The following is a 235,373-nucleotide window of genomic DNA, read 5'->3' on the forward strand; positions in this document are numbered from 1 at the left end:
TTCTACATAGCAGAATCTACAAAATAACTTTAATCTGAAAAACAGAAGATTATTTTTCTGTGAACAAATCCAGAACTCCAAAGAGCTGGAAGTGTTATAATGCAACTCAGTCAAATGTATGTGACCATCCACAATAGACAAGTACAAAAATTATGATGGTGATGCTCTGTGACAGGGAAACCTGAGAAAGGATGCAAGTAAGGACATGACAGAAGTGAATGGAGGCAATAGTCTGTGTGTTTAAGGAATCTCCAATGCAGGGAATCCTGTGGCCCAGTATCAAGGTTTTCTGTGTAATGCATGACAGCATGTATCTATTGTGTACTGAATGCACGCTGCATGTCTGAAAATATCCATCCTCATTCCAGCTCCAAGGGAACAGTGCATAACACCCTGTACTCCTTCACACTTCAGTCATGCTCTGCAGCAAAAAACTGTGTAAACCATTCAGAGTTCCTTCTCAAGGAGAAATATCAGTACTATTACTGCATTCACAGCCATCCATTTTTTAAGATAAATTTTTAAGGAGGAAAAGCACAGTGCACAACACCATTCATAATAAGCTTCTAATTTTCTACTCCATTATCTACTCATACTAGCAGAAGAAGAGTTTGAAATTTGAGTAGGTAACAGTAAATAATAAGCAAGAGTTATTTGCTTTTGTTCAGTGTCTTGAAGAAACATATGTGAGTTTTTTTTTTCTGTTATTAAAACCGCATTTGTTGTTATACCTCCAAGGCTTCCAACCACAGCCTTTGGATCTGACTGGAGATAACATTCCACCACAATTTTAAATATTTCAGAAAGGGGTGGGGAAAAAAAGAAACAAAGATGCATTCAACTACATCTTCAAAACATGTGTATGCAGGTATGAAAAATCTGTAACTTTTCCTGGAAGTTTTTATATGAATAAAAAAAAAAAATCTTGAGTGCCACAGAATCTCTGAAAACACATTCTGTACTACTTCAGCAAGGATAAAGTATTTTTTAAAAACATATGCCTTCTTATTTAATACGGTATGTTATTATGCTTTATACTACTTGATAAGCTGTGTTTAAATTCTAAGCTAAACAAATTGTATTTCCAGAGCAAGCAAAACCACCCCTATGAAGACTGTATTTTCAAGAAGAGCTAAACATTACAAAGTTAGAAGTTTATTTTGTTCCTAGTGCATATAACTATTAACTACGATGAGACAGTACACTGGGAGAGATGTAGAAGAAGAAATCCAGAAACCATGAACTTAAACAATCCCTTTAATATAACAAACATATCAAACTTTCAAATATAAACTGGAACCAACTAATGAATACACTCAAAACAACTTTCTGAATACCAAAAAGGTCTTATGCAAAACAGTGCACATTTATTTGAGGTATCGTATCCATGAAAACAAAACAAAACAAACCAAACTATCTACATTTAAAAAGATTTTTACTTAATGAGGCTAAAGAAGTTAGGTGGTACATAAGGAGTAAACCAATGTAAACAGTGTAAAAATAAAGACTGCTAATACCAGCCAACCCAAAACTGAAATATCCCAATATATTAAAGAAAAATAAACCAGAGGCATGCAAAATATTGTTTGTTAAATACACTCAAATCCACGTGGCTAAAGTGAAAGTCACAACTAGTGAGGTGGATTTAGAAATGCAATGTTTCTTTCTTTATTTTCCTTAGACTGATTGTCATTCATTTTTCCACTGATAAAAAGCTTTTAGTCTTCTTCAACCCACTAAGAACTGAATTTTTAAGATTCCAAACAGGTGCTGCAAGGAGGTTTAAGTAATTGTTTTTATGATCTAGCGTGATATACAACCTCACTCAAATGCTACAAGCTGTGGTGATCTATTACCATTATGGGAGGAAAAAGCTTGGTAAACAGGTTGCTCCAGATGGAGTTGAAAGATTTTTGAGTTTCTCCTCATGAGAGCAGTGACAAACTCCATGGTAAATCCGGTAAACCACTTAACATTTTATTTGCAACACAGAACATTTTGGCAACCGATATATTAGAGGAATCTGAATAGTGACCTGCAATGCATGTGCTTTTCAGAAAAATCAAGTTTTGTTTCAGGTATGTGTCAGGAACATCAACAGCACAAGCCTTTTCTCATTCAAGCAACTGTAGCGATGTCATCCGTCTTAGATGCACTTACAGGTCTTTCTTATCTTCTGCTTTATTTAAACTTTGCTGAAAAGAGATTAAAAATAATTTCAGCTTGGCAAGATCAGAAACCACTGACTCCAGATGCCGAATTTTGCCCCTTTGCAGTCACACCTGAATTGTTCATCATACACCTTTCTAAGATGTAGTCCCATCAACACTACCTCACAGAACACCTGAGCTTCCACTGCCAGCAGTCAAGGCTGTGCAGCCTAGTTTTGCTCCCTTTGGTTTTACAGCTGAGCTGTGCAGCAAACTCAGCAGAAAACATTTTCTGCTATCAACTCATTTATCCTTGGGAGCTGCATCTACTGTGTGCTCAGTACCTTCTGTTCTTTCTACTCAGAGGTAAAGAGAAGATGGTAAGGATGTGTATTTTAGACCACAAGTCTGTTAGAAATGCAGAAGGACTACTATGGCTCATTACACAGGGAAGCACAACAAGGACAGGCCATGCATGGTGGTCTTGAATTGAACACAGAGATCAGTTGAGCAATCTGCAGAAGTACAGGGTGAGGCTGGGAATAAGTAAGTGGTTTCACAGAGTACATGAAAAAATGTTATAACCAGGTCAAAACTGCCTTTTTTATAATAAAGGGTTGAACAACTCTTCTTGAAAAGCAGGTCACCGTAATTTTAATAATAATTTATTTTCTCCCAAGACCACTACTTGTAAATAGGCTAACTTTAATTTTTACTGAATTTTGCTCAAGACAGATGTTAGGTATGCAGCATATGAACACCTGTCAGACAACTTAAAAATACATACTCCCAGTTCCATTTACTGATACTTACTGTGTATCTTTATGGGTATTATAGCTACATACATAAGAAACTCAATCAAACAGCTAATTGAACTTTCGCTTAATATGGTTTGGTTTTTTAAAGTGGTTTTGTACTTCAGTTTGAATTTTATAGTAGCCTGTTTTTAGCCTAGGCTGTTTGTTGGGTTTTTTATCCTTGTGTATCAACAGTATTGCAACATTTATAATCCAGGATTGCAAAAGCATGTTTTAAGAGCAAATAAAATAAAATTACTTTTATAAATTGTGTATATACTCCCATGGCCACCCATCCACACCCCTCCTATAGTTTTCTTACAGTATTTCAGTGATCATCACATGCCAAACCATCTGAATCTTATTTTCCAACTAACAGGAAAATTGAAGCTAATGATAACCTGAGCTTTGTCAACCAAAGTGCAAAAATAAAATGCTACTAACTTTGTAAAACAAAATTCTACTATTTTGGTAAATTCTCTTGCACAATAAATACCAACAAACAGAATTTTGCTGGTACAATGTCAAAACACAATGCTTGTATGGTGATCCAGAGCCACCTACCTGAAGTTCTTCAAATTTTTTCATCAGATGATCATATTCTCTTCTAAGGCCTTCAGATTGCTTTTTAACTGCAGCCACTTCAGTTTTTGCCTTATGGAAAGCTGTAAAATACCAGAATTGGTGTTTTAATTATTACTTGTATTCCTGCAGTTACTCAGAGCCCTAGGTGTGCATTAGGGCTTTACTGCAGTAGACAGTCCTTACTCTAAAATAGCTTTAAAACACAGCATCGCAGATGGACACAGGAACCTGAGAAGTTGAGGACAGGGAGCGGAAAGAGAATGGCCAATGTTCAGAAAGATCAACACCAGGAACAGGAAGAGCCTGTAAGAAAGGTAGGGGTGAGACCAATAAACTCCTGAAACAGGGGACTAGTTAGTGATGACTACAGTGTTCTGTCATATTTCAGGAGACAGTTCCAGAAAAACAAAACTCGGCAACTCCAAAATCAAAACTGTCTGACCTCTTAAGAAGAGGAGGGAACTCAAACACTGGGCAAGATTTTCACACAGCAACTGAGACCATCTACAAAATATAGTAAGGAGGAAGATGATACATGATTACAGGAGCACAGACCTCACCTTTTCACCCTGTTCTGAATTTTACCATGCATGAATTAATTGATTAGCAGCATCAGTTTAAAGATGAAAAGGTAGAAATGGTGGTGGGTGGATAAACAACTCTGAACAGGTTTTTAACATGAGAAAAAAGTAATTATTACTCCACTCCATCTCAACACAAACTGAGAGCACATCTATGCTGCAGCACCAAACAGCCTAGGACTCCATTGGGGCTATTTTACAATGTAGGATAAAACAGCACAAAGTGCCATAAATCCATTAGTCCTAAGCTGTTATGTAAGGTCATTTAGACATTTTCATATTCCTCTGCTATAGGTATCTCAGGGATTGTTATATTTCTCTGATTCAGCACCACAGGCACAGTCTAAATCTTGATCTGTTCATGTGAAAACAAAGAAATGTTGTTAATGACTTAGTAAGGCTGCCTCACATGGCCACTTAAAAACCCCAAACAACCAAATCTGATGGTTCTTTTTTTATTTCTACATCAGCAAATTTCCTTGTTCCAGAAGTGTGAATCTATCCTATGACTGTGAACTCCCTGAGAGAGACTTCTTTCCCAGAGACCTCCACTGCCCTCAAGAATTGCAGCACCTCTAAAAGCCTGTTCTGACAAGATGAGGAGCTAGATGTGGCTTTTGTTAAGCACTGAGTTACAAGCGGTCTGGGATGAACCAGATTTGTCTTTGGGTGCTAGTTCCTGAAACATTAGGAAATGAGATTTCACCACTCTTCTACAAGCAAGAACTCCCTCACCTAGAATTTCAGTTATTTTAAAATAAGTAATTTGAATGTACAGATGAAAAATAATTCTCATTTCAGAATTCTGCAAGTGGTTTTCCTGCAACAGGACTTTTACCTACCCTGAAATTCTGATTCACTACAGTCAGTAATACTTCAGTCTATTGATGTTAAAACCTCCTAATTTCTCTTTAATTTCTCATTTTTTTAATTTCCATACTCTTACACAGTTTTCCTTCATCCTTTAAGTCATTCTTGACAGCATCAATACAGATTTTCTGAAGGTTTTGGTATTTGGAGTAACTTTTATTTCCACACACATGACAAGTCAAACCCCACTGCATTTACTCTCTCTCTGATCTCAGTTTAAAATTCTAAATAGTAAACTGTTTAAAATTTTCAATAGTAAAATTTTAATATCAGTAAAGTAAACTTGTGACAATTTGATAGACTTCTGAATTTTAGGTTGTAGACAAAAAAAAAACATATGCTATTTCACTTCTTCAAGAATCTGCTAATTAGATAAATCTTGCTTTTGTTTGAACATTCTTGTACATAGTATAGTAAAAATTAGTAAGATTTCACTTCTGTGTGAGAATGTTATTGATCTAACACTATTTAGTTATTTATAAGTAGCAGCACAGTACTTTAGTTGCAACTAAAAACTACTTTATCTTTAAAACATGAACAAAATATCTAGAAGTATCTACAAGTCAAGAAAGCGAACAAGCTAGTGCATTGTTTTAATGTTTTGACCAAAACAGATGTATGACAAAAATACCTTGCCTAACCCTAGATGAAGAAAAAGCAAAGAACAGATTGTCCTTTCCACCTGTGTTGGCTATGGACAAAAACCCCAGAACATCAATAAACCACCAAATTCAGACTCATTCCTGGTGGGGCCACACAATTAAAAGGAGCACCATGGCTTTGACAATGTGAATTCCTCAGTGCACCGATTTCCCTGGATGCCTTGTGAAGCACCCGAGTGTCCACACAACAGTGCCCATCTCTTCTGCTGGGAGCACGAGCACTGCAGTGCAGCCCAGTTCATCAGGTACACTCTGTCATATGGATCCTATCATATGAACACAGATCCAGCAGGAAACAGGAGATCCTTTGTGTGCACAATACACTCAGTTATTATTTCTGGCTTCCATCTGGCCTGTTACTTTGCCTCACAGGAGCACAACAGCTGGACTGGCAGCAAGCAAGCTCCCACAGCTGACACCTCCCACCAAGTCAGTGCATGAGCAGGCAGATGAGGATGCTGCTTCTACATTAATGCACCCAATGAGAGGAACAATCAGTAAGTTCCAAACACAGAATCCAGCCTCAGTACTATAAGAGGTAGGCTATCCTTTTCCATTCTCTCTCATACCATGAAAAATCAACAAACTATTCCTACAGCAATGTTTCAATGGAAGACATTTATGGAAAACTTTACACTTATGTGTGACTGAAGGTCCATAAACTAATGTAACATGTATAGTCTGGGCAAAGTAGAGAACATGTCCTTTCACAACATTCAGGAGAGACAGCTTACTTCAGATTGCTCTGAATTCTAAGGATGAGGAATAAAACTGCTCTGAGGAGCTACATTACCACAGCCCAGTAGCTGCAGCATTTCTATGATATTCTCATTTCAACAATGATGGAGAACCTAACACTGAAACCAAACAGCAACAAAAACATCTAAAAATTCTTTGGGCATTTCCTTGCACAACTACTAGTCCTGGTCTGACTACATCACTTGACTTACAGTGCTTGCTACTAAGGAAACGATCTGGAACTTACATTAGCATTGCTCACAATACAAGCCTACAACCCAAATCATTTGGACTACTTGAAGAGTAAAAAAGAGCCCTCTCTTAAAAGAGTTTTCAAGTTAAAAAAGAGCTATTCACATTTAAGAATTTAGGCACTAACGGCATAAGAGATTTGCCAACAAATACTCTGTAAGGCTGGGAACACAACTCCAGTCAAGTAACTCCATGCTAATTCTGAATTCTCTTCTTAAGACATAATGGTCAGAATTTAAAATGAGAAGGTAGGGCCAAAAAATTTACAAATTTGCTTTAAGTACCTTTTTCAACCTCAAACAAAGTTTTTTTTTACAAAAGGGATGTTATATCATCGTCAGGTGGCATAAAAAGCCTTGTGTAATAAACCCATGCTTGCTGTATGCAGCCATCTCTTCCAACCAACAAATGTGAGTATCAACTCTTGCTGCATGTGACACTGTATTGGCTCCCACCCTAGGTTATCATCTCAGAGTTTTGTAAAAAGTAAGGTTAAGTAAGACAAATCTTGTTCCTCAACTTCCCTCTGCCATTGGCCAAATAACAAGACTGTGTCCAATTCTTTAAACTTGTTTGTTTTTAAAAACTGGAGTGTATCATGAAACTCAGTGTAGTTTTCATACAAGGCACTAGCCTACCCAGCAACACCAAGGCCAAACTGAACTCTCCCTTGCAGCAGTTTTATGAAACGTATGTATTTTTTAACACATTTCAAACATGTAGTAATCTTCACATTGAAGTGAGAGCTGTACATCTGTACACCCCTACTTTCTAGAATAGCCAACAGTTAGAAGTTATTCCAAAACCAGCCCTCCACATGAATTGTTGCTCTCCTCCTGTCACCTACACCACTATGCAACCATGAAACAAAGAACACTCGCGTCAATCTGTACACAAAACAAACCTCTTTAAATGATGAATCAAAGTTCCATTAGAATTTCCTCCTGCCCCTCCATATGCCTATGACAACAACATATAAACAGAGTATTTTCAGAAAAAGTTGAACTGAAGTTCAAAAGCACCTAAATGACTTTGATGAGCCAGTACATATTTCATGAAACCCTGCTCCTGCCCCAACACAAGGACCACTGTAAGGACAAAAGGCTTTATGAAAATTCTCTCAGGTCTAACCTCATGCCCAGTTGCAGGTAATTTGTTTTGTTGTGGTTTTTTGAATAGTCTTCCAAACCATCAAAATGAAACAATATCATGGCATATCTTCTTTCCCCAGAAAATTCCTACTGGTCCTAGGCTAGTAGCCATACTGACAACCTTTAATTATCTGAATCAATATTTTGTTAGAAATATGTCTAAAGTGTAGCAGGAGAAGTATTCTCACATCTGTACTGGGTATTGCTACAAGTATGTACATTTATTTCTAGATATCATTGAGATAATTTTCATAATATATAAGTGTATCAATAAAATATCATCTTAGAAGGTTTCTAACCAGTCATGTTATTACACGTCTAGGTATGCTAAAAATGGATTTAGGCTCTCAAAGTGCTTGCCCCACTGCTGGGTGCCTACAAAGCCCTGACAAAAATATGTGGGTCTGCAATAGAGAGTGAGGAACTAGCCTTCTTTGCTTCAATTCCAAAATAAAGCAAAAAAAGGCATCAAGTGTAATAGAAAAGTCAAGCCTGGAAAGAAAGAAAATTTGGTCCAAAACCTTAAAATTAATTTCCAACCTTTCCTCAGATTTTACTAATTTCACTGCTCAGTCTTGTATTTTGATTCTTTCTCCCCACCTGTTCAGAGCATAGGAAAAAGGTCATCTTAACTTAGGATTTCACTGTTAAGTGAGGAAAAAAAAAAAAGTAGTCTATGTTTTCTGTAAAAGGTAGAAAGAAGAAGAACTAGAGATGAGTCTCCTGAAAGTCTACACTATGGTTTTAGTCAGAATTTCAGGAAGAGGAGATGTACAGTATTTCCTCTTCCAGTCATAAATACTGATTCAAAACTTTACAGGAAATTTGCATGACCTTTGAAGTCACAGCACTAATCTGATATTAAACTGTTTTCTTAAATGTGAAGCAAGTGTACATTTAAGACTCCTCCTGGCTGCCACTATACGGACTTAACCCACCTTTCAACTCAAGGCCTACTCTAAAATAATGTATTACCATGCATCAGCAGCTTAGTAAGTGTCCCAGACCAGAGCAATGGATATTTGAAACTGCATTAAAAAAAAAACCCTAGAAGTTTTTCCTTTCAAGCAGCAAAAAAATACCCAAACATAAACCCCCAACCAACCAAGAACAAAATCCAAATTTATGACTCTTACTAATACTATAGCTGAAAGACAAACAATAAAAAAACCTCAAAAATCAAAATTAGTGAAGCTTTCATTTTTATATAGTTTTGTCTTGTTTCATGATTAAGTGACACCCTTTACACTCTTCAATCTCCCCCCGCAATTTCATGGATTGGACTTTACAGACACAAAGAAAAAGTTACTTTAGTCATGTGAGCTCAGTAGCATGAAACAAATTGCTTAGAAGAGGCAAAACAAACTTTCCAATCTCAGCTTTCATTTTGTGTATCGCATTGCTCACACTTAGTGAACATGACAGTCAACTTTCACCTACTCAGCTGCAGGATTTTCAAAAGAAAACAGTAAATTTCATTCACATCCTCTAACATTCTACGGAAAGCTGTGTCTACAGATGTGGTTGCTCTTATCAAGTACTTCAAGCTTTCTGGCTATTAATTTGCTCAAAATAACATAACAAAACTTACAAGGAGGTAAGACAAACATACCTCAATACCACCTAGCTGCCCATGGTAATTCCCATACCACCCATGGGGTTATTGGCAATGAGGGGGGTGGCATTAGTAGAAGGGCTGTAAATATTTTCCTATTCACTCCTTAGAAAGACCCTCTCTCCCACTTTTGCCCTAACAAAAGATTCAAGCATGCCTTAATTTATACATCTCTTGGATGGACAACATCTCATGGGGAGAATGAAGCTGAAGCAGCATGAGGTAAATCTATTTATTCCTTAGCTTTCTCTAGCATTCCTGACTGAAAAGCTTACATTATATTAGTGTTACATACCACCAGTTAGTTTAAATAAAACATAAGCATTTAAATTTGCCATTGATCCTGTCACTTCAAAGGCACTTTTCCCCCCTTTCTTCAAGAAAACAGCAGGAGAGGGGAAACCCACCATTAAACATGCCTGAGAATGTGAACTAATGAGACTCTCTATTTAAAGATTCTTGTTGCTTCAAGCCCAGCTGAAAACAGCTGGTTTACATTTCTTATTTGAATTCCCAGTGGATAGCAAAAAAGGATTCATGAAACATTTCTGAAAAATTTATTCTTACAACGTTGTAGCAGTGCCAGGCAATATGAAAGTGGGGCTATGTTTTGATAACATACTGTCTTGTACCACGAAAATTTGTATTTTTGTTACAGCCTGAACATCTGATTAGTGTTTACAGGATTGCAGGCTGTGTTATCTTAAAAACACTGATTTCAGATCAGGAGGTGTTCACAGGCATCCCACACCTTGAGAGAGCCCAATAAGACAGAACCAAACAAGTAAAATCTGCTTCTATCTCAATTTGGGCTGCCTATAAAGCAGTTTTGACAACCTAAACCTTAAACACGGAAGCTGCTAACAAAAGTATTATGTTACAAATGGTAAGGTATGTTTCCTTGTAAACAAAAAAAAAAAAAAAAAAATTAAAAAGCTAACATCTTAACACCTCAGCTGCAGAACATATATAAACTTAAAATACTACTCAAAGGCTTTTCTGCTGACAGAAACCCTATGGTACTAAAAAACCTCAACCACAATACTTTCCCCATTTTATACAGGGAGAGTGGCTGCTATGTATGACATGAAAGATCAAACTGTTGCCTATAAGCAACCTGCAAATGATTCCATATCCTGGTTATGTCACTGATGAAGACAAATCAACACCACTTTAAATATATCAGTCCAACTTGTTAATAATTACAACTTAACTAAGGTGTTCCAATTACACCTTACATTTTCATAATGAACACATTTACATTACATCCCATAAAATATTGGGATGGCAATGGCATGTTTTATCAGTTCCTAGTCAAATGTAAAGAAACTCCATGCCAAGTGTTCTGGAAATAGATGAAGTTAGTTCATGCTATACCTAGAATATTTTTTCGATATTCACTGTTGAAACAATCTTTTTCTTCCTTGCAAAGAAGTCCTAACTAATACTCACCATTTGATGTTTTCTGTAGCTCTGCTTTCAAATGTTCAACTTCCTCCTTCAACTTTGCCTCAGTTGCATCTGTTGACTCTTTCTTTTTACCATCTCCTTTTCCACTCAAGGCCTATTAAAAACCACAGTTGCTACAATTAATTTTATTTTCATTAGTCTGATATTAACACAAAATATCCAGGGAATGTCAGCCCTGATTTTGCAAAGCATTAGGTTTTATCAAATGTCAACCTGATACAGGCAGATAGTCATTCTAGACAAAAATCGTCCCAAACTGAAAAAAAAAAAAAAAAAAGGAAATAAACAAGCTCAATGCTTTAGGTAATGGCATACTTGTAATAGAATGGTGTCATCTCCTGTGTAAGAGTATTTTTCATGTCTGCATCAAAGTGTACAACTTTCATTTAGGTTACAAAATGGATTTTTCAGAAGATACACACTAGGATTGTCAGTGACAGAATGCTGCCATGTTTACATGCAACTGGTTCTAATTCTTTCCTTGTAGGTTTGCAACTTCTTCAATCTTCAGAATAGCTCAATATCCAGATTAGATTTCCAGTGAAATCCAGGATGAAAACTAGGAAAGGATCCAGGAAGAGCCCTGTAAACACTTGACAGAAGAGCAATATATTCCCTGCACTCCAAAAAATGTTGGCACTACTATACTTATGCATCCTCTTAAGGTACAAGATTAGATCCCTTAACAAGATCTTTTCCTCATAAAGCTTCTACTATCTAACCACACATCATCTCTGCAATAGCAAAAAAAGAGGTAAATGCTTAATGGGAAAAAGAAAAGTAAAACAACTGAGACAAACAGCTGTTAGATGAACTAGCAATATCAGAGCTTACCAGGCACAGGCAGGAGCAAAGGGGAAAGATTATTTTAGGAAGAAGAAAAAGAACTGTTTATAAAGACTGGTAAACAATCCAAGGAAAAGATTTCCAGAAGCTATTTAATCAAAGAGCTGAGATGACATTTAACTGCTGATAACAAAACCATAGCCAACTGTCTTCTTTGCTTTGTGCTCACCTCTTTCTATTAGTATGCAAATAGCTATTTCTGTAAACCTTTATCTTAAGTCCTGTGCTCCGTGGAACCCCTGAACAGGTGGCAGTGCAGACCTTGCACACCAGAGTAAACTCACAGTATTTATACTTGTAGCCTGTGCCTTATGTACAATTGCTCTCACTTCTCTCCAGTGGTGGAATGAAGCACACTTGTAAATAAACACAAATGCAGGGGGCAAGCCACAGAAAAGCCTAAACCCTAGGATGTCTATAAAGTTACAATATTCCAACCCTGAACATTTCCCGTGTCCATCACAATGGAGATCCAGCCACAGCATGTTGCCTGTACCTGTGGCTACCTGTGTTTTTGCAAACCATGCAATCAAGCACACAAATAAAAACAGATAGGACTACCTATTTTTTTTCCAATTTCTGGCTATAATTTACAAGTGGCTAAGAGAATGTGTTGCTAAGAGAATGTGAAAGCAGAACAAAAAAGAGGACTTTTGGCAAAATCTCAACAGGACAGAGAAGAAAAAAAAACGTACCCGTAGGCAGTAAAAAGACAAATTCCATGGCTGAGGGAAGAATTTGGATCATTTTGACAAAATACCAAATCCCCAAATTTTGGAGTAATTTTACACTTGGGAAAAACCTGGCACACACTAGTGATCCTTGTTTCACAACAGCTCTCAACTGGATTTTTTGTACCCGCTTCTAGTACTTTCTGTCCCGAGTCTTCATAGGAAGATTTATTACAAAATTGACAGTGCCAGTAACCATAGACACTGCTTTAGACAAACTGGAAGGAAACCTGTACACACCCACAGGGAATTTAGTTTTGACAATGTGCTGGACTCTAAAAGCCTTCCTATGTCTAGATGTCTGAACTCAGCTTAGGGTTCAGTCTCTTCAAACAGAAGTCAAACTAAACAGTTACAAGAAAAGATTTCATACATTTATCTTAATTATATCTTTGATGCCTTTCCTTCCTGACTAGTTATGTATTGAACCACAGCCTAATCATTCTTCGCATAAAAATAACATCTCTCCAGTCTGTTGGTGATTTTTTTAAGTAAGAAATTTTTGGTGGTATTCTCATTAGTACTACAACAGCGTCCTACTAAGAAAGGGAAGTATTCTGAAATTGGCTGACTTACCATAAAAAGATAGAAGAATACAAAAAACATCAAATACAAAAGATTAATTTTACAAGTTAGAAAAATACATTCAGGACTGGAGAAAATCCTATTAAGAATAAACAGTCAGTATGAAAACAGTTGTATGGCAGGCTTTTTCATGCTGGACTGCTACAGCCTTGACCTAAACAGGCAATTGTGATAAAAGGAATAAAATTAGTGCTTCCCTCTACTTTGTTATGACTAAATTCAGAAAGATATTACTATAATCTATTACTACTTTGATGAAATTTGTATTGGAAAGACAGAACTTCATTTATTTGGTTTACTTCAGTTTCCTTTGTTAGTAAGATGCTACTGCAATTTGTTTTCAGTATTCTAAATTACATAAGAATATTTTTCTTCTTTTTTCAACCAGAAGGAATAAAATGAACTAGCATTCTGTAGCAAAACATCCTCAGAACACGTTGTACTAACTACTTGCTGTATAAGAAAGTTACTGAAGAAGCTCAAAGATACCTCCTGCAGCCTTTCATTCTCGGCCATGTATTTTTTGGCTGCTTCAGTAGCATCATTTACTTGTGTTTCCAGAGCTGCATGAGATGCCATCTCTTTTGCCAGCTGAGTGAGAAGGGTAACAGTACGTCTCAATACACTGGTAAAGAAAAACAGTGAACAGAACTGTAATTTACAGCACAAATAATAAAAAGCCAAATCACAAGCAAAAACCAAAACCAGAAAAATCAAACCAAACAAAAAATCCAACAAACCAAAACAAGCCCTTTTCTGTCTCGGTAGTAGATGTAAAAATAAAACCAGCAGAGGGAAACATCCAGGCTCATCAATGACAAATAATAGTAACAGGAGAAACAGAAAATATTTTCATCCATTGACAATCTGATTTTTACTATACAGAACCTCTCTCCTCCTAAATACCCACAGCCTTTAAGGGGTCAGAGACTTGATTGCTTAAAGGCTGTTTAAATACTGTTATATGACCCAGTATTTTCACCAGGATTGATCTCCAAACACAAGAGCCAAAGAACAAGTTATGGTAAAGAGTATAGTGAAAAAAAAAAAAATCACACAACTTCATAAACAGCCTTGCAATAATAAAATTAGAAGTATGAGCATAATAATCTTCCAAGTATTGTCAATACAGTTAAATCAGAACACATATGGATATCAGCACTGATATGGCACCTTAATTCTAAGCTTTGCAAATACCTCGCTTGATTCTTTGCATTGCTACTTTCATTATTCATCCCCAAGTCTTTCAAATGTTGCTGAATCAAGGCAACACAACACTGAATTAAATTAATGTCTATAATGTAACTATGCAGCTGCTCTTCAAAGAAATTTGAAAATCCAAGTAATTGGCTTTTACATGACTGGAAGAGTATTAACAGATCTTTTCAAGGTAAGCCTCCCTCTACCTCCTTGCTTTTTCATTGAAAGCTCCTTTTCTTACTTTTTTGGGGGTTAATAAAAAAGTTAAGGTCCCCACATCACTATTTTTCCACAGGTTAGCAAATTTACTATTGCTTATTAACTTACAAATGCAGGAGTCATTAAAACATCATAACTAAAAGAGAATCACAGAATCATGTAGGTGGAAAGAGGTTTCCAGCTCACGAAAAGCAGGAGAGGTTAAGCAGATTGCTCAGAGGCTTGTCCAGTTGAGTTCCTACCATCTCCAGTGATGGGAGATTCCACCATCCTTCAGGGTCCTTGTTCCAGTGCTTAACTGCTTTGACAGCAGCAGCACTTTTCTACCAAAGTCAGAACATCTCAGGTTCCCATTACCTCTTATCATTCCTTTTTGCATCCACTGAGATGAACTGTATCCATCTTTTTTACTACTAGGCAGACATAGAAACCAATAGGATTTTCCCTTCAAAGTCTCTTTTCGCTGAAAGCAAAGCTCCTTCATCATCTCCTCATAGGCCATGTATTTCAGCCTCCAAGTTACTCTATACCCCACTGCAGTACTCCAGTATTTTGGGGAATTAATACTGGACAGAGTCCTGCAGCTGCAGCACCCCACGTGTCATACAGAGTAGAATAACCACTTTCCTTGACCTGCTAACTACATCCTTGCTATCACAGTTCAACACATGACTGGCTCTCTACCAGGATCCCCAGATTTTTTCCTGCAAAATTGCTTCCTACCCACCCATGCAGCCAGTCTCCAGCCTGGATGCTGAATATGACTATCAAATAATATGTCAGACTTTGCATTTGTCTTTGTTGAGCTTTATGAGATTTCTGTCAGCACATCTCTTCAAACTTTCTGGCTCCCTCTAAAAAGCAGCAGTGCTCTCCAAGATGTCAACCACTCTGAATTGGAACTGTGAGCAGCTTGCTGAGAGCACACTCAATCCTACAATCCATGTTGTTAATAAAGACATTATACAGTATTGAGCCCAGTACTGACCCCTGAGGAGCACCAGATGAAATTCACATTGTTATTATCCTTTGAGCCCAAAGGTGCAGGAAACTTCCCACCTGCTTTTTAATCCATTTCTCCAGCCTGTGTCCCTCCACAGTCAGGCTATCAGGATACTAAAAGACACTATATCAAAGGCCTTGCAAAAAGGATATTCTGCTCTTCATCCACACAGCCATTCATCTCACTGCGAAGGCAGCAAGGATGTTCAGGTATCATCTTCCCTAAGTGAATCTGTGATGGCTGTTCCAAGTCATCGTGTCCATATCCCTGAAGATGTCTTTGAGTAAGATTTGCTCCATAACCTTTCCAGGGAGGCCAGTCTCTAGTTTCTTACATCCTGTTTTTTGTCCCTCTTGAAGACAGGTGCAATGTTTGCCTTTTTGCAGTCAGCAGGATTCTTCCCAGAATTGTGATCTTTCAAACTAAGCCTTGCAATGACATTGGCCAATTCCCTCTGCCATCCTAGGATGCCACAGACTTTTATATGCCCAATTGGCCTATGCGCTCCCTAGCTGCATCTTCCACTACTGGTGTGAAGTTGCATACCCTGCTGACTCTCTAGAAGGCACCAGTGAGCAGTGGGCATATGTTTTCTTGAGGCTTTCTTTAGTTTTCAGCCATTTTTATCCCCCCTCTGGTTCAGCATGGGCTAAGAGAGGACCAGGTCAGACTAGCAGGTGGGTGTCTTTGTCCCACCCAGAGGACAGTCTCCAGGGGCTATGACCCTCCTCTTTTCTGCACAGTTGGCAGATGAGGGGCTCATCTGGCCCCAGTATCCACTCTGACAGGTAATTTTCCTCACCTGTAGCCAATGCTCTGCAATCACTGAACCCCATAAATGCTGCTGTCTTGCCAGAAGTGACAAGTTCCCAGCCTCCTCCATTTTATGAATCTCCATATACCATTCTTGTGGAATTCTCCTATTGGCTGATGTGCTAAAATGAACTAGAACTGACCCAAGGAATGAACTAGATGGGGTCTCAAGTTGTTTGGGTGATGGTACAGCAGTACAGGGTAAGGCAACCCAAGGAACACTTTCCCCTTGCTTCTCTGACAGACATTATGTCTGTTTCATGGATAAGCAAAACAGCTCTACTAAGAAAAGTCCTTTGATCTACTGACTACTGGAAGAGTGCTTATTTCTCCTAAATCTTGGTGAAAGGCCAGCAGCTCAAAAAAACCTCAAGCAAACCTATTCAAGAGCAGAGCTTTTATATAAAATAATCTACTGGGCTCACTTGACAAGTTTTCTTCTTTGGAAGCTGAATATAAGTAGGATCCTGAGAGATCAGCTTCCAATTCTTTTGTAGGACACAATCTAGCTATTCTTCTTGGAGCAGAGATTAAAAACATATTTGTGCATATTTACTTAACCTTTCTGTAGGAAGACAAATAACTTGATGTATTCCTATCACTACTGAGCAAGGCTACAGCCACATTGGTTTTTCCAAAGCTTTTCTGCTCAAGCTTTGTATTCATTTTTCCTTTACACTTTTTATGCTCAATGGTCTGCTAAAATGGCCACACATCACTCTAAGGGGATGAAGTTTGTAATAAGTCTGTGATTTTCTTGTTCTGTGCTCCTCTTGAGTATTGAGGCAATGTCAAGCAGCTCACTGAAGGAACTCCTAAGAGGACCAACACTCGTCGTCCAGCCACCAGAAAAATGTACAAATGGAAATGATCAGGCCAACATGTCTGTTTCTGTTTGTTCACATTATCTGTGTCCAGTGACTTCATGTGCTCCCAACCCAAGTGATGAGATCTGCAGGTTGTTGTGCCTATTGATTCACAGGTAGTCTTGGTTGCTACAGGTGGGCAGTACAGAACTGCCCTTTCCTTTACCATGTTTTAATAGCTGAACTTAGACATCCTGAAAGAGATACCAGACTTAAGATCATAATACCATAACAGGCAAGTTGCCACAAAGCGTTTGATCTGAAATACAACTGAAACTTTCCTTCAAAGCTGGAATATTATCCTACAGCTGTTAACTTCAAGCTTGAGCTGAAGAGGCTTAGGTCAGGCTCAAGCTTTGCTTCTTAACAAAGAAGTGCAGTGACACCAGCTTGCTAGATAATAATATTATTTAACAGTACTTTAGTTTTTGAGTGTTTTTTTATTCCAGTTTTCCATGTGCAAAACAAAGGGTGTAAGTTTAAAGAAGGAAATGAGTGAGTATTCCCCAAAGAAGCTTCTGCAAAATACATGTTTTCTCCAGCACTCAAAATGTTTCTTTCCATGTGTTGCTCACATATCCTTCCAATCTTCAAACAGTTGTAAGGTATTATTTTTCCTGATCTTACTTGCCTTGTAGCCAACCTGGTCACAGGTTGGTAATTAATTCTTTAATCTCCTGAAATTGTCCTTCTGACCTTTACTTTACAATTACTTTGTGCAATAGTTCCTGTAATAAACATACTACATAAATATTAGAAAAATGTTATACTTACAGCCAAAGAAATAAGGAAAAACCTGAGAGATACAGGTTTCTCTGCGACCGAAAGAGTTTCATCTGAATATGATCAAAGGCACTGCTGTTGACATTTGCAGCCTTTTCATTCACATGAACAGATGAGTATTTCCTGACTTCTCTAATAGCATCTGCAAACAAAAACAGTCTGTTCTTATTCACATCTGTGGGTGTGCATGTATGCTAAACCAGACTTTAGTACCAGAAATATGTACTTTGATTTTCTCCTCAGCAAACAGTAATAGGACTAATAGTGACATCAGTTATGTTATCCGTACATTTTAAAAATCGGTCTTGATAAATCATGAAGTGCTCTAGCACATTCCCAGAAATATGGCAAACCATTGCCCAAAATACACTTGAAAAGGTAAAACACTTGTACCCAGCCACAAGGGAGCAGTCCAAAACAATTCACTCTACAGATGTTAGCAAAGACCCTATGGTGTCAAAATGTCACTGCTGACAACTGAGCTGAAATTCCCCAGCGAACAAACAGTGAGAAAAGGGAAAGAGAAGCAAAAAGAAGCAGTATTTTCTCAAGTATTTACTTTACACAGAGTTTTTTAAAGATATGCATGCATTTTAATAATGACAGAAGGGCCTACTTTATACTTCAATCATAGAGGGAAAAAAATAATTTCTTTAACATCCACTAAAACAGGAAGACTGTAGCAAAACAGCAGTAGTAATATCAGTAGTAACTACTAGTTGTAAAAAGATCATAAAAAGAATATAGAAGGAAAGCTTTCTTTCATCTGCCTTTCATACATCTTTCAGCTTCCTTTCATCCATCACACACTTCTGATAGTTCTGCAAAAGGGCCAGTGCACTACAAACACCTTTCAAAGGACAAAATAATTAATTAGCACTTACATCCACATAAACCCCAAACCTAACCCAGTTAAGAGTTATTACTATCTTTAAACCTAAGGTCAACAGACATTCCTACAACCAGTACAGCACCTTAAATCTCCTCCTGCACACCAATAAATGCACACATTTCATGACATGTTCTTGCAGAATATTTTGGCCAGATGTTATTAAATTGCTGCTGCATTTGTCTAAGCAGGAAAAATCAACTCCAAAGAAAAGCACGTGTGACTATCATCACTAATGACTGTCTCTCTCATGTCTGAGTCAGACATTAAAAAAAACCCCTGAAGTGAAGCTTCAAACGATGCATCAAACACTAGGAGCAAACAATGCATGTCCCTGTGCTATAGGAAGAGTCTAGGCCTGCAGTAACCTGTCACTTCATTCTGTGGGGCAGGTATCTCATCACTGCTTCCCTTTAGCCCTATTCTATCTTTCCACAAAATTAATGACCATCACCAAGTCAAAAGCAAACTTTGGTCAATGTTTTCAACAGCATTTGAACAGAGTAAATGAAATACATTAGTTCTCAATCTTAAGCAATTCACTGAAGACCTACGTTTAGGAATAATACTAAACATAATCTTAAAAAATAATAAAATAGTCTATTTGCATTTCTGGTACTTTAAATATTAAAAATATAGTCCTATAGCTTAGTCTGACATTGTTATATATGTAAGTGCATCTGTATGTTTCCCTCAGCAGAAAATAAAACCACACATTCTTTCTTTCTGCTTCAAATAGCCTGGAATTAAGCAGCATGTACATTCTACGGCACTGGAAACACTTCTCTATGGAGAACTACTTAATATACCTGAAACCCAGGAGAACTGCTTTCATCACTGAAATACAGGAGATACCTACCACACAACAGTCAGGACAGACATTAAATGAAATCAGTTAGGCATACGGTAAACATTAAAGCTTTACTCTTACTTCACAGACCTTAGGATCTACCCGTAACAAATGAACCAGCAGCTGTTTTGTATCTGTGCTGAGCAGAAGTATTCAAACAGCCCAGTGCTTTGATATATTCTGGTCTTCTATTGCAACAGCAACCAAAAGAAAGAGTGCCATCTGCTGCATGAGGTACAGCTCAGCCAAATTCTGGTGTCAAACAAGATCATTTACCTGTGTGAGAAAGGGAAACCAAGCAGCAGCCTAGACTAAGCTCCTTTTTTTCTTCTCATTCACTCAGTATAATACAATTGCATTTGGATTCCCAATGTAGATGCAGCATTAGCCCTCTCCTCTTTCATTCCATTGTATAACTTTTCAATAAATTAGCTGACTTACACTAGGCTTGAATCCTTTCCATTAGTTTACTGATATGAACTCAATGTACCAGGTTTCTTTTATGCATTTGTTAAGAAATTATCTAACACTTACCAAGAAACAAGACGATCAACAAAACTATTATTGTAAGGAACATCTTGTTCCAAAATACTGCCATTTTGCTCCATAGAGGAAACATAAAAATCTTCTGCCATCTGTAAAATAGAATTGTGTTATTCAAAAATAATTAAACACTAAAAGAAAAGCATTACAACCCCACAGAAGAGAGCCTTGTTATTGATAAGAGACTTGTATAAGGTCTCTAAACAGCTGCTTTAATTGCAATATAATTTAGGTATATGTTAACTTTTCCAGTAATCTAACTTCTCTTTTTTTGTTGTTAATACTTGCAAATTTTTTGCATGATAGCAGGTACTCTGCAGATGTGTTTTATTTTAGCTTATACTTTGACTAGCATTACGTTGTATTCAGTCCTGACTATAACAAGGGATAGGGTAAGGACTGTAAAACGCTTTCCATTATTTTTATTTTTTATTCACTAATACCTCTATTAACTCTGAAGTACAAGGACTTATTACATTCTAACTTGTAATGACAACAAAAAAGACAAGTTTTGTGTTCATATTTTGTTAAGGATTAAAACCTGTTTCCCGAGCATACATTTGCTGGCTACAGAAGTGACTTCTGGTGAGGCCAGTGGTGGTGTAGACTACTTTTTTAAACAAAAACTAGTTGTCTATTTGATATTAGTACATGAAGGGCTGTGGCAGAAGTCACACTTGCAGCACAACAAAAAGCATCTGATGTGCTCAAATGAACTGAAACAAATGATAACAGATCACCTACTTGTCATTTGCTGCACATTAGAATCAGTGCTACTGCCCAAATGAAATAATACCTAGTCATGCCATAGGGATGTAACACAGAGATACAACTCACCATCTGATTATATAAGGTAAAATTTCCTACTTTTTTAAAGACTATTTACACTTACCAGAGACTGTTAAAATCTGTCCTTTAACAGTGGTTTCCAACCTACTAAGAATTTAATTTAAATGAAACTGTAGCATCATCTCCTATAGCTCTTTCCAGCTCTCCACCAGAAAGAATTAAAATGTTTTTGCATTGTCATGCAAAAACCTCATTTAAGTCTTCTAATATAATCTGAATTCTTTATAGCAGGCAGCCACACTCTGTAGCAAACAAAAAGCTTACTTCAAGCTACACCTCAAACTAAGACAATTCACTAACTCTTTAAACATGTAATTTTCAAAGCTCCATACTGACCTTCATTTAAGAAGTGATTCTTTGAGGTATGACCTTAGGTAACTACACTGCCAAGTTATAATCAGGCTAAAAATATGGATCTCTTTACTGGAAGATCTTCCTGTGTTTTATTTTCACATTTATTTTTCCTCAACAAGAATTGACATTCACTTTACTCACACTCCTCTTCCTTTTGGCAACAAATATAAATATAATTATAAAATATTAACTATAAATATAATAGAAAAAAATAAAATAAATTAAATAAATAAAATAAATAAATATAAATAAATAAAATAAAATTATAAATATAAATATAAAACTTCCATACTATAATACTAGCTACCATTTTAGATGAACTACACCTAGTAGAACAGATCTGATCTGTCTGTCCCTTTGTGTATTTGCATTTTTATACTGACAATTTACTTGTTCCCTAGGAACCTATAAACTTGTTGGCAAATTTGAAAAAAAAATTTTAAAAATGTGCACACACAAGAGAGATAAGGAATCCATTTGAAGACTGACAACTGAGTAAATCAAAACTTCCAAGAACAGCAGTTTCCCACCTGTCAGTAACCACGCATGCCTTACTGCTGACAGAACCAGCTCCCAGGCCACAGAGAGAACTGCTGCCCCCTGGCACTGTCGCAACAGCTAAATCTGATTTTTAACCCCACAAAATTCCTACAAGTTTTGTTAAGAAGTTAATTGCATATACCACATAAGGGATAAAGTGATTGCACTCTTTCAGAAACCACTGTTCAGAGGAATAGCTGAATGCTCCAAAGCAAGCACACAAATCTATCCTTTCCATATAATTAAAAGCACTGTGTTTAATGTTTCAATAAATTTTGGTAAAGCTGCACATTATGAATTTGCTTTTCGGCCACAAACACTGGACTCTGTTTGCATTATAAGTGAAACATATTTCAATACTCCCAAAGTATTCTGCTTGTGACATCAGCATGCAGAAATTCTTGCATCTAGTTTCCTCACATAAGACATTAATAATCTGATTATTATGACTCCCATAATACTCCTCTCCTCTTACATAGTTGCACTTTTGCTTAGAAAGCAATAAGAAATACAATAACTCAATAGTCTATGTTGAAATGCCGAACTCCTTGCAAGCCAACTTGTAAAAAGCCAGAAGTTGAATTAGATTTTAGAACAGTTTCAATTTCTCAAGCTGAGGAAACATGTCTAATCATTGGTACGGGCATGGAAGAGCCAGTAATTTTTAAGATTCCTTCACAGGTTCAAGTAGTTAAATCCAGACTTTCCACAACAACCCTTGCTCCTTAAGAGGACAGTAAAAGTTACATCATTCTAAATACATCTAAAGATGCAGGAAACAAACATGCAACAGTTTTTACAGAACACGTTAAAGTTTCGTTCTGCTTGTTGTTTTGGGGGATTGTGGGTTCTTCTTTTAAGACTTCTTTTGTGGGTTTGGTTCTTCTTTTAAGACTTCCTGATATTCTGAAAAGAAATCATAAGTCAGTTTCTCTGTCTCCTGCAAAGAATCTAGCTTTATTTCCTGTAGGGAAATAATATTACCAAATTTGAAGAGCGACTTAGGGGAAACAAGATAATGTTGCAAGTCAGGCCTCTGCAAACAGTAAGGATAATAAATTAATTTTGTTTCTTTCCCTTACTGTGTGCACTTATTTTACAAGAATTTATTATTTTCTTAATATTTGTGTTGTGTTCCAGAAGTAGTACTATTTTCTTAATCTAAATATGAGTTTTACAGAGGCCTTTATTCCAGTAGTCCTGAACCTTCTACTTCAAACTCCAGTTTTTTTAAACAAGTCATCACAAATTTCTTGCAGCCGTTACAGTCTGCCACTTGCTTTGAGTATCTGACATCTTATCTGTTCAACACCCACAATGCCTAGTGTACATCAAAACATAAAGTTGCACCTCAGAAATCTGACAAACTGCTGAAAAAACCGCACTCTCCTCTCATACATTATTGCTAGATGCCTTTCTCTATGCTGCCTACCCCACAACTCTGGGAGAAGCCGTCCCACCTGCTGAAGCAAAGCAGGGGGCTCCTCCGGACACCCTGACCGCTGCTCTCGGATGAATCAGCACGGCACAGAAAACGTAAAGCTCCTTAAAGAGGCTCGCGATTCTTGCAGCTCCTGATACTCGAGTCCCAAACAGCATTCCTTTGGCTTTGTTTACAACTAGTTTAGGATGCAGCAAAGCTCCGTGTTTATGAAACAGAGGCGTAAAATAAACCCAAACTGGTGAGAAGAGCAAGCTGTGTTGCTCAGCATACCTAAGTCCTCCTACCTTAGCGGAGAAATGAACGGCAGGCAGAGCACGAGAATTACTCCTATTTCGCCGTACAGGAAGGCAGCCACTGCCGTCCACTGGAAAGTCATCGTCCCGGCGGCCTGCGGAGGAACGGGCGGCTTTGACTTCCTCTCCCGATCGACACCCGGGACAGGGAGATGGACACCGGGACAGCCGGGGGCCGCGCCGGCCTGGCGGGCAGAGCCCCCGGCAGAGCCCCCGCTTGGCGGCCGCGGGCCCGCGGGTTCCTCCCGCCGCCTCCCGCCCCCCAGCGCGGCCCCGAGGCCGCCTCATTCTCGCTCCCTCCCGCCCGGCCTGCCTTCGAACCTCGTCAGCGCCGGCACCCGGCGGAGCTGATGGCGGCCAAAGGGCGGGAGCGGGGCCTCACCGGCCGGGGCTGCGGAATCGCGGGCCGGTCTCTCCGCCGGTACAGGGCGGGGCGGGCGGGGAAACGGGGCGTCTGTACGGACACGGTGCCGCCTCCGCCCTGCCCGGGGGATGTGGGCGGGGGCGGCGCGGAGCTGCCGCCAGCCCGGCCGGGGAAAGGTGCGGGCGGGGGAGGGATGCAGAGTCCAGCCCGGGCCTCCCCCACCGCGGCGGCCGCGCTCGGCCCGGCCCGGCCCGGCCCGGGCACACGTACGGTGCCGCCCTGCGGAGCGGCGGGCCGAGAACGACGGCGGGCGGGGAGCTACCAAGAGGCCGCATCTCTGTTGGGAAACGCGTAGATCTACGCGCTGAGAAGGGTTCAAATGAGTATTATCTTTTTCCTGTCTAGGGAACGGTTGTAGGCATTTAGGTGCGGAATAATCGACTGGGGAGTTCAACTCTGCTCTCCAACACTATGAGTTTCTAAAGTTCAATTAAAATATTGCGTGTGTCCATCCATTCCCTCCTCCATGTGTTACACCACATTAATGTATTCAGACCCAGTAAATCGTTTTCTCAAGGAAAACAGGTCCAGTATTCATAAAGACAGCACAAATAACAACCGAACAAGTCTCAAACACGGTCAAACACGCCTGTTTGGGCCTCACGAATAAAACAGTAATCCTTCAGAAAACCCTGTTCTATCCTACTGTCCTGTTCAATGCTTTTTATCTGCAGACCAAGGCTCCAAACACATTATTTCCATGCTACTCTCCTTTGCCCCTGTGTAAGAAGGACATGCTCTGATCACTTTTTCCTTTTGATCCTAACAGACGCTGAGGTGCTGTCAGTGGAAGAGGTTACCTTGTCTACCTGGGCATCACCAGCACTCTTTGATACAACTACTTGCTTTGGGGAATTCTTTCCCAATTAAGTTCCATCAACATGAGACAGACAAAATACTGTGAATAGTAGTTCTTTGTTACTCTAATCCATTGGAACTGACATGGGGTGGGAAGTTCTTGCACAAGCAGTTTTGAGCAGAGCTGTTTGCAGCTGCTCACAATCTGAAATTGTTTACTTAAAATTTCCCAGGTCTGCAGCCTGGGGATGGAGCCAGTGTGTCAACATTTTTGTAGTTGCTGCCAAGCAATGTCTGGATGAAAGGTTACATCCCAAATAATTGTTTATGCACAACAAATACTGGAGAGAGATATAAGGAGTAATTTCAATCCAATCTACACAGTAGGAATAGCCCCAGTTTTAAGTAGTATTTCTAACACATTTTCATAAACATATTTAATCAGCACTATAAACAAAACACCTCTTAGAATGTTCTGGTTATTACATTTTAGCTATTGGCCTATAGCCACTATACTTCACTGAAGCTGCTAAAACGTGAATAAAGACTTTCCTTTAATTATAGAGCAGTTTCCATTTCAGAGCTGCTTACTCACCTCTTTCTAGCACTGTAAGCTGCTCTCCCACTAACATACCTCATACTGATAGGACTGTATTGTCCCCGATGCCAGAGACTTGGAGTCACTTTTTCTCTTTAGGGGCTCCATAAGGCCCACTATGAGGGTGATTGCTGTGCGCTTCCTCTGCAGCTCATGCATGTTCCCCACAAACCCAAAATGAGATCTGAAGAAAAAGAGACATCTCCTGCAAACATCTGTGAGAGCTCTCTTCTCCTGTTCAGTGTACTTTGCGGCTCCTGGAAGGAATTCTAACTGAAGCTGTAGAAGTCTGGGTCGTTGATCTAAGGCTGTCTCTCATATACTGAACCACCATATGATGAATATGATGCCATACTATATGTATATACAAACACACACACATATATATATAAAATGGCTGGCTGCTTCAGTGAAAAAAATTCACAAACCTTCAAGCATTACAATTAAAAGGAATACCTTCCTCTTCCATCAGGGACGTGACGAAGTATTCAGAAGCAGAAATAGGAAATGCCTGTATATTAACAGCTGGTTAGAGGAGTGAAATCAACTAATTCTCTTTTGAAACAAAAGGAAAGTTTAAACTTGTTCTGTTCTATTTTGGCTTCTGTGACAGCCTTATCAGCACACACTGTTTTTGCTCAACCACAAACCCAAGACACCTAAGAAATTTAACAATAGGCAATAGAGAAAATGGCTGTGTGAGAGTGCTGGGGTTACTGTAGCAAGATAAAAGTTGCAAAAGCATAAAGGTATTATGAGAATATGGTATTGTTGTGCAGGGGGGGAGTTAACATAAAGAACAGGATCAGTTACAGGAGGCAAAGAACCTAAAATAGGAAACAATGCTTTGTATCTTATGTTACTTGCTTTGTACTTATGTTACAACATTTAGAAAACAAAAAGACTGATCACCTGGTGACGTTGAAAGTAACATATCCAGGAGAAGGACTACATCCAGTGATTTTAAACTGGAAATTAGTATTTTTCCATATACTTAAAATGAGAATGACATTTCCAATGTCTTAAAATGAGAAATATGACCATATTCTAAATACAACACTGGTAGCTTAATAACTCTCATCCTTAGCAATTTATGCATATTGGAACAGTATTGTGTTCAAAGTATGGCTTAAAGACTCTAACTTTGCAGTTTATTCTATGGAAACACAGTGAAGTATGTTCAGATGCATACAAAATTCAGAATGGAAGGTGAATAATTGATTTCACCCTTGAAAAGGGATAATGAACTTCCATTGACTTTTATGATACATAAAAGGCCAGATCAAGCACTCCATAATTACTACCAATATTAACAGCAACCTAGGTATTGTACTTCAGGCAGAAATCTCTGTGATTAATCTCACACAGGCACAACAACTGCTGCCTTCAAAACCATCAAGTACTCAGTTCCTAAACAGGTCAAGGTATTTCCAGTCCACTAAAATTTAATTTCCCCACTACTACAGAAAAAATAAAGAAAGCCTTTGCATTGGTTATATATAATAAATTATTCTTCTCAGCTCCTTGAGGCTAATGGGAGTTTGCTACATATAATAGCTGCTAGCCAAATCATAAAACTCTTAAGAAAATGGCAACAAAGGGCTTAGTTAATACATTCACAAATCCTTTTCTTCTACAATAGTTTTACTTCAGAGGCTGGAGGCATTTTAGAACTGAGGAGAACAGTGTTGCAACATAAGTGGATGAACTTGATATTGGAAATTTGGCAGTACAAAATACCTAGTCATGCAGTTGGGAAGTAAGAACTTTTGCTCTAAAACTGTGAGCTCATAATTTACATGATAAATATTAGTTAAGGAAAAGTGAAGCGTTAGAAGTAGTATTAACTGCAGAAGACACTGCTGGGAATTTACCTGGAATGCTATACAGAACTGTGCCCAACTAATGTCAAGAAAACATTACAATCCAGAAGAGTGAAAAAATAGTTGTCTGAAGGAATGGCGACACACCAAAAACGGTTGCAGAGGTTTAGCCTAGGAGAGCAATGCATGTCTGTATTTTTCCATTTGTTAGCACATCGGGAAGGTGATCACATCAGAAGAGTTACGTAACTTTGCTGCCTTAAATATGACTTGGGTCATGCCTTTCAAACTTTTGTTTGTATGTCTAAATCAGACATATTCATTATGAAAAATAATCAAGTATTTTCTGCTATTGCATTAAAATTGTGATAATTTAAGATACCTGAACTATGAAAAGATTTGAAGAGTAGCATCAAAAGCAAGCACCCCTCCTCCAGACTGCTGTATAATAAAAAAATTTACAACTGCATACAAAACCAAGTAATTTATTTAGAAATTCTGGAACTATTCACATGTATATTCATAGAACAATCACAGTCAGAAAACTTGGCAACTTTTGGTATGAATTTCTGTGTAAACATATAAAGAAAAAAAATATTTGATTACAAATAATTGTACTATACACTTTTGTGAAATTTCCCTTGCAGAACAAATGTAGCTGGTGTGCAATGTTATTATCTTGTTCTATGTTTCACTATTTCACTCCTATATAATGAGTCAAAGCCAAGTGTCTGTCATGCTTTGATAAGCAACATGCCAGCAGGCAGAAAGGACTGCAAGAGCCCCACTGAGAGAATCTGTCAGCTTTTCTTTGACCTAAAAAGTTCAGGTTTGGTAGATGATAGGAATTTTATTCTGTATACAATTAATCTACGGTAGATAAACCAAACTGAATTTAGTTAGATTGAACTTAGAAGTCCTGTTCTTTAGATTCAGCTAAGTTTGTACTTAAACTATCTCTTCATTTTCCTTTTTTCTTCTTTCCCTCTTCATTTTCCTTCTTCATTTTTTCCATAATTGTTTATCTATTCTGTGTTTCTTTTCCTATAAAAAGTATGGAATTTTTCTAAGTTATAAATAAGTTACAGAGATTTAGGCTGCAAAAGAAACATCAAATTTAAAAAAGGATAGTATGATGGGCTTCAAGCTTGTTGTCTAAAGCAAAAACTTCTACAGTTTCTCCCTTTGTATTCTTTTGGTCTGAAATTACTGTCATCATAAGTAGTGCTGATTTTAGGAGGTTTAATGCAAGAAAGGCCCTAGTTTTGCAATCATATTGCTATAAGCAATTATCTGGTGAAAAATTAAATTATTGGGGCCTTACAATAATCAATCCTCTCTGTAGTAGTGCATTGTAAATAGAACTCCAAATTTGTAGAATCATGAATATTCTCTAGAGTGAAGAATGGAGACATAAAAATATAAAGTATCATCCAAATGATAATGTTTTGCTGTGTTGAAAATACACAATATACAAATGTAACTAAAAACTAAAAACCCAATTAAAACTTTTACAGTTTATCGACAATTGCAAAATACAAGTTTACATAGGACTAACATACTTTCATTTACCCCAAACCATAATGGTCATTCAGATAATCTAGTACTGCTGAGGTACTTGATAAAACATTGAAAACTTTTTTTTCTTGTTTTGAAGTTATGCGCTCCATCATGTACATTAAGTGGTGGTGAAAACACGTAAAAGGAGTTCCGTGCTCAAGAGCAATGTCAACCCAGTCCTGGATGCACTGAAAAGGTGTCTCTTCATATCCTGCAAACATAGCTGGATTTGCCAAGAGTCCTCTAGCCACCATTACACCTTCAAATCAGAAATTAAAGCAGTAAGTTACATTCTAGTTTGAATTTTATGCTAAATCGTCCTGTAGTTTTTGTATAACATCCCTTAGGACACCCACCCAAAGCTTACAGATAGTAATGGGAGAACAATGGAGATGAGTGTTAACAGCTGTATCAAAGAAATCCACTGAACAAGGCAAACCTCAGAGTATCTACAACACCTATCAACATGTTCCAGAAATTTTGAAACGAAACAGAGGTCACAGAAGCATTTCTTCCCTTATTTTGAAACTGCAACTAATTAGTACTTTGTTCTTACTCATTACACACATTTATTGCCTTTGTGACATAAAAGTACGATGGAAAGACACAAGAGGACCAATAGTATTCTGTTCAACTCAGTCTATTCACTGTCCTTCTTCCACTAAGAGCTCAATGGCTCAATTAAGTACATTTTGGGACTGTTGATCTGCAGTAAATCTTTCTGAACAAGAGTGCAGTGTATTTGCAACTCTAATCTAATACTCTCAGATAAACCCATACAAATTCTATTGTAATTTTTCTGTGATTAAGGGATTCTGTTTTTCTGCACTATCAAGATACAATCTATCACACTCAGTCTTAAAAAATAGGATGATCAAAAATGAAAAATTTCTTTTGTCATTGTCCATGACAGAAGAAACCGAATGCTTAATATTTTTACTAGTGAAGAAGGTCAGGTGGACTATGAGAACATTTTTTTGTGTTATGCATTTCCTTCCTGCTCTGTATTTGAGGGGAAAGTCACTGTAAGCAGCATGGCAGTTCAGTTCAATTTCTGTTGTAGTTATTAAACAGCAACAGTGTTGGTGGAAACCTGCCACATGTACTGTTCTCTTTCCTGTTTTTCTCTATCTGGAAGACGCAAAGTCTGTAGATACAGATCACCTTTTCAGAATATATACCAAATTTCAATACTGTCTTGAAACCACAGACAGTCAGGAATCTATTGTGACTAAATAATTGCAAAAATCCCCAAATGTTATGACTGAAAGTGCAATGCCTCACTGTGTCCTGGAAGTTAAGCATCTGGCTTAATAATATATCCCTTTTCCATGGTGTTCTTATTGTAAGAAATCTGCTCCCATGTGCAGGAAGTAGAGATTTCCAAGTGGAAGTTTACAGTTCTTGAAAAGATGATCAGCTCCATAAATAGACAGAATGTCTGAAGGTCCCCTGAACTCCACTACTCAGTGATGAGACAGCATAATTAATCACAGAGCTTTTGTAATTTGCCTCAGAAATAATTATTTGTGGCTTTGAATAGCAGTGCTTCAGTGTTCTGATGATTACCAGTGATTCTGCTTATGAGTTTTTAAGGCATCTAAAATATCCTCTTTCATTTGTCTCTTCAAGGAGAGAAAGCACTCAAATCATGTCCTGCTTACATTCAAAATAAATACCTTGAAATCTGGTAAGTTTACTTAGAAATATGTTTAATCTTACCATCTGCTTCTGTCAAGTGATGAACATTTTCAGCATCTTTTAAAGATTTAATGTCTCCATTAGCCACAATAGGTATAGACATGCTTTGTTTAATTATTTTAATTGCATCATAATGTACAGGTTGATGCCTTTCTTCTATACTTCTCCCATGTACTGTAATCCATGAAACTCCAGCTGCTTCAGCTTTTTGACACAGGTCAACTGTTCTTCTTAAGTCCTCATGGATCCTAATATTGCAAGGAATGAAAGCAGTAGGAAATAAATTTCCTGGCCTATATAAAAAGCACTCCTCCACAAGGAGGAATTTATCACAGATTTCCATAAATAACAGTATAATGACAATATTACTGCTGGAAAACAGTGTTTGATTTTTGTTTTTTTTTTTTTTTTTTAAGATCTATGAGTTTAGTGTATGGAAACTGGTATTTAATTTAACATTTCCCAATTATATCACATCTCGGTAATATACATGGTAAATTTTATAGAGATTGAGCAAGGGTACCCAAAAAATCTAAAATCAGTGCCATGATTTTGCATATTTTGTGGGGAAAAAAACCAGTCCAATTTATAATAGTCCCCCTTTCCAGAAGAACTGGAAACTGAGTTGCAACTTAAATGACAAATAGCAAAAGGCACATAGGATATATGGTTAAATAATGGATCAAGAATGGCCATAGAATCATAGAATGGTTCAGGGTGGAAGCAACCTTAGGGATCATTCAGTTCCAATTCCCTTGCTATGGGGAGGCAGTGGATCTTCCACTAGACCAGGCTGCTCAGAGCTCATCCAACCTGGCCTTACAAACTTCCAGGGATGGGCATCCCTGCCCATCTTCTCTGGGCAACCTGTTCCAGGGCTTTACCACCTTCACAGTAAAAAATTTATTCCAAATATATAATCTAAACCTGCCCTCTTTCAGTTTGAAGCCATTCCCCCTTGTCCTGTCACATCATGCCCTTGTACAAAGTCTGTCTCCATCCTTCTGGTGGATTCCCTTTAGGTACTGGGAGGCTGCTGTAAGGTCTCCCTGGAGCCTTCTCTTCTCTGGGCTGCACACAAAGCAATGCAAAGCAAGTCTGCAGAAGTTTAGAAGCTGATGTAGGGAAGCAGAATGTATTCCTTATGGCAGCTGTGGGACCAGTTCCCAGTTTTGTTACCCATCCCTTTATACCCTACCTGGGTATAAAGGGCTCTGCTCTCTAGCAGCTCAAAAAGCAAATCTGTGTGATGATACTGACTATACACTGCTTTTCTTTTACAGAAGCCCTGATCTTTTAACTTGTACTTTCATGTTGTTTGGATTGCAAAAGAACTCTAAGTTACAGTATGCTATTTGGGTAGGTAGTCAAAGGCTGTACTGGTTCTAAGTTTTGTATTACTTGCCCCAGACGTCCGAGTCAAAAAATCTCAGCAGTCTGCACATGGAAATTACTATAATGTGTAGTGTTAATTGCATTAACAGAATTATAAATATTATTACTAGTACACGAAATTCTTTAAGGAAAAAAATTAAGGAAAAAAAAAGGATTCTTCCATCTACCACAAATAGCACTTAAGTTAGACCTACCTTATTTTAATAGATACTGAAAATTTAGGGTTGTCGATCTGATTCCATACATGTCTCACCATATCTTTAACAAGCTCAGGTTTATTTATTAAGCAAGCACCATAACCTTCTGAAATCGCCCATCTTTAAAAGAAAAAGAACGTTCATATTCTATATCTGAAGAAATGCAGATCAATATCAGTCACGTACATCAGTTTCTTTCGTTATGACCTCAGAATGTGTGGTTAAGTGAACAGAGATAGTGCTGGCTGTAGATCAATTATTTCTTTGCAGTTTGGTACAGCTCATAGATCCTGGTTCAGTCTCCACTGTACTACTAGAACTTTGGACAAGTTACTAATCTCTTTAAGTTCAATTTTCTGTCCACAGAATGGACTCATAAGGAAAATAAATTCAAATTTAATCTACAGTGCATGCATAAAAGAAATAATTTGATGTCTCTCCTTCCCCTTGTCATGGATTTCTTTTAAACAGATGACAACTTCGTATTGAAAAGGAAGATTTTTTGAAGTGCAAGTGAGGATATTATTTTAGTGCTATTCTGGTCTCACTATTGTGACTGGCAAAAATAACCTTTGCTTCCACCTAACAGCAGCATTTTTTAAAATCATTTTTCTTATAAAGGCACATAAATTACACCAACTGTTGTTATTTTGAAACTAATTTGCACAAGAAAAAAATGATTCAAATGTAAGCATGTATTTTTGGCCTAAAAGGAACAGACAGTTTGACATACTTAACTGTAGTTAGCTTAAAAAAACCCCAATACTCTCATGCAGAAGCCTCAGATCTCTCCAGAAAGGCTTTCTCAAATACTATAGTTTTAGGTAAAGAAAACCTAATTAGAATAGAGAAATTAAATTTATTTGCACCATAATTTTATCTTTTATTTTCCTACATTTTTCAGGTCTTCATTTAGAAAAAGACTGCCTATTACACATGTAATAGATGGTTCTCAACTGAACCAGTTAGGAAGAATCTTACTACTCTGTTTCACTGTCAAGACAAAATCTTTATCAATTTAAGTGAGAAGTACATCACTGATTCCCTATATTTATAAATTTAATAAAAGATGGAAGAAATTATTTTCACTACTTTATCTGTATAATTTTATTTTAAAGACTATCCTTCACTTGCAGAAGTTTGAGACATCACAGACTTGCCTCATTATTCTGGGAATTTCTATATCATGATTCAAAACACTCTGCAAATTATTTGCAGCAAGCTCTTTTTGGTAGTGCACATTTAACAGCTGTTGAAAAAGGATGGACATTTCTGAGCCAACACTCAGTATCTCAGAAATGAAAAAAGGCAAGTTGGCAAATACATATAGTTTTCCCAGTCTCACCATAGTGACAGGCATCTGGGAGCACTCAGAACAGTGTCTTACCACATAGACATTTCTGACAGGTTAAAAAGCTCTTACTCTCCTGAAATCTATTTTTAGGTTAAGATAAAAAATATGATGAAAAGGAAGACAAGCATCTTTAGTCTCTTATTTATTTCCCCATATTTACCCAGCTTTTTCAAATCTTTACCTCTGAGGACAGCCACAGTTTAGGTCTATTCCATCTGCAAAAGGACAGATGATACGGGCAGCATCACACAAAACCTGTGCTTCTTTAGCAGCGAACTGAACAATCAGTGGGTGATCACCTATTCCAATTAAAAGATATTTAGAGATTTAAAAATTCCCAGAAAATAAAAAGAACGAGTTCTAAATTTTGAATGCTATTTTTGTATATTGTACAGCTGTCTGACCATGGTCCTGGCAACCAGGTATAGGTGACCCTGCACGAGCAGGGTGGCTGGATAACATGGCCTACAGAGGTCCTTCCAAGTTCATCTGTTTTGTGATTCTGTAAGCCCTCAATGACAAATAAACAAAGGTAGCTGGCCAGGGGTTACTTACTAAGTGAGTGTGTCTATTAACAGAGGTGGGAATTCAGGCAAATATAGATGTACTACACAGTTGCTGGCTTAACACACACTTTCTGACTGACACTGGTCAGTTGCTAAACTTTCACAAAGACCATCTATGAAACTAGGTATTCTCTAATTTTCAGCAGCCTTCATGCTTCCCCTCCTAACTTGCCCCTTCCTGTGTGCATGCTGCCTCTTTGCTGTGCTGACACGGCTGTCTGTCTTGCCAGGTGGGAAACTTGATTACAGAAGCAATCCTTCAGGAAGGAACTAAAACACCCACAAGCTTTGCCCTTCCTCATCCCAGCCCATAATTTCCCTTTTCTGTGCCAACATAGCTGTTTTTTGTCCACAATGTGACACACAGAATTGGAATGAGCACACGTGTGCAGAAGCAGCTCTAGCAGCTTTGTCTCTAGTGAGAAACCAAAGTGCCAGTGCTCCTCAGCTTGGGTCTGCTGAACTACTTGTGATTTACTAAGCCCCTGCAGAGAGCCAGATGGTCATTTGGAACATGAGTTCCTCTTTTACAGCTACTGCATGACATTAAAGGCATCTCAAATATCTCAAGCAGTCTCAGCACTCACTTTCCATGTAAACAATTGCTGTAGTTAAGAAGAAGCAGCGTGGTATCTGAGCACTGATGGAAAGAGATGATCCAACAAACGCACAAAACAAGTGCACTTCTTGCACTGAAGAGACTACAAGTGCTTTCTGAACATTCTTCTGTTTTAGAAGAAAATAAGTAGTTATTGAAATGGTGGAGATAAGTAAGAAAGGTCACCACTGTCCTCTCAATCAAGCTGAGACACTTATAGAAGTTACCTAAAAATCCAGCAAGCAAAAAAAATTTGCACACATATGTTCAAAAGTGTCCTTTTAATACAGTGCTCCAGCTGAGGAGGTTTACACTGCTATTAGAATAAGCCCATGTGCCTAGTTTCTCTTTGTTGAGCATTAAGTAAAAAAAATACTGAGTCTAGCCATACAAAATTTTTTAGCAGCAGCCACAAAGAACCTACCTCTGAGAAATACACAACAAAGAAACATTAATGCAGAAGAAAATGTAAAACATAAATTGCAAACCTACTCCACTAATTAGAAGACAAAATCCCCAAACAGCCAGCAAGTTAAACGTAAAACCACACAAAAAGCATAAATGCTAATAATGTAAATACTATAATCTGGTCAAAGCATGAGGCAGAATGTTTTCCAGGCCTGTAAAATTAAGGACAACATAAAAAAGCTAAGTAGGGAAAAGATATTGTTTACAAAAGTAAAACATTTAATCTCCTCTTTCTCTGTCCCAGCACCCCCTAGAATACACTCCATATCTGAAGTCCATAGAACTTCAATGCCACCACACTTTGTGTAGATCAGAAGTGTAAGTAAATTCAAGGGGGGCAAACTAGTAACTGTGAACCTTTGAACCATGAATATTTGAGTCACTTATGTTCTTACTCATTTATTTTTATATGCAATGAGTTACTCATGGTTTTTTTGAAGTTGCATTCCACTCTTAAGAGAGTCTACCTGTGCTTTCCAATGCGAATTTTCTCTGTAATTGCTCTGTTCTATTTGAATAATGCACTATAACGTAGTCAATGCTAAAGCAGTGAAGTACACTTTCCCTATTACATATACAGTTATGAAACCCCAAATTCTATGGCCTGAGTAGACTAAATCATCCCAATTTATGGACCCTACATGCTGATCTTACTTGCATGTCAGCTGCTCTTTTCATTCCTGCAGCTGCAGCCTATGCTGGTACATTCCTTGTCACACTGCAGCCACTTCATGCCAACAGATCTGTATCGTTCTCCTCACCTCTTCCCACATACTTCAGATCTCTTTACAGCCATGACACTGTATAAGTCCTCATACTTCTTCTTTTTATAGGTGTTCTGGTTATGTTTCTGTACCATGTCTGAAGCCATGCTTCTCCCCCTCAACTCCCGCCATGCTTAAACCTCTGGTCTCTTTTGTGCTTTCTTGCGCTCATTTCCCGAGTCATCCACCAACAGCCCCTTCCACTTTCCAGTGTGGCTAATACGAACCCTTCCTTCTTTTGTCAGTCCTTGACTGCATTGTATCAATGCCTGGTCTATTACTTTTCACCTTTAGTAACACTCTTATTTTTGCTACAGACTAGAAAACTTTTCCTGGATGAGTTAAATGTTTGTCTCTGAAACACACATGAAACAATTGCTAGAAAAAGAATCTTACTGCCATCTTGTATCTTGTACCTGGTCTAGCTGCGATGGAATTACTTGTCAAATTTATTTGAAGTTCATTTATAGTAGCCTGTGTGGTGCTGCATTTTGGATTTTGTGATAAAACCTGTGTTGATAATTCACAAAACAGTTATTTTGGCTGTTGTTGCTAAATACATTCACAGTGTCAAAATTTCCTGGTTTTTTCACTTTGCTTCCCCCTATACCCCCAACAAACAGACTGGGGTGGGCAAGAAGTTTGTAGTGGACAAAGCTATGACAGCTGACCCAAATAGGAACAAGGATGTATATACTTTCAAGCTCAGCAAGGAAACTGGAATGACAGGGAAAATAAAAAAGTGGGTAGGGACATGGAATTTTTGTTTCAGAGCACTACTGCTTGGAGAGTAGCTGGGCATTGGTCTGCTAGTAGGAAGTGATTGCTTTTGCATAACTTGTTTGTTTCTTTTTCTTTCCTTTATATATTAAGTTGCCTTTATTTTGACAAATGAATTTTTCCTGCATTTGCTTTTTCTATTCTCCCCTGTGCTGCTGAGAGAATGAAGGAATGAGTAAGCAGCTATATGTGGTCAACTCCCACAGATATAAATCACTTTGGAGGCCTTGATTTCAGGTGGAGACAAGGTTTTCCCCATTTAATTTGATCCACTATCCACTGAACTGTGCTTACTCTCACTTAGAATACTTCTGTGTTTTTATAATCAGACAGTATACCAAAATTGTTAACAGATGTCAAATTGTGCGACCCACTTCATTCACCTGGTCAATCTGGCTTATGACCACATAAAACATTCTGACGAGGCAATGGTTTATTCAAAATAATACCTTTGTTTGTTGTGAATTCGCTGTCTCTGGCTTTTGCAGATCTCACAAAATCAGCTGCCACTATCATTGGTGTGTAACACAAATCACAACTGTACTTCCTAACCAAGGTTCTGAAAGCCAACCTGCAGACACATGAAGATTAAGAGGTAAATAGTTTAGGCATTTTTCTGATTAGCTACCCTAAAATGTTGTTCTAACATGCAGTATTGTGGGGATGTTCGAGTATTATATGCGTAGGCCTGTGATGAAAATATGTAAAATAAAACCTGTCCCACATCTACCTCTGTCTCAAAACAAAAGAGAAGAAAATAATCACCCATTTTTAGTGACGATAAATTTGAGAAACTAGTTTCTAAACAGAGAAAATGACAGAGCTGACATGACAGTTACTTACTTTGAATAGCGGACCATAGGAGCACATATTTTTACAACTTGCCCAGAATGAAACAAATCCATGGGATCTGTTAGTTGGCATTCTTCAGTTTCTATGATGTCATCAATCAGGTATAATTAACATTCCTTTCAGCATCTAGAAAAACAAACAGCATCTCAAACGTTCGTCATTCAGCTACTTCTCACAGGCCATGCTGCAGAGCAACACAATTTACACAGCACTTGCGCTCTGGTGAAACGTCCGGCCAGAAGCTGCTCCCCTGCAGGGTGCCGGGGACAGCCCTCCAGGCACGGCTGCCCCCGGCCCGGCCCGTGCCGGCACGGCAGGGCCCATCCCGGCCTGTCCCGTCCCGTCCCGGCTCTCCCCGGCCCGCGCTCGCTCCCGGCGGCCCCGCTCACCACGTGCCGCCGCCGCCGCCGCCCGCTCCGTCGCGCGCCTTTGCCATCATCGCCGCGCGCCGCGTCCGGGAGTGACGCGCGGGCTCCGGCACCACCAGCATGGAGGAGGCGGGGGCCGCCCCCGCCCCGGCGCTCGCCGAGCTGCGGGCGGACGGTGAGGCGCGGCCGCGGGCTCGGGGGGCAGCGCCGGGCACAGCCCCCGCCGGCGCGACCGCACCGGGCGCCCGTCCGCGGCGGCCCGGAGGGTCCCCTGCGAGGGCGGCGCTGGGCCGGGCGGGCGGGGGAGCCCCCCGCGCCGGCGAGTCTCGGGAAGTTCGGGCGGAGGAGCGAGTGCCCCGGGGCGGGGAGGGACCGCGGCGCTGCGGTGCGCGGAGTGTGCGCTGGGGCTCGCCTGCTCCCAAAGAAAAACATTGCACTGGAAGGAGAGGCGAAGATGCTCGGTTGAATTAAGAGTAGCTGTCTGGGAACTCTGGTCTTGCTTGATCCAGAGTCACAATTGCAGTATCATTTCATAATTGTTTTATAAACTCACACCGTTGTCGAAATCAATCCGGTATGATTTAATGAAGTTTTGTCTTTTGGTACTTGTCAGTGACCTGCAGCTGACTGGTGTGTTTGGTTATGGGTACAGCCTCAACGGCTTCACCCTGGTTACACTGTAAAGTTTGAGAAAATAAGGTATTGATACTTTTTAGTGTATTCTGCTCAAGAGAAGGGTGTGGGGAATAAATAAACATGTGACTTTATCACCATTTACAAAAAAAAAAATCCCCAAAACAAACACGAACCTCAGTTACCAGTTCCAGACTTGTTTCTCATGATCGTGGCCTCTTCTGACATTTGTACTATGTGATGTAGAGAAAATTTACTGTTATGTTGAAGAAATTGAAGGTCAGAGAGCTGTACACTGTAGGGCTATAAATATTGTTTAATTCTTCTGAACCATGAAAATAAAACCCTACATCCTAAATCCTTTTTTCAGAATGTTATGCTGAGTTCTTCAGAGAAGACTTTGATGTGAAAGCTTACACTTCCCAGTCCATCCATCAGGCTGTGATAGCTGAGCAACTGGCTAAACTTGCTCAAGGTATTAGTCAGCTGGACAAAGAGCTGCATTTACAAGTAAGTTTAAAGCATACCTGTTGTTCTGGGATGATTGATGTAAACTAGTCAAAAATTTAGTAATCTTACGAGCTTGTAACTTGTGAAATTGCCCAGCATCCTCTGCAAGCAGTTACTAGAAGTACAACTTGCAGCTAAACTAGTAGTGAGTTTGACAGCTCAGTTAAGCTCACACTCAGTACTCCTACCAGGCAGCCATGTACTGTTTCAGTTTTTGTAGTCTTATCACTGTATGCTATTTTACTCTTCCTTGTAAGAAGGAAGACTCTTTCCAAATGATTTTGTCAACTATCATAAACACTTGAGGCCATGTTCCAGCATGGCGTTGTGAGAAGATAGGGAGAACTTGCACTCTTACATTGTGCGCTGAAGAGTTGCATAAGCCCTAGGACTTACCTTTAGCTAGGCAGATACAACCTATGTTAACACACCTCTACACCTTCAGAAAGGCTTTTGAGTTAAGATAGAAGAAGACTTTCTATGCAGAAATCATAAATCCGCAGTAGACATTGCAATGAGAACACTTGCTAAGTTTGTGCGTAGTTTCAAAACTTGCTTCCTCCCTCCCCCTACCCCAGTTAGTAAGTTCTTTGGGAACTAGTTTATAAATGTCATAAATAGAAAAAAAATGAATATACATTATTATGGTGTGATTAGTAAGTTCACATTTACAATTATTATTAAATATCAAGATGTGTTGAAATGTGATTGCTCTGCTGGCTTTAATTAAGATGTCAATTCTGCTGCACATCTTGATTAATTACTGACCCTCTTCTGAGCTTGCTGCTTTTGTGAGTTAAAACAACTTGTGTTCTTAAAACCCTTTCTCCTGCTTTTTCCTGTATCTGGCTAATGTAGGGATGCTGATACTTAAATTCCTACTGTGGGAATGATGGTGATATATTTAATACTTCTTTTAGGCTCATGACCCCATTTTTCTTTTGATTTCTATTTTTTTTTTTTAAGGTTGTTGCAAGACATGAAGATCTGTTGGCCCAAGCAACTGGAATTGAATCCCTGGAAGGTAAATATTGTTATATTGTGCTGGCTATACTTACAGTGGAGGAAGCAGTTTTAGAATCTGTGCAGGGAACACATTCACTGCCAACTTTAGCCCCTAATGTTAAAGCTCTAGATCTGATTTCTGAGGAGTAACATGTGGCAGCTTTTTTTTTTTTTTTCTTCTTACGTCAGTAGATGGAGCTCCAAGGAGAAGATTTGACTGATACTTCTCAGGAGTAGCTTCTTCATCAGAAAATGTATTTTGATAATGTTCTGAGCAACTTTAGCAATAAAACCTTCTTTTACCTTTTAATATATTTTTCTAAATAAGCCTAATTTTGTTGCAGCATTGGTAGGTATCTGTTGCCATAAGCACCAATTTTCTGTTGCACATGCACATGTTGAATAGTTTGCACATCTTAACCAAAGAGGCTGTAACACATAATCTAAACCATGTTGAGATATTTTTTTATTAGGGAAGGGCTACTAAGTTAAATACATACCTTTGTTTTATTCCACTCTTTGAGACTTAGATTTTAACATAAACTGCTGATTTTCAAAGGCTTGCTTAGGAACCATTGACTCTGTATAGAAGATGGTTGCAGTACATTGTTCTTGTGCCAGGAGCTCATTAAACCTACCATTCTGCTCTTTGTCACTTTGCTGAGAATGTCATATGGTTTGGTATTGTGGTGGATTTTTCTGTGCAGATAGATATTTACCTCTGTAACATGCTAGAATCTCTATAGCATGCCCCCTTTTCCCCTTTGTAACTTGGTAAGTAATTTATCTTTGTCCCTTTTTCTGCTTTCAGGTTTTGGCATAACCAGAGTTTCTGGTTACTGATAGTTATATCCTTAGTCTTTGGAGCTGCTTGGGTACACTGTTTTGTGTCAGTAATTGCATATAGCTGTAAAATTAAAGAAATGGCTATTTAATCTAGTAATGGTAGCTCCTGAATAACTTTTTAAACAGTTGGAGAATCAAGTGTAAAAGACTGAAATATGTGTCATTCTCCAAATAAGAAGTAGACAGGAACGTGTAGTCAATCTTGTGACTGATAAATACCTCCCGGTAACAATCTTCAGCAATTTGTGCGCTGTGGAATTCTGTTTTCTGAAATGACGGTTGTTTCTGAAAGCATTTCTTCCTAGAATTGCTCTGAGGAAAGAATGATGTTGTTCAAAACAACTACTCAGTTAGGAAACATTTCTATAAGGCAGATGTGGTAAATAATGCATGTTTTACAACTAATACGACAAAGTAAAAATAAAATTCAATTCACCTCAAATTTTTTGAAAGTTTTCCATTTACTTAGGGTTGTTCTCTTAAAAGAAACACTGAGTCAAGATTCATAAGAAAAAGAAAAGTTAAATGCCAACAGATTTTTAAATTGTGAAGTTAGATATGCATAGCTCTTGGTATATTTATCAAGTATGTTAGCAAGTGAAGATTATGGAGCTAATTCACAGCATGCATAGTCATTTGAATGTGTGAAAGTGAATCTCATTAAACATTTCAAATTGGTACATCCAGCTTGTAGAGTCTATTCTTTTTTTAGGCCCTTTTTTTAATGGTACACAGCTCTGGTCTACATATTCTTTTCTGTCTATAGGTAGTTCAGTAGGTGTCTTAAGCTACCTGTTATTTTAAGATTAGGCTAAATTGTATCATCATGTATCTTCCACAGCAGGTGGAGAGGGGAGAGTGCCTTTCCACCCATCCTTATTCTGTCCTCTGGGAAGAGGGCTGTTGATTGCTGAATAGCACTATTACAGCCATAGATGCAGCAGTGTTGTGCCACTGGGCCTCCCCCATTATTGCAGTGTAGGGTAGACAATGCAGCCTATTTTGCCAGTTTTTCACTGTATCTTGTATCTTCGTCCTCATGATCTGTTGCATGCCATACCATATATAAATAACTGAACACACAAGCCTGTCACTAAGCTAATAGTTCTGAAATATGGAGAAGATGAGAATTTGCATATCTATATAAAATGAGATACGGTCACAGTACAAGACAACCTGAATGTAACTATTAGTAGTAGTTTTGTTTGTCTTCCATCTTACTGTATCATGCTGCAGTTTTATCTAATTTATTGATGGCATGCTTGTAAACAGGGCTTTGCAAAAATGTAGTATGTTTTAGAATGCTAACAGTAACTGAAACAAAATTAATTTCATAGGCCTGGGTTTGTCTAACTTAATTAACTTCTCAGCAGGCTGATTCTGTATTGCAAAAATGACTCCTGTCCCCTACTACTTTGTTTGTAATTTACCAAGAAAAGAACAGGCATGCTTGTTGGCTTTCCTTGGGCTGCTTTGCCAAACTAATGTGGAACAAACATGATTAGGGTAGATTGCTCTGCTTATAATCTAAATTAGATAACCTTACAATGACATTGATACCTTACTTTTTGCTAAAGATCCTTATGCCCCGGAAGAAAACCTTGAAATAGAATCGTTTATCTTCTCAGTCCTCCTTGTCCTAGTCACTATGTTAAATAAATAGTGTTACATATGTTATGCCACTTTTATATATCACGTTCAGGTGTTTATACCAGGTTATATAATTTGAACTACAGTCCTGATCAACATTCTCTTAGAAAGTAGCATCCTCTAAATATTATTTGAAACTTCACAAATGACGGATTTATTCTGTGGGTTTATGTTCTCTACCAATACATTTTCCATAACATTCAGTAGGTGACTGGCTCATTTTATTTCCCAATATGCTTACTAATTTTGGTTTCTCTGATGCTCTTTTATAAAGGGGGAAACTGTTTTCGGTTTATGTTAAAGTAGTCTGCAGTAGTTACTATGATATGAAGAAAAAATATAATTTTCTGATGTTTCTATAATTGATGAGTGATGTAAAAAAATCTACTTTTATTTTGCAGGTGTCCTCCAAATGATGCAAACTAGAATTGGTGCTCTACAAAGCACTGTTGATAGGTATGACATCCATTATACAATTAGAAAGTATAAATCTTTATGTTCTATAATGCTATTTATTAACACTGCTATAAATAATTTTCTCTTCTTGTTTTTAGAATTAGAGTCAAAATTGTTGACCCCTACAACAAAATAGTGTCTCGCACAGCTCAGCTAGCAAAGCTTCAAGTAAGTTACATTAAAAACATATTTTAAAAAAAGTCTTTTTGATCATGTGTTATTTCACAATTGTCAGACATGAGTACAGTTTTTCTACTCCAGTAGCCTGTAGTTCATTGTCAGTATTTTTCTGAAAATCAGTATTTGTTTCTCTCTAAGAGCTACTGAGAAGTGCTTAGTAGGAAAGTAGGAAATTGACCTTTGCACTAACTAATTGAGTTTTTGAAGAGATGGAGGGAAGAGAGAAGGGTTTTCTGGGCATAGATTAATTAAATTCTCGTAACTGTTGGTGTTATTTTGGTATTTAATGTTATGGTGCTGTAGTGTAGAAGATGCTTTTCGCCCCTAAGTTAGTGCAGGCTTTGCTGCAGTTTAGTGAAGAGTTTGAGAATTAATTCTTTCAAATTTCTTCAACAGTCAGGGTGCAACTCGAGGAGTTATTTGTGGTTCTGGAGTTCTGTAAGCCCAGATGCATAGTTGTGCCTGCCTTTTAAATAAAAGTGGAGTCTGCAGAAGGATTAGATGTCTGTTAGAGGATAGCAGTGGGAGAGAGCTTATCACAATGATGGTGAGATAAATGTCAAACACTTCCATTGATAATTTTATAGTAGTTGAAAACTTTTCCACAGATCTTCAGGAGTCACATATCTGCATTCTATTAAGTTTTTGGTTTGAAATGCAACACAGCTTTGGCCCCACAAGTGTTTAATGAGTTGTTGTTTGAACTGTTTGTCTTTGCAAGCTTACCTGAATTTTGAGCTGTGGATATACACTCTAGCAGATTGCCATCTGCATGTGACTGCTCTTGTAGAGTAGATGAAGCTGCAGACTCATGCAGTTTCTAGTCTGGGGACTGGTGGAGCAGCTGCACTGTCTCTTGGCTGAACTTCTATTTTCTATATTACTTTCAGTAGCAGTGAAGTTCAGCAGGGAGCACTTAACACTCTGTGCAGCCAGTTTGGCCAGATGCTACTGTTGTTTTCTGCTCCAGCTGTTACTCTTTTTGCCACTGGCCAAAAGTCCCATGACTTCTATGTGGCAGGTTAGGTGCAGATTTTTTCTGTTGTTCTCTGATGTGTGTTTTGTGTGTAGAAAAAGTTGTGGGAATGTGGGGCTAAAGATGAAGATCATTTCTACCCTGCCCTTACACAAAGTCAGACCGCAGAAGGATGTCTGAGGAGAATGAGTCCCTGAACATAAGAAATGTTTCTTGGATGCTTCCTCTTGGCTGTTATGTGTTTACATGGGTTTTCCTCTGGTGTGAAAGCAGCATCCATCCAGAGTCAGCATTACTCAGGCTGTGCCAGGGGATTTGTAAGATCTGACTTCTTTTGCTGTAAGTCAGGAAAAAGAGGTGGAGAGTAAGTGGGAGCCTGGTAGGCTGCTCTTTTAGCATCAGTGTAGAAAGAGGAACGATGGTTCCAGATTCTCTGCCAGTGAGACTCAGAGTCTCATCACAAGAGTTGCTGTCCCTTCTTGTGTTGGCAGATACTTGGTGAGTGCTTTATGTTATACTACACTGCTGGGAGGAGTTGAGGGTCAGGACACCTGAATTAATAAATGAAGCTGAATTTATTGAGAGTTGAGTAAAATCTCAACTTTCCAGCTTCCTAAAAATGCACTGCTGGAGTGTCCTTTATGTGGGGGACTCACTTGTTGAGGAAGGGCACAGCAGAGCAAACAATTAACTTCGTGATGATGGCCAGGCTTATGACATGAAATTGCTCCTAAATGCAAGACTTGTGGTTTGGGACATTGTCAAACTTACTAATTTTATCAGCTGATCTACAATTGGTAGATGTAGATGGCTGGTAAAAGAGGTTGCCTTCTGTCAAAATCTGTAGGGTTGGCAGGTATATTTTGCTGGAATGCATGATGTTTCAGTGCCTCTTGTACTTGTGATGGTGTTATTTTAATACCTCTGCATTGATTGCTGTGGGACTGCTCACTAACTGAAGGAATATTTGACTTGCACAAAGCTAGATTTTGCCATCCTTAATTGTTTTTAATATAGTCTGGCTTTTTCATAAACATTCTCACTGTAAGTTTGTTGTTAAACTTCAAATCTAGCACTGAATTCTAAATCTCTGCTATGTTCTTGTACATATTTTGTCTTGCTTTGCTCTTAGAGCTTCATGGCATCCCAAGGCAGCAGCAGACTTGGAAAGCTCACTTCCTGCTCCAAATCATACTGTCCTCTTCTGACTCTTTCCAAACTTGATCACAAGCTAAGTGGGAGTAATTAACAGCTGAAATGTGTAGACAGGGAGTTTGTCCTTCAGAGGATTCTTTTCTGAGCAGCTCTGTTTAGCTAAGTGTTTTTGTATGGTCTCTTGTTTCAGTGCTTTGGTGTATGAAAACCTTTATAATAGCAAAACATTTTAACAAACCCCAATAATTCTGTATTTTAAAGTTATTACTTTAGAATATTTACCAGTAGCAGATGTCTTTGTGAGCTACTGTAAATAAATAAATAGTAAATATAGTCTGAAGATAGTGGACTGTCTCCTCTTCCTTCAGGCTTTATAAACAACAAAATATATACATTCAATTACCTGCATATATGAGCTACACACTGGCACATTTTCAAGCGACTCTCTCTTTATAATGAAGTCTACTTACAGTAATTTCTTAAAATAAATTTGAGATTAAAAGTAAGAAGCTTTTTGATGGCTCAAATTGTAGCAATAATTTCTGTTATTGCTGGCATGTTGTTTTAAAATTCAGGAGATAGCTAGTATGTCATCTCAAAAAAAAATGGGGTTTAATTTTACTTAAAATTACTTGGACTAACTGGGGCCACTGGCCTTTTCCAAAATAATTATTGCTTGAACAGTAGAATTTGTTCCTTCTTGGATGAAAGCATCTCCTTTAGAAAAGCAAACTTGATCAACTCAGGGAGGGAATGTTTCCTGAATTAATTCAGACTTCTGTTATCTGGGTAGTCAGGTTAGAGGATCTGGCATCTGTGAACAGCTCCACCATTAGATATAGTTCTTTATTTCTGTTACATGTCTTTATATATAGCATTCTTTAGCTGTGACTGGGAGTTTTATTAAGTTGGACATCTCACATAAATGAAAATACTTGAGTGAAACAGAATCTTTGTCAAGGGTACAATGCAGTAGAAGTCACTACAAAATTTAGAGTGAATCTTCAGTGCCTTTGGATTTTTTTTCCTCCTGCTAATTCCCAGAGCTAGAATTTAAAACATTTTTTTTTTGCTCTTGTATCTCAGTGTAGCTTCTCTCACCTCTTACTCTCTTATAAAAGATTGTTTCTTGGGACAGGAAATAATAAGCAACAATTCAACAAAAAATAAATACTCTTTTGGTGTGTAAAGTAAAAGGTGGTTTGAAAATAACAGAAGGTGAATTCCCAGGGAAAAACATTAGCCAGAGGTATACAACTGGCTTAGAGAGTAATTAATTTTGAAGCAAAGTAGTAATACTATGCCCTCTCTTTTGGTGAAGCATAGTGCACTATACTAGAAGCTATTTTTGATTAATCTTGCGGAAATTTACTTCACAGATATGAAAGTGATATGTGGATCAAGATTTTTCTAATTCAAGATATGAATTAATAAAAATTAATACATTAATCTCTCAAAGCAAGATAAGCCTCACTTAGTTCTCACTAAGTGCAATAGAAATCATGTGGTTAAGTTATCACAGAAGGTGTAGAAAACTTGCACTTCAGAATCTGATAGAGAGCCCAAAGCAATGAGAGTAATTGGGCTTTCCCTGATTTGCCTCAGTGGGTTTTTTTCTAATTTTTCCTTTTTGTTTTGTCTAGATGTTTAATAAAATTAAACAATAAATATTAGTGGATTTGTTAGTTTGTGCTGGCATAGGGAAGAGACTGCCGGGTTGTACAAGTCTGCTGTGGATATTGGTTGAAATTATTTGCTGGTATAATTTTTCATATGTGCACTTCAACTTCAGTTTTCAATAACTGAACTTGAGTCTGAAAAAGAAGTTATAAGTCTTGTTGGATACTAAATATTTTTTTAAGTAATTTTAAATTAATTTTGATATCCATAAGGTTAATACTTCAGAAGACTTTGCCTTCAGTACCAGGGAAAATGACTCCAAACAACTATGTCGTACTAGTTCCAAATTTCTCACTTGCCACCCTTGTTAATCTGAATGCAGATTTTGGACTGTATCTATGATTGTACTGAAATCTGAGTTGCATTTCTGAATTCTATTTTAGTTGTTACCCACTCCAGAATGTTGCTGTATAGCATGTATTTCAAGATATTATTTGAATGAAAAGTTATGAAACTATTATATTTGATTCAGATGTCAGCAATGTCTGTTATTCTAATTTGCTGCTAATAAAAGCACACATGAATATGGTTCCTAAAAATGTATGTATACATCCATATTCCTAATTTTTAACCAAGAATGCCATTTATTTTAATAAGCATAGGAAAGAATGTGAACTAACAGCTGGCTGAATGAAGGTAACTGGCCTTCTGAAAGTTTTGCTGAGAATTAGTTTTTATGTATATGTCTACCATAAGAGTCAATATCTGTAATAACAATGTAGTCTTTAAGTTTTATTGTCTTCTGAAGTAAGTGCTGCCATTTCACTTCTTTTGGATGACTATTTGATTGGAAAAGCCAACTTCTTAACTTTGCTAAAGCTTTAAGAGGGGAGGAGTATTGAGCAGAAATGCACAAGGTAAAATAAAGCTCATTTCTAATTAGAACATGCCTCTGTCATGGGATTTTGAGTTTCCTTTGTTTTCTGTGTGGGTAGTGACAGAATAATCTCAGTAGCCCCATGAATATAATTACCAGCTCCTGAATGTCTGTATAACATAGAATCATATTAAAAAATTTTGGAGAAAAGGGTTCTAAACTTCCTTGTTTGTATTCACAGTCACATTTCCTTTTTTGGTTAAGATGTTTCCACATTTGAGTACTGGTATTATGTGATTGTAATGTACTGATAATATCCCCTAATGCCACAATTTCTCTGCAGGCTGCCTGTGACTTGCTGCGGAGGATAATACGCATCTTGCATCTCAGTAAGAGACTGCAAGGACAGCTGCAAGGAGGAAGCAGAGAGATAACAAAAGCTGCCCAGAGTCTCAATGAACTTGGTGAGTCCTTCTTAATTACTTTTAGATACATTTTTAGCTTGTGCTCACATGACTCTGACTAGTGTTTGTCTTAAAGAAGCACCCAAAACTTTTTACTGTGGTTCTTGCTTTCTACTTCCTGATTTAAATTGAGAAATGGGATGGACAGAACTTATTAGTCCTTTATATTTCTTTCATATGACTTCTCTAGATACAGGTATTTAATAACATGAAAATTCTGTGATAATACCTTGTGTTCTTTTGGACAACATTTTTTTTGTGAAGCAATTTCTTACTGGCTTATGTTTCTATAAACACCCTTAGAGACAGCAGATATATATTTAGCTTTTGGGAGACATTGCACTATGATAAAACATAGTTTAAATTACAGTTTATGTCCTAAAAGAAAGATACTGGCCATGTGACTTTTATGAAAGCCGTAGGTGATATGATATAGAGATACCTAACCTAGTTCAGATACTGGAAGTGTTCTGCTGCAGTAGGGACTAATTTACCCTTTATTTTATTGGCTTCTATGAGGAATAATGAGGTAGTTCTCATGAAGGCTCATGTTTCATTGCTAGAATGTTTTCTATACTTGAGCTAGCTTGAGAAATTCCACACTGTGCTGCAGGATGCAGTGAGGAGCATCCCATTAGTCTTGGAGATCAGTTGGTGGTGTTGTATATGGTATCTTGCAAGCTGTTTCTCCTCTGATTTAATGGTATTCAAATTTCAACTTCCAAAAATAGGTTGTGGGAGGGCTGAACTATCAAACATTCAAAATCATCCTGAAGTTCATTTTGCATATTTGACACTCCTGCTCTTTTTATACTGTGTGATCAAAAAATTATTAGACAATGACTTAGTCCAATAACTGGCAGATGCTGTGCTGCAAACAGAAAGTTTATATATTTATTTAGTGTATCAGTCTAACTGGAGCACTTAAGCGCCAGTTGTATCATTGTGAGGTAGAATATTTTTTCTGATTATTTTTACTTTTCTTTCCATTTTACTCTACCATTAAATCTTCAGAATATATAAAATAATACTGTCAACTACCTGGATTGCAGGTCTTGTGGGATTAGTTTGAGTGCTAGATCCTATTAAACAAATTAGTACAATTTAGTGGTAAAATCTGAGATGTTTAGTGTAGTTTTTAGGATTTCTTTCTTTGATAGAAAATACTTTTTACTACTCTTCTTCCTCTTTTTTTGTTTCGCCATTAAAAAAAAAAAAAAAGACCTTGCACTTTCTTTTGTCGAAATGCCACAGTCTTTTGAGTTTCTTGTTTTCAAATACTTGGTGTTTTCCTGAAGCTAAGCAAAGTCTGAGTAATTATTGTTGGACATGTAGGGAAATGTGTCCCCTTAGACGACCCTTTTGAATTTGATCCTACAGTCCATGGGGGTAGCCAAGGTTTATGGTCCTTAATTTAATCCTTAATCCTTAGTTCTGGATGGTTTATGGCCAGGTAAAATACCTTGTCCTACTGTCATTTCTCTCTCAATCTTCTTTCCTGGTATTTCTTCCTTTCTTCTCTCTTACCTCTCCATCTGCATCTTTGTCACCCTCTGCTGCCCACCTTGGCTGGTTTGCATTCTTCCTGCTTCCCAGCTGGCCATGCCTCCCAGCACCTGAGTGGATGGGAACACCCCCCTGAGGAGATGCTGCTGCAGAGAATTGGAGGTGTCTGTCCTGTGTGGAAAGGCAGTGACTGCTGGGTGTGGGGTAGCTCTGTTCTGAGGGGAGGAGAGCTCAGGGGGCTGCCATCAGCATGGGTCAGGGAGTCGGCGGGAAGGCAGTGTCCGCAGGGAGAGTGGGCTGTGGGATATGGCTGGGGAAATGCTGTGCTGTGCTTCTGGACTTGAAAAGCATTGGGATGGGTGGGAGATCTCTAGCAGAGAGGTGTGGTGGTAGTGTGGTGTGGCAAGAGAGCCCTGGGTGTGTGGTGGCTTGGGGTGAGGTTGTGGAAGTGCTGTGCTTCAGACAGATGGGAAATGTGATATAGTGCTCTGAGGATGGGAAGCATGGGAACAGCACTGGGTGCTGGCAGTTCAGTTGGTGAGATATGAAAGCTTTGGGAAGCGTGGAGAAATACTCCAACATATGAGGGTAGTAAATAGGTGGTAGACATGAGTGGTGTGAAAGCCTAGTATTGGACAGGGACCTCTGTGTTACAGAGGCTTGCTTTCATGTCCAAGATGAATACTGATCTGTGGTTTTAGCCATATATTCTTGAATATCCCTTTCATCTCTTGTTCAAGGAAAAAAATAATTCCATTGTTTATTACCTTTCTGTTGTATGTGTGGCACAGAGTAATTTCTGCTTTGTCAAACTCAGCCCTGTGATATTACTGTGAAAGCTTTGTACTTGCTGTGGTAAAAGATACCTTCCATTGCTTCTGAGGTATTCTGTGCAGAATCTTGAGATAAATGTCAAGTTGTTTTTAATGTACTGCTACACTATATGTGTATGTTTGGGGGACACAAATGTGCGTGTTTAGGTATGTATTTAACATATATTCCTGTAGCTAATCTATGTTAGTTCATCACAACTTTTACTTAGTTGTGAATTGAAGTGTATTTTGCAGTGATGGGGAAAGGCTGTGGTAAATATATAAAATATTTGAATTAGGTAGAAATATGTGTCAATTAGAGAAACTACAAGAAACAGTAGCTTTTACTGAGAAGCAGTTTTTTTTCTGACCTGACTTCCTTAAGCATAGGAACTCTAGAACAAATAAACTATTTGTTGGAGTCTATATAAGATTGCTGTTAAATAGTAGGACACACAGATTTATCAAGAATGAATCCTGTTTAACCAACCGTATTTTCTTTGTTGGCAGCATAACAGGCCTTGGGACTAGAGAGATCAATGACTGTCTTGTAGTTTGATTTAAATAGGGCTCTTGACACCATTGATTTAAATAGGGCTCTTGACGCCGTGTCACACTCCAGGATTGGCAATAGAATCCAGATGAAAATGTCATGCAGTGATTGCAGTAGCTCAGAGAAGGCTGTACCCCAAAAGCCTTCATCTGTTGTTCACTTACCCAGCAATATATCAAGCAGGGTGTTGTTAAAACATGTTCTGTAGCTGGCTTGTATTTTCATTAATTATTTGAGTGATGTAATATGGCATATATCCTTATTAAATTTACTACCAATAATCAAGCAGAGAAGAATGGGAGATATGTTGGGAAACAGGATTAGAATGAAAAATATTCTTAGCAAATTGGAGATATGTCTTACCTGAACTGATTTTATTTCTCTTTCAGACAAGTGCTAAGTCCTCACAATAAATAGTTCTAGTTAAGAGGGGCAAACAGGAGAAATGACTGTATGGATTGCAGTTCTGCTGAGAGGGTTGATAGCTCCTCAGAAATTGAGTTCAAGCCACTTGTTCATTTGTTTTGTAGCAGTGTGACATTGTTGGCAATGAAGTTTGTGCTGATATTTGTAAGGAAGGGTGTTGTGTGCAAGGCACTTGAAAATAATCTTTTGTTCATGCTTCAAACAGAGTATGAAGTCCCTTTTGAGGCACCTCATTGAAGGAAGATGTATGTTAATTGAAGAAACTCCTAAGCTCAGCAGCAGTGGTGGCTGAAGGTCTTCAGGATAGTCAGTGGGTGTGAAGGAACTGGAAGTGTGGCTGTGTTTTGGAAAAGAGGGGATTGAGAGGGAGAATAATGTTCTTCAGATAAATAAAGGTTTTTCAGATGGGAAGGGATTAAATGGCTTTCCATATGCACTGTGACTTAAACAGTAAGTAATGGGCCTGAAATGAACCAAAGGAAATTGTTTTCTGAAATGTTAGGAAAGAGTTCTGCCAGAAATTATAATTTCAGGGGAGCTGTGAAGCAGTATTTGAAGCCTTTTTAAAAGTGCTTTAGACAAAGCATGTACCAGGAATGAAATCATATAGTCATGGAATAGCTTGGGTTGGAAGGAACCTTTAAAGCTGATCTAGTTCAACTCCTCTGCAATAAGCAAGGATAATTAGATAGGGATGATTTTGCCTTGAAGTAGGAGGACTCAGTGAGGTGATCTGCATCCAGTCCTTTGTGTCTCTTGGAGATACTCCCCTCCTTCCCCATTTTCCCCTTTTTTTTGTTTGTTTGGTGGTTTTTTTTGTTTGTTTGTTTGTTTTTTGTTTATTTTTTGTTTTTAGTTGGAATGCTTGATGTAAAATGTTCTTCACAAGTTGGTTTGTTGGGCATCGTTCCCAGATACCACTGGGGATATTATTAGGACAGTGTGACTGGAAATTTCATGCCATCACTTCAGCCTCTTCTTATCATTCCTTTAGATAATATAGATAAATCTCCTCAAAGAGCTTAATCTCAACCCTCTGATACAGTTACTTCTCTCCTGGTTTTGACTGACATTCACATAAGCTTCACATAGTTCATTGTGTTACTTGAGTGCTGCAAAAACTGACCCTCAAAAGCTATTATGTCAGTGTGGTCTAGGAGAATGCAGTGAACAGGAAAAGGAAGGTGATACTGACTATGTGAATGGAAGTGTCCTATATGTAATTTTTTCCCCCCTTTTCTGGGAAAGAAGGCCAGCTGTCCGACTGTTTTTAAGAAAGATGTTACTTTATTTTTCTTTTAGTTTTTTAGTATTTGGGATGAGTGATGAATATTGTTATGTATTTATCAAAATACTAAGCACTACTACTTAGTATTCAGGAAACAACAGTTTTAATTTGTTATTTTAGTAGTAAGTATTAAACTAGTTTATTTTATACTAGTTAGACCTATCTATTGCTAGGTGGAATTACCTTTACTTGTGGTTTCCACGGTGTACCTTATTATTTGAGTATTAAAATAGCATAAGTAATCTAGCTAGTACACAGTGACTTATTCTGAAGTGATTGCAGATTGGCTGACTGCAGTATTTGTTCCTCAGGTTAAATATTGTTGTCTAAAAGCTGTTTCATTTTAGCTGCTACAGTTTTTGCAGTAACATTCAATATGTGTTATGTATCTGTACACAAGTATTACTAAACTTGCAATGGTAAACTGTCTGAACACCTGCCATGGATACTGTGGCAGCTCTCTTTCACTGCCTGTATCCTGTTCCTGTATCCTGTTCAGTGATGAACTTTGTTTTTTTTTTTTTTTTAAGTTCCAAGCAATTATTTACAGTGTATGATTGCCAAGCCAGATCTTGTGTTGACTGCTGTTAAAGTGAGGATGGACTTGGTTGCTGTCATGTCAGTGAAGTCTTTCACTGCTTTCACAGAGCAGACAGATTTGGTGATACTAATACTGCTGTACACAGTTTCTCATAAGAATCAACACTCATCAAACTTGAGGGAAATGTTGCTTTCATGGTACTTTTACTTAGGGACTTAGATACCTTACAGTTTGCTGCCTTGTACAATACCTAGTGTCCCCCAAAATAATAAAGCATATGTCTGTAGCACAGTGCATTGTTCTCTAGAGGTAAGTGAACTGATTGATTTGATTTGATAGAAATTACATGGCTTTGATTGCCTGACTCTTTGCCTGGGGTAATTAGTCTTGCTGAGAATGACTGAATTGTATTACTGGCTCAGAGCCATCTGCAGTAGTGCCACTGCTTCAGGTGGTGCATCTGCATCCATAGGAAGTGCAAATATCCTGCTAAAACATTTTTCTTCTGTCCCCGGTGGTGTTAACAGTAACACTGCCAGACCTTGACTAAAATGGTCTGGACTGAAAAATACTGTGCCTTTCTGTAGCTAAATGTAATCTCCACGTTCTTCAATTTCATGTTGTTGCTTTCAGTTGAGTTGGTTTTTATTTTGCTTTGTTATGTTTTTGGTGTGATTCTGTTACCATAAGATGGAAGAATAATGTAAAAATTTGATGTGCAAATTTTCATTAGTAATATTCCAGGCCAAAAAAAAACCAGCTTTCTGATGGGAAGGTTAATTATTTTCTTGTTGGCTTTTGAAATAAAGTACATTCTTGGTAGTATGTACCAAGTTCATTAATTTGAACCATTGCCTGTAAGATACCAAATTAATGTGCATGTAATAGAATGATTTTCAAAACTTAATATCATTTTTCATTATTAAGATGCCAGTAGTGTAAGACCTCTTTATCTTCTTTGAGCAAGGCAGACAGAGCATACAGATTTTACCATCAAATTATGTTTTGCTGCGACTAGGATTCCTAGCTTGGAAACCTGATGTTAGACAAAGCATTTTATGTAAATATTTCACGTGTTTTACCTAATCTCTGGCATGCATTCTTCTACTAACCATTTCACTAGAACTCACTAAACAATTACAGGCACATGAGAACAAAGACTTAAGTTTGAATTGATGCAAGAAAAAAAATGCTGTTGCAATTTTGTTTTTCAACATATCCTTTAAATTACCAGGGTTTTGAAGTTAATTTTCTTTATTCATACAGTTCAAGAAAAAAAATCCAGTATATTTGTAATTCTGGGATTTCTTCATGCCTACAATTAAACAATCATAAACAAGTTTCAAGTTTGTTGTATCAAGTGGAACTATTTTTTCATGTAAGCATTAAGTTGATTTCTGGTATTGATGAGATTAATCTTTTAGCTGTAACTACTCAAAAAAAATGGATTTTGCCGTACTATTAAGTGTTTGATAATTTTAGTCTCAAACACATAGGCCTTGTTGGAGAGCTGTGTGTCAGATGTTTTAAAATGGGTTTAGTATTCCACTTTCTATTGTGGTGTTAACCTGTTCCTAAGTGATTTGTTGCTGATGGCCCAGTAGTAAGGCTGTGTCAGAAGTTAATTATGGTGCATTCAAGTTTCTTTTGCCGTAGCATGTGGAGTATTTCTAAAAGTTTTTATCGGTATTCCAGGCCCGTCAAAGACTATTTTCTGTCTTTTGCTTTTTCTTTTTCAGTTACAGATGTCCACACCTTTTGTTCATTATATTTCTGAAAAGCTTTACTCTTTCCAGCTTCCTGTCATGTTCCCTAAATCTGATTTCTGCTATTTCATTATTAAAAAAAGTTATGATTTTATTGTATGAGCTAATGTATAAAAGTTTTGATTGTAGGCCAGTATTACATTAAACTAGGCTTCAGCAGGTACAGAGTAAAATCTAGGGCCTGACAGGTCTTGGTTTATTTGTTTCTAACAGTTCAGAGGACTCCAGTGGGAAAGAAATGATAGTGGACAATAACTAAGGAAGGGGACAGGAAACATGATGGACTGCCACAAAGTGTTTTCTGCATGGAGATGAATTATTGTCAGGACAGCAGAATAACTGCACCCATCATGCAGTTGATAAATTATTATGCTTTTGAGCTGTCTATGGACAGGCACATAAGGCGCAAATTGTGTTTGCATTGGTAGCACATTCAGTTCAGTGTTTGAGATTAAGCCAGTATTTCTTATTTCTTAAAATTACTGTGACTGCAGTGTTTTCCATTTGCTTTGGTAATACATCAGATGGTCTGGGGTTTTGTGATCTAGAGGATGTATCTGGGGTTTGTAGTGTCACCTAATGCTGAAATAAAGGAACTTGGGAATTTTGAAAGAAGAACTGATTGGAAAGGAAGAATAGAAGGGGTGATGAAAAGGGAAATTGTGGAAGATGATCTTGGCAATTGCATCATCCTATCTTTTTTCATTAATAGGTTTAAATGTAAGGGCCAGGTCTCATAGTTATTTTTTTTTCCCCAATTTTTGTTTATTTTGCGATTAGTGAATTTAAATGTGTAATTCTAAAATCTGAAAACTATACTTATATTCTCTTTCTCTAATTACAAAATTCTCCTTCTTCTCTCTTCTCAAAGTATTCCTATAGAGCAGTAAGGAATTATACCAAACCTGTTTCTCTTTTGCTGTTAAGGCATATTTGTTCCCCACCAGAAGGATGGCGTTGCAACAAGGTTTGGACCTTGTTTTTGCTTTATCCATTGATCTTTTCAAGTGTTTGAACAGTAAGTATTTTTGTATTTGTTAGCTAAGGTGTGTCATAAGAGTGGAGATATGAAAGGATATGAGAGAACCAGGAACACCGATAGGCTTGTATTTATGAATGTTTGTGTTCGGCCAAATACAGGGTGAATACTAATTCAGAGGATTATTTTTATTTTTAATTGGTTTGAAGCAGTTATGATTGTGTAATTAGTACAGATCCTGGGGCATCTTTGAGTTTTGAGACAAAGTGTTGTTACTGGATAGTCATACTTATTCAGTAGAACTACATAATTAAATGTAGAAAGAAAAGCTCTGGGTTTCTGTTTCCAGGTGACATACAAAAGCTAGCAAGACCAAAAGATGTCTGCAAGCTCTGTCTGCCTTTGAATCTGGTAATTTTTGTGCACTGACTTTAAAAACTCTGTATTAGTTAAAAAAAAAAAAAAAAAAAGACCAGACCAAAGATGAAAAGAAAAATTAAAAAAAATACTTAAGTACTTTTGACTGAGAGAATGGAAGGGACACAGAGGTCAGTGGTGAGTCTTTGAGAGATGATCTTTTTGCAACTTGTAAATTAGAAATACATTGTAGAGAGTATGAGTAGATTGCAAGAATTTGAAAATAATTTGCATTATCTCTTATATATTACATAAACAAAGCAAAAGCTGTGTGTATATGGTCATGAAGAGAAAGGCAAGTTGAATGACATAATTCCAAACAGTTAATGAATGCAGGGATACCAACAAAACAGAGTGATGTCATCTCTAAATTTGTGGTATATTCTTACTCTATTTCAACAGGCATTAAAGTTCAAGTAGACAACAAAAAGCTAGGGCTCTTAAGTTGGTGACACAAATAACTAGAATGGAAAAAATTAGTTCTCTAGTTCCATTTACATCTGGAATGATACATCTGAAACAGTATGGATCCAGTTGTCTGTCCTGCTCTGGGTGGAAATTCTGCAAGGAAATTGCAATTTTATGTTTCTGGCTAAGTATGCATAGGTGCTGTGTGAATCTCTGGTAGGAATTGGCATTTATAACTTTCTCTGTTCCCTCTGTCTGAGCATTTATATACTTGGAGATTCAATAGTAAACTGCAGGTTAGTTCTCCTAGAATTAGTGATCTCTAAGGTGATCAGATTGGTGGTTTGAGTTCAATGGATGGTCACTTGTCCATGGGAAGGTGTGGAGAAATGTCACACATATTTTTTATAGGGATGCTGGCTGAGGGTAGCTGAGATTTGTTTTTCTATGGCTGATAGTGAGATCAGTTGTTTAGTGGTCAAAGAAATAACACTGAGAAGCAGTTTCTGATATTGATCTTTTTCTTTCTGCTGGGACTGAAGCATTTATTAGTGTGTAACCCAGTGATTGAACAGAAAAAGAGCATGGTTCATTCAGAAATAACACTTCAATATTGTATGTCTGACAAAACAAAACAGTTTCTATTTCTTTTTGAACAAACAGATTCATCAGTAGAGTAAGAGAGAATAGAAATGGATAAAATGGACAGGTTACTTCTGGTGACCAAGGAAAGAAGTGAGCATTGGATTAGAATGATTACTAGAAGATCAAATAATGGTGGTAGCAAATAATTTTCAGAAAATTCCATTGAGGATCACAGAAAGAGAAGTTTCAGTAGAAGTAACTGTAAATGCATATAGATCTGAAAGTCAGCTAACAAAACCCAAAAGCTGTTACTTTCACAACCCACTGAATTAAACCAGAATAACCGAATCATTGCATGTTTCCGAAATGTGTGGAAGAACAGTGTGGGGAGCCTAGACTACTTGTCCTCTGCAGCCAGTGCTTTAAAGTCACCCGTTTCTAACACAGGAAATGTTATTTTGTGTTCTCTTATAGTAAACAAACTTACTGGATTTGGAAGACATTTGTTGCCAGAGTGGCAAGTTGTGATGCATAGGGCAAACTGAGAACAGACAGAGTGTTCAGTGTTTCATTTTCGAAAGAGCTGATTTTCCATTGCAGAGGATCTTCTGTTCAGTAGGTGGGGCAAATGTATTTAGTCAAACTTGAAAGCTGAAAGCTTGCTGAGAAGACAATATTAGGTTGTGAAATACTGGCTTTTTAGCCATCAAGAAAAGAGGGTACTCCTGGCTGAAGGCCTGTTCTAATGTAGTGGCAAAGCAAAGACAACAACTACAATTGGAAAACAATGTATAAATACCACTGAATGCATTACAAATATAGATTATAGGTATGAAAAATCTAAAATATTGCAAAAAAAAATTTATGACTGACTGGAACCAGAAAGACACCTATCATGGAATAAAGTTATTAATATACTAGTTTCCAGATTGTTCATAAAGATGGAGAACAGGCGGATTTTTCAGCAAGCGCTTGTTTTCTCTTTGAAGAAAGGGTAATTTGTTCTTCCATAGAGTAAGGATACCAACAACTAACAAGGATGTTACACAAGTGTGCTAAGTTCCCAGAGGCATTAGTTTGTAATTCCTTACTGAATAGGGAAGGAGAAAGTCCAAGTTGTGTTGTTCTAGCATTCAGAAGAAGATGGTATTTCTATTGATATCAATCTCAAGTAGATACAAAGCTTCTCTAAAAAAAATAATAGGCAAGTTGAATTCATTTGAACAAAGAATTCAGGGCTGTAAAGCTGAATTAATGGTAGTCAGTTACCTTTTTATGGAAAATATGTGTTGCCAAACAAATGTATGTGTTTTACTTACTGAATTGATTAAAGAAATAGCGTAGATACGTTATAGATTTATGTGCAAAAATTTAGATGACTCAAACTTCCCTTTAAGTTATTTTTTCCCCAAAGCAGGTATTTAAATAAGCCATATTCTCCTCACCTCACAGTTGCTCTACATTCTTAGTAGATGATTTTGTTACTGGGGGAGCTGGAAGAGAGAAACAGGGTAAACTGCAAAGCTTTGGAATTGGACCATGTCCTTGCTGGGATTCCTTCACCAGTGTTGTTTCTGTTCTTGCATTCATGCAGCTGTGTCAAACAAATCTGTACTTGTGCAAATGGTGTAGGGAATTGTGCTCTACAGATAAAAACAGTTTTGTGGTTACCTGTGAATAAATGCAATTATACATGTCACAGTGGGTGATTAAGTGGGCCCTTTTTCTTGAAGATTAAGACTGTAGAGGTGCATTCATGGGGAGAAAATAAAGGACCACAGAAGGGCTTTTGGATTAACAGGGAAAGAAATGGCAAGAGCTAAGGACTGGAAAATGAGGCCTGGCAAATTCAGAAGTATAAAATAATTGAAAAACTGGATTATATACACAATTTTGTTGTAATTCTTCAAGTAAATACTGGTTGCTCAAATCTTAAACATAATAACGAATTTTATTCTGTTCATTTCTAATTAAAGTACAGCCAGTTCTGGTTAAAAAAGTCCAACCAAATAGTTATGAAAAGAAGACTGAAGACTAATCTTTGTTCAGGCCCTGGATGGAGCCAGTATCCCTGTAACTATTGTTACTAGCTATCCCTGTAACCATTGTTACTATTGTCATGCCTAAAAGATCAGTGAAGGTGTTACAGTATGTAACACAAAGTAATGAGAAGTGTAGAGTAAGATTTCATTCTTCATGGGAAACAGCTTTAAAAATAGGCTGTTTTCACAGGAGTAGTTTTTTCTCTTTGTTGTCCATACACATAATTTGCAAATATCGTTTTAAGCTTTTTTTCAGCTCTGCTCAGTTACTGTTTGAAACCTGAAATAGTCCAGTTGTCTTATGTGTTTACCTTTCAGATCCAGCCTTCAGTTATTCACAGGCATTAAGTCTAATTACTGGCTTTGTTATCTTAAAGTTAGACCTCCTTCAGCTGAAAACCAGCAGGGTCTCATACCTTTTTTCATGTAATCTCAGGGAAAAATGTGGAAAACCTAACCTCATTAATAGAAGGAACTTCCTATTATTTTGAGAACATACTGTTTCTCTGCCAGGTTGTCAGCAATTTCAAAGATTCCCCCCTTGCCCCGTTTTAGCAGACTTGATTAGCAAACTAGAGTTGCAGAAACTTTTGACTGGAAGAAAATTCGGGACACAAGAAAAAAAATCAGTGACTGAATCAAAAGTTTCCCACTTTTATTTTAATTTTTTAAACTGCTCTGGAATCTTCACTGGATGCTGTAAAACTGAGGCAAGATTTATTAGAAGCTTCTGAATATATTAATATTTTTAAAGATCTCTTTACTTGTCTTCATGTGCACTTTTCTGTACTTCATCGCTGTTTGATGCAAGTGCAGATGATCTGTGTACGTCCATTTTAATAATTTTGACTGTGGAAGGTTATGTGTCCATAATATGATCTTTACCCACAGATTCTCTTCATAGAATCACAGAAGGGTTTAGTTTGGAAGGGGATCTTAAAGACTTTCTACTTCCACCCCCCTGCTGTAAGCTTAGACACCTTCCACTAGACCAGGTTGCTCAAAGCCCTATCCAGCCTGGCCTTGAATACTTCCAGGAATGGAGGTTCCACAGCTTCTCTAGGCAGCCTGTTCTGTGCCTCACCACCCTCACAGTAAAGAATTAATTCCCAATAACTAATCTAGACTTGGCCTGTCAGTTTGAAGCCATTTCCCTTTGCCCTGTCATGACATGGTCTTGTAAAAAAAGCCTTCTTGTATGTCCCACTGATAACTGGAAGGTGCTCTGAGGTCTCCTCAGAGCCTTCTCTTCTCCAGGCTGAACAGCCCCAACTCTCAGCTCTCTTCACTGGAGAGTTGCTCCACCCCTCTGATGTCTCCATGGCCCTCTGGACTCGCTCCAACAGGTCAACATGTTTGATGGGTTGGGGCCCCAGAGCTGGACACAGCAGTCCAGGTGAGGGTCTCATGAGAGAAGAGTAGAGGGAGCATCACCTGCCTCTTCCTGCTGGCCAGATTCCTTTGATGCTGATGAGACCAAGGATACAGTTGACTTTCTGGGATTCAGGTGCACATTTCTGGGTCACAGTGAGCTTCTCATCAACCAATTTTCACATCTTTTGTTTTGTTTGTTCTCATTCATTGATAGGTCTCACTAGTTGTTAGAGCACTTAGCAGAAGTAATAATCTTCCTCAATATTAAGGTGTTTTACAACAGCAGTGCTCACACTCACCTTTTGTTTTGTGATGATACATACGTGGCAAATAGTGTTCCTTTCTCATTTTCTTTTGTCTTAAGCAGGTTTTCAGCCCATTGGAAATGCAGCCTAGTACACAAATTATCACTGATATTTGTAATAACTTACTGATGTGGGAAGATGTCCTTTTCTCCTCCTTATCCCTTCTTCTGTCTGTGACAGGGATTTATAAAAAATACCTTGAAATAAAATTTGGAAGAAAACAGTGGTGCAGAGTAGCAATAATTGAGTTGAAATTGAGTTTAATTTGAAGTAAAATCTCACAACAGATTGTGAGAGTTCCTGGTACAGTAAAAAGTAAAACTGTGCTAATACATCTATGTTGATAGCAGTCTGACATAGCCAGAGTGACAGATTTCACAGCAATGTTGTTTCAGCAGTGACATTGATTTGTTTATTAGATACGGTATCAGGTTAAACTGTTACAATATATGGTACGAAGTTAGAGATCATATCAGGGTAACAGAAACTAAAAATATATTTCCAAAAACCATCTTGGAAAGGAAACAAGAGTGTGCTGTGTGCCAACAGCTTTGTGCTCTCAGCCTGCCTGCCTGCTTGCCTGGCTGCGATGTCAGGAATCAGAATGGGGATGTAGGAATGCTTACATGCAAAGGACACAGTTCATTCAAATTATAAAAAGAATCGGTTTAGTAATTTCAGATTGTGTACCTATCACACAACTTTCACTGTAAATCTCCTGTTTTTTTCATTTCAAGTAAATTTCTTTTCATTGTGTGAGAATTTCTTTGTAAAATAGGAAAACAAGATGATACAGAAATCTATAAAGTAAGCACACAAGAAGATATTTCCCCATTCTGTTTCAATTTATAATAATCACTGAAGTGTAATTTTAGCAAAGAATATAAAGATGCCTAATGATATATCACCTTCAATTTATTACTCTACAAAAATAATTAAATTGTGATAAAGAAGCAGTAGTTGAACACATACTGTGGTAGTGAAAGACACTCAAAGCATCCAGATGAACTGAAGTTATCTGACTAAAGGAAAATTCAATACCCTGTTTTAAAATGTATCACTGAGAGCACGTGCTTAACCTTTCAGGTCTTTTCTTGTAATGCTGGTACCCTGTGTGTACTTTGTACTTTATCTGTAGGGAAAGAGGTAATAGAATTGTGCATGCTTTTGGTTTGTCAGTTATGCTGTGTATATTCTGCTAAATCAAAAGCCGTTTCTGGAGTTGCTATTCATCTTGCTCTCCCCTCTCCTCCCAGCAATTTTGGCACAACCACACATCACACTCAGTGATTCAAAGACAAGATCTTATTTTTTTGGCTGTTACAACCTAAAGAATAAGGTTAGCATTTTTTCCACAGCAAGTGTGTGTTGCCCTCTGCCTTTCTGTGATCCTGATGGCCGTAGCTGCCTTAGAGTGCTTCCTTCTGCCTTCTGCCCTTTTCTGCTGGACCTGTACTCTTCTCCTTCTTCACATCCTTCTTCTTTAACTCATATTGGCTCTCAGTGATTTTGATTTTCCTTTAGTCAATTAGTATGTGTTTTTTTCCTTTTTTTTTTTAACCTTCCCCCACCAAAACAAAACCCAAACACTGGATTTCATTTTGCTTCTTGAATTGCACAAGTGTTCTGTGAAGTAGAAAAAGGTGATGGTAATTATAGAGTCAGATTCTTCTTTCCTCTTGGTGTAAGACAAATACATTCAGTGATATAATGGCAGAATGTGTGAAGGAGGAGTGGAATTCGGCTCTTATAAGGCTGGAAAATTTTAAGACAGAAGCTGATTGTTCTTAGCTGTATGTTGGAGATATTTTGTCTGAATAATGAGGTAACAGAAGAGTAATTTAGCATATTCTAGATTTTTTAAATACTGCATTGAAACTTTGCCAAAGAATGCTGTATTCTCTCCTTTCAAAGAGGTTTGATGGCAATCGGCAACTAAAACTTTTTTTGTAGGAAACAAACATAAGTCTAGAATATTCAACTATCAAAGAAGTTTGATGATTGGCAAATACATTGCTTTAAAAAGAAGTACTATGTGCACTGCAATATAGTATATTTAATGGTTAACACAACAGAAATTTTGTTCTTCTGTCTGGGTAAATTCTGTTGCCTTTCAATGTATTATTTAATTTAAAATAAAAAAAATCCAGCAAGGGTGGGGAAGATAGGATGTTCAAATTTATGTGTGGTGGGACATAGTGCCTGTCAGTCCAGTTCAGTGATACTCTTACCACACCTCCTTCATATAAATAAAAAATAGATGCTGATGTTAAACCTACTTTTTGGTGTGTACAAATCAATAATAATTATGTATGACATACATGTGTGCATTTATGTAACAACAAAGGAAGAGGGGTTAATTGATCTGATGTGTATCCAACTGCATACATTTTTAATCTATTAATATATTTAGAAAGTACAAAAGTGGCTGCTATTCCCTTGGCGCTAATAGGGTAAGCAGAACTTCCGACCATGTGTGGATTATGTGCCTTGTAATCCATAAAAATTGTTGCGTACTAGAAACTAGATATTTGTGGTGTATTTACATTTCACAGGTTTGTGATGTACTAGTGTGTGAAGGTATGCTTCTTGAATATCCTAATAGATCCTGGCACTGCACTCTGCTTATTTTGGTATTTTTAGTGTGGGATAATCTCATTTTATAACGTAAAATTGAATGGAAATGCATTTGCAGTTAAAAAACAACATAGTCAGATAGCAGCTAATACTTTAGAGACAGAGAACGCGTAGAAATTGGCAGTGCTTGCTTGTGTTTCTGAGTGTTTGCTGGAATTAATATTTTTGGAGTCCTGTAGAATTCTGCTTGCCTTAGGCTGAGTGGTGTGAAATGTAATTGAACTAATGATTCACTGTGGTGAGATCATTTTTAAGAATGTAGTGGGCTTCTTATTGTACAATACTATGGCATAAATTTCCCCTTTTTTCTTCAGCGATGCTGCCTCTTTGCATTCTGTTTTAGTCTATCTGTCAAGCACCCACACCATCATATCACTCCTGAAATCCTCTTGTGTCTGTAGGATATGTAGTGTGTCTTCACAATTTACTTTTTATTTTGTCTTGTGTTAAATTTGTCATGTGGTACAGATAACGTATGGTTCTGTTTTATGATGGTTTCTGGGTGTATGTAGGATGGCACATATTCTTACTTGTATTCCTTCCTGCTGTATGTAGAATTTTCTGCTGCAGCCCTCAAATTGTACTCCAATGTAGTATAAGTCCCCTTTTTTAAAATTTAATGAAGATGAAGAATAGTAAAAATGAACCTGCTTATATTCGTAAAGGCAATCAATGAGTGTGATCGACACAGCCTTTAAAACTGGGCTTAATCTCTTAGGCAATTCCTAAGCTCCTCTTTCTCTTCTGTGAAGTGCTGCTTCATTGCATCTGATTTTCTAATGAATGAGCTTTTAACACTAAATGTGTAATTCCTGAGGTTTTATTTAATTTTAAGAAGTAAGGTTATGTTGTCAAGAAACCTTTCAAGTCTGAAAGCTTTTCTAAATGCTTTTTTCAGATAAGGACATGATTTAGACTTATTAATCTGTTCATTATCATTTCTCCTTTCCTTCTTTTTAAATGAATGAGTAGTATCTTTCATTTAAGAATGTTTTATTGGAAGATTAGTAATCACTGAAATAATGTTATGATATTAACCCTACACATCCCTGCTTCTAGTGTTCAAAATACAGAGGGTAGCTGGAAAAGGAAATTAAGAAGGGGTACAAAAAAGAAAAAATAATAGTTTCTGCTTAAATATTTTGGGTGTGTTTCTTTTCAGAAATTATTCCCAAAAGAATTTTTTGAAGTGGTAAATGTGGAGGACATGGAATTTAAAAAAAAAAGCTTATTGCATTTGCTTCCTCTCTGCAGCCTCTCAAGATGTAGGATTTCAATCCTTGTAGGAAATCAGAAATAACTTGGATAAAAAAGTGCTTTAAGTGGGTACAATTTAATGCAGGTATTTTTGGGCCAGTTTCCACAAAAAAAAGCTGGTGAAAATATGAAAGTATGTTTGAATATATGTTACACAGTAATTTCACATCATTTCACATCAATCAGATAATAACATTTCTAGGTAGAATTTACCTGATTATAAGTGGCTGTTCTTTGTGTAATATGGAGCTGTAGTATTATATTTTGAGTCTTCTGTTCTAGTCAGCTAAGGCATGAGTTCAAGTAAACTAAGGTACATTACTAGTATTTTTTTAAAGCACAAAACCAGTTTTGGCAATACACATATATTTAATAATTTAGCTATGTGGTGGAAAAGAGCTTTTTTGTTCCCTTAAAACTATGCTTTTTTTTATACGCAACTTCAGAATTCCTAACTTTTTATGTAATACTTTAGTCAAACTAGCTCTCATATTCAAGGGTATGATCTGCTTTTTTATATAAGATAATAGTTATTGGGAATTAGCATTTTAAATATACTGGTAGCTGGTGACACACTGATCAGTTTATGTAACGAGGAGCGAAATCATGCTCATTGATTTTGCAGCTTTTTGTTTTGTTTCCCCCCTCCCTGCCACTGTTTCATTGAAATTAAGAAGTTTTTAGGCATGGCATGGTGCAAACAACTTGACAAACTTATGTTTGGATGAATATCTTAATTTTTGCTTACAGTGCTGTGAGTGATGATAAATTCCTAAGGCTTCTTGATACTTCTATGCAGGTTTAAGATGAAATTGACGAAGACAATGTAGAACAAAAGTATGCCATGGCTGCCCAGGAAACGCAGGAATACAGTAGCTTAGCAGTATTGGTGATTGGTTTGTGACAAGGCAATTGCATGGCTAGAGCTAAACACAGTGGAAAATAATAAAGTTATCAAGGGCAAGAAAAATTACCTGCTACTTTAGCTGTGCCATTTAACAATCATATCTATGTAGATAAATGGTATGAATTAAAAATTTCTGTATGAAAGGTGCTTGTGTCATGCTAGAGGTCAGTGTGAAAAATCTAAGCCTTTGCAAAGGATTGACTCAGTTGGTTGTCTTTTAGCATCAGCCAAATAATTTTCTCATCCATGCTTTTTTCCTTCATTTAGCCTTTCACCCCTGCCCTGTCCTTTGTAATTATTCAAAGTTGTGTATTTTCCATGTAGAAATTGTGGATATGAGATTGCATATGCAAAACTTTTTACTTTTATTAAGAGTACTTTCAATTTTTGGACCAGCATGAATTTTTTTTCCCCATATCCAAAGTTTTTGAACCATTCACTGAAGGACATAATGTAAATGGCTTTTTCGGTGCATGGTAATTGCATGCTGAAGAAGATTGAAATAAGTGGGATATCTAAATATGAGGTCAAAATGCATCCAGGCTGTAGCTGCATAATATTCAGAATACCTCTGATCAATATTGTTTATGAATTAAATTTAAGAACACCATAGCGTACAAAATGGTGAATCTGTGCTATAGAAAAGTATTCCCAAGTGCAATTTTTGCTTAAAAATTCTTTTATATTTAGAGAGAAACTGAGCCATACAAATATTTTTAAAAGTTTGCACTTCTTTAAGGCTATTTATTTTCTAAAAAAAGAGGACTTGAATATTTTTGACAAATATACACATGGTGTTACGCTAACAAACAGCCATGCAACATATATCTTACATAATGAAGAAATTGAATATACAAGACCTACTCTATTTAACATATATATTGAAAATATACAGTCTCGCCAATAGTTAAAAAAGTTTTTCTTATTTGGCAGTATTTTTTTTACTATTTGTTCAAATATTCCGTTTGATGTGTTTTGGTGAATACTGAAATCTAGTCAGTGACAACCTGAGGTACTAAACATTTCTGTCTTACTTCGCTGTCTTCAAAGGTAATCTTTTTGTTCCTTTTAGGCTCTATCCATGAGTTGTGTATCACAGCGTTATTTGGCATGGGATCTGCTTCCACTATTGAAACAACTCGCTTTTTCATCTTACTTTTCAGAACTTTCTGAAACTTTTGCCTCGTGAATGCGTAAAGTAGAGGGTGAAATATAGTTGTTCCATATGCCATTACTAGAAAACATAATCTCAACTTTACCAAAAGGTCACTTGGGCCCAAACATAAGATAGTGGTGTTTAAAACAGAGATGGGTGTCCAGCAGAGAAGGAATGTTGAGATAATCAGAAGGGACATTCTGAAGACTCTCTTTTGCCGTTCTCGTCGCTCCCGGTGCCGTTTTACAGCTCGGCGTAGAGCAATTATGACAGACACGGAAGTCCTTACGCCAAAGACGACATTTTTTCCTGCACTGCTGTGGGACACATCCGTAGTCTCATGCTGCGTGGTCAAAGAAATAGTTTTTTTCTTTCTGTTTTTCTTCTTTTGTCCCGTTGTAAATCTTGTACCAATCCGAATATTTAGGGCCTGGAGTATTTTGGTGTATGTAATTAGCATTACTATAACAGTGAAGAAAAATATTGGGATCTGAACAAGAATGTGGTAGTACATTCCTAGTTCAGTGTGGTACTCATTTGTACTCACACACAGAAGTGTCTTATTTTCCCAAGTACTTGCACTTTGAAGACTGAAAAAGTTGACTTCAATGAAAGGGATCAGGAAGGAAAAAAGTGAAATGATCCATATTGATGTCATTAATATCACAGCCCTTCCCATGGTCAGGATTCGATTAGCAGGTTTTACAGAGATGTCGTATCGGTCCAGCGTGATAGCGAAGACGTTGATTGCAGTTGAAACGCTTGCAAAAGAGACACAAGCCTCATGGAAGCAGCAGATGAGAGCAGTGTTACTCTCCAGAGAAAGCAGAAGGATAACTATAGTTAGAGGAATACATCCCACACAAATTATTACATCAAGTACATGAAGGTTCATTGTAATTATGTTACTGACAGAATTGATTAAGTTGGATTTCATACAGTAAAGTACCAGCACGGTGAGGTTGCTGCCAAGTCCCAAAACAATTTCTAACATCAAAAATCCAGTGAGAGAAACTTGAAAGCTTAATGGATATGACAGTGGTTGGTACATGTTGGTATCGATGTCATCAATGGCATCTCGAACTGTAATGTTAGATTCGGACTGCATGTTGACTTCCAGAATGGGGGACAAGCACATTCTTTTGTTGCAGCTGGTTTTTCTCCTGAAAGGTGAAATAAAATATGGAACTATTTGATTTCTTTTTTTAACACTTATTGTAGTTAAATGCTGGGGAAGGAGGAGGGAGGAAAAGCAATATTCTTACCAAACTCTTCATTTACAGTATATTTAGAGCTTTAATTGGCATGGACTCAAAAGCCTGAAGATCTAGAATAAGGTCTTTGCTTTTTGAAAGAAAGCAGGATTTGTTTGGAAAAAGGAAAAATAGTGAAAAGCTTCCACTTAGGGAGGCAAGCCTTTGTTTATAGTAATGTGGTTTTTCACAAAGGGCTCATTTGTTGAATAAACCATACTTTGTGCATAGCCTTTGTATTGCTTTGAGGGTCATTTTTGAAGAATGTTGTGAAGTATTAACAAATTAGTGATCAAGTTCATTTTAAAAAGCTCTTTTGGAAAAAGAAGTGATAGGAACATGGAGCACTGTTGCTTATGTGTCATAAAAAGGATGTTTAAATTATTTATGCCAATTTATCCACCTCTTTCTTGTAAGGTTTACGGTAGTGCTATATAGTCTGAAATGTGACGTTCTGTAATTCACCAGATTTTTACAGAGTTTAAACCTTCTGTTCATTTTAATCTTCTGTGCATCCATGTGTATGATGCTTGCCACTACAACAACTTTATAAAAGTATATATAATTTCAAATGCAAAACTTATTTGGGTTTGGGAAATTGAGTTTATTATAAAGTACTACATTTCCTTTTTTTCATTTGAATTTTCAATTTCTTCAAGAAATCTGTGCCTACATGGAATGGAAGAGTATTTAATTTTATTCCAGAATATATTTAAGGGAATAATTTCAGCAAATAATATTTTAAAAGAAAATTGTCTCTTTCAGGTTTTGTTTTGGGTTTTTTTTTTGTTTTTTTGGGTTTTTTTTTAATACAAACTGAAATTAAACCAAACAGATTTACATACATAGCATGCTTCTCTTAGGAATAAGTAAGGATCAAAAAGGTATTTATTTTATCTAGCAGATTTTTTATTTTGTGTCTCATCTGCTTAGTTTTACACATGCGGGTAAGTTCTAAATATAGCATCTGCATGTAATACCTGATGTTTGTATGATTTCTATCGTCAGCCAGCTCTTGAGTTTGTAATTGATTGAATAAATAAAAGAGAGGTTATTCAATTTCTTCTTATGATACTGGAGGGTTTTTTTTTCTAGGTAGCTTTAAATTTAAGAGGGGAAATATTTGGCATGAAAATAAATTTGAATGTCGACCTTTGTTCTATTCTGAATACATTAAAACGGATACCACTAAGGTGAACAAAATTGAGCTCTTTTAAAATGAAAGCATGAATTAAGCACACTTGGGATACAGTATGCAAATGGATTTCATCTGCAGTTCTGAAAAGCCTCAGCTGAACAATACTATTAATTGCAAATTGTATGATGAAAATTCTTGGTATTCTTCAACAGTTATTTCACATGTACCTCTTAAATAAAAAAGATGTAAATTAGAACGTATTACTCTCAGGTGTGAAATGAAACAAGAAATATTTCAAAAGCTTTGTTTCATATCTAATTTAGGCAACCTCTATCTGTCTTGCATTAACCCTCAGGGATATGATCTCCTCTTGCATGCTGTCCTGGCTGTGAATGGGTTTCAAGAAACCATTCCACATGCATTGCTGGATAAATGAAGTTCTTTTGTATTAGCATAAAGCCAGGAAGAAATCAAAAGCAGATCTGCTAAAACAAATGACAGTCTCACCCTAACATTAGAGCAACTGAGATTTTGTGAAAACAGAAAACCTCAGATGTGTTAGGTCACCATGAATAGATTAAACATCACCTCGTTGTTGCATTGCCTCGGTTTCGGGAAGCAGAGCTGTGTGGACAGGAGCTCGTTCACCCAGCGCTGCGCGGGCAATGCCGGGGCACCTACCTGGTCTCTGTGCCTCAGGGGCCTGGCACAGCGTGGCAGCAGCTTGGCAGAACCTGACACATGGTGTCACTGAGGGATTTTTGTAATGCACTGTAACCTGGAAATCAAGTGGTAGCTGAGCTCTTATTTCATTTCTTGCAGGTTTTTTTGTTTTCCTTTTTTTTTGTTCCTGCAGTTCAGCAGCAAAAAGTTCTGATTAAACATGGGGACTTCTTAATTGCCTCGGATACTTCTACAGACCAGGGCATATTCTGTGTGTCTGTTATGAGTTTCAAGCCAGCAATAATAAATAAACCTTCTTTTAAGTGATGTTAATTTCCTTCCCCTGTTGCATTTTGTAGAAGCCTGTTTTTATTTTCCAGGTTTAAAGAATAATATTTTCTGATCTCTGCTTTCAGAGTGTGTGTAGACATCCTTAGTTTATGGTTGCGTATTTCTTTCTGTAATATTCCTGCTCATTACTTTTGAGTGATGGCTTAGTGAAAGAAGTTGCTATACATCATAAAATCCAGTTCGTGTGCTTTGAGAGTAACCATGGGTTACCTAATTTGGTTTATTTTGATTTAAGGAGAATATATAACACGATAAAATTGAGAGAAAAATATCCATTAGTCATTATGACAAATAAGTTATTTAACGAGTAGCATAGAAAAAGCTTGGTTAAACCTTTATTCTGCTTGCTGATGAAGTATGCATATTCTCCTTTTGGGATTTCATGTTTCATTGTCTCTTCATGCATCAGTAGTTTCCACAATTCTGGTTTTAAATTATAAATCCCTCTTTAAGAAATGCTCACCATTTTAAGAATCAATCATTGCACTCTTCTTTTAATGAAAATCTGAGCAGATGTGTTAGTCTTCCTTGTATATTGTTGAAGTGTCATGCACATAAATGGTAATGCAAGTGTGTTCCATGTTTTGTTTTTAATTCCTTTATGTCTTAAGAATACATTTTAGGGATGCATCCTGCTGCTCGTAGGTCATACAGCTACAAAGATACCCGGTCAACTGCATTCTTCATATTGTCAGTAGTAAAACTGAATTAGTTGCTGCATGCCCTTGTGAAGGGGAGGAAAAAAAAGGTTAAAAGTAGGGCTTGTAATTTCAAAAATAAAGTAATGCAAGAATGTATTTTCTAATATCACTCATTTCATGAATAAAGGATCTCTAAAATTAGACCTTATAGATTACATAGAAAATCAGTTTGCCTGCTCTCTATTTGCTATTAAAATCATATTCCTCTGTCAGCTTACATGAATTTAGGTTTTATGGACAAGTTTCCTATTCTCCAGATAGTACAGGTTACAAAAAATCCTGGCTAGAAGCAATAACTGTTGGATGCAGAGTGTCTGTGACTAAAGCTAGAAAATGTAGTTTTATAGCTCTGGTGAGCAGGTAGCTTATACATACAACTCTCTTGTCTTTTAATGAGAAACTGAACAGAGTTAATGAGCCTTTTAAAAAATATGCTTTTGTTTAATTTGCACACTGTTATCCTTTCCTTTCTTGAAAAGATGTTTAGCAAATTCATGCTTTTAATAAATGGCTTGTATGTACAGGATAACGAAAGAAATAAGTTTAAAAAAAAACAACAAAAAAAGGGGGATTTCTTGAGTAATCAGAGATTAGTCATATGAGCCAACCTTATAAAGCAATAAGTATGCACTAATTGCAGACTATCTGATCCTTCGAAGAGTAACTGAATAAATCTGAAGCATATTTAACTGCCAATAATTGGAAATATTGCTGAGGGAGGAAAAGCATTTTCCCAGTTGCTTTATGTGGTTGTTTTCCCCAATACTGTATGAGCTTAAACTGTACTGTCTTCATGTTGTACTAACAAAACAGGTTCTTAATATTCTATAAGACTTGCATACAGAATAACATTTTGCTATCATTATATTTTTAATGGGGAAGGGGAAATAGCATTTAAATATTTCCTGGTATTAAATATAACAATATATTACTGATTAATGTAAGTTGAATCTGATCTTTTGCCTTTTTTCCTCCAATTTTTAATTTGGTTTAATGTTGCTTATTCTGCATATCATAATAAGGAACAGGTCTTACCTCTACTAAAGATTTGGTAAATTCTCGATGCAGGTGAAGCAGTTCCAGGTTGGAGGGATTCATTTTGTTCACTTGTTAGCAGAGTAGAAGGGAAAGAGGGTAATAAGCATATCTTCAAAAAATGACCTTAATGAAAATTTGTGCCTGTACTGTGCCATTGTTTCAGCATACTGCTCATGTATACAATTGCTTTAGTTCTGGTTTACAGGCTGCTGCAGTCTCCCACTCTTCCTACGGTAGAATCAATAAGCATCTGAAAAAACATAATGAAAGTAATTTAACATACTGAAGGCTTCTTGTCTCCAGAGACACCACTGAGATTCAAGCTTTCTAAAAAAGAAGAGCAGTGCTTCTGAGAGGAAAGCTTGCGATGGGCAGCTTTTGCAGAATGACAGCCTACCTTGTCGCTTCTCCTCACTGCAGAGAGATGCAGTGCATTCACTAATTTTGATTGGTCAGTGATGTTGGGCTTTAATTGTGCTTCATATATGGGATTGATGCCCTCCCTCCCCCCAATTTATATAAGGATTCTTTTATAAAAGGACTAAATTTACAAATGATTTATGAATTCTGGAATATATTAAGGGTATGCCTGTTTTATTTTTACCTTTTCACTCTTTACTTTGTGTACGCTGGAAACCACATGGCACTGAGGAAAAAAAATCAGGGATTAAACGGTTATTACTTTAAAAGCTTCCAACAGTCTATATTTACCTACTTTCAATTTCTGAGCCTTTTAGGTGTTTTAATTTTTTGTTTGATTTTTGTTTGTTTGTTTTGGTTGGTTGATTTTTCTTGTCTTAAAAGCAGTCTGAAATAATACTGCCTCTTTAAGCCATGCTGAATTTCACCATACATGTTTACATGCAAGTGGTCATCTAGGTTTTGTAGCAATAAGTTATATTCAGGATAACTTGATACCCACATGTATATTAGGAAAATTTATGCTAGGATGCACTGAGATTATTCAGACCCTGATAATTATTCAGACATGATAATTCAGTTGATTCATGATCAAAAAAAAATTATTTTTAGGATCCATCACTGTGGACAGTACAATGTATGTACAGTTGTGGAGGTTATTAATTTTGTTGAAATGTAAACTTCTAAAAAAACTTGCATGTTCCACGTGAATTTTGCTAGAGACTTGACAGGTTTTTGTAAGGATGTCTTTCTTGCATGATGTTCTTGACCTTCACTTTGCAAGGGATGCCTTTGTTTTCACTTTTTGTTTCGTCACTTGTTTCTAAATCTGTTCTATCAGTATAAGCAATGCTCACAACCACATAATGAGAAGTGTAGCACAATACCAGTTTTAATTAGTACTGGTGCTAAATAAACCTTGGAAATCATTTCAGTATATACCCCAAAATAATATTTTCCAAAATTGATTTGCTGAAACAAATAGTTTAAGAATATCTGAGTATAAAATGTCCTATAGGTAATTTATAATCTCAAATTAGTGTGGGGCTTTTTTTCACCATGATTTAAAAGATTATTAAGGTTTTTGTGTAAGGTGTGATAAAGTACTAAATGTTAGAGTTCTTAGATAAGTAACTGTGTTAAGATGGTAGTTTGGGTCAAATTTTGATGGCGTCCTCTGTTTTTAGGTTGTTAATGCAAATACAGAATGCAGTTGTGTAACTCAGATGTCTTTTCTTTACTTTTTCTTTCAGCCAGACATCAATTTATTATTTATCTTTAGGTAACAGCATGCTTTATTTATTTTTTAAAATGGCTTCATATCTATCCAGCATGCTTCCTGTTCCATACTCTTTTGCATTCAGAAACCATGTAAATAAAGATTGCAGAAACTTTAACAGAGATCACTAGCTACCAGCTGGCTCTGCTGAGTAGCAGTTGATTGAGCCCTTTGAGCTGTCTCTGTATCATCTGCCTCCCAAGAGCTTGAAAACAGTGATACCAGCATAGCTCTTAAAGGTGATGTGATGAAGAGGATTCCTGAAATGAAAGCATAAATACTAATATATTAAAGAGATTTACTTGCTTCACTTTCAGTATGACTAAGGATAAGTAAGGAAGCCTGTCTAAATTTAAACAGATGAATCTCCATCTCCCTTTCTAATTCTTCAGTGTGCGCCTGAACAAAGATGGAGGTATTGGATGAGCTGTACTGTTAGAAAAAGATGTACACACGGAGGAAGATTCTAACAGGATTTTGGGTATACCATGAATATATGGTTCAAATGCAGGCAAAGGGGTCACAAAAGACTACCTGTATGACAGGAGGTGATACTGGCAGAAGTTTTATCTGCAAAAAGTGTTTGAGAGGAGTGCTAAGGAGCTGAGTTGTGAGCATATATTAAGCTTAAGTTTTCTGGAGACAAAATCAGGAAAAGAAGCAGTACCATATGGAGGCAATCAGGAGTAGGTGGATGGATAGACATGCTTATAAGCCATTGCTGTGCAGATGCTAGTTAAGATGGTGTGAACAGATGACTTCATCCTCAAAGGGTAGATAGGGAAGAGTGGGCAAAAGGAGCCATGTGCAGGCACCCAGCATAAACAGAAAATGTGCTGTTCTTATACCTGTTTCTATATCAGTACAGATGGGAGAAAGAATTTGACTGGTATTTTGGCTTTTAGGGTAGTGAAAAGTGGGGTGAAAAGGTAGTGAGAAGGTAGAAGTATCAGGAACAGCAGGAGTCCTAAACCAGGAGACTGATGATAAGGGGTTTTAGGATTGAGAATGGAAACACAAGGGGAGAGGGAGATCCAGATGGTTACAGAGAATAGACTGTGAAGGGTTGAGACTGCTGCGTCTGATGTGGAGGGAAAAGAAATGCAGAGAGGCAGGAGCTTGAATCAGAGTGGAGCACAAGGGTGTAGAGGCATGGGCATGTAAAGGGACACGAGGTGCACAGGGGTAGAGATAATTGCGATTGCCATAACACACACCCCTGTAAGTACTTCTAAATTCAATTCAGGAGTCATAGCTGTATGTGGGAATATATTTTTCTGATTTACTGAGTGGAGGAAGTCCAGAAATTTGCAAGTTGTAGTGTATTTTTTGGTCCTCTTCCGTCTTTTATCTACTGTCTTACTTTCTACACAGAGAAGTAATGTCCCAACATTGGCTGTTACTGCATTCCCAAACTGTGGTGGGTCATCGCTAGATCTGAAGGTCAAAGCTCTGCTGTTGAGTTTATAAGGTCACCCTGAATCAGTTTCTTGAACTGCAGTGCTTTAAATAAGCTTAGTTTATCTAAAAAGACTCATTAGGCTCAAAAGGTCTAGCAGGGCCAAATGAAGTACCCAGTTCTAATGTTTTTCTAAAAGAGTCCTTGGTTTTGGAGCTTTAGAATTCTTTTAATGTGTTTTAGAGTTTAATTTTACATAAACCTACTGCAGACTATTTTAACATCCAGATGTCATGGATCTTCATGAAGATCTTTATTGGCACAGTTGTGAGACTCTGTCTGCTCACTTCCCTTGTTCTCTGCATTATTCTTTTTTTCATCCTGAATGCTTCAGCAACACTTTCTTTCTTTGTACTGCGCATCTTGTTTCCTAGTCTGAATCTTGCTGCTCATTTAGTGACTATTTAGAATTTTACTGTGTCTGGGTCTAAAAATGACATCTGTTTTCATATTAGCAAGAGACTTGAGATCCTAACTCATACAATTTTTTTTTTAGTGCCAGATAGTGTCTTTAGAGCTCAAGTTGCTTTAGAAAATGAATGTTGGTGGTTTTGGATATCTTGCCCTGGGATTGTTGTTCAGCATTATTTACATGGTGCATTTGCACAATTCCAGCTAAATAGCTCCTCTGTACGTTTCATTTACCGACTCTGAGGAGTGTCGTGCTCAATTCTAACCTAACTCTTCTGAATGTTTTGTGATTATATCTGTTCTAGCAGTTTGTGATCTATGTCGAAAATTGTTTACCTTGTTGTATCTCAGTTTCCTCAATAGTCACTTGCAGAGAATTTTGTTAGAATATTGTTGAAAATCCAGTAACTTCTATAGTATCAAGGAAAAAGAAGCAATGGATAATAGCTGTTTGAGTCTGGGAGTTGTACTGATGTGCCCTTGTTATGCTGAATTTGTAAATGTGTTCTGCTTTCTACCTGAAATGACAGCTTGCTGGTATGGATCATGCTGTAGCATGCTTTTATGTAAATGTTGACTCTTGACCCATATACAAGATCTAGTCATAAAGGTTTTTATTATTATTTGAGAGTGATATGCTGAATAGATGACAAAAATTCTGTTAGAATTTGTAGATAGTACCATTCTGACTCAGATGGTAGCATGGTCTTTTCTTTCTTTTGGCTCAAGTACTTTATTCTCGTTTCTTTAATCGATAGCAAATTGTTCTAAGGCTATTATTCCTTTTCTGCAGCAAGGACTGACATCCAAAAAAATTAATTTTCCATTCAGTGTCTTACCCTAAAAATTTATTTCCTTTTCTCCCTTACTGTTGATTACCATCTTGCTTTGTTTTGTTATTTTTATAATGACTTATTTAGGTTGGGTTTTGTGAGGGTTTTTTTTTCCACTTTTCTAACATTCCTGTTTCCCTTGACAGAAAACAGTCCTGCACATGGGACATTGCTGATCTTGGTTCCGCCACTGTAGAATTACATCCCTGGAAAAATCTGGATTTTCCAGATTAATTGCATGTTGTTTCACTGTGCTTCCTCTTGTATTTACAAAGATGAAGACCTTTGGAAGCAGCACAAAGACAAGTATTTTTAAATAGCCATATAATAGATTATATATAAACGATACATATATAATATAATAGTAAATATATTTTACATGTTTATGTATTTTGTATATAATGTGTACATATTAATTTTGAAGATTCAGAGTTATTGATAGCATAGCAGCTTAAGTATGGAAAAATTAACTACTTTTGCCATGGAATAAGAATGCCTTATAACATTCCTTTGGGTTTGTATAACTATTAGGCATAGGTTATTTGTTCAGTAGTATTCCATGTTAGAACAACCGTTGACCTTTTCAGCACTGGAAGGTTCTGTACTCATGAGGAAATGTGTAAGTTAGAGAATGCCCTTTAGCTATTAATACCAAACATGTATCTTGTTTTAGTTTTGCACAATGAGGTGATACCAAAGAATAATTGCAAAACCATTGCTGCATATTACTCATATATAGGGAAGGCATCCTTTTTGTATCATAACAATAAATTTGGTTAAATGGTACAGCTAAATCATGGTCCTGGTGCATTATTGCACAATTATTTAAACATTTTAGTGGAAAGAAGAAAAAAACAGTATCAGTTATGCTCAGGAGGGAAGTATGGCTGGTAAATTTAATAGTAATTTAAATAACATCAGTCTCACTCTGGCTTTTCTACATGGAGGTGGTTTGTCCTCTAGTATAAACATTCATAATGAGTGGTGCTGTATGTTGCAGTAGATTTTGGCAAAAGTTTAGTTAATGACTGTAATTTTAAAGATTTTTTTTTCATTTTTCTTTAAAAATTGTAATATTGCTATGAATTTGGTTTCTCCTTCATTAAAATTGTGCTTTGACTATTCTGAGAACTTGAGAGGTTTCTGCTTTTGTAAAATATTCTTAGTTCTAAGTTGGTAATTGTTACTGAATTTTAGTGAGGATTTTCATTATTATGGAAAGGCTTTTGGAATTCTGACATCATATCTTTTGTATTGCTTTGAACATACAAATAAAAAAGGCACCTGCTCACATTGTGTGAGCCTTGTGAAAGCATGCCTGAAAGAACATTTGTTCCCAAAGTTGCAAAGTGGTTTAACATGGTAGCTGAAATGTTCTGGAGCTGGAGTCCTGATGCTGTGTGGCTGTAGAATGAGGAAATACTGCCTTGTGGTTTGAAGTCCCCTTGGATTGCTTACCTTTCTTCCTTGGAGGTATTTTGTATGTTGGAGGAAGTTTTCAGTGCTGTTCCCCACTGCTGGTTGGCTGTGTTGCCCAGCACCTCCAAGTCCCAGTTCCTGGCAGCTCTGTGTTTGTGCATTGCACAGCAGCCTCAGTGTAGACCTGTCAGGAAGTGTTCTGCCTGGCTGATTATGTTGCTTTGGATTGAGAGGCAGCTGAAGTTAATATGAAGGGTTGAAACTTTAGGATCTGGTTCAGGATTCTTTGTCAGATATCCTTGTTGTGAAAGTCATGAGTAGCCAGGGATGAAGGATGGGCAGCAGCAGAAGCAGCACTAGCTGCCCTCTTACAATCCCCTGATGTAGGAGTTTGGTTACAGGCGTTCCTGCTGTAATATCCTTTAAGTGGAATTGCTAATATAAAACAAAATGAGAAAACAGGAAGATTTTCTCTAGAGTTGTTTATTCAGCAGAGATCTTGGATAGACTTTGTTTCTAGTAATTTTGTAAACTAGAAAGGCGGTACCATTGTCTCTTAATTAAGACAAAGTGTTCACATGGTGTGCCTAATAGCAAGCATTGTTCTAGCTGAAATTAAGAGACAAATCTTAGGATCTTAATTGCCCTGTAAGTAAAGAGTGAACACAACATGAATAGGTATCAACTGTCATGTCCCTTCAATTTTTTTAAGGCTAACACAACAGTGTAAGGATTACCACAAGGGTGACTTCATATGTGTCAATCTCGATCAGGTAGCTGCTTGGCTGATTCAGTTTGGAAAGACTACAAAAAGTGTGTGAAAAAGATCCATTAGGCTTACTACCCTTAAAATCAAAGTTCAGTAACTTTGCATGTGACAGGAACATGCTTTGCCTTCTTCAGACAACAAAATAAAACCTAAGGACAGTAGTTAGATTCCCCCCCTTGTTGTGATTGCCTGACATAAGCAGTTAAAATTATGTCAGCTTCTGTGTTCAGTTCAAATGTAGGAAGTTCTTCACATCAGTCTGACAGTGGTGATATCCCACAAATTAAATTCTCAAAATCTGAAAAATTGTATGCAGTATGTTTTCTTGTCTGATTTTTTAAATGATAAATTACTCAGTTGTTCTCTCTTTGCCACCTTGATTCTTCAGTTGTTTTTACAAGGTTGTTCAGGGAAACTGATAGAAAATCTGTTTATGTAGTGCCATAAAAAGACATGTGAGAGAAGTTTAAATGGTTTAATAAGCTATAATGATAAATGCATAATAACATGGAAATTGAACTAATTTAGTACAGTGTGTTGGTTTCACATTTCCTCTACTAAAAAAATATTCATTTGATTGATGTGCATGTTGATCTAAATTTAGATTTGTGTTGGTATCATATTCAGTTTATTTTCGTTCTTCCTCTGTTGTTTGGGTTCATTAATTTTCATAATTTCTATCCATATAATATAGTTTAATTTTTATTGATTATTGAAAAACATCTCTTACTTTCTTAAGTGGATAAATGAAAGAGAAATATAAATCCCTTCATATTTTCTGGGATTTAAAAAAAAACATATCTATTGTAGCTGTAGAATCTAAAATAAATACCTAAACTGAGTTAAAATGCATGCATATGCATGCATATAAAGGACTAATTTTGTCTGTGAAGCTTTCAAATATCAAGGATTTTTGTGACTAAACCATAGTTTCAGTTTTTTTCCATCTTCTAAAGTATTTTTAACCTCACTGCATAATTGTTGTCTTTGAAATCACTTACTGTAATACTGAAGCAAACCACAGCTTGTATGAAAAATGCTGTCATTTGCTGTTTTTTGGGAGAAGGCTGAGAGCAGTAGTGTCAGTGGTATGTCTGAGGAAGGGAATACTGTTTTGCATTGTATATCCAGGTTGATGCCTGGAGCTGGCTTTGCAGTCATTAGACTTGAAGCCTAAGTTTTATTTTACTAATAAAATCTTGAGAAATTTAAAATGGTTGTTCAAGACATTTTTATTGCACTGATGGATGATGAGCAAATACAGGTTTATGGATAAAAAGCTTGTCAAACTCTTCAGCAGCCTTCACTGATGATCTATGTAATCAATTAAAACATATAGGTAGCATGAGTTGCAGTGAAAGGAGCTATGAAGTGTAGTTGTAATAGGAAAAATGAAAAATGTTATGTGCATTATTTCTGGTACCTTTCGAAGTGAGAAGTTTCACTTTTTCTAGGTAGGCTAGCAGCTCTGCATAATAATACCTTGGGTTAGGAGCTCCTGGACGAAATGTGGAAGACGAAGAATAGCAACAGCAACAACCCATCAAGAGGAAAACCTTGTGAGTTAATTACGCACTGACTGCAGGTTACCATGCTGTCTTTCTAAAAGAGAAATTGCCATTCTGACACAAGTAGAGGTCTTTTCTGGTTCTCATTCTTTCCACAGTAGATATGGTGCCCAGTGAGAATTTATTTCCCCTGAGAGACAGCTGGATATGGAGAACATTGTTTTCTCTTATTAATCAAGCAAATTAGTTTTAATGCGAGGAAAGAATGAAAGGAAAGGAGAGCCTGCCCTTTGCAAGTGGTTACTACTTTGAACTTGCTGGTCGTTAGGCTTGAAATGTTTTTCTTTGAAGTTGCTTTATGTTGTAATACCTTTTCTGTAGCCTTGCTGTTGAAGTAAAAGTATAACTCAGCACTCTGTCCCCCCAGACAGTTTGTTTTTTTTCCCTGCAAAATTTTTATATATTCTTCAGAAACCTATTTTGTTTGCCACCATCAAAAAAGTCTACCTGTTTATTGGACTCTTGCTAATACCCTGTTTAATAATCCCACTCTGAAATCTTGAAGCTGGCATTATCTCAATAAGCAATACAGGTCTAAGCTAGAATACTTCAATAGGGACTTTCCAGTGGTGTTTGGGGATATCTGTGTGTAAGAACTCTGTGGCTCTTGGACTGTTGGTTGAGTGCATACCTTGATAAATGTTGCAGGCTGTATTGATAGCATTTGTGAGAGTGTAAAAGCCACTCTCAATAATCTTGAAGCCTGCAGGCAAAGCAACTATTACAGTATACTTTGAGGCAATAAAACAAGAGTTTTAGTTTGTATTCAGTACCCTTAATCTAGAGCGAATTTATATGGACAGTTAGAGGTAGTATGGATTAACATTTAAACTAAGAATTTTAGCTTCTTGTGCAATGTCCATGACCACAATGCCCCCGAGCATCCCGTGTTTGCTTCATAGTTTCTGTTCACATTATTGTGCTTTGTAGAACAATAGTTGGGTTATGTCCTAGATGCCTAGCACAGATGTGGAAAGGCTATCTGTATTTCATTAATCTGTCCAGTCTCTGTAATACAAGATCAATTTCTTTTTGAAGAATGCATGAACTGTAGAAATTTTCCACATTTATTCTCTTTGCAGATCTTTAAGCACAGATTTTTAATGACTAGCTAGACTTGACAAAGTTAAACCATAGACATGCTTTGGTGTAATAAAGAGAGACTTCGGGTTTGAGTGGAAAAAATAGTTCATGTATCTATCTCTCAAGACATAATTTTTTTTTTCTAAAGTAAAGTAATGTATTGGCAAAGTCAGATTATAAATTATTTCTTGCACTAAGTTTACTTTTATCTAAATTGCTTTAAGCCCTTGACTGCATTGGAATAGGGGTGGGGGAGCAAAACAAACCTTCAGAAGATGCAAATAATTAATGAGATTTAAAAAAATGTATTGATGAAACACTATAGAACTCTCTACTTCATCCTCAATCTTTTGAAAATTAAACACCCCCCATCTATAAGGAAACAGGCCTTGCAGCATGCATAGAAGATTATTAAACACAGGGCAAAAATGCAAAACTGTGTTTCACCTGTACTTTGACATTGAGAAGTTGTTGCTCCCAACATCAGCTAGGAGGTTAAATTAAGTTAAAGATGCTTCATAAATAAAACCTATAACAAGCAGTACCATGCAGTTTAACAACGGTTAACCAAATCAATATTATGAGTAGAACAAACGGGACATAATGTTTTTATGTGTGGTACTTTGGGTTGTGCCATACTGAAAAGAAATTGTCATTAATATATTAGGTGCCTTGTATTGGTGCATTTCCCCTTCTCTCATTCTTCCCAGTGCCACTTTACGTGTGCGTGATGTGGCTGAAGGAAGAAGAAAAGACACCTATTGAGGATGAGCCAGGCATGGAGTTAGTCACATGAATATTTGATGAGAACTAAAGGAGTCACACACAAGGACAGGGAAATGGTGAGAATTGCTGCAAGGGTGACTGAGCTGCTCTTCAGATTTATTTATATAGGCTTTCTTCATTTTCTTAATGATCTTTTGCTATATATAGACAGAGAATGTTGAGTGTTGAATTTCATGGTCGCTTTTGTATGAAGCTGCTAAGAGCTTGACTTGTGACCTTGCTTTAAGTTTTGGGTGTTTTGACAAAATTCTTCAGCAATATCAGTGTTTCTTCACTTTGGTACCACAATATAATTCTGTTGGGTATGATTGCCATGTATGGCAGTTGGCTGAATGGCTTCCTGTGATCAGCTGGGCACAAAATTGCCTTGAGTAGATTTGATCCACAGCACAAGGAAATGAGAATGGAAATGGGATTGATCCCAAAAATTCCATGAACCAGCAGCTGCAGAGGGAACTGTGGATTGTAGAGAGTCCACATAAAATTGCTAATCTGTAATTTTAAATCTTTGTTTAAATCTGTGATTACGATGCAAAGATTTTCTCTTTCTGTGCTAGCCTGAAAGCATCTATATTTTCAAAGTACGTTTGAAGATTGCTGAGAGTTGCTAGATGTAGATACTGAAGAAATGAATTCACCAAATCACTAATCTTTTTAATTTTTTAGATTCTTTTTAGAAATACATCCAGCTGATACAATTTAATATTCCGGTTTTGTGCAGAGTCTTGGCTAATGCATCTGTTAAATGAATGAATAAATAAATGGAAAGAAATGCAGTTTTAATTCTGGAAAAACCGATTTTTATTTTTCTGCTTGTAAAATTGGCAGCAATATTCTACTCTAGGATAGCATTATTGGTTACTGACACTGTGGAATAATAGTAGAAGTTAGAAATAAATGTGAATGTGGCTGAGTTTTACAGCTTGAGCTTTTATTATTTTTAATTAATTTTAGCACCTGCAAAATAGTGCAAGAAGCTGGATTCTCTTTTGACAAATATTACACATTCACAGATTAATGTATAGCTTACAGTTTCCATTGATTACTATTGTCTAGGAAGTGCTTGTTAGATATCAAAGCAGTGAACAGTGTGAGCAGCTCACAGATTAGGTCAGCCTGTTCTTTGACAGGCTCAAGAAAGCAGCCAGACAGCTATTGTTTTACCCTCTGAACAGAAAAAATTATTCCTTTGACTGCATTCTGGCTTTTGAATTCCCACTGAATTAGTAATTTATTTATTTGTTTTGATATTTGAATGATATTTGAACTTTAAATGAGAAAATTCTGTTATGCTTCTTCTGGGAGAAGAAAATCATATCCAAATAGTTTTAATTACTGTACCCAGCTCTTTGCTGTTCAGTTTAGCTGGTACATACAAGGCTACTCAAAATGCCTGCTGTGTCCACCACCCAAGGCATTCTCAGCACTGTTCCAGGTCCTCTACCAAACCTGGGATTTTGGGGTGTTGACTCAGCTGGCACAAGACAGCTCTTGAGGAAATCTGTGATTGACTTGATTAAAACTGCTGTCACCACTGCCATGACAAGCAGTGCTCCATGTGAGCCTGACATGTGCAGCTGAACACTATGTGCAGAGTATTCTATAACTTCTGTGATAGATGTACCATAGTTATATTTTGTATGAATGCATGTATGTGTATAAAAAGTATAAAATGGTTATAAAAATGATTTGATTCACTGAAGTGCTACAAATTACACTCTTTCTGGCAACAGAAACAATGTAATTGTTGAATTCTTCAAATAGAGATGCTCCAATGCATAGTGCATTCTTCAAAGTGGAATCATGCTTCTGCAAAGGTACTAAGAAAGAATGGTGAATTTGAGAAAATGTACCCTTAGCCCAAAGGCTTTCCAAAATAACTTCTTTTACAAGGACGGGCATGCTGCAATAGCAATGGAAAAATTGGTTCAAGCTGTAGTTTGAATTGACATTTTGACCCTGGTTTTATTAATTTTGACAGTGGAGATAATTTTCCCCCCTCTCTTCCATTTAACGAAAGATTTTCTTTCAACATTTATTCTGCTTAAAAGTATCAGAAGTAGTAGTGTTATCTGTGTGGGCATTGGGAAGGAGAAAAGATGGACACAGATCTACTTAAGATCTCAATCTCTGATAAAATTTAGGTTTTTGAACAATGAAGTAATAGCATTCCTGCCTTCTTTTATATTTTTAATAGAATAATAGAATCATTAAAGTTGGGAAAGACCTCCAAGAAGTTCAACTTTTGACCAAACACCACCATGTCAACTAAGCACTAAATGCCATGTCCAGTTGTTTCTTGAGCACTTCCAGGGTTTGTAATTTTACTACTTCCTTGGGCAGCCTATTCCAATGCCTGATCACCTTTTCAGTGCAGAAATTTTTCATGCTTTGGGATCTTCCTTTGTGTAACAAAGCCAGTTCCTGAAGTTTAAAGAAATTACGGATTTATAGTTGAAGGTGTAAGAAGGTTCTTTTCTTCACTTCTCCCATTTTGGTAGATTGCCTAACTCTCCATTTCTACTCATGGGTAGAAGTAAGTCAAAGAGGAAAAAAAAACTGGGGCAAAAATGATTAATCAGCTGGGAATGGATGAAACATAGGAATAAATCCTAAGGTGGTATTAGGTAGGAGACAAAGAATGATATTTCTGTTCTAACGTGGTTCACAGGACTTGTGTGGTCACTGGGTTTAAGTTAAATTTGCTTCTTAGACAAGTTACTTTGTATTCAACTTCTTCCCTTTATAAAAGTGCATAAAATGGTAGCCAAAAATGCTGTGAGATCTTAAGATGGGAACTGTAGACAAGTGCTACCTTCTAAAAGTTATTTAAAAAATAGTCTCTATGGTTTGTGAGCAATTTTACAAACTGCAACCTTGCATGATGATTGAAAAGCAGTAGGGAAACTGATTTCACTTCCAAGCTTCATGTATCAAATGCATTTTTAAATATCATGAGAACGGCCGTAGCAATTGCATCTGAATATGGTACTTTCCTTTCCTTAGCTGTTTAAAGCTGAGCGTTATTGGCTGTGTAAATACTGATAGCTTTAAAGACTGGAGGAAAAATTACTGGACAACGTAATCTGGATTGACTCAAAATACTGCCATTTCAAGATAAGATTTTAAACAGAATATGCTAAAATGAATTTTAAGCAATTCTCCCTTAATAATAATAAAATATACAAGTCTCCATGGTACCCCATCACGTTTGTGCAGAAAATGGCAGCAAGGAAAAAACTGCCACTGCTCAAAGGATGTTTTACAATTACAATTGAAAAAATTAACAGTGCATATAACACATAAAATTTCTTTCATTATTTATTAAATATTAATTTGTTTGAAACATAGACTGTAGTCCTTCCTCAGTGCCTACAGAGTGATAACATGCTCATACTTGAAGAAGGAAACGTCTGAGTGTAAACCATTGTGTATAGTTGTGCATAGTTTTTAAATGATCTGAAAAATTTTATCTTCTCAGGCTCTTTTTAGGATTTCCATGCTTGAATTTACATTAAAGTAAGCACTACTGAAGAAATGGTGGTGAGGTTATGCTCTCCTTTCTGTTAGTAATCTAGATATGATCTTTGATATATTTAAAAATATTAATTAATGCACTAGTTCCCATAACTACTAGAATGACTTCATTGATGTCTGCATGAAGCTGGTGCTTATTGTAAAAAAACCTGTTTTTGTAGTTGATCATGGTAATATGAGAGACAAAATTATAATTCTTCCATTGTGAATATAATAAATACTGCTCCTATATGTATTACCAAAGCACACACATCTATCTCTGGTGAAATGTAAAGCACCATGTTGGCTTTCTAGTAAAATACTAAATATTAGAAGTAAGTATTTTCTTACTGGTGATTGCTGAACATGTGAATAAAACAGATATATGGATGGTAGGGTTTTCTGTATGTGTATTTAAAGTCTCTATAATACTGTTATGTTACACTTGCAGTTAGAATAGTTATGCATTGAGTTCTGAGTAGAGTGATCTGGATCTCAGACCGAACAAACCAGACTGGATTTTGAATCAATTAGAGCATTTTTAAGTCTGGAGAAGTTTATTTTTAGTCTTGAAGGGAGTTGAACAGGCAAAGATGTTTTACAGTTTCTACTTTAAAACTATGTGTCATTTTGGACAAATCCTTTTTACCTTCATTCATGGATGGATTAAATAAATTGGCAGCTTGCTTAGACAGAACCTAAGAAAAGCACAAAGAAAAGGCAATTCTGTCTTTGAACATTACACTGCAGCCCTTTCACCTGCCTCTGAATTGCAGTGAATGACACTTCCTTCTTCCTTTTGATCTGAAGCTTGATTTATAAAATAATAGTTTACTGTTCTATAGTAGCACAGAAATCGGGGTTATGAGGTTGGTTCAGAAAGAGGGTAAATGAAAAAAAGGACTGGTATACATACCTGTAGAAAGAAGATAGTTACGCTCGGTTTGCCTGTATAAGTGATCCTACTTGAGAAAGCACAAGTGCAGTGATCCCATTCGTAGAGAAGTTCTCTGAATTCTTGCTCAGAGAATAGGAAGTCATTGAAATCTTGAAGTTTATGGACTCGTGCTTCTGTTTCTAGCCCCAGTTTCAGGTTTGAAAGTCTGAGCTGTGAAAGTTTTGGTTCATCAGTTTCACAAATTCTGAAGTGTTACTTATTTAAAGCAGGTTGAGGTAGTTGCACCAGTGTATTATGTAATGTTATACTCAAAAACATTTCCCCTACCAAGGTAGTCAGAAGAAGCTGGTTTATATCGCTCTGTTGTAATGCATAATAGGTGACCTACTTTCATACTTTCTACATGGGAACACAAAGAACAACACTATATTTATGTACTTTGAGATCTTCCTACACATTTCTCCATCCTTTCTTTCTTTAGGTTTTTCTTCCTTTTTTATATTCTATGCCCAGAAGTTAGAGATTCAATGAAATAAAATGGCTTAAGTGTTTTCATTTGACCAGGGTATCAAATATGCATAAATTTCTATTAAATGTAATCCTAAATGTATATTTTCACATTTCTTTGAAAATAAGAAGGATTTTTCTTTTACTCATGTGTCTTTCATATACCTCTGTATTTGTCTGAAATTTAGGTTTTTGTATATGTGTCACATAATTTTTTGGTTTTAAATTAGTTTTTAAGAAACTCTTCAGTATTTTTATTTAGTTTTTAGTGGGTTTTTTTTTTGGTAAGGGAGGAACTCAACGGTTGCATAATTGACTGTGAAAAATGTATTATTAAAATTGATACACAGAAAATACTTTAGATGTATAGCTTAAACGAGACTCTTCTTCTTGCACTGACCTTTTCTACTGTATAATAAAACATACTATTCTAACCCAAGTCAGATAGCAGAAAATTTTCCGACAGTAATGTTTTTCAGATTCGTGGCATCTGTTCAATTGGCATTTATGAAGCACTTGGAGATATTCAGATGAATGAGGCTGTGTTAGTGTATGTGTTAGAGGGCACCGTTAGAAGGAGCAGCATGTCTAAATAATTGCATCTTGGACTTCTATAAATTTAGTTGTATAGAAACCATCCTAAGTAAAACAGCCTATGAAAGGCAAAACATAAGCATTAAATTCCTTGGGTGCCTTTTATTGGAAAAGCAGGATTCATAAAAGCACAGTATGTTGCAGGCTTTATTTCACAGTTCTGCCAACACGAATCCAATCTGAGCTCGAGCACAGCTGCTATTCCTGCCAGTCCTCCTCACTCTCCTGATGGAGCTTGATCAGCTCTCTTTGTTTTCTCTGTTCACATAAAACGAACGCTGTTTAATGATCTTCACTAATGAATTTGTGATGTCCTCTTCAGGGACTTTTATTTATGGAGTGCTTTCCCCCCAGCATTAAAATATCCTTTACTGACATAGTATAGGGTAAGGTAATGAGAAAAAATAGATGTGAAGTTCAGGATGGATTGTGATGGATAGAAATACATAGAGAAAACTAGATGTTCTTACAACAATTGTGCTATTCTTTTTATCCCTGTAACACAGTTACTCCTCCTCCGCCCCCCACACAACAGATTTGTAATGAAAGAATAGAATCTTGTGCAGGCTGCAACTCCCAAAGGTAAAACCCACAGTACTAGACTTCCATCTGTATAGCCTATTTTATTTTGGGGAGATTTCATTTAGTTTTCCTTGGTTAAATTAGTCTGAAATACTGTCGTTGCAAGTTCATTAAAATTATTCTATAATGGGCGTCTACCGTAATTTTTGAAGTTTTATATTCAGTTTCTTGGTCGTGGTGCTTGCTATTTACCTGATGTTCTTGTCATCCTTTTTGCCATGTTCTGATGTTTGTCATGCTCTCTTGCCTTTGCACTCACTTTCATGGCCAGTAGTGTTATTCCTGACCTGTTCTCCATAGAAATCTTTTGACCTGTCCTCTTCCACCCTCATAGTAAAATACTAGAGTGAAAAAAAAGTCACCTGTGTTTAGTTATGTGTAATTGGAGTGGAGAAGGGAATCCTCTTTGGTTGAATAATATATTTTTATAGAATTTAAGAAGTGTATTTCACCAGAATATTTATCTATAATGTTTACATTTACCAAACGTAGCCCTTACTAATCAGTATCTGCTTGAAGAAACTAAAGCTATGCATGTATAAAAAAAGAGCTCCCCAGGGAAGGGGATAGTGCTGGGTTTTGTTTCTGCTCTGCAACCAGCATGCTAAAATGTACTGAATCAATACTGGATAGTTTCTTAGGAGCAGTTAGGATCACAGAAGGCCTAATCCTGATGAGATCTGTGCACTTGGATCATTTAATACCCTGCACAGCTTCAGGGGCAAGTAAAGCCTCAGTGCTGGGTGTAGGACTGGGCACAGGCTGGTGAGAGCTTGGCTCGCTTGATGTGGAGTGAGCGCTGATCACTGCTCCACAGACTGCGAGTGCTCCAGGGGTTAGTGACCGCTGCTCTTCACTGGCTTGTAAGACACTATCGTTACCCCTCTCCTTTGCCAAGTAATCAATCCCTCTTCCTCTAAAACATGAGTAAATAGCTGAATTAAGTGAATTACTGTGAATATACATAGGATCCACCTTAGTTCTTTTGGGAAGAGCAGTGATTGAACATTTGAAAAAAGCTGATACCAATTATTATGTGAATAATCTGAACTTGTCTAATTGCCATTTGAAGACTTTTCCCACAAACAGTTTATCTTTACTGAAGGTGCTTGTTTCAAAACCAGATAATCTGATAGTTTTTCTATCCAAGTTTGTTGCTCTGCTCTGATCTGTTCTCTAAAGAATTTGTATTTCTGCTTTGAAATTTTTGAGTGCTTTTACCACAACTAATTTGTGCATTAACTTCTTTATATGTTGAAGGCATGTGCTAATTAGTGCTAATGAGTTACTGAGTAAATGGAAATCAGAGTAAGACAGTGAAAACTTGATGTCTGTACAAACCAAAACTTTACAGATTCAGATACAGAATTTACAGAGTTCAGTTTTTTTTTTATTGCTTTAATGTGAAGCTTCCTACACTCAGTGGATTAAAGACTGACTTCCATCTCTGGTGAACTGATATAAATTGTTCTCCTTGCATCTCTGCCATGCACAGGTGCTTGTTCCTTTCATAGGTATATCCAGAGGAGTGAGGAGCTGATGCTGAGCAGTGGCTGTAAGCTACTGGGGTCATTTTCAGCAGAATGCTTGTATGGGTGCACAGGTGGGGAGGAGATGACGTGGCTGGGAGATGTGGAAGGGAGGGAGCAATGGCAGCTGGAATAAAAACTGACTGATGTGGAACTGAAGCACAAGAGACTTGGTGTCTAGTACCAGATCAGTATATTCCCTTTCTTAAAATCTGTAGTATGGTCATGTTATATACAAGTAGGTGTCTGAATTATTATCTTTCCATGGAGGTCCCTGAAGACTCAGCAAAAGTGGGGTAGGAGAAAGCTGACATTATGGCAGAACTCAGAATAAGTAAATGGAATTACTCATAACCTGGACCAGTTGAATATTTGCTTATGCCAGAATAATTTTGAATATGGGACATAACAAGTAAAAGGGACAATCAGAAGTCTAAGCAGTACTTCTGGAAACAAGTTTTGTCAATTTTTTCTTTATGTCTATTGTAAGAGTATTCCTTTGACATTGCACATAGCTATTGGTGTGATTTGCGTGCTGTGGTTGAGATTGCCATGGTATCTGTTATGGTTTTAAATACATTTTTCTAAATGTGGATGAGAAAATTAAAGTAATTAATTTTGCATGGACTGAGACAAGAATTGACCACAGCCATTTTGCTAGCACGTTCTTTTTATCATCCTTTATAACTGATTTTCTGTAACTACTAATGGAAAGAGTTTAATAAAAGGTGATAAACCCAGATGATTTTTTAAATAAGGTTACAAGTCTGATAAAGCATAAATGTGTTAACACTATTGAATTCTGTTGGCCTTTTAATACATTTTAATTTAAAAAACCAAGTAAAAGGTGAAATGCCAAAGACAAGCTCTGAGGAACTGGAATGGTAAGAGTCAATGGCAGAGCAGCTTTCCCATGTAAAAGACTGGTTTCATCTTTATTTTCTCTCTTTGTAGAGTTTATTCCATCCCAAGATCTGCAGAGTCCTTAAGCTTTCCAACCATTTTCATATTTGAGCTGGAACTCTTCTGTGAAGATAATATGTTGAAGAAATTTTGATAAATTTTTTTTTTCCCTGAACACCTCTAATTTTTATTGTGATTTCCTTAATCAGTATTTTTAAAACTCTTTTATGCTTCATTAGCTATTTTAGCAGCACAAAATATCCCCTTTCTGTCAGAAGCTGACTTAAAATTCCATCCTTCATCCATCCACCAAGCACCTATTGTTACTTTTTGAATTTAAAATTAGGTGTTAATGTCATGAACCAGTAGAAATACAGTACATCTAATATAAGTATTAATGCTATTTTTAAAACTTACAGGATAGGAGAAGAACAAAAGTGAGTGGCAGTTGGTATAGTTGCTGGGACAGGGTGTAAGGGATTCATGGAGAGGAGCCTTCCTGTGTGAGCAGAAGCAGTGAATTGAGGTGAAGCATCAGACAATTATCTGCAGTTTTGTTCCTCAATCAATATGCAGTTGTTTCTTGGTCTTATTGATCTTTTCTACTTATTTAATGTACTTTCATTTTATGAGACCCATACAATCATTTAATGGAGTAATTTGAATTGGGTTTGAATTATTTTCACTTGCTGTGATATTGTTTTTAACATACTGGGTTAATTTACTGGATATCTGTACTGTTACTGCCATTAAGAGAAGAATAGCTCATCTACAGAACCAAGCAACTGACTATAGCCAAGTGTCCCATATTAAATGATCTGACCTTCTTGAGAAAGTTGCACACACTCAGTATCTCTATTACAAAGTGTCAGGTATTGTTCAGTAGTTTATTTGGAGGTTTTGTTGGTTTTCTTCTGTTTCTTTGTTTGCTTGTTTACTCTGAAAACTGGGGAAATATTAATTCACAGCAGAGCAGTTTCATCGCAGTGTGAGCAGTGCTGAAGATCAGCTTGCTTATAATAGACTTTGCTGAGCAGCAGCCCGTGCACTGCTGTGTGACAGCATCATTCTTAATTCTCAGCTCTCTGTGTGCCTGCCGGTGCGTGCTCGGGGCGCCGGCTGCAAATCCAAGCGAGTGCCTCTTGCAGAGCCTCGCGCTGCAGTGCCCTGGCCTTGTGCTCTTTCGGTGCTCAGGTGCCTGGGTGGCTTCGGTCTGGGCTGCACTGCAGAAGTTTTGCTGTCACGGCTCTTCCAGATACTCCTTTCAGCACACGTGTAATGGTGTAAATGCATTTTTGCCAAGTCAGGCTAAGTTAGCTCTGGAGTGAAATGGGATACATTGCACCAGCAAAAGCCCTTTTCCACACTTAGGCTTTTTTTGGCATAAAAATGCTGTAGACCTTTCACTTCATCCCAGGATGGTGCACTAAGAAAAATTCCTTATCTAGAGCTGGACTTAATATGTATTAAGAATAGAATATAGAATCAACGTTGTTACACTTTAGTAAGCAAAGCTAGTGAAAAATACTGGGTGAGTCATGATGAATACTGTGAGGCTTTTTTTTCTATCCCCCTTTTTTGTCCTCAAAACAATTTGATGGGGCTGGTTTAACAGATGGGCAGGAAACCTATCACTGTGTGTTGGAAAACCGTTTCCAGATGAAGAACAGTTTTCTTAAGTCATTTGCACTCTTTTTTCTTTGTTCAACATTGACTGAACTAGTCAAAACATTTTAAGCACATTAAGCAATAACATACTAAGTAAGTCTATAAAATAATTAAGTTGGAACTAGAAACTAAGAGTTCTTAGAAATATTTACATTAATATTTGACTTAGTATAAATCTTACAATAACTACTTCTGTATCTTCTAGGAACCTTGTGCTGTAGATAAAGAAAATGTTTGTTAGGGTTGATGTGCTGTTTCATACTGAAATATTTAGGATTATCTGGTAAATTTATTTCTGAATCCACAAAGAGCTGTGCTTTCCCTTTGTTGTAAATGCTCAGCTATGATGATGAAGTACAGGTTTATGTCTCTCCTTCCAGAAGAGCTTGTGTAGAGTTATTAAGGTGTTGCAGCACATTTTGTTTTTCATGGACTTTTTTTTTCAGTACCTTTTCTTGTACAGGAAATGCACAACCTTGCTGTACCTGAATTCAGGTAGAGGTTTAATGGTTCTTCCTGGTCTGTTTTGGTCCTGGTCACTGCTCTGAAGAACTTTTATGACTCTGCCCTCTACATGTTCTTTGGGAAGACCCAGACTTCTAAAATTTATGTAAGGTTAATAGTCTGCATAATTTTGCAGAGTATGAGCAAGTACTTGGCAGGAAGTGCCAAAAAGCTGTGGCAGATTTATGTTGTGCTCTGTAGTCTCAAACTGGGTTCAAAGGACACTGTTGATAACAGGTGACAAGTAATACACCATTAAATAGCTCTTCTGTGGTGGAGATGAGTCAGGTAGTTATAAATTTCTAAACACATTTGCAAAGCAGAATCCTTCTAACAAGAGATGTTTGGAAGTTTTCTGGATCTGCAATTTGGTGGAATGCTGGTTAAAAGGTGTATGCAGATTTGGGGTTCTTTTTTCCCCTGTCCTCACGGTGTGAAAGGGAATAGGAGAATCCTTTAATTTAATCCTCCAGTGTCCAGTAATTCTCAAGTCTCTTCAGTGTCTCCAGTATGTTTTACCTTACGTGAGAGAAATCTCTGATCTGCAGTTTTTTCCTCATTAAGATGCTCTCTGTCTTACCTCTGCCTGCAAGCTCTCGGTGCAGTTCTCACCCGTGAATCGTTTGATTCCTCTCAAGCCCTCGCTGGAGGGGAGCCAGCAGCAATCACTTTCAGGAAGAGGCAGTGAGAGAAGTGTAGCTGAAAAACAGCTCCTTAGCCTTTCTCCATAAAGCATGTCACCTGAAAGTGGGGATACTATAGCATCCTTTGTTACCAGGCCCAGGCTCTTCATACCATGCCCCTGTTATTTCAAAAAATACCTCTGAAGATCTATCTCAGCTGCTGCATGTTCTCTGGAAAGGGAAAGTCAGTACTTTGCCTCCATGACTGTATTGCTGGCTTGTGCAATATGAGATTGAAAAATCTCATCCTACTTTTATATATATCCATTTTTAGATGTTATTATCACAATAAAGTTTGAGAACCTGAACTTTATAGATCCTGTTTAGTTTTCAGGACACTGAAAATGTGGGAAGTGCAGAGCAAGAGTTCTGTAGAAGTTCAGGAATAAGTTCAGAGAAACAGTAAAACATGCATACCAATGTTTTTTGGAAACAGAAATATGCCATGGTTTCTTGAGGACTGACTCAGTTTTTAGCTCTTAACTCTATTGTTGATGATGCCTCCCTTTGTTGTTTTCTAGGGAAGGAAAGAGGGGTTAGATCCCTCTCTCCCCCTCTCCAAGTTCTGCCTCCTCTTTCCTGACTATGCACCATGTTTTCCAGTTTTACTTGGGGCAAAGGATGAGGGAGACTGAGACACACAGCAGCATGAGTGATTACTTGGAGAGTGAAGGTAGAAGGAAGAACATATGTTCAAATGTTACTTAGACTCCTCAAAGACATGATGCATGTAGAAGTATTCTGAAATGTTCTGCTTTATCAAGAACCAAGGGGATTTTTTTTCTTTTCCTGTTTTTTCTTTTCTCAGAAATGTACTTTTGGTGGTTTGTGTATTTTATTAACTTTAAATGATTCCCTCTGTCAGCCCACACAGACATCCCTCCTCTTAGTTGCTGCAGGGCCTTTGATACTCAATTTCGGTTTTTTTGCCTCATTCTATTCCTAAAATGAGAATTGTGTTCTACTTATTTTTACCCTTGCAACAGACTTCATACAGAATTTTGCCGTCATTTCTTGTAGCGTATGAACTTTGAGCAATTATTTTTAAATACTCACCCATCAACCCCTCTTCTATTTTCCTTTCTTCTTACACGTCACTACTTGTATATAACATGATGGAAAACTGGTATTTTCTAAATGAGCCAATGAAATTATTTTCCTATTTCCTGTTATCAAATACGAAATTTTATTATTGAAGCCTTATGTTCCTAAGGAGTGCTTTGTCTTACCTAGAATGACTTTGAAGACCTGTCTGATTTCCCCTTACTCCAGCAATTTGCCTTGATCCCTAACACTGCTCACTGAATTTAGATCAAACATAATTAACTTTGTGGTTGAAAATGAATCTTCAGGAGAGCTAGAAGATGAAACTTGGAGTTGTTGCTTTCTGAGAATGTTTGACATTTTGAATTCCAGTTTTCATCCAATTTGTGACAAATAGGCCTTACTTGCTTTTCCCTCTGAAATTATTCCATAACATAATATGACATAATCAAAATATATTTTTTCTTTAAAGAGGAAGCAATAGCTGCTTCCAAGCAGTTACTGAAATGTCTTATAAAATGCATTTAATTTTGAATTCTCATTTATGATAGCATAAATATGTGGATTTTTGAAGTCAATGCCTTGCAGAGACTATACTTTTCATTGTCAGATCACCTGTGTAAATCAAATGTAAAATCTGGAGCACTTGTACTCTTGTAGTCCCAGAGCTTTATTCCCTCTTCAGTGCTTGCTTTTGGAGAGTGAAGGAGCTGAGGTCCATGGGAGCTGTCCTGGCAGCCTGCTGGTGGCTGTGCTGGCCATCACAGGAGGAACCAGGGCTGCTGATCTGATGGGTGACTCTGCCTCTCAAAGGTTACTGCTAACATGAGCCTCTGCTAGGATCCTCTATTTCAACCAGTCCTAAAAAGCCATTTTATTTACAAATATGGTCTGTGTAATGTCTCCTGACATGCAGTCAGCTAATCCTGCCTTTTTAGTTACTTGCAATGACTTTAATTGAATCAGAAAACAGAAAGAACTGAAAAGTAGTGATGTAATAGGGTTCACATGGTGGGAGTAGCCCTGCTGCAAGCAGCAATTTGCAGTGGTTGTCACTGAGCTCTGTCCATTCTGCCATGCCGCAGGTCTTCTGTGATGCAAGTACCAAGACAGCCATGTTCTTTAAGATGTGCAGTAGCTGGAAGTTTTCAGTATTTCAGGCTCTCAAGCCTTGAAAAAAGCTTTTTGTACTGAGAATGATTGACTATGGTTGACCCCAGTGTGCTGCTGTGTCTTGCTGATTCTTTTGGAGTAGTTACACCTTACGGCCCTTCTGATACTTCCTGTTTGCCACTTTCTCACCATTTCAACAATCCAATAAGTACAGAAGCATCCAAAACCAAACTGCTTCCTCTTCTAAAGGGCACTGCAGTCAAGCCAGATTTCATACTGAGACTGAGACTGTCTACTGATGCCTCTGGCTGCTTTAGTGGAAGTTGGTTTTGTGGAGCCAGTATTCTGGAGCAACTCTTACTGCTCTTTACTTTCTGGGCATATCCAGCCACAAAAGCAAGGCAGCTTTCATGTGTCTCTGTGTGATGTACTTATGAATTTAGGACTTCTAACTTTTTCCTGACTGGCTGTTTCTTACTTTACTTTTATTAATTTTTTTTTTTAAGAGGGTCCAACACACAGAAAGTAAGTTGCAGCTGTACCTGAGGCACCCAAGACTTCATAAGTTTCTACAGATGTTCATCTTGCAATGTTTTCCTTGTGTATTTTTTTCTAACAGAAAAGTCTTTTTTCATATCCTTAATTTGCAAATAAAATGGCGAAGATCATAAAATCAATTAAGTGAATCAAAAGTTTTCCTTGATAGAATGGTCACAGACTTGTTTCTCTCAGTTGGTAGAACTTAGGACTTTTTCCATTGCTTGGTGTTTGGGGTCATTAAGTACTCAGAGGAGTCAGGCTCACGCTCAGCACTGTTACTGGCTTTGCTGTGGTTAGGGAGCGTGCCTGCTGTTCATCAGTAACTCTGTTGGGATTCTTGTGCCAGAGACATAGTTATGTAGTGTTAGGTAAATCCATTACTTGCTAACCCCAAGATTATCCAGTGAAGGAATACATGGCAAACGCTCCTGTGATATTGTGAGGGTGGAGATGTCACTCAGCTGTCAGTGGCAACCCCCTATAAGTGAGCTTAAAATGGCTGAGGGGCAATTATGATTGAGGTACATGGAATCATGAATGCTGCAAGAGGAGCAAAGGAACACAATGAACAGTCACCCTCTCCCATTACAAGCCCAAAAAAGCGCTGAATGAAACTGTCAGGTGGCAGGTACACAGACCAAAGTTGCTGCCCCATGCAGTGCATGTTTCAGTTGCCGTGGGGAGCAGTGATTCCTAAATGCTTCCATGAGTTCCAGGAGTTATTTTATAATTAATGGAAAAGAAACAGAAAGTGAGGATTATTGAACATAATAGTACCCACAATAGTTGTTGCTCATAATATTGCTAAACTGTGAACTGCTGCTCTGTGGAGCGTCTGGTTTCCAAGTTGTCCATGCTTTGTGCTCAGCACCCCGTGTTGGAAGGAGCTTGGAGCTTGGCAGGAGCCTGGCTAAGGAGCTGAGGGCAAAATCGAGTCATGGAAGCTAATAGGCAAGACCGCAGCTCGTTTAGCAGCTTCTCTCTTAGGATCTGTCAGTAGAGATTATATACTGCTTGCTGAGATATCACAGAGATACGTATTTGACAGTAATAAGTTTCACATATTAGAATTGCATGTGTTGTCATGTTTCAAGTCAATACTCTTTGCTGCTGCTGCTTCTTGATTTTCAGAGTTTCAATAATGAATAGTTTTGAGTATATCAATATCATTAATTTTGAAGGCCCTTGACAATCTTCATTTAATTTTCTTCTGAAGTTATTTTCTGGTTTTGATTTTTTTTTCTTTTTTTTTTTTTTTCTTGGCAAAACACACTTTGTGGATGTTGGAAAAAGGTGAATCTTAATTGTGATGCAATGTAATAATATCTTCGGGATTGGGTTCCTATTAGAAAGTTTAGTATATGCTACTGAAAAATTGGTTTTTCCCTGTTTTTTTTTTTTTTTTTCTTTTCTCCTGAAGGAAAAGGTGTTTAATTTCAAAAGTATTAATGTTTTAGAGAAGATTCTGTTTCTTTCCTGATCTTGAAATTATTCATAACTAACAGCAGTAAATGTCACAAATTATGCTTTGTAAGGGTTGAGAAGAATTTATCACACTAAATATTATTTAAAATTAGAACTGTAATAAAAATTATGATAGAATCAGAAGAGTACACAATGCATCTGTATGTTTTCTCAATTTTATTTTTAAGTATTAAATTGCTAAACATATTTTATTCTTCAAGCAGCACATATTTTGTCCATTCAACTCTTTTGTGTTAATTATTAGATACAGTTGGCTGACAGATGTAGGTAATAAGAAGTGGCTCATAGATAATTATGAAATTCTACAAAGAAAATATCCGCATTATTTATTTAATAACAGTTACTTGCTAAATTAAATGTTTTCACCCATCTGTTAACAATTTATGCCTTTAATGACTGAAAGACTTGCCTGAACTTATTGTTTGCTTCCTTGGATATGCAAACTTTAAAAAAAAGGGATTTATATTTTTAGCATTTAGCTCATTTCTTTGAACTCGGCTACAATAGATACTGATTTTTAATTTTATGTCTCTGTGACATTAATGATAGTAGAAATCAAATGTGTCATCAGTACTGTATTAGAGAAGACTTAGCTTTTCGTTTTTATCCATTTTGAAATAATAGAATAAAAACAGTGGCTTCTCTCTCTGTTTACACTGATATTTAGTCATTTTGAGAAGACAAGTACATTTCTGTGAAATCTTAATCTATGGTAATTTTAAACCTTCATACATGCATGTGATTCCTAATTTTAACTCTGTGTGGTTTTTGTAGAAAATCATGGTCAGTGTACATGGAAGACTAATAGTGATGGATCATACTATTTTTCTAGGTTGCCAAAGAACTTTCACAGGTAGCAGAAAAGGTATGTGCCACAGCTGTGTAATGCCAGTCCTGGAGTGTGCTGTAGGTGATTGTTCCCTTTTGTTCTGTGTTTGAGGAGCAGCTGTGCAGGTGGGCTGCTCCAATTCCCTTCCAGTGGTGTTTGCAGCTGGGCGATGATTTGAGTGTGTGATGTGTAGGGATTGGAGGCTGTGGTGAACGCTGTGGAGCAGCTCGTGTGGGGTAGGTTGGGAGGGATGTGACATTTCCTTCACCTTTCTAGTGTTCATGTTAGAGCAGGTACAGCTAAGCATTACAGTAAGTGCTAAGGGTGAGAGTAATAGTTTATAAATTTCTATCTAGATAACTTTTATCAAGTTGCAATGAATATTGTAGAGGGGACAAGAAAGGTTTTAAAACTTTTTTTTATTTCACTATACAAATTGTACAAAATAGAAGGTATTAAAGAATCTTCAGAGGCAACTGATGTTGGTCTGTGTTGCGGTTAAATACTATTCCAGTTGAATGGTCAAAAGACAGGCATCTGTGCAGGCTAACTTCAAATGCAAGTGTCAGAATATGAACACTGTTAGGTTCAGTTTGGCTTTCAAACTGCATTCTTTTCTTGCCTATTTTTTTTAGTACTGTTGCTAAGTTTTATTATCGCTAGAAGAACTGGCAAGAATTCTGGCAGACTGGGCAGTTTTCTGCCATAGGCTGATCTCTAAATTTCAAAAAAGATTTTGCTGTAGGAGATAAGATATATTTCAAGAGGTTTTAAAATTTTGCTGTTACGTTCAAGTTGTCTACAGAAACACTCTGTATAACGCAAGGTTCATTTTGTTCTCCTACAAAGTATCTGAGGTACATAAAACCTGTGTGATTTATAACCTATGCAACATGTGTTGACTCTAAAGACGATAAAAACAGGTAAATCTGCAGCCAGTTGCAGGAAGTTATTAATGATATGACAGGTGAGGGGTGGGAGGAACTAAGTATGCATTTACTGAAGGCAAAAATTACATATATTCTAGAGTACTGAGGGAGTTAACATAGCTGTTACTAAAGAAAACGCAGTTCTGCTTTTGCAGAAGTGTTTTCCTGAAGGTGTAAGTATGAAAGGGTGAATAGTGGGTGTTGAAAAGAGGCAGGAGAGACCCATAAGAAGAGAGGAATATGAAAGAAATATTTGCAGCTTTTATATATGTAGTAAAGAAAAAAAGTAGTATTTCCCCTTATGCAGGGGCCAAGATAGCATGAGTTTTTTTCTTACTTTGAATGTATAGCTCTGTAGCACTACTGATTCTAAAGTGTCTCCTGGCATTTACAAGTGTATGTTAGAAATTACATGTGTTCTCTCATGGGCAATCTGTATTTTTGGATACACATATTAGTGCAAAAATAATGATATAAACTCAAAAAACATAGGCTATATCTCACCAAAAAGAAAAAAAATTAATGCAAACTCATTAGTTCAGGATGGTAATTGTAGACTTGTAGACCTGTAAGTCTGTAGCTGTTCATGTATGCCTTTATCCCGGTGTAAAGTATTCAAAAATTAGGTTAATAGCCATTGACATCATTAATTAAAACTCAGAAATGAACCAAAATCTCCCCTGCCCTCCTTCGAAGGCAGTGATTCAGCGAAGAGTCAGCCATCTTTGCCTTCTCCGCAACTGGTGGGATGTTTGAAAGAAGTTATTTCTGACTAAGGTTCTTGAGACACATCATCATTTTCCTTCATTTTCTTTTATCATGGCATGGTCTATTGCTACATGGGATAGTACTGATGGAAACTGAATCATCGCACGTTTACATAATGCTCTATATTGAGGAATTCTACTTAGCTATTGAACGATAATGAATTAATAAGATGTAAAAGCTGCCTGCTGTTTTCAGGCCAACGTGTAAATTTAGGTTATATTTTGCATCTCTCTGCTCATAACTATTTTGCTGGCTTTCATGGCTTTAGTTGCGACGCTAACTTAGGCAAACAAAAGACAGCCAAAGTCACATACCGTCATTTAGGTGAGTCCTTATCTCAATTTCCTAGTTCAGAAAAGAGATGGTTTATTTCATCCACTCCATTTGGCATAATTCTTTTACATGTGTTTATGGTGCAGTTGCAATATATTTTCAATGCAATTATCTCTGATAAATATGAGAGTACATTCTTTTCATCCTGCTTCATTTTATGTACTGATATGAGGCTCCATTTCAAGGGCTGCTTTTTGTTCACCTGTTGAGATTTCAAGAAATATTTTCAAGACAGTAAAAATCCTGATTACTGTCTCCATTAAATTTATTAAAAACAAGCTTTAATCACCTCTTTGTTTTCCAGTTTTGGATGCTCTCCTGAAATATGAGCACAAATGAGCATTACCATTGGCCTTGTTAATGAACAAGCAGTGCAAAGTTGTGGACTTAGATGGGGAGGAAGTTGTCAAGGTGGAAAGCATATGGTGGCACTAAATTACTCTTACAGATTAATAAAACCAAATTGTATGAACGACTCTGTAGTTTTATCCTTTCACTACATTCCTTCATAATTTTCTGTCTGTTATTTTTCATCATTCCGTTATTCTCAACTCTTTGAAGCTGAAGTTCATTTGTTCTGTAATGCCCCACTTGGGCTACATCTCTCTCCTGTTCCATATTCTACCTTTCTGTCCCCCTTTCTGTTTTTGCCTCTTTCACACATGCTGTACATTTGCTTTGCATCTGTGATGCTATGAAGTCTGTTCAAAACCGAAATAGGACAACTAGATTTTTACTGGCAACATATTTTATTTTTACTTTGCTCCAAAAAAAGACCAAGAGGAGTACTGACTTGTAGAGGTATTATTGCATTGTTGCCAGAATAAATTTAATTTTGAAAGTCCATTTTGAAATTTTCTTTTGAGTATTTTCTGATTTCTAGGCCATAGCTACGATACAATACTAAGGGTGAAGTTGGTTTCAGTTCCACTCAAGTACTATTGATGAATGGCATGGATGTTACAGTTCTTCATGCGTATTTTATCACAGAGAATTTAGAAAAAAATGCAGTTTTCGTTACTGAAAATGTTTTGGGAGCTCTTGAGGGAGTTTTCTCAAACCAGCCTGTTTTAAGAAGCTTACGGTGATTTTTAGAGTTCTAGATCCTAATGTTCCACTGTTTCAATTTTAATTATATTAAAATACAATGTGTACATTCCTGCAGATTAATATCCTCCATGGGTAAGGTGTATGGAACCATAAGTACAGCATTCTGCCCCCATGTCTAACTAGAATTTCTCATGCTGTAGCCTGTATCTCTTGTGCACCGCTGAGGAAGGCCTGTCTGTCAGGCAGCAGAAGATGCAGTTAGATCTCTTCTTAACCATTTCTGTTCAAGGTTAGCAGACTCAGTTCTCTCAGCCTCTCCTTACACTCACATGCTTCAGTCCCCTGTCGTGGTGGTTCCCTATTGGACTCATTTGTCAATGCCTCTGTTTTCTTGGGAGGCATGGAGTACAATGGCCTTACAAGTGCCAAATAATAATAATGACTTCCCTCAACCTGCTGGGGTACACCCAGTCTGAGTGGCAGTGCGTCAGAACCCCTAATCTGAACCCAAACCCAGGATGCAACAAGTCCGGTACGCAGCCGGCAGCCTCTCCCACAAGGATGTACTGCTGGTTTAAGTTAAATTTTCCGTCCACTGGGTCTCTTTCTGAAAGCTTCTTTCCAGCCAGTGAGCACCCACCTGCTTGTGTGGACAGGGCTGTGCCATCCCAGGTGAACAGGGCTTAACTCACTTTTGTTGACCTTCATGATGGTTTTTTTCTGTCCTTACCTGAAGGTTGCTATGGTTCTTCAGAATGGCAGCCCCGCGCTCCAGGGCGCTGAGCACTTCCTCAAATTGCTATCACCCATAAGCTCACAGAGGGTTAATTCTGTCCTGTCACCCAGGTTACTAACAATGGCATTAAGCAGCCACCAGCTGGATGTGGGGCTGCTGCCTGCTCCCCTTGGAGGGCACAAAAGAAAGTAGCAGGTTTAGTAGGTCGTGGTGAAGTAAGGTTGTGAGTCTGTATTCAAGGGTGAGGGGGAGGGATGGGGGAGATCTAATGGTGCGTGGGAGGGGGAACCTTAAAGGAGTTCAACAACTCTTGCTTTAGGCCTAAGTGAGTGTGGGAGTTGTGTGGTATAACTTGTGATTAGACCTAAGTAGTGTTTGTCTTGGTGTGTTAAGCTATTTTTTGAATCATGGCATTTTCACAGGAATGTCTCCAAAATTTGGTGCTCATTGTTAAGTCAGTGATGATGATAAAAATAGATATCAAACTCATTTCCATCAGTTCTAGATCCTGCGTGGCATCTGATTTCCAGCCCAGAGAGCAGTAGGAATTAACTCTTCCATCAAGACAACTTAAATGCAGCTTTAATTTAATTTAAAAATAGCTAGTCAGTCTTCCTCCCTGCTCCCCCATAATTGTTCTCAATTCAGGGTGTGTGTTTTTTTATATTTTTGCAGGCAGTATGGAGAGAAGCAGCAGGCTTCCTCTGTAGATAGGATTGGACATAGATGATTATTAAAGCACTAGTAAATATTTTAACATAAACCATATTCTGTTAAAAAAACACGAACAATCTTATGGAGGAAACAAAGCTGATCCCAAGTGCAGGATGACAATTTATTCTTTCTTATTCCAACCTGCCTTTACACTTAAAACTTTTCCCTTTGTTTTTACATGCTAGAAAATGTTCAATTTTTTCATACCTACATGGTCTCTGAATTCTAGTGTTGAATTCTCAGTGTTCTTCTGAAGTAAAGCTTTGATCAGGTAAGATGATGCTCCATCATTGGAAGTGTTCGAGGTCAGGCTTAACAGGGCTTTGTGCAACATGACAGCATGGAATGTGCCCCTGCCCATGCAGAGGGGTTGGACTATGTTTTCCTTAAAGGCCCCTTCTGACCAAACCATTCTGTAATAATATAACCTACATGACAGGTCTGTTTTACAGTACAAGATAATTGTGTTTAAATGAGCATTTAAAGTTTTGCTTTCTTTGACTTGTGTGCTTTTCACCAGTTTGTTTTTGGTACTGTTGACCTGATTTCTTTAAAATTAAACCAGTCTTGGATTGAAATGAAGAGCTGAGAAGTGCTTTGCTTTGTTTTTATTTTTCATTTTCCCCTTCACTAGAGACATCTAGCAGAGACTATAACTGGTTGTCTAATATTTCCTTTTCTGGACTTAAACAGAAAGAGTGTGTTAATGTGCTGTCTGAGAAAACAAACAAAGACAGAGCCAAGGGGCCCCACTCAGTTTCTGTCTCCAGCAGGACAGTTTTCACTCACTTAATGTTGCTCAAACAGCTAAAAACTGAAATCTTATGTATTATGCATACAAGTTGTTAATTTTTAAGATGGTAGAAATTGCTTAAATAAGGACCAGATTTCATAGGAACTTGATGGCACTCCAGTGACACAGACAGATTTTATTCTCTGTTGTTTCACTGAAGAAACGTTGGCAGGAATTTTGCCGTATAGGAAAAGAAAGAGTTTTGTAACTAACTGGCATTTTAATAAAATATTTTTTTCTTCCTCTTTAATAATGAATTAATAATACCTGCAGGAAAAAAAAACCTCAAAATCAATAATTTAATATTCAAAATTAATAATTTTAAAAGTATATTCCAAATACATGACATTGTGTATGGCACCTAGTATAGACCAATTACATCCTTATTTTGAACACTTTACAAGGCATTGTAATCTATGAAGTTTTGATAAGAATTAACACCTTTTTCTGAAGAGCTCAAGTTGCATAAGATAGCTGTAAGATGTTGTTTAATAGCAGCAGTAGTGGAATCGCTTTCACTTGATTTAAATGCTTAATATGAGGCTTGCTTCAGCAAGTACTTTGGTGCCTGGTGCAGAGTGTTGGACAGTCATTTCTGCTTAAGTGGAGAATTAGTCTGATTAAAACAGAACAGAAGCAAAGGTTCTTTTTGGAGGCATCAGCTTCTAGTTTGAACACTTAGAAATTTGCCTGCTCTTGCTATTCCCCACCTGCTCTATATGCATCAATTGTGTGGCAAATTTAAGTGTCTCCAAGCAGCAGACCTCTGTTTTTTAAGGTAGGGTATTTGCTTATTTCACCTTGAGACTAGAGATATAATGTAAAACCCTAGGTTGCTTTCATCAAAGGGTGAGCATTGGTCTTCTCCTGAGCTATTGGGATCTCAGGCTGTCTTTTCAGGGCTTTGATTTTAAATTAGCTGCATTGACCAAAACAAACCAATTGACATATTTTGGCCAAGCAGCATCCTGGGTTGTTGGTTCAGATACAGGTGAAGCAAACAGGATGTCCTTCCTGTCCAGTAGCTACTGCTGTAACTAACATTTCAGTTAAGACCATGGAAGATAACAGAAACAAATATTGCCAATAGCAGTTTAGCTTCAGCTTCATAAACATCTTCTACCAATGCACACATGAGTCTCCTGTAATAGTTCTTGATAAATCATGGAGTCTCTCTTCTTCTGCATACTTAAATCCCAGCAGAACTCTTGGGTATCATTTAAACCTGTTGACTTTTTAGAATTTAAATTAGTAACTTCTTCAAAAATTGTAATTTTTCTTCACTATGGAAAAATAGCAGTATATTCTTAGGGTACAGATATTGCCAACATTATCTGCAAGACTGCAGAATCAAGTAAAACAAATGACCAATGCAGGAGAAATACACCTCAAACCTTCCTCAAACAGGGAAACAAAGATCTGTGATTTTATCATTCTATGATTTTATTTAAAATTTCAGGAATGGGTTATTTTCCATTAATACCCTCTCCCCCCATTCCCAATCTCCCATGGAACACCTCTTAATTTGTCATTGGATTCTTGCATTTGAGGGGAGTTACATGTCTGCAGACCTTAGGTGTTCGCTTCTGGGGAATCCACTTTGGATGTTCTAATTTCCTCTTTTGCACCTCTTTATTAGTGTCACTGAGGTTGGTTCTCAGAGCACAGAAGGGTTTCTCTTTTGACTCAAGTAGCCTCTTGAGTCATGCAGCTTAATCACATGGGTTTATTACTGTCTTTTGTTTTCCGCTTTGCTAGTGCACCTGATTGTTCTCAGTAGTCTTCTGCTGATTCTCTAATTTCTAGCAAAAGCTCAGAATCAGTTCAGTCTATATAAAGAATGTAATACAGTTTTTGTGGAGCTCCTAAGGGTGCTAGCATCATAGTTATCTCTGTTCCAAAACATATTTCAATGCTTACAGAAAGTTGCAATTTCTAATCTTGATCCTGTATTATCACAAAGAATATTTGAGGTTAAAAAATGAGATCACATAATAGAAAGAATCTGTGTTGGTGAGTCATTTGAGCAACTGTGTTGCTCAAAGTACTGTTTTTCTGTCTAATGTTCTATCTGCATATTGGATTTGTCTGTCTATGAAACTCCTCTTACATAACTATCTGGGAAATACTATTTTTAAAAAATGCGTTTTCAAGCAGCATCTTAACCAGTAGATTAGAAAAGTTGTTCAAGTTCAGTAAATCAAGAAAATTTTGTACTGTAGTGACAAAAATAGTTGTTTTATTAAAAATAGGAAGTGCTAACCCTTTGGTAGGCTGAAGTAGATTATATGTGTCACTTATTGCTAGGTCTTAGAGTGTATTGTGCCTTGACATACAGTATTTTGTTCAAGAAAATGTTTCAGTAGCCAGTCTGTATTTAAAGTTCTTAGCAAGTAAGTTCCACCTGTGCTTTCCAAGTTTAATAGGGTGTGATAAGAAGGGAAGCAATACCAATACCCTATGAGAGATTTAAGTATTTGCCTTTATGTCCTCAAATCTATATAAAGAGGTAGAATTAACAGAGGGATGAGAGGTACAGGAATGGTTATAGGACTGTACCTCCCTCCACTAATTTGCTCCCTGGCTGTGCTGAGAAGTGGCTGGAGCAGCCTGTGGTGCTGCTGAGAGTCTTGGTGGCTGCTCCAGCCCTGGCATATGGTGGTACAAGATACTAGATTCTAATTTGTTAAAAACACAAATCTTCCCAAAGATAACAAAATGTTATATATGCACCTTTAAAATCTCTTAAGGGAGAGATGTCAGTCATAAATACATGCTCACTAAGTCTTTTACAATTATTACAGTAATAGTTTTACTGCAGAGCTTTAAGGTTAAAGCTGATGGAGAGCTGACATGCTTTAAACTGGACACCAGTCTCCAGAATCTGTGCTAGCTGAGGGGTGAGCCATTGTTTCTGGTTAATTCCTGATGAGAAGACACAAGTACCTTACAGCCCATGTCCCACTCACCTCTGAGCGTGACCAGTATTATTGACTGACTTTGCATAGCAAGAAATAGAAAAATGATCACATGAGTAAGCGCCTGAAACAAAATCCTATGTTGGCTACTCCCTGAGTTAATAACCAATAGCTTTTTTGTTGTATTCACTTGACAGAGTCTCTTTACTAACTAAAACTGCCTGGTTGGAATGTGTGAGTTCCTCTGCAATGTATTAAATAAATCAGATCTTAAATGCACAGGTATTCTGGGCATGATCTGGCTGCTCCTATGTCAACTGTCCTTCTGCTTGGTTTCATTGTGCTGTCCAGGGTAGCAACATCACTGTTGAGAGCACACAAGTGTAGAGATTTCTAATATTACGTTATCTGTATAGATGACAAAAACTATCAAAAGGCACATAGCCTGCCTGTGTTACAGCTTCTGTTCTCACATAAGAATGGCAGGAAAGCACTTGCAGGTGTTTCTGACATAGACCTGCTGTCCTTATGAAAACTGCTTTTCTTCTGAAGACCGAGTAATTTCTAGAGCTTCCTTACTGTTAGAATAGCAACTAGGAGCATCTACAATAGTAGCCACTGAACCTACAGGAAGGCTCACTGTATTGAAGTCCTGCTGAAATGCATTGTCCTAAGATGTTTTGTTAGGATTGCAGAAAATTTGGAGCAAAGTTGCAGATTTTAACAGATTGGCAGGAGGTGGCTGCCAGTCAGAGATACAGATGGAGGTATTTGGAGAAGCCAAAGCAGCATGGTCTTTCTGTTCTTTTCTTAAAACCATCAGAAGGATTAGATTTTTAGCACGTGAAGTGACTTAATTTAGATTTTGAGATAAAACACAGCAGGAAGAAATGGTATCTTTTTCTGTGGATTTAGGAGATAATAACCATATTTTAATTTTGTTTTGTTTAGGCAGCCTGGGCTTCCAGATTATGACTTTATGCCATAAGTGAACTACACAGCAGTTTTTGTATTTGTGGTATATATATAAATATTTGGTAATATTTGCACCTTTTTTAATCTCATGTTGCCAAAAAACTTCTTCAGAGTTTACTATAGCAGTAGAGTGAATCTGTGGTAGTGTTTTCCTCCTTTTTTTTTCTGTGCAGCTAAAAGAAAGGGGTCAGAAGATTAGCCCTCACATTCAAGACACTTGCTCATTGGAACTTGTTGGGAGCTCAGTATTAGTTTTAATGCATTCGTATACCAGACCAGCTGCGGAGATGCAGCTTAGTCACAGCAGAAAGTTGCAGGGAAATAAGGGGTAAGTGTGGCTGCTCTGGCCCGTTGCAAAAGCAGCTCTGCAAACACACCAGCACACAGGGCTTCATGAATTGCCTGTGCTGTCCTACTGCTCAGCTGACCTTTGACCCCTCTGATCCATTTTTAAACAAATGAGTGCAGGGAAAAGCGTGGCGTCGCATTCTTTTCCCCAGTCCCGGGCAGCTCTGGAGAGCCCGGCTAAAGGCGCTGCTTCTCGGTGGGACCGAGGCTGCCGCGCGGCCCGGGCGCTGTAGCGTTCAGTGCACCGGCGGGGGCCGGCCACGCTCTGTAACCGGCGCTGGGGCGAGGCAAAGAGGCGAAGGAAGGCACACCCTGTCCTGCAGGTTGGCTGGAGAAGGTTTATTGTTGCGTGGGGCTGCGATGGAGAGCAGTGTCTGCCCCCAGCGCCCACATGGACAAAATGGCGGGGAACAAAGGGGCAGGGGTTTTATAGGGGGCGGGGCTGATGAGGGAGGAAGCCCCCCTCGCCCAATGGGGACAGGCAACGTGTGGGTGACGTGGACCACGGCAACCAATGGGGACACGACAGGGGTATGCACAGGGCTCCGGGACAAATAGGGAATGCAGGGATGGGGTAACAGACACAGAACTCTCAGGAGTGGATAGGGGGATGACCTCAAGACTGGCATGGGGATGCTCCAGTGGTAAGTGACCTGGAGTGGACCACCGTGGGGGGAACATCGGGGTACACAGGGGTACACAGAACTGGCTAACTAACATATATCAGAACCCCTAACTAAAACCCAGCCCGGGATGCAAGAGAAAAGCATTTGCAGGCCTATTCTTAGTAGACTAAAACCTATTTGACATACTGTGCCATTAAGGGAGATGATTTCCTTTATGCCTTTACTAAGCTTTATGCAGTATTTCAGTTAGCTTTTTGTTTCAACTTCTTATATGGTATTTTTCATGTGCAGGTATACAGGGATGTTCTCTACATAGCTGAGAAATGATTCACTTGGAATGTTGTGTTCAGTTGTGAACATGTGATTGCTGAAATTAATCTGAGAGTTAGATTAGTTCATTGTGAATAAACAAAAAAATATGGCTACTAAAGTAAAAGGTTATTAGGCAAAGATGTAAAAGTTCAGTTAGCTTAGTTAAAATGTTTAAGTCTTTGCCTTAATAAACTTACTGTGAGGACTAAAATGAAGATAACTTTATTAGGAAGTCATAGAGGACTGGTTGTAAATGGAAATAGTGGAACATCATCTTATGAAGGGAGAATCTGATACTGTGTGAAATGCCTTGGTCATTATTTTGTTAGTTTTATTTGATCTTTCCAAAAAAGCAGTGCAAAACCTGCTCCATTAAACAAAATGTTGAAAACTGTGTAAATGAGAGAAGTCTTGCATTATCTTGGTGATAAATAGTAGTGTAAAGATGAAGGCTACCTGGTCATGGAGAATTAGATAAATTTAAATCCAGAAAGATAAAAAAGGATGAAAAAAAATCATTGAGAAAAGCTGAATTTGAATAGATTTTATTGCTGCAGTTGCCAGTCCAGCCCAGTAATCTCTAGCTACCTGGCTGATGGTGCTTTCCACAATAGTAAAAATTTTTGTGATGATTCTGTAATTAAAAAGGGAAAAAAAAATTCTTTTATCTTCTTTTTGTACCATTCTTTTATCTTTGATCCCAAATGTTTAGTAGTGCAATTTAAATATATGAAGTATAATTTGAGCCTTTTAATGCATCTTTAATTTCAGATCTTGGAGCAAATTACACTTATTTGAACATCTGGTTAGACAAGTTTAATGATCTACTTAATTCTTTGGGACAAAGATAGGACTTCTTGCCCCTTTTTGACCCGTGATTCTGATTCTGCAGTTCCTAGAACTCTTCAGCAGTCTCTGGGTGTAGAGAAGTGCGTTGAAGTAAATGCAATATTGAAGTATTCGATATCCAGGTTTTCTTAAGTAATAATCCTCTGATTTTCAGTTTTTCTGATATAAGATATTGCTTTGATGTACTGTATTGTCAAATGTATACAAGAATGTCCCTTGGAATTAACTGTAACTTTGAAATGTTTTAACATGCTTAAAATGTTCCATTATCCTATGTCATGCTTATCAATGTTTTGTTGCTTTTATAGATTATCTTTCCCAAGGGATAGATCTGTCTGGAATAGAAGTGATTGAAAATGACCTGCTTTTTATTGCAAGAGCTCGTCTTGAGGTGGAAAACCAGGCTAAAAGGTTGCTTGAGCAAGGTGTGGAAACTCAGGTAAAACTTTGTTCTTGACTTCCTTTCGAAAGTAAAGTGTAAAAGAATTTGAGCTTGATTTCTTTTGCTTTATGTAGCACTGTCTAGCATCGATTAAACAAAAAAAAGTCCTATGTGAGAAATTTTCAGACATGACTATATTCAAATAAATTGACAAAACTGGTCTTGTACAGTATTTGCAAGAATAAAATTTTGCAGGATCTGACCCTGTAATTTGGAAGAAAGTAGATAAACCGTAAACACTGTCATAAAAGCTTGATGCATTCAACACCATATACAGCACTGCCAATGTTGCCAAGCTTTATAGAGAAATATGAGAAATGCAGTTTCTTAAAACTGTAAGAAGATTTCTGCATTTTAGCCATGCAGAAATATATTGAAAAGATTTGAAAGATTTGCATTAAAACTTCAAAGAGCAGTTTAAACTTTGAGGTAAATATTCACTGTAGGTAAATAAAAATGAATATGTATAATTACAATCATTCATATTAAATATAATCATTGACATCTTAATAACTTGGCTACATCTATTAACTATTAGCAATATCTTTACTGCTGTTTTCTTGCCTTTGTAAAATTTAGTGTTCCTTTGTCTATACTTTTTAATATTCTTCAAAAACAAAAATATTTTAAATCCTCATTACCAGAGTGAGAGGAGGTACAAGTTTCTATCAAATTTGGATCTTAAATTAGAGAACAAAGAGGCTTTGAACAAGACAGTTTTATCCTGATTCTTACCAAGTGTTAAACTTCTCTCCAAGTCAGGATAGCATTTGTTTATACTGTTGTAGATTGACATGAAAATTGAATGTATACAGAATAGAAAACCTATTGAATAAATTGGCTTGATTAAACAATTGAGGATTAAAATTTTTTGGTATGTCTCAAACTTTTACTGTCATTTCAACTAATTTTTTGCAGTAAGAAGTCATGATTGTGGTAAATATCTTTTGACTATTTGTTGATAACAAAGTGGTAGGAAAAAAACACCCCATTATTCACTTGATTACGATTCCAGTGTTGAAACTTCTGGCTATTTGAGCATGCTGCCAAGCTGTGATTGCACTTTTTGCAAGCTATGAAGCATATAGGTTATTAAATAAAGATTGACGGAAGATGGGGCCTAAGAAAAAGCAAGTGGACATTTATTTTAAATGTAGCAAAAGTCTTCATCAGTATGAACTCATTCTAGTTTTTCATGTCAGATTTGACCTTCTCTGATAATTTTCTCTTCATATTAAGTACTAAAATGGAACTGACAAAGAAACCCTGGGGAAATCAATCCCACTCCACCTGAAAAATAGACAGATTTATTAGGTGTTCCAGGCTGTCTCCAGGTAATCAAGAGATTATTAAAGTATATGCCTGTTGTGCTTTAGCCAGGGGCCTGTTTGCAACAAATAGAGGAGTGTTTGGAAGAAAATTATTAGTGCTTAGTCATTTCAGAAATGGGGATGTTTTCATGAGGAGGTGTTGGGTTATGCATCACAGGTTTGTTCTTGGATATGATTTGTGAATTTAATGTTGAGAACAATAGTTTGCTTTAGAAAATACATACGCAGGCATTGTCCAAGAAATCTAAAATTTGAAATGTGACTAGTGAATAGCATGTCTTTGATTCCTGTTATTGTGTTTTATTGACAAGCTGATTTACATCTATACCTTCCAACCCTTGAAATTTCCTTAAAGAGGACATGGGACCTTCATCTTTTCTCCTGTATTAGGTACTAAAGAATTCCTCAGATGAACTGTCTTCCTGCCAGTACATATTCTGGTGACTGTCTGTACCTTTGAGAATAGTGCATCTGTATTTATCCAGGTGGTTCTTCAGTTATTTGATATTCATATTTGCAAATGCAGTTTTACTTTCCACCCTTGTTTTCATCTACTATGTAAATAGTAGAGATCAGTTGCCTACATAAGAGCAAGCTGTAGCACTTTTCAGCAACGCCTTAAGAGAAAAATTACCCTTATGTCTCATTTTAGAGTATTTTAGTGTCCACCTAGAAGAGAAGCAAGAAGTGGAAATACATTTTAAAAAGTAAGACTGGAAGTATTTATTTTTAAACAAAAGTCATTAGAATTTGGTGAATGTCTTCTAGAACTCAGCTTTTTTTTCAGAGATACTGCTAGAAGTTACTCTGACAAAAGAACAGAGCTAAAAAGTCTAAACTGCTCCATTTATTGTTTTTATCTATCTCCTTTGATTTGGATACAGACTATTTTTGTTATTTTGATTGTTTATTTAATGAAGTCACATGCTAGTGAGCTGTGCACAGATTCCCCCAAATAATGTCCAACAGTAGCACATGAAAGCAGATACTTAAACCCAAGTAATATATTGACTTTTTCTGTTCAGCATAATTCATGTTTTTATGGCATGTCCACCACCATGGTGTTTGTGTATTTCTCAGAAAAAATGAAATCTCTTCCCCCTTTGGAAATGTGGCATTAGCCATCGACTGCTTTAGAAGTGAAGCCTTCCACTCCTGTTCCTGGTGGAATTTTAAAGCTGCCGTCTGGGTATAAACTAGAAGTTTCTGGCAGTGTGTTAGACATAGCAGGCTCCCATAGGGCTGCAAACCACACTTGCCTTCCTAATCCTTTTAGAAAGAGAAAGGTCTCTTTGCTATTGTTGACAAAAGTAATACAAATAATAGCAAACCCGAGCACACGGGTACCAGTGGCTACAGGCAGGTTTTTTTATTGTTCTGTGTGCTTTGTTAGGTACTCCTAGTGTACGTAGCACAGATAGACAGTCTTTCATGACCCATAGAACAATTTAAAGAAAATGGATTCTAACCTTATCTTTGTTTCTGGTCCTTGCTAGCTTTCCTTCATACTGTAAGCAGGCTAATGGCAGATAGCATAGGAAGCAGGAAAGACTGCTTTAGCAGACATGTATCAAGAACTTGATTAAAAGCCACCCTTCTAACAGAAGGGCCAGCAATGTTTTCTGCTTTAAAATTTAAAAAAAGAGATATATCTGCATCTTTCAACAACCTGAAACATCCCCATCATTTATTTTGCTCCCATTAGACCCTAGGCTGAAGAATGTAGATTTGCTCTTGGTACCACTTCACCCCTGTTTTTAACAGCAATATTGTTAAAAACAGGGGTGAACAATAAGAAAATACTGGGGAAAAGAGAAATTTGTTAAGATTACCATAGCTCAGTTCCAGGTAGAGCAGTTTTTCCAGACACGGTTTTGTGTCTGCTGTATTTAAAAATGAGAAAACTTTATCCTGCTGTATATTGCCACTCTTGGTGTGGGATTTACAGTCAGGGATAAGCAAACTTAGCTCCACCTGGTAACGACAATATTGGTAGCTTGAGGAGCCAGGCCATGTGTGTGCAGAAAAGAGCTGCATTTCCATCTCCTCCATCCTCTTAAAAGGTAGCCTTAGTTCTGAGCTAGGTTCAGTGCTTTAAGCAGCAGCTGTGGGTCTCTGTGTAAGGAGGATGGATTTTTGCATGTGTGAAATACGTTAGGGACCTATGTTCTTGCTTGTGCCCTTACTGATACAAATTGTAATAATTAGGATAAAGGTTGTGAAGTATCAATGGTATCATTAAATGTTGATTAAAATATAGCAGGATGTGGTGTAGAAATGAGAGCAGAATTCAGATGGGTTTGCACTTTAAACAGTTTGTACTTTTGTGTGTTACAGAAACATTCAGTATATTTGGCCAGAGAATAAAAATTTTCCTTCCTTGTCTTCTGGAGGCATCTGTAGATATCTGACTAATTGACTAGTTTGTTTTTGTTGTTGTTGTTGTTGTTTTTGTTTTTGTTTTGTTTTTTTTGGGGGGGGTTTGTTGGTTGGTGAGTTTTTGGTTTGTTTTTTTTTAAATTTTCCTTTTAAATTAAAAATTTTTTTTTTAGGTTCCAGAGAAATTATGTGATGTTTTATTGCCCAGTTTCCCGTATATAAGGTGTGGACAAATCTACTTAACTGCCTAGTATGGTTCTGGAGAGAGTAAAATTCATTGATAATTCATTGAAATTGTTTTGGTGATCATGTAATGAAGTGTCCTAATCATGTTAGAGAAAGAAAGACATAGGTGTAAGCCTAGTAAGTATCCTTTGTTAAATTGGATGTGCTGGTTTTTTAAAAATACATAGATTTATTTTTTTCCAAAATGAAGAGCTTTGTTAATTATAACCTTGCAGAATAAAGAAGAGGGGAAAATAAAACAGAAATAAATCCTAAACTTCACTTCTGACACTTGTTCAAATGCTGGATTTTTATACACAGGATAAATAGGTAAACAGTATGATCCGAACAAAAATTTCTTAGTTATTCACAGTGTAACATCTTTCTACTGTTGTTATTTCGGGCATATTTGGGGGCATTTTGAATTTTCATATAGTAATTCATTGATAAGAATTTGTTTTGTGAATTATTCTGTTTTGCATTCTTTTTCATACTGAACCTGTCCTCCCAGTTGTCTCTGGAACAAGTACAGTTTTTTTTACATTAAAAAATTGCTCACTAGATGTATATACATAAGTGTTCTTGACTAATGCTGTTTAGTGCCTGAAAAAAGTGATGGGAGAATGAAGTGCCTGCATAATTAACCAGTTGTCTGGAGGTGATTATCCAGGAGTTGCTCAATTTATCTCAGTTCAGTCCCTAAGCTAGGTGCTTGTGTAGTACATCTTGCAGTGTTATGGCAAAATTGGTGAAATTAATATGAGATCTCTCGTAGACCAGCATTTAATCTCCTGTCAAGGATCTCTAATAGGTCTTGTTTCTTATTCCCCAAGGGTTTTGAGGGGAATGTATGTACATAATTGACCAGTTATCATCACTTAGACACAATCATCAAGAAGTTGCAGAATTTATTTCATTTCAGGGCCCTCTGAGCTGAGTGTTTATCTACCACAGCTGCAGGGTTATGGCAAAATTGGTGAAATTATTCTTAAATCAGTCATAGGTCAGTGTTCAATCTAATGTCAAGGATCTTAAGCAATATGTGCACTTACTATCTGTGGCAGCATTTGCAAATGCACTTCAAGATGTTTGAGATATTCAGATACTAAGAATGGTTGGTATTGGGCTCCAGTTTTCACTTTTTTGAAGAAACATGGAAAAATATAATAGTATTGCATTTTCTAATTGCTTCTAATTATTAGTGCCAAAAGTGTGGACGGCTCTTGGGGCATGACTGTCTGGGCAGGAGCCTGTGATTTTGAGTTCCTCAGTTTCTTTCAGTCTTGCCTACTTTAGCAAGACAATGTGTTGCACTGAAACATCCTCTTTTCAAGACTAGTTCATGATATTTAAACACTTTGATTTAAATCAAAGTATGCCTGCTGGTTTTTGATGGTTTAGTGTCATCTTCAGATGAATGCTTCATTGTGAAATGGACTGTGCAAGTGCATGAATATGCTTTTCTAAAGTTGTCGGCTCTGTGGAGATGTACTTGACTGTAGAACAAAGTCTAATGTTGTAGCAGGATGTCATTTCGTGTGCCCTGTGGTTGTGTAGGGGCCTTTTTAATGTTCATCTTTAGTTTATTTAGCTTAAAATCTGTTACATTACCCACACTGATGTGCTGTGCTAGTCAAAAGCACAATTTTAGTTTCCAAATGTTTTTGCCTACCCTTTCCTGCTTTTACATATTAGCTATCATATTTTCTCATACCTTTTAAATACTACAAACCCTTATGCACTTCAGCATGTCAATGGGATTGATTGCTCTTATGTAGATGTACATAACTGCATAGATGTGCATAATTACAAAATGATCATTAGAATAGCAACTAAAGTAGGAAAAAATCTGTCTCATAGCCATTCATCTTTTTATCCATATACTGTTGGTTAGCCTCATAAAAAGCCTTGAATAACTAGAGTTGAAATGCTATTAGACTATGCTTTTTAAAGTAAAAAAGTAATCATTGCTTCTTTCTTTTTTTTTATTTTCTTTTTATTCTGGCATTTATTTCTATCTTGAAAGCTAGCAGTTGGAATTTAACCTCATTATTGTCAAAAGTTTAACCAATATAGTACACTTTAGGCAGTAGTTATTATATTTCCTTATTATACCACAGTCTTGATTCCCTGCAGGAGATCCTGATGGAATCTAGACTGAGACAGTTATTTCATAATAGAGTGATTGACTGCAGTATGGTATAGAAATAGAAGGCATTGCTGATTATTCAGTTTAAAGTCAGTTATTTGAATGTAGAGTAAGAAGACTGAAGTCTTATCTGTAAAGAGGAAAATTTGAACCTGCTTGCTACTTTTGGCATAAGATGAGGGTGGTAGCTATAGTTGACTTTAAATCATCTAGTTTTGTTTCATGAAAATGGAGTATGAAATCCAAAGCTTTTTATTTAAATTCAATTTCACCACCCATTTTACTGCTTATTCTAATTCTAATGTAAACAGAGAAGACTTATTCCAACATGTTATAGCTGTCATATTGGCTTTTGTTACAAAAGATCACAATGGCATTTGAGTCTGTTTAATTAAAATCTTACTAACTTATACTGTTTCTATCCTTTCTTTTAAAGTAGCTCTGTATACATATGGAGAATTTTCACTTAATGTGTTTAAATGTCCTCACAAGTTTTATTCTATTCTAACCTTTAAGTTTCTTTGTCGTAGAAATATACTCATGTTGCATTATTCAATTTTATTTTTCATCCTTAGTCTTATGGTTATGATTTTCATGATCTTGTTAACTTGCTAAATCAGATTCCTTCATCTGGCCATCTGGTGCATGGCACTACTGAAGGAGTTTTCTATAAATCTAAATTATTTTTTCCTTGAACTATTCTATTACGATGTGGTGCAGCAACGTTTGGCTCATATAACAACCAAAAAATATCTTCCAAATATATATTAGTTATATCCTCCATCTGAACGGTAAACTTCATGGGGATTAACGGAACCTTGTAACATTTTCCCTTTACTATTCTGGTCCAAAAGGAGTTTGTTTTATCTTAAAGTAAGATCTAATGGAACTGAAGTGTTAACCACGCCTCAGTAATTCAAAATCACCAAGCTAAACACTAAGCATGAATTTATACCTCTGAACTATGGATTAAAATAAACCACAGATTTCTCAGCAACATATTCGGCTGGTACTGATATAACCTAGAATATCCTTTCAGTTTCCATAGGAACAGATGATAGAATGTTTTGAATCTTGGAATAGCTAAAATGAATGTCTGACTTCAGTATAGTTCACTTTTACTTTGTAGCTTGCAACCTCTGCATGTAAGGGCTAAAAATGTGCATTAAATAAGTATGTATGGCATAATACGTATTAAAGTGGTTTTAGGAGCAGTTGTAAAAACAATAATAAAAAATAGTATTGCAAGTAAAAATAAGATGTTTCTATGCATAATTCTTCAGGCGTTTGCTCTGTATTTTATTATACAGGTGCAAAAGGTGTTCTCAATTCCATAAGAAAAGAGAACCATTAATTATTCCTTTGTGTTAATGACTCATTCATTAAATGTTTTACAAAGAAAAAAAAAGGTCTTGTTGGTCATCTCTAAATTTCATGTCCAGCCATCGTTTAATCTCACTGTGTTACATTGTGTTAGGTGTATTTTCTGGTTGAAATAATTTGTAGAACACAAGAAAATTTCATGTAGTCAGAAATATCAGCAAAATTTAAATGGAATATGAAGTGTGTTATTTAGGTGACTATAGCAAAAAATGATTATTGAAGAACAAGGAAACATGCCAGTTAGAGTAGTACCTGTTTTATTAGATGTTTGACATCGCTTTAACAGATCATGCTAAATCAGAGGAGATACGCTTTAAGTGTAAAAACATTAGCAATGTTTATTTATTTATCTCTTTGAGATAAATGGATATGTAACTCCAGTATTGATGTAGAGGGAAAATATGGAGATCTTGTTAACAAACCATTAGGAATCTGAGTACCCACAACCTGAAGCATTGTGCATGCAGGTAATATTGATAGTGTGTGACTGATTGTTCAGTACTTGAGCTCTTTTCATTTTTTGTACCTCATTTAAGGTACAACATGTTCTCCATTTAAGATACTTGATGCTTAAACATTTTGACATTTTGTATGGGGAAATAAGAATGATACTGAAAGTAAAAAAAAAAAAAAAAAAGCAGCAAAGTGGCAAAGAGGTAACGAGTTGTGATAGTTTCTTTTTCAGTGAAACAGGGTTTTTAGAGAATGGAGCTGCACTGTGCTAACATAGTTCAAATAGTAACTTTTTTCAAGTATCTGTATTCCAAGACTATTTTAACTGCCATTAATATAGAAGACTCATGAGACTCATGAGTAGTTATTGGAACATATGGGCAAGTTCAATAGCAACATTTTGAAAGTAGAAGGATTTTAAAATAAAAGTGAGATCTAGGACTTTCCTGTTCAGTATTAGAATATTGTCTACTGTTGTAAATGTGTGGAAGACCCTCTGTCACATGTTACTTTCCGAATATTGATCCTTTTTCATTAATGATTTAGTTTGCTATTTTGCAACATCCTTTAGAAAATTCCTCGCAGGATGTGTAGTAGGTGTTTTAGGCAAGTATTAGCAAACCTCATTCCACAAGCAGTCAAATAGAGAGAAGTTCTGAATGACAAGTAAGCAGTAGGTTCTTACCAAGTATTTGAGTTTGCAAGTTTCTATGTTTTAATGATTAGGCAACACTGGCCTTGTTTTATGAATATGCTTTTTTCACCTGTATGAAAATAACATTTTTTTCTTAAATTATGGAAGCTTCTATTTTCTCACCAAGTAATATCTTCAACTGTAGTTATTCATTTGTTGAAATATTTTCAGGTCAAGTAGAAAAAATATTGTAAAATAAATGTAAGTTTTAGTTCTTTAACTCATGTTCAGCAGAAAGTTTTCAGATGTGGGGGTGAGCACAGGGGACTCACTAATTGGGCATGGAAAGGCCCCTTGCCATCCATCCACCACCTTTCCCAGTTAGCAGCTCTTGCTGGCAGTCTGCCTCCCCAGCTCTGGGCTGTGCCATGGCTGTGCAGCTGTGCAGCAGTCTCACCTGCATTTCACTCCACAGCCAGTTCTGATTAACTCCTGCAACATTCAGGATCAGGTTCAGGCCTTAAAAACATAAAGATTTTTTAAGTACCAGATATTGAAGTTATGGAGTGTCTATTAATAGATCAAATAAAATGCACAGGTTTTCCTTTTTGTGATGAGGCAGTTATGGGGAGGTACTGAGTTACAATATATTAGCAACTATTGCTCTGTAAAACCTTCAAGTTCAATTAGTTTGAGGTTAGAGAAGATTTTTTTCCTGTCCTTTGGAGTTTTTTTTCTTCAAATCATATTAAAGCAGAGAAGTGAGATATGAAGTGGTCATTGTTTCCCAGATTTGGATTGTCTGACTGTCTCCACTGGGGTGGTGGCAATAGCAGCAGCTTCCTCTGCAGTACCCATGTGTCCATGGTTAGGGCATACGGTTGTCCTGCCTTCCTCCATCCTTCAGCTGGATACCATTACATTGCCATTTCCTTAGGTTTCAAAATGTCTTCAAAAGCATCCAAATTAAGAAGTCCTCTCACACTGGACATCTTGCTGTATTACCTCTGTTGGTTCCCAGTCTGTGACCGCAGCTGAGCCCACCAGCTTCTGAGAACCCTGTATTTGTGTCTAAGAGCCCTGTATTTGTATCTGAAATGCTACTGCAGATCAGCCCATGGCCCAGGCAAGCCCAGCAGACCTGGGAACTGCCATCTCCTTTGCTGTTAGTTGCGGCGTGGGTTTTTGCTCTCCCCAGCTGCACGCTTGGGAGCCTGGCTGTGGCGTAGCTTCCACGTGCTGCCGGGGTTTGCTGCCGCGGGTTCCCGGACACGGCTCCGTGTCTCGGGCGCGTGGGCTGGCCAGCCTCTGTTACCGTGCGCTAGGGATCCAGCAAAGAGGTAAGGAATTTGTCCATTTACTCCGTGCTTGGCAGGAACGGTTTATTGGTCACACATGGCGCGGTTCGATGGAAAGACGCGACCGCTCCCGGCACTCGCATGGGAGAAAATGGCGCCTGGGTGCCGGCGGGATAGGGTTTTATGGAGGGGTGGGGCGAGAGGATCCACGGCCTGCCGGCCAATAGGGGCGGCTGCCGTGGCGGTGATGCCAGCAACCGCGACCAACCAGAGAACCCCGCAGGGGCGGGCACCGAGCCTTGGGCTGAGCGGGATCGTGTGGCTCGGGGTGGCCAGCACGGAGTTTCCCAGGGCCGGACGGCAGGGTAGTTACAGGAGCGGCAGAGGGGTAAGAATCCGGCAGCGGGCAGCGTGGGGCCAGAAACCGCGGGGGGGAACAACACGGGGGAAACGCGGGATTACAGAACTTGACTTATTTTAACATAAATTAAAAACTCTAATCTAAACCCAAACTCCGGGATGCAACAGTTAGTGTCCCCTGCAGCTGCTGGAGGAGGTGTTGCCTCAGGCTTTGGGTGGCTCGGCCAAGGGCGCGATATTTCTTGTTGATCATCTGTTAGCACTCCTGACTATTAATTGTGCGTCTGCTGGACACGTGTTCCACAGAGTAGTCTGCAAAGCAGACAGCCCCAGTGAGATGTTGTCGACAGCAAATGGAGCATGAAACAGTTGCTTTTCCCTTCCCTCTGTGGCAGGTAGTACACTGTGGTGTGGGGAATTCATAATTAGTTGACGTGAGGCAAACACTCAAATGTACTGCCTTTAAGCAACTATTGAAAACAGGAGAAAGCAAGAGACCACATTTTGAGGAGAAACCTGCTTGGACAGACACATGGATATTTAATCAGTCTTCAGTAATTCATGTAATATTAGTGTGAAGCATATGGTAATACAAGTGTTTAATAAAATGGTTTTGGCTGGAATTTTAATACCTAATTGGGAGTTGTTGCCTTTTATATCTTAAAATTCTTTGGGAAAAGATAGAATTATCTTAAGTAAATTATTTAATATTATTACAACTATGTGTCTTATACATATTTAGCTGAAAATAGTTTGGTCCTTAAAGTCACTAAGCTTCTTAACTAAAACTATGTCTGATTTTGCACAATAATTTTGTGCCATGACCTCTTTCAGTGCCTTTCCCAGAGAATTAATTGCTATTTAAACTGTCATTTTTTTCCTTTATTGTTTTTCTTCTGACAAGGTACTGCTTTATGTTTGCTAGTCTGATTTTTTTTTTAAAAAGACAGCTGCAACAAATAGCATAAAATACAGATTAATGTTACAAAAACAGCAAAAAAAGGGAGACATTGGTATTGCTGCTCAGTTTTCTAGGTTTCATAACAGTTTATATGATAGTGATACTTTATGAAAATTATGAAGTTAAATCTGTATCTTTTTAACTTGACCTTGTTTTGTAATGCCGTAAAATTCATCAAGTTTTCATTTAACAGACTTTGAAAAATTTTGGTAGCAACTCTTTTATAAGCGCTTTAACCAAGCATGGTATTTCTTTGTGTACAATAAAGATTGTTTGAGCAATTACTAGAATAATCAGTAATTTACATGTTGAAGCATGCCCAGCATATCTGCTGGGTAAACATGTTGGAACTGCAGAAGAAAGGAAAAGACAGTTGTTTTGGGAGACATCTCATGCCAAAAATCCAGATGTGCAGGTCCAGCTCATTCATTTTTCAGAGCCATAGTTTTTCCCCATACATGATGGGCTTTCCAGAATGAAAGTCTTGTAAAAGAGGAGTGAATGATGAATTCCTCAGTGCATACTGTTGGGAAAATGGGACTACTCAGGTAGCACCTGGGCATGCATTTTTAGAAGCCCATATTTTAAGGTAGTAGAGATAACATAGTAGCAGAAGTAGTCATGAGAGTGTTTTGTCAAATCTAATCAGTTCATACCAAAATTTGTCCCTTGCGCTGTTTGCTGAGCTGTGCTGAGGCTGGACTGCTGCTCTGCCTCTGTCGCTCTGACGGAACACGAGTGTGGCGAGTGCCCACGCCAGGGGCGACAGGGGCAGCGTGTCCGTGTTTCATCCTGCTCCTCTTGGTCACAGAGCACACATGTAACAGGGTGCTGATACACAGTCACTCTCCAGAGCTCAGATGGAGCTTTGTGCAACTCCAACTCCAGGAGGAAGGGAGGGTGGAAGATGAACTCCTTTCAGTCTTTTCCCCTCCCTCCTCCAGCACTGTATATGAGCAAAGCTAAAATCCATATGCATTTGGGAAGGAATGTGTGCTGTAGTAGGAGTTACCAGCAAGGAGGATGGGAGAGTGCCATATGTTCTCCTGCACTGCAGGTTTTACTCTTTCCTGGAGATTTGTTCTAAAATCCTGTTGATTTCTTGTCAAAAAATGTAGTTGTCTTTTGAACTTTATCAGTATTATAGAAGATCAGGCTATTCCTGCTTAGTGTTGCTATCCTTGTGTTTATTGGGATGTAACTATTGACTTATTTGAGAAAAGCCTGAGACACCTTGTTCTTTGTTATTAATGTTAGATGAAGGATTTTCCTTAATTCAGATCTAGGTCAGTATTTATTATTAGTGTTGTGGTTTTTGTGTACTGCATATTGAAAACCACATTCCTCAAGCACATATGTTTCATCCAGTAGAAACTTCTGGTATGACAGAGTTGGTTGCTTTTTGCTGCAGGTTTGTGGTTTTTTCTGCCTAAGGAGATGTTAATGCATGAGGCCCTTTCATTGTCTTTCTACTTGACTCTTGTTTTATCCCCCTTTAAAATGCTCACTAGAAATCTGAATTTCAAAGTTGTCTGCAAATAAACACAAGCAAACTTTCAACAGACTTAAGACTTTTGCATTTGCTGTGCAGCTACAGCCTATTCTTCTATCCTTTTGGGGAATTCACTCCGCTTGATTTAGGATCACCATTCTGCCACACCTTAGAATTAAATTTAATATACCTCATGATCAAGGATATTTTTCTCCTTACCAGAAGATGTCATTCTTCACAGAGACCTTCTGACAATGTTTTCAGATATGGCACAGTGGGAAAGCATCACTGTGTCAAGTATATGTTGCTTCAGTGCAGGTTATAAAAATAAAATAGTGAAATTAATAAATTCACAGAGTTCTATAGTGAGCTAAGAAACCTTGTGCTGGTGTAGTCTGCCTTGTATAGTGCTGGACACAGACTTAAATTCATCAAATGGTGAACTGTAAGATGTAAAGAATATCAAGTAGTATGAGCTGGAAATTATATTCTAAAGGGGATTTGATAATTAGTTAACTTCCATTGGACTGAACAGTACTGAATCTTAAATTGTATAGCTGTGTAAATAAAATAGTCTTTGCTCTGAGATTTGACATGGCAAAAGTGCTGACAAAAATAAAGAGGATCATTGAAGTAATGGCTTGTCCTGTACACATCTGAAAATCGATCTCATGCATATTATTTTAAAATGGAAATGAGGTCTACATTTATACTTTATATTCTCTATTCAGTTTAGAAATCTTACAATGTTATAGAATATCTTCGGGATTTTCTTTTCAGAAAAGATAAACTTTAGCATAGTTTTTAGTTCTGTTCAGAGGCTTTCAGTTTTAATTCTAGGACAAGTGATAAGAATTTTAAAAATATGTTAGGCAGTTGGCTTCAACTAGATCTCAGATTAATTTTTTAATCCACAACTGAAATATTTTTTCCCTATACTGAGAGTACCTCATACTTTGTGCCTTGATAGTGGTATGTGGAAGAGCAAATTTAATTCTACGTCTTGATAAGTAACTGCACCTGCATATAATTTCTCTTTCACATTAAGCTTCTTCTGTAAAGACTTTTTCCATTGCATCTGTATACAATTTTTATGAACAAGTGATTCACTCCCTTTTTTTCCTTGAAACCTATACTAGTAAATAAAGTGTGCCTCAGGTAAAAGTGCTAAATGTTCTGAAACACTTTTTTTTTTTTACACATCATACCATTATGTATTCCAGTTTCTATAAGAGATTTTTGCATGCTGAAAAATTTATTTTCTGTACCACACTTATTTATATTTCATGGTAGTTAAGTTCACAGTTTATGTGTCATTCATACAAGTGAAAATACAAGGGGTATAACAGCTGAATGTTAATAATGGATGAGGAATTACTTCAATGCAGTAGTTTTCCTAAGGCCCTTTAAGTTAAGGATCTCTGTCAACAATCCCTTTGAATCTTTTATATATACACTCAAGGTTTTTACCTTGGCTGTGAGTATTCAGAGGAGGTCTGGCGAAGCTGATAATACTGCTCATAATTTAAGTGTTCATTTCTACTTCTATGTTTGTGGCTTTCTTGGGATGGGGGAGAAGCTGGGCTAAATTAAAGATTCTAGTTATTGTCCTTATCTTGTGCATTAGACCAAAATTGTTCTTTGATGTCAAGTAGCTCATCCCTTCTGTAGACAAAAAACTGCTGTTCATACATGTAGAGACTTTGACATAGAATTCATGAAAACACGTCATGCTGTGTAATTGTACATATGTGCTAAGAATATTATTTCAACTGAGAATTTATTGAATTTCATCTCTGAGGATCATTATTATTGTTTTGAAGTCACAGAGAGTTTTCACACTGATTAGTATCACTGAAGAACCCTTCCAACCCAAGCTGTTCTGTGCTACACTTTACAGAGCATCCAATTATGCAGCAGCATCAGACTTGAAGCTTAGACTGGAGCACGAGGCACATTGTCACAGTGTATAAATTGTGTACCATGATGCTTTGCTGTCCCCTTTTCTGCCTTTTTTAGGTCCATGGGAATGTTGAATAGAACCAGAATTAGGACAGTCAATGAGAGACACAAGTGTTAGAGTGTCATACACTTGGGTTATCCCACTCTATTCTTTATATTCATTGTTAGACCATGTTTGCTTGGCTTACTTAGGAAAGTCACTTAAAATAGTGACAGCCTTGCTTCAAATCAAAACATGTTACATCTCCTGTTCAAAGGTACGTTTCCTCTGTCACAGGAATAAATTACTTTGGTTTGGCATGAGTTGTTTCTGACAAAGCCATCTTGGCTATTATTTAGCACCATATTAAAATTTCCTTGTGCATAAGCTAATTTAGCTGTGCAGTCAAATGTAAACAAGTTATTACTTTGTGGCAGTAAGACTTAAAATATTACTGTACTGTTTGATGGTCCAGTTTTGAAGAACAGAAATGTATGAGATGCCAATTTCAGACTGTGCAACATACCTCCACTGTTAATGACTTTTATAGGAGAGCTTTAATCTTCTTCATGTATTGTTTGCATTTCAACTCAAATTTCTGGGAATTTTCTCACATAGATTGGTAATTATGGTACTTTCTGGACATAATTAGTGCAGCATACTGTAATTAATCAATTTGCAATCACAAAATGTAGATGTATTCTTAAAGTACTACAGCTCGGATAATGAAAACATTTACAACCTGTATCATTCATGGAAAACAATAGTACTCCTTAATATAATTTGCAATGAATCAGTGAACTCCTTTTTTCCTTCTTCAGCCCCCGCTGCTGATAGTTATTTTAAGATCAGATTTAACACTTATTTATATACAGCTCCTGTAAATCAGATAGATTTTAAAAAGTACATTTTTGACAATGCCGAAGCTAAAGTACCTTTTCCAAGGTGGGTCACACATCAGCTGTAAATATGTGGCAGAATTCTTCTGTAATAAAGTTTATGAAAACTTATATTTATGAAAGCCTGTTATTCTAATCATTCTAGATTTTTACTTCTGTACGTAGCTGTACACATCCATTTAAGAGGTAGGAAGAAAGATTTTTGTGGGCTACTATAGTTGATTCTCTTGACAGCCAAATGAGATGATTAAATGGGACTAACATAATCTACTCTAAAACCTTTTTAAAAAAGTCACATAGTTGAAGACAGTTTCTGACCAGCTGTTTAATTAGATGTCAAAGTGTGTGCATCTAAAAGTTTCATGTTACCTCTGATCCCCTCTGTTCTCCTCCCAAGATGTTGGAGAAAATAAGTCTGCTTTTCAAAAAAAAAAAACCAAAATAAAAGTATGTAGAAAATATTAATGTAATGATGTAAATTTGGAATATGACCAAATAGACAATACTTTGTGCTCATTCTGTCTCAGTAATAGGATTTAGAAGAATTTAAGAAAAGAGCACAAGAAATTTATAAACCCACTGTCACAAAAATAAATATTTAAATACTGAGATTATTTAGTATATAAGGTAAACAAGTTGTGCAAATAATATACATGTAAGCATATAAGACAGTGACTGATACAGGAAGAGAAAATGGAGTCCTTTAGACTTTGCAGTTTTCTAACCAGTTCACACATTTGTTGTCCGACAGAGAGGTTTCAGAGTAGTATACAATTTCTACAACATTTTTCTTACAAAAGTCATAACAGTAAGAAAAATTACTTGTTAACTATCAACTTTAGACCAGTGAAGGTGCTAATATAGAACATCTCTGAAACAGTCACATTAATGTAAATTTTAATAATGTGTGTCATTTATGGACAGTATTTCCATTTAAAATCTGAGAAATCTCTGAAGAGTTCTCTGTGTCTCAGAAAAGGTGCAGGCATCTGTCTTTCTAAAGAAAGATGGAACTTTGTTCCTTTCAGTTTTCAGCATTAATTCACACACAAGTGAACATAAAATCATTGGTGTGTTGTAGAGTCTTGACAACACAGTCAAGACTCCTCATGAGGAGCTTTGGTTAATCATTTTACAGTTAGCTTTAAAAATAAAATACTCTCAGTCATGATACTCATGTGCTTTGCTTTCTCAGTAATGCCAGAGAATGCAAAAAAGAGAGTAACAAAAATTGCATTACCATTATTTTTGTAATAAATGTTAGAGGAAAAATTGTTAACCACTAGCAACTTCTTTACTTGTGAGTAAAAAATATTCATTAGACTGCATGTGCCTGAATTTAGGAAAGAGGATGTGCTAGGATGTGTTTAGTCTCTTGAAAATAGTGAAGTCTAGAAAGTCCAAGTGGTGTTATTGTGGTAAGATATTTGCATGGAAGTATTCTTGTATATTCTGCAATTTATTTCTTTTTTCAAGGAGATCTTCAACAACATTTCAGTGATTATTACCTGTTTCATAGGCATTGATGACCTTTACAACAGTGTGAAGGCATATTCGTATATGACAGCTAGTTAGGCTGGAGCAAAATAATAGATTTTTATCAGGAGTTTATAAAGGTTTGCCTTGCTAAATTCTGACACAATTTATTATGTAAGATAACAATATTTTAACACTGGCATTATGTTGAAATTAAAACTCTTTGTAATGCTTTAGTATATCCATAATGTCAAGACTTGGCTGGCATACATGTTGTCAAGAGGTCAGTAAAAAATTACTTTTGAGTATAGCTTAAGTGTGCAGAGATTACAGTTTAAGTAATGTGGTGATTCTGTGATATTCTGCAAGTAAGCTCTCCTTCTTAAGTAACTCTCATTGTGGACTCAGATAAATAGAGAAGCTCTTAAGTTTTCAAATTTGTGTTCTGAAATTCATTATCTTCTTGGCAAATTTGTTCACATGAAAAATAAGCATTAAAAGACACTTAAATGTGTGCAAATATGTAAAATGCATCCTTGGTTGCTGACTGCTGCAAGTTAACCTCAGCAGTGTGCTTATATATGGTATAAGTGATGTCACAATGTTTATCCAAATGACATTGTCACAGGAAATAGCTATCATTAGCCCAAAATGTTTCCCTTTTAGGAATCCTTTCAAACTTGATCTGCCTCTTTGAGTTTATTTTGATACAAGTCCCTGAAAAGGTCATGCCCTTTTATTACAAAATCTTTTGCCTCTCTTTTTTTTTTTTTTTTTTTCTTGAAAAAGCAAGCTAACAACACTTGGAACATAATTAGATCTTTCATCCTGCAAATGGCCCAGACAAGTATTTATCACCCAAGAAAGCTCTTGATCTAGAGTTTCTGTAAAAGTGATATCATATTAGGTGGAAATTCCACAAAGTTCAGAGGTGTTCTGAGGAATTATAAGAAAATGTGTATAGGGTTAAGCTAGGGTTCATTTAGCTTGTCCCCAACCATTTGGAGCTCTGAAGTCAGAAATTCCTGCAGGAGTCAAAAATCTGTGTGGTAAACATACAGTGTGATGATTGTTTCTGTTGGTATAGGTTATCTGACAGAATGAAGTGTAGGCAAATAGGTATTCTTTTGTCTGTAGCCATATAATAGAGTGAATCTGACTCAGAAAAATGCAGGGTTTTTTACAAGAGGTATAAGGTTTTTGTACCTTCTTGAGCCCTTTTAAATACAATATTAAGACTTAAAACATATATGAGAATCAAGGCTTAGCATTGAAAATGTTGGGTTTAGTTTTCTTTAATGAAAAGCATCCAGTGTTTTAGGGTGTAAATCCATTTTTAAATTACATCTCCTTGGAGAGTCATCTTAATACCTGCTCATGAAATTCAGTACTTTAGTGATGCTGGAGCCAATCAAGATCCTTTATTACAAGATCTGTTCAATCATCATCATCCCTGTTGGGTGAAAGATGGTACTTTATATAGTACAGTTTACCATACCTAGATCAAGATAAGAGTTAGGCCTTCACTTCTCATTGCCAGTTTGGAGTGGGTGCATAGGACTGTGTAACACTTAGGCTTGGGGAAGAAACTGATGTATTTTAGGATTTGTTCTTACATTATAAAATCATCCTTTGATCCCTTAGAAGATTAAGGAATATTTTATTGCCCTTGAGATTTTGTATGCAAACAGACACAAGCATTTTCATTGATGTAATGATTCAACAAGCAAAGTTCAAATGATCAATAAGAAACCATAATTTCTGCAGTGTTACTATGTTCTTTGTCAGCAAACAAGGACGGTGAACAAGGATTCTCATCTCTCTAGCGAAACAGCACAAGTCAATAAGGCAAGTGGAAGATTCAGATCACAAGAACCCTTGTCTTAAGTTTGAAGGAGAAAGGAAAAAAGAAAAAAATAAATAGAAATTGAAGTCTTATCATTCTAGAATGGTATATTTTTTGCCTCTTCAAAATAAACCCTTTTAAAGAGTTCTCCTTGTCTGACACTCCATTTTAAATCACTGGGGTGAACAGAAATGCTAGCACTTTAGTATATTTTGCTGAAAGAACCTTCTCCAGGGAAGAGGCTCAGGAGCCAGGATCTAATTCAGAAAAGAAAACAAGTCTAAATTACTATAATCAATGAAGTTTTGTTCAGATCGATGATATAGAGCTGATCCTCTAGAGCTTTAATATTTGTATCAGTGTCAGTAAGGATGTTAAGGGTCTGATGGGTAAAGACTAAGCAAAATGAATAAAGCGTTCTTGATAACTGCCCACTAGGAACAAATATACATAATTTTATTCCAACCAGTGAACCACTGTTTCTGAGCCTGTCCTGAGCATGTGAATGATGTGGTAATATTTTTCTCCAGGCTTAGTCAGTAGATAGAAGACCTGTAGGAGAGATACCCATTTTTAAATCAAAATCTCCATCTAGAATCAGAAGGGTCAGAAGGTGTACCTGGGGTGGTTGGGAAGCTGTGGGATATTCCAGATGATGGCATGGTTAGTGTATTACTGCCCTCTGTAAGGTAGAGGTTAGAGGGGTGTAGTGTTTGTGTAACAAAGAAACCTTTATCTGCTCATTAATCTTACAACTTGAAAAGCTAAACTGTAGTTGTTTATTTGTAGTATGTATGTAGTATGTAGTTGTTTATTTGGCTTAAAGCTACCTCGGTGTTTCTGCATAAAATGAGATGTTACAAGACAGCTTGCTGAGGAATGGCAAAAGGATGACACATTTCTACACTTCATTTATTATCTATGTTCTATATAGCTTGTAGAGTGGTCTTCCCTATCTTGACCCTTTCACAGCTTGTTGTGTGAATGTTTTAACTGTGTTTTGGTGTTAAATAGTTGTTCATAGTTGCTTTTAAGTAAACGTCTTGTGTTTCAAATATTCAGAATTTGCCACAGTTGGTCTGATAGTAGACCAACTGGTGCTTTATTGTTTCTTGTAATTGTTCGAAGTTTATAAATATACCACATATTTCCACCCCCAAAGAACTAACTGTGCAAAAGCAGTAGTCAGTAGCAAACCTTTTAGTGGGCTGTGCTTAACCATGCTGTGTTAACAGCTGTTTTAAGTTGATTCAGCTACTGATGATTTCTGTGTAAACCTTTCTCTCTAGAATTCTGCCAAAACATAATACTTTGACACAACTTGAGAATACTCTGGCTGCTGTTTGCTTATTATTTGGCTAGATCTAACTTTGGAGAAATACACTTAGGCCACCTTTGAGATTGTTTCTTGCTGGCCAAAAAAAAAAAAAACCCAGTTGTGCATTGGAGAAGAATATTACCTATGATCTGCTGCAGGAGGGGCATCCTGAGTTTGAGAACTGATTTAACTATTGCTCTACCACAGACCTGCACATGGTATGAGGATGTGGAAAGCAAAGCAGATAGGCCTATTTTCTCAAAATCTGCAAGAGGAGATTTGTGAAATACATGGTTTCAGATATATACATACCTGAAGGCTAAAAAGATCCACTAAAACCATAGTACTCTTTCTCACATTTGGGACCTTCCCACCTGTTATTCACTACTGCTGTAGACTTTGTCAGGAAGCATGCTTTTTACATGGACTTCAGAAGTATTTCATAGTACACTCTCTTTGGAATTCAGTCCCCGTTGAAGAAATGTTGGTAAGGAATGTAGACTCTATAATTAAAAAGTAAACTTGAATTTTCACTTACCTTTAATTTTCACTGGAATAATTAGGAGTTGTTTTGTACCTGTTGGTTGAGTATTAGTAAAAATAAGCTAGAGGAGACAGAGGGCAAGTAAGGTAGAATAGTTGAAGATAGAGTTGAATATAATCTATGGTTATAGTGAATAGCTCTAGAAAGCTTTTCAGTGGAAGAAAGGCTAATTTTTATTTCCAAGGGATAAAGCACATCACTTGCATTTAATTTTGTGGTAAGTATTTATGTTATTTGTGTTAATCCAGCCCTGTAACAAGCATCAATGTGTCATCAGAATTACTACATAATTTAGAATTATTTCAATAATTTTTTTTGTTTTGCCCTTTTCTATCAAGACAAAGAGAGAGTAAGGCACTCTTTTTACCTTTTCTCAATCCACGGCTCACCTCTTTCAGTTTGGCTTTCAGGATGCTGCTGTTTGCTTCCTCCTTCCCAGCAGTTCACTAGAAGATTCAGGACTGAAGTCAATTCATTTGCTTTCCTACTTTATTACCAAAAAAGGCAAAATTTTGCCAATGTTGTCATTTTCCCATCTCAATAATAGATAATAAAGTTGCACATGGGAGTTTTTGCATATCTTCAATTTTTTGAGTGTGGGTGGAATACTATTTCAGGCTCTTACTCTGAAATGCTAAAACATGAAAGACTGTATTGTGGTTTTTTTTCCATGATAACCAATATTTTTAGCTTATTTCTGATTCATCTGAATCTGAGATAAGATATCAAAGGCACAGATACAATGCTTTAAACACCTTGGGAAGACAAAGTGTTTCAGACACTTGCTTTGTAGAGAAGAGGGGACAACCCTCCCTAAACTTTTGGAAATGTGTGGTTTTTATTTTTGCATTTTACCAGAGGACAAATTCTCTTGACATCAGCTGTAATTGAGTTTGATAGGAACTTGTGTGGAAGACAAATTCTGTTGCATTTAAGGACATCTAAATGCCTCATTGGACAGGGTATTTTGGTTTTGTTGCATTTTTAAATGCTGTATAGCTTTATTAAAAAAATGCTTGGACAAAAGTTTTTTAAAAGACTAGTGAAAAGCAAAAACCTCTTCAAAACTTTTTATTATATACAGGGCCAGACACAGACATTGTGAGGAATTACCAACATTATTTAACTAGAAGTAGTAAATTCTGGCACACCTTATTGCTGATGTGAAGGGATTTGTAGTCTTCACCTGCTCCAACTTTGCAATGAAATCATATGACTAACACCATTCCTCCCTTAGTTTAAGGTTGTCTCCATTCTTATTAAAGAAAAGATAAGTGGTCATCAAACAGTTATGCTTAAGAAAGACTCTGAATTGTGAGTTACTGTAGATGTTAAGGTGAAAGGGGAGTATGGTATATATGACTTAAGAATCAGTATGAGTACGTACATATAATCTCTTATGTAAGTAAGATTGTATAATCTTTAAGAGCTGATGAACATTTTGATAGAGGAGATGCAATTTGATTTAAATAATTAAAACCACCCAAAAAGATAAGCTAACTTATCCATTAAGGTATCTGTTAGGTGATGGCTTTTTTTAAGGGAGAAAATGTGCTCCTGAAAAATGCAATGGTAATATTTCAACAGATAGCAAAGCAATTTTTCCCTATTATAGTCAATGTAACAAAGTGTAGATGAATATGGGACAATACCTGTGTACAGGTACTGTACAGACATGAAATGCCAGGATTTTCAGGATTGTCAGCTGGAGGAGGTGCTGGTTTCACAGCAGCAGCAGCTGATTTTCTGACCAAACTATCACTCTGAAAAAAAGAGCTCAGCTGCTTCCTACATGAGGTTAATTGCCCAATTTTAATTTATTACTGTGGGCATTCTTGAATTCTTTTACATCTTCTTTGTGCAAATCCTCTTCCTTAGAATAATCAAGATAATTAAGGAAGTCAGTGATGAAAAACTGAAAACTGGGGGTTATTACAATGATTAGCAGCAATACGTGATATTAGATGATGGGTGACAGAAGTCCAAAACTAAAAATATTAATGAAACAACTACTGAAGTGTTCCTTTATCACTAAGCAGTCATGTTACTGGGCAGTGTCAGCAATTAGCAGTTAGGCTGATTGGGAGTAAGTACAGCACCTGTAATTTTGGAACACATCTTGAAGGGTAAAAGAATCTTCCAAATACTTCTCTTGGCATTCCCAGTCATGTTGCTGTATTAATATTTTATAGTTCTGAAAGCAAATGTCTTTCTGACGTAACAAATCTTTTGGCTTCCAAATGTATTGATTGAATTTAACTTTTCCTTCTAACATTGCTGTTAAAATACATTAGATACTATTTTAAAATTGTAATGTGTCACAGGAATATGTAATACTAGAAGAAGACTTGTACCGACTGACAGTTAAAGATTTAACCATTATTTCTAGAACTTCTAAGCTACTACCTTTAATCCTTAAAAGGCAAATTTTAGAGGCTGTCTAGTTTGGATTTCAAAAAAGAAATTGGATGCTGAAAGAGTGTATGTAACTTTCTCTCTCCTGGAAGAGGGAAGTACTTTTCTAGTAATTTCATGCAGTGTTCAAAAGAGAACGTTCTCCTTCTACAGAATATTTTGCCTCAACATAGTTCTTCAGGTTATATTTTAAGCAACTGATATCTGTGCTTAGGATGATGTGCTGTAGTGGCAATCAGCCTTTAGTCTGCGAGCCACATGTAGCCCCTGGGGCTGGTGGCCCAGACTGGTGTGTGCCTCTGAGAGCTCCCTGTGTGCCAGGCCATGTGGCACGTGCCTTCCATGATGCTCCCCCAATACATTCCTGTGCACAGCCTTAAAATTGTTGCATCTGCACGCACTTTCTTGGTATCCCAGCACTTCCTGATAACCACACGTGTGCCGGCTCAGCCTCATGAGCAGCACAGGTTTCTCAAGAGTGAGTTCTGTCAGACCAGCTTAGCTTCCTTCTGTTAAAGGCTGTTCAGTTTAGAGGATGGAGGTGTGAAAGGTGAGGTCTGATATTTTGTCTGTAATAGTTCTTGACCTGAGGCATTTTCAAATTCAAACTGAGGAGGGATAATCTAGACTTAATAATAGTAAGGATAATCCTAAACTGTTACAAGATCAATGCACAAGAGTTTGGTAAACCGTACATGGTGTTGATTCTCTTCCAATATGGAAGAATTGTATCCAGTGAAGTTCTGCAGGGATTTGCCCCAGGGCTAGCACTATTCAGTGCTTGCATTAATGGTCTGGATGATGGAATACAGAATATATTTATTAAATTTGCAGGCTACACTTGTCTAAGAAGGATTAAGAGGTTTTGTAAGGACAGAATTAAAATGATCTTGTGAAATTGATTTGAAAAAATAGGATACTATTATAAAAGAACAGTGTAAGGCATTGCATGGAGAAAAGGAACAAGGGAAGTAAAGCATGGCTCTATAGCAGAAACAGTAGTGTGGATAGCAGACCTGCAGAAGGGTATTTTGATGTTATAGTGGATTACAAGCTGAATGTCAGCCATGTCAAGTAGATACAAAGGAGAAAAATATTAGACTGGGAGGTGTAAACAAAAGTATACCTGGAGTAATTTTTTTTCTCTACTCAGTAGAGTGACCTTTATACTCTACTCAGCCCTGGGGTTCTAGTAGTGAATTCAACATATCAGGAAGGATGTGGACTGACCTGAGAGGTAGTCAAGTGACAACCAGTGAAAGCTGGACTTATGAATAACAATTTGGGTAAATTTCTGCTAGGTGGTTTGTATTTTCATCTGCAGATAACTGTTGTTTTATAGAAGGAAAGTAAACTTGAACTCCTTCTGAAGATCTTTTCAATCTGTGTGGTAAATTTAGACATGGTGTCCTGGAACTGACACCAGAACTAATCATCCAGCACCCTGATTGCAGTGGGTGCTCACATAAGAGCTCAGCTGAGGGCCAACTCCCCAGCAAGTGTCGCATCTCTGACACACAGCAGGGCAGAGAATGTGGCCTATGGCCCTTCTTTGCACCTACACAAAGACAAGTGGCCTCCCCAGCCAGAAGGGTTGGGCATCCCTGTGTTTGCTTTATGATTTACAGTTGACATTAAAACCTCACATTTTTAATGGATTTCAGATTTCACTAATGGAAAATATTTGCTGCTGTAAACAAAGTGAATCACCTTGTTGATAATTCAATACTGTATTTCACACACTGATAAGTTTGTAAATCCATTGGCACACTACTTGATAGTGTTGAAGGGCATTCAATACCGGCAGTTTGCTCTCCCATGTATATAGACCAGTAGCATGCTTTGCAAGTGACAAAAGAAGAAGAAATCTTTGTGGTTTGTCAGAATTCTTAAAATCTGAATGATGACATTTTTAGGTAACTCTTACCTGGAGCCCTCTTACCTGCAAGGATATCAGTGGCTGGTTGTGATAAGCGAACTCCAAGAAAAATTAATAACATTTGTGTTAAAGAGAAGACAAAGAAACTTTTAAGAATAGCTAATAAATAATAAAAATTGCTGAAGAAAAAAAGTGTCAGGTTTCAAATTAGGAAAGCACAAATCATGAAATAACTGCTTGTTGGACAGGCGAATGGATATTACGTTTGTTAAATAGAGCAGGGAGGAATTTATGCTCTTGGAAACAAGGAATGGTGTCTGAAAAAAGGATGCTCCAATGAGTGCTGTCAAGATCCAAGTTTGAATAGTATTTTGTCCCAAGTAAAAGTGTATGTGTCAATAATACTAGATCTTCAGAAATACATGTAAATATGCATGCTTAAACTGTCGGTATTTACTAAAGCTTTTAAATTAGAGCATGAGGTTGAAATGGAGTGCGTATGTTTGTGGTTTGCTGGGACTCTCTGTATGTCTCAGAAATGCTCTACACACATTGTCATAAATAATCAAAGGAATTCTGTTGGCCTTTTGAGGGGTAATGTTCTCTAAGATACTGCAAATAATTTAAAAGGATCCAGTCAGGAATTTCTCTGAAAATATTTGTGCTGTACTCACTGCACCCACTCAATTGCTTAATATAAGATTGCGTTGAAAAGCTTGTGTGCAGATGTAGAGATAATAGTCATGTAAAGAAATGGTAGAGTATGGCTCACATTTTAGGAATTTAAATGCATGTTATGGATAGATAATATTTGTGTACAGTAGTTAACACATATATCCTAATAAGTTTTGAGGTTTTTTCTATATTGTTTCTTGAAAATTAGTTATACTGGAGGTGAGTGAAGATGGACAAAGCACTTGTGTTGATTAAATGGAGCTGCAGAACTTAAGCAGTAGGGCACAATGTAAATTTATTCATAAAAAACCCAGTGCACTGCAGATCTTAGCACTTGCAGTAACATAGCATCATACCATATTAATAAACTGAAAGGGACAGTAGATAATTTCCTTCAGTTGTCTGTCCCCCACATCTCTCCCTTCTATCAGCTGTACCTTTTCTCCACTGGAGATAGTGTCATTAGATTCAAACTGGAATTGTGTGGTTTTCATCTTAACTTATTTAGCGTGTGACAGCGTTATTGAAAATGTGTACGACATCCTGGTGATCCTAGTATGAACCTGTCTGAATACAGATGAAGAACAGTATTGCAAACTGAAGATCTGTTTCTGGGAATTCTTCAGAATGTCCATTAAAAAAAAAAAAAAAATCAGCCATTAGACATTTTGGCAACAGTCCACAATTTAAATGGCATTTCTTTATTTAGGATGTCTGTTTGACCAGAGAATGAAGACAACTTTTTTATATTTAGCTTAGTAACTAGAGGTACTAAATTATGTATGTATAATGTAAAAGCTAAAATAATAATTTATTTTTCTCAAAAAAGGGAGTATTTAACATCACATGAAACTTATCTAATGTCTACAGAGACCTTGTGTATAGTTTTATGTATCATTTAGTGTGTTTATTTTTTGTCAGTCCATGGGGATTTATTTACTGATACATAGCTAAGAAAATACAATTTTTCGCTGACATGCTCAGCTGTCATCTTTTGTTTAAGTCTTTTGCAAGCTGTTACAAATATCTGCATGTTTTTTAATGGGCCAGTTAATTCAGAGAAAGTACTAAATTGCAACATTTAATCAGATTAATTCTTGGTATTAATGATAAATCATTAAGCATCTCTTCTGATAATGTATGTTGCTCAGGTTTCCCATAGAGGGAAACCGGCTTCCAAGGCTGAGAAACTTTTAGGCATCTTCCAGAAATTCCCTGTGGCAAGTTTCATATTTACTACACACTGTTTTTCTATGCACAGGTGTGCATAGAAAAATTGGAGCTGCTGTTCTCTGATATTCTGTATTTTATGTTTTGAGTTGAGGGACTAACATTTTCAGTAAAAGTTTACCTGAATTTGGTCTGTTTCTTTACTTAAGATGACTCCATAATCTGTGTTACCGGAATTCCTTGCTGTTGCTGTTACCCCTCCAGCACTTTGTGACAGAGGTGAAGTGCCAGCATCAATGTTCTGCAGGTGAAGAACAGAAGCCGAGAGAGTGAGAGGTCTTGCACAGATTGATAATGTGGCTGACTCCAAGGTCTTGCCATGCACAGTATGGGTTGTGGTGGTGGGGAGTGTGGTGAGAGGTACAGGAGTGGGGTTCACAAAACCTCTTTGGTCTTCTGGGTGAACTAAGTGAGCTGAATTAAGCACTTGGTGAATTAAGTGCTGAAGATTTGGGATTTGCAGCAGAGATTTGATACAATGATTTATAGTCATTGTATCAAAACTGAACCTCAGAACACCTTTATAGCTCTTCTAGGGCTGGTTTTGCTGGGATTCACCAGTCACTACCTTTCCTGAGCATAAGTACCTGGGGCTATCTTCTAGGCATGGATGACTGCTTCTTTAACTGCACAAGTGATGAAAACAATGAAAGTGCTGGAGAAGAAGTGTTTAAAACACTGCAGGAAGTTGGAAGGAAGACCAGGGTAATCCTTAGCCTGAAAGGCTTTGCCTTGTGTCTCATTTGGGAGAGAGTGACCTGCCCTTGAGCACCAGGCAGGGCAGGGGTGGTCACACACTGCTGTGGCTGCCAAGGGGCTCAGGACTAAGGCATGGCACTGGGTGTTCTTTTACATACTTATCATTTACTTGTGGAGGCAAGACAATTAGTTTGTGTTTAGGGGTTGGATCTACATAATAAAGATGGTGTAGACGCAAGGGATGTGATATTCATGGGGCAAAGGGAAGAATAATTGCAGTCCAGAGTGGACAGTGTATTTGGGAAGTTCCGCTCTTGGCTCATTTTGTGAATTTAGGCCTGAGTGACTTGCTGAAAATCATATCTTACACAGCTGAGTCTGAACTCTAGGAGATTTTTTTTTTCTCCCTATAACTTAAAACCAGGCTCAAGTCATTGCAAGAACTGCTGTTTCACAGACTGTTCCTTAACTGTGCTGCTATTACTTCTTACCCAGAAATCCACATGGTTGAAACTGATGTTAAAAATAAGCTTTCCCAAACTCTGGTGATTTAAACATGCAAAGGGAGTAGAGGCAGCAAACAGCATCTTTTAGTATATAATTTCCCTTCTGCGGTTGCTCTGGCTGTGATGCAGGGGCAGTTTAGTTAGGCATTCCCCCTTGTCCATGCTTTCTTTTTTTTTTTTTTTTTTTCCCTTTTTTTTTATCTCCCCTTCTTTTGCTACTCAAAGTTATTTTTTAAAATAGAAATATAGAGGGCAGAAGCAGTGATTACTGCAAGAAGGTACTATGGAAACCTGTCACGACAACAGTTTCAAATGAAAGTGAATCTTTAGCTGCTTAAGAAGTCCATGTATTTGCCAGACTCTAGTGTCTCCTCTGCAGTCAGAGTTGAAGAGGAAGGAAGTGAATAGAGCAGTGTTGAGAGGAAAATAGCTTTTCACTTGGGGAAAATGCATTTCTGGGCTCAGCCTTGCAATTAGATAACCTGTGATGAACTTCTTATCTGGGACCTAAAATTTCTCAGTTATGTAATGTATTATAATGCTGTGGTAGCAGTATCATCCTTTATGGTTGATGATATATGTTTGCTATAAAATCTAGCTTGTAAGTGTTTCCAGATGTTTCTGTTTGTTTTTGTGGGTTTTTTTTTAAGAAGACATAGGCAGATGTATTATTCACAAAGCTCAAAAGATGGTGTTGCAGAGAGCAATAACTAAATAAATATATCTTTAGCACACATTTCAGTTGTGGATGTTGGTGCATATTTTTCAGATGGAAAATCAAAGCATGATGTGAATGTATTAGATCCCAAGTCACTTGATATTTGTTCTCTGTGCTCTTGCTAAAGAACACACCATCAAATAAGTTTTGTTGTTATTACTATAGCATGCAGAAGATAAAAAATTACACAAATCTGGTACTGGTAATAATGTTACAACTGATGGATTCACTTTGGTCTGTTTCAGCACTATGCAGATGCATAATAGTGCACATACATCTATCTATGTGTCCATATGAAGATTAATGTTTTTGGGTTAAAATAAATATTTGGAATGCCAGTGATTAATCATTTAAATATGGCACTTCCTGGGGATATTCCAAAAATGTTAGTTGAAATGCTGAAGTATTTTGTCTTTCTGTGAGCACTGAAGTTCCTGGGCATATTTTATAATGTTTGGTGGTCATGTTTGTTGCTGCTAGAAGTATTGGAAAGCAATATCTGATAAAAGAGAGTACATAAGGAAGGCTTACATTTTTTTTTTTTCAATTTTAAAAATACTGCTGTTCTTAAAGGATTATAAAGGGAGAAAAAGACTTTTTGGTGGAGAATTCACTCTGAACTAGTAAAATAATCTTTCATAGTGTGTAAATTTAGAAGAACAGAGGTTTTTTTTAAATACACAAAGGTTTTATTTTCACATTTTTTCCTAACGATTTTACTGCAGAGTTATGAAGCCTTGACAATAATAAACATGATGGTAGTCTCTTTTGTCCTGTGAGATCCTGATCTTTCAGATTTTGATGAGTCTGTGCACATTTATTAAAAGATATATACAGAATTAGAAACAGATTATGGGATTGTGCAGACTTTGTCTGCTCTGTGATGTAGAAAGCTTTATATCACTTTGCCATTGTGCACTTGCCCTATATAGAGGTAATTTAGGAAGCCTAATGCAATTGATGTCCAACTGTGACATGGTATTTTTATGAAAGTAAAACTCTTCACTGCTCCTAGCCTTTCTAAATGGTTAATCAAAGTGGATTGACAGATTATGTGTCTGGGTTTTTTTTTTTTTCTTTCTTTCTTTCTTTCTTTCTTTCTTTTTTTTTTCTGTGTAGGTGTTTGTGACTCATAAATGCAGAATTAGACCAAAAATCTGTGACTGGATAATGGAGTATTTGCAAGTACTTTATTGCATGTTTCAGTGCATCAAAACAAATAGCCTTCACTTTCCAGTGTTTATTTGTAAGGATTTATTATTGTGTGGCCCTGCTAATCTCATAATTTCTGTTTCTGTTTTTATGATAGTGCAAGAAAGTGGTTTATAAATAGTTTCTATAAATGGGTATTCCTGAAAATGCATCTGATCTGAACAATATTTTTATATAACTGTCTTTTATGGTAAAGTAATAGGTGAAAATTGAGAAGTCATTAATGTTTTATATCCCTTCACTCTGCTATGAATCACCACTTAGCTGGTTGCCAAAATCTTTGTATTCTGTTTAGTGACAATTTCATGGGAGGATCAGCTGGATAATTTTTAAATTCACTTCTGGTCCTTTTCTTTGGAAATTTATATCAATTAATTTGACCTGTTATCAACTAAACATGAAAACTTAATCTTCCATTGTAGATGATGTTTGAAATACGTATTAACTTAGAGTTAGATAATGCTTTTTGAAGAATTCAGTTGGCATTACTATTCCAAAAATTTTAGGTATTAATAAATTCTAAGGAATTACTAGCTATGCAGTGTGTGTGTGAGTGGGAAAAAAAGTCAGAATACCTTAGAAAGCTATTAAAAATGTTTTAGATCTCCCCACTGAGACTAGTTATTTTGAAATATGAAACACTTAGTTTGGTTTCATACCAATTAGTAAATGTCATTTGTGATCACTAAAAATTACTCCTCATAGAATATCCGTCATGAAAACACAGGATGTTTAATAATATTGAGTTCAGCTTTCTTTGCAGACAGAAATTATTTTAAATTAGAGGCTGTTCATAGTCTGTTTCTGTGTTCTGGTTGTCCATCTGTTTAGGTGTTTTCCCTGGACTGGAAAACTGTTAACCATTATGTCTTGGACAACTCTGACCACAGTGAGAAACTGAAACTGCACTAAGACTAGATAATACCTACAAGGGCAAGAATATATCTGATTCTAGTACTTTTAAGGTAATTAATGCAAATATGATGATGGATTCATCTATTTATATGCACAGATGCCTGGGTCACTGCTATGAACTACTCAGCTGTGAAAAGCTTTTTAAATAAACTATACTGTAGGGGCAGAATAAAGGAGACTGGGAACACTGTGTCAGTATGGAAACCGAGTTTAGGTCTCAAGGGCAGCTCCAAAGAGAAAGATATGAATGGAAAGAGCTGTTCTGAGAACAAGACTGCAGAAGGACTGGAAGATAGACTGGGGGATGGATAAGGTAGTGCAGTGAAATAAGGAAGTGGTGATTGCTACATACATACATTGCTACAGATGCAGAAAGGTAGGCTAGGATTAGATCTTGTTGAAAACAGTTCAGGTACGACTGGAACGGGAACCATGAAGGTTTTTCTTTATCAGACATTGCAGTATTTTAATCATATGGGTCTAATCTTTATAGAATGAGGTTAAATAAAGTCATCTTCCAAAGTCCTAGACTGTTTAAGGGTTATATACCAAATTGATTAAAATATTTCTCATTAGCTGTAGATACTGAAAGGTAAACAGCATATATGAAATTCCGCTAAATTCCAGGGATGTAACTGAGCAGAGACTGACGTGGGCTTTGGCTAGGTCTCTGTATAATACATCCCAGCCTTTTAAATTTTTACTTTGTATATCTGTGTTTCTTCAAAACTAAAGCTACACTGAGGTTCTTTCTCTCCAGATAAGATAGTATGTTACTGTTAAACGCCTCTCCCAGACTGTAATTCTATTTGTGGTTTGTACTGTTGACTGTTGATTGTTAACAGGTTCTGCAATAATGCAATTAGATGATCCATGAAGAACATACAAAGCATTAATAAGCCACATCTGCATAGAGCAGAGTGAAAAATATGATCGACTAGCCATGATACCCATTTGAAAAAGATAATATAATTCATTTTGCCTCTTTCTCAGGTTAAAAATCTGCTCTGTCTTAATCCTCTCAGAAAAAAATCAATGCTTCATTGTGTTCTTGATCTGCTACTCAGTGCCACATGAAATTCTGCATTATTGTACATTGTTACATTTATGGTAACAAAAAGATTTAAAGCTTTGGATAAGTTTGAAATGACATAGGGAACTGAACTGTATGTGGCATTAGAAAGGAGAAATCTTGGATCAAAATACAGCAGTCCTTGGGTGATGAATAATGACTGTGTGGAAGAAGAGGTGCACTCAGCTGCTTATTCTTCTCTTTCACCTCCCTTCTGTCCTTCTGCAGGCGGCACCCTCAGTAAGTTCCCATTTCTGTGAAGGTTTCAGAATGCATTGCTGGCTGACAGCTGAAGTGAGGGGTGAGGAACTGCCTTTTTTCAGTGGCCGAACTGGATCCCAGTGTCTGTGTTAGTTGCAGGCAAAGCTAGGCACAGTATTTCTTTTTCTGCAGAGGACTTCATATTTTTTTCCTTCATAGTAAAGTTTTTGTATGATATAGCTTTGCCCATCTGATTTTAAAGGGAGCGACCTTTTTTTTTAAAAAAAAAAAAAAAACTAGAAATATAAAAGTTATTTCTATAAATGTTGAGTCTGTAGCAAAAAGAGCTCAGTTTTGTCATGCCAGTGGACAAATTTACAAGAGAACTTGGAAGACTTAGGCTGCTGTCAGGGTGTGGGTAACACTGCCAGCACTGAAGACATGTTTTGATGTATACATGGGCTTGCTCTCTTTCAAGCTGGTCTCAGCAAAACTTGATGAAAATGACTGCACAAATCCATTGTTGCATTCTTTGGGAGCTGTAAGAACTAGGAAAGGAAAATGGAGCAGAAAGAGTGTCTTCTGGCTCATTCCTGAGCAGCCTGGTGTGGTAAACCCTCCTTTGAGCTAGCAGGTGGATTAGGGCATCTCCAACAGTCCTGGCAACCTACAATTCTTCACCAAATTATCTGCAGACTTTCCTGTACGTGTGCGATACAATGAATTTTAACTTTCTATTAAGAAGAAAAAAAAAATGTCTTAAAATTTTATCCAACAGCAAATCTGACCATGATGGAGGTCTGTCTGTAGTTGAGTATGGAAATATTAGCCAGAAAGAATTTAAAATAAAACAGCTTCTTAAAGTTCATTCTTTTTAAATACTTGAGGGCACTTCAGGGCTGTTGACAATATATGCACAGATTCCAGAAATGAGATGTCACTTGCATAGGTAATTATTATCTTGTTGCAAAGACTAGCAGGAGAACAAGAAAACCCAGATGGCTTGTGGTAGATATTTAAATCATTCAGAGCATACCATTTGAAGGATATTTTTTTCTGAGATAGAATTCAGGTTGGTTGTTTTGTGGTTTTTGGTTTTTTTTTTTGGTAAAGAGAGAAAAACATGTTAAAACCCTTCAGCAGCTAATTCCTAATGTTGATTGTTAAGACTGAGTTAAAAGTGAAACTTGACATTTCTGTCTTTTAATGGCTTTGTTGAACCATCTAATAGAGTGAGCACGTACATAATGATATTGTGAGGTGGAAGAAAACATCTGGTCACGAGCTTTTGTCCAAATGTCAAAATTAGTAATGAGATTTTGTGTCCTGACACTTCTGTTCTTCAGTAATAGGTCTTGGATCAGCAGGTGCAAGTCAGGGTTGCACAAGGACAGGAGAGATGCTGCAATCTCGCTTTCTGCTCTCTAAGCTTCATCAGCTGTGTTTTTAATAGAGAAACCACGTCTTCAGATGTGAACTGGTTTGTTATCAGTAAGGGCTTTAGAGATTGATCAAATTGTGTAAGAGGTGAGAGAAGCATTTTAAGAAGTTTGATTTGGCTCAGAGGCCCCCATTTCCATGTTCCCTGACTGGTTTTTGAAATTTTGTATAATTTCTACTCTTTAAAGACTTTATACACTTCCTACACTCAAATAGAGCATTGTGGGATAAAATCTGTAATTGTTATGGGCTAGTCAGTGTAGCTGATCTGTCCTCAGAGGTGCCAGATACTTTCTTTGAAATTGCTGTCACATTGATAGCCTCAGGCTTGGTAAACTTCGGAACATTGCTTGATGTTTCATGAGATAATTCTTTACAACAGTTCCTGATGCCTTTCTATCCCATTAGCTCTTAGCCATCTGTTGCTTTGATTACACTATAATGGTGAATAAGTGTTTTGGCAAGCTATTTAGCTCTGTTGAAAAATCTTGTTTCTTTGCTTTCTAGTATTTTATTGCTACTGTTTCTTTTTTTTTTTTTTCCCTCCTCAACCTTTGTAGTGCAATGCTTCTTGCTATTTCCTTCTTGTTATTCTAAGAAACAAAAGGCTGATCTAGTTTGAGGACATGATGAGGTTTATAACTGTGCTTTGTGGTGAAAAGTTCTCCTTTCGTGTGAAAGCCCTTCTACCAAAAGAGGTTGTGTATTTGAAACGTGGGCTCACAGAAGGTAGATGTTATAACCTTACCATATTTAAATGTTTGGCTTTGGGACTCTTGCCTCTTAAGGCTTAAAATATTCTTTTCTAATCTAGCCAGTCTGTCTAACTCACTATTACCTATGATATTTCTATAGCAAATCATAATATTTTAACCTCTCTCTCCTCCCAACACTGCAAAGACCAAAACAGGAAGATCTGGGATATCATTAGAAAGAAGCCTGTATTCTCTGGCTTTACACTGTCAATTTGACCTTTTCATTTATTGCTCAGGTTTTAGAGATGAACAGAGTAAAAGACAGATGGGATGATAATGAACACAGAGATGAGCTTCCCTAAGTAGGTTCATTTTTAGGAGTAGTGATATGTCAATTAATTTTTTTTTAGGCATGGACATTTAGAAATGGAATAAAATACTGGTTTTAGACTGAAACTGAATTTCATTTGCATTTAATTTCTACTTTTAGTTTTTTGTTACTTTTTGTACAATTAAAATAGCTGAGTTATGCCTCAAAGCAAGAATTCCAACCCTTCTTACTAAGTTACTAATTCTGCTCAATAGGTCATTTTACCTTGGCTGTGACTTAGGTGGCCAAGTTTTCTTCACTGCTTACCTGCTTGAGCTCTTTAAATCGAACTGCAGCTTTTCCTGAAGTAACTTTTCATTTTTTTACTTCTGGTGTCTGTAAGAGATGGCTAAGAACCGGGTAGCTGCAAGCGCTTGCAAAACTTCCTTAATCACTTGGTCTTTAAGTAGTACTTCTCATTAGGTAATGTTATTTATGCAAAAGGTACTGGAAGGAGGCAGCATGTTGTAATGGTAGTGAGAGGGGAGAAGGGGCACATGCTGTAAAGGAACATCTGACTGGGGATTTACAAGGTCTTTTTTGGACCTTGTAAAGCTGTGCTGTGTTGGAAATCGCAACTGGTATCTCCTACAAACAAAAAGAGGCAGTAAACTTTTAAAAGTTAGTGAAATAGCTCCCAATATAGCAAATCTTCTGTCAAATGAAATTAGTTAATACTAAATGTCAGTCAAAGATCGTCAGAAGTATAATCTGGAAACTGCTTTTGCACTTACGCTGTAAGGACTGCAATAGTCTTTTGTATTCCTTGTCAGAAAACATACATTAGTTTACAAGTTTGGTTTTTTCAGTGTGCATCCTGTTCTGGGATTGTTGTGTTTTAGTGCTGATTATTTCTTCATGGTTAGGGAATGTTGTAGTATTACTTGCTCGCCACATTGTCAGACCACTCTGTTTAAGTGATTCCTGGACTAATTAGTAATTACAAATCTTCTTCAACTAAGCAATGTATGTAATTATTTTTGAGCTGTGTTACACTTCTACTGATTGTTTGTGGGACATGGTGTATGTTTTGCAAAAGAGGTAATGATGTGACAGCACACTGAAATCACAGCTGTCTGTCCATCTATCAGCCTGACACAGCCTCTCCTGAACCCGTTACCTGTTCTCTGAAAAATGATAAAGATTTTCAATCAGAGCCACTGTTCTGATTTTAATAAGCAAAATAGAAATGTCCTTTTATGCATTAGTAGCTATGGAATGTAATTTCTAAGTGAGGGACTACTCCAAGTTTGACTTTTCTGTATGTGATTCTTCTAAACTGTGAAAGAGCATTTCCTTGGAGACCTGTTCTGATTACTGGTGGTGCAGGTACTTGTGAAATTTAGCTGCATGAAAGTTACCAGTTAATTGTATGTGTAACACTACTTCTTTGTGTAAGTAGTAGCAGTTGTCTCAGATAAACCATAAATTGTCTCAGACTGACCATAAATATTTTTGCCAATTAACACATTTTCATTTGAGAAGGAAGTTTATAGTCCACACAGGTGAAAATCTTGTGGCATGGGATCTTTGGGACAGATTTGTACCAGATAAAGAAATCCTGTACCCTGAGAAGGTGGAGTATAAGTTTGGAAGCTGTGTTTGAAGCACTTGAGCCATTAGTTTTGCCTGTTATACAAGTTTCTTATTTATGGTTCAGCCTTATGTTAGGAATCTTCCTGTCCCCAAATTAGCTCAGTGTCATCACCACTCTCCCTTGGAGGAGCAGGTTTGCTGGTCCAAGCTGCATTTCTAATGATGAAGAAGATTATTGCTCTCTCCTTAGCCGTGCTTTCAGAAGATTTTTCTGATAATACTAGTGGCAATCATAAAATAAAAGACTACAATCTTGGCCCTTATAATATAGTTGTAATATGGGCAGTTGACAAAACAAAATTGCTTTGTTCCATCCTAGGAGATACTTTCAAATTAGAAATGCAAGATATATTTATTTAAGTCTTTAATGACATTTCTGTTTAGTCTTCACAGGGTTATTATCTCTGTGGGAAAGGAAGTGACCAAAATGGGGTTATGCTCTGAGAATGACTGTAGCTGCCATGCTGGCCTGGACAGCATCTCCTGGGTTATTAAGTCCAGTCACCTGCTCTTTGAAACAACCACACACTGTAATTGTGAAAAAACCCACATTCATTGTAATGACTGCATGACACTTATTTTTCAACTTGTCTATAATCATCTACAGAACCAAATGGAATGACATGGGATAAAGTTAATCAGAAATTATGTCAATAAAATGAATGGTTCTCATTCATAGAGAAAATTAGCAAATACATCTGGTATGAACATCTCTTCATAGTTTCTGCTGAATGAGTATCTGTTTTGCAAAAATACAAATTGAAATAACCATACCTTCTTTTAAAGTGGTAACTGGTATCAACCTTCTGACCAAGCTATTTAATCTACTGTCTGACGGATACTGAGAAATTCTGATGTTTTAAAATATTTATGAGACTTGTTTCATGGTAGAACTAGGTTTTGAGCATGTTAATTTTTATTTTATTTTCTTCATATATTGAACTGATGACTCACTGAGTCTTCTTAAGCTCTTACATTTGTGGAATTTAGCTTCCATGTATCTGTAACATACTATGTTGTGACTTACCAGATGGAGGAATGCTTTGAATGGAGAAGGGTATTATTGGTGGACTTAATGCCATCTCTCCTTAACTCCCAGATGCATAATAATTTTTGCAATCTGAAGATAGCTGTAGTTAATTTTTGAGTAGGTAGTGTTGTTGCCCTACACTTTGTGGGGTCATGTTTATACTTCCCTTGTGTATGCTTGTGTTTATGCACTTAGATTATCCTGTACTGCTAACATATTACTAAATGCTCTTCTGTTTTTCTTTGCCCTCTACTCTTTTGATTGCCATAGCTTCAAGTTTATGGCAAATGTACAATTTTTTTACAGACAGAGATTCTAAGGGGAGCACTTTAAAATTGCTAAGTGTGGTTGCCTGCAGTGGCAGACAACTTGGTTATAAAGTACTGCTGATGAACTCATTAAATTCCATCTCAACAGTAGTTATATTATTTTCCATATTGTTCCTGTTGGATAGCTATTCTGAGTATTATTCTCTGATGTGATTCCCTTTTCCACTGTTGTAGTCAGTTCTTTTTAAAGTCAGTTCTTTTTCAAATGCATGCTTTCCTCTTGATAAAAATTATGGCAGCTTTTCAAATCTCAGAACTGTTTAGCTTTAAGCTTTCTCAGGTAGAAGGAAAATATTAGGGAAAAAGTTTTATAATAACATCTATTAGTAGAAACAAATTCTGAAATACTGGCTCTCAACTGTCCAGTGTATGTTAATGATAAACAGTTTAACTTTGAGATGTATATGCAAGCCTTAAAGTATAATAATTAATTTCTGTCCTGTTTTTCAACATTTTCTTTTCACATAATTTTTGTCCCAAGGCAGGGCTTCATTTTTGTTTTAACATATTGTCTAAACCTAGAAACTAGCTGTGCATAAAAATTTCCATTCTCTTAGGATTAGTCATAAACCAACAATGGACTGTTATATAGCCTGTCTGGGGCATATGAAACAATAACTGCTTCCTGAGGTGAGAAAATTACTGTAAATGAATCAAATAAAATAATACACTTTGTTCTACCTTGGCAGGGGTTTGATATGTCTCTAATTCCATACAAGATGAATACATGAGCTAGGAGCCCTCTGTCTGTGGCCATGTCCATGATTTAAAGCAAGTAAGAAATAGGTCACCTGCATAATCTTTGTTCCATTCTGATGTTAATTTTGGTACTAGATTTGGAAGATACTTTGAGTGAATAGAAGGTTTCCATGATTTTGTAATTTGGTTTGAAACTTCTGGCTAAAACCATTTATTTTGAAATATCGCTCAGGCTGTCTTGGTGCATGTTTTAGTGTCTTTCTTGCCCAGTAGCTACAGAGTTAGTTTGCTAAACTGTGATGTGGTAGCTCTAAGACTGATTTTTTGCCTGCAGTTATTTGTGCCTGTATTGCCTGCTTGTCAGGAAAATAAGTATCTGGCCATTGATTATTTAAGGGTAGACAGTGCCCAGCTCACCTTTCGATGCTGTTCTGTTTTTTTACTATTTAATATATGAACATTAGAGCCTGACTAAAATCTAGTTGAGTGCTCTTGTAGTAATAGTAAGATATTGATTTTGTATTACTGATTCTCTACCTAGTTTCATAATTGTGTAGGTATTCTGTAAAAACTAGAACAATTTAGGAAAGGCTGGTAATTGAAGTGTGTCTTTTCTATCTTTTCTTCCTTTCAGTTTCATTCTCTTTCTTTCTGCCAGAGTATTTTCATTCTATTCCCCATCTTCTTCCCATTTATATTTTCTTTCTCTTGTTCATTCTGTCCCCAAATTCCCTTCTTGCATTATAGTACTCTTCATTTTCTGACATCCCATTAATCTTCCAGTCTTTATGGCTTACTTTCCCACCTCCACAAGCACACCCACAGGATGCTTAGAAATTTTACAGCATACCCAGTTGTCAAAAAAACTAAACCTACAAGTCCCAGACCCGTAATACTATGCTGGGAATGCTCATTAACTCCCACGCTGTTTGGAAAAAGAAACTGGTATAGTTAGTATAAGGTCTGCAAACCATAATATATGCCTAATATTCCTTTGCTTTCCAATAAACCTGGGAAGTCCTCATGGGAAAGAAGATGGGATCTGGCTTTTTTTGCTTTAACTGTGGTTTTGATCTTGCAGGAATGCTAGAAAAAATGGCACAAATGTGCAGCTGTAGGGGTGTGACCTCTGAAACATTGGGTTTGAGAACGCATTGTTTGTCAACACATCAGAAAACCTGGTGCCATAGGTGGATGTACCAGAAGTGCATCCTTAGCACAGCAACCGCACCATGGCCAATGCCAAAGTGGGCTTTGCAGTGGGGAGTGCCGGTGGTCTCACAGAATTACAGAATCTCACAGAATCACAGAATTCTCAGATGCTTCTGTCCAGTCTGACTGCCAGCATTTCTGTCAGACCATGTTCTTTTCTGCTGGCAGAAGTGACTAAGAAAAATGACAAAAGACCGCATCTCTAATATGTGTATGATCAACTGATTGCCCCCTCCACTAATTGCCTGTAAATGCTAATTAAAAAAGCAGTATTCAGTGTATGGATGACAGTGCTTAGTTTCCAAAGGCAATAATTTGAGGCTTTTCTCTTGCTAAATAGCACCCATGCCAGTGTTTAGTGTTGCTAAGTGGAATTATCATCAAATTTAATCTTTATCAGAGGTCTCTTAGACAGTGGACCTGGACATGTTTTGGACAGTTTTCACTCCCCTGTGTTCAGTAGTTTTTTTTTTTTCCTTTTTTTTTTGGCAAGCTCAGGAAATAATCACTGGATTGTTTTATTTCTTAGTTCTTCTGTGAGGAAAAATGAAGTTATTGTCAGCATTAGAAAGAGAAGTGTAGAAATACAAGCTTAAATTTTGCAGTAGTCAGTAGTAAGGGCTTGACCTGCTTGCTTCTTCTTATCATTCATTAGTACTTTTTTAAAGCCTGTATCACATTTAATTAACTATTTGGGACTTAACTGACAGTAGTGTAACAAGCACTGCATGTTAAAGCAATATTACCAGCTACACCATAGCTGAATACAGCTGTACTGCAACTAACCCCAGAATTACTGGATCAGTCACTGATAACCCACCCCAGGTTAGATACTGCCAGCAGTGCTTCCAGTTCCTTTCTTTCCATTTGTATTCAGAGGATAGCACCAAAAGGATCTAAGCAAAGCATTGCTCAGAGAGTAGAGGAAATCAGTCCTCTCCTTTCGTTCTCCCTCCGTTCTCTGTTATGCAGTAAGGATGCCAGTAATTTAAACAGAATGAATTAGCAAACAGAACTTAAAAGATGAATTTGCCCACTAAAATGATGTCTCATCATGAATAAAACATCTTAATAGTACAGTTAAAGATAATTGTTATTTTTTAATATCTTTTTTCTTCAGAATCCTACTCAAGTGGGAACTGCTCTTCAGGTTTTCCATAATCTTGGGACTTTGAAGGATACCATTGCTAATGTGGTGGATGGATACTGCACAGTGCTGGAAGAGAACATAAAAAATGCTTTGGATATCAAAGTGTTGACCCAACCATCTCAAACAGTCACAAGAGGTGTGATACTTGTTTTACAGAGAATGATAACTGATTATTTTTTATAGGAGTACGGTATGTTATAAAATAGAAGAAACTCTCGCATCCAAGCCTATTGTAGAAATGTTTCCCTGCTTGCTTTAAACCAATAGAGGGTGGGAGTAGGCATATCTCAGAAAACGTTTAATTTTAAAACATTTAATTTGACAAAATCGGGTCTGTCTGATATTTGGCTCAGAGATTTTCCTTTATTCCTCCCTGCCACTCCTTCCTAATTTGCCCAGAAATTTGTCCACATTAGGTTACAATTTGTAGCATTTTCTTAGCTGTTTCTCATGGAACGATGACTCCAGATTCTTCTTCTTTCTATTGGTGGGAGAATTTCGGGTTGAAATTATTTGAAATCAATGGAAGAAGCCTGCAACTACACTGTTACGCTTTTGTCCGGTGAAAACTGTTTCAAAGCAGACTATTAAATATGAAGAAATGCTGCACTATTAAGCATTTAGTTCCTAGTTAGCTCAGATACAAAAAAGTACTGAGGAATTGATTGGGCAGGCAAATTTGAACTTCGGTGTTAAGAACATTCAATTTTTTTTCAAAAGTTTTGCAGCAAGGTGGGGGTCCAGAACCACAATCAGCAGAGTAATACAGAAATGCATCCTTTCTCAAGTGAAGTGATTGTTTAGCAGCTGCATGCCCTTCAGCTGGAATATCACTTTTTTTAGCAGTTTGTCAATGCATTTAAGTCCTTAGCTGGTAATAGCTGTATTTTTCACAGCTACTCTCTCTCCCATTTCACTTTGCTCTTAAATCCTGCAGAACTGGTCATTGGCATTACTGTGGTGTTTCTGTGGAAATCTGAATTGGTAGAGCATGTAACAGTCATGAGCATGAAGTATCCCCACTGAACTTCAGAGCTGAGTCAACTTCTCAGTTGAGACAGCTGAGACCATTCACAAAGATCTGTTCTGAACGTATTTTAGGCTGCTTTGGCTTAAAGAAAAGTATCTGTCGAAGTGCATAGAGATCTATATTTCCAATATTTTAATTTTCATTTGTGGAAGCTGAAATGTGCTGCTATGTATGTTTAAAAACCATTTAGGTGGCCCTGGTAGAGCTGCTATGCCAACACCTGGGAACACAGCAGCTTTTCGAGCAGCCCTCTGGACAAACATGGAGAAACTCATGGATCAGATCTGTGCTGCTTGTGGACAGGTACTCTGCAGCTGATTCCTCTTTATCATAGTGCAATTTTGGATGTAAGAATTTAGATGTCACTTTCCTTCTCAATTAATTCTCTCTTTCAGGTGCAGCATTTGCAGAAAGTATTGGCAAAGAAAAGAGATCCTGTGTCACATGTCTGCTTCATAGATGAGATACTTAAGGTAAAGTTTTAATTTAGCTGAATATGCTTTAGTAAATCTCTTAAGAAAAATGTGATGAGAGAATGAGTTTATTTACAATTTCACAGTTCCATAATTTTTTTTTTTACTTAAAATGATGGGAAAGTGTTGAAACTCAAACTAACATTGAAGGATATATTTGTGGTCTGTGGTTATATCTGTAGGATGTAAACATGTAATTTTGTTGTAATTTTTTTTGTTTTCTTTAAAAGGGATCTGATAAGGCACCACTGTATGGATCATTAATGTCATTCCATAATTCCATGTGATTTGAGTAATTAATTAAATCTGTTACTTTGCATAGGAGAATGTGTCTTCATCTATCATTTTCAGCCATCTGTTTCTCACTTCTTGACAATTTCTCCCTTGAAAAATAGTCATGGCTGTTCTTTTGAATACCTATTATTTTCCATTCATTTGCATTGTTTTTTATTCATATTTGGAATAATTTGATTAATGGTCTCCTTCAGTGATAGGAACAGGATTACTGAAACTGTCTCATCTACGTTAGTAGAAGAGAGCAAAAACAAAAGACATGTTCCCGCTGCCATCTCTTTCCAAGTGTGTAACTGGATTTTTAATTTACACAGACTTAATATTTGAAATAACTTGGGGAAGCTCTTCATATGCAAACGTGGTCTTCTCACCAGTGAAAGCAAATAATGAAGGTTAAATACAGCCTTTATCTGTCTCTTAAGCCTGTCTCCAGAAGATGTTGCACAGAGCATCACTTTTCTATGAGGCACTTCAAGCTTCTCTTTCTGTGTTAAAACAAACAAACAAAAAAAGCAAACTACAACAAAAAAAGCAAACAACAACAACAAAAAAACCAACCCAACCAAAATAAAAAATCCACAACCCCCCTCAAAAATATATAAACTTTTAGCATATTTTCATAATTTAAAAATGTTTAATCTGGCTAAAAAAATCTGTTGCTGCCTGGATAGATCAGCCCTTCAGTGGTTCAGCATGTTTAGGGAGAAACATAGAAACCTGGAGACAGACCAGAAATGCTGAAAGGAAGAGTTTGGATGGAAACGGAGCTTAGGTGAATGGTCTGTTGGTGTTCATGAGTGACTCCCACCCTGTGCCCATGCTTCTGACTTTCACTCTTCCCTCTTGTAAAGCATCACTTGAAAAGGAGGTTTTCAACAACTGAAAAGGGAGTTCTTCCAGTTTTTGAGGCTGATAATAGAGGGAAGCCAACAGAAATATTTTATCCTCCTGGAGGCTAAATGAACAGGGAGAATGAATTCCAATGGAAGTAGGATAAGGAAAGACTCATTAGAAAATAAAAGGCTTATTGGGTTGTCTTATGCTAAGCATGTTCCATGATTTCTCTGATTACCCTTCCTTCCCTTAATGTCCATACTGCATGATTGCCTCTAAGTGAAAAGTTTTATTTCTAAATAAAATCCAACTATTTATTTTTCCACAGTTTTCACTCTTCTGATTACTTTGTTCTTCGGTGTTTTGGTATAGTATGGTGCCAGGCTGGACATTGTCATTCTCAGTGGGGCAGCTAAGGAGGAGTTGTACATCCTTATCTGATGTTCTGCTAGCAGAATTCTCTCAGCATGGCACAGTACTGCTGATGGCACTGATGCTTGACTTACTTCTTGCCTGAAATGGTTCAGTATAGCATCGTGTTTTTCTTGGACATTCTCACAGTTAGACCATTTGTTCTGGTGTCTCTTGAAAAAGGTGTGGCACTAGGCTGCAGGAGTGAGGTCATACCAAAGAGTAGAGCTGTTGTTCAGGCAAAACCAAACACGTACTGCATGCTGCTGAAATTCAGGAGTGTAAGTACAGATGGCTGTATGGGAGAGTATGAATTGTTTTAGATATAAATAAGAAATTGGTATTTTGCCATTTACTAATGAAGATTTCATCTCATGTTAAACCAAACTGAAATGTGCTTTCCTCAGCAAGTGTTCTGGAGAGGGAGAGAAGTTGAATTTTCTGTATTGTATTCAATTTCATTAATAAACTGAGCAAATTAACAAAACAAGCCAAAGGTACTAACATTGTACTCATTTGCTAAAGCAGCATGCCCACTCCAGAAGATAGGAAAACGAATCATCCACTCTACAGTCTGTGCACTAATTACTGTTACTGATGTCAACATTATTATTATAGTCATCTTCTGCAGCAGCTGCAGTACCACTTTGCCTGTCCATCTGCTTCCTTGTTTTGATTACTGCAGTGCAAGTATCATCCTAGGAAGCATAAGAGAGGAGGAGATCCAGCCTTTTTAAAGCACAAGTCCTTTAATAGCAAGGAAGCTACTTGCCTTTTTTTTTTTTTTTTTTTTTTTTTAAGTCATCATTCTGTTTTTCCATTGGGAATTTTTTGTGTCTTTCTCTTCACAGATATCACAGCCTGCAGTTTTTCTAATTTTGTATTATGATTTCAAACATGTCCTTTCCAGCTTTCTAATTACCTGTTACCATAATAATATTTAGTACTGTTGTATCATGTTGTATCCAAAAACATAGTTTTAAAAGCACTAGGTAATTAATTAAAGGATTCACAAAAACTCTGGGTTTTTTTTCAAAAAAAAAAAAAAAAAAGGAAACAAAACCTGACAGGTGAAGAAGCTGAGGTACAGAACTTGGAAAATTTTAAATTCTGCAGTTCAGCAAGAAGGCAATGACAACACCTGCATCTTTCCTACCCTATGGTTTCTCCTACAGAATTCACCTCCAATTTTTACCAGCTTTAGATGTAGCCAAGAGTTAAATAACAGCGTCAGGTTTACATAAGGATCATGGAAGAATCTGGACGTTAAATTTATACTGTATATTTTTTCACTCCTTCCCTTTGCAGATCTAGATTTTGGTGTTTTTCCTTTGTTGCAATATGAAATTAATGCAATTCTAAAAAGAAATCATGCACTTGTAGTACCTTCTAAAAATGGCTTCATTTCATACTAGTCATGAACTACAGATTCATTATTAATGTTTACATATTTAAATTACAGATTTAATGTTTTAATAAATCTATTAACTGTTTAAAGGAGAAATACAATTGAATGGAGATTTTGTGGGTTTTAAGTACGAAAAAAAAGCCTTTAATGACTAGATTTTAGTTCAAGAAGGCTAAAAGAATTCAGAACTCATGGCGTTCTGATTTCTAGTTTTGGGGAAAATGGATACAGCTTTCACTGTATACATTCTTAAAAAGATAGGGTTAATGCTGTCATAATTTTAAGGGTAAAAATTAAAATTACAGATAAGATTTAAATAATGTAAATTTGATATTTTTGTTCACCTAATGACTGGTCACTTATATCACTTCTTTCAATGGCTTAATTCACCTTCAGAGAGCTAATGGGTTACTTCAGTTTATTTTGCTTTATTGCTTCTCTCTTTCAATGTGTAGTGACTAATCCTTCCTTGGCTGTTGTAATGCCTAAACTACAATTGACTTCAGTGTAAATAGCAGCCGAACATATCTTTCTGTGACAGCCACCTTCCTAATTAGAGTCCCTCTTAGCCCCTTGTAAAAGAGTCGAAAATGATCTTTGATCCTCATCTATTTTGGCTCCTTCACTCCTACGTAGGCATCAGGAAACAGCTCTGCCAAGAGAAAAGCAGCCTGAAAAGCAGCAAATCATTTTTGACGGGGGTTGGGGTGGACAGTAGAAAGGATGAGCTGGGTCTCTCCGCTGGGCAGAAAGGTACAGGCAGAGCTGCCCTTGCTCGCCTTTGGGTGTCCTGTTTGCAACCAAGGCACATCACAAACCCTGTCCTTTACGTAAGCCTCCGGGTAAAAAAGTGAGCTGAGAGTTCTAGGGAGTGTTATTATGCGCTTTCTGGAGGGCTCTTATCATTGCTTCTGCTGATGAATGTTTGGTGAGTAAGCAGGCTTTTTTCCTGAGTTGTCAACACTGGCAATATGAGGTGTTAACGATACAGAAAGAAATGTCCTCAGCATTACATAAGATAAAGAAAATAAATGGAAAATATAGATATTTATTGACAGAGTGTACTTCCATTTCACCTTCTTATTTCTGCTCCCATCCAAACTTGTTAAAAATGTTGCTGCTTTGAAATTATTCACATCTACCATCACATATTCACATTCAGTTGACCCAATTAAAAAATAATCCCAAGTGGAAAATATTGAAAAATAATCTAATTATTGTCTTATGTGAATTCAGAAATAGTATGCTTTTCACCAATTATTACAAGTATATGATTTATTTTTCAGTCGCTTTTGTAGAAGCAGAATTGGATTACTTGCACATCATTTCTACTGTGATTTCTGTTCGTTATTTAAGCAATAATGAGGTACTTTGTGAAGATCTAAACCCAGATGCATGAACAGGTTTTTGGTTCCCAAAATATCAAAAACGCTTTTTGTTTCAGATTACAAATTGCCCTGCTGAATTCACTTGCAGGATTTTTGAGGACTCTTAAAGAGCCAAGAAGATCACACCAATTAAAAGTCCCAACTCTCATTTTGAATGGATCTGTGTGCCCAGGCAGCCATACTAAAAGTAATTTGATTCTAATTCACATGGGAGGGTCAGAGCCTGTGTAGTGGTTTTCTAATGACACTACGATTTCTGTAGAATTTTAATTCCGTTTCTCTGACATATGCAACTGTGAAGAAAAGGGATGGTGTGGAGGTTGCGTGGGTTAGTAGGTAATAATGACTTTTTCTTTTTCACTTCTGGTTTGGTGGTGTTTGTGCAAGTTGCAGATCAGTGATGACTGCAAATTACTAAGTCAGTTGGTTTTCAGTCAGCTTGCCATTGGAAAGAAAATGCATTTACCAGAAGTGCCGCCTTTTATCATCATTCTTGTCAATCTTACCTGAACAGCTCCAAGCTGAGTGGACATGGTAACGAACCATCCTTTCATCCTTGGAAGGGATATGGAGTAGTCAAGGTGAAAGCATAGTTGGAATTGAAGCTGTACATACTAAATCACTTCTCTGGGTAGAAGAAAGCTGTCAAATCCCTAGGGTAGTTACTGGCTTTTGAATACTAAGTTCATTTCTTTCCAGTTGATGCATATCTTGCAGGAATATGGAAGGATTAATTAATGTTTTAAGTAGTTTTGAAGATATAGGGCACTGTTTAATATCTAGGTATTTTGGTTCATTACAAATTAGTTTTTCTACGGAATCACTTAAGAATTCCAATATTCCATGAAATGCATAGTCTTAACTTTATTTTCTAGTCAAGAAGGTTTTTGGGAAATAAAGCAAACCAGCTTCTGTTTCTTTTGTCACCTGCATAAAGAGACCTTTTTTCAAATGTTGCACTACTGCTGGAAGTCTAGAAACTATTACACCTTGGATATAAACTGATCAACCCAGTGTAATGAAATTCTATGCCCTGCAGTAAAACAAAAAAAACAAAGTCATTTTTAAAATCACAGTGTCATTTATTGACATCTCTGCACCTGTAATGTATAATATAAACAACATTAGAAGTTTAAATTCACTCTTATTTGAAGAAATTTAATCCTGACTACTTTAAGGATATAGAAAAACCTTATTGAGAACACACTCAGAATTTGTCTTTTCTTTACTGATTAATTGCACTACTGATGATGATGGCTTTTTGTTCACAGTCTAACATTTGGCAATTATGTTGCTATAGAAATAGTGCAAATAGATTTCCTTATTTCTGTCCCATAAGATCTTGTCGTACGAAATTGTTAAATCATTTGCATTGTTGCTTTATTGGTGGAAAAAATATTTAGACTGTCCTTTAAACGTCTTCTGTTTTTAGAGCATCATTCGCAAGTCCCGTATTTCTCCATGGCGGAGCGTCTGATTACAGATGGAAAACACTGTATATGTTAGTATGCAAAGCCTGATTTCAGGAGCCTGCAGCAACTAGCTGCATGCTAATATTCACTATATTGTTTTACATTTCAAAGAGGCTTCACAATAAAGATGTTTTTCACATTCTACTCAAAGTATCAAAATTTCTACAGGGAAAAATAAGTTGGAAATGGTTGTCATGAAGGGGGAGCCACTTTAGACTCAGTGGGTCAGATTTATTATTTGAATGTTAAAATAGCTATTTTAGACAGACACAAATATGATAATTCACAGATGGAAAATTATACTCATTAAGTTCTAAATTTACAGTGTGGAGGAAATAGAGACATTTGTAAAAATAAATATATGTCCTTTCAGCATCTTCTTACATTCTTGTCTAATACTGAAGAAGGGGGGTACTTTCATTCTCATTCCTTGAATTTAGATTTAATGTCAGATACTAAATAGTATAAGAACAGAGCTAAAGAGATTTAATTTCATTTCAGTAATAGCAAAGTTAATTAGTAGTTTGATATGGGTTTTTAAGTAAGGTAAGCTGTTTTTATGTTTGAGGAGACTTGAAATCAGTTTTCCAGGCTTTAGCATTAATATTATTATATAGTACCAGTGAATACAGATCTTCTAATATCTATCCTTTGATGATACTGGTACTCAGCCCACTATTATTCAGTCATTTATTAACTTACTAGGAGCTGTTAGTGAAAATGGGTTATATTTTTTGAACTGGGAAAACGAGTCATTTTCATGTGAGTGAGAAGGGGTTTAGCACATGAATCGTGTCAGGCTGTAGTTTCTTCTGTAATCTTGCGAGCAGGCAACATCAAATCTAAATTTCAAATCTATGCAGTCAATGCATCAATCTGAGTAATAGTGTCGCTTCACACTATTAACAAGTCTGCTTAGGTGCTGTAATACCATGCACTAAAGATAAAAGGGCTACTAAAAAAAAAATAATAGACAAGTATAAATCCCTCCCCCCTCATTCATTCCATACCAGTAAAAGAGTACTGATCTAAATCCTTTCCTTACCACCAGTCATTGCATAGAGAGTGATTGAGTCTGCAGGCTCTCCCAATTGCACTGTGAGAACTTTTTATCAATGTGGCATTAATCATGAATGGTACAGCTGAAAGGCCAGGCTGAGAAAGTGATCAGTGGTGCAAAGTCTGTCAGGTGGTCAGTAATGTACCCCCACAATGGGTCAATACAAGGTCCAGTTCTGATTTAAGACTTCTATTAGTGATCTGGATGATGGGCCAGAGTGTACCCTCAGCAGGTTTGCTGATGACACAAAACTGGGAGTAGTGGCTGATGCTCCAGAGAGTTATGCTGCCATCAAGAGTGACCTCGAGAGACTAGAGGAATGTGGAGGAATGGTCTGACAGGAACCTTATGGAGTTCTTGGGAGAGAGCAGGAAGAACTAAATGTCCAAATGTCTCCTGGCACTGGCCTTATGCAGTGTTATTAAGCTGTATCAGGGGAAGTTTAGGCTGGACATTGGGGAAAAGTTCTTCACAGGAAGAGTGATTGGCCATTGGAATGGGCTGCCAGGGAGGTGGTGGAGTCAGCATCCCTGGAGGTGTTTAAAAAAAAGACTGGATGTGGCAGTTGGTTCCATGGTTTAGTTGACAAGGTGGTGTTAGGTCATAGGGTGGACTTGATGATCTCAAAGGTCTTTTCCAACCTAGTTAATTCTGTGACACTGTGGTTCTGTTGTACACCCTTAGACGTTTTATCTAAAACCTGCTCTCTTATGGGAAAGTTGCACAATGTTACTGTTTGTGCCGAGTATTGACAATAGTGACTTTGTGGAAATAGTTGAAATGAAATAGTTACACAAAGTGAAAATATTTTTAGTGGATTGCTGGTTATGGCCCTGATTCAGCAAAACAGTTAAGCACATTTTTAATTTCACATAAATAATATATACCATGGAAGTCAAACTACCTCCATCTATGATTTTAATAAGGATAAACTTTGTCCCATTCACATAGACAATATTGTGAGCCTCACTGCTGAGAAAATACATCACCATTTATGGTCTAGCCTGCTGGACATATTTTGTCTGAATTATGGGTATAATTTTCATGAGCAAGTAATTCCTCTGTGAATATTATGTGTGACTGTGTACCAAATTTTTAAACAGTGTGAAAAAGGGGGAAGACTACAGTGGCTGGGCCAGAATGCAGTCTGGTTGTTGTTGTTTTCTATTTTACTCTACACAGATGCAAGTGGGTTACCTAAAATAATATAGTTTAAAGTAGCTAAGTGCTAGTAGTCCATACATCTTTCAAAATATTTTTCCATTCCCTGGTTGTGGCCAGCTGTCCAGCAGGTCAGAATTACAGAGGGTCGCCCTAGTGTATGTTACTGGGCAGTTCTTGAGTTCATTTCTGAAAATAAAGAATTAACAAGAGGAGGACAGATATAAACTGTCTTGCACTGCCGAAGGAATTGCATAGGGGCTACTAAATTATGTAAGTGCCTGCTCAACTGTTCAGTTTTGGTGAATAAAGTGGTCACTGGTCACAGAAATAATAGTGACAGTAGTTTTAATTTACAGTTTGGGTTGGTAGATACTAGTTTATGTAAGTGTGCTTTAGGCATTGGAGCATTTTCACAAAAGATTTTTATTAGAAAGTAGCCTAATGTGTGTGGCTGATCTTGCTTCCCCACCATTTTGTAGGGGTAAAAGAATAATTTATGTGCAGATTTTCTGTGCTGTGAGATCAAAATAAAGCTGTGAGCAGACAGTACCATTCATTCAAAAATGCTGCGTTAAATGGATCTGGTTTGGGAGGAAAGTTCTGGTTTGCCATTATAGTCTTACAATTGCTTGCAATTAATGTTCATAGTTTTAATTTGGTATATTTCATGATGGGGAAAATATGTATATGTCAACCTGAATCTTGCCTATCATGAGTTTTAGGTACCAACAATTACAGTTAAGGTTCTTTTGTTGAAGGAAAAACATATCGCATGACAAGAGGAAATAACATTTTATTTTATGCTGAAGTGCAATAATTTACTTCTGGGAGACTTTCAATTACGTATGGATGTTTTATGTAGGCTTTCTATGTGCGCAGTATGCACCTGAAACAGCTTTGTGCCAGATAATAATACCTCTTACCTTCTAAAGGTTTATGTGTTCTCTGTGTTGTTAAACACGTGCACTGGGTGAGGGGACAGTATGACAGAATGGTGACCTTTTTCCAGTGTTGCTGGTTATGGCATAGGAAGCTGTTGGAAAATGATTGCTACAGAGCTGAAAAGATAATCGGATGCGGTTCATTACTCATCTTGTCAGCTGCTCCTGCTACAAGGGATTGTATCACAAGATGTTAATCTGCTTGTGACTAGATTTCAAAGCAAGCATTTTTATTTTGGAGGGGGTGTAAATAATTTAACATCTTCCAATTCTATTTCATTTTCAGAAGCAAGAGAAATGGAAAATTTCTGATTTAAAGTCTCAGAATATTAATTGATAGAAATATTAGTACATCCTTGTGGATTATTTTAGAGCTATATGATGATATGCTGCAAAAAGCTGTTTAATTGCAGGAGTGGTTCTTTTTAAACTAATTATGAGGTAGTGTATTCCTCGAATAGTGGAAGTTCGTCTGCTAGCACACTTCAGTGTGTTCTGCAAGACAAGTATTAGACACAAGACAGATTTGGACCTAAAAGAGCCCTATCTACACATTGAATCACTAATGTGGATGCACCCAATGCTCCTATACATTGTCTACCACTGAGGATATTTGGTGTAAGTGTGGAGGAGGACTATACTCATTATTTACAGATGGGAAGATGAGAAGAAAGTAGTTTTAGCTAGCTGACTTTAGTTTTCTGAAAGCGAAAGGCCCAAAAGAGCAGTTACTGTCTGATACTGTGCTTTGCTGCTCACAATGCTGCATGTGAAGCATACAGGAGAAGGCTTGTAAACTTCCCATTACATTAAGATGAGCCAGTAGATTTGCTGTGTACATTTCAGGCAAGCAGAACTGCCTTTTCCAGCTTCATCCTGCCTATCTTTTTAAGTCCTTGAAGAAGTTGTCCAGTACAAGGGACATTCCTTTAATTTCCTGCTGAAGAAAAACACTCCTTTTGCTACCCTTTCCTTGTAATTTTCTAGTGTTGATTATTGTCAGATGGAATTGCATGCTACATTTTAAGCAGTTAAATTATAAATCTCATAAATCTAATCTTTATTAGAATACATAAATTAAAAAACAAGCAGTGAGAGACTCAAATGTACCTTCAAAAGTAATATATCGAATTAAAGTGTAAGCAGAAGAAATTACAGATTTAAACAAATTGAATTGTTTCTGGATGCTCATGGTTGCATATGGCACTTTTTTACTCCCTCAGGAGTATCTAATGCTAATGCCTTGCTGTATTCCAGTTTTGGTAGCTACAGTCCACCCACTTAAATACCCCCTGGTGTATGCGTAGGCTACAGTATTCTCTAGTTCCTGCCACAAACTCTTACATGGTCTTCTCTGTGCTATTAATCAGCAGCTGTATTTCACCTCCAGAGAGACTGCATCTCAGCACTGGACAAACAGAAATCTTGTGTCATATGTTATAGAAGCAACCAGCACTCTATAGATAGTGATTTTAGTTAGTTCGAAAACAGGGCATTTGTTTTTTCCCCTAAACATTTTTGACTGAGTAGTCAGTCAGTAGGAAATGTTATTTGACTTTTTCATAAAGCTTTTCCCTTCTGTCTCTCCTCATACATAATACAGTTGGCTAGCTGAGCCATGAGGGCCTTCTTCCCTACAAAATTCTGATACCGTTAATGTACAACCATTCGCCCAGGTCAGAAGACACAGGCTAATGAGCAGAGGCTAATTTGTATGGCTGTGGCTACCTAAGCAAATGTGTGCATGAGAACATATGTATGTATGTCTGACCTTATATTATATATGTATGTAGAGATACATGGAAAAGTAACATATTTCCACAACATAAAGCGTCATCCCATGTAACTGTTACTTGTCACCATGTTGAATCTGACAATTAAGACCGGAATGTTGATGGGGAGGGGTACATGCCATACTTGTTTCCTGGACCCTTTAATCACTGTGTTTTCTGCTAAGACAGTGACAGAGACGTAGATGGTAATTACACACAAAAAAAAGAGTTGTTTGAAAATGCTCTCTAACTATTTTTCCACCTCCATTAGATTATTTAGAATTTGAATTGAGTTACTATGCTCAATAGGCAACCATTGTTCCGGGCTGGGATAGAGAATATGAAAACCGATTTATTTATACTTGATGTGAAAGGCCATTTGTTTTATAGTAGTCTTCATGTTCTAAATTTGAAACTGTGAAATAAAGAATTAAGTAATTTCACGTTTATGCTATCGCAATAAATTTATCAAAGCAAAGAGATTTTATGCAGTGAACCTTCTGAATAATTTTCTGATATTCTAATTTTACTTTGCACATTTATGAAAGTCAAGTACAATTTTACAGAAAATACAAACATAGCTCTAAAATAGATTACTTCAGTTTCTAAATCCATCATTGTCCTCAAGCACACAAAAATGAGATTCCATAATCCCAGTTTATTTTAGCATTCAGTGTTAATTATCATACATTTTAGGAGTCCAACAGCATAAATGATGTTCTCTCTCAATTCTTAACACATAAACTTTACCTTTCTTCATCTTTAGAGATAAGGAGTAGAGTTGGATTAATTTCTCATCTAATTGCAGAGTTTGTGATGATAATCCTATTTTTTCATTACTTTTAGATGTATCACTATACCTTTGACTGATTTTCAGAATTTCTATTCATTCTTCAAGATGATTTTTTTTTAACTGAAACTTGAGCTTGAGCTTGCAGTCTTTCAATGAACAGATCTTCAAGAGGATTGCAGTGGTACTTGTTAATGAATGATGTTGTAAAGACATTTGTTGCTTTGCCCATTATTGCCACTGCTAGTGAAAAGAGACAATTTTTTTTTCCCTTTATCATCTTAAGTAATAGTAATTCATTTTGGACTAGTGAGACTTTTAAATTTAATAGATTATCTCCTCCTTTTTTGGTACTGCTGGGCAGTGCAGAAGTTAAACTGACATGTTTTTTCTTTTCTGGTTATCATTCCTATAGTGAACTGGTCAATGCAGCAGTTGGGTCAAGGGATGACATGTACACCATGCAAGGAAGAAAACCCTTCTGTTCAGAGCAGGTTTTCTCTTCCCATGACAATACTGAACAGTCTTCCAAGTATCTTAACAAGCAGGCAGGACAGGATACCCATCCTCATTTCCTGGAATATTTTTTCTACCTCAAACAGACAGGGATCAAAAATCATGCTTTAATGCTTGACCCTAAGTGCCAGATGTTGGGGGCAGTAGGGAAGCAGCCTGCCCCTGCACATTCCCTTTGGTGTGCTCCCTTGTTTCCACTTCTGACTGCAAGCCATGTTGGCACCAGGCAGTGAAGAGTCAGCTGTGAGGTTCACTGTATTTTTGTGTGTTTTATGTTTTTGGGAAGTGGAGCTGCTCTGTGTGCAGCACAGAGTGGTTTGGTCCCTGGTTGGAGTTTGCCAGCGCCTGATAATGGCAGTAAATAATTGCTGTGGTGTAGCCAGCACGAGAACTCCCACGGAATGGGAAGGTCACTGCAGTGCAAAGAGATTTTCTAACATGTCTCCTGAGGTGTGCTGCTTCGGGCTGCACTCACACCCCTGGAGAGCTGGGAGCATTTCTGATCAGACTTGGAGGAAAATATTTAAGTCAAGACAAGACTGAAACTTTTATTTTATTTTCTCCAATAGTTTTTCTAGCTCTCACCAGAGGAAAACTTCTCAGATTTCACTTACTTTGTTTTTATTCTCAGTGATGAGAAGCAGCTTTGACTGGAAGCATTTGCATCGCTTGAGATTCTTTGGAAAGAGCATGTTTTGAAACTTGTATTCCTTTTGTCCCTTGCTCTTAGGATGGCCAGTCTGATATTTTGTACAAATTTTGGACTGCAGTAACCCAGACACTTTCCTCTCAGTTTCAGTCAGCAACAGACTGTAAGTATTCAGTATAAATGATTGTAATGTGTTCTGTAATTATTTTGAAACTTGCTTTTCAGTAAGTCTTTTGCTCAGTATCTCCTCTACCAGAACTATAGCAGTGGTTCACTCAGCACAAGGTCTGTGTGTTTAAAACTTCTGGATTTGTAACCAGACAGGATCCTCCTAAACTGTGGTTGAAATTTCAAAAAGAAATATTTTCTGTTTCATTAAGTAGTTGTTATCTAATAACAATAAGTATTTTTCTAACTGTGAGTGGAGGTAAAAATGTTTGGAATGGTACATTATACTCCCTAAAGCAAGTGGGTTTGCCAAATTCAAAATTAGTAATTTGATTTTAAAGATAAATTCTTAGTCTTTTTTTGTTAAACACTGATTGGTTGTAAAAATCAGATTTCAGTCATTTTTTGGATTCCATTATAAACAACAGGATTTTACTTACTTCAAAATTGTCTTATATAAATACAGATGAACAGCTGGTGTTCTGACTATACATAATTTTCTCTACATGTGTAATATGTAAATAGCCAGTACAGTCAAGGATATTAAATATTAATCATGTGTAAAACATAAGACAGTTCTATTACCAGAACATGCTAATGCAGCATGCAGTTGGATCATAGGTGAGTTTGGTACTTTCATAAATATATCTTTCACATTTGCATAGAGTGTTTAAATTTAATCTTTTGCACACAGAAGTGAAGGGCATAAGATGTGCATTTATCTTTGTGATCTCAGCTATTGCACTGGCCCTTCAAAATTTGGTCCTTCCAGGCTTTATAGCAGCAGTATAATTTTGGGGAACTAGCTGGTGGATTCATACTCAGTGGTTGCTAAGTAACTAGATGATCCCAAAAGAAAATGTATGCTTCTTGTGTTAAACCATATTAATTTTACTGTTTGCCTTAAGCATTGCTTTAAGAGCAGCATGTACATACCCCGAGCCTCCTGTGCTCAAACTGAACACGTGCTGCGTGTTCTCAGCGCTCGCATTTAACATTGTAAATTTATGACTTCAGTTAACAGGATCGACCAACACTGCAGAACTGACAGAACTCTTACATTTTGTCAGCTGTACTTTTTCTAACACCTATTCAAAACTATTTTATTACTTACAGTTTTTAATAATGTGTTTTATAGAAACATTTATGAGGGGGTTCGATGTGAATGATGTTTTTATTTTGCTACAGCTGAGTTTTGGGGAGACAGATTTTTTCATTTAAGTGATGCATCTAAATGAAAATGTTCATTTTTAACATAAATTTCTGGTGACTGAATGCACTGACATCAGTGAGGTTGTGGATCATGTAGATCAGAGGAAGACAAGATATCAGAAAAATAGTGTAAAAATAGAAATTTATGACAGTTTAAAAGGTTAGATATCAGATAATGATCTGCTTTTGTGAGGTTGGGACAGTCTTTGTAAACATAGCTTTATGACCTAAAATAACTCTGTGTTTGATAACAAATGTGAATCCTCCAGTATTCAAAATTATATATTTGAGTTGAAAGCACAGTCTGGGTGAAATGGGCAGATGTCTGGAACCTGAAAAACCTATGAATGAATGGAACAGTGTTAATCTCCTAATGTAATGGGAAATCTCTAGAATATGAGTGATGTTAGATCAAGATTAACAGTTGCTAAAGCAGTTGTACATTTGTTTCATTTCCTGTTACTTGTGGCAAGCCTTTCAAGGCTGAAAATAATGCTGCTTTTTCTGCCGGCTTTGTCATTCTTTGACAAGTTTAGGAATTGCATATTAAGTACCTTGTTTTAAGAAGTGTGCATAAAAGCATATGCTTCCCTCATCACATTTCTGAAGACTTTAGTTCATAGGAGTTATCTTTGTCTGTTTTAAATTGTTATCTTCAAAGTTCCACAGCCCCACACTTATCCTCCATCAAAATATTGTTAGCAAATCTCTAGATTTAGAGCGTTCCAATTACTCTTTGGCCTTGAATAAATGATAATAATAATTAAGTTTGGTACCAAACATTTATTGTACAAAATAAAGTAATTTTTTCATATCTAGTCTTCCAGTTGTGGGTTTTATGCTGGTGCTTTATATCCTTTGTCAAGTGCATTTAATGTTATAGTTATGTCACTTTGAAATTAATTATAAATATTCCATTATTAATATTAAACTTAGGATAACATTGTGTAACATTGATATAAATGCAAGGATAGAGGTTTATAGGAATAAAAAAATTAGTTTGAACTTAGCATCGTGTGTTGCTTACTGCTTTATTTTACAGCCTCTATGTTTTTGAAACAAGCATTTGAAGGAGAATACCCTAAATTACTGAGGCTTTATAATGACTTGTGGAAGCGCCTCCAACAATATAGTCAAAATATTCAGAGGAATTTTAACATAAGTGGAACTACTGATCTTTTTGCTGAACTACAACAAATGGAAGAAGATGCACAGGACATATTCATGCAAAAAAATGAAGATTATGAGTATGTATTACAAAGTGTATGTCTATAAAATATAAATCTTTGCACCTTGTAAGAAAACAGATTTTTTTTTTAAACTTACTATAATTCAAATTGTCAGTGCAGGAGAATTTTAAAGGCTTTTTTCCTCCTCTTGCAGTTACTGCTCTAATGCTATTTTAGAGCTGTAGGCTTTTCATTAAGCTATACATCTAACAGTATTGGGTTGTCTTGTGTTTCACAAAGTCTCTGACTTTTGAACAAGTTCTATCTTTTTGTCTCTTTGGGTGAAAAAATAGGAAAATGGTGAAAATTCAGTTTTGTATGCATAGTGATAACAGCACTAGCTTTCTTCTAATGACACTGCAATCATTTGAGTGTGACAAATGGTCAGTTGTAATGATTCACAGTTTTTATTTTATACATCATAGAATAAACATGATCTAAGTGATATCAGAAAGATCAAACTGAAACAGGCTTATCAAGCCTGTTAGGACTTCTAGACTTGTGTAAGATAAAATGAATATTTTATATGAGAATTGTATTGACTTAAATATGTTCCTGAGCAGTCAGTGGGAGACTTATCAGAAGAATTTTTTCATATGCATATGTTTAAAAAGCAGAAAGGAAAAACAGGTTCAGTATTGCAAAGTTTGTGTATCTGGAAAGATTTAATACTGTTGTGTATTTTAATTTAAAATGTAGTAACTTTTCCTTATGTGCAAAGTCCAGAAAAGGCCTTGAAAGATTCACTGCAACAGTATGAAGCTGCCTATTTGTCAAAATCCTTATCTCGACTGTTTGACCCCATCAATCTTGTCTTTCCTCCTGGAGGTCGGAATCCTCCCTCTTCTGATGAGCTTGACAGCATCATTAAAACTATAGCCAGGTATGCACATATAAGGCATTGTAAAAGTAGTATTCAACATGTATTTTTTTGAAACTTACAATTTTAGAAAGTAGACTTCCTTAGCAGTAAAAGGTTGATTACTCTTTAATTATAAAGTAGATTAGTGCAAAAATCAAGTCAGAGTTTAGGATAGGATAGGATAGGATAGGATAGGATAGGATAGGATAGGATAGGATAAAATAGAGTAAGACACAATAGAACAGAATATTTCAATTGGAAGGGACCTACAATGATAAATCCAGTCCAATTGCATGAACACTTCAGAGCTGGCCAAAAGCTAAAACATGTTAAGGGCATTGTCCAAATGCCTCTTAAATACTGACAGGCTTGGGGCATCAACCACCTCTCTAAGTAGCTTGTTCCAGGGTTTGACCAGCCTCTTGTTATGGAAGTGATTCCTTAATGCTGAGTTGGAACTTCACCTCATGCAGCTTTCACCTCTCACTGGATGCTGGGGAGGAGTGCTCAGCACCTCCTTCTCCACTTCCCCTGCTTAGGAAGCTGTAGAGGGCAGTGAGGCTGCCCCTCCTTTTCTCCAAAAAGGACAAGCCCACACTCTTTGCTGTCCCTCACAGCACATTCCTTCCAGTCCTTTCACCTGATCTGTTGCCCTTCTCTGGACACATTCAGATAACACCACATTCTTCCTAAATTGTGGGACCTTGAACTACACATGGTGTTCAAGGTGAGGCTGCACCAATGCTGAATACAGCAAGATAGGCACGTCTTTATTATTATTTATAATAAATAATATATTTTATTATTTATTTTCTGCATTTTTTCCTGGAATAAACGAAATTTTAACATAAGTTTTAATGTTTAAGCTTATAAAAGATCAGGAAGAGAAACTTCACACATACTCTCAATGTCTGGTATCTTAATTATCCTGACTGTGTCAAAGGGAAGTGGTAGTTGCTTGGCTGGAAGTGATAATACCTGGTTTAAATACTTTGTTAGAGTAAAACAGCAAGATGATAGGTAAAGATGACTATTCCAGGTAGAATTTGTAGAATGAGAGATCTAAATTTTCAATGGTGCCTTTTCCCTCATAGGGTTTTGGTAACGATTGCGCTGTTTAATAAAGTTTGAAAAAAGATGGGCAGTATTCACAGTATGTGTGTGTGTGTGTGTATAAAATATTAAATATCGACACAGTACTTGTGACTGGGAGTTACAGATGCTCAGAACATGTCTGTTGGTGTGGTGACTGATACTGTATTGCTCCTTGCAAACGAGAAAGGAAAACAACATGAAAATTACGAAATTTCAGCTGAGTTTTCTAGAGTGACCTTTAGCTTATAATGTTCGGGGTTCTAGAGAGTTCTCAGAGAAGATTATTCCAAGTTGGGGTGCCTAATGATTCTCCAGCTCTTGAGAGAGATTAACCTCACCACTAGCAACACGATGGTTCTTGTGCTTGCCTGTCTTCAGCAGAGCAGTTTTGAATGCAGCCCCAGCCGATGGAGATCTGGGGACGTTAATGACAAAGAATACTGGAAGTGATTTAGAAATCTTTTCCTTCTTCGTTTGTTCCCTGCCATTCCTTGGGGGCCTCTTTTACTATAAAGGATTGCCTAAAACACAGCTTATTAGTTGTGTCAAGCTAAGGCATCCCCTGGGTATTTCTGCACAGCTCATGTAATTCTAGAGTTGAATGACTGTGTATTCACCTGTAATGTTTGAAGGCTGCTGCCAAAGCTTGAATGTAGTTAATTGCTGTCAATATTTTTGAATGGCTTACTAATAGTGATTTCATACTGAAGTGTCATTCCTAAACTTTGCTCATTTTTACTAGAATAGGAACACTGCACATAAAATTCCCAAATGACTTGTTAAATTGTAAACTGAATTACGGTGTGTGGAAAGACTTGGTTGTATGTGTTACTCTCTCTAAATTGATGTGCCACGTAACTAATTCATAGTTAATTCTTTATCGATCCAATACAGCATTCAATACAGCACTGTTTAGTTGTTAATTAAGATTTGTAATCTTTGCTTCCAGTGAGCTAAATGTGGCTGCTGTTGATCCAGACCTGAGTTTAGCTGTGGCCAAAAATGTGGCGAAGACCATTCAGCTTTACGGTGTAAAATCAGAGCAGCTTGTAAGTAATTTTAAATTTCTAAATACTGATTTTTTTCATATGCAGTGTTCTGGCTTTTGTAGATTTAGAACAGAGCAGTTAAGCAATCTAGATAGACAAAGCCTTCCAATTAGCTTTCCATTGTATTTATGAACATGATCAATTAAATTCTGCCTTCAGACAAAGTCAGTCTATTGATAGTAGTAAAATTTATCTGTATAACTCCAAATTGAATTTTCCATATTAATTTTTAAAAACTCAAAATTGTAGCTGTCATTAAACAAAATCAAGACTGTTAAATTCAGTTCTTTATTAACCAACATTTGATACTACATCAGTTACATGGTACAGCATCTTTATGGTATTAAAATCTAGACTATTCAAATACAATTTTTCATTACTTGCAAGAAATTTTGGGCATTTTTTTCCTTATATGTATTATTTGACATATATTTAACTGACCTTTGATTTGTTTGCATTTGTCATATATTTCCAATCATTTACCATGCAGTGGTGTCTAGTTTTAACCTGAATAGAAGAAGGATCCCCAAAGCCATATCCTTTTGGTAAGAGCCTCCAAAAAGCCTATGGATAATACAGTCAATGTTGTCATCATACAAAAAAAAATCAGATGAACAATTATCTCCTAAGGACTGTTGCTGAAATTATAATAGTTTTTTTATGAAGAGATGAAAATAAATTTTTGCAATATGCAGACCCACCAGAAATGACTAACTACTTGTATTTGTAAACAAGATTTTCACTTAATAAACAACATTAATTCTGACAGCAGACTCAGATTCCAGTAACATTCATTTACTCTGTTTTATTTAAAGAAAGATGCTTGCTAATATCTTTTTTTTTTGTACCAGTTGGTTACAAAACATTGCAGCAATTTAGTTAGTGTGGTTTCTGTTTACCTTTTACATTTCTGTCATCTCAGAATAGCTTTGAAAAAATAGAAATTCAGTAACACATACCTTGTCTATTGGATGAATTGGAAGTTTGCTGACTTGGGGTATGGAAAAGCAATGTAGGTGAAGAAGTCATGAAGGCCATAAAGAATATTTTAAATTTTAAAATAAAAACAAATGTTAGCATTATTTTGTTAGCTATTTAAAGAGTAGTGCTTAAGTTGGATCTGCTTTTAAAGATACCAAATCATGGCTTCATATTTTCAGAATGAAATTTGCTTATGACAGAAATGAGGATTTTTAGTAGGTTGTAAGAGTCATCATAGGTAAAAAAAATACATTGTTGTCTTTATGTCATGGAGGGTAGTGTCAAATAGTGGCATTCAACTGAAAAAAAAGACCTTTCAGCTGTAACTGTGAAAGTATCAGGGTTGTGCTAATCGTCTCTGTTAGTCTGGCCAGTGGATTCTTTGGAAGTGAACATCGTTTTGTGATCAGACAGCTGGAAAATTCTTAAGAAACCCTGAAAAAACCAAGATACTTAGAAATAAGCTGATAAGTATATGATTTGTGGCTTTGTGTTTGCTAACCTTAAAGTAAAAGAATGTAGGAGAAAAGAGGGAATGTAAGCCCTTGAACTTCTTGAATTTAACAACTGAAAATGTAAACTTGAAACACTGAAAAGCTAAGTGATGGGATTAGCCAAGCTGGCAGGATGAACATCAATGTCCTTGAAACACATACCTACAACTTGTAAAATAATATTGCACAGCTACCTTTTTTTAAACTTCATTTTTTCCTTGCTGATACGCGTTACAAATCTAAAAGCCAGAAGTGCTCAACACAGTTGCCAAGATATAAGTGTCAGAGTCATCTTTGAAGTGCTGAAATATCATTCCTAGCCTCCAGCTGCCTCTCCAGCAGGGCATGGCTCTCCCACTTGCCCTGTGCCATGCTTGCCAGCCCTCTGGATATAATCTGGAACAATTTAGCCTTTTTTTGGTGCCTATTTTTGGGCAGACAGATTGAGCCTGAAATGTGCACCACATGTAGAATAGGAGCTATGTTAGACAGCACTGTTTCATTATGATTTAGTGGTTTAGCCAAGAATGCAATCTTAATTCAATCTTGCAATCCAGCCTCCAACAATAGCTTGGAGTCAACAATAGTCTTCCTCTCCAAAGCTGAGAAGGGGACCATGGAACATATCCGCTCAGATGCTTCATGTCTGATAGCTATAGTTGAGCAGTGCTCGAGATGGACATTTAATTTCCTGGAGGAATTTGAAATTGAGTTCTCTTCCAAAGTAAAAGTAAACAAAACCATCTCAGAATTCTCAGTGAAGGAAGATGGGGGCAAGAGACTTTAAAAAATATTTTTTTTTAAATGTTGTAATATTGCAGGTAGATTTGAAAGGTGAAAAACTGAAATGTGCAGTTCTAAAAAGGTTGAGACATTCTGATGTCGATGTCAGGGTTTTTATTTACTCAGTTTCACAAAACAAGGAATTCACTGAGATTTCATCACTGTTTCTCCAGGTATCCTTAAATAGACAAATAACAAGGAAAATGTTACTCAAGATTCAAAGGTTTTCCCTTTGAGCAAAAGCAGCATCTGTGAGTCTGTACATGCAGTCCTAAAGCAAAAATGGCCTCTTCCTGTAAATACAAAACACTTGTTTGTGTTACTTATGGCTTCGTACCCTTTTCAGCTTTCCCCACATCAAGAACTTGCTGCATCTGAGACCTGTTCTTTTATTAACTGGTTCAGAGAAGATAATAATCTCTGGAAGCAGCACTATGTAGATACATTCTGCTGTTGGGTGCATCTTTCGTCAATCCCTTGCTGATGCTTGGTGTGGTTGGTTAATTTAAGAGTATTAGCTTTCATCTTCACCACCCGTCCTGTGTTTTGTGGTGCTGAGAAAGTGTGCTTGGTATATTTTATGCCATTGTAATTTTGTTTCTTCTTATTCATGTTTTCCTTAAAACAGATAGGCCAGACATCTTCATAATGATTACAGACACCACCAGATTTCTGTTTAGTCACCATTTCCACATCCTTCTCATTCCAGATTGGAAAAGATACTAACAAATCTGAACATCGTGTTTTGGATCAGAACAAAATTTTCCTCTTCTGCATTTGCACCTTGTAATCCAGTAGATGGATTTTAACAAAAGGTCTGTTTACTGAGCCAGATTTTGTTCACTGGCCACTTTTTCTTGCAAGTGAGGTAGCCTAGATGAAAAAAAACCCTAACTTTTCTCCTCTGTTCAGTTCCAGAGGAGTCATCCATTCCCATTTGCAAATACCTTTAATCATCTGTCTTGATTGATACATACAACGTGTTGTGCTCTTGTTTAACTGGCCACATCAGGAAAATTAGCTCTTTCATCAAATGCTTACAATAAGTACAGTGAAGGGAAGAGATTTGTGAGAAGGCAATAAGTTGCATTTCCTGAAAACAAAAAAAAAAAAAAAAAAGTGGAGTAATTTGGGGTGTTTATGAGAATTCATGTCCTTAACAAAAGATAGGAGCTCACAAATCTGCTTCCTAGAGATATTTTTACCCATTTGTTTAACTGATAGCTGAGAAGTGTAAAAGAGAACTTAAAACTCATCAGCATCTTTATTACATGCCTTTGACATGGCAGTAGTAATTGTGTGGCAGGATCCTCTAGTGCAGTAATCTTAACATTTTTGGTTATGCATTCCTATGAGTATAAACTTCTGAAGCATGCACCCTCTTATATGTATACTTGTTTATTTATAACTTTTATACATGTACTGTTGATGTTTTGATATTTTTGTCATGCGCCCCATTTTGTTTTGCCTAATCCTTGTGGTGCATGTGCCCCGTTTCAAAGACCACTGATCTAGAGTAATACTCTGCAGTAATCTTCCATAATAAGGGAACAGGTGTGGTCTGTTAATTTTTGGAAAAGATGCCTCCTTGATTGCAATCTTTAGAACTCATGTTTAGTTTTGTTAATATGCTACTTTGGATCAGATTTTTCATTTATTTATTGAAAAAATTTTAAATGGTAGTCTAGTGATCGAAAGTGAAAGAAAACTCTGGTTCCCCAGTTGATTACCTGTAATTTTTTCATTTACTGAGCTGAATTTTGAATGTACTTGAAATGTTGTGTTTTATAATTAAAAATCTATTTGTTGCAACTTCGCAATCACTATATTTTTGTTTGCTGTTGATAGAGAAGTCATGAAGCATTGAGGGTTAATAGCTCTGGAAGTTTATAAGATACGTAATTTTGCCAACAAGCAGGAAAATAAATTGTAAGATCCATTGTCCATAGAGACTGAAGATGGAAGAGCACTCTTTGGTCCTCTAGTCTAGTCCCTTCCCAGCACAGGACTTTTGTTGCATTCTTTCTGGTTTTAGAGTGATGATTTCAGTTACCTGGATGTAAGTACTGCATGTTCTCTTACTTTTATGCTGTTTCTATTCAGCTTGTCATGTGGGTGGATTGAAATACACTAACACACCCACCAAGTGCACATAGATGAAATGTGTTGTGCTGTGAACATGAAAATGCAGTTGTTTAGAGAAGGTGTGATTCTCCTGCTTTGTGAACCTGGAGACCCCTGCCAGTTTCCTCCCGAGAGTTACAGTCATCCTGTCAGACTATCTTTATGAATTTTGATCAGAGTCCCAGAGCAATCCTTCCTGCCTTGTCTGATGGAGGCTGTGTCTTCTGACTCCTCCCACCACAGGGCATCACTAGAGACATCGTCAGAGACAACCTTATCCTTTGGCCAATAAACAAGCAAAGAGCTGTTTGCAGAGGCAGGATTGTAAAAATGAGATTGCCCACTTTCTTTTCAGAGCAGGTGGGGGCGATTATGCTGGCAAATTCTGATGGATTAAACTGTCTTAAAAACATTTCTATATAAGGATATTGTGTGCTTACATGATTTAGGCAGACACAAACTCACTCTACTGTGTTGCCAGATGGCAGAGCACATTTTAGCTCCACTCCAGTCCATGCTGACCAGTTCAGCTGTGGCACCTTGCTGAACACAACACTCAGCCTGGAGCACAAGCAAAGAAAGTTCATGTCTGCTTGAAGTACAGACAAAGCCAGAAGCTGCATGGCCATACTAAACTAGGCAGATTTTTTTCTAAGATTGGGGTAGAAAAGGCAAAAATCGGTGGGAGCTGTGATCACCTATAATTGGAGTGTTTCCTAAGTATGGAATATTATATTTTATGGAGTAATAAGTTTATCTAAAAAAAGGGATCTTTCCATCAGACAAGAGGCTGCAGGCAGATGATATAATGGAGATCTTTCCCACTGTCAGACTTGTAAGCAATCATGGAGAGGAAGCCCTCAAAATGTGGAGATGGAGAGTGGGTGTAATGAGGGAGGAAGGAAGTAGAGAATTTGAATAATTTTTTTTATTCTCTTAACTCAGTGTGGTTGAATTGATCCCACATATATCACAAAAGCAGATGAATGAGGCAGAGGTTTGAAATACAGGCTGAGGACACTGCTCTGGGAGAGCTACTAACCTTTGCCCTCAGCTACTAAACTGTCCTTTATAGTTCATGGTAGAGGCTTGGCTTCTCATCAGGATTTTAGCCTGGGCAGTGGTTGTGGTGTTTGTGATTATCACATTTGCCACTTGGAAATTTTTAAGCACTGTGCAGAGAGCACTGTCCTTCCTGGCATTCTGAAGAATTCTTCCCCGGTCTTCTTAAGAAAACATAAGACAATGCATGGCGTATTTTGCATACTTCAAAGTTAAAATGCAAAAACCAGGAACAGAAGCAAATTTTGAGATTAAAGAGAATACATAAGTGTCTCAAAAATTAGAGTCACTGCACCAAGGTTCAAATAGTTATCACATATCCTCAAAGGGCAGGACATTGAATCACTTTTTGGTGACCTCTGCTACTGGACATGCCACGAGACAAAATAAGAGATAATTTGTTATTCTGATCCCAAAAGTGATTGATGACTTGAAGTGATGAAGTGATGTACACTTCAGGCATAAGAACATTTGTGTGGAACATTTGGGTGAATGACGTTTTAAGGTTCTGGATTGTTTTGAGGGAAAAGTCAGCATCAGCTGATGGTATCTGTGATATAGAGTAGGCAGCCTCTTTCTCACTGTCCTGGATCTCAGTAGTATATTGAGATTTATTTATATTTACTTAAGTAAATATTTGAGTTATGTAATCTTATGCATGGTTCTAGAATGTGCATCAGTTGCAGAGCACTGGAGCAGTAATATGAGCAGTGATATGTTGGTACAAAAGGTTTCTTGGGAGGTAAGTGGGAAGCTTTGATTTAGCCTGTTTTTGAATACAGTGGTGAAACTGGATTTCTGATGTTGTGGAACAGTTCTGAATATTTAACTGGCTTAATGTTTAAATGTAAAGTGACTCTAACATAGAAATTCTGTGATTAAAATTAATATACATTATTTCTAAACTTCTGAGGGTTTACTGAGATCTACATTTCAATTAACCGGTACTAGATTGTGTAACTAGGACAATGTTATTGTAAAGTATTATTATCCGTCATAATGATTAGAAGCATGTGCTTGATGACAGATTTCTTTTAGTGCATTATAATTTAAGAAAGTAAATACCAAAAAAAAAAAAAAACAAAGCAGAAAAGTGTACCAATTCATTGTTGTGTCAACCCCTTCTTCAGAGGTAAACACTATATACATGCATATCCCAATCACTGACTGCTTGTCCTCAGATGTCTGGGTTTGTTTTTCAGAGAGAGTATGGGTGTTGAAAACATGTAACTGTCCTCAGAACAGTAAATGTAAGTAAGTAGATGGGCTTGGTCTCCTCTGTGTGAAGGCAAATTTGTATTACCAAGGTTTGCTCTGATTAGTGTCGGCCTCACTTCAAGGATCAGCAAGACGTGTTTGTTTTTGCTGCAGAAAGGCTGTCTGTTGAACTGCTCCATGCTGTCACCCTGCTGTTTGTGTCAGTGTCTGCTTCTCTCACTTGGGAGCACAGGGTCAATAAGAGTTTGTGACAGACACTCAGGACTTAAGCTGCCATCCCAGCTGTGAACATCTCTCTGAGATGGGAGGGTAACAGCACCCCTGGGCACTGTGGCCAGGCAGTGCCTCCCGGCTAGGGAGGGCTCCCCTTCCCCAAAGCAGTGCCTGGCTGCCAGGGCCCTCCTGGCCATGGTGTCTGCAGGGCTGCCTCTCCTGAGCTGCAGCTGGAGGCTGGGGAAGGTAGCTGTTGGCCCAGGCCAAGAACTTGCTGATGAGTGTCCTACCAGCTTAGCGGTGCAGACAATCACGTGCCAGATCCAGGGACCTTTCCTGGCACCCTTTAATTTACAGCTGTGGGTGTAGCCAATATGTGACTGAGAGTGAACAAAAGTGAGATGCAAAATCTGTTCAAGAGGAAGCTTAAAATGCTGACGGATTGGAGTAATTTTTTTCTTGCATCTGGAATTCATACTTCCTTCTGCTGTAAATAAATCTCTAAGGCAAAAGTTAGGAGATGTGATTTTCTTCTTATTGCTTTTGGTCTTAAGATTTTCTTAGATTGCCAGAACTTCAAAATATATGCTTTCCACAACATGTTTTTCTATCTGCAGTGCTTGTCAGCTGTACTTGACTTGTTTTCATATAGCATTTGGTATTTCTACCAGTGTTTTAGACCTTGGAAAGAGTACAGTTGTCCATGGCATTGTGGTTAATTGGCAACTTAAAATACTGCTGAATGGGGCAAGAAAACTCTTGGATATTAACACTTCAATGTTCAGCCCTTTCTTCAAGTAGCCAAGTATTTCTTTCAGATGACACCTTTTTGCATGCCAGTGCAACCAAGCCCTTCTGTAATTTAATATTCTATTTTTAGTGAATGTAATGGATGGAGATACAGGCTGAAGACTATCTATCTATCTGTCATGTTCAGATATTTTTAGAGCACTGATCTTTGTAATGCTGATCAGCACCAAATGTATTACATAAGATTAGCATCAAAATATATACAATGGAAAGTCAGCTCTGCTGCAGTTGTTCTTAAATTATATTTAGTATTGCCCATAAAACTTGTATAGCTCAGTGCATTGCCCTGCCATTGTGTTCCGTCTCTGTAGGAAACATTTTAAAAGATTAATTGTATCTTTTCTCAGACCTTTTCAGTCACAGGTCTCCTTCCTGAGATAGTCAGTGATGCACATTATGAAGATTTTAATAAATGCCCACTTTCCACCAGGACTGAAACTGAGAGAAATTGTCTCTTGTTGTCCTTCAATCCATTTTATATTCGAAATTGTGATTTGTAGATGCAAAAGTCCAAATTCTGTTTTACTTACATTCCTAGCTAGTGTTGTGTTCTTTATTGGTGCTCAGGTGGTAGTCTTTTGCAGTTACCCATAATGATATTTTCAAATTTCAAATTTTAGTGTATACTCAGAAATAATATCTTCTCATTAAATATATCTGGTTCAGTGGCTAACCGTTTAGAATGAATTGGAGTAGGTTACTTGGGAGAGTTTTTGAGTTTAGAGGCAGACTAAGAAAACAGACCATATTCTTCTCACACCACTCTAGAAGAAGTATTTTTGTGTTTCAAATTTTCTGAAAAAAGCTGAATCTTTCCTTTGAGTATTTTTAAAAACTAGTTTGTAATCACTGATGTTTAAAATAGATCTCAACTTTCTGCATATCCATCCCATCATCATAACTATTTGTAGCAGATGAATCTTGATTTTTTTTCGTAATTTCTTTCTTAGTGGATTTATGGTGCATCTGATATATTATAGTCAATAGAAGAAAGTTTGCTGTTTGTTTTTGGTGGTGTAGTTTTGAAGTTGTAATGCTGTCATGCCATGGCTTTACAGATCTTCCAGGATCTCTCTTCCTGAGAATGCAATTAAATGTGCTCTGATCTTGGTTTATATTACTACTGTTAAAAACAATCTCTACTTTATTAATGCTTGTCCTTGGTGGCTTGTAAACATTGTTGCAATAAAGAGAACGAGGAAAGAAAAGGCTAGAATGCCAGGTGGAATAAAAACCTAACAATTAATTCAGCTTAAAACAATGAGCTGAGAAAGAGACAGTCTTTTCAAGGAATTTTTGTAATGTCATTTGTAGAAGAGAAAGTGTCTGTTGTGCTTGATCACGACAACGAAGATTTAAACAAGCTGTTTTCAGGGGGTTATTTAGATGATAAGCAATATGAATGGCATATTTTTGTCCAAAATCTAAAAGGCTAAGTGTGTTATAACTGATCCAGGGACTATATTGGAACATATTGGCATAATCAGTGAAATTATGAAAAGTAGAAGCGCAAAGGAGGAGGGGATTTAAAAGTTAAAATATTGCAATGAGAAAACACTTGGATGAGAAGGATTGATTCTTAGTTTTCTCTGAGTATTCATGGAGATAGGATTTTTTTTCTGAACCTTTCAGTCTGTCCTTAGTGGTTGACTAGGAAAAGGCAGAGAGCAGCTGGACTAAACAAGTTCTCCATTGGTTTTGCCCCAGTTTGTCTAGTCTGGCAAGACAAATATCCATAACATGTTGCAAGAAAGAAAAATGCTGATATAAGATGGCTGTAATTCTGGTTTCTTTGAGGGAAATGAAAAGAATAAAGACCTCATTTATGGAGGAAAGCATTTATTGAGTTAACATTAGTCATATATATTTCAAGGAGAAATGTACCTTACACTACCCAAAATATTTTTTGGCCCAGTTAATTTATACAGATTGCTCAAATGAAATATGCTGGAGTAGCAAAAACATGGATGTGAGCTGCATGTCTGTTAGGATGTTTACTGATGTTTATTGACATAACTGTGTGGTCTGAGGTAGCTGTGTTGGATTTTTTCCCACCCATCCTCTTACGTGACATAGTTAAATTCATCTAGCTGAATAATTCAGTCAAGTAGGGGAGACCAGGGTGGAGAGGGAGAGAGAAAAGATTTCCTGGAACCAAATTCTTCCAGTGAAGGGATAAAAATACACTGGAGTTCTGGCATGAGATTTAAACCCCAGCAAATTTATGAGGCCTGTGATGGTTTTGAATTGAAAAGTGTGATGAATCCTTATTGTAATGACATAAAGTGAATTTCTGATTGCTCTTTTTATTATGTGATCTTATAAGAATTAATCCGTGTCTCCTATTAGATGGTGTTATATTGAATTGTAAGCTTTCATTTGTGGGTGAATCACTAGTCAGGACATATTCCAACAATGAGATTTGTCTGATAGTTCCAGGGAAATGTATCTCGTCCTCCTGTCTAAATGTCGAATATTGTGAACTTCGGAGGGAAGTATGAAATCTAATAAGCCCACAAATCATCAGGAACAGTAGTGAAATGACACCTCAGGAAAGGTTTATGTAAATAACGGGTCAGTAACAATGGTGTAAGTAATGTGAAAGATTATATTTTCCCCAGTTCTCTTTTGAGATACATGAATTAATTGTATTGTGCCAGTACCTTGAAGACATGGTATTACTGTCAATGAAAAACTTGTATCCTTGCTATTTAAATGAGAGAACCCAAAAATATGAATTCAATGTTTGGCACATTAAAAGAATTCATTAATAGGTATTTAAATAGAATATGTGGGAGGCTATTATATAATAAAATAATTTCAGAATAATTGCTATTTCACTGTACAGTAATAAAAGCTAAAGATGGCAGTAGGTCTAATTTAAAAATAATCAAAAGTCAGGTAAGGTTTTGTAATTTATTTTTTTGATGGAAAGATGAGAAGAGCTTTGTTGAAACAGTCATTAGAAAGTACCTATATTGGTCAGAGAATACTTAGGAATATCTATCTGATAAATCACTTTAAAAAGCATTTAAACTTTTAAAACTGTAATTAAAAATCTGGAGGAGAGAGTTACATTAAAAAACTTCATGAAGGATTTTCTTTTTTCTCATGTTGTCTTTTGGTGGTTAGATCGTGACTCACATAACAAATGTGTGATTTTTTTAAACTTTTTTTTTTTAAGATATACTGGCTAAACTCCAGAAAAAAATAATCCAAATATAAAAGTCTGATTTTGGGAGTCCTGTGTACTTCACTTTGTCTTGCTAGGAAATTGGTTAAAAGACTTCTTTAAGCCCAGTATGTTATTTTGCTAGCATGTAGTAAAAGAATGTGATTGCACAATCCTTACAATATTTTGTTATAGTAAGCTCTAAGTTATTTCTTAGCAAATTAAATTCTGTGATTCAGAAAAGGACTTGGTTAAATGTTGATATATATACATACATGCATATATATATATATATGTATATGGTAAAGAATTTGGAATTTTTCAATTTTGGAACAGCTCTAATGAAAGTTGGACCATGTAAAGTTCAATTATAAACTTGTGTGGGGTGGTAATATTCTAATCTCAGTTAATGCTGGACTCAATACTACAAAAGGCAGATGGCAATTAAAGAAGTTGATTGTATTTTTTATGTGTGGGTGAATATCACCCAATCATGTTGAACCTCTCATGTGTCTTGGGGATGGATGTGTCTGCTCTCCACCTCTGGAGGGGCATTCTCAGTAGCTGGTTGAAACCAGGAGCTAATGGGATTACATATAAGATATGATCAATCATTCAGTCATTAATTTGGCAAGCATGAAAAATGCAATAAACCATTACTGTCAGAGGTATCAGGATCAACACACATTGTCCTTGAAATCCTCCTCAGACTTGGGCTGGCTGGATAATAGAAGGGGCATAATTTTCTGTAGTTGAGAAATTATTCCAAGTGTTTCAGGTTTAGGATTCTCTGAAATTCCTTAAAGGAACTGGTTTTATAAGTGCTTTCTGATATCACAGTTGTTTTAAAGCAGCTCATTATTTAAGCATCATGAACCATTAGTCACTTTTGGTTACTTGTACAGTGTCTTATTCTCAGATGATTCAAAGACTTGGAGATAAATCCTATCTTTTTTGTTACAGAAAGACCATTTGCTGTTTTTCTTCTATTTCTTTTGCTTTTGAAAATATTAAGGAAGAAAAACCAAAACAAAGCAGAAATATGCCCGAGGAAATGGTTCAATGATTGCTGTTTCCTTTAACATGAATAGTATGAGCAAGATGTTCGGTCTTTTTCCTGGTCAAGGATGTAACAGTCCCTTCAGTTTTTTCTTTCCAAAGTAATGATTATGTTTTCTATAAGATTTTTAATTTCTTCACCATAGACCTCCTTTTCTATATTTCTAGAATATTAAATTTTCATTTTTCTGAGCAAGCTAAAAAAAAATATTCTGGAAGCTACAAGAATGTCCTGAAGGTGCAATATACATGTTATTATGTACATTTTAAATTATTGCCTGAACTCACATCTTATTCCTTTCCTCCTGTCTTTAAATATTTCTTCTCTGCAAAATTAGAAGCCGTTCCAAGAACATAAATTCTTACTTATTATTTATTCTTAAATTTTAGTTTGTTTTTTTTTAATTTATCCTCATCAGTCAAGGATCTTACTTTCACTGACACATTCATTCAAATCCTACATTTTAAACCTCTAAATTATGTCTCTTCTTTTTGCAAATTATCCTCTAAGTAACTAATATTTAAGTGGAATAGCTAACAGAGTTCAGATTCTTCTGTATTTTTCTGCTAAATGGTGCTTTTTATAAAAAAGTAGAAAACTGATTCTACTAAACCTTTTGTGGTTTTTAGGTGGAAAGAGATTGTAAAAGGTTCCTTCTGCAGTATGGAAAACATTAAACCTAAGGGTAAATCATCCCAATTATTTGTAGTTTATGGGAGAAATTCCAGGGCCAAGCCCTATTGACTCAGAAACTCTCTAAATGGATTCTGTGCTTTATAATAAGTTGTTATGATCAGGCAGGAGGCCAAGTACCAGATGGATTGATTGCCTTCTGCCAGAGGTATGGCAACATCAGCTGCATCTATTAGGAATGCATTTTTTGTTGAAAATGTCAGCTTTACAACTGGAGTTCAGTGCTATCAAAACACTCTTTAGTCTCGTGATCCTGGAGTTAGATTGAATGATTTGTTGAGAAGCCCTACTTTCATCTTATTTTAGGATCTTCTCCATACTCCTAAATTATGATGATGTTTCCTGCTCTAAAGAAAATGGGTTTGCTGAGATTGTTTCAGAGAAATCAAATAAATGGAGCTTTCCAAAACTGTCAATAAGGATGCACAGGAGATCTTAGTTGCTAAGTGTGAAACTGAAGTTTTTCACAAGATACGTAGTCTGTGAAGGGAATAGTAACAAACGAGCTCACAAATCAGTGTCTCTTCTGAGCTGCCACCTGTTGAAAGAGGGGAGTGCTACTCACTTTGAAGCACTAAAAAAATTACCGAGAAAGATGTATCAATAGTCTGAGCTTTCCTACAAGAAAAGACAAACTCAGTTAGCATTTCATTTATAACCCAAGGGAGAACTGATGATTTGATTCATGGCCTAATCTAAATTCTACATTCATTGCTTCGTGGTGAAAACAAGAATTTAATTCCAAAGCAATCTTATCATTGCACATGTCTCAACATGTGAGATCAAATCCATGCTGTCAAATTTCATGTCTGTTCTAAGGCATCAAACACAGAAAAGTGTCAAATCCATAACACTTAATCTGATTATTTCCAAGACATATTTCCAAAGTAGGTCTATGCAAAGGGGTGCAAATACATTTATAGGGTGAGAATGTAACTGACAAGACTACTAGGGATCTGTGCTACTGCTTTAAATTCCCTTTATAGCTAATGAAGGGAAATAGGGGCATACAGGGTGCATGTACCATCTTCCCAAAGCAGGGGTTTTAAAATAACCTAGGTGAATTACTCAAGGATGTTCTTACTTCTCTGCTTCTTAGTTTCCTGCATGTGGTCAGGTGAATCATTCCTGAAATTTTCTGCACTGGGCAGAGAGACCCAAGATGAGGCACCTGCTCTCTCTGGAGGTGAAGCAGTGTAACCACGTAGGTGTACTGAGGGATACAAACTAAAAGAAGCTATTTTTCAGAAGAACTTCTGAATTCAGTGAGAGCACAGTGCCAGTCCTGGCTTACAGCTTCTTGACCATGTCAGTCTGAAGTAAGTCAAGTGACCTGAAAGTCAGCTTGTTCGTCTTTGTGTATTGGCTTCTACAGGTGTCCTTTTTAGTAGGCTACCTGATATCAGTCTACTGCTTAGGTCTCAGATTCAGTTGAATTAGATTTAAAAACCTCCAAAATTCTTCTATGCAGCTTCCTCCAGCTAGTCAGTTGCTGGATTGAACCTGCACATTTCAACCACCTACTTTAGAGAAAACTCATATATATGTCAGAAAGGCGCTGTCTCCCAGTGTTTCTTTCTCATTTCAGTTTAACAGCTGCCCTTGCTGTTTTTAAATGCTGCGTGGGACAGAAGCTCACATTCACATTTTTTAGGGCACCACAAGATACAGTCTTTGTCCCAGTGCCTGGATGCACGACACAACAGTCCTGGCCAGTATTTCCTGGTAGGACACCTCTCTGCCTCGCTCTTCCTCACGAGCATCCCATGTTGGCAGTGTGCTCCTAGCTCCTGCTGGCAAAGGGAGCTCACGCTGACGTGTCACCCTTTGTAGAATTGATGCTTGCTGGGGAATGGGTGCCTGTGCTACTGCCCATGAAATTACTGTAAATAGTAGACAGGCTTGAGGTAAAGCAGAAACAATTTAACCAGCTGAAGTGAAGAGTGTAAGAAATCGATTGCGGTACTTAAGGCAGATACAGAAATGTGGAGCAATCACAGTCCTTGTTGCTGCTGCTCATTCAGGTCTGGCTTCAACATCATTTATTTTCCTTTGTTTTCAGCCAGCAGGCTTAAACCAGACTAACTCCCAGGGTGACTGACAGCTCCCTGGAGATGGGATCTGGCCTTCAGCTGCACTTGGTCTTTCACTTGTTTCCCAAAACAGATTCTGATTTGGGATGAAGTCACCCCTTCTATCCCCCCTGTTTCTGTTGAGGATAAATCACCCTTCCTGGCCTTCTGCATTTCAGGATATATCTGACTGATTAAAAAAGCATCTGATTTTTTCTCCAGTGCCCTCATGAAAAAGAAGGCCTGTGGACTGTGTCTTTCAGGCAGCCTGAGCAGACGTGCACAGGCTTCACACTTATTTGACTTAACCTATTTACACAGTGCAATCCCCAGTGGCCAGATAACAGAGGAAAAGTTGCACTACCACTGGGTTTAAATGCATAATCTGTGTCTAGCACAGAACTTTCAAAGTATTTTCTGTATAAAGGAGAGTGATAAATGTGAATTGTTGCTAAAACCCTGTATGTTGGAAAAGAAACAGAGGGGTTGTTTATGTCTGTAGTAAAAAGGCCATAAGGCTTGTTTTCTGGGAGCCAGGGAGACACAATAATGACATTTTTCCTAACTGGATGCATGATTTTATAATGGATATAAGGAGTGTCAAGAATTCAGTCTGAGGCATTAGAATACTGGAGTAATGATAAACTGTCTGAAATCCAGACTCTTACCAGTGACACAGTGTAGGTACATGAACCAAAGTGGACAGAGTGCAGAACTTTCTTGCCTTGAGGCAAAGTCAGAGAAACTATTGTGGTGACAGCAAGAGAGACTTCTATAAATGGTAGGACACACCTGGCCATATAGCTTCCAGGTGTTCTCATGGCACACCTTCAGGAGACATGGTCCTTGAGAGCCCTGTGCTGCCCAGTTCCAATTGCTAGTTACAAGAGTCAAGTTTTTCAGGCCTCTTTGCTTTAGACCATTGGTTTTAGGATGTACAGGGGATCAGCACATTTAACTGTCAAAGTTCAAGTGAATTAGCTAAAGGAAATGTAATATGGTAAACAGTTTTACAAGGATTAGTTGTTTTTAAAGTGTTTTCACATCTTGCCTGTGAAGCTGTTGTGCACTGTTGCTGACTGCAAGAATTTCTTGTTATTGAAGAAGGGTTATGTTTGTACTCGTTAATGGTTTTACTTACCAGTTAAGCTTTTTCACCAGCAGGAGAGCTGGAGTCCAATGTCTAAGAACTTGTGAATCCTTTACAACTCTGAGGAACTGAAATTTAAGTGGCTGGGATGAAAAAAAAATACTGGTTTAATAGTATCTTTTATGTTTAATAGTTGTAAATGTGCAAAAATATAAATTAGTCTGTACAGTACTTTAAAAAGCATAGAGAAGAAGGTTATTTGTGCCTGGGAGGGTGGTCAGCAGGGTGGACAGGATCTCTTTCTACAGCTGTTTTGTTATTAATCTGTGAAGCTGTAAATGTGAGAGCAGAATTCTAAAAACCAGTCAGGTCTGTCAAATAGAAGTATCTAGAAGGAAACAGGGATGTTTTTGCTCACATGGCTGTTCTATTAGGGAGACAGGAAAATGCTGACACAACAATATATTTGTCAACCAGTTTAAGGATACATTTTGATACCAAATAATTGAAGGTACATTGGAAAAGATCTTTCCTTCTACAAAGGCCTTGGAAATTTATTTATCCTAAAATAATCCCTAAATTTGAAGAAAGAGAAATGAGCAGATATTGTCACCATAGTGCTGTGAATAAATCAGAGGTCCTGGGTGCTTGCAAAAACCTGTCTAAAACTTCATCATTAGTAGTGCTGGAAAATACTGGATAACTGTGCTTGTATTCTGTCTGTGCTTATGCTGTGTGGAAGCTATGGGAAGTATGGAAATAGTCTTTTGGTAGTAAAGATTCACTGTTTCTCATAAGTTAAAAATTTTCATATTATGTTTGTTTCTTTTGTTCCTAAACAATTATTAGTGTATGCTCAGTTTTAGTTTAGGAGCTTTCTGTAGGACCTACAACTGTGTCTAGACATATTCCATGAAAGCCTCTTTACCATTTAGCTCAGTGAGTTGAATATATTTTTACTCAGAGACTTTTGGAGCTAGATATCTTCAGGGATTTCCTGGAGGATAATTCTGTATCCTGAAACATAGATAACTAGTTGGGTAATTATATCTCAGTGAAGCCTTCTATTAATAGGTTTCTTGCTTTAATGTTTAGATGTACTTCTAGAATTCACATCACCATTTGTCAGTTCTTTGTATTTCTGCAGCTTTGAGTGCACTAAAAAAATTTGTTCGTTAACCAATTGCACTTTATTATGTTTTAAATTATAAGCATATGCTATGGTGTTCTTATGAGACTGTTCCATAGTTAATGGCTATTTATGTATCATCCTGGAACTTTGATTTCTGTCATAATAATAAAAAATGCATGCTTGGTGCAGTTTAAATATGAAGAAATATTTCTTCGATTTTTGCTGAAAGATTTATAGATAAAACTCTTTAATGACAGGTCTAGAAGTTTTGGTCCTTGTAGTTCTATTTTTCTGTTGACTTACAAGCCTCTAATATATACAAAGCTCTAAGCCACCTATTTGAAAAAGCAGAGCTTTGAAGGAGATGCTTGAATAGCTGTCAGAAGGACAGACTGAGGGCATACAGAAAAATGTATGCTGCTCATAGAGAAAAGCTGCTGGGAGGTTTTGGGCTTCATCAGGTAGGTGATTTCATCTGACTATTGGATTACAAAGTTGAAGTTTTGCTGGGACTAGGTATCTCCAGGAGATCTGGGTCTCAGTGCTGTGGTTTGGGAGCTGAGACAGTCTCACAAGGTTCCTGTTGCTGTTGTTCAGGCTGTTTAATCTGAAGATGGAAATTCTATGAATCAAGACAGGAGTTAAATGGAAGAACATTGGGTAGTGAAGGCCTGCCTGTGGCTTTTTGCTGTGGTCAAAGTTAACTTTGGGGAGACACACTGTTTAAAGAGTTGGTACCAACAATTTCTGTGATCACTGCAGCTGTCTACTCAAGGAGATGCCAGCCAGGTAATTGGGCCACTGACAGAGGGCCAGAGGAGGAACGTGGCTGTGGTCAATTCTCTGTACAAACTGCACCAGGCAGTTCTGAAGGTAGGCTTCTTTTGGCCTTTCTCTTCTTGCCATAATGTTACCTTCTTGCTCTATCCTGTGCATATGCTCCGTTCAGCAGATGAGAACTCTTGGCAAATACAGCCCAGTTTTGTGTTAAGATCTACACCTTGCTGTGCACTTGTACAGCTTTTTGAGACTGGGCTGGCCCTTGTAAGCACCACTATATGACAAATTGTCAATATTAGAAGAATAAAAATATGTTTCTAGAGAATAATCACATCTGACAGCCGTTAATTTGTGAGCATAAACAATTGAACTCTTTGTTTTTTCTTATCTGTCTTTGTACTAATCAGCCTGATAGCCCCCTTGCTGCATCTGCTTCAGCCCAAGCTTACATTTTTCAAGAGACTTTCAATGCTTTCCCACAATTGCATCTAAACTGAAAAGAGGAAGGAAAGGGTGAAATCAAGAAAAGCAATATCTCACAAATATCTCCATACATTATTAATGTGACTAAAGTCTGGCCTGGAAATTTTTCAGGACTAAGCACAGTTAGGAATAATTCCAGTTTACTGATTTAGTGATACCAGTTGTTACACAGTCTTTGTAAACTAAACCAAACAGATACATTGGTAGTTGCAGTTAATTGTATTTAAATCCTAGCCTGATTAGAAAAAAGATCATGAGTACTCCTGACTCTGGATATGTTCAAAGAATTTTAAAAAATGCTAAAAAGCCTATAAAATTTCCTTGGATTTTGCAAACAGATGGTAGATCAACTTTTAAGTCTGCTTTTTCTGTACTTAGTAATGAACCTCATGTGTCTTAGTGTTGGAGGGAGATCTGATATGATTCAGTCTTTGAGTTCAGTACTTATCTGGCTTAAAAATACTATTGTGTAGCATGTTCAAGACTGTAAGGAAATTGATAGAATAGTCCTTCAGATCATTCGTTGACTCTCAATTTTAGTATTGTTTTAGCTGTACATAAACAATTATTTAAAATGTAGTGCTATAATAGTCATAATACTGAGAAAGAGCAATCATTCCTTCAAATATTTGCCACAGAGCTGCTTGTATAGTTCTCCATGAATTCTATACTTAGCAGTAGGAGAATACACCAGTTATTTTTATTCTGATTCTGTTAGCCTTTCAGCTAAATTTCAGCTTAACTCCATTGAATCATTTCTTTGCCAAGGCAGAAGCAGAGTCCATAGGAAATCTGAGAGCGAAGGATTGATGATGCACTGAAAATTCTGTCTGTATAAAGCACACTTGATAGTTATCTGTAAACACTCATTGCTAAGGATAACTCAGTATGTTTTTAAATGATGGTGAATATTATGAATTCTAAGAATTTGTTGAATGCTGACTATTAACAATTACTTTACAATTTTTAGGTTATTACCAGTCAGAGCTCATTTCCAGCAGCTGCTGAGCAAACAGTCACAACTGCCTTAAAGGTAATTGAATGTCCATATGCTTCAGGGATAGGGCTGAGCTTGGCTTTGTTTGTTACACTTAAAATGGGCACTTATTTCCCACATATTATTTTACATCAGTATATTTAGTAACAGGTATACAAATATTCTGACATTTCTAATTTATTGTGTCTGCAGCTACATATGTGTTACCAGTGCCAGATCACTGCTTGAGTCATGCTTGTATTCAGAATATTCTCATAACGGTCAGGACATAGATGTCATCTGACTGTGAAAATAAATGTCTTTCTCTGCAGCATTCACACAGCAATAGCTGGATCCTTCATCACCCCCTTCCTCCCACAACAGAGACATCAAATTATAATTTTTATGTGACCTGGTACTTTCCTGGAGGGGGATGTGGATGGCAGTGCAGCCTCTGTGGCTGACAGCTCTCCAAGTCTGTCCTGCTGGGCACTGACTGGGGAGGGTTTGTGTGCAGAGGAGTGAAGGGCAGCTTGTGTCTCGGGAATGAACAACTGAGCCAAGTGTGCACAAAAACATGTACATGTACAAACCAAGAATGCCAAATTGCTGTGCACCTTTTTGAAGGAAGGCTTTACACAGAAGCAGCAAGCAGTCTTATTTCTGTACTTTACTGGTAAAATCAGTTAAAGAGAAATGTTATCTTTAGGTTTGGTTCTCCTATTTAACATTTTCTAATGCAAAATAATAAAAAGCACTGATAAAGCGGAATGTTTCCTAAGGTATTTTTGAGGTGTCAAAATGCAATTGCTTCTAGTTTTTGTTTCCTTACTTCTGCCTTTTTCTTATTCTATTTTAGGCAGTCCATGATCTAATGGGTAGTGCTGTTCAGCCGCTACTGAACTCTGTAGGAGATTCAGTGGAAGCTATTATCATCACCATGCACCAGGAAGATTTTTCTGGGTAACTAGAAATATCTTTTAAATTTACCACTGCTCTAGTAAGATGTCCTGCATGTGTGTAATAGATTGTTATTGCCACAATGTCCTTGAACCAGGAGTGCTTGTTTGTTGAGGGGAAGATGATGCTTTATGGTTAATGAACACAGGAAGCAGAATTACACCTATCTGTTGAAACAAATTAATCAGGTAGCATCTGTCTTTTCTCCCTTCCCCTTTTTGTATTCATATCTGTTGAGTAAAAGTAATTTCATATAGAAAAAGAAAGCTGACAAGAGGCCATTTTTGTGTTTAAAAAAACCCTTTTGCTTTCAAAATGTGTTTTTTTTGGACAGTCTTCAGAAATGTCAGTATTCCTGTTTCTCAAAGCATATAGCCTGTGATGTAATAGTTAAAATTAACTTTTTAAAAAATGTAAATCTCTGGTTCAGTATATTATGCTATTTTCCCAGTGTGTTTTCATTAAAATTTCCAGGATTCTTTACATGCCAAGATCTTGAGTCTGATGTATAATTGAGACTTCCTTCCTAAATTTTATTTTGGTTGTCATGTCTGTTCTGACACTGCTTGTATCATCATCAATTGTCCTGTTTTTTGTCTTGAAAATTATATGAAAATACTATATTTTCAGAGACATTTTGAATTTTCCTTTTGAATTTTTTTTAAACAACAGTTTACCCTTACCTTCATTTGGCAGCAGTAGCACAATACCTCTCTAGGTGGGCAAACAGTTTCCAGCCAAAGGCTAAGCTTTGTTAGATAGCCTGTGTGTTCTTCTAAGTTTGGAAGAGCTCTTTGACCTGACTGTCAGTCAAAGAAAGAGAAGGAGGATTGGTTTGTATCCAGGGGCTTCTATGCTGCATCTGTGATACTGACTTTGTAATCCTGGGTTTGGAGGAATCTCAGGGACTTATTCTATACAGAGAACAGGTTTGGGATTGACAGGCTAAATTAGTAACTCTGTGACATATGTTTATATTTTATGATCCACTATTAGACTTTCGAATCAACAACTGGGACATTCAAATTTAAGATCTGGATTTCAGATGTAGGTTCCAAATTGAAGGAGGCTCTGCAAGTTGGGTAGGAGTGGGGTATTGCCCTTTATCTTGTTCTTTCTTGTTTCATCTTCTAATTCTTCATGGGCATGGCTGATAAAGACATATCTTCTGACTATAGTTTCAGAGAGAGTTACATGCTCCATATTCTGAGTAGAAATGAGACTCTACAATTCATGTCATGACTCGATGGGGTAGGAAAAAAGTTTAAAAGAATCCAATAGGTTTTGGTTGCGTTTTAAAGATGAATTTAGCTGCCCCTATTTATTTTTCTTCTCTCGTTTTTTTTCAGATCATTATCCAACTCAGGAAAACCAGATGTCCCTTGTTCTCTCTACATGAAAGAGCTTCAGGGTTTTATAGCAAGAGTCATGAGCGACTACTTCAGACATTTTGAGTGTTTTGACTTTGTCTTTGATAACACTGAAGCCATGGCTCAAAGAGCAATTGAGCTTTTCATTCGCAATGCCAGTCTAATACGACCCCTTGGTGAAGGTGGGAAGATGCGCCTGGCAGCAGATTTTGCACAGGTACCCTCAGTGCTGATTTCTGCTTTTTAGTGTCATTGCACTGATTTGACTGGAAAGTATCAACACTTTTGTCCGCATTGAAGTGTAAACCGGCAGTTGTAGAGATTGGCGCGTTCCAGGTCTAAACATCCTCTCTGATAAGATACTGGATGCTGAGAAATGCATCCACTAAGTAGTTGAAGATCCCTCATCACTGTAAGGCACATTCAGGGAGGTCTGACAGCTTCCTGTCCAGGTGACTGTTGCATTTAAATTCAGCTGCATCTTGGCATGTTGTCCCACTTGGCTGACCTCTGTGGCACGTCCGTCATTTGCCACCATTCATTGACTTCATTCTTTCTCTCTCTTCTAATGGAATATGGTGTGTCACTTCCTTAGTCACTCTATATATCACAGTGCCCACAGTGGTTTATGGCTAGCTCAGCTGCTTTGCAATGAAGGAGACAAGCTAAAGAAATATCAATATCCTGGGCAAGAGCTGCCCTATGGAAAACAGAAGGGCAGTTGTCTTGTGATATTCTCTTCATGACCCAATTGACTGACCTGCATTTCAGCTTTACCTACCTAATATACGGGACTAAACCACAAAAGAAATTGCCAGATTCATATCCACTACCTGTCTGTGTTACCTACTATATTAAAATTTAATTTGTCTGCAGTACAACTGTATGGTTAACGTGCCAAAGAATTAGGCAACCATGGATCAATCTGAGGCTGCCATTTATTATTATCCAAGTGGAAAAGGGAATTAGCACCAGCTGTCTGCATACTGAGTGCTGATTTTGGCTGGTAGGTAACTGAGGTAGGAGAGGAAAGCAGGGAGGGAGGAATTGCTGCCACCTCCACTCCTTCTTGTGGCTGCTTTGTATCATTTGCCTGTGAGTTACATACTTCTGAGTAAAATTCTTTTATTCATTACTCAAAAATAGCAAATCAGCCCTTAACCACAGAAATGAAGGGGAAGATTTCAATTGCTTTCAGTGAGAAGGTTCCATTCCCTTCTCTGTTTTGAAGACAATGGCACAAAATTGGAAGCAAAAAGAGGACACTTGAATCTTCCTGTGGAAGGAATAGAGATAATTTTTGTAATTTATGCTAAGTTTAACTAAAGTAAGTCATATAAATTTGGAAAATGTTTTAACCTGATTGTATAGTAAAAGTATCTGATCTAAGCACCTGTTATAACCTAAAAATATAACTTGTTTATAATTTTTTAAACAGTGATTTTCCCATTCTGATATGGACTACCTTTTAAGTGAAAAATGAAGATATGTTTTTGTAGAGTGTAGAGGAATTTGCATGGTCTTCCCCACTGTGCTGAGTATAACTCCTCAATGGAGTAGAGAAAAATATTCTGATTTCTTTTGTACCACAGTATCAAAAAAAAAAAAAAAAGAAAGGGTTTGAAATCATTCTTGTCTCCTGCCTTCAACTGTTGCTGCATCTGGGGGCTTGTGTTTTTCTTTTCTTCACATTGTACGGTATTCTTGGCTTGTTTAAAAATGAGCTTAAGACAAGAATTCTGTGTCCAACCAGCTGCAGGAGCCAACTCAGCATTCACTCTGTGCCTTTGAGCATCTCTGCACAGAGCTCCTCTGGGTGTCCCAGGCTGCACTGGGGCTGTAGTGTCCAGAATGGCCTAGACACTCTATCCTCTTGCTCAGGATAGAAGGAAAAGGACTGAAACATTTTGTAAGTGGATGCTGCCATATATCCATGTTTTCTGGGATGTGTGTGCTCCTCCCAAAAACCTGGTGGATTTTGTGCACATGCCCACGATGCCAGCTCCTGGGAGCCTGGCAGGAAGGTGGCTGTTGCTCTGACCCAGCCAGGAGTCCTGGTGTAAATGCAGCTTTAATGAGGACTAGGAGAGGTTGCTGCTGCTTTTGACTGAGGAGGGCAGGGAGCAGGTATTTAGCTGGGCTGCTGGCTTGATGAGAAGGATATATTTTCCCAAATGGCCATAAGTTCTGTGTGCAGGGTTTTTTTTCAGTCCCAGAAAGGCACTGCATTGTTGGACTAAAGCCAAACCCAAAGGAAACAACCTGCCTGGAAAGATACTGTGTGTAGGAGTAGGTTTGTTTATAAACTGTTTTTACTTGTGTTCTGTCTTGTAAAGTAATTTTGGATTTTCTCTACACAAAAAAGGGTTACATGTTTCTGCTCAGAACTGACTTTTGAGATCTTAAAATCCCTTCTGGTGTTTTGGGGTTGTTTGCAAGCAAAAGACCCAGGCAGAAGTCTGTCCAGAAGCTTTGATTAATTTGAGTTCTTATTATAAACACACCTGCAATGAATCAAGTAACCTTTGATTGCATCAGATTTTGGGTATCTCATGCTTCTTCACATTCTTTCAGGGCACTCACAGAGTTACAGCTGCCTTATACTCAGCAAGAATAGCTTTGGCTGAGAGTCTGATTTGAAAATTTTAGCACTGAAAACGTGTTTTACTGATAAGTTGCCTCAAAACAACAGGTGTCCACACAGAAGGGAGAAAATGCATTTCAAGTTCTCTTCATTCAGAGCTGGGTTTGCTGAGGTGCATAACAGCCAATTTTCTGGAGCGAAGCTCAGCTACTCATACATTAGGAATTACTGCTGTAGCTCTCTTGAATTCTCTGTCTTACCCAATTTGCAGTGTCAGTATGGCATTTGCCTGTCCTATGCATTACAGGTTTCTCAGCAGTGAGACTAGGTGTGTGCAACTGTGGCAGCTGTAAACAGAGCTATGAAATATGCCTGAATATCATTAATGTGATTTCATGTAAATCAGTGCTTACAGGAACACAGGAACATTGCAAGCCCTAGGAAATGTGCACAGCACTGCAAGGTTGTTATCAAGTGCCACAGTTCCTTGGGAGTCTCATTTGAAATATTTCCAGGCTGAGTTCAGCTCTTTTCATGCACTCAGTTTTTATGCAAGCAATTGCACAATATTACTTTTCAGCTCACTCCTGTATACACCCAAATCAGCTTGTTTTATTTGGTTTTGTATTTTCAAGGTGCCCATAATTCAATATTCACATATTTAATACCAAATTTCACTTTTTAATTCAGTACTTGTCAGACTGAAGAAAAATGTTCTCCTGGAGGCAAGCAAGCCCTGATGGTTTTCAACACTTCTGTTTCTGGGAGTGCAAGTTCTTCTCCAGAGGACCTTTTAACTTGCTTGTTCAGAGTTGTTACAGCACTTAGGCATACTTTGGGATTGTGGCTTGTGGTTTAGGCCTTCCTAAAACCTGATGGAAATGCTGGAAAATGCAGCAAAGAATGAACAATTTTTATTGGTCGTGTTAGAGTTGATACTATTCTCTGTATGCTTTTCTGTATTTCTTATCTGGGCATGATTCATGGTTGGGATTTTTGGCATTGTTCAGTACTGTTTTGATAGGGGACAGTTAATGCTGCCACTAATTCTTCAAGTCTTTCTCAAAAAAAATACTGCAAAAAATACTGCAAAATATTTGGATTTTATTGAATTTTTCTAGAAAAATGTTTCTATGGTAGAAGTTTACAATGCTAAATTGTAGTGTAGAAGAGCTGTTCCTATCTGCTGGCTAGACTATGGTCAGAATCTGGTTTCCTGATTCAGTATGTGGCATTTAAAAAAAGCAAGAATATTAGGCATTTGGATTTTTTAAAATGTAGACAGATTAGCCCATTTGAACAAACATGATGATACAAGTGTAAAAGTGGTTTTTATAATTTTTCCTTTAAAATTTGCGTTCTAGTTTCTTACAGAGAAATGGGAGCAGCAGGATGCTGTAATCACAGTTCTAGTAATAAAGACAGAAACTACTAAAGCTAAAATACATTTAATGTTTAGTGCTAATTATCTTCCTGGAAAGAGGGAATTATTTGCTGATGTGTGTTATTTTAGAGGTGTTACAGCTGAAGGATTTACTTAAACATCAACTGTTTTGGAATTGCTGCACTGAGGAGAAATCAAATTGCACATCCCTTCAAGGCCTTCTTTCATGTAATAGTTCAGCTCTTCTGCTCCCTTGCTTGTTAAAGCAGTCTATCCTGGTGAATGGCTAGAAAAAAGCATTTTGAGGTAGCATTTAAAAACTTGGGATTCATCTTGGCCAGGAGGAAATGTAATTGCTAAAAATTTAATGTTAAGATTTTCCAGCTGAAAAAACAGCTGTTTAAGTAATGAGAGATCTTAAAAATACCACAATAGACACTAAAAAGTAACTTCACTATGCGTTTTTTTAAAGCCCTCTTCAATATATATGCATTATCTGTATCTAAACTATGTATTAACTTCACCCTTGGGTTGCTGAACATAATCCAATTAGAGAAGCCAGGCATGTGATGTATTTTTTTTCAATATGGCCAGCCAGTGAATAGTTCAATAATTGACCACCTAGCCATGGGCTATGGCAGAGTCATATGAGAAGAAAAGATAATACTGCCTTTTTGGGCTTAGATAGCATTAACCATTGAAAAGAAGCGTATGTTGGGCAGGCGCCTGCCCCTATGTCCTGCATAGCATGGCAAACTAACATATGAATAAATAATGGAAAAGCAATGGGTTTTGAACAAACCTAAAAGAAACAAGTCATTAGGCCTTCTTCTGTTGTATCTGCTGCTTGCTTTTTGGCAAGCACATTCATCTCCTAGTGCTCCCCTTGGATTCTGTGTTAATGATAATATCACATCAAGCCTCTGTGGTTGCAAATTACTGCTTGAACACCTGATTTATCACTGAATTTAATCTGGATGTTTGAATTTTCAAATTTACAGTTTGGAAGGGAAATCTGGAAAAGAAACAGAAAATACTACTTACCCTTTTATATGTAAAGTCCACAGGACATGGCTGAGTGAAAGGCCTTGCACACATAATACAAATACTGGCTGCCAACAGCCAAAATCATCCCCTGATGCAAGAGCTCACTGACAGGCTTTGAAACTATAGCTGTGTATCACAGCAGAGGCTGCTACAGTAGAACTCGCTGTGTGAATCAACAGTTGATGCTGTTTCAGGTGATGACAGGTAACACAGCCAGAAGTGATGCACGCTCAATTCTCTGCCCAATTCCAGCACCTTGAAAACAGCAGCTGTTCCAGCCGAATGGTTCCTCCCCAGCACTTGCTCCTGGGCTGGCACAGTGCTCAGCAGAGACACTAAGCTCCTCTCAGTGGCCTCAGAAATGATTGTGACAGCAGAAGGATGCCATAGCATCTCACCGTGTCACTGGGCTCAGATAAACACCTAAAATTCAAGGAAAGAAAACAATCTTAGTTATTATGTGCATTATACTTTTTATTGGAGAGAGATTGGGTTATAACACAAAGACTAGTATTATAGTTTTTTAAAAAAGAGTTTCTGTGGTTTATGTACATTTTTACCAGATTAGTTTTCACTCATTCCCACTCTTCATGAGTCAATGTGAGATAGTATAGTATGCTGCAAAGCTTAAAAACAATATTTTTCTTTGGCAGCTATTACTTCACGAATCCACCATCTGCTGCCACCATAAAATCTATCTAGTTCTAGCAATACTAATAATTTCCTACAGTGAATAAAGGTTGAAGATGAAGTAATAGAATTTTCCAAAGTAATTTTTCTTCTTTAGTACTTAAGACAAAAAAAATTAATTTATGGAAACTACAAAGTATATTCAAGAGAATTCATTAAAATTTGTTTTAATAAGGAATTGGTTAAGCTGTAGAAAGTTTCACTTAACGTCTCATTACTTCATATGATGTTCCGGGAGTGAAACAATCTTTTAAAACTTATTAAGCAAAATTATATTTTCCTATGCTGTTATTTCTTCCCCCTCATGAGTACCGTTTGATCTGCGCATCACTGTTTCCACGAGTCAGACTGGCAGTTTGTTGCCTGTTATCAAAGTCTCTAAAGAACCTAAAGGAATTATCTTCTCCCTGGTCCCTCACAGCTACAAGCCCACAGCTCCCACCAGAGCTGGGACACCAGCTCCTGCAGGGTATCAGTTGCTTCCAGCTGCCCCCAGCCAATACTGATGCCTGAAACGAAGCTCTGGAGAAATCAGAGTCTTGCTCCCATTTGTTTTTCAGGATCTGTAGGGATCTTATATCATGATGCAGCAAAGCATACTTGGTTAGCTCCTTATTTTGGCTGCTTGCTCCTGATCCTGTGTGGCACACCAGCCTCTTGGCTCCCACCTGTGCTTCTGGGGGACCTGGGGGAACAACATGCTGAGCTTGCTGTAAGCTTCACTGCAGCTTGGAGTTGGAGCAGTTCCCTCCAGCGGTTCCTTGCAGAGCCTGCCTTCCCTGGGAGCATGCCCTCACTCCCTTGTGCCAACAGATTCAGCACAGCATCTGGTGGCTTCTGCGCCACAGGGACGTTGACCTCCCCACCTGCTTGCAGGAGAGGTGACCTCATCGTCAGGATGTAAAGAGGGGCCATTTCATAGCCTAAAGATTTGGGGACCAAAAAGGGCAGCAGGCAAGAGGAAGCCAGGCTGTTACTCGGTCTGGAGCCTTATTTTCTTATGTCCTGGATTTTTTATTCACTTTCTTCTCCTGTGAGTGAAATCTGCATAAAATGCAGATTTCAAGTGGCCTGGAAGTGCCTGATGTGGGCAGGTGCACAGAGGTCCTTGGGTTTAGTTAGTGGCTGTGCACTGCCCATGGGAAAGCTCTGTGGGGCATTCCCCATTGCTTTCCAGAGCTACCCACCTCTCCTGGTCTGCAGGGGAAGCCAAGATGCTTGGGTTGGGCCCTGTGGCTTTCCCAGCTTTGCCTGAGTGTCATGTAGGGGGTTACTCCTACAAACATGATTGGCCTGACCTATTTTAGGTGTCCACCTTGGGGAAAGGTGCATCACCCCCCCAAGAGTGGCTGTTTCTCTCCACAGCCTTTGAAGAGAACCTGTAGATGTTGAGAAGCAGGTGAGATGACTCCTATCCTGCCACCTGCTTTTAAAGAGGGAAGTATATAAGCCCTGAAGTATATAGCCTTGATTTGCATTATTCACTAATTTAAGTTCTTCTGGGTTTAGCTGAACTATGGCATCATAGTTCACTGCACCATGTTCCTTGTTTATGCTGGAATCCCAGCATAGTTATGTGCTCTTGGTGAAGCTGGTGGCCAAGCAGCCATCTCTGTCTGAGGAAATGCTGCAGCTAGAAAGAATAATATAATAGTATTAAAGACTTCACTGTAAATAGTGTCATATCACAAACACTTTGAAACTCGTTCAGCAATATTACTTACAAGGAAAACTCATGGTATAGTGGTTTTGATCTTGTTGCTTATTTTAGCTGTCATCTTCTGAAACTTAGTTTAATTGTGCATTATATGTAAATCAAAATCTGAATAGTCTTTCAAGTTGGGGATTTTAAAAAACAGAGAATAAAGCTTGATCCATCATTTGGCTGACACTTCAGGAATGCAAAAAATAAAGACTTAATCCATGTATGAGTAAAATTACCTGGGTTTTTTTTTTTAAGTGGTGGTATTTGTATTGGTGTGCACATTAGCTGAAATTTTGCTGTGTAAAGTTCATGTTCAGTCTGGGATCCAGAAGGGAAACAGTTCTTTCTCACTTTTGTGTCCTCACTGTTAATGAAGAGCCTGTGACAGAATTTAGATGTAAAAACCCAAGTGGAGCCTGGCTCTTCTTCAAAAAAGCAGAGCTCCCATGCTTCAACAACAAAAAGTATTTTAAACTTGTTTGTTTTTAAAGATGGCTGCTCTAACTCAGAAACCCAACAGTATGAAAATAATGGTCTTACTCTTTAACCATGATTCCGTATGACCCTTTGGCAATAGATCACAGCTGCCTTCTATCTAATCTGTATAGGTTTTATGCCCCAAAATTTGGGACCCGCTGTTCAGGAAAGAATAATTTTAACCTTGTCCTTCACCAAAGGAAAGGCTGCCCAGCTGAAATGTGTCTGCAGTTTTACTGCTTTAGCAGTGGTTTGTGGAGACCTGCCTAGATTTGCTTTCTTCCCAGGCTACGGTCAGATTTTTGGGGTACTGACATAAGTGCTTCATTAGGAAACTCATCACCAGCAAAATAAACCTGCTGCAGGAAACAAGTCTCAGAAAGCTTACAAAGCCCCTTCTGTTTTTATGCACAGACTGTCTTTATCATTTGTCACGAAATGCTTATTGTGTTGCCAAGAATAAGGCAGAAGTCTTGGCTTGGGCAACATAGTATGAAAGGAAAAGACAGCTTCTTGTCTTAATTCAGCCACCAGAGAGAAGTCACTGACTTAGTCTGCAAGTTTGGATTATTGCTTAAAGACAGGCTATTTCAATACAGGTGTTATGTTTTGGGAGAATCTAATTTAAATGGAACTGTTTGCTTTTGTAGATGGAGTTAGCAGTAGCACCGCTGTGTCGCCGAGTCTCTGACTTGGGAAAATCTTACAGACAGCTGAGGTCATTCAGGTGAGTTGCAGTCGCAGTATGACTAAACGGTATTTCAAAACTGATTTATTACCTCGTGTTAGTTCTGATTGAACTGAGAGCTTTTTTGGCAACACCCACCTGCAAATTAGAAATAGATTAAAGTTCTTTTAAATTTTATGCAGAGTATAACTATGATTTAACAATCTTTGTCATGCAAATGTTGGCCAAATTGTACTTTTTTGTGTTGCTTTCAGTACATCTATGACAGCGAATTCTATAGTTACCTTAAATGTTTTCACTGAAATGCAAAATTTACAGGCCCATGGTGTTTAATTACAATAGGCAACTGCTGTAAATTTTTGCAAACTGGACCTGTGTTGGAAACCCAAGATGCAGAGTAGGGGCAAAAAACTCAATGGTTCTATCCTGACACAATATTGCCACCACATACAGGCACTTACACATTTGAAAAGCTTTTTCTTTATTTAATGAGCGTATTGTTACATTTTTCCAGACCACTGCTGTTCCAGACCAGTGAGCATATTGCCAGTAGCCCAGCTCTGGGAGAGGTTATTCCATTCAGCATTATTCTTCAGTTCTTATTTACAAGAGCACCACCAGAGCTAAAATCACCCTTCCAGGTAATAAGATCAACCTGTCTTTTATTTTCAGATGTCCTAAGGTGCAACGAGCATTGTAGTTTGCTCTAGCTGTTTTAGTTAAAAATTATTCAAATGCATATTTTATATAATTTTTCTGTTTTGTTTTTATTGTAGCAAAGGCTTTATAATAATTGGTTTACTAAATTGATTGATTGATTAATAGTAGGGAAATGATAACCTGATACTAAATAGACTCTCAGTTCTTTACTGTTCTGTCAGCTCATGGTAGAAGTTGCAGATCTTTCCCCAGACTGCAAATTGCCTGGATCCTTCTCTTGTAAGATGCAGGAAATCTACATAAAAACCCTGTCAGAAATGGGCCAACAGCTGATGTAGGAGATGACCTTTGAGCTCCCAAATAACATACTGGGCTATTCCTGTTAATTGTCTTTGATTTCTTAATTCATTCTGCATCACTGCGGTATTGAGAACCTCATGTGGCTTTCATTTATGTCATCTATGATTCTGAAATTGGTGTGTCTGTTTCCCTTTTTGCATTTTGTTTAATTGGTGTTTGTGTTTCTCTGTACCAGAGGGCTGAGTGGTCCATTGCCCGCTACTCCCAGTGGCTCGATGATCATCCATCTGAAAAAGACAGGCTTGCTCTCATACGGTAAAAATCGTGCTTCTTTCTTCTCTACATTTATGATAATGGAGCAGTAACTTATCTGCACACTAGGACTCTTGAAAAGTAAAAAAAAATGTGCCTCAGGAGATGTATCATAAATACCATTACCTTCTCTCCACTCATGGGATGAGTTGCAAAGTGGCAGAAATATAAATTGAACTCTCCCTTCCACCACCCTGTACTCAAACTCTCCAGTGCCTTTGGAAGGAGCACATAATCCTCTTGTAAAGAAAGTAAACCATGCACAATGATGGTTTAAATTAATCATGAGTTTTTGCAAAACTGCCTCTCTCTCCTAACTGCTGGAAAGTCAAGACTGCAGCTGTCCTGTCATCTGTATCAGCAAAGAGAAGCTCTGAAAGCTTAACCAATATAAATGTAGGTAGAAATCTAAAACTGGAAGACCCTTGTTACACACCTGGAATGTTATTTTTTCAGGAAATCAGCCCATGATCTTTAGGAAGTAATAATTACATCAGATTTTTGAAATCTTGCTAGAGTAGATGACTTCATAGCTACATATTATTTTGCATCTTAAGATGTTAGGAAAAGCTAAGGGTCTTGTTTTTCAAATCAAGCTGAGTTTTGAAGCATGTTAGAGAAAGCAGATTTGTATGAACATGACAAAACCAACCTGGGGGTCCTCAGGATTCGAGGCTCAGATGATCATTTGGCTCCTAAAACCCTGAACTTTCCAGCCTTCTTCTCAGTGACCTTGGTGTCCCCCACACCAGTGACCTGGGAAAGGTTGTCACATGTAGCTGCACCAGGTTCCATCTGGCCTAGGAGCCAGCTCTGTCCTTGAACTAGCATGCATGGATGTTGCCAGCTTTTGCTGGAGTGATAAAAAGCTGACTTTGCATTCCAGCCAACAGTGACTGTGCCTCAGAAAGTCAACTGTTTTCTGTCCACACTTCTAAAGCAGCCAAGAGGAGTCTGCTATAAATATTTACTTCCTGAAGCTGATAGCACCACACAGTTCCATGCAGTGATTAGGCCAGTTAAGGAGATACTAGTTAATCACCAGTAGATGTTACTAGGATTTATTTCTGAAACATTAAAATACAAACTGTGTCTCTTCATATGTGTATTTTTTGAAAATCATACTTGTGATAAGTCTACTTTGTCTACAAAACTAGCTGTTCTTGAATCTCAAGGCATGAGACAGAATTACAGAGCCATAGGGGATAGGTACGGGGCTGACAGAGCTGTATATGTAATCAGCTATGAATATTTTGATTGTAATTTCTGTCCTGATAGTACTAGCAACACTGGAAGTGTTGAATCTCAGATATAACAGAAAAAGCAGGGAATGCAAATCATTTGAGAACTGGTGGGATTTTGTTCTCTTCAATTTGTTTTCCCAAGTAAGGAAAATGCCATCCTTAAACTACAACACATTTTTGTCTTTGTCTGCAATTAAATTTCATCCAGACTGATTCAGTTAATGGGCGTGCTGGTGGTCATGTTCAGACACTGATAAATTGTTCTAACCATGGAGGTATTAAGGAACAAACCTTGGGAGGAGGCTTTTAGGCTGAGACAGTGTCATCCATTAGACCGAGTAACGAAGCTGGAGTACTTAAGTTTTCCTTTCAATCCTTACATTGAATTCTTTATTCATTTTTCATGGCTGGTTATCAAATGTAAGGCAGGCAAGCAGACATCAGTCACTAGTATGACCATGAATCACTCTTATTTTCTTTAATACTCTATTGGAAGATTTCTGAGCCAGCTCTTTGTGTGTCTCATATGAACCCAAGTTGAACTGCAGGCATCTTGCTCTTTTATCAGTCACCTTCTTCAGGCTTTTTCCACCTGTAGTCGTTCAGCTGTGCGAGTTGAACTTTGGATGTTTGGAGCCTTCAGATCCCTGCACTGGCCTACATCAAGATATTATCTTTTTGTTTGTTGCAGTCTTGCAAATAGTAATTTTGTGCAACTTCCCTTTGTAACAACTGTGCAATTACTCTAGGGACCTGCTGCCTAGATATTAATTTCCTTGTGTTACCAGGATCCTTCTAGCTTCATATTAAAGCTAATTGGAATGCTTCTTCCGCTCTGTAGGTCTTAAAGTCTTCGCTCGCAACGTGGTGTGAATGGCATGAATTAGTCCCATTCTGAGCATTTTTGTGCATTTCTTTCTGCTTGTATTCAGCACGAGGGGTGGTATTTACTTGGCCAGAGGTATATTTGCCAGACTCCCTTTGTAGACAGCAGAGAGAAACAGGTGCTGCTGGGGCTGATTCATCTCATCCTGAAGCGGGTACCTAAAATAGGTCAGTTGCATTGTGTCCTGAAAGCTCCCATTTTCTCTGTTCAGTGAATGGAGTGTGGGCTGGGAGACAGGAATTCTCTCAGGCATCCAGCTGCCCTGCAGACATTTAAAGTTAGGTGAGGTGACCCTGCTGCAGGTGTCCTCCCTGAGCAGGGATTGCATTGAAAGGAGCACTTTAAGTGGCCAGGGCAATTTTTTCTTTTTAAATTAAGCTTGAAAACTCAACTTTTCTTCCATAAAAGAAACCCTATTAGACATGACAGGATTTGAGACAGCCTGAAGGACAGTTCATCCACTGAAGGGCCAAATTCCTACCTTTACCATTAGAGTGTGTGTTGACTCCCCTTATTCAAGCTCCCCCTTGCTGAAGCAGAGTTGAAAGCCAGGCCCAGTGAAGGGTGCATTTCCATATGGAGCTGCTGTCCTGAGCTGAGGAGTTGCTCTGACCACTCACCTGCCCGGGGCAGGGACAAATGGCAGCTCGGGGAGCACCGTGAAAGGCCCATCTGTGCGCTGGGTTGTCTGGCTGGGCAGAGCCGGCTGCTCCGCCGGCAGCAGCGGGGCCGCGCTGGGTCAGCGCTGCCTCTGCTCCGGGGCAAGGAGCGCAGCCGGGAGGGGAGGCTGCAGCGCTGCCGGCCACTCATACACCCCGGGGGGCTCTCAGGCGTCTCTGTCAGCGCACGGGCCCTTTCATCTCTTCATTATGCCGTCTGGAATACCCGGAGATGTCTCCTGCTCCTCTCTTGTTCCACAGGTGATGCTGTTGAAGGTTTTAATGTTTGGTTTTACAGTAATTTTTATAGCACTCGATTAATAGACCTGGTGTCATACAGATGTCTCTTACACAGCAGATTTTCTATTTTCTGCTTTGCCCTAAAGTTTGTGGAGCAAAGGGTCTTTTACCAAAATACTAAAGAAAAGTCTGGCCCCAGCGTCCTCCAGCTGCCCTGCTGATTGATCAGGACAGGAGTGCACAGGGTGCAGTCCAGTACTGAGCAGAAAGATGATCCCTGCCTCTTCTGAAGCTCACGATGTAAATCTGACTCCATTTGACCAAAGGCAGAGCCCAGGAGGGTAGCACTAGGATTCACAATTCCATATAAGATTAATTACTTAGAGTAATTGTAAGGGATACACATTAAGATCCCTTAAGAGCCACAACCCAAATAATACTTTTTTTTTTCCTTTTAGCTCTAGATATAAATCTTCATGGGTTCAAATAACATTTTAAAGAAGAACTATCAGGGTCTTATATAATCAGCTTGTCCTGATTTCCAAGAAAGCTCATGGTTTTGCTCATGCAAGTGAAGTAATTTAATAAGTGCTTTAAAATCCTTTTCCTTATGTGGGAGGGCATCTTAAACTTAGGGCTTTTTTTTTTCCTTACTTCTTATGGCATTTTTAATGAAGCATTAATATATGCAGAACATCCCACCAACCCTCCTTCCATAGCTCTCTTTTACAAACAATATTTGTAATGTATACCATAGCTTGTCTTTTAAAATAGAAACAGATTGCTGAGCAGGTTTTATGTCCTTTATTAGACTAGAAGATGCTGAATTTAGGGCATTATTTAGTCTAATCCCTTCAAGAGTATGTTTTGTATATTACATAAACAGGGTTTCTACCATCTTAAAAAACAATAATACAACTATATATTACATCTTTTGATATGACAACAGCTGTGATCTCCTCTGTGCTGGAGACTTCATGATACTGCTTTCACCCATAGTGCTGTTTATTTTTCCACAACTACTTTGGCACTGGTGTCCTCAACAGGAGTGATCCTGCATTTCTGCAGACAAGATTTTAATGGTAAACTGGTGCATCTGAATTGAGTCCTGTACTGTCAGCAGAGTTAACAGAAGCTCATTTGAGCTAGGACTTAAAATTTACCAAAATGTCATGGAAAAGTCTGCATTGCAAGTGTTAACAAAGCCCTTGAATTCATTTATCTCCCCAAATTAAAGTCAGGTAGGCTTCCCAGCAGCTCCTGTGATGTTCCAAGTTGCCCAGCTCAGGGAGCCTTCGCTGTAGTCTGGCTGCATGCAGCAACAATCATCTTGCTTTGCCACAAGCAACTTCCTGCACTGTCCATATTCCTGTATGCTGCTGTCCCCTGAAGACTTGTTGACTGTCTTCAGCAAAACAAAATTCCCATCCCAAATGAACTTCTGGAACCTTGTCTACTCTATGACCATTGCTGCTTTTAGTTACCTCTTCCAGCCCATTCTTCCTTCTCACTCTGGAGCAACCTCACCATTATTCTCTGGCCTCCAAACAACCTTCCTCCCTGGATTCACGATTTGTGCCATTTTACTACCTGGACCTTTCCTTACCAGGAATGGACAGACTTCCTGGCCCACCTCCGTGGTGTCATTCCCACAGGCAGCAATGCAAAGGAGTTTCTGAGCTTGACCATGATTCCCTTGTCACCTGGTAGGGTGTGGAACTCCAGGTGACTGTGGCTACCTCTTTGCTACCGGCCTTTAGCAGCTGCAGCAGCTTTTCATCCTCCTCTTGGCTGCTTTCCTACACTTGCCTGTGTGGGAGCAGGCTCCCAGCCTTCCCTGGGTGGGAACAGGGAGCAGGGAGTTCTCCAGGCCAGTTTGCTTTACCAGAAACACTGTTCTTTCACTGTTTCAGGTAAAGCTACTGGTTATGAATGGCTTTCTAAAACATTCAGCTTCAGAATGTTTAAATACTTCTATTGGAGATGCAAGTGTGGGGCACAGGAAAATAGCGAATGCAGTTGGACTATTCAGAAAGCTTTTGCTTTCATTGTTTAGTGTAAAGCTGTAAAAAGTCTCTTCTAGAAAAATGCCTGAGAATTCACCTTACAGTATTGACATTACTGATTGTCTTTGGAGTGGGTAAGAGTTGTGGTGCTCTTCAGGTTGCTTATATTTGTGAAGATTGACTCCATCTCTTTGAAACAATGCAAGCAAAGCTGCAGTAAAAGAGCAAGTGCAGCAGAAGGGACCTGCAAAACTCCTTTTAGCTGCCTCTGATGGAGTTGGTTTTGTGAGTTAAATCAGATTCTTTTGGGGAAGGAGAGAAGGAAAAAAGATAAAAGCTGCTAGAAGGTGTGACAGTAGGACTGTAATACTGCAGTATGGCACTTAGCATAGCCTAAATCTCATTCCATCTTGTTTGATCTGATGGGAATAACAGTCTGGCAAAGGATTATCAAGGGCTCACATTGAGTGGTTTTGGGTGCTGCTTTTAGGGTAAAGCTTCTCCCTTTCATCTATCTGGTTATCTCTGTAATCTTTTTCAAGGGCTTTTTCAAAGCAAGGAGATAAATCAGTTAAGGGATAGCAGTGTTACCATCTGGATAATGATGCCAACCCACAACTTCACCAAGAGGTGTTAGAGCTTCCTAAGTTAAGCAGGTCAATATGGGTTTTTTTTCTATTTTCAGCTTGTGATGACTTCAAAAATATTATTTGAGCCTACAACAAACTTTGAGGAGTGTATAGGATGGAAAAGACAGGGATACTGCTGAGTGGAAGGGGAGAAATTTATCAAGATAAGTGACAGTTACAGTAAGAAAACTCACAGGAGTTTCTCAACTGTCTTTTTAATACGAGGGACAGTTCTCTGTAGCAGCCAGCAAACATTTAATAGGTCTAACAATTACTGCTGACCAGAGCACTTGAGTGCTGACCTGAGTGGAAATGTGAGACATTTCTGACTCTTCTGAAGCATCTCCACTCATCAGGATTGCATCCTTGATGTCATCCTTGACCCTTCCCTGCCTGCATATCCCACCTGCTGCTCATCACATGTGGGCCTCTCATTGCTACAAGAGGCCAATTTATCTAAAAAGCACAATTTCCTGCTGTCCCATTCCCCCAGTCTCACTTTCTGTCTCTAAATCTTGGGATTTAAAATAAACCTGTGGATGTGCCTAATCTCTCTGCAGTTCTTGATGCTCATGGCCTTTGCTGGGAAGTGAGCTGCACCCAAAGCACTTTGTGGCTGCAGCAAGCAGTGTTTTAGTTGCCTCTTTCCCTGTAGACCCTGTGCTGCTCCCCAGGGACCATTGGGCAGGAGCAGGCTGAAAGTTCTCAGGGAGGTGACCAGGTGCCAAAAGTCAGGTTTACTTTAGCTAGATAAAATAAATTTTCTTTCCCTGTCTTTCTGCCTGTAACAAGTGATTGCATCTCTGTTGTGGTTTGTTGTTGTGCAAAAAAATCAAAGTGATTCCTTACAGTGTATTTGTACCTGGCGTGGACCCCTCAGCAGTAGCTCACAAGGAAGTTGTTATCAAAATTTAAGAGCTCTCAAGTGCACCAAGGCCAGCATGAGGAACTGTTTCTCTGCTCAGTAACTTTATTTTTCTGAAGCTCAACTCTCCAGTCCATCCTTCTTTTGTCTCCCCCCAGACAATATGTCCTGGGTTTCAGCAAAGAGGGACTGTGAAGTCTCGTGGCTTCATAGGGACATCAGGAGCTGTGGTGGGAATCACCTCGTGCTGTGCTGTTCCATTCCCACCCTGTGCTCAGAGGTGAAGCTGCCTCAGGTTCTTTGGTTGCACAGTTGCACGCTTCACTCTCTCCCTGTCAAACTCCACTAGCAGGCACTGCACGTGGGGACAGCCAGCTCCTCCTGGCGCGCCCTGGCAGGGGTCTGACGGATCAGCGCCGGCGTTGCTGGGGCTGGGAAGTGCTGGCAGGAGCGGGAGCAGCCCCAGGACAGCTCGTGGGGCCGGGCTGCCACGGCTGTCATTGGCTTCTCGGAACCCAGACTCCTCTCTCCAGAGAACTGAGCACAGGCTCCTGGCCTCAGGAGCATCTTCCACTTGCTGATAAATGAACTTTGCTGGAAATTCCCAGCCATGCTCTGACACAAGTTATTGAGGAAGGACCAAGCCCTTGCTGATGTAGCAGCAGCTTTACTCACAGGCACCCAAGTGTACTGTGACCCTACATCTTCCTACCATCTCCTCTGGTTTGTCAGGTTTGGTGGGCTCATCTGAGGCTTCCCAGAGCTGCAGCATCACACAGGGATCTTGGCTACTCCTCTCTTACCATCTTATGCCAGGAGAAGCCTGTGTGTGTGAAACATGGGCTGAATATCACTCTTCAGTACTTCTGCTTTCCTTAAGCCTTGCCTGATTCATTGCCTACTGCTGCCAGCAGGCACTTAACCAGGGAGCAGTTCTGCCTTCAAATCCATGAACTCTTTGTGCAGGAACGCAGGGTTCCACCAAAGGCTTGTTTGTTGGAAGGAGCAGCAAACATAAATACAGCTCTGCCTCTACAGCCCACCATCCTTCAGCAGCGGGTGTGTATTTATAGGCACAACTTTGTGGTTGCTGTGTGTTGCCATACCTCTTGACCCCTGTGCCCCCCCACCCCTTCACCAGATGTGCACAACAACCATCTGCTTTCTCCCAGCGGGACTGGGAATGTTCCTGCCATGTTACTAGAAGCCAGCAGGCTCCCTCACTGGCAGAGCAGCTGTGCTGGTGCATCCTGCACTCCCAGAAAGGCATGCATGAGACAGAACCCAGCACCACTCCCTGCTCAGTGACCGCGCTGGCGGCAGGACCCCACTGCCCTGTGGGCTGGTGCCTGCGCACTGCTGGGAGCGCTGTGGTGAGTCTGTATTAGAAAAGGAGCAGCCACATACCGGGAGCTATGATAGTCTCCACTTGAAATGGGGTCTGTGCATTTTCTTAATGTCACAGTTTTGCTGTAAATAGCACAAATCTAAGTGGATTTTAGAAGGAAACTCCAAGATGATCATATCAGTTACATGAAGAAATAGAAGCAGAAAAGAAAATTAAATTCAAAGCTATATTTATTTAAGTGTGGCTGCACTAGCTTGGTCTACTTAATGAATTAGTAAGTTGGAATCTCAACAGATGAGCACTTACAGTGGTTGTTTTACAAATATGCTGTCACTCAACAATGGTGTGTACTAAAATGTTGGCTGAAAGGTGAGCCTGTGTTGTAAAGCATCAGCACAGTCACCCCTTTTAGCTTTGCAATCTTTTATTTGTGCAGTTCCCACATGATGACTCTATGTGCGACATCCTGTGACAATGTGTAAGAGAGCCAGGCCGTGCGTTACCCAAGCCCTCTCTGGGGTTCGTGCGCGGCGTTTCCGGAGGACCGAGGTGGGAGTTCAAAAGGCTGTGCCAGGAATCACCTCAGGGCATGGCCCAGGATGTTCACCAGTGCCCCACCTTTCATGCTGGAAGTTGCACTCTCAGCGTCTGCAGCAGCTGGAGATAATTCTCTCCCTTTCTAAAGGTTACCAGTGCAGCACTGAGCCCGAGTCTGTGCGTCAGAGCTGTCATTTCAAGCCATCTGCAACATGCTGCTGCTTATTTAAATGTTAACTTGTTTGCTCCTCAAACATGCAAGAAAGGAGATAAAGATCATGGAACAATTATATACAGCTTTGCAAGGCCTTCTTTGCTTCCTTCCTCATACAAGTAGGACCATCTGAGGAAAATTTCGCAGGAGGGAAGAAGGCAATTAATTTCTGTTGCAGATCCTGAATTTACAGTACTTAATTGCTTTAGCTACTTTACTTTTTTTTTTTTTTTTCAGTGGTGCACTGGAAGCTTATGTTCAATCAGTGAGAACAAGAGAGGGAAAGGAGTTTGCCCCAGTCTATCCCATAATGGTTCAGCTGCTGCAGAAAGCCATGTCAACCCTTCAGTGAACACACCTGGACAATGCTCTCACACCAGGGAATGGATGGTAACACAGCTGGGGGCTTTGGTGCTACATAGGTATTCACTGTTCATGTAAATTATCCTCAAGTACATCAGCTTTACAATGAAATATTTAACCTACTTCATGTCTGAAACTTCTGTCTTCTGGCTTTATGTTCACATTACAGGAACCTACTTATAAAGAAATATTATAAGGAAATCATACAACTTTTATGTGCTGTGAGTGTACATCTAATTGAAACATTCTTAAGCATTCCTTTTGAATTTAGAAAAGTATAAAATTAGAACTCAAATATTACAGTGTAATTGCTGAATATCTCAAATAAGGAAGCAGCTCTTTTCCTACAAGTAGAGTTTTAAACAGTTGAATACATTTTAGCCGTATTCAGAAAATTGTACTTTTGAAACGTTTGAATCATCAGTTTCCATCTAAAAATCACTAATTTTAACACAAGGAAAAGTATTTATAACTAACCTAAATTCTTCTCTATTGCACTGCTATTTGCTTAGAAATAATTTATATTGATTTCAACTATTCTTGTTTAAATTGTAATAAAGAATATTAACTATCCAATCCTGAAAATAGTATTTGAATTTCTTCACTAGCTTCCCAATGACAAAGCATTAAAATATACATGGGTTCATGTAAAGACTTCCATGCAGAATGTGCTCATTGCTGCAGGGCTGACTTCATGATTAGTCTTCTTCACTTTACAAAATACACAACACCAAATTTTAATGAATTTATTTGAAATAATATACAAGAATATAGTGTGCAAAAATCTTAGGGGCAACATCATGTAGACGTGTCATAAACTGAAATTTACAGTTGTGATTCTTAAAAAAAAAAAAAAAACAACACACAGCTGTTTAGTACAGGAAAAGCCATGATTGTAAATGTTCACAGCAGAAGCAATTGTAATCCTAACGCAGCTGCTCTAATTTTAGACAGTTGGAGGAGAAAAAAAGTAAAGTGCAAGTGTTGCACATATAGTTAAGTGCAAAGTTTGCCCCCACCATAAAGATGTCTTATGGCAAAATAAAATATTGTAGAATATGTGGCAAAGACAAAACACAGAGTTATAACTATGATGGTGATGATATCAACAGCACCACTTTTCTTGAGATAATGCTATTTATTTGTTTCATCCTGTCCGGGCCATTGTTTCCACCACAAAATGACAGCTCTCACTAGTGCCAGCTGATGCAAAAGTATCTCCCTTGTGGCTACAAGTTTTCTAAGTGGCATCCCAAGCAGCAGTTCCCTTGCTACATCACAGCACACCCTCCATTCCCACACGTTCTGGTAACTTGCTGGCAGCAGGGCAGGCTGGGAAGCTGGAAGCTGATAATACACTTTGCCATTTCAGAAAATCCCAGGCCCCAGAATTGCAATTAATAATACAGTTGTGCAATACATATTAATCAGCAATAAGAATCAATGTATATAAACAGCTGTTACATATTTTAAAATTCCCCTTTTTGTACATTTTCTTTTAAAAATAAACATTTATACATATCTCCTTCGCCTCTTTCTAAAGTACTTTAGCACCACAGGATATCCATTTTCAAGCCTATATTACCTGATACATAATGAAGTTTGGAAGAAAAATAAGGCAATTTGGTTTAAAATGCTGATAGTTTTTAGCTTACTTAATGTTCTATTGTAAAAAGCAAATCTGCACTCAGATCATTTCCATGATGGTGCCAGTATTTTATGGTCACACATAGTCACAACAAATAGTAAGACCTTGATCTTGCATCTTCTCGCCATCAAGCAACAGCCATTTTGTAAATACAGAGTTAACAGGAAAATTCTGGCTTAATGCTGTTGTGAGCCCTGAGAAAAGAGAAGAGGAAAACCAGGTTAGCGATTACCAAGCAAAGGGCCTAACACTTGTTTTCAAAGCCACAGGTATTTCTAATCATTGGTCAGTTATTCAGGAGAAAACAAAAAGGCCAAACCAGACAGTTTTATTCCCTGATCATCAAAAGACCATCACAACTTCTATGTCACAGCCTGAAGCTAATTACAGAGTTATTACAGAGGTTACCAGACTGCTAACAGCTCGGTTCACTGAACTGGAACAATTATAAAGGGTATTTCATGCTGTAACACTGAGGTAATGGGTTCTACAGATCCTGTTCTCTTGGCCTAAAGACTGTAGGGACAAGGAAAATCCTACTACAAGGCAGGGCAAGAAAGCCTTACTGAGGCAAACCCATCAATACTCAGCTACACACAAACACGCCTCCGAGTTGCTCAAGGCTCACAGGTGAGCCTGTGATCTCACCACCCAAAGCTCAAAACTGCAGTAGTGTAAGAGCAGAATAAATAAATAATATTTTTTTAACTAAACCCACAAGGAAATATAACAGAAGCTGTCACTGTTGATTAAAATAGAATGCAGTGAACAGAAAAACAGCTTGTTCCTAACAGCTGGGATTTGGTGGAACCTTCTGCAACAAGGGACTGGAAACTGCACAAAGTATGTGCAGCAGAAAGAAGGAACTCAGTGTTGGAGCATCTCTTATTCAGTCTTAAAGCAACACTTGCATATGCTCTTGAGAAAAAAGCCTCATTTACACATCAAAGGAAAGGGGGTAACTTGAGGATGAAATATTACACCACATGGATGTATGGTTTCACCAACCATGTAGATGGAGTCTACACCACCCTTCAAGCTCCTAGCCAGCCATAAAATGGAAGAACTTGGCAAGTACTCTGTTCACCTCAGTAGATCTTTCCTTCCAATCTATTTTTCTACTTGAACAAGCAGAATTCCCCTTTTTTGATGTTTGCTTTACATGAAGTTTCAGCTTTAAAGCCCTTCTCTTTCTTAATACATCCACCACCTACTAATACATTGCTGCGGACTCTTATATTGATGGCTTTCTACAAAGTGGAAAACAATTTCTTTTCCTACAGAAGTAGTGTTATCTACTGTATTTATTTTACAGCTGAACAGACTAATAAATGAAAGGGATTCACAGGGAAGAATTATTTTGTTCCTTCAGTATCTTCGTATGTGCTGATATAAATTATCAGTAAGAAAACTAGAAAAAAGGTAAAGAAAAAGCTTTTACAGAAGATAAAAAAGTTTAGGTACAACCTTATGAACTCACTTCAAAGCAGAAGACTACGTGCCCTTCCTTTGCATTTCACAAGCACACTAACTTTCAGTACAACAGAATCCTCAGAACTCTCATAAAATATTCAGACAGACCCTCTCCTGATCTGTCTCCTGCCAAACTGCCAAAAGCAGGTTACACAACACAGGGGAGTAAATGAAGGTTTCAGCTATTAAGAAAGCCGCTTATTCTGAACAAAACACGCTGTAGCCACCCATCTGAACACATGTAACAGCATGATGAAAAAGACTGCTTCACAAACATACAGAATTTGTTCGTTTTCTTTTCCAACAGTCAGGATTTAAACGCTTCTGCTCCTCTGCCAAGGCCTTGGCTTCTAGTGTGTACATCCTTCTTTCCTCATTTTTCATTTTCTTCCACCTGTCGCCAAGTATCACACTTATGGCTCTGCAAGACAAATATTTACAGTACAGTCAGGACAGTGCTAAGAAATACTAGGATTTTTTTGTTTTTGTTTTTATCTGGGCATTTTAAAATAGATGTGAGTTAAATGTGAAATTAACACACAAGGAAGAAATCAGCTGTATATTAAAAATTGTAATAATCATATTTGTGATTATTTTCTCATAGTTCTTTTAGTAGTTAAACAGCTGAGACTTCTGTATTAGCTGAGCATGGGTCAACGCACATTTTAACGTTTCAACGGGTGTAACATACAGCAACTGGCATAAACCAGCAAAATAGAGATGTTACAAAAACCACCACCAAATGGTAACTCACATTTGTTTTGCTCTACTTTCATACTAGAAGATCATATGACAGATTTGCTGAAAATATGTTCTCTAATAATTAGAGCAATGAACTGAATATGACCTCAGCCAAATATTTCATTAACTGCAAGTCCCCATGTCTATTTAACTAATATCTGTAGCTTTTCCCACCTTTAATCCATCCTGGGTGGAACATACTGATAAGTTCCCATTCCTGTGCAAATGGAACCACTTGTTCTAATACATCTATCACCATTTCCAGAAACTGAATTAATTATTTTCCTTACAAACTCTAGGTCTTTTGACAACAGTTCCCTGTACTAGCCTACCATATTGGTTAACTGCACTCCCAATTATTGGATCAATATCCCATTAAAAGCTTTAACTCCGTCTTCTAGCTGAATGAAAATCTCTAAACAACAGCTCTTTTATCAATTACTATTAAAGCTACAAAGTGGTTTGTATACTTTGGCTTCAGATTACAGCAATGAGAGTTCTGTGACTGGCTCTAAGAAAAAAGTGGACACAACTAAGTCCTTTTATTTCTGCTATTAATAAAGTTCCTTGCTGGCAGTGAAGATATTCAAACAGAATCACGACAATTAAGAGTGTCATCAAGTAGTTCAGTAACACGGCACACACAGCAATTCTGAACATTGCTCTGCACCACAGAAAAAAAAATGGATTTGACTCCTGCAAGGCCACGTGGTGCCGTTCAGGTCTCCGTGAACTGCAGAGCACTCAGGGACCTCATCCCAAAGTGCACAGACAGCCTGCACTGCATGTGCTCTGATGACTCCTTCAAGCAAACTCTTCCAGGGAACACCACATCCCATCACCATCAAACCCATTTGCACAGCCTTTCTCTTTGGCAGTGGAATTTCTGTTTTTCTATCCAAACTGAGAACCAGTATCTTTGGTCTGTCATCAGAAGCAAACACACCTAGTTTAATTAGCAGGTTTTTCATCTTTTGACAGTATCCAGAGGCATATCACCAGAAACCTGTCTGATCTGGGTCACCAGCTTGTACTGGATTACTCACACCCTCAGGAAAGAACATGGTGACCCAGAGAGAGTAGGTCTGCTGTAAAAGCCATTGCCTTCCCAAATAAAAATGCACCACAAAATCTTTTAAAAAATATATGATTTCTCTCATCTCTAGAAGGTCCACTACTCAAAGAATTTCTGAACACACAACCAAGTTCAGCTACAGTCACAGTGTTACAGTGAAGGGTATCTAGAAAATAAACAAGTGCAGCCCTAACACCAGTTTTTCAAACATGATCTTGCAGTCCGTTTAAGTATCGTGTGACTCTTGACTTGTGCTTTCAGTGTTTACAAGCTCACTGTCTTGCTGACATGCCTTGAGCTGCTTTGTCTCAGAATAGACCATTTAACTCAGAATACCTCAAGTTCTGTACTTTCTTACTCCCCTACGGAAGTAACAGCAACAAACAAAAACTCCACTGTACAGAAGTGGCTACTATGTTGTAAGATCAACACAGTAATCTGAAAATGACACAAACTTACATTTAAAAAACATGAGAGTTGCCTCCCAGCAACTAAATTAATGAATGCCTCAGCAACACTTGAGTGACAGTAGCTGAATGCCTGTATCAATTATCACTAATGCTATTTCTGCCATCCTGTGTTTTATGGATGCCATGGAACTGCAGCCAAAAACTGCACTGCCTTCCAAGCAGGACAGTGAGCAGTGCATTTTGAACCGTACTTGTAACTTTGTCATCTCTTTCCTTCAAGGTAAACCTGCTCACTGTCTTGCTTGCTCACTGAAATATTCAATTCATTTTCACATCCATGCAGCCACAGCTCCAGTTCACTGCATCCATTTGAAATCAGCATTTTCAACTAAATTTATAACCATCATAAACTTTCCTGGCTGACATTCTGTTTCATTTTTCATTGATAGTTGCAATGAGTATGAAGGCAGCAGATCTGCTTCACTGAACTTACTATAAACATTACATAACATCATTGTCAGGACACACAAGACGTTGGGATTTGTTTGGCAGGATTTTGTATTTCAGCACCAGTTACAGCATCCTTATTAGAACATTATAAAATAGCAAAACCCCTTTCAAAGCCCTGCCAACTTTAATTTTTACCAAATTTAGTTCAAGAATTTTTATGCCACAATGCAATTTTTACAGTACCAGTTTTTATAAAATTACATACAGTAAAAAATCTGATTGTAAGATCAGTCCATGTTTGTATGTTTTGGTTTCTATTTACATATGCACAATTAGCACCAAATATTACTTAAAACATATGTAATGGATATCTTAAAAAATGTTTAGAAGCAATCATGCTTGAGATTAAGAACAAACTAACAAAGACCCATCCCCCAAACACAGTCAGACAACTCTTCCTGCAAGTTTCAACAGATTGTTGAATGCTTTTAGGGCAAGCAGAATTTGGCAATGTGCTGTCTGGATGATGATCTCTGAGATATCTTAACTTATCAGCACTCCACTCTTCAACAGGATATACAGACTGGAAATAAATGCTTGTAACTTCAGGACCAATTTGCAATAATATGTCAAGACTTAATTAGAAGAACCAGAAACTCCCTTTTTTCCATTACAGCACACAAGCAGAGCACCTCATCACTGTAAACAATGACAGTTCTGTATTTGTGCCTCTGCCTCTGCACACATACACATCTATCAGTTGCTTTACCCCAATGTTTTCTCAGATGGTAAGTTTGCAAAAAATTGTTTGTATCGAGTTCACTGAGTACTGAAAATATTCACAGTCCACCCATAAACCATGCTTTATGTTAACATCTTTCAAAACTTATTCTTAAAACAATACACACATTTTATTTCAAATGCAACATTTAGGCTATTTAAATCTTAAAGTGGGACATAGATATTCTTCTAACTCACCAGTAATAGCAAGACTACAGTTTGTATCATTACCTGTTGTCTTTCCCTGGATACATCTGAGTGTATTCAACTCTGTATTTTTTGGCAAAAAGCATGAAGGCATTCATTGGTCTTTTGCACTTGTTTGGAGAAGTGGCACTCACAGTACTTGCAGTCCCTGAGCTGTGGCTTTTGCCAGCTTTGCTGTACAAAGGATTGGAGGAAAGATGTGACGATGCAGCAGAGGCACAGTTTTTACTACTGCATTCTGATCTCTCAGCATCTTGATTGTTTGCTCCCCCACAGGACAGCGAAGCGCGACGCTGGCGAGCCATGCTGCTGAGCACATACACTGCAGAGGAGTCCATCGGGGTAAAATCGTAACTACAGGGAAAAGACAGATCATAAAGCCATCGAGTAATTTTCATGTAAAACCCCTAAATATCTGTTCACTCTTCAATTGTACTACAAATCTAGTATTTTGCCCTTTTTTGTGTGACATAATGATTTGTGCTTGATGTGGATGTCAGTGTGAAAAACAAAAAAATTTACAAGACTTTGGCAGGTAAGTTAGTATTTTCTTCAGCGTGAGGAAGACTGCAACTTTCCATGTTCTGCTATGTACTTTCCTCAGCTATGTATCTGTTAGCTATACTATGTCTTAAAACTTCATTCGTTTTTTAAACACACTTTTTTCTTTCTGCCTCTGTCCTTACCATAAATCAAACCTGATCAGAGAATGACAGGTACAGAAAGGGAAGAAATGCAATGAGTTCACTTGCAAATATATACTAATGGCAAATATGAAACCATTATATTAAAATAAATTATATTATATTCGCTTCAGTACAAATAACTTCTCTAGGCAGTTGAACACATACTATTTTACACACAAACCTTCCAGTGAGGTTAAAGCCCTGCGCAGAGCCCCGTGACTTGGCACTATTTGATGCTGTGCTGACAAACGCCTGCCCTCTAGTGACAAAACCGCGACATTCCTCCTCAAGGTATTTGAACAGCTTGGGTGCCTTGTTTCTATAAAATTCAGACCTCCAAATACGACAAACTCTTGCCGTTTTTAGCTGACCAACGACTACAATTAACTTCAAATCACTAAAGAAGTAGTTTTACTCCACAGACTGTTACCATCTCCAGGTGGGAAAAATACTCTTGGAAAGGGGCTACTCAATCATAAATCTAAACCACTAAGTTACCACCACAGGATAAACGTAGCATGTATATATACTAAGGCTCCTCTTACCTATTGCTCAATGCAGCTATAGTTGCATGATTTATGGCCAAAATAAGGGTTTTGAAGAGCTTTTTTGCAAATACCAAGTAGAATTACTAGCAAGGAAATACTGCATGTGGCAGTCCAGCCCCCATCTGCAAAGGCAGCTCCTCTCGTGGGACAGAACCACACAGAAGAGTGGAGCCCGATGACTGGCCTCCACCATTCCTCAGGAAAGTACAAAGCAGCAAAGAAGGGATAATGCTGACCATCTTGCAGGCTATCATAAGATAAAGAGAAAGGACCTCTGGTTCTGCAACAGCCCAGCACCCTTCCTAGTCCTAATCTTCCCATAACACAGAAACAGAATTTTGTTTTTAGTTCTTCTGTCCTGTTATCACAGCTGCAGCTGCTCCATGCTCCTTACTCAGTCACTCCCTTCTGCCCAGAAAGACAAGGAATTTGAAGTACAAGGCAGTATTCAGCTGGGCTGCAAATTAGTAAGGAGCCAGAAATCCAGATTTTTCAGTGAGATGTAGCTACCATGACTCTAACAGGTCTCTACATATGCTGTTCAGAAGAGGAGTTAACAGAAATGCCCAGAGAGCAAATGAGTGAAGCCAAGCAATCTGAACTCACTCTATGCCAGACTGAAATCATACAAGTGCTCCCAGGGCTTGAACTGCAAAGAGCATCTTAAATTCCTTTTCTCTGTTGTAAAAAACCAAAGTGCAACTGGATTAAAAACAGATGCTAAAAAGACACTAAATCATAGAAAAAGATGGATTTTACTAAACCTTAAAATCTCAAAATAGTATGGAAAAATCTTTACTATTTCCTTAGACTCAGAGTAATTTATATTGAACAGGACCTCTGTAGGTTATCTGGTTGAAGTTCTAGCTCAGGCAAATCCCAAAGTGAATCAAACTCTGAAGTTAGGTAAGTTTGATCTAATATAAAAGAATGCCAAAAAAAAAGAATACACAAAAATATTAAGATTATGAACATACTGTATTCTAGATCCCCTGCACATGCATTTACCACTAAGAAACTACTCAGATAATTCAGATGTATTGTTGCATATGAAGCATGAGGTAACAGCTGGCAGACATACTATTGTGAGAAAATTGTACTAGGTTTTTCAAACATAATCCACTTTACCTGGAGAATTTATAAAGACAATATATATATTTTTTACTGCTTTATCTAATCTGCCTTAAACTATCATAAAAAGAGATTAAAAAGTTATTTCACTCCGAGGCACTACTTTGCAGTTTAGCAGAGCACATAATTACACAGCTTTCCTAGAACTGAGTATTCATTTTTCCCTATCATTTATCTCATATTGCCAAAATTATTCCCTCTTTCCTCTATATAATGCTTCAAATTCTTCCAAACTTAAGGTGCCTACTTATTAAATACAAGAACCACTGAGGCCACTTTATTCAAAAATTACCTTTTAAATGTATCAAAAACACCTGAATCATCAAAGTTAATGGCATCAGGGTGTCCAGGAGGTAGACACAGATCTCCAAGATGCATTTCACAGCATGGAATGCCATGCTGTACCACAGTCAAGCTTGGATAAAAAGATGACCAACCTGAAGTGGTAAAGAGTTAAATTAGACAAACGGCCAGACAATGTCTCCAGTTCTTCATTGGAGCAATCCTATATCTTGAAATTACATAATTTTATAAAAATGTTCTGATGTAGTTTCTTTCACACAAAAGAAAAATCAGAAACTCTTACTTAGGGAATTCTTATTGCAAAGAGTTTATTTTTACCTCATATAAAATCTCATTCTAGCAAAAAAGGAATCAAAACCTGGAGACTTTTACCATCTAAAGTTCCATTTTTAGCAAGTGAGAAAAGCCTCCCTTATTTGCAGTTTTCCTGTCTCCCCCCACCCCGGTCTTTCTGCTTTCCTGAGCTCCATTGATATACTCAATGAAATTTTTCCTTATGAGATAGGCAGTATTCCTGGAGCTTTACGGCTTTACAGGTTTTTTTGTTGGTTCATATTCCAGATCTCTTTACAAAGATAGTAAATTGTTTCTACACCACAACTTTTATCACTTTCATGAACAGTATGGGATGCCAACCAAATCTGCAATCACTTTCTGAGAATATTTTAATATGCAAACAAGTGTACTTCAGGTATTTCATACCTTTATTTTTAACATAAAATGGATGATCGAGTCTGCATTCTACAGTAAGCAAGCCATCCTCCACTGTGCCAGGATCAAAAGTCAGCTTCAGCACTGACTCACCACAGGAAATGCTTTCTTCATGAGAAATCAACTTCAAACCATTGGAACCATAGTCCTGTTAACACACATACAGTTCAAAAAATTTTCCCCAAGAAAAGCATATACCTGTGTATACTCTAGGTGTATACTCATCATCATACATTGTGTTTCTATCTAGCTATAAATTAATAAAGATGACATAACATTCAAAACATACATAAATTAATTCAGTTCAAGTGCCTTCCCATGAGATCCACAAACAGCACAGTGATCAGCTCTAAACAACATTAATGTCAACCTGTTTTCCTGAGACAGTAATTAAAGGCACAGGGGTAATGTAAGAAACAACACATTTGCTACAGGTATTGCAGTGAATTTATTAGAACTAAGGGCTACCTTGTAAGGACTGACTGGGAGATTTTCCTCTTTTCCACAGCTTACAGATCTTGCAAACTCTTCAACATCCTGCCATTCTTTATTGCGTCCTTTATGAAAGCACAAACGAGAGCCTAACAGATTTTTTAAAGGAAAAAAAAGAACGTTAGTGTTAGGTAAAAAAAGTCTGTGCTACAAGAAAAAAAGAATTACAAGATAAAACAAATACTTATTTCATAACATATGGTATTTTACCTTTTAGAAAACAATGCCAGACAGTTGAGGGCCAGGAATGGCACCATCCCAAATCATCATCATCTGAAAGTGATGACATGCAGAAAATGCCAGATTCTGATTCACTATTCACCTATTAAAAAAAGCAAAATTGTGTTGGTATTTTACTGCAGAGTATTTTAGGGCTGGTCTTATATGTCTTAAGACAGTCTCTAATTTGCACTTGTGGCATCATTTTGCCTTAAATACTAATAGGAATGTAACATGAAGACAAAGATTAAAGGAATGCAATAAATGTGAATGGATTGTTTTTATCTCCTTTTCTGAGATGCATCCTGACATATTTGGGTTTCATTCTCTGAGATTCATTTCATCCTTATGGATTATCTTACGCTCATGTGTGAGCATTTTACATTCCTTAGTCATCTACAGAATCGTTTAAAGCACATTACTCTATGGTCCAGTTACTGGAAAGATGTAGGCTCAAGGCAGTGGTAGATAAATCCCTGGAGAAAATTCACTGTTGTTAACAGACAAATTTCAGATACCAATTAATGTATGGGAATAGGAGACACAGGAGTGACAGGTTTTGTGCATCTCAGAGGGATCCATATTTCCTTTTGAGGCATCAAATGAGATAACAGTTTTTTAAAGCTTGCTATAGAAGGAATCACAATAAAAGCAGAGCTTTCTTAGAAAGTGATCTCGTCACAAAAAATATGAAGTAGCACTACAAGCCTACCCTGTGTGGTAAAAAGAAAAGTAACAGAAAATCTAGCTTAAATAGCAATAGCATTAACACTAAACAGATTTTTTTAAGCTAGTTTCCCTTATAAAAAAACTTAACCCATTGCTCATACATGTTTATTTTAAAATGTTTCAGAACAACTCACCCTTTCATGTCTCACTGCTGTTTCATCCACATCATTCTTGGAGAAGTTAGGATCATTGTTTGAAGATCCTGGTGGAGGACGTGCATAGGAATGTAAACTTTTGCTTGTTGCTATTATGCGAACAGGAGATGATCTACAACGGAAACACATATTTTAAAATATCTCAGATTAAGACAACATGAGACTTTGCTGCTATTACTCTAAGATGCTTTTATTGCAAATATTTCTGTTTGCATGAGCTGAACACCAAACAAACCTCCCACACACCAGTATTCCAACGGGATGATTAAAGGGCACAAGCTTAGGCAAAGAGAACGCTTTGAGTTAGTATAACTCCTGCATAGGTTCTATATACCACCCAAATGACAGTATGCCACTTCCACAGTGGCATCTCCTTAGCACAATGTTGAAGGTTTTGCAAATATCTTGAAGCAAATACTCTGCTCTTAAGAGAGCATAATGACATCTGCTCTGTCCACATGCTTAAATCTCAACTGCATTACTATTAACAGTACTGCACTGAGTTTTCTGATTATAAACCTACAAAAAGCCATACAATAAAAAGTAAGCCCAGAAATTTCTAAGATCCCACACTTGCTGCTCACAGCCTTACAGAATTTACAGATCACAAATCTGAGACAGTTATCACTAAAATACACATTGCATTAGATTTCCAACTAGCTGTTAAAAAAAAAACAACAATCTGAAGTCTGTGCACTAGAAAGCTTTAAGAATTTAATGTAATAAATTCCTCTTAGTTTTTATCTGCTGCTTCACATGAGGTAAATGTCCATAATTTCTGAGCCTGCTGTGGATAGGAAATATCTTTACATCATCCTATGTCATTCATGGCTGGAAACTAAGCAGCTTTTGCACTAGGCTATGAGTTCCGTGCATACTTTCACAGAACAAATAAAAAGACCAAAAAATAGGGCTCCAGTTGAAAGTCAGAAGGTGTAAAGAGTGAAGGAAATAATTTGGAGACAGGATTATAAATCTCTATAGCTCAAAATTTAAATGACTGTCAGTACCTGTTATAAAAAGCGCACTGCATCAAAGGACTCTGAGGACTTGTCGCTATATTTGCTAATTCTGTCAACCAGTTCACCCCATTCTCACAAGAATAAGCATTTTCTGGATTGCTGTTTGAGGTATGTTGGCTCCAGGAAGGCCTTGAACATTCCTGATGTGAAACATCAGCACCAAGCTGAAAAAGTGCAGGTGGGGTAGAATCTGTCTGCACAGCCTGTAGTTCAGGAAGATCATCTACAAACAAATGCACACATTACCATAATTATACTCAATTTTTTGCTATCTACTCAATTTGACACCAAATCTTGCAAATTTGGTGAAAAAAAAAAGGAACCGGAAAAAAGTAATTTTATTTTCTCATATGACAACTACCAACATTTCACAAACCCTGTGAAAATGGCCACAGAAATAGTAACATCTTTAGTCAATTATATATTCATACACGAAATTTAAGAAAAAAATAGGTAACTAAATAAAATGTAGTTCTGATTTTAAAGTTTTTAAGAGATTGACCAGTTTACACATAACTATACTGCAGTATTATTCAAAAACAACATGCTTCACTAAAATACTAAAACATTCCACAAAAGACAATTAAATTAATCTGTCCTTGAAGGTACAACACTAAAAAAATTCAACTATGTTCAAGGTAAAAGGTTTCCACCAGAGAACCAAAGTTAAATAACTCAGACTAAATAAACCATGAAAGCTGGGTATACAGCCTGGTAGGGTGAATTCCCATCAACAATATACACCTTTCCTATCCCATACAGCGTAACAGAAAGACCCCAGCTTGTTAATAGAAGTCTGTGCTATGTGCTGTCATGTAACTAAGTATCATTATTCTTAACCACTCCATAACTTCAATTAAATGTGTTAATATTTCACTGATTATATTGATACTTTCTAAGGTATATGCTGTTTTTCTCCAATTCGTAAGAACTGAAGTAATCTTCCTCTATCCCAGAATCTTTATTTGCAGTAGATCTAAAGCAACATGATTCCTTTAGGAGGAGCTATCGAGCTTTCTGTTTGTTCTTCTTGTGCCAAAAAACCCTGCTCCTCTGGGGATTAGAAGCAGAAATTTGTGGCTCAGAGTTCAAGAACATATTTGAGTCAACAGGCCAGTGTGTCAGAACTGGAAATAGGTTAAAGGGAAAAATAACTGCAGAGTAAGACCTTCATATGTCACAATGCCCTGCCCTACTCAAGTTAAAAATCAGCAATTTCATTCAATCAGCTTCCAATAATTTCAGTATAGGAAATCTAAAACAAACTCCAGAATTCAATTTCCTCTGAAAAAATCGTGTTATTTACCAAGTTCCATGTGCTCATCACAGGATGCATATCCAGGAGAAGAGGGCAGGTTTTCATTACACTTCAGCAACTCCAGTGATTCGTTCATGCCTGAAGTTCTCTTGTCCACTACCAGAAGGAGTTTCTGAACTGCATTAGGCATTTGATTTGTCTTCACTTCCCACACCATGTTAGGATGCTCCAAAGTATCTGACTTTAGAAAGACAGAGGTTAGAAATTTGTATACATGTGAACTGTTTTAAGTTGCATCTGATATACTACTTCATTACCAGGGCCCTAAATCCTATTAGTCTGTTGAGTATCACAGCACATTTTAGGGGTGTCTAGACACAATCTTGTACAATCCTTACAGAGAACAGAACTAACTCTGAAGCCAAGAGGCTACCTGGGGTCCTGGCCACTTGAGTTTCTAGTATCTTGAAGGATGGAGACTCCCCGGCCCTTCCCCTGTTCCAGTAACCACTCTTGCTGTAAAGAAGCTGTTCCTCATGTAGGTTTGAACTTCCCACAGCCTGTGCCCACTGCCTTTAGGAGCCTGGAGTTACCTCAACCACCACTCAAGCCAAGATAAACAACATTCACTTGGTACCCTAAGCCACTCAGCCCATCACAAAAGGCAATCAGATGGGTCAGACAAGATTTGATTTTGGCTAATCTGTCCTGGCTATTCCAGACAACTTCTTGCCTTACAAAGAGGGTGGACATGGCTGTCAGGAGAATTTGCCCCATAAAATACCTGAAGGCTAAGGCTGACCAGTCTTATGTGTGGTTCCCCCACATCTTCCTCCTTGAAGCCTGGTGTGACATTTTCTTTCTTCCAGTTATTGGGAGCCATCCTGCCATGAAATCCACTGCTTTTTGGAGACCACCCTCACAATACATCTCCACCCATGGCAGGGGGCTTGGAGCTAGATGACCTTTAAGGCCCCTTCAAACCCAAAATATCCTGTGACCCACGACTGACACTGGCCTGGAGGGATCCCATCTGGTCCCATTGCCTCATGCACAGACGCCTCACGGAACCAGCCTGCCCCTCACTTGCTCTGTTTCTACCACAGACAAAGAAGTGTCTTGCTCTCTCAGAGGCAAGTTGCTACACCCAGGGACTTGAGGAAGCTCGGAACAGGCCTGGAAAATGAAGATCAAAGCAAAAATGCTGTCCTCAGCCTTGTGAGATCATGCCTCCTCTGCCATTTATGATCAGGCCCACATTTCCCCCAGTTGCCCTTTCAGCACTGGTGTCTCTGCAGAAGACACCCTTCTCATCTCTGGCCCCTAGGAAGAATCTGAAACACACTGGACTCCTAACATCCTTCACTGTATTGCAAATGGAAAGATAAAGATGCCTCTACTGGAAGATTTCACTTCAGTTTCATTTCCCCAAATCCTAGTAAAGTAACGTTTATACCAAACCCACTATGTTAGATCATCTTCAGCAGCTGTGTGCTTATTCTACACAACCACTGTCTCTAAAACCTGGTAAACAATGTTATTCCAATCTTTTGTAATTTGGCTATCTACATTTTTTTTTTAAGATGAGGATGAATTAAAGCTACCATAATATGATTACCTTGTACTATAATGAAGTGTCCTTGAAAAAATAATCATAAGTCTCACGAAAGAGCAGAAACCACAGCTCGTAAGAAAGAAAACCTGAGAAGTCTACCATATGCATGTCCACTAAGTAAGCTACATTAGAGAAATATCAACAATAGCTGAGAAAAGTCTAATATTTTCATACCATAAAATGACTGGGTTGGAAGGGACCTCTGGAGGTCATCTAGTCTAGCCCCCTCTACTCTAAAGCAGGTTCACCTACAGCAGGTTGCACAGGATCACATCCAGGAGGGTTTTGACTGGAAAATTTCTACTCTTCTGATCTCCTAATCTTTCAAATATATGCAAAAATTATATAAACTTGCATGCTAAACATAAAAAGATGTTTGATTCTACTCAAATGGCACTACTACAAAGCTGCATCAGCTTATTCTGATTTTAAGGTGGAGAAGAAAGGTCACAGAAATGAGAATACACAAGTCAAACTATCAGTGACATTATTTTTACCTCCAGAAAACATCTTTAATGAAATTTATATCCCTGTCACCCATGAGGGACAGTAAAGTTACAGGACACCACAAGAACAGATAGCTCAGTCATTTCTGAACAGAAAAACCAGACCTCAGTAGTACAGGTTAGGACCTTGAAGATTATCTCCAATCAATCAACTCTGAAAAGCCGCTCTTTGTTTTTCTGGCTTAGCTATGTCTTTCCTTTCCCTCCTTCTGCCCTGTTGTTTTATTTTTCCCTCTATTTTTTTCCTCTCTTCCTTTCCCATTTTCCTGCCAAAATGAAGAAGCAAACTTATTTCTAGAATGTTACCTTCTCCTTCCTTCCTGCCAGGTGCCAAGACTTGAAAGATCATGTCCTGGTATCCCAACACTCTGAAGGTCAGAGGTAAGATACAAAGGTACAGATACAAAATGCTAGTCTGACAAGAAAGCTACTTGTTTGAGAAATGAATTATACCTCCAAGTCACAAGAATTTCTGCAAAGCCATCTGTGTACAAAAACCAAAAAATCCTCTAACAAATAAATTACAGTGAAATTGAGAGAGAATTACAAAGAAAAACAAAGTGCCCAACTTTATTTTTCAATTTTTTTATTCTACTTGATTAAAGCCTGATTTGGACATCATGTCCTTCTCTTCTCCTCAGCTTTTCAATGGTTTGAACATGAATGGGATTGGTCATTAACCAGCTTGTAAAGATTTGTTTAAATTCAACTTTATGCTGAAAATTTGTTATGTCAGATGTTGTCTAGAACCATGCTAGGACTGTAATTACTGCGTCTGTCTTTGGAGGCTAAATGGAATTATTATTTTGTGCTTTAATTTGTCATGCTAAAACAAATGGCACTACTAACCAAGACTTTATTAACTGAACCATATCTATTTCTGAGGGATAAAAATAAATTTGGGAAAAAAGTAAATAAAGACTTTTTATGTCTGAGAAAGGGTTCAGCAGGAACTGGGCAGCATCCACCCAAACCGCACTGCGCAGGAATGCCTGGGTGGAAGTGCTTCCCGTGGTTTTCTTCCTTCTGCTATTTGCCTTTCTTCCCCCAACCTACTGACGAAGTTTCAGGCCAGGTCTACGCCTGAGCAATAAGCTGGACGGAGTTTAATTTGGAGAACAGCTTCTCCAAGCAAAACACAACATACTGGCAAGACTGGATCTACACCAGGGACTTTTCCTGGCGCAGCCGCTTTGATCAGGAATCTTCGCTGCACATCCCCGGCCGCGCCAGAGCGAGCGGCCGAGGCAGAGCGTGATTCACCATGTTTTCGAAGCCCGGGCGGCCTGTTCGCTGACGGAGGGCGGGCCGCGCTCCCCACACCACCCCAGCCCCGCCGCGGGCCCCCGAGGACGGCGTTCCCAGGGCGGCTCGGGGGCGGCGGAGCCCCGGGAGGAGCCCCCCGGGAGGAGCCCCCAGCCCCCCTCACACGCAGCCCCTCAGGGCCTCCCCCCGCCCCTCACGTGACCTTGTTTACACCCGCGGCCCCACGGCGCACGCGCGCTCGGCCCCATTCATTCGAACTGCGTAACACCGGCCCGGGGGGGCCCCCCCGCGCCCCGGCCGCCGCTCCCCCCGCGGGGCCCACCCGCACCCACGGGCACCCCAAACAATCCCCGTCCCGCACAGCCGCTGCTCCCGCAGCCGGCACAGCGCCCTCGCTCTGACAGACCGGGGCGGGCAGCCGCTCCCCGGGGAAAACAAGGGGAGGGACGCCCCCCCCCATTCCGCTTGTTTCATGGTTTGAAAGGGCACAAAGAAGGCCGGCACACCCCGTGAGTTTCAACCCCGCCGTGCGGCAGGGTGACGGCTCCGCGGGGCCGGTCAGGGAAAGCGCACAGTAAACAATGTCCGAGGTTCCCGTCGCTGTCAAAAGACTGGACCCAGCGGCCTCCTAGGCTCGCCCTCCGGCCGCTACCACTGCTGTCCGACCTCCCGGACCCCTCCCATCCCCCGCCGGAGCTTGCAGCCCCCAGAAGCCGCAGCTCGAAACTTTGTGGCACTTACCGAACCCGTCGCCATTACCGAGCTACCCTCGGCTGCCCCCCCCCGCCCCGTCCTCTCGGCTGGTCCCGCCCCCGACACGAGCTGCTCGGGCGCTGAGTGGCCAGAGGCGACGTTGCTCAATTCGTAGCCACTTCCTATTTGCTAGCTGGCCTGCCTGTCAGGACTCCGCCCGGAGGGCGGGCATGTTTTGACTCTCCTGCACAGCGGATTGCACCGCGCCGCAAATCAATCACCCCCATGCGTCGCTCCGATTGGCCGATGCCTCCGCCAGCGCGCGCAGAAGCACTCTGGGAGCTGTAGTCACCACCGCCGCCCACTCCTCCGCACGGGTCCGCGATAAGACGACAGCCCCCAGGATGCCCCGCGCGGCGCCGGCGATAGTAAACAAGCGGCGCGGGACACGTGTACCCGGCCCGGCCGCTGCGCGCCCGCGCCCCCCGCCCCGCGCGGCCCCGGCTCGTGCCCAGCAGCGCCTGGCGGAGCGCGCCCGCGCTGGGCCCGAGCCGCGGGGCGGGGCGGAGGGCAGGGGAGGCTGCTAAAGGTCAGGGAGTGAGTCAGCAGCTGCGCTCGGCCTCCGCGCTGGCCTCGGCCCTCGCCTCTTTCATTGAAAAGGCGCTGGTGGGAGCTTAGGCCCAAAATACAAGTTGGGGTGGAGAGGAGAAAATAAATTAAATCCATGCAGATTTATCAGTCCAGTAGTGTTTCCCAGACTGTCGCATACAGTTATTGCCAAAATAACATTGTGGTTTGGTTGGACATTACTATTAAGAAATTTTCCCACTTGCACCCAGTAACTCCAGGAGATCAGAGAGACGAGACTCCTCCAGAGACCACATCTTCGTCACAAAATAGATTAATTACTATGCATGATGTGACACAAAGCAAGTACGAGCACAATTCAGAAATAGACAATATTTTAGAAACTGATGGACAATATTTTGCAACTGTTGGGATTTTCCCAACAAATGCACTTCTTTCTTAGCCTGTTGTCAACATAATTCCAGAAAAGAGAACGTGTCTTAAATCCTGTCTCAAAACCTTTGCTGTAATTTGGTATCTGCGACAGGTCTGCCTTTCAGGGATGTTAACATAGCACTGCATGAAAAGAAGAAAAAAACAAAGTTAACACAAGTTAAAGCCAACTGGTTCCCTGTTTGGTTAGTGGCCACTAGAGGGAATGCTGGATTGTTGTTCCCACAGGCCTACAAGGCCTACAAAGGTAACATAATTAAAAAGGAAATTATACCATATTTGTACTTGGCATTACAACACAGTCTGCAGAGGTTATTGGCACATCAGTTTGAGATTTGCCTTTTCCACGAAGTAATAGTTTGCCTGTCAGTAAAGTCACTGCCATCTGTAGGCACTGTTTGAAGACAGATACTACTCTGAAAAACACCCAGTATCTTCTGCAGTGTGAACTGGAAACTATTACTCTCTGTAATCAAGCTTAGCTTTAAAGGGAAGTAGAAAAAGAATCCCATGGAATTTAACTCAAAATCTTCTGTGCTTAATGACCTTTACATATTCCCAATCTGAAAATATTATTTAAATAAGCACCTTGAGGAAAATAATCTTAAAAGTAATATTGAGATTCAAATATTAAGTGACTAGACAGCTTATTGTAATATCAGCTGTCTACACCACATCCCACAAGCTCACATTTTCCCTATATTTACAATTCAGGCTTTTTCTAAATAACTGATACATCTTTATATAAGAAAGCTTTTATGACATCCCATCTCTAAAATATATTCTTTTAATAAATAGAAAACTGGTAAACAAAGAACCATCTTTTTTACACCACTCCACAATAAAATGAATTTTAAGGCTGTTTTTCTTCCCCTTCTCTTTTGATCTCCCTTACACATCTAAACAGCCTTTAGGCTCTTTGGAGAGACATCTAAGCTTCTTGTGTTAACACATTTTAATGCGTTTCAGCCAGATCGAGGCGGGGCAGAAGACCTGGGCATGCAGATGTCCCCACTCTGCAAGCTGCCGTCTGTGCCTGTGGCACAGCCCTTGCCACGTAAAACCCACAATGTGCTCTTCTGAAAGCGCCCTCTGCCACAGCGTGGAAGGCGGAAATGGCAGAGGCCCGATCAAGCAGCTACAGAAGATACAACATCCTGTCTCAAGTCCCATCTTTCTTCAGAAGAAGTCTGCTGGCCTAAAGGATATGAATCTTCTTACGGAGCACATTTCCACCCTGCTACGTACGTTTTGGACCCAAAACAAAATAGCTTCACAGCTATTTACTGTGAAGAGTCACAGTTCTCTACAAAAGCTTCATGCATGAGTGTTATGAAGCCCAGTCCTCTGAGACCCACTGGCCCAGATTCCAGATACAGGTCTAGACAAGTAAATACCATCGCTGAATTAGAACCTCGATATCACACTGGAATCTATGACATACCCAGAAAGCACAAAAATATGAGATTAAAATCTTGTAAAGATGAATGTCTGAACTGCTTTGAAATTCTAAAAAGAGACATGTAACAGCTTTCTTATTTTCAAATCTACCTCTCCTTTGCATACAGTAAGTTAACATTTACTCAGTGAGGATGTAAGGGAAAATAAGTAAAGGGACAGCTAGTCCATGCAGTAGTTGACAGCAAGACACACAAAACTAGCAAAGTTTACTCACTAATGCCATTGGCTCTAGGCAAGTATGTATCATATAAATTTCAGAATTAAGATTATGTCAATGCCATACTCCTTGCTCTGAATGCCTGGTCTCTAATTAAATCATTACTCCCCCTGCACACACCCTACCTCACCTTACTCCATGCCCAAATGAATAGGTGCTCAAAGAATGAATCAATACTGTGTATCACAGGCACTCTTGGTAGCTTTGCTGATTCAGTTGCTTCTGCTGTTGTAAGAGGTAGAAAATAAGGTGGGGGATTGGGAAGTGTTAGCCTTCGAGTTACTGTCACATGACAGGTGGCTACCAGGAAGCACTAAACAAACAGGAGAGACTACAATTAGATAATATTTATTCATTTGCATCTTAGCGATTTGCTTCTTAAAATTGCCAGGTACAAAGCTAAAAAGACACAAAGCAAATTTTTAAAATTAGTAATATTTCAGTCAAAGTTGTATTAGTAAAATATATGTTATATATTGGGTTTGTGCCTATCTCCACTTTTAATCCCTCCTGCCCCAAGTCAATCCTGCCCTTATAACACAGCTGTTACTGCTGACTCTCTGAAATGCAACATATAATTATTGTAATCCTGCTACAGGAGCTTTCACATCAGCATGTAGACATCCACCCTCAGTAATTAACTAAACAGTCCCCCAGACATCAGAAGAACTCCACTCACCAGAGCTTCTACTCCTAGCCAACATGGCAGCCTCTCTTCTGCAGCCATTCTGCCTCTCAATCAAGTTTTCTCCTCACACAATGAACTGTGTATCTCCTAAAGCTATTTGTACTCTTCCAATGGCCATTCGTGGCTTGCTGCAATGGTGGTTGGTCCTCATTCCTACAGACGTCCCACACTTCATATCCTCAATCTCCTCACAGAAGATGCTTTTGGGAATGAAGAGCAAAGGAAAAGAAAACTTGTTGTTTCCAGGAAAGAAGTTATCTCTTGAGTGCTAGAAGAAAAATTTCACTTTCCTCCTGCAGTGACTCAAATTGAGGAGAAATAGAATAAATAACAGGGAAGGGATTATTTTTTTTCCCCTTCCAAGACAGGTGAGGAATCAATAAGAAATTTATTTCCTGTCATTATGGCAGATTCCAGTTTCAGCTAAACTTTTTTTTTACCTATAAAAATAGAGCAAGACTAAAACTGACAGTAATATTAGGAAAAAAAAAAAAAATAAAGGCTTCACATATCACAAAACAAACCAGAACAGTGATAAATAATCTCCTCCATCCGAGCTCAAAGCTTGCAGAAAAACAAATCAAGAAGAGATTACAGAAAAACTGTAGGTTTCCTCTATGCTGGTTGGTAAATTAAAATGCCAGTAAGTGTTTCTGGGCAATGGAATACAATCATCTGTACTGTATATGATTCATTTTAGACTAGTCCTTGTGCAGTTTTTGCACAGGCCAATAGCTAATAATTTTCAGATATTATTTGGGAACCACCATAGGCCAAGGACTATTCTCAGTTGGTCATCTGTATATGGGCACCCCATATGGAAAGCTGAAAATATAAGCTTCCTAGACAGCTTATAAATGAGCCCAGAGAAATCCTGGAAAACAGCAGGATGTTGGCCGTTCAGTGCGTCAGTACTAGCAAATAGTCTCAGGCACATAAAATTTCCTATGACAGATACAGCCATACAGATGCAGCCAAAAAACCAATGGTACAGTCTAGCTAAGGTTGCTCAAGATAGGCACAACACCTGACCCTATAAGGACAAAGCAACAAAGAGAAAAAGAATACAGAGCTTCTTGGTAAGTTGGATGGATTTTTCTAGATAAGACATTTATAAGGGCTGAGTTTCCAGCATCTTCAGAGATGTGAGGGAGCAGGTCCCAAAGGCTCACTCGGCTGCCAGGACAGGAAATTAGTCATCCACAGAGACCTGCACAGAGCATTATCCTCTCTCAAAACTTCATAGCTGCTCAGCTGAAATAATTCAATACCTTCAAAGAACACACGACAAAGTATTCATATCATGAATTATGCTCTTTTTAGACCATCCTAATTTAATTTACCTCAGTAAGAAAAGGTTGAGTCAGCAGATACCATCACAATGACCTAGCAGAACCTAATGGCAGAGTTTCTATATGGTCTTGACTGGGCAGCTTCATTTATGTAATAGTTTGGTCTTTGTCTGTTCTGCCATACACACGGAGGCCTCTACCAGTTCTCTGGAAGGAACACAACCCTACCCAGGGTATTCACACAGCCATGGCAATGCCAGAACTGCACTCCAGCTGGTTTTGATTTGCAATCAGAGAAGGGGCAGGGGTGGGACAAAGGAGATGAGGAAGGCAGAGTGGCTGCCCAGCCAACCAGGCCACTGTGTCCCAGCACAGACCCAGCCAGTCATTCCACTTGCCTTATAGCCCCCTACTGCCACTGGCTCTTTACCTGGCTGCCAGGAGAAAGCTCATTTCAAGGGAAAGAAATGGTGTGAAGGAAGAGACAATGTTAAAATCTAATTTTCTATGGGCTTTTCATACCCTACAAGATTATTCAGCTTCCTTTCAGTCCATGAAGTGAGAGTGTCCAGCCTGCTAAGCATCTTTCTGAGCCAAAAAGTAGAGTAAGAATTTGGAAACAGCCTTGGTATATATCTGAAGGAAATACAACTCTCAGAACGATTTAAAAATGATAGTATATTTTGTAAGACAGTCAACAGCACAGATCTGTACAGACTCAGCATGCAAAGAGGCAATTACTCCCTGGAGTAATAGTTGAGAACGGACACAGGATCTTAGAAACAAAAAAAAAAAATATATATATATATACAGACCTATCATCACATGTATGATTGGATAAAAAGAGCTTTGAACTAACATAAAAACTTTAGCAAGAACACGTAAAAACATCTATGCTGTGGCAAATTGACTTCCAGCAAGCAAATGCGATCAGATGCAGTAAGCATCTGAAAAAAAGAAGACTAAGAATTGTCAGGCCTATGGAGGATGACCAGAAGACACTGATTTTGCACATCTGGTGACTCTTGATACAGAATAAACAATAATGTTTGTCATGGCAAGTGTGCCATGGACTACAAAATGGTACAATCATGACATACC

General features: G+C 37.8%; 5 protein-coding genes and 1 long non-coding RNA gene across 16 annotated transcripts; 1 reads left to right on the forward strand and 5 right to left on the reverse strand.

Annotated features, from left to right (window-relative positions):
* Nucleotides 1-1,239: 1,239 nt before the first annotated feature.
* Nucleotides 1,240-24,214, reverse strand: BCAP29 (B cell receptor associated protein 29). Its single transcript, XM_053943094.1, has 8 exons — nucleotides 24,001-24,214; nucleotides 23,671-23,774; nucleotides 20,191-20,291; nucleotides 17,909-18,059; nucleotides 13,523-13,658; nucleotides 10,854-10,965; nucleotides 3,512-3,612; nucleotides 1,240-2,195 (listed from the first exon to the last, which is right to left on the reverse strand). Exons 2-8 carry the CDS (start codon nucleotides 23,760-23,762, stop codon nucleotides 2,157-2,159), a joined length of 732 nt encoding a protein of 243 aa, XP_053799069.1. The 5' UTR covers nucleotides 23,763-23,774; nucleotides 24,001-24,214; the 3' UTR covers nucleotides 1,240-2,156.
* Nucleotides 24,215-27,791: 3,577 nt separating this feature from the next.
* On the reverse strand, nucleotides 27,792-37,981 carry DUS4L (dihydrouridine synthase 4 like). 7 transcript variants are annotated; one of them, XM_053943090.1, is made up of 7 exons: nucleotides 37,950-37,981; nucleotides 37,549-37,683; nucleotides 37,155-37,276; nucleotides 33,711-33,828; nucleotides 32,173-32,295; nucleotides 30,605-30,831; nucleotides 27,792-29,141 (listed from the first exon to the last, which is right to left on the reverse strand). In XM_053943090.1, the coding sequence occupies exons 2-7, from the start codon at nucleotides 37,608-37,610 to the stop codon at nucleotides 28,891-28,893; spliced, it is 903 nt and encodes a 300-aa protein (XP_053799065.1). In that variant the 5' UTR covers nucleotides 37,611-37,683; nucleotides 37,950-37,981; the 3' UTR covers nucleotides 27,792-28,890. The 7 variants fall into 7 exon arrangements, with proteins under 7 accessions (XP_053799065.1, XP_053799064.1, XP_053799063.1 ...); XM_053943089.1 differs by having other exon boundaries at nucleotides 37,947-37,969; XM_053943088.1 differs by lacking the exon at nucleotides 37,950-37,981 and adding an exon at nucleotides 37,770-37,935.
* Nucleotides 37,982-38,012: 31 nt separating this feature from the next.
* On the forward strand, nucleotides 38,013-212,052 carry COG5 (component of oligomeric golgi complex 5). Its single transcript, XM_053943076.1, has 22 exons — nucleotides 38,013-38,100; nucleotides 38,929-39,068; nucleotides 40,035-40,092; nucleotides 42,971-43,025; nucleotides 43,124-43,193; nucleotides 48,177-48,297; nucleotides 110,482-110,612; nucleotides 151,319-151,484; nucleotides 152,569-152,681; nucleotides 152,774-152,851; nucleotides 165,632-165,713; nucleotides 167,973-168,177; nucleotides 168,881-169,042; nucleotides 171,066-171,165; nucleotides 188,832-188,942; nucleotides 190,303-190,365; nucleotides 191,168-191,271; nucleotides 192,618-192,855; nucleotides 201,176-201,252; nucleotides 201,728-201,854; nucleotides 202,409-202,488; nucleotides 211,351-212,052. The coding sequence occupies exons 1-22, from the start codon at nucleotides 38,046-38,048 to the stop codon at nucleotides 211,463-211,465; spliced, it is 2,451 nt and encodes an 816-aa protein (XP_053799051.1). The 5' UTR covers nucleotides 38,013-38,045; the 3' UTR covers nucleotides 211,466-212,052.
* Nucleotides 66,786-72,758, reverse strand: GPR22 (G protein-coupled receptor 22). Of its 3 annotated transcripts, none has more exons than XM_053943082.1 (3): nucleotides 72,398-72,758; nucleotides 71,125-71,385; nucleotides 66,786-68,419 (listed from the first exon to the last, which is right to left on the reverse strand). In XM_053943082.1, exon 3 carries the CDS (start codon nucleotides 68,392-68,394, stop codon nucleotides 67,093-67,095), a length of 1,302 nt encoding a protein of 433 aa, XP_053799057.1. In that variant the 5' UTR covers nucleotides 68,395-68,419; nucleotides 71,125-71,385; nucleotides 72,398-72,758; the 3' UTR covers nucleotides 66,786-67,092. The 3 variants fall into 3 exon arrangements, with proteins under 3 accessions (XP_053799057.1, XP_053799056.1, XP_053799058.1); XM_053943081.1 differs by having other exon boundaries at nucleotides 70,329-71,385; XM_053943083.1 differs by lacking the exon at nucleotides 71,125-71,385.
* Nucleotides 100,915-102,623, reverse strand: LOC128788198 (uncharacterized). The gene is made up of 3 exons (XR_008430987.1): nucleotides 102,543-102,623; nucleotides 101,142-101,170; nucleotides 100,915-101,054 (listed from the first exon to the last, which is right to left on the reverse strand). It is a non-coding gene; the product is annotated as an uncharacterized LOC128788198 (long non-coding RNA).
* Nucleotides 212,053-212,208: 156 nt separating the features above from the next.
* HBP1 (HMG-box transcription factor 1) lies at nucleotides 212,209-230,017 on the reverse strand. Of its 3 annotated transcripts, none has more exons than XM_053943077.1 (11): nucleotides 229,643-230,017; nucleotides 225,563-225,755; nucleotides 224,245-224,479; nucleotides 223,214-223,346; nucleotides 222,342-222,453; nucleotides 222,108-222,220; nucleotides 221,631-221,787; nucleotides 220,918-221,062; nucleotides 218,285-218,614; nucleotides 214,877-215,018; nucleotides 212,209-213,318 (listed from the first exon to the last, which is right to left on the reverse strand). In XM_053943077.1, the coding sequence occupies exons 1-11, from the start codon at nucleotides 229,655-229,657 to the stop codon at nucleotides 213,301-213,303; spliced, it is 1,593 nt and encodes a 530-aa protein (XP_053799052.1). In that variant the 5' UTR covers nucleotides 229,658-230,017; the 3' UTR covers nucleotides 212,209-213,300. The 3 variants fall into 3 exon arrangements, with proteins under 3 accessions (XP_053799052.1, XP_053799053.1, XP_053799054.1); XM_053943078.1 differs by having other exon boundaries at nucleotides 225,563-225,751; nucleotides 229,643-229,681; XM_053943079.1 differs by lacking the exon at nucleotides 229,643-230,017 and adding an exon at nucleotides 228,783-228,934.
* Between the last annotated feature and the right edge of the window lie 5,356 nt (nucleotides 230,018-235,373).

This window comes from Vidua chalybeata, chromosome 5, assembly GCF_026979565.1.
Source record: "Vidua chalybeata isolate OUT-0048 chromosome 5, bVidCha1 merged haplotype, whole genome shotgun sequence".
Lineage (NCBI taxonomy): Eukaryota > Metazoa > Chordata > Aves > Passeriformes > Viduidae > Vidua > Vidua chalybeata.

Bases quoted from the DNA above. Each gene is read 5' to 3' on its own strand.
- COG5 (XM_053943076.1), top strand. From the start codon at position 38,046: ATGGAGGAGGCGGGGGCCGCCCCCGCCCCGGCGCTCGCCGAGCTGCGG. The intron at 39,069-40,034 runs GTAAGTTTAAAG...TTTTTTTTTAAG, and splicing joins ACAAAGAGCTGCATTTACAA to GTTGTTGCAAGACATGAAGA. The intron at 169,043-171,065 runs GTATGCACATAT...CTTTGCTTCCAG, and splicing joins ATCATTAAAACTATAGCCAG to TGAGCTAAATGTGGCTGCTG.
- BCAP29 (XM_053943094.1), bottom strand. From the start codon at position 23,762: ATGACTTTCCAGTGGACGGCAGTGGCTGCCTTCCTGTACGGCGAAATA. The intron at 18,060-20,190 runs GTAAGTGTTAGA...TTTTGTTTGCAG, and splicing joins GTTGATCGTCTTGTTTCTTG to ATGCTATTAGAGAAGTCAGG. The intron at 13,659-17,908 runs GTAAGTATAACA...TTTCTTTACCAG, and splicing joins TTTTCCTTATTTCTTTGGCT to TGTATTGAGACGTACTGTTA.
- DUS4L (XM_053943090.1), bottom strand. From the start codon at position 37,610: ATGGATTTGTTTCATTCTGGGCAAGTTGTAAAAATATGTGCTCCTATG. The intron at 37,277-37,548 runs GTAAGTAACTGT...ATGTGTCTGCAG, and splicing joins CCTATGGTCCGCTATTCAAA to GTTGGCTTTCAGAACCTTGG. The intron at 32,296-33,710 runs GTAAAGATTTGA...TTTCTTTTAAAG, and splicing joins AACTGTGGCTGTCCTCAGAG to ATGGGCGATTTCAGAAGGTT.
- HBP1 (XM_053943077.1), bottom strand. The intron at 222,454-223,213 runs GTGAGTTGTTCT...TTTTTTTAATAG, and splicing joins CAGCAGTGAGACATGAAAGG to GTGAATAGTGAATCAGAATC. The intron at 221,063-221,630 runs GTATGAAATACC...TTACCACTTCAG, and splicing joins ATTTTATGTTAAAAATAAAG to GTTGGTCATCTTTTTATCCA.
- GPR22 (XM_053943083.1), bottom strand. From the start codon at position 68,394: ATGTGCTTGTCCCCCATTCTGGAAGTCAACATGCAGTCCGAATCTAAC.